This window comes from Schistocerca americana, chromosome 5, assembly GCF_021461395.2.
Source record: "Schistocerca americana isolate TAMUIC-IGC-003095 chromosome 5, iqSchAmer2.1, whole genome shotgun sequence".
NCBI lineage: Eukaryota > Metazoa > Arthropoda > Insecta > Orthoptera > Acrididae > Schistocerca > Schistocerca americana.
In genome coordinates, this window is record NC_060123.1 from 654,127,883 (window position 1) to 654,416,240 (window position 288,358).

A 288,358-nucleotide genomic window follows, 5' to 3' on the forward strand; every position below is an offset into this window, starting at 1 on the left:
TGAAACAGCACCCTACAGTTCTGACGAGCATCTCCCATACTAATTAACCTACAGCAGTTCTGACGAGCATCTCCCATACTAATTAACCTACGGCAACACTCACAATGTCTCATATGACACTACTTTTTATCAAAAAATTGTAAAGCACTAAAACACACTTACACTGTAGCAGAGTAAGATTTAGTTAAAACTTACCTTACAATGCACTCGACAGTTTGGTGGTGTCTCATATCTCTACAACAGACCTAGATGCAAGACCTATCCAATACATCCTCCCACTACCACTTACTCCAGTTGTCACAGACATCTCCTACCCAATGAGAAACAAGGGCAACTGTGAAAGCAGCCATGAGATCTACCAACTTAGTGCAACTACTGTGCTGCATTCGAAGAGGACATGACCACTAGAAGGCTATCAGTTCACTTGAATGGCCACTGCCAAATTGTGGCCAAGAGACAGGTAGACTAGCCAGTTGCTGAGGATGCCACCCAACACAATGTGTTTGACTTTGGTGACTGCTTCACAGCTTGTGCTGTCGGAATCCTTCCCAACAACATCAGTGTTTCTAAATTGTGTACGTAGGAACCCTCCCTGCAACAATCCTTCATTCCCATAGTCCCCAGGTCTCATCAATCTTCGCCGGTCCCTGTCGTCCACTGACCTACCATGTATACCATTCCTTGCTCCCGTACCAGCCCTGCAAACACCTTCTATTCCACCTACACACCTTCATAGTCCTCTCCTATTCTCTAATTCTCTCTTCTGCCCTTTTCCATCCACAAGTACAGCCTCCTGATGCTGCACATAGCAGCCCAGCCTACTACACTGTCCCACCATGTCCCTGGGTGCTCTCATAGGCAAGACTATAGTCCAATCCATGAACGATGGCAGTTTGCGCACGTTACGGCACAGGCGGGGATTGTATTGTTGATGATTCCAAGGGACAGTTGCTGTACGCGCATGCGCGTGCTTTCTGCTCAAAGGAAGCATATATCCTGGAAATTATGTCCCTCACTTGCTTATGCAGGATTTACCACTAACCACCACCATCAGCGGTAACAGTATGCAAAAGATTAAATAGAAATTCACTGAACAACTCACTACAATCACATTTAATGCTCACATTAGATATGGCATTCAGAGCAGGGCACTCAGACCACTACTGAACACTCACTGGCTGTTGGAGTGTGCATGACGTAGGTGTGCAGAACAAGCCTAAACTCGACTGCCTTCATTCGTGACTCCAACTATAGCATCTTCCCCTACCCCTACTCTACGATCCCTTCCCTCCCCTCCCCCCCCACCCCACCCAAATGCCTCTTCTGTACCCCACTACCCCACCTCTTCTGTATCCCACCCAACTGAAGATTGCTGTACCCCCTCAACTGCTGGGCATTAGTGGTCAGAGATGGCATCGACCATGTGTGTGCTAGCTGTAAATGTGTGTATGTTTTGTTTTGCCTACATCCGATGAAGGACTTAGTCCAATAGCTAAATGTGCCTGCCTACCACCCAACACCTCTAATTGGTAAATAGCACTGTAACCTTTCCACACCATTACTATCACTCCTGGATTTTCCATTATTTCATTTGTATGAAACTGTTTTATCAAGCAGATATAGAAGAATCCATGAAACAAACACCATTGTAATAAGACAAAAAAATTGGAATTCGTGTTTTGATTTGTACATAATAAACGTAATATATTTTACATCAATTGTATAAAGTAGTGCTTCTGTAATAAACACTTGAACTCATTTCACATAACTCCTCCAGACATGATAATATAAAATGTACAATTCATTTAAATCTGGGCTAAGTGAGCTATGATTTAATCTACTCTTAAACAAGAAGTCATGGTTAAGATTTAGAAAAACCACCACATAATAAGCAAACAATTAATACCAAAAGTATATACAAAAATTGAGTATGCTTATACAAGTTTAAGTTTATCACAGCCTGCATATTATGAAACACATGTTTATAAATTCTGGCCCACGTTTGTTTCATCATCAGAAGAAGCCTGTTCAAAGACTGGGCTGCAACAAAGAAGTAATATACATCAGTCTGTTCATAAAAGTTATATGTATGATTAATTTTGGCAGTGCTCTCTAACTCATTCATCTTAAAGTTCAGGTCTTTAATGTCATTACCTGGAGATTATTGTTCCACTATGTGAGTGAAGTACCAGATAGTTCTCTTTAGTTTTAACTTTATGTTTTTAACACAAAACCGTACATTTCATTTTGCGTGTTGGCTTTTGTCTCAGTCCTTTGGCTGACATTTATTTACTGATTTTTCTGTTGCTTCACCAGCATGAGTGGCTGACATTGTCAAAAGGTCACCTCCATGCTGATGGCAGATTGGAGTCAAACCCACAGCCAGAGATCGTGTGTTCCTGTTGTGCCAACATCTGAAGCCCTTTCGTTGGTCATTACTGTTGTGGTTCTGCACTTGTTTGTTGCAACAGTCATTTACTGCAGCACAGGAATCCAAGGTCAACTTACCTTGGGACTACTACTTTATTATTACAACTATTGCCATGTTTATGAATTTCAAGTGCTTCCCTGGAAGGAAAAAAAAAAAAAAAAAAATGGCCAATTTCTCCACCTGCAGTACTGTTTATGTTCAATGACCCTAGTGTTAACGAATCATCTGGTTATTACAACACAGACTACTCCACATGTCCATGATATACTGTACCAATATACTCCCTGACACTGCAAGTGGCTGTCTTTTGTCCTATACGCTTCTGACGTAGTCTCCAATCTTCTTTCTCAGTTTAAAAACAGACTTTACTATATGTTTGTGCAACATATGACCAATTCTGTCTGTCAACTTAAGAGACAGATGGCCATATCTGATATTTCATCTCTCAATATGTCACTTTGCTGAGTGCTGACTTTCATATAATAATATGATTGGTGGAGTACACATAGTTCCTCACAACACAATCTAAGATGTCCTTGAAAATCATTCTTGTTGTTGTTGTGGTCTTCAGTCCTGAGACTGGCTTGATGCAGCCCTCCATGCTACTCTATCCTGTGCAAGCTTCTTCACCTCTCAGTACTTACTGCGACCTACATCCTTCTGAATCTGTTTAGAGTATTCATCTCTTGGTCGCCCTATACGATTTTTACCCACCACGCTGCCCTCCAATGCTAAATTTGTGATCCCTTGATGCCTCAGAACATGTCCTACCAACCAGTCCCTTCTTCTTGTCAAGTTGCGCCACAAACTCCTCTTCTCCCCAATCCTATTCAATACCTCCTCATTAGTTATGTGATCTACCCACCTTATCTTCAGCATTCTTCTGTAGCACCACATTTCGAAAGCTTCTATTCTCTTCTTGTCCAAACTGGTTATCGTCCATGTTTCACTTCCATACATGGCTACACTCCATACAAATACTTTCAGAAACAACTTCCTGACACTTAAATCTATACTCGATGTTAACAAACTTCTCTTCTTCAGAAACGCTTTCCTTGCCATTTCCAGTCTACATTTTATATCCTCTCTACTTCAACCATCATCAGTTATTTTGCTCCCCAAATAGCAAAACTCATTTACTACTTTGAGTGTCTCATTTCCTAATCTAATTCCCTCAGCATCACCCGACTTAATTTGACTACATTCCATTATCCTCGTTTTGCTTTTGTTGATGTTAATCTTGTATCCTCCTTTCAAGACACTGTCCATTCCGTTCAACTGCTCTTCCAAGTCCTTTGCTGTCTCTGACAGAATTACAATGTCATCGGCGAACCTCAAAGTTTTTATTTCTTCTCCATGGATTTTAATAGCTATTCCGAATTTTTCTTTTGTTTCCTTTACTGCTTGCTCAATATACAGATTGAATAACATTGGGGAGAGGCTACAACCCTGTCTCACTCCTTTCCCAACCACTGCTTCCCTTTCATGTCCCTCGACTCATATAACTGCCATCTGGTTTCTGTACAAATTGTAAATAGCCTTTCGCTCCCTGTATTTTACCCCTGCCACCTTCAGAATTTGAAAGACAGTATTCCAGTCAACATTGTCAAAAGCTTTCTCTAAGTCTACAAATGCTAGAAACGTAGGTTTGCCTTTCCTTAATCTATTTTCTAAGATACGTCGTAGAGTCAGTATTGCCTCACGTGTTCCAACATTTCTACGGAATCCAAACTGATCTTCCCTGAGGTCGGCTTCTACCAGTTTTTCCATTCATCTGTAAAGAATTCGCATTAGTATTTTGCAGCTGTGACTTATTAAACTGATAGTTCGGTAATTTTCATATCTGTCAACACCTGCTTTCTTTGGGATTAGAATTATTATATTCTTCTTGAAGTCTGAGGGTATTTCACCTGTCTCATACATCTTGCTCACCAGATGATAGAGTTTTGTCAGGACTGGCTCTCCCAAGGCCGTCAAGTAGTTCAAATGGAATGTTGTCTACTCCCGGGGCCTTGTTTCGACTCAGGTCTTTCAGTGCTCTGTCAAACTCTTCACACAATATCGTATCTCCCATTTCATCTTCATCTACATCCTCCTCCATTTCCATAATATTGTCCTGAAGTACATCGCCCTTGTATAGACCCTCTATATACTCCTTCCACCTTTCTGCTTTCCCTTCTTTGCTAAGAACTGGGTTTCCATCTGAGCTCTTGATATTCATACAAGTGGCTCTGTTTTCACCAAAGGTCTCTTTAATTTTCCTGTAGGCAGTATCTATCTTGCCTCTAGTGAGATAAACCTCTACATCCCTACATTTGTCCTCTAGCCATCCCTGCTTAGCCATTTTGCACTTCCTGTCGATCACATTTTTGAGACATTTGTATTCCTTTTTGCCTGCTTCATTTACTGCATTTTTATATTTTCTCCTTTCATCAATTAAATTCAATATTTCTTCTGTTACCCAAGGATTTCTACTAGCCCTCGTCTTTTTACCTACTTGATCCTCTGCTGCCTTCACTACTTCATCCCTCAGAGCTACCCATTCTTCTTCTACTGTATTTCTTTCTCCCATTCCTGTCAATTGTTCCCTTATGCTCTCCCTGTGACTCTGTACAACCTCTGGTTTAGTCAGTTTATCCAGGTCCCATCTCCTTAAATTCCCACCTTTTTGCAGTTTCTTCAGTTTTAATCTACAGTTCATAACCAATAGATTGTGGTGTCAGAGTCCACATCTGCCCCTGGAAATGTCTTACAACTTAAAACCTGGTTCCTGAATCTATGCCTTACCATTATATAATTTATCTGATACCTTCTAGTATCTCCAGGATTCTTCCATGTATACAACCTTCTTTTATGATTCTTGAACCAAGTGTGAGCTATGATTAAGTTATGCTCTGTGCAAAATTCTACCAGGTGGCTTCCTCTTTCATTTCTCTCCCCCAATCCATATTCACCCACTATGTTTCCCTCTCTCCCTTTTCCTACTCTCGAATTCCAGTCACCCATGACTATTAAATTTTCATCTCCCTTCACTACCTGAATAATTTCTTTTATCTCATCATACATTTCATCAATTTCTTCATCATCTGCAGAGCTAGTTGGCATATAAACTTGTACTACTGTGGTAGGCATGGGCTTCGTATCTATCTTGGCCACAGTAATGCGTTCACTATGCTGTTTGTAGTAGTTTACCCGCACTCCTATTTTTTTATTCATTATTAAACCGACTCCTGCATTACCCCTATTTGATTTTGTATTTATAACCCTGTATTCACCTGACCAAAAGTCTTGTTCCTCCTGCCACCGAACTTCACTAATTCCCACTATATCTAGCTTTAACCTATCCATTTCCCTTTTTAAATTTTCTAACCTACCTACCTGATTAAGGGATCTGACATTTCACCCTCCCATCCGTAGAACGCCAGTTTTCTTTCTCCTGATAACGACGTCCTCTTGAGTAGTCCCCGCCCGGAGATCTGAATGGGGGACTATTTTACCTCCAGAATATTTTATCCAAGAGGACGCCATCATCATTTAACCATACAGTAAAGCTGCATGCCCTTGGGAAAAATTATGGCTGTAGTTTCCCCTTGCTTTCAGCCGTTCACAGTACCAGCACAGCAAGGCCGTTTTGGTTAGTGTTACAAGGCCAGATCAGTCAATCATCCAGACTGTTGCCCCTGTAACTAGTGAAAAGGCTGCTGCCCCTCTTCAGGAACCACACGTTTGTTTGGCCCCTCAACAGATACCCCTCTGTTGTGGTTGCACCTACGGTACGGCCATCTGTATCGCTGAAGCACGCAAGCCTCCCCACCAACGACAAGGTCCATGGTTCATAGGGGGTGAAAATCATTAACATGGGGTAAAAAGGTGAGTACCACAGCAGCAATGACCTGGGAAAGACCCTCAGACACTTACATGACAGGTACATTTAAATTACGCCTTGACTCCAGTCTACCATTTATGCTGGCAAAACTTCAGAAAAATCAGTATATATTTTGAGATGAAAGCCAACAGGCAAATCATCAATAATTGACCACAAAGTTTCTACAGTTTTATTCACGTCACTGTTGGGAACAAATAATGGTTCTTCACTCTTTAGTAGCAAAAAGTTCTATTAATAAAATTTAATATTTGCAATCCATTCAACTATCAGAGTCTGTCAGGCAGTTTTTGGAGGAAGAATTTAGAATCAAATACAAATTGTATAAAAAAGACTGATAGATGGCACACGTCTTTCTCAGATGAATCACCTGAATTTTCACATAAAAATCATAGAGTTTTGTAAAATCATAGAGATTTCATAAAATCATCATGAACAAGAACATTCAAAAATAAACAGGGTGAAAATTAATAAAACTGATAAACTGCAGGGATGGATTCCTTGCTGAAAATGGAAGGAAAAATGTCCTATGAACACGGGTCCAGAAATGGACAGTGTGCACGTAGTGACAACAAATCGGAACAGTACAGAGATGCATCACACCCACATCACAGCAGATGCTCAAAGTGGCCTCCATGGCATGCTGTGTCATGCAGGATACACATGATCACTCATACTTTGGCCCGCCATGTTGGTGGGCCACTTGCCTGAAGCTTGCACTAAGGTTCTTCTCAATATCCTGTACAAGCTGGTCCTCCAGTTCTGGTGTAAGCACAGTCTGCCACCTCCCTGCATGTCCATCTGTCTGAAAGGACCTATGGTCACACAAATGTCCAAAAAGGGCTTGAAATGTTGTGTGATGTGGTTGGTGTCTTTGAGGGTACTTGTTTTGGTGTAGACATGTTGCCTCTCTACAGTTGCCATCTGTTTGGTCATACATGAACGCCATCACGGCTTGTTCCCGGTACGAAAACTGGACCATTCCTCTGCTTACAGAATGCTGTGCCAATCACACAGCCTGCAACATGCAAACAACACACGGCACATGGTCAGAGGAACCATCATTCATCAGCACCATGTACCATGGCAATGATGCATTTCCGGACTTGTGTTCATAAGAGCTTTTTTCCTTCATTGCCAGTCAGGAATCTATACCTGCAGTTTGTCCGTTTTATTAATGTTCACCCTGTACATTAAACAAGAGAAGTCAAAAATATTCCAGTATGTCATATTAACAATTGAGAAGTGGGAAAATATTTCTGCATTTCATATTAATAATTGACTGTTATTAAGTACTTTCATTATGTTGGTATATTCTACTGGCAACCCACCAATATTTCTGAGTACGTTAAAGTGACAGCGTCTGGGCCAACGGGAGGCCCACCGACTCCAGTTCGAATTCATCCAGTGGATTAACAATGAGGGCTGGTGTGTTGGCCATCCTGGATGTAGTTTTTAGGTAGTTTTCCACATCTCTCTAGGTAAAAACTGGGCTGATATCCTTGTCCTCCCTCATTTACACACTACAAAAACATTTCAAACATGTTCTCACACCTGAACATGAGATTACTCCAGATGCAGGCATGCGGGGTAAAGAAATTATCGTCCCAGGGGGATGCTGTGGTGTCAGGAAGGGCATGCATCCACCAACTAACACTAACAATGTTAAAACTGATCTAACATGCAGACCACATACACACAGCACACGGTAAAGAATGTATTTTGTTGAAGCTTATAAATCTATAAATGAACATTGCATTACTGCTTCCTCAGGTATTTTCACACTGTTTGTTGAGATGAAACTAACAACAAAAATTGAATTTATTTTTTCCATTTATTTCATCAGATCAGATAAAGACCTTCTGCCTCCCTCTTCTAACAGAACAGGAGTTACAGCATCAAACTTTCACAAAATACTGTACTGACAATAATTATATTTAACAATATGAATAACACAGATGGAAATGGGAAGTGTAACACCCAGAAACACCAGTCACACTTTGTGGATATGGTCACAACAGAATGGGTATTCACTTACCAAATATTTATTCCATTCAGAACTGATGACCACCATCAACATTAGTGTTAGGTGTGATCCCAGAAAGGCACAAATGCACTCTTTTATTCATAGTGATGTGGAAGCAAACCATCTCCAAATGTCACCTCGAGAAATTTCTTGCAGTTCCAGAAACATAATCTGTAAGGTTCATTAAGATTGACTGGAGGCTGGTGTGAAAATATACACCTACTTATCACAAGACATGCACCACGAGTGACAAACAAAGGAACCAGTCAGGCAAGTCAAGGATCTGAACATTCTTCAATATGTTTGTAGCATGAAATGCAATGTGGGGTCATGCATTGTCCTGTTAGAATAATGCATTTGGTACCCTGGTCATAAAGGGTATGAAAACAGTGTTTACTATTGTTGTTATGAGTACATACTTTCAGGCATTCAGCCTCCCTTCAATAATTATGAAGTCACACCTGTTGCCACATGAAATTGCTCTCCACACCATGTTTCCAGGAGTGGGAGAGATAAAGACATTGAGAATTGCTGCTTTCTGTGACCTTTCAACCCATCATCTATGGACAAGTTGGCATTAATAAAAGCAAGACTCATCACTAAACATCACAGAACATCACTCGAAGTGCCAGTTGACTGGCTCTAGACTATTCAAGAGTCTGTTGTTTGTAGTATAATGTCATCTGTAAATGATGAATGGAAGCTCAATCTAGTTTCCAGTAATAGTTCATGGTGACACATTGCCTACATTTTCGCTGCTGTCATCCATTTATTCATTGAAGCCAAGAGAACAGTCCTACAACTTCTCATGCTGTAGTCTTCTTGCCACACTCTTTTCCTTGTTCCAAAGCTATTACACTATAACAATTGTCGGCAGTATGATTATGCCAAGGCCCCCCTACCACCCATGTACATGACTTGATTTTTTCAAAGTCCAAAAGATGGAGATGAGCTACACATACAAATCCTCTGGGGCACACTGCATTGTGATTTCAACCTGGAAAGTTCCAATAATGTTGGACACGACCAATAGCAATCTTTTACTCACAGCATTCTCTGTATACTGACTCATACCCTACAGTGGTAGGATTAAAATGTTTGACCAACTGATAGGGACCTGGCCAATGATACCTGTTTCTGACATTATTAAAGGTCTTTGCAAGTCGCAGATGACCCGATGTTGGGGGTTTTGAAAAAAATACTTCATTATGGATGGCCATAAATGACCTGGGATGATGAGCAACCATTAAGTTTAATTCCTTCTATACAATTCTTATGTGACAGCTTCTTCCTTCTCTGAGGCCCTATGTCTTCAATGATACTTTATCTCCTTTCATTCAGCTGCCATGTTTGTCAGTAACGATTGATATACCACCAGGACTGTAACAACCCTCCAATCGACTCCACAAAAGGCAGACTTTATCTTTGTGTCTGAGTTCTTTTTTGAACACTGTAGTAATGTATTCCTGCAGACAGTGCCCATCTTTCCAACTTCTGATTCATCCTTCAGGATTATCAGCCAGTATAATGAATGGTGGTCAGTCACAACAGTGAATTGTCTGCCATGTAAATGAGATCCTTGTCCTCCCTCAGTTACACACTACAAAAACATTTCAAACATGTTCTCACACCTGAACATGAGATTACTCCAGATGCAGGCACGTACTGTAGTAATGTATTCCCACAGACAGTGCCCATCTTTCCAACTGTTCTGATTCATCCTTCAGGATTATCAGCCAGTATAATGAATGGTGGTCAGTCACAACAGTGAATTGTCTGCCATGTAAATGAGATCAGAGCTTGCTGACTGCCTAAACAACTGCCAAGGCACTTTTTCCTCAGCCAGAGTGATTCTCATCAGATTTGGGGAGTACAGTACTCTGTAGGCATAAGCAATTGTTGTTTTGGTGCCCTCCTGGATTCACAGTAGAACTATTTTTGTTCCACTGCCACTCACAACAGTGTGCATTTCTGTATCATCATCATCCATCATCAAAAAATGTCAGGGCTGTTGAAGAAGTCGCCACCTGGGTAAGTATATGGGAAGATTACGCCTTGCTCCAAGGTTATCTGGGATCTTCCTGCAGCAGTTCTTCCAGTGGGTGTGCCTTGCAACCGAAAGCCTTTATGAAGCATCTGCAGTAGGAGCACATTTCGAGGGAGCCTTTCAAGTAACAAATGTGCTGAGGTGTTGGGAAATTTGCTATTTTTTTTTTTTTTTTTTACTTTTTCTGGATCAGGATGGAATCTGTTTTTGTTAACTAATTCCTCTAAGATTTTTGTTTCAGGTGAAGATCTATGTCTTGGATAAACTTCAGCATAATTGAAAAGCAGTTTACATGTTCTTCAAATATCTCTAAGAAAATAACAATGCATCCAGATAGCAAAGGCAGGTAGTTTATTTAATCTTTCAAAGCAGGTTGTCTTTCATACATTCTTAGGTGGCTAGAGCTTTGCACAACCAAATGATGTAACTTTGAACTCATAGAGATCATCAGATGTTATGAAAGCAATGTTTTCCTGGTTAGCCTTATTAAAATTCATCTGCCTACAGGCTGTCAGCATATTCATAGTGGAGAAACATATTGCTCCCTACAATCTACGTTGTCACGAATTCATGGCAATGGGGTACATCCTCTTTGGTGACACTGTTCTTCCACCAGTAATTGATGAAGAAACACCACTTGCCACTGTTCCTCATCATGAGAAAAACATGGGAGAACCAATGACTCCCTGACTGGTGAATGGTGTCATGTTGCAGTCTTCTCTACTTGCTTCTGAATTAGCAGTCATCCAGCTGGGTACACCCTGTATGAGTGCTGACTAATGGGGTGATGATTTCCAATGTTGATAACATGTTTCACAATGCGTCGTCTGATCTGTCTTGAATGCTACCAAAAACTGGCACAAAACAGCCAACACTTATTGACATTGTTTATCGGATAAGCTGTGGGATACAGGTGAGTGGGCAATAGATTCCTCCAGTGGGTTAGGTGGTAAGGGTAGTGTAATATGAATCACTATTTATGCCACTGGGTTGACCTGCCTGGACTGATTTAGCTCTGCCTACAGCTATTACTCTGAAGGATGAGTTGCAACAATTCATAGAAACTGGTGATCCCGAGCTTTCTCTGTCCACTTGTAATGGTTATTATAATCTCTGGCATATACACTGATGGAAAAAAAAATCACAACACCAAAAAATAATTAATGTAGCATAATGAAATTTCGGGAATACATTTGTCTAGATAACAAAGGTAAGTCCTTAACATAGCAAGGACACAGGTTAATGTAGGTGCAAGGTAAGGCATTGCAAATGTGAAATGCTGGTACATTAGTAACTGGTGTGCCCACCAGAATGTTGAGCACAAGCATGCAAAAATGCATGCATTGCATTGTACAGGTGTCAGATGTCAGTGTGTGGGATGGCGTTCCTTCCTGTTGCACTTGGTCAGTAAATACAGAGACACTTAACAGTGGTTGTGGATGATGCTTGATTTGTCATCTGATGATGTCCTATATGCAGGGCCACTGACAGCCAGGACCAGGCCTGAGGCAAGATGTGTGACTGGACCCCATGTCCAAATGTTTCAATCCAATTTTAACGTTATTTTAAAGAACATTTGACAGGATTTAAACATAGCACAATTCAGGGAATATTGGAGGTGCATCAAAATTGCTCATTGGGGTGAAATACGGAATATAATTTCTTATTAAACACTAAACAAATTTTCACAACTACCAATATGTTCTAAAAAGCTATGCATGAGAATGCCATTTTTCAGGTGGTCATACCTCAAATTCTATTCATCACAGAGATATGGGATCAAGTGCTTTGGATAAGCCTTGACCTGGCAATAATTTGTATACCTAATGGAAGAACAGGCATATTATAGCTATCCTTCAGTAGAAGGTCAAAATTTAAACACTACACACTTTCTCCAGGCCAGCAAATTGAGCAAATCAGTTGGTTATTTTGCGTTAGGTGTGGTCTAAGGTGGGCCTTGATTTTATAAAAGCATCATTTGTTCACCAGTAATTCCTGAGAAAAGCCTGATCTTTGGGTATGAAAAAAACCAATTGTAGGGATGCCAACTTCTATAATTTCTGCTGATAGCAGATTCCTGGGGAATCTTGAAACTTGCTTTGAAATCTTTAGCAGTCACCGATGACCAGAGGTTCAAAATTACCGAACTTATACAGAAAACTGCAAATATCTGTTTCTACCCATTTTTGCACCATGGGTCACAAGAATCTAAGTAACTAACCATAGCAAGAGGCTCAAATTTTTACTGTACATTTTTTAGAAGTTCAACTATAAACCACATTTTAGAAAATCTATACCTGTTATGAAGATTCTCTCTCTCTCTCTCTCTCTCTCTCTCTCTCTCTCTCTCTCTCTCTCTCAGAAGCATTCCACGTGGAAAAAATATAGGTCGATAGACACACAAACATACACACAAAATTCTAGCTACCGCAACCAACGGTTGCTTCATCAGGAAAGAGGGAAGGAGAGGGAAAGACGAAAGGATGTGGGTTTTAAGGGAGAGGGTAAGGAGTCATTCCAATTCCGGGAGCGGAAAGACTTACCTCAGGAGGAAAAAAGGACAGGTATACACTCGCATGCACACACACATCCATCCGCACATAAACGGACACAAGCAGACATTTGTAAAGGCAAAGAGTTTGGGCAGAGATGTCAGTCGAGGCAGAAGTACAGAGGCAAAGATGTTGTTGAATGACAGGTGAGGTATGAGCGGCGGCAACTTGAAATTAGCGGAGTTTGAGGCCTGGCGGGTAACGAGAAGAGAGGATATACTAAAGGGCAAGTTCCCATCTCCGGAGTTCTGACAGGTTGGTGTTAGTCGGGAGTATCCAGATAACCCGGACGGTGTAACACTGTGCCAAGACGTGCTGGCTGTGCACCAAGGCATGTTTAGCCACAGGGTGATCCTCTGTACCAACAAACACTGTCTGCCTGTGTCCATTCATGTGAATGGACAGTTTGTTGCTGGTCATTCCCACATAGAAAGCTTCACAGTGTAGGCAGGTCAGTTGGTAAATCACGTGGCTGCTTTCACACGTGGCTCCGCCTTTGATCGTGTACACCTTACGGGTTACAGGACTGGAGTAGGTGGTGGTGGGAGGGTGCGTGGGATAGGTTTTACACCGGGGGCGGTTACAAGGGTAGGAGCCAGAGGGTCGGGAAGGTGGTTTGGGGATTTCATAGGGATGAACTAAGAGGTTACGAAGGTTAGGGGGACGGCGGAAAGACACTCTTGGTGGAGTGGGGAGCATGTCATGAAGGATGGATCTCATTTCAGGGCAGGATTTGAGGAAGTCGTATCCCTGCTGGAGAGTCTGATCCAGTCCCGGAAAGTATCCTGTCACAAGTGGGGCACTTTTGGGGTTCTTCTGTGGGAGGTTCTGGGTTTGAGGGGATTAGGAAGTGCCTCTGGTTATTTGCTTCAGTACCAGGTCAGGAGGGTAGTTGCGGGATGCGAAAGCTGTTTTCAGGTTGTTGGTGTAATGGTTCAGGGATTCCGGACTGGAGCAGATTCGTTTGCCACGAAGAACTAGGCTGTAGGGAAGGGACCGTTTGGTGTGGAATGGGTGGCAGCTGTCATAATAGAGGTACTGTTGCTTGTTGGTGGGTTTAATGTGGACGGATGTGTGAAGCTGGCCATTGGACAGGTGGAGGTCAATGTCAAGGAAAGTGGCATGGGATTTGGAGTAGGACCAGGTGAATCTGATGGAACCAAAGGAGTTGAGGTTGGAGAGGAAATTCTGGAGTTCTTCTTCACTGTGAGTCCAGATCATGAAGATGTCATCAATAAATCTGTACCAAACTTTGGGTTGGCAGGCCTGGGTAACCAAGAAGGCTTCCTCTAAGCAACCCATAAATAGGTTGGCGTACGAGGGGGCCATCCTGGTACCCATGGCTGTTCCCTTTAATTGTTGGTATGTCTGGCCTTCGAAAGTGAAGAAGTTGTGGGTCAGGATGAAGCTGGCTAAGGTAATGAGGAAAGAGGTTTTAGGTAGGGTGGCAGGTGATCGGTGTGAAAGGAAGTGTTCCATCGCAGCGAGGCCCTGGACGTGCGGAATATTTGTGTATAAGGAAGTGGCATCAATGGTTACAAGGATGGTTTCCGGGGTAACAGATTGGGTAAGGATTCCAGGTGTTCGAGAAAGTGGTTGGTGTCTTTGATAAAGGATGGGAGACTGCATGTAATGGGTTGAAGGTGTTGATCTACGTAGGCAGAGATACATTCTGTGGGGGCTTGGTAACCAGCTACAATGGGGCGGCCGGGATGATTGGGTTTGTCAATTTTAGGAAGAAGGTAGAAGGTAGGGGTGCGGGGTGCCGGTGGGGTCAGGAGGTTGATGGAGTCAGGTGAAAGGTTTTGTAGGGGGCCTAAGGTTCTGAGGATTCCTTGAAGCTCCGTCTGGACATCAGGAATGGGATTACCTTGGCAAACTTTGTATGTAGTGTTGTCTGAAAGCTGACGCAGTCCCTCAATCACATACTCCCGACGATCAAGTACCATGGTCGTGGAACCCTTGTCTGCCGGAAGAATGACAATGGATCGGTCAGCCTTCAGATCACGGGTAGCCTGGACTTCAGCAGTGGTGATGTTGGGAGTAGGATTAAGGTTTTTTAAGAAGGCTGGAAGTCAGAAATTCCTGGAAGGTTTGGAGAGGGTGATTTTGAGGAAGAGGAGGTGGGTCCCGCTGTGACGGAGGATGGAACTGTTCCAGGCAGGGTTCAATTTGGATAGTGTCTTGGGGTGTAGAATCATTAGGAGTAGGATTAGGATCATTTTTCTTCGTGGCAAAGTGATATTTCCAGCAGAGAGTACGGGTGTAGGACAGTAAATCTTTGACAAGGGCTGTCTGGTTGAATCTGGGAGTGGGGCTGAAGGTGAGGCCTTTGGATAGGACAGAGGTTTCGGATTGGGAGAGAGGTTTGGAGGAAAGGTTAACTACAGAATTAGGGTGTTGTGGTTCCAGATTGTGTTGATTGGAATTTTGAGGTTTTGGGGGGAGTGCAGCTGGAAGTGGGAGATTGAGTAGATGGGAGAGACTGGGTCCATGTGCAATGAGAGGAGATTGAGGTTTGCTGGAAAGGTTGTGAAGGGTGAGTGAGTTGCCTTTCCGGAGGTGGGAAACCAGGAGATTGTATAGTTTTTTGAGGTGGAGGTGGCATGCTGTTCTAATTTGCATTTGGCTTGTAGGAGGATGCTCTGAACAGCCGGTGTGGATGTGGGAGAGGAAAGATTGAGGACTTTTATTAAGGAGTTGACGGGTTCCTCAACTCCTTTGGTTCCATCAGATTCACCTGGTCTTACTCCAAATCCCAAGCCACTTTCCTTGACGTTGACCTCCACCTGTCCAATGGCCAGCTTCACACGTCCGTCCACATCAAACCCACCAACAAGCAACAGTACCTCCATTATGACAGCTGCGACCCATTCCACATCAAACGGTCCCTTCCCTACAGCCTAGGTCGTCGTGGCAAACGAATCTGCTCCAGTCCGGAATCCCTGAACCATTACACCAACAACCTGAAAACAGCTTTCGCATCCCGCAACTACCCTCCCGACATGGTACAGAATTAAATAACCAGAGCCACTTCCTCATCCCCTCAAACCCAGAACCTTCCCCAGAAGAACCCCAAAAGTGCCCCACTTGTGACAGGATACTTTCCGGGACTGGATCAGACTCTGAATGTGGCTCTCCAGCATGGATACGACTTCCTCAAATCCTGCCCTGAAATGAGATCCATCCTTCATGAAATCCTCCCCACTCCACCAAGAGTGTCTTTCTGCCGTCCACCTAACCTCCATAACTTCTTAGTTCATGCCTATGAAATCCCCAAACCACGTTCCCTACCCTCTGGCTCCTTCCCTTGTAACCGCCCCCAGTGTAAAACCTGTCCCATGCACCCTCCCACCACCACCTATTCCAGTCCTGTAACCCGGAAGGTGTACACGATCAAAGGCGGAGCCATGTGTGAAAGCACACACATGATTTACCAACTGACCTGCCTACACTGCGAAGCTTTCTATGTGGGAATGACCAGCAACAAACTGTCCATTCACATGAATGGACACAGGCAGACAGTGTTTGTTGGTAATGTGGATCACTCTGTGGCTAAAGATGCCTTGGTGCACGGCCAGCACATCTTGGCACAGTGTTACACCGTCCGGGTTATCTGGATACTTCCCACTAACACCAACCTGTCAGAACTCCGGAGATGGGAACTTGCCCTTCAGTATATCCTCTCTTCTCGTTATCTGCCAGGCCTAAAACCCACATCCTTTCGTCTTTCCCTCTCCTTCCCTCTTTCCTGATGAAGCAACCGTTGGAAGGGAAGGAGAGGGAAAGACGAAAGGATGTGGGTTTTGATGGAGAGGGTAAGGAGTAATTCCAATCCCGGGAGCGGAAAGACTTACCTTAGGGAGAAAAAGGACAGGTATACACTCGCACACACACACACACACACACACACACATATCCATCTGCACGGGCAGACACAAGCAGACATTTGTAAAGGCAAAGAGTTGCTTGTTTTCATGGGAGAAAGGCAGGGTGGTAATGGGCAGAGCTCGAAACCTCCGCGAACAAGCAGCTGAAGGCATTTGAGACATCCTCAGAATCCACAAGGACTTCATTCGTTACAGTCAGGCCAGAAATTGGGGAATGAACCTCGGTGCCAGATAGCCGGCGCAGGCCACCCCACACAACCGAAGGAGGAGTGTAACTTTTGAATGGGCTGGTGAAAACCACCCAGCAAGCCCTTTTTCCTTTCTTTGATAACACAATGACATTGTGCAAGGAGTCGTTTGTAACTGATACAGTTCATCACTGTAGGGTGGCGTTGGAAGGTGCGTAAAGCACGTTACCGAGCACGAATAGCGTCGCTGTATGCTGTAGTCCACGAGGGGACTGGGACTCGACGTGGAGAAGAGGAAGTAGGAGGGATGGAATATTCAGCAGCTGGGAGAATAACATCCATGAGGTATGCGACATGACTATCGCAGCTGGAGAAATTTTGATCATGGAAGGTCGCCAGGGAGGTGAAAAGCACCCAGTCGGCTTTGGAGATTTTCCAGCTAGTGGAACGTGGAGAAGGGGTGTGATGCAGGAGATGGATTAGGCAGGGGAAATGGTCGCTCGAGTATGTGTCAGACAGAGCATACCACTCGGACCAACGTGCAAGTTGGATAGTGGATATTGAGAGGTCCAAGTGGGAATAGGTATGTGTTAAGTCCGAAAGGAAGGTAGGTGCACCAGTATTTAAGCAGACTAGATTGAGTTGGTTGAAAAGGTCTGCCAAGAGGAAGCCTCTCGGGCAGGATTGTGGACATCCCCAAAGGAGATGGTGGGCATTAAAGTCTCCAATCAACAAAAATGGTGTAGGAAGCTGATCAATCAGTTGTATCATGTCTGCCGTAGTAAAGGCAGACGACGATGGAGTGTAAACAGTACAAATGGAAAATGTGAAAGTGGGGAGAGTAATTTGGACGGCAACTGCCTGCAGATCTGTGTGCAATGTGATTGGATCGTAGTAGACATCATCCCGAACCAGCAACATGACCCCTCCATCATGAGCTGGAATACCTGCCACAGGGGGTAGGTCAAAACGCACGGGGGTATAGTGTGCCAGGTCAACACGATCGCAGGGGCGTAACTTCGTTTCTTGGAGACCTACGACAAGCGGGCAGTGCATTCGAAGGAGCAATTTTAATTCCTCTTGGTTGGACCGAATGCCACGAATATTCCGTTGAAGTAGTGCCATTATGAAAACGAAAAGAAAAGAAGAAACAAGAAAGGGTCACCTTGATGGCTGCTGAGGGCCTGGCTTCGAAGGAGCACTGCTGCTGCAATCGATAGGTGGTGAGTCATGGTCCATCAACTCAACAGTTGTGTCTGCCACCTTCCTGAGCTTGTCAGGAGGGCAGCTTCCTCTGCCGGTGAAAGGCCAGGTGATTGGTTACCAGCAGTGCAGCCTGGCGAAACTGAAGATGGCCGGGAACGGCAACCGCTGGGTGGTGCAGGAGAAGAAACAGAACACTTTTTGCTATGAGCCTTCTTTGAAGAATTACGTTTTGCCGAAAGAACAGTTGATGGCTATGAAGTTTGTGTACGCAAGAAATCTTCGCATGCTGTTTTTTTTTTTTTTTGAAGGTCCGAGCATCTGATTTAGAGGTCCTAATCTTAGCAGTAGCAGATGATGATGTTTGAGCCTTAGGGTTGGTGGGAGGAAGAGGAGACATTGATCGGGCAATCGTAGCACTGGCCGCCGATCTGACGACCGAATAGCTAAATGTTAGATCGCATGTCTGTGTAGCTACCTCCCTGGTAGGCCGAGGAGAGGTGAGAACGGTACTGTATTTACCCGCCAGAAGCACAGTGGGCTTTCTGCTATTGAATAACTTGCGAGCAGTTGAGGTCGACACCTTCTCTTTCACTCAAATTTATTGTATACTTTTCTCATCTTTGTAGACGGGGCACTCCCGAGAGGAGACAGCATGGTCACCCATACAGTTAATGCAATGAGGGGACGGGGGTGGACAGTCACCCTCATGGGCGTCCCTACCACAGGTAACGCATTTAGCCGCACTTGAACAAGACGTGTATGGTTAAACCGCTGACATTGGTAACACCTTGTAGGGCTGGGTACATATGGCTGAACAGAAATGATCTCTCATAACCTGCTTTAATTTGTGAAGGCAGTTGCACATTGTCGAATGTCAGGAATATGGTTTGGGTCGATATGAGGTCCTTGTTTTCGACCCTTTTCACGACCTGATGGATGGCCGTCACTCCCTGATCAGAGAGGAAGGGCAGAACTCCTCATCAGTTAGTCCGTCGAGTGACCTGGTATACACCACGCCACATGACGAATTCAAGGTACTGCCGGCCTCCACCCGTACAGGAAACGTAAGAGAGGGGCTCGAAGTAATTTTTGGGCCTGGAAGGTACCATTGTGCAACCGAGTACAAGATTTCACAAGTCCTGCAATCGCATCTACACCCTTTTGAATGACGAAAGAGTTGACTGTTAAGAAATCGTGACCGTCAGATCTTGTGACAACAAGAAACTTTGGTTCTGGTGGTAGAATTTTCGGAACAGGAGTTTCATCTAGCTTTCTTTTTTGGGAAGAAGACAGTGAAGAAGAAGAAGAAGAAGAAGAAGAAGAAGAGAAATCCATTGCAGATGAATCCCCCATGATTGCCAGTGTCTCTGATGGCGCGCACCTTCCTTGTGGGGGCCCTCTCAGAGGGCACTCCCGCCTTAGGTGATTGTTCACACCTCAGGTCACACCTCCTGAGAAACGGACGGAGGGACCAATCAGCACATTCGGAAGGTAACAGCTCAGGCAATCACCCCTCCCTGGGCCTGGTCTTTACCAGGTGGTAAGTGCAAGCTTTACTTGTCTACCCAGGGCGGGGAATTACGTTACCCCGTCACCAGCTACACGTGCGAATGCGTGGGTTGGCCTTCAGACACGCACGGGCAGGAAAGAAGAGAGGAAAGGGATAGAGGGATAGAAGAAAGAAACTCAAACGCCGAAGCAGAGAATAAGACACAGAAAAGAAGACAAGGAGAATAGGGCAAGGACAATGAGGCAGAGATAGAGGGAAGGGCATGAAAGCAAGGAGAAGAGTACACACAGGGAAAGACCAATAGAGGAAGAAAGCGTGAGGATGGAGAAAAACAAAGGAAACAGGATCTTGGAGTTTTCAAACGCCTGTCTCCGGTCAAAGGCTTGATACATTACTCCCAAGAAGAGGGAGTGTGAAGGGGAGGTAACAGGGGGGGGGGGGAGGATTGGGGATGAGGAGGGATGGGGAAGGGGGGTAGGGCAGCCCAGAAAGGAAGGGGAACTGCACTAGCTTGGGGCCCCGTGCTCACCACGCACATATCCACAAAAGAGTTGCGGACCCCCTGAGGGGAAGGGGGGGGGGGGGGGGGGGCTGATGGGCTGATAGCTATCCACATCAAGCGGGTTTTTACCGGGTTTGAGTACTGGAATGATGGTGGTCTCCCACCATTGCGAGGGAAAGATGCCATCTCACCAGAGCCGGATGAAGATGACGAGAAGATGTCATTTGTAGTCTGATGAGAGATGTTTAATCATCTGGCTGTGGATGCGATCAGGCCCAGGAGCTGTGTCAGGGCAATGTGCTTCCACTCTGTAAATGGGGCGTTATAGGATTCATTGCAGCATGTAGTGAATGAGAGGACGTTCCCTTCCAGCTGCCGTTTGAGTGTGCAAAAGGTTGGGGGTTAATTCTCCGATGCAGAGGCTCGAGAAAGTGCTCAGCAATTGTGTTTGCCATTTATGGTAACACCGGGGACAGCTGTTGGGACCTGGTACCTGAAAAGACGTTGGATCTTTGCCCCGACTTGCGAAGGTGACGTGTGGCACCCAATGGTGGAGACATATCTCTCCCAACACTCCTTCTTCCATTGTTTGATAAGGTAGCGAACACAGGCACGGAGCTGTTTTAAAGGCTATGAGGTGCTCCAGAGAAGGGTGCCGTTTATGCCGCTGTAGAGCTCACTGACGCTCCTTAATTGCTTCATCAACTTCCGGCTACCACCAAGGGACGGCCTTACGCCTCGGGCACCCTAAAGAGTGAGGGATCGCATTTTCTGCAGCAGGAACAATTGTGCTAGTTTCCTGCTCACCCATGACATCGATGTTACTGTGTGGGGGAGATTCAGCGGTGACAGCAGAGGTGAAAGTTCCCCAGTCTGCCTTGTTCAAAGCCCATCTGGGCAGGCGTCCGTGCGCCTGATGCTGGGGCAGTGACAGGAAGATGGGGAAGTGGTCACTACCACATGTGCTCTCCAGTGGATGGATGGGTGAAGTCCTGGGCTGCAAATTGATAAATCATGGGTGAGTAACTACCATGAGGCACACTGAAATGTGTGGCAGCCCCAGTATTTTAAGAGGCAGAGGTCGAACTGCGACAGTAAAGTTTCGACATATCTGCCTTGGCCAGTAAGCATGGTACCCCCCCCCCCCCCCCCCCCAAGGTGTTATGGGCATTAAAATCTCCCAGAAGTATGAAAGATTTAAGCAGTTGATCAATCAGTGCAGCTAATAAATTCAGGGGTACTGCAGCATCTGGAGGAAGATATACATTGCAGAAAGTTATTTCCTGCGCCATGCCTATTTTGACAGCCACAGCTTCAAGAGGGGTTTGAAGGGGCACATGCTCACTACAGACCGAGTTTAGAACATAAACACAAACTCCACCTGACACTTGACTATAGTCGCTACAGTTCCTGTAATATCTCTTATAGCCGCGGGGGGCAGCGGTCTGCATTTCTGGGAACCAGGTTTCCTGGAGGGCAATGCAGATAGCAGGTGTAAAGCTTAACAGTTGCCGTAGCTCAGCCAGGCGGTGGAAGAAACCACCGCAATTCCACTGGAGGATGACATTGTGAGACTGGGAAGGCATGGAACATTCAATGAGGCAGTTTACGCCTCAGAGTCACCTGCTGCCACCAATTTATTGCCTGAGCTGTCTATATCCATCGTGTCTGATAGTCTGGTAAGATCTAGGTCCTCAGCGGACGCCAAAATCTCCACCTTATCCTCAGCCGCAGAGCTTGTAGGTAGCGGTGGTGTGGGTGCCACCGCATTTTCCTTGGTCTTAGGGGTTTTCTTCGTGCATTTCTCTTACTGCTCCTTGGGTTTCCCCGTCTGGGAGGACTTCACTGGCTCAGTCTCCAGAACTGAGGATGAGCATGATACCCTACGACCAGCTGCTTTTGGGTTCTTTAGTTACTGGTGGGTGTCGTCTTTCCCACTAGAAGAAACCTGGGAAGGGAGTGACCCAAGGGACCCCTTCCTAGCGAGAGAAGCTGAAGAAGACTTACGCTTCTCCGGCTTAGAAGTGGGGACGGACGTCCCTGATGGTTGGGGAGGGGGGTGGTGTTGCTCCCAAAGTAGGTGGTGCAGGAGCAACAGGGAGGGAAATGCCCCCCACCATTAAGAGGGCAGGTGTAGTCTACCGGCTCTGAGAAGTGACCTGGATTGGCGGAACTGATGGTGCCAGAACTTTTGCAGCAGTGGCATAAGACAATGTCATATGTACAGGATGCAGGCATTCAAATTTTCTCATAGCCTCAGTGTAGGTCAGTCTGTCCAGGGTCTTGTATTCCACGATTTTCCTTTCTTTCTGGAGAATTCTGCAGTCAGGCGAGCAACGCGAATGGTGGTCTCTGCAGTTGACACAGATGGGAGGCGGGGCGCATAGAGTATTGGGAAGTGATGGGCGTCCACAATCTCGGCATGTGATGCTGGAAGTACAGCGGGAAGACATATGGCTGAACTTCAGCACTTGAAGCACCACATCGAGGGGGGGGGGGGGGGATATACGGCTTTACATCACACCAGTAGACCATCACCTTTCTGATTATCTTTCGGACCCTGGTGGACATGCTGGACGAAATGTACACCTTGCCAGTCTATTTGGTGTGCAGCTCATCGTCAGACTGCAAAAGAAGGTCTCTGTGGAATATGATACCATGGACCAACTTTAAGCTCTTATGGGGCGTGATGGTTACAGAAACATTCCCCGCTTGTCACAAGTGAGTAACTCCCATGACTGGGCAGAGGATGCTGTTTTGATCAAGACTGACCCAGATCTCATCTTGGACACGTCCTACACCTCCCCGAACGTGTCCTCTAAATGCTCAACAAAAAACTGAGGCTTCATCGGCATGAAAGATTCCCCATCAGCTCTTGAACTTATAAGGTACCGAGGTGAATAAGATACGCTGCCATCCTTAGCCTGATGTTCCTCCCATGGTGTGGCCAGGGAGGGGAACGATTTGGGGTCAGCAGAGCAATCCCTGTGTGGTCAGGGGGCTACAACCAATGGGGTACATGGCGGCCCCACCACAACAGACTGGCTACAATGCTGGATATCAGGTGCAAAGAAGTCCATGGTCATCGTCAACACAGAAATCGACACTGCATCGTGCACGGTGGAAAACGCACCCAGGAAGGTGTACTCACCCAAGACATGGAGAATGGGCAGGACTGCAATGTGATGACGAGAAAGTGGGCTAACGATCTCAATGCACTATTGACATAATGCACCTTGTAAGGCGCCCTACCCCAATTGGCTTGTTCTTCGGGAAAATTTTGAAGAATGGAGGCCAAACCCTATAGGGGACCATCACATAAAGGCCAAAACGTGTGAAACTCCTTTTAGTTGCCTCGTATGACAAGCAGGAATACCTCGGGCCTATTCCAACCACTGGACCCACAGGGGGGCATGGCTCATTGAACAGACGCACACACAGCTATAGGTGTGTAGTTCTGATGATGGCCAGATGTAGAATTTCAGGACACATTTTATGACCTTCCTGTGTGGGAAACATCTCTTCTACACATATTGAGATACAATTCCACAAAAAACAATTGTGTGAAACCCAGCTTACTCTGTATTTCCACAAGACCTAGAAGTCAGCAGATACCGACACCCATGTTGATGTTGCATTTCAGAAGGCATCCGATACAGTTCCACACATTCACCTAATGAACAAAATACAAATATCATGCCAGATTTGTGATTAGATTGAAGATTTCTTAGAAAGCCGAACACAGCACGTCATTTTTAATGGAGAGAGATCTTCAGGAGTAAAAGTAATGTTAGGCGTACTCCAGGGGAGTATAATAAGAGAGACTGTATACAGAGAAATCGCAACAGTAGAAAATTGTAGTGAAATGCAGGAAGACGTTCAGAAGGTTGATATTTGATGTGGGGATTGGCAGATGACCCTCAATATGAACAAACATAACGTATTGCATATAAATAGGTGGGAAGATCCATTATTGGCTCGAATGGCTCTGAGCACTATGGGACTTAACATCTATGGTCATCAGTCCCCTAGAACTTAGAACTAACTAACCTAAGGACAGCACACAACACCCTGTCATCACGAGGCACAGAAAATGCCTGACCCCGCCGGGAATCGAACCCGGGAACCCGGGCATGGGAAGCGAGAATGCTACCACAGATCCATTATTGTATGGCTACATAATTGACAAACAATTTCTGGAAGCAGTTACATTTATTAAATATTTGGGAATCTGCATACAAAGTGATTTAAAGGAAATAACCACATAAAGCAAAACCACAGTTAAGGTAGGTGCCAGAATGAGATTCATTGGAAGAATCCTTAGGAAGTGTACTCCATCCAGCATTAAACATCCTCGATTGACCAATATTTCCAATATTACTAGTCAGGGGTTCTCAACGAACTCCTGTGGCAGATGCTACAAGGGAAGAGTTATGCATCATGGTGTGCTTTACTGTTATAATTCCAAGACCATTATTGCTTCCTCCTACCTACATCTCAAGACAATGTCATAAGCTCACATGGCTGCTTACCAACAATCATTCTTCCCGCACACCATTTGCAACTGTGCAGGAAAATGAGTAAGTGACAGTGGAACTCAAAGTGTCTTTCACCACACTCTATAAGATGCTTGCAAAGTATATATGTAGATGAAAGCTCCACATCATAAACCATGGACATTGGCAAATTAGGATGATTTGTATACCTCAATAATACATATAGCAAAACCATTGGTGCAACTACAAGGGTACCTGTGGAGAGGCCAGTCTAACTTCTGGTTCCGGAAGATGAACAGCAGTATTTACAGTAGTTACACAGGCAAAAGTCTGGATGACTGGCTCATCTGGAATTGTAACATTAGCTAACATGGTATTGACATGTTGGTACTGCAAATGGCTGAAAACAGGTGGGAAATGACAGCTGTTATTTTTCCCAAGGGCATGCACTGCTGTATGATTAAATGATGATGGCATCCTATTGTGGAAAATAGTCCAGAGGTGAAGTAGCTGGGAAGGAACAACTCTACAGGATGTCATAAAAAAAAAAAAAAAAAAAAAAACCCCTATCATTTTAAGGATCAGAACATGGGATGTTAGCTCTTTTAATCATGCAAGTAGGCTAGATAAATTAAATAGGGAAATTGATAAGTTGAGGTTAGATATGGCAGCAACACATAAAGTCAGAAAGAACAGGACTTCTGGTCGGGTGAGTACAGGGTTACAAATACAATATCAAATATGGGTAATAAAGGAGTGGGTCTAATTATAAACAAGAAAATAGGAATGAGAGTAAACTTCTATGAACCATACAGTGAATGCATTATCATAGCCAAGACAGACACAAAGCCCATACCCACAACAACAGTATTAGCTTATACAGATGATGAAGAAATTGAAAGAATGTATTTTTACATAAAAGAATTTATTCAGATAGTTAAAGAAGATGAAAATTTAAATGTGGTGGGAACCTTAACTCAATAGTTGGAAAAGGAAGAGAAGGAAAAATAATAGAGAACACTGATTGGAAATCAGTGGGAAGAGGAAGCTGCCTGGTAGAATTTTCTACACAGGATAATTTAATCATCATTAATACCTTGTTTAAGTATCAGAAAAAAAGGTTGTATATGTGGAAGAGACCTAAAGAAAAAGGGAGAGTTCAAATAGATTATATAATGGTAAGCCAGAGATTTACAAACCGGATTTTAAATTGCAAAACATTTCCAGTGACAGATTGAGGACTCTGATTACAGTGTAGTGACTATGAACTGCAAATTAAAACTGAATAAATCAGTAAAAGTTAGGAAATTAAGGAGATGAGACCTGAATAAATTAAAAGAACCATGTGTTGTTGAAAGTTTCAGAGGGAGGATTAGGCAATGATTGACTGAAATAAAGGTAAGGAACACAACAGAGGGTGAATGGGTAGCCTTTATATATGAAATAGTGAATGCAGCAGGGGATCAAATAGACAAAACGACAAAGCCACATAAAAATACTTGGATAATGCATGAGATATCGAACATAACTGATGAAAAGAGAAAATATAAGAATGCAGGAAATGAAGCAGGCAAAAGAGAATACAGGCACCTAAAACTGAGAATTACAGGGAGTGCAAAATGGCACAGGAGGAATGTCTACAGAATAAATACATGAATGTATGAGGGTTGGAGCTTTAATAGTGGCAACTATTTATTTACAGCTCGTACAATATAGATATGTACAGTTGTAGGTTGTGTTCCAAAAATGAACAGCATAGTGGCAGAAGTGATGACGCTATCTGCAGGACCTGACCATCATTTTGCAGGACAGTGCTCAAGCACGTACAGTGCAAGCTGTTACTGATTTGTTTGACTGATGGGGCTGCTAAGTGCTATACGGCCTACTGCACTCCCCTGACTTAATCCCTAGTGAGTTCAACTCGATATCCAAACGGAAGGAAACACTTCACAGCATTCGCTTCAGAACTGCTACAAAGTTGTTGAGCAATAGACCGTGCCAGTCAAACTGTCAACACAACTGGAACTGCTGAGAGTATCCTATGACTTCCATATCATTGGCAATGAGCTATACACAATGGTGGTGACTACTTTGACAGTCAGTAAAACTTTGAAACACGTATCTATTTTGTACGAGCTGTAAATAAACAGAAGCCACTATTAAAGTTCCAACCCTCGTAGCAGCATGCATAACTAGGCAAGAGATAGGAAAATTAAAGAGACTTATGGAGAAACGAGAAGCAGCAGTTTGAATATCAAAGAAATAAGATGAAAAGATAGATGGAATAAACAGAAGCATTTGATAGGGCACTGAAAAACTTGAGTGGAAACAAGGCCCCTGGAATAGACAGCCACAAAAAAATTGTTCCACCTTGTGTGCAAGTTAAGGCAAAAGATCCTCATAGTTCAAGAAGAATGTAATAATTTCATTTCCAAAGAAGGCAGGTGCTAGGTGTGAATACTACCCAACTACCAGTTTAATAAATCATGCTTTCAAAACATTCACATGAATTATTTACAGAAGAAAGAAAAATCTGACAGAAACTAGACTCTGGGATCAGTTTGGGTTCTGGAGAAATGTAGCGACACGCAAGGCAATACTGACCCTACAACTTATCTTAGAAGATAGGTTAAAGAAACATAAGCCTGCATTTATAGCATTTGTAGATTTAGAGAAAGCTTTTGACAATGTTGACTTAAATGTCCTCTTTGAAATTCTTAAGGTAGCAGGCATAAAACAAAGGGAGTGAAAAGTTATCTCCAAATTGGGCAGAAACCAGATTGTAGTTCTCATCATTTATAGATGATAAGCAGTGCAAACAAGAATAGAGTAGCAACTTTTGAGATGTGGTGCTACAGAAGAAAGCTGAAGGTGAGATGAGTAGACTGAGTAACTAATAAGGAGGTACTCAACTGAATTGGGGACGAAATTTATGGCACAACTTGACTAAACGAAGGGATAGGACACAGGGAGAAAGAACAAATCATCAGTTTTGTAATGGATACAAGTTTGGGGATAAAAATTGTGGATGGAGACCAAGGAATGAACACAGTAAGCAATTTCAAATGGATTTCGGTTGCAGTAACTGTTCAGAGATGATGAAGCTTACACATAAGAGAGGTGCATCAAATCAGTCTGTGGACTGAAGCCAACGGTGACGAGGGCAACAACAACAACAACAACTACAACAACTACTACTACTACTATTTTGGGGGGGGGGGGGGGGAGGAGGGGGGGCTAGGACATTATTCTTGTTCCAGATTCTTGTCACAACAACTATCACTGCTGGAACTAGTTCCCTGAATCATCAAAATATTTCCTATTGCGTTTAATGTTTTTACAGCTTTTATTTCAATGTCAACAAGATTTGAATGAACGTCCAAGAAATTAAAAGCAAATCATGCATATGTAGGTCTTGATTTCGATTGCATACCACATGCTTCACATTTCACCTTTGAAAGATTGAGAATATTGAATGAGTTCTACACTACTGTGACACCCAGGAACCTGCACAGATGCTCTTAGAAGGCATGGGTGAAGGAAATTCAATGAATATTACTCCAGTTTGAAAGCCACTCCTACTCTGGGTTAAAGGAGTTGTTGGTTGGTTGGGTTGTTTTGGGGAAGGAGACCAGACAGCGAGGTCATCGGTCTCATTGGATTAGGGAAGGATGGGGAAGGAAGTCGGCCATGCCCTTTCGAAGGAACCATCCAGGCATTTGCCTGGAGCGATTTAGGGAAATCACGGAAAACCTAAATCAGGATGGCCGGACACGGGATTGAACCGTCGCCCTCCCGAATGCGAGTGTTTGAGTTACTTGGGTGTCAAAAGTTATTGGGGTCAGACTTGTAAATTATAATAGACTAGAGGAAAAAGAGGGGGGGCAGGGTTATGCACAGGGTACACATGTCAATTTATCAAAGTTCCTAACCACGTACCTACTGCCACATGTCCTATCCAAACTACTACTATTTCTGTTCATAGCTTCACATTGAAATAATAAAATATTTTGGAATGATGTTAAAACCATTTCAATGAACACCTGATTTCTTGTTCTTTACACACAAGTGTCTTAATCACACTTATTCTATGGTCACACTCAGTCACTTTACACAATTCAATTTCTATTGCTATTCGATTCTTTGTAGTCACCTTTAAATTCAAATGCTTTTGCCAATCACCAAATTAAACCCATTCTTCAAATTACACAATTTTATACGCAATATCATGCACCACTCACCCTGCAACCCACTTGGCATGGTGACTAAAGCCACACTGATATATGTGCCAAGGATTGGTAGGTGCCAAACTGCACCCTGCCTGTAGTATGGGGCTTCCCCACATCACCTATGTCACTTCACCAGAGCAAATATGAGTAAGGGCGGATTCAACCTGTCAGGTTCAGAATTGATATCTGCATCCTTATGAGCTTTCTCCTCCACTGTTAACACATACCAATACTGTAGCAGGAACTGGTAACTATTGTTGTTTATGGATATTAAATGGGTTACAAATTCAGTGTGTTCAAGCTCTGTTAACACTACACATTTCTCCAGCTGCCCGATGGCCAACAGTTACTTTTTTAAATTTTTGTAGAATGTCTTTATCAGATAAACTTTTAACAGCACATTCATTTTGTTGTATTTTGCAAGACATTTCACAGGAGGTATCAATGAGTCTGATGAGATCAATCTCTCATTAGACTAAGCAAACACAAATAGTTTAAAACTTCAGAATAATTAATTATTAATGCAGTTTTTAAGAGCTACTTCACTCTGCTAGTTAACTCGAGTTATTTCACAGCCTGCAGGTTTTACTTCAGGATGGGAACTACAGAACACTGCAGATGTATGAATGAACAAACGAATAGCAGGATGTGTTTACTTCTGCAGGACATGGCATAAAATTCTGAAAGAGTAGCAGTGTGTGTGTGTGTGTGTGTGTGTGTGTGTGCGCGCTCGCATGCACATGCGTGTGCGCGCGTGACAGAAGGAGTGAATCTGTCCTGCTTGTAGATGATACAAGAATAAGAATAAAAAATAATACCAAACTTCCTAGTGAAAGGGCAGCTAATGAAATCTCTGCAGCATAGTGTGCACCGATTTGACTCTTCCTGGCAGATTAAAACTGTGTACCAGTTGATGACTTGAAGCTGGGGCCTACGGCATTCACAGGCAAGTGCTCCACCTATTGAGCACCCAAGCACAACTCATGATCTGACGAGGTACTGGTGGTAGTAAAGCTGTGAGGACGGGTTGAGAGTCATGCTTGGATAGCTCAGTCGGTAGAGCACCTGACTGCAAAAAGCAAGGTCCTAGGTTTGACTCCTCATCCAGCACACAGTTTCAATATCCTAGGAAGTTAAATATCAACAAATGGTTAAAGTCAATGGTTGTTGTTGTTGTTGTTGTTGTTGTCTTCAGTCTTGAGACTGGTTTGATGCAGCTTTCCATGCTAATCTATCCTGTGCAAGCTCCTTCATCTCCCAGTACCTACTGCAACCTACATCCTTCTGAATCTGCTTAGTGTATTCATCCCTTGGTCTCCCTCTACGATTTTTCCCCTCCACACTGCCCTCCAATACTAAATTTGTGATCCCTTGATGCCTCAGGACATGTCCTACCAACCGATCCCTTCTTCTAGTCAAGTTGTGCCACAAATTTGTCTTCGCCCCAATTCTATTCAGTACCTCCTCATTAGTTACGTGATCTACCCACCTAATCTTCAACATTCTTCTGTAGCACCACATTTTGAAAGCTTCTATTCTCTTCTTGTCCAAACTATTTATTGTCCATGTTTCACTTCTATACATGGCTACACTCCATACAAACACTTTCAGAAACGACTTCCTGACACTTAAATCTATACTCGATGTTAACAAATTTCTCTTCTTCAGAAACGCTTTCCTTGCCATTGCCAGTCTACATTTTATATCCTCTCTACTTTGACCATCATCAGTTATTTTGCTCCCCAAATAGCAAAACTCCTTTACTACTTTAAGTGTCTCATTTCCTAATCTAATTCCCTCAGCATCACCCGACTTAATTCGACTACATTCCATTATCCTCGTTTTGCTTTTGTTGATGTTCATCTTATACCCTCCTTTCAAGACACTGTCAATTCCGTTCAACTGCTCTTCCAAGTCCTTTGCTGTCTCTGACAGAATTACAATGTCATCGGCGAACCTCAAATTTTTTATTTCTTCTCCATGGATTTTAATACCTACTCCAAACTTTTCTTTTGTTTCCTTTACTGCTTGCTCAATATACAGATTGAATAACATCGGGGAGAGGCTACAACCCTGTCTCTCTCCCTTCCCAACCACTGCTTCCCTTTCATGCCCCTCGACTCTTATAACTGCTATCTGGTTTCCGTACAAATTGTAAATAGTCTTTCGCTCCCTGTATTTTACCCCTGCCACCTTTAGAATTTGAAAGAGAGTATTCCAGTCAACACTGTCAAAAGCTTTCTCTAAGTCTACAAATGCTAGAAACGTAAGTTTGCCTTTTCTTAATCTTTCTTCTAAGATAAGTCGTAAGGTTAGTATTGCCTCGCGTGTTCCAACATTTCTACGGAATCCAAACTGATCTTCCCCGAGGTCGGCTTCTATCAGTTTTTCCATTCGTCTGTAAAGAATTCGCGTTAGTATTTTGCAGCTGTGACTTATTACACTGATAGTTCGGTAATTTTCACATCTGTCAACATCTGCTTTCTTTGGGATTGGAATTATTATATTCTTCTTGAAGTCTGAGGGTATTTCGCCTGTCTCGTACATCTTGCTCACCAGATGGTAGAGTTTTGTCAGGACTGGCTCTCCCAAGGCCGTCAGTAGTTCTAATGGAATGTTGTCTACTCCGGGGGCTTTGTTTCGACTCAGGTCTTTCAGTGCTCTGTCAAACTCTTCACGCAGTATCTTATCTCCCATTTCATCTTCATCTACATCCTCTTCCATTTCCATAATATTGTCCTCAAGTACATCGCCATTGTATAGGCCCTCTATATACTCCTTCCACCTTTCTGCTTTCCCCTCTTTGCTTAGAACTGGGTTTCCACCTGAGCTCTTGATATTCATACAAGTGGCGCTCTTTTCTCCAGTGAGATAAGCCTCTACATCCTTACATTTGTCCTCTAGCCATGCCTGTTTAGCCATTTTGCACTTCCTGTCGATCTCATTTTTGAGACATTTGTATTCCTTTTTGCCTGCTTCATTTACTGCATTTTTATATTTTCTCCTTTCATCAATTAAATTCAATATTTCTTCTGTTACCCAAGGATTTCTACTAGCCCTCGTCTTTTTACCTACATGATCTGCTGCCTTCACTACTTCATCCCTCAGAGCTACCCATTCGTCTTCTACTGTATTTGTTTCCCCCATTCCTGTCAATTGTTCCCTTATGCTCTCCCTGAAACTCTGTACAACCTCTGGTTCTTTCAGTTTATCCACGTCCCATCTCCTTAAATTCCCAACTTTTTGCAATTTCTTCAGTTCTCTGATCTACAGTTCATAACCAATAGATTGTGGTCAGAGTCCTGCCCCTGGCAATGTCCTACAATTTAAAACCTGGTTCCTAAATCTCTGTCTTACCATTATGTAATGTATCTGATACCTTTTAGTATCTCCAGGATTCTTCCATGTATACAACCTTCTTTTATGATTCTTGAACCAAGTGTTAGCTATGATTAAGTTATGCTCTGTGCAAAATTCTACCAGGCGGCGTCCTCTTTCATTTCTTATCCCCAATCCATGTTCATCTACTATGTTTCCTTCTCTCCCTTTTCCTACTCTCGAATTCCAGTCACCCATGACTATAAAATTTTCGTCTCCTTTCACTACCTCAATAATTTCTTTTATCTCATCATACATTTCTTCAATTTCTTCGTCATCTGCAGAGCTAGTTGGCACATAAACTTGTACTACTGTAGTAGGCATGAGCTTCGTGTCTATCTTGGCCACTATAATACGTTCACTATGCGGTTTGCAGTAGCTTACCCGCACTCCTATTTTTTTATTCATTATTAAACCTACTCCTGCATTACCCCTATTTGATTTTGTATTTATAACCCTGTATTCAGCTGACCAGAAGTCTTGTTCCTCCTGCCACTGAACTTTGCTAATTCCCACTATATCTAACTTTAACCTATCCATTTCCCTTTTTAAATTTTCTAACCTACCTGCCCGATTAAGGGATCTGACATTCCACGCTCCGATCCGTAGAATGCCAGTTTTCTTTTTGCTGATAACGACGTCCTCCTGAGTAGTCCCTGCCCAGAGATCCAAATGGGGGACTATTTTACCTCCGGAATATTTTACCCAAGAGGACACCATCATCATTTAACCATACAGTAAAGCTGCAGGCCCTTGGGAAAAATTACAGCTGTAGTTTCCCCTTGTTTTCAGCCGTTCGCAGTACCACAACAGCAAGGCCATTTTGGTTAGTGTTACAAGGCCAGATCAGTCAATCATCCAGACTGTTGCCCCTGGAACTACTGAAAAGGCTGCTGCCCCTCTTCAGGAACCACACGTTTGTCTGGCCTCTCAACAGATACCCCTCCGTTGTGGTTGCACCTACGGTACGGCTATCTGTATCGTTGTGGCATGCAAGCCTCCCCACCAATGGCACGGTCCATGGTTCATGGGGGGAGAAAGTCAATGGAATTATCATTAAATGTCAACAAGACTCTGTACAGACAGGTTAGAAATTCTCATAGTCATAAGCTATAAAAATGGAATTTTCAAACAATGAAGTACAAGAAGTAGAAAGGGATGAATTTTTGGGACTGTAGATAGATCACAGTCTCAACTGGATAAACACATACTAGAATTAATGAAGCATGTTAGTTCAGCTACATTTGCAGTACACATGATAATGCCATAGGTGATTTAAAAATGAAGAATATTGTTTATTCTCAATATTTCTTTTCATTAATGAGTTAGACAATCATTTTTTGGGGAGAACTACACTTACAGGGACAGATTTTCAGAATACAGAAGCATGTTAAATCAATTATATCTTATCTTCATTCTACAGCATCCTCTAGATCTCTCATTCAACGCAAGGAAATAATAGATTGTGAATGCATGCGTGGTGTGATATGCACATGAACATGACTGAAAATACTGTAGAACTTTTGGATGGTATCTTCCTCCACAGCTAACAGGCATAGAATTAACATAAATACACATTCATACCTATTGTTGTCCTAAGTAACTACTTTGTGCTGACTGTAGCTTGACTGGGAGGAGAGGTTGTACTAGTTGGAGTAGAAAGTTTGCTCTGGTGCAGTCAGTGGGGCATGGACACGGGGATCAGATGGTTTAGGCCAGCAGGACTGCAGGATATGTTGTAAGAACAAACCTTATCTGTGTAGGTCAGAGAAGTTGGTTTTTGGATGGGAGGGATACATATAGCACAGGTTGTGAAGCAGCCACTGATATCAAGCATATTGTACTCAACATGTTCCACTACTGGGTTGTCAACTCTGTTCTTGGCCACAGTTTGGTAGTAGCCACTCTCATCTGATGAAGGACTTTATCTGAAAGCTGACATTTCAACAATCTACTTTTAAATGAGTCTGTCTACCACTCAATGTTTCCTTTATGTGGTGAATGGTTGTCACTCAAACTGATATTGTTATTCCATTCCAGATTTCCCATTGACTTAAACATGCTATTGACTACAAGGAGCAATACAAACCTCTTACGCATTGGTAGAATCATTGCAGACCTTCCCATTGTGTCTCCCACCATTTTCATGGAAATTCGCCATAGTTCTTGAGCCAAATCGTAATCTTGAGCAGCTTCACTGGGTTCGCACCGACAACAGTTGTTAAAGTACATTCCTGAGACTGAATCTAGATCTGGAGCTGTTGCACAGTATACAGTTGTTGCTGCTGCTTGTTGCTGTATTCAAAATTAAACAAATAATGAATTACTTTCTCTGTAATTTAGTGTGTTGATTGCTTAAATTATTTTGAGACAGCAAAAATGCAAATTACCTGAAGCTGGCACTCTTATTTAACTGCAATGCCACTTTAGGTTTCAGAACTATTAGTTCCTTCCTCAGTGGGGAAAGAGGGCTAAAGTGTGAAAGTTGGAAAGGAGGGCAGGTCACTCAGATCCTAGGATGAGAGGGAGGCACTTGATGTGGACAGGTAGGTATTCACTACCCAAAAATAAGTTGTGACCAACCCAGGGCCACTTCAGGAACATTTTCTCACGCAACTGAATAATCATTTAGTGCCCTCCTTTTCCCCTTTACCCTTGCAAAATTTCACATACTTCAGTTTTAGCCACGATCTGTGATACAAACTGTACACAAATCTTGTACCTGGGTGCCCCTCTCAGCACGTTGACCCAAGCGACTGCTACTAATTATGGTATGTCCTACATAGAAATAACAAAGTTATGGTGACTCTGATGTCCCTCTCAGCTTGGTGCCCCAAATGGCAGTTTACATAGCTTGGACCTTAAACGATCCCTGAGCCAACCATTCTATCTCATTATGATTTTACTGTTTTCTCAATTTCTTTTCCTTACATTTTCATACATAATACAGCCATAAACAAACAGCTTTTCATAATCACTACATGACATATATATTATATATATATAAAATAGAGAGAAACATTCCACGTGGGAAAAATATATCTAAAAACACAGATGATGTGACTTACCGAACGAAAGTGCTGGCAGGTCGATAGACACACAAACAAACACAAACATACACATGAAATTCAAGCTTTCGCAACCAACGGTTGCTTCATCAGGAAAGAGGGAAGGAGAGGGAAAGACGAAAGGATGTGGGTTTTATGGGAGAGGATAAGGAGTCATTCCAATCCCGGGAGCGGAAAGACTTACCTTAGGGGAGAAAAAGGACATGTATACACTCGCGCGCACACACACATATCCATCCGCCCATACACAGACACAAGCAGACATTTGTAAAGGCAAAGAGTTTGGGCAGAGATGTCAGTCGAGGTGGAAGTACAGAGGCAAAGATGTTGTTGAATGAAAGGTGAGGTACGAGCGGCAGCAACTTGAAATTAGCAGAGGTTGAGGCCTGACGGGTAACGAGAAGAGAGGGTATACTGAAGGGCAAGTTCCCATCTCCGGAGTTCTGACAGGTTGATGTTAGTGGGATGTATCCAGATAACCCGGATGGTGTAACACTGTGCCAAGATGTGCTGGCCGTGCACCAAGGCACGTTTAGCCACAGGGTGATCCTCATTACCAACAAACACTGTCTGCCTGTGTCCATTCATACAAATGGACAGGTTGCTGGTCATTCCCACATAGAAAGCTTCACAATGTAGGCAGGTCAGTTGGTAAATCACGTGGGTGCTTTCACACGTGGCACTGCCTTTGATCGGGTACACCTTCCGGGTTACAGGACTGGAGTAGGTGATGGTGGGAGAGTGCATGGGACAGGTTTTACACCGGGGGCAGTTACAAGGGTAAGAGCCAAAGGGTAGGGAAGGTGGTTTGGGGATTTCATAGGGATGAACTAAGAGGTCACGAAGGTTAGGTGGACGGCGGAAAGACACTCTTGGTGGAGTGGGGAGGATTTCATGAAGGATGGATCTCATTTCAGGGCAGGATTTGAGGAAGTCGTATCCCTGCTGGAAAGCCACATTCAGAGTCTGATCCAGTCCCGGAAAGTATCCTGTCACAAGTGGGAGGTTCTGGGTTTGAGGGGATGAGGAAATGGCTCTGGTTATTTGCTTCTGTCCCAGGTCTGGGGGGTAGTTGCGGGATGCGAAAGCTGTTTTCAGGTTGTTGATGTAATGGTTCAGGGATTCAGGACTGGAGCAGATTCATTTGCCACAAAGACCTAGGCTGTAGGTAAGGGGCCGTAATGATGTGGAATAGGTGGCAGCTGTCATAATGGAGGTACTGTTGCCTTTTGGTGGGTTTGATGTGGACGGATGTGTAAAGCTGGCCATTGGACAGATGGAGGTCAACGTCAAGGAAAGTGGTATGGGATTTGGAGTAGGAGCAGGTGAATCTGATGGAACCAAAGGAGTTGAGGTTGGAGAGGAAATTCTGGAGTTCTTCATTACTGTGAGTCCAGATCATGACGATGTCATCAATAAATCTGTACCAAACTTTGAGTTGGCAGGCCTGGGTGACCAAGAAGGCTTCCTCTAAGCAACCCATAAATAGGTTGGAGTACGAGGGGGCCATCCTGGTACCCATGGCTGTTCCCTTTAATTGTTGGTATGTCTGGCCTTGGAGGAAAGCTATGTTGATCCTGTGGTGAACTTGAGTTGGTAAACAACGATGTGCACAAAGCTTACGTGGTTGTGTTGCCGCCAAAACACGTTAAAGGGTGGAGAAATTCGGGAAAATTTTGAAAAAACTGCGTGTAAATGTATTAAAAGGAGTGGTTTTGTGGTGGCAGATTATGAAAATGAGGCTAACAATTGTCTGACGAAGAAATAATGACGTTAAAACCAGTGGAAAGCGGCTAAAAATGATCAGCTCCACTCCCCCCAAAACCTCAAAATTCCAATCAACACAATCTGGAACCACAACACTCTAATTCAGTAGTTAACCTCTCCTCCAAACCTCTCTCCCAATCCAAAACCTCTGTCCTATCCAAAGGCCTCACCTTCAGCCCCACTCCCAGATTCAACCAAACAGCTCTCGTCAAAGATTTACTGTCCTACACTCATAGTCTCTGCTGGAAATATCACTTTGCCACGAAGAAAAATGATCCTAATCCTACTCCTAATGATCCAACTCCCCAAGACACTATCCAAATTGAACCCTGCCTGGAACAGTTCCGTCCTCCGTCACAGCGGGACCCACCTCCTCTTCCTCAAAATCACCCTCTCCAAACCTTACAGGAATTTCTGACTTCCAGCCTTGCCTCTCAATCCTTCTTAAAAAACCTTAATCCTACTCCCAACATTACCACTGCTGAAGCCCAGGCTATCCGTGATCTGAAGGCTGACTGATCCATCATCATTCTTCCGGCGGACAAGGGTTCCACGACCGTGGTACTTTATCGTCGGGAGTATATGGCTGAGGGACTGCGTCAACTTTCAGACAACACTACATACAAAGTTTGCCCAGGTAATCCCATTCCTGATGTCCTGGTGGAGCTTCAAGGAATCCTCAGAACCTTAGGCCCCCTACAAAACCTTTCACCTGACTCCATCAACCTCCTGACCCCACCAACACTCCGCACCCCTACCATCTACCTACTTCCTAAAATTCACAAACCCAATCATCCCGGCTGCCCCAGTGTAGCTGGTTACCAAGCCCCCACAGAACGTATCTCTGCCTACGTAGATCAACACCTTCAACTCATTACATGCATTCTCCTATCCTTCATCAAAGACAGCAACCACTTTCTCGAACACCTGGAATCCTTACCCAATCTGTTACCCCGGAAACCATCCTTGTAACCATTGATGCCACTTCCTTATACACAAATATTCCGCATGTCCAGGGCCTCGCTGCGATGGAGCACTTCCTTTCACGCCGATCACCTAAAACCTCTTTCCTCATTACCTTAGCCAGCTTCATCCGGACCCACAACTTCTTCACTTTCGAAGGCCAGACATACCAACAATTAAAGGGAACAGCCATGGGTACCAGGATGGCCCCCTCGTACGCCAACCTATTTATGGGTCGCTTAGAGGAAGCCTTCTTGGTTACCCAGGCCTGCCAACCCAAAGTTTGGTACAGATTTATTGATGACATCGTCAGATCAAAGCAAAATAAGCGATTGATTCAAACCAGATGAAGCGCGTGAAAAAGGAAGGGTACCCGTATAAATACGAACTGAGCGCCTGATGCATAGCAATGGCTTCCTGGTAAAGCTTAACTGTTAAGCTTACAACTCGCACCAATCTACTGCAGGTGTATCTTCATTCATTCGACCTAAATTGTGTCTCATATTACAAAGGACCAACTTTGTTTCGATTTGGAGGTGCGGTCTAAGACTTTTCTTTCCCCTTGAATTTCGAGTCTCAAATTTCAGGTGCGGCTTAGACTTAGGAAATTTTTTTCCTTGCTTTCGAGTCTCATTTTTCTCAGGTGCAGCTTAGATTCGAGTAAATATGGTATACTATGGGGGGCATTGACCTGGGATTCCATGACACCTGTGATTGTAATCAAAGACACTACGACAGTGTGGACCACCTGCATCCCTTCACCCTTGATGTCTTCCCTGATGCGGATCTTTGTCACACAGCCAGAAAAGTGCTACAATGGTTTGAAAAGCATCATAGTGAACTTGTGTTGATATCTTGGCCAACAGTTTCACCTGTTCTGAGCCCAATGGGACATATATGGTATGCTTTAAGGTGGCATCTCTGCACCCACAAAAGAGAAGCTCACCATTTATGTGAATTGTGTGACCTGTGCATAGACACCTGGTGTCGCATACATCTGGAAACCTGCCAAGGACTTTTTGAATCCATGCCACACATAACTGCTGGTGTATTACATCCCAAAGGTGGACTAACACTCTAATAAGTAGGAGGTCATATTGTTTTGGCTCATCAATGTACATTACGATAAGTTTCATCAGAAAAATGTTTTTATCTCGTGTAAAAGCTGTTTTGAGTTTATGAAATTATGTGATGTTAAAGAAGTCTTCTACTGGGCCACAATGATTTTGAGTAATACTCACCAATGATTTTGTAAATGGTCTGACTAAGGTAAACAGAAGTCGATAAAACCACCAGTGTCGAGGTAAATCTGAGCTCACTAAGTTTCCAGGATGCAAAGAATTCACACATACTCCCTTATCTAAGCATCTGCGGGCCAGTTCATTGGCAAACAGAATGTTACAGAGTTTTGAATGATTATAAGCCATCAAAGACCAATAATGACTCCCCGAACTGGGAGATAATTTACTGTGTGAAATATTGCTGAGACACAAATCCGAAGACCTGCAAAAGAAACTTCATATCAGTTTCTGTCTTAAAGTAGATTAAGACAAATGAGTACTTAAGACAATGAATAATTCATACAACTGGACGCAGAAGAAACTACAAAGCTTTAAAATAATGGAATGAGGAGATGAAACTAACTAAAGATGGTACTTATCACACAAAAATAAAAATATGTTGTACTTCATTTTTAATCACTAGATAGACATTTTGTGACCATAACATATATATAAAATAATTCTCTGGGAAAATGCACCATCAGCACATTAAGGTATATGGAAAAACTGTTATTGCTACTTGTAACTTGGAGAAATTAGAACTTCACAGACCATAAATCACTCCATTAAAAATAATGAGTTTTGTCCGCAGCCTTTAACACTCTGTGCTGTTGCAATGACCATCTTTTGAACAGCATGGGGAAACTGCAAAGAATGAAACAAGGTCACAGCAACAACAAACGAACCAACACATGACTCAGTCCTGAACAGAATTTTATCAGAAAAATGTTTCACACATCACATTATTCAGTAGCCTTTTTAATCATATAAAATAAAAAATATAGTTTTTTTAAAAGTTGTTTCTCAATGATAACAGCTTTTACTCAGTTAAAACATTTCTTCAGCTCTAAACCATAGCATCTGAAATTTGTACTATATATGCGCTTCCTGGCCATTGCTATTTCTTAACAAAATGTTAAAATGACATATCTGACATCAGATATACTTATGTCTGACTATTTCAATAGAAGGCCAGAGTATGTAGTGTTTCAGGATATTTGTAAACATCCCAACGCACCACTGGGAAGCCATCAACAAGAGATGCTCTTGAGTAAGTTGAATAAGGATAAATGTAGTGGGAAAGGGAAACTGTGTGTTTTCCTTTCTTGTATGCAGTGAATGTGGAGCAGTGGTGGAGCTGGCGAGAGGGGGATCAGTAAAAATGGTATTGCAACCACTGGTCGACTGGGAGTCATTTGGGCTATGGTGTAGCAAGTGCCTGAATACGAGAGCCATGGAGTAAATGATGCACCAACAAGGGCATAATGAACATTTGAACAGCAGTAGTTTTTTATCTGTGTTTTGTTTGCTCTCTCAGGTCCTAAAGTATGCATGTACAAATGTTTTTGATTGTACTCAAGAGAGTGGTACTACCGTAGCAATTGTTCGTCGTGTTGTTAAAAGAAATAATGAAAATGTTGGGCAAAATATACCTGTTTGTGGGAAGTGTAGCTATTTATGTAGTAGTGCAATAGAGAGAACTTGCGGAAGCATTCCAGGAATCTTCACTGAAGCTGGATCGACAGGGAGGTGGCACGGAAGGATCCAGACCACCAAACAACTACTCTGAGAAGAGAGGATAAAGGTAATACTACTTTCATCTGGTGGTGTATTAGGGTCAGCAAAATACTGCCCAGTTATATCGGCCAGGGACGCAAGTCTCCGCTAGTGCTGGTATAAGACCCACCACAAACCCTACAAAATATACATCAGCAGGAAGAAGAGGGAAAAATACACCCCAAATAGGATGGTGCAAAATGGGAATGACATACTGTTGAATAGTTCACATACTTTCAGTTGGCAAGAACTGAATGGATATGGCAATGAAAAATACAGGAATACCTTCTGTTAGTGAACACATACAACCAGCATTTTTTTTTTTTTTTTTTTTTTTTAGCACTTTTCATTCCTTCTCATAAGGGGAGAAGGCGGGCTGTTTTAGGGCTTGTCTGCTTGCCCTTTATCAGCCATAGGGTACATTTTTATTTTATTTATTTCCATTTTTCTTATATATCTGATTACATGCTATTATCTTATGTTGGGTTTCTTAAATTTACGTTATTTTTTGGTGTATATAATGTGAGAGAATATTGATTGATTTTGTTATGTATTAACTGAACATGTTTAACAATATAACTAACTTAATAAAACTAATTGTTTACTTAATTGATATTAGTTTATAACTTATAACTGGAAGTGACACATTATTCTAATGGGGATTTTTTTTTTTTTTTTTTTTTTTTTTTTTACAGCACTTACACTTATTTTTCCCTCTGTAATACTTCTATGTGATGGAGTATGTTGTTTTGGAAGATATATTCTAGCTTACACTAATCTTAATATTAATGTTTACAGGTTCTCCTTTCCTGTTTTGTAGTACTTGGAGCTGGTTGCTACAATGCTTTTTGCCTTATTCTAGTTTTACATATTCTCCTTTCCCTTTGGTGGTACTTGGAGCTGGTTTTTTTTTGTTAACAATAGTTCTTATCTTGTCTATGATTTCCTTAATGTTATTGTGTTTTGTTCTATGGGGTGTGTTGTGTGTTGAGTGTGAGGGGCTGACGTGGTGCACTAGGTCATTGGTTGCTGTGCTATTGTCTTTTGTATAGGTGGGGTGGGGTGGTTTCGCCTCCTGTCAGTTGTGTCATTGTGGGTGCTAAGTCGGGGAACTCAGTTGTTGTATTTTGTGCTACTGTACGCGCCGGGTAAATGTATTTCCTTTTTGGGCGTCTTGCTGTGCGTGGCTTGGGCGTCAGGATGTCTTCCATGTCTGGTCGTTTGTGTAAGATGTGTGAGCCGTATCTTGCTCTGAGTTTTGTCAGTCTTGTTTGCAGAGGGGTTATTTCTGTCGCCTCGTATACTTCGTCGCTAGGGGTGCGGCATGGTAGTTTTGCTATGCTGCGTAGTAGTCGGCGTTCTGTCGAGTACAGTCTGTTTGCTAGTGTCTTTGGTATTCCGCCTAGTGGTGCCGCGGCGTATTCGTATATTGGTCGTATGTATGTCTTGTATGTGTATATGGCTGTCCTGGTGGAGCAGCCATACAGTCATCCTTGTACTTGTCAGATTAACTGTTGTCGTTTCCTCGTTTTGTTGAGCAGGTATTGCAGGTGGGCTTGGTAGTTGAGGTGTTTGTCTAGGTAGACACCAAGGTATATTGCCTTGTCAGTCAGTTGTAGGGGTTCGTTCCATAGTCGGAGTGTTATGTCTTCTTGTTTTTGCTGTCGTTTTTTCGTCAGGTTGCGGTGTTGGAATAGGACTAGTTGTGTTTTAGCTGGGTTTGGTCGGATTCTCCATTTAGTCATGCATGTCTCTAGTTTGGTCAGGTATTTTGCTACTTTTCTTTGTATTACATCTGTTCTGAGTCCTGTGCACCAATATGCAGTGTCATCTGCATATAGAGCGATTTTTTCGTGTTGGTCTGTTGGGGTCGGTATGTCGTGTGTGTATAGGTCGTACAGTAGTGGGGATGATATTGCACCTTGCGGGACTCCTGCCTCTGGGGTGAATGGTTCAGAGGTGGCGTCTTGCACATGTACTCTGCTGTGTCGTCCGGTGATTTGAGTTTTTATTAGGAGTACGAATTTTGGTGGCATGCCGAGTTTGAGCAGTTTGAACAGGAGCCCATTGTGCCATAGACGGTCGAAGGCTCACTCGATGTCGAGGAATATGGCTAGCGTACAGTGCGATCTGTTGAAGCCCTGGGTGATGTCACATGTCAATTTCAGAAGTGGGTCTGTGGTGGAGTGGTTGGGGGGAAGCCGGCTTGGAGTAGGGGGAGTAGTTGTTTGTTGTCCACATATTTTCGCAGTCTGTCGGTCAGTATACGTTCATAAGTTTTTCCTATAACGTCCAGTAGTGAGATAGGTCGGTAGGAGAGGAGGTCCGTTCATGGTTTGTCGGGTTTGGGGATCATTATGGTCTTACTTGTCTTCCATGCAGTCGGGATTGTTTCTGTCGTTAGGCAGTAGTTGAACATCAGTGAGAGGATTGGGATTAAGGCAGGGAGGGGGGCGTTCTGCAGGTGGATACGTTTGATGTTGTTTTGTCCTGGGGCTGAGTTTCTTCCGGTCCATATTGCGTTGGTGTTTTCAGCGTCTGTTATGGGTTTGGTCAGTTTGGAGGTGTCTTCTGTTTCTGCTGTTGGACTTGTTAGTAGGTCAGGGAGTTGGTTCTCTACGTGTCGGTAGAAGTCGTTGTCGAACTTGGCATCTGTTGGGAAGGAGTGGATGATTCGGAGGGCGTTCTGGAATGTGTCTGCTTGTGTTTTAGGGTCTGTGATTGGTTCGTTGTCTACTATTAGTGTCTGGTTGGGGGGTTTCTTTTGTCCAGTTAGTGTCTTGAATTTGTTCCAAAATTTTCTGCCTTCTTTGTAGTTGAGTTGGCGGCAGGTGTCGTCCCACTCTTTTTGTTTGTGCTGGGAGATTATGCGTTTCGCTTGTGCATTTAGTCGGTTCCACTGTCGTCTTAAGTCTGGGTTATTTGTACGTCTAATTTCGCGCTGTAGTTGCCTTTTCCGCCTTAGAATCGCTAGCGCCTCCGCCGGAATGGTGGGCCTCCAGTTCTCTATTGTCTTTTGTGGGATTGCCTCGTCTATTGCTGTTGTGAAGGTGGTTTCTAGTCGTTCGTTTAGGTGTTCCAGGTCGGCGTTGTCTCTCAGGGTAGTTGGCAGTGCTAGTTCGTCTTGTATGATGGTTTGGAATTTCCTCCAGTCGGCTTTTGCGTATAGGCGGATGTTGCATTGGGTGGGGTGAGGCGGTGGTGGGTTTATAGCGGTTGTGGCGAATATGATGGAGAGATGGTCGCTGGTTATGGGGTCACCTAGGAAGGGATTGGATAGGTTATTGGTTAGGATCAGGCTATGGAGGATATGGTCTGGGGTGGAGGAGCCACGGTGTCCGATGAATGTTAGTTGGTCGAGTGCAAGTCTGGATATCAGGTCGGTTGTTAGTATGTCAAAGAATGCTCGTCCATTGTCGTTCGTTGCTGTGTAGCCTAGTTGTGTGTGGCGTGCATTCAGGTCGGTCAGCAGGATGAATTTGTTGCAAGTCGTCATCAAGTACTGCAAGAAGTGTTGTGGGATGGGGTGTCCGGATGGGTTGTACAAACATGCGACAGTCAGCTTGCAACTTTGTTGTGTCCTGATTTGCACCACGACAGCTTCCGTATCCTGTAATTGTTGCGGGAGGGGCATCTCTTTAACTGGGATGTTGCTATCTGTGTATATTGCTACGCCCCCCCCCCTGCCGTCGGGTCTGTGTTTGGAATGGCAGGTGTATCTGCTTAGTTTGCAGTATTGTTGTGGGCATAGCCATGTTTCGGCCACGCCAAGGATGTGTATCTTGTGTTGATGCATGCTGTGCATAAGTGCATGTTTTCTATTTTGCAGCCCTTGGACATTCACAAACATGATGTTTGCGCTGTCGTTCTCTGTCAGTCCCGCCATCGTGCTTCTGCCGTTGTAAGGGGGGGGGAGTTGTCCTTTGGGGTATTATATACGAATAAGGGTACAGTACAGCGTTTCTCAACGTGGGGGTAATTACCCCCTATGGGGTAAAATAAAATTTTCTGAGGGGTAGAAACAGAGGGGTTCAATTATGTTTTGCTCAAGAATTTTGATTATTTTTAAAATATCTGTACTATTATCGAAAATGGCTCTGAGCACTATGGGACTTAACATCTAAGGTCATCAGTCCCCTGGAACTTAGAACTACTTAAACCTAACAAACCTAAGGACATCACACACATCCATGCCCGTGGCAGGATTCGAACCTGTGACCACAGCAGCAGCGCGGTTCCGAACTGAAGCACCTAGAACCGCTCGGGCACCACGACTGGCTGTACTATTATCACTATTTTATAAGAGTGTAATACGGATTACATAAGTTGCCAATAACTAACTTTTTTCCAAAAACTAATGTAATGCATGACACAATGTAGTGAAGGTTGCAGCTTGTGAAATGGATATATGAATACCTGGTTCCTCATATAGTCCATACAGGACAGACATACTTTACAGTACTTTGTACCGTGCATCTACGACAGTAAAATTATAATATATACATCTCATAAGTTTACACATCTTAAATAAATTATCTTCTCCAAGTTGTAGGTAGTTCCCACATGGACCAGAAATTGCTTCATTATGCACTTTGCAACAGATTCACAAACTAATGGACAGCATAACACAAGAGTAACTATGTAATTGTTATGGTACTGTTGTAGAGCAAACCTATTATTATTATTATTATTATTATTATTATTATCAGCAGCAGCAGCAGCAGCAAATTCTTTCAATAAATGGAAGACATTAAGCAAATAAATCTGTCAACTTTTCTTTAGGTTCTTGTTCTTCCAATACGCTTTCATTCTTTCCGAGAAGGCTTGTTTACGTTCTACTGACCACTTTGGTCTGTACTGCTTTTGTTTTGTTTGCTCCGACCCAACTTCCCATTTGTCTGCTTTGTGTCTGAAGATGTGTGTATCTAAAATGCCAGTTGGTGTCATATTTGCATTTTTGAGGTTCTTTCAAATTTCATTCAGACAAGTTGTTGAGTTCTTAAGTGATGGTACCTAGTCTAGTATCCTTTTTGTCAATCGCTTTTCTGGTAGCTGTTGGGTTGTCCAAAGAATTTCATTTGTATTTTTTTTAATGTCAATTTTGATATTTGAAAATTTTTCCGTTAATTCGACTGATTGTAGCCTGTAACCATCTTGGGTATGTCACGCTCCTAACATTTTCCTAATGATCTTTCCCTCTCCTTCTTTGACTTCTTCATGTTCAAGTTTTCTATTAAGTGTCAGTGATTCACTTGTATAGAGAACTGTGGGTTTTATAACTGTCTTGTAGTGCCGAATGTCTTGACATGGGTATTTTGATGCAGAGGTTTTAGATTAACTCTAATCTTTCTCCTTTTTGGAGGTGATTTTGCTGTGAGATTTTTTCAAGGCCTGTCAGTTTCATGAATTCTCTGAGGTATTTAGAGCACACGGCCCTGTTGACTTTACTGTATTTTGTTTTCAGGCTCACAATTTCTATCTTTAAACATAAGAATTCAATTTTCTTGAATGTGATTTGAAATCTTATTTTTTCTGCTAAGTACCTCAAGATGATTCACGGCAAGCGCTTCGTACTCTGTAATTATTGCCAAGTTGTCTACAAATATGAGGTATAGTATGTAGAGGTTGTGTCTGGAGGAAGCCCAGTAGAACTGGCTTCCAAAACCCACATTTCTTGAGTTCTTTCCCCCATTCTTCAATAACCTTGTCTAGGACATTGCTGAACAGAACAGGAGAGAGTTTATCTCCTTGTCTCACACCTGTACGAATGTCAAAGGTTTCTGACATCTCCCTCATAAATTTTACTTTGGATTTTGTGCCATTCAGTGTTTATTTTATGAGACCTTGTGTTTTGGTATCTAGTCCCCCACGTTCTAAAATTTGGAATAGTGAGGGCCTGGATATCAAGCAGAATACATTTTTGTAATGTACATATGTGTATAGTAGAGGTTTTTGTCCAAGAGCTCGCATTTTGAGTATGGCTTTGTGATTAAAAATTTGTTCTGAGCACGATCTCTGTGGTCTGGATCCAGCTTGATATTCTGCAAATATGGGTTCTAATCACTTTCATGCTGCAGTGAACAGACAAACTGAAAAATGGCTCTGAGCACTATGGGACTTTACATCTGTGGTCATCAGTCCCCTAGAACTTAGAACTACTTAAACCTAACTAACCTAAAGACATCACACACATCCATGTCCAAGGCAGGATTCGAACCTGCGACCGTAGCAGTCGCGCGGTTCCGGACTGAGCGCCTAGAACCGCTAGACCACCGCGGCCGGCCAGACAAGCTGATAAAATTTTGTACGTGACTGGTAAGAGGAGAGATCACTCTATAGTTGCTTATATATGATTTGTTGCCTTTTTTTGTAGTGGATGGATTAGAACAATCTTCCAGTCAAGAGGGATTTTTTCCCGTTTGCCAAATGTTTCAGATTATTTGAATGAGTTTGCACCTAGCTTTTTCAAGAGTTCAGCCACAATTCCACCATCCCGTGATGCTCTGTTGTTTTCTAGTTTCTTGACATGTAAACAACTACCTCTTGTGTTGGTGGTGACGAACTTTCCATTTGGACTCCTGGCTGTATTTTCAGGAATCTCTCTTTGGGTTTTAGGCAATTTAAAAGCTGTGAAAAATATATGGTTAGTTCTTGGCAACTTTCTTTTTTTGTCAAGGTTAATTTACCATCTTGTTTTTGAAAGCAGAGACAAAAGTCTTGTAGAAGTTGTGTGTTGTAACTTTTGAAGTTGTCTTTGGTTGACTACAGATGGTCTTTGACATATTTCTGTTTATTTTGTCTTAAAATCTTGGACGTTTGTTTGTGAACTCTGAGGAATTTCTTCTGTGTTTCTTCTGCATTTGCAATTTGGAAATGTCTTTTTTCTTTCTTCTAGTGGGTTCTCACATTTTTGCTCCCACCAAGGATATTTTGTTTTTTTGTGAAGACGAATTAGATCTTTTGCAGCTCTTATGATTTCAGTTTCAAATTTCTCCCAGTCTTCTGCAAGTTGTTCTTTCCATTTTTCTTTTATTTTAGAGCCTTAGTAGAACAAATATTGGGATCATCAGAGTTTTCTTGTTGAATTTTCTTTTGGATGTGAATTTAATTTTGATTTTGGTTAAATAATGATCCGAATTGATGTTTTTACCTTTGCATACTTGCACATCATGGATTTCTTTTTGATAGTCACACGATATAGCCACATGATCAATCTGAAATTCTTGTAAATGATGGATGGGTGATCTCCATGTCTTTTGGTGTTTTTTTTTTTTTTTTTTTTTTTTTGCGAAGTGAAGTGACATAATTTTTAGGCTATTTTGTTGGCATAACTCATTGAGTCATGTGCCATTCTTACTGGTGAACTTGGGTTGAGGATAGTCTCCCACTGTTCTCTAGTATTTGCGCTCCCTGTCTATTTTGGTTTTAAAATCACCGAGTAGATTTTTGCATCATCTTTTGGAATTTTGGCCAACTCTGTTTCAAGTTCTTTCTGGTTTTTTGAGTCCTCTTTTATTGTTACCATTTGCTGGTACATGCACGTGATTAAAGATGTAGTTTTTGTTTGTGTGTTTGATTCTTAAGGTCATAAGTCACTTATTAATGGGTTTCACTTCCTTTACTGAATCCAGAACTTTTTTTGTCTATAATGAAGGCAATGCCAAACAGTGCCACTCCTTTGCCAATTTTCTTGTTTGTTCCACTTTTTAAGATTCTGTAATTATGGTAGTCAATCTTTTCTCAATCTTTGAAGTGTGTTTCTTGAAGGGCAAGAATTTGGATTTTCTGTTTCGTGAGTTCTGTAGTTTTCCTGCTCAAATGAGTGAATGTAGAAACTGCCAATCTAAGTACATGCTTTTTGTGGAAGTTTACGGGAACACACCAGCTTGCTCTGTCATGTAAGTCTAAGCTCCCCAGAGTTCAAATGCTTGGTTGCCACTTTGGAGGGTGTGGTTTGCTTACCTGGTGTAATTCTGTCTTCACTTGTACGGGTCATGTTTGCTTGTCATGAATTTTCTACCTTCTGCTAGTGGTGTAGAACTAAAGATTGTGAGTTCCTGGAGCATGTTTACATCCATACCTCCTGGTGAACAGACACTGATTATACTGCTCCAAATCACAAGAAGCATGGACTTTGGTTATCATTTTGGTCTGTGGGTGGTATTTGATTCCCGACCTACCCTGCATATCTGCCAAATATTTCCCTATCCGCCTCCTGTGGGCACGCCAGATGGGGCTGATAAACCCCATCCTGGACCCATTATTATTATTATTATTATTATTATTATTAGTTGCAGACACAAAGCATTAGCAGCATTAGCATCTTTAAGTCTTCTAGTTTCTGTCAGTTTAGAAGTAAGAGGTCTAGCAGTCAAATCATTATAAGTATGGTGCTCACAACTTAATTGGTTGATTTTAAATTAGGGTGCATGGTGTGGGTGAAGCTAGGGAGAGAAGAGATGCAGAGGAAGCACGTGTTGTAACAAGTGTCTATTCATGTCATCCTCAACATGGATCATTGGCTTTCTTTTCTGCAATGGAATTGTAGGTAGCAATGGCGATGTGTTAATCATAGCCGACTCAAGAGTAATGGTCTCAAAAAGCTTGGAAACTACTGTTCCCTATTTCTGTCTGCATGTGTTGACTCACAAAGGCAGAGGTGTGGGTATCTGACACTTGCCACTGGTGAAAAAAATTCTGTTACGTGGATGTGTGTTTCATGAGGCATAGTGCACTACTGTTGATGTGTGTAACTTAGTAGTCCACTGACTCTATACTCTATGGTCAATAGTTTTGTTGAGTTCACTAATATTCCCTGTGGGTCATTAATATGATGTATTGCAACGAAATGGAATGATTTGATTTAAAAATTATTTAATACAATTTATATTTAAGCGTGGCTGAATGTATATTATTTATAGAACTACTTCTGCTTTTTCCTGGCCATATCCCCTGTCTTCATGGGCCAGCATGTTATTCTGGATTTGGCATTGCAGAACTGGTGCTCGAAAGTGATGAGACCCTACACTGCTGATGTATGTCATGACACTGAAGTGGCATGCACGTGACAGTTGGCTGCATGGAATCAGTGCTACAAGAGGTGATAATGTGGGAATGTGACATAGTTACAGAAATGAGCTACCATGTATAGCTGTGCCCATGACTATACACTGATATAAAGTCACCTGATTTAGTACTGCACCAATGGGGGCAGTTGATTCTGTCTACAAGGAATGGAGTACCACTTGCAGCCATGTAATACAGTGAAAGAATAGTGGTAATAAAGAGATCCTAACTGACAATGGGACTGGAGACAAGTGTCATGTCTTCTCAATGACATTTTTTTTTGTTCCTGTCAGTGAGTAAGGGTCCACCTCCACCAGTTTCTGAACACACATTGTGAAGGGAACATAAGAGGCGTTACTCAGAGTCCCACATAGAGCTGCATGTCTTCAATTCAGAGGTGAATAAATCCTATTCCATTCCATGAATATAATAGAGGGAAACATTCCACGTGGGAAAAATATATCTAAAAACAAAGATGATGTGACTTACCAAACGAAAGTGCTGGCAGGTCGATAAGACACACAAACATACACAAAAAATTCAAGCTTTCACAACCAACGGTTGCTTCATCAGGAAAGAGGGAAGAAGAGGGAAAGACGAAAGGATGTGGGTTTTAAGGGAGAGGGTAAGGAGTCATTCCAATCCCGGGAGCGGAAAGACTTACCTTAGGGGCAAAAAAGGACAGGTATACACACGCACACACGCACACACACACACACACACACACACACACACACACACACACACACACATATCCATCCGCACATACACAGACACAAGCTGACATTTGTAAAGGCAAAGAGTTTGGGCAGAGATGTCAGTCGAGGCGGAAGTACAGAGGCAAAGATGTTGTTGAAAGACAGGTGAGGTATGAGCGGCGGCAAATTGAAATTAGCAGAGATTGAGGCCTGGCGGATACCGAGAAGAGAGGATATACTGAAGGGCAAGTTCCCATCTCCGGAGTTCTGACAGGTTGATGTTAGTGGGATGTACCCAGATAACCCGGACGGTGTAACACTGTGCCAAGATGTGCTGGCTGTGCACCAAGGCATGTTTAGCCACAGGGTGATCCTCATTACCAACAAACGCTGTCTGCCTGTGTCCATTCATGCGAATGGACAGTTTGTTGATGGTCATTCCCACATAGAAAGCTTCACAGTGTAGGCAGGTCAGTTCGTAAACCACGTGTGTGCTTTCACATGTGGCTCTACCTTTGATCGTGTACGCCTTCCGGGTTACAGGACTGGAGTAGGTGGTGGTGGGAGGGTGCATGGGACAGGTTTTACACCGGGGGCGGTTACAAGGTTAAGAGCCAGAGGGTAGGGAAGGTGGTTTGGGGATTTCATAGGGATGAACTAAGAGGTTACGAAAGTTAGGTGGATGGCGGAAAGACACTCTTGGTGGAGTGGGGAAGATTTCATGAAGGATGGATCTCATTTCAGGGCAGGATTTAAGGAAGTCGTATCCCTGCTGGAGAGCCACATTCAGAGTCTGAGCCAGTCCCGGAAAGTATCCTGTCACAAGTGGGGCACTTTTGGGGTTCTTCTGTGGGAGGTTCTGGGTTTGAGGAGATGAGGAAGTGGCTCTGGTTATTTGCATCTGTACCAGGTCGGGAGGTTAGTTGCGGGATGCGAAAGCTGTTTTCAGTTTATTCGTGTAATGGTTCAGGGATTCCGGACTGGAGCAGATTCATTTGCCACGAAGACCTAGGCTGTAGGGAAGGGACCGTTTGGTGTGGAATGGGTGGCAGCTGTCATAATAGAGGTACTGTTGCTTGTTGGTGGGTTTAATGTGGACGGACGTGTGAAGCTGGCCATTGGACAGGTGGAGGTCAATGTCAAGGAAAGTGGCATGGGATTTGGAGTAGGACCAGGTGAATCTGATGGAACCAAAGGAGTTGAGGTTGGAGAGGAAATTCTGGAGTTCTTCTTCACTGTGAGTCCAGATCATGAAGATGTCATCAATAAATCTGTACCAAACTTTGGGTTGGCAGGCCTGGGTGACCAAGAAGGCTTCCTCTAAGCGACCCATGAATAGGTTGGCGTACAAGGGGGCCATCCTGGTACCCACGGCTGTTCCCTTTAATTGTTGGTATGTCTGGCCTTCGAAAGTGAAGAAGTTGTGGGTCAGGAATAAGCTGGCTAAGGTAATGAGGAAAGAGGTTTTAGGTAGGGTGGCAGATGATCGGCGTGAAAGGAAGAGCTCCATCGCAGCGAGGCCCTGGACGAGTGGAATATTTGTGTATAAGGAAGTGGCATCAATGGTTACAAGGATGGTTTCCGGGGGTAACAGACTGGGTAAGGATTCCAGGCGTTCGATAAAGTGGTTGGTGTCTTTGTTGAAGGATGGGGGACTGCATGTAATGGGTTGAAGGTGTTGATCTACGTAGGCAGAGATACGTTCTGTGGGGGCTTGGTAACCAGCTACAATGGGACGGCCGGGATGATAGGGTTTGTGAATTTTAGGAAGAAGGTAGATGGTAGGGGTGCGGGGTGTTGGTGGGGTCAGGAGGTTGATGGAGTCAGGTGAAAGGTTTTGTAGGGGGCCTAAGGTTCTGAGGATTCCTTGAAGCTCCACTTGGACATCAGGAATGGGATTACCTTGGCAAACTTTGTATGTAGTGTTGTCTGAAAGCTGACGCAGTCCCTCAGCCACATACTCCCGACGATCAAGTACCATGGTCGTGGAAACCTTGTGCGCCGATAGAATGACGATGGATCGGTCAGCCTTCAGATCACGGATAGCCTGGGCTTCAGCAGTGGTGATGTTGGGAGTAGGATTAAGGTTTTTTAAGAAGGCTGGAAGTCAGAAATTCCTGGAAGGTTTGGAGAGGGTGATTTTGAGGAAGAGGAGGTGGGTCCCGCTGTGACGGAGGGCGGAACTGTTCCAAGCAGGGTTCAATTTGGATAGTGTTCTGAGGAGGATCAACATAGCCCAGCTATAACCAACACTTTTTCGCCTTTTTTCACACCAGATCTCCAGTTGCTTTCTAGTTCACCTTTATCTCTCCCATATATATTTATTTTCATTTTCATTTCTGCCTCATGTTACACTTCCCACCTTCTAATACCATGTCACCCTCACAACATCCCCACAACGACCCCACTAAGTTTTATTTACATTCCCTCCGCAAACATGCCTTCGCCCTAGCCAAATTACACTCCCATATTTTATTTTCTCATGCCTGTCTGACATTTGGCATTACCCCCAAAGGCCTCACACTTAAAGTTCCCATCTCTGGCTGTAACCCTTCTTTCCATCAGTCCCCATACCAGTTCCAAACTGAACAATCCATTGCCCTCACCAACCTAATCCTTCACCTACACATCAACTCAGCCAATGAACACACCCGTCAACTCCTATCCTTAATAAAAGTCCTCAATCTTTCCTCTCCCAAATCCACAATGGCTGTTCAGAGCATCCTCCTACAAGCCAACCACAAATTAGAACAGCATGCCACCCTCCACTTAAAAAAACTATACAATCTCCTGGTTTCCCACCTCCGGAAAAGCAACTCACTCACCCTTCACAACCTTTCCAGCAAACCTCAACCTCCTCTCATTGCACACCGACCCAGTCTCTCCCATCTACTCAATCTCCCACTTACAGCTCCACTCCCCCCAAAACCTCAAAATTCCAATCAACACAATTTGGAACCACAACACCCTAATTCAGTAGTTAACCTTTCCTCCAAACCTCTCTCCTAATCCGAAACCTCTGTCCTATCCAAAGGCCTCACCTTCAGCCCCACTCCCAGATTAAACCAAACAGCCTGTGTCAAAGATTTACTGTCCTACACCCGTACTCTCTGCTGGAAATATCACTTTGCCACGAAGAAAAATGATCCTAATCCTACTCCTAATGATCCAACTCCCCAAGACACTATCCAAATTGAACCCTGCCTGGAACAGTTCCGTCCTCCGTCACAGCGGGACCCACCTCCTCTTCCTCAAAATCACCCTCTCCAAACCTTCCAGGAATTTCTGACTTCCAGCCTTGCTTCTCAATCCTTCTTAAAAAACCTTAATCCTACTCCCAACATCACCACTGCTGAAGCCCAGGCTATCCGTGATCTGAAGGCTGACCGATCCATCGTCATTCTTCTGGTGGACAAGGGTTCCACGACCGTGGTACTTGATCGTCGGGAGTATGTGGCTGAGGGACTGTGTCAGCTTTCAGACAACACTACATACAAAGTTTGCCCAGGTAATCCCATTCCTGATGTCCAGGCGGAGCTTCAAGGAATCCTCAGAACCTTAGGCCCCCTACAAAACCTTTCACCTGACTCTATCAACCTCCTGACCCCACCAACACCCCGCACCCCTACCATCTACCTTCTTCCTAAAATTCACAAACCCAATCATTCCGGCCGTCCCATTGTAGCTGGTTACCAAGCCCCCACAGAACGTATCTCTGCCTACGTAGATCAACACCTTCAACCCATTACATGCAGTCCCCCATCCTTCAACAAAGACACCAACCACTTTCTTGAACGCCTGGCATCCTTACCCAATCTGTTACCCCGGAAACCACCCTTGTAACCATTGATGCCACTTCCTTATACACAAATATTCAGCACGTCCAGGGCCTCGCTGCGATGGAACACTTCCTTTCACGCCGATCACCTGCCACCCTACCTAAAACCTCTTTCCTCATTACCTTAGCCAGCTTATTCCTGACCCACAACTTCTTCACTTTCGAAGGCCAGACACACCAACAATTAAAGGGAACAGCCATGGGTACCAGGATGGCCCCCTTGTACGCCAACCTATTCATGGGTCGCTTAGAGGAAGCCTTCTTGGTTACCCAGGCCTGCCAACCCAAAGTTTGGTACAGATTTATTGATGACATCTTCATGATCTGGACTCCAGAATTTCCTCTCCAACCTCAACTCCTTTGGTTCCATCAGATTCACCTGGTCCTACTCCAAATCCCATGCCACTTTCCTTGACGTTGACCTCCACCTGTCCAATGGCCAGTTCACACGTCCGTCCACATTAAACCCACCAACAAGCAACAGTACCTCCATTATGACAGCTACCACCCATTCCAGGTCTTCGTGGCAAATGAATCTGCTCCAGTCCGGAATCCCTGAACCATTACACCAACAACCTGAAAACAGCTTTCGCATCCCGCAACTACCCTCCCGACCTGGTACAGAAGCAAATAACCAGAGGCACTTCCTCATCCCCTCAAACCCAGAACCTCCCACAGAAGAACCGCAAAAGTGCCCCACTTGTGACAGGATACTTTCCGGGACTGGATCAGACTCTGAATGTGGCTCTCCAGCAGGGATACGACTTCCTTAAATCCTGCCCTGAAATGAGATCCATCCTTCATGAAATGCTCCCCACTCCACCAAGAGTGTCTTTCCACCATCCACCTAACCTTCGTAACCTCTTAGTTCATCCCTATGAAATCCCCAAACCACCTTCACTACCCTCTGGCCCTTGTAACCTCCCCCGGTGTAAAACCTGTCCCATGCACCCTCCCACCACCACCTACTCCAGTCCTGTAACCCGGAAGGTGTACACGATCAAAGGCAGAGCCACGTGTGAAAGCCAACAAACTGTCCATTCGCATGAATGGACACAGGCAGACAGTGTTTGTTGGTAGTGAGGATCACCCTGTGGCTAAACACACCTTAGTGCACGGCCAGCACATCTTGGCACAGTGTTACACCGTCCGGGTTATCTGGATACTTCCCACTAACACCAACCTGTCAGAACTCCGGAGATGGCAACTTGCCCTTCAGTACAACCTCTCTTCTCGTTATCCGCCAGGCCTCAATCTCCGCTAATTTCAATTTGCCGCCGCTCATACCTCACCTGATCTTTGCCTCTGTACTTCCGCCTCGACTGACATCTCTGCCCAAACTCTTTGCCTTTACAAATGTCAGCTTGTGTCTGTATATGTTCGGATGGATATGTGTGTGTGTGTGCACGCGAGTGTATACCTGTCCTTTTTTCCCCCTAAGGTAAATCGTTCCGCTCCCGGGATTGGAATGACTCCTTACCCTCTCCCTTAAAACCCACATCCTTTCGTCTTTCCCTCTCCTTCCCTCTTTCCTGATGAAGCAACCGTTTGTTGCGAAAGTTTGAATTTTGTGTGTACGTTTGTGTTTGTTTGTGTGTCTATCGACCTGCCAGCACTTTCGTTTGGTAAGTCACGTCATCTTTGTTTTTAGATATACTATTCCATTCTATCATACTCTAAATTTGAAAGCAAACAGAGAACGATTCTTCTGGAAAATTACTGTTCAATAGAAGAATAATTATTTATAAACGTTCCTTGATTGTGGCCTCGTTCAAGCATGGAAGATTGTCCACAAGTTTCTTTAACATGAAAACTGAACAGCAGCTAATTGGAGGAGTGTAGTGTGGCATGACAAATCACAATAATATTGCCTCTTTGCAAATTATGCAAAGTGTCAAGTGCACCAGTGGTCAATAAGCTATTTAACTCATGGTGTGTGGAGTGTATAATGCAGACCATAGGAACAGAATATGATATTTTGGGGATGTTTTTCATACCACAAATTGAGCTCACTGGTTCAGGTTACAGCGAACATCAACTGGGATTTTCTTTTTTGACAGTCTCAGTGACTAAGAGTTGCCCTTTATTTTATAACTTCATGATGAGTATGCTGTGTGTACTTCCTCTCCTAAGATTACAAGAGCTGTGTTCAATGGCTGCACAGATATGGTCTCAGTTTCATGAACACTCGAGCACTCTATCATACCTCGACTGGGTTGATAAATCACCCAATGTTAATCCCACAGAAAGTGCCTGGAAGCATTTAGAATGATGGGTGAAAGATAGCAGCCAATATTCCTCCAATTTGGCACCTGTACTGGATCTAATTAGCAGAGGATGGCTTCAGCCAGAAATGGCATACCTAAAGAAACTTGTGGACACTTTTCCTTGCCTAAACAATGCCACTAACAAGGCACAGTAGCTCTCTAGAATAATCTTCCTCAGTTTGAATAAAATAGAACAGAATAGGATTTATTCTCATTTGAACATGTTTGAATGTAATTGGTGCCATGAAGTTGATTTAATCTGGAAACTGTGTTAATATAGTGTGCTTGAACAGGTCTTATTAAGTAAAGTTAGTATGAAAACTTAAAAAATTGTCATTCTACACTACATTTGTATGCCACAACTACTAATTACTCATATCATATTAAATGATGATGCATGCTGTTACAGCTTATTGTTAAATGCCATTCATCATTAAAATTCCAGGTCAACTACGAGGGTCGTACCAAAATCAAAGTCTCCTATTTTCATTAACGGAAACTATAAGAGATACATAAATCACAGCAGCACAGCTAAATAGAGCAACATTTCAGTTACAGACTGTCATTTTTTCACAGTCACCATCATTTGTTATGAACTTTTGCCAATGATGAACCTGAGCCTGTGCTTATAAAAATCATCAGAACCAGCTGACACTAACCACTTCCTTACAGCTTTGACAACAGCATCTGATTCTCAAAAACGGCGCCACCTAGTCCAGCTTTCAGAGGCCCAAAGGGATGGAAGTCTGAAAGCCCTAAATCGGGACTGTACGGTAGATGTGGTAAGACAGTCCTGCCAAATTTTGCAATGAGTTGTGTGGTAGGAAGACTGGTGTGGGGCCCAGCTTATCGTGTTGCAGGTGACAGTTAGTCTTTTTCTCTGGCCTTACCCTGGAAATTCAGACTTTCAGCCCGGTCAGTGTTGTCTTATAGCATCCTGAATTAACAGTTCTCCAGGCTCCAGGACATCCAAAACAACCACACCCTGGCTACCCAGAAGACTGTGCACATCGCCTGCAGACGACAGTGTCTTGAATCTCTTATTTGATGGAGAATTCACATGTTGCAATTCCAAGGACTGTCTTCTCTGGTCATTATCCACTGACCGGCACAGATGAGTTGATCAAGATGAAATTCATTGCGAGAGATGAAAACTGTGCAGGGTCAACTGGGCCACGGCTAGTCATGCACAACCTATTCACCACCTTGAAAATGCTGTACCTATTGCCTCACATTGGTCACGTCTATTGTATCATCTCCATACACCTTTAACAAGTTTTGATGGATTTCAATTGGCACAATTCTTCAACAATGAAGAATTAAATCACACATCGCTGTTTTATACGTGTGTCCATATCAGACTACATTTTGGAATACTCCTCTGCTGATGCCAACTACTGCAGAACAATGGAACCACCTACAAATGAAAGGGGAGGGTTCAAGCATTAGCACTACACCAACAACATATAACACAGACATCCTGAGTGACCACAAAAAAATAGGAGGCATTACCTTCATAACAACCTTCATATTATATGGTCCTTGAAAACTAAAACTGAAAAATGTGCTTTGCTTTGAAACCATTTTGCTCCTCTTGTTTTGAATTCACTCACAGACAATGAAAAGGTTCTTCTAAATAGTTTGTTAAAGAAGGCAGGGTCAACTACTGTGAACTTTTGTCAACTTAACATGTAACACATCAATCATATGTGTATTCCGCATGTTGTGGTGTTGCACTAATGTCTATAAAGAGTACTTCCGGAGCACTTCATTAACATGATAAGAAACTGTGTCAGAACTATATGCATACCTGTTCTCCGTAACACTGTCACATATGGTAACCACTACCTCATTTGCTTAACCTGTTACCTACAAATAGAAAAAAAAACTGCCATATTTTGTGAAAGGTCATTCATATCAGGAAATGAATCTTTTTAAGTAAATTGGAATACTCCATTTTAGGACACTTCCTTTTTCTTGTGTATATCAATGACCTTTCATCAGTAACATTACCAGATGCTAAGTTTGCTAGTCCCCCATTTGGATCTCCGGGCGGGGACTACTCAAGAGCACGTCGTTATCAGGAGAAAGAAAACTGGCATTCTACGGATCGGAGCGTGGAATGTCAGATCCCTTAATCGAGCAGGTAGGTTAGAAAATTTAAAAAGGGAAATGGATAGGTTAAAGTAAGATATAGTGGGAATTAGTGAAGTTCGGTGGCAGGAGGAACAAGACTTTTGGTCAGGTGATTACCGGGTTATAAATACAAAATCAAATAGGGGTAATGCAGGAGTAGGTTTAATAATGAATAAAAAAATAGGAGTGCGGGTTAGCTACTACAAACAGCATAGTGAACACATTATTGTGGCCAAGGTAAACACAAAGCCCATGCCTACTACAGTAGTACAAGTTTATATGCCAACTAGCTCTGCAGATGATGAAGAAATAGATGAAATGTATGACGAGATAAAAGAAATTATTCAGGTAGTGAAGGGAGACGAAAATTTAATAGTCATGGGTGACTGGAATTCGTCAGTAGGAAAAGGGAGAGAAGGAAACGTAGTAGGTGAATATGGAATGGGAGTAAGGAATGAAAGGGGAAGCCACCTGGTAGAATTTTGCACAGAGCATAACTTCATCATAGCTAACACTTGGTGCAAGAATCATAAAAGAAGGTTGTATACATGCAAGAAACCTGGAGATACTGGAAGGTCTCAGATAGATTATACAATGGTAAGACAGAGATTCAGGAACCAGATTTTAAATTGTAAGACATTTCCATGGGCAGATGTGGACTCTGACCACAATCTATTGGTTATGAACTGCAGATTGAAACTGAAGAAACTGCAAAAAGGTGGGAATTTAAGGAGATGGGACCTGGATAAACTGAAAGAACCAGAAGTTGTAGAGAGTTTCAGGGAGAGCATAAGGGAACAATTGACAGGAATGGGGGAAAGAAATACAGTAGAAGAAGAATGGGTAGCTCTGAGGGATGAAGTAGTGAAGGCAGCAGAGGATCAAGTAGGTAAAAAGACGAGGGCTAATAGAAATCCTTGGGTAACAGAAGAAATATTGAATTTAATTGATGAAAGCAGAAAATATAAAGATGCAGTAAATGAAGCAGGCAAAAAGGAATACAAACGTCTCAAAAATGAGATCGACAGGAAGTGCAAAATGGCTAAACAGGCATGGCTAGAGGACAAATGTAAGGATGTAGAGGCTTGTCTCACTAGGGGTAAGATAGATACTGCCTACAGGAAAATTAAAGAGACCTTTGGAGAAAAGAGACCCACTTGTATGAATATCAAGAGCTCAGATGGCAACCCAGTTCTAAGCAAAGAAGGGAAGGCAGAAAGGTGGAAGGAGTATATAGAGGGTTTATACAAGGTCGATGTACTTGAGGACAATATTATGGAAATGGAAGAGGATGTAGATGAAGATGAAATGGGAGATAAGATACTGCGTGAAGAGTTTGACAGAGCACTGAAAGACCTGAGTCGAAACAAGGCCCCGGGAGTAGACAACATTCCATTAGAACTACTGATGGCCTTGGGAGAGCCAGTCATGACAAAACTCTACCATCTGGTGAGCAAGATGTATGAGACAGGCGAAATACCCACAGACTTCAAGAAGAATATAATAATTCCAATCCCAAAGAAAGCAGGTGTTGACAGATGTGAAAATTACCGAACTATCAGTTTAATAAGTCACAGCTGCAAAATACTAACGCGAATTCTTTACAGACGAATGGAAAAACTGGTAGACGCGGACCTCGGGGAAGATCAGTTTGGATTCCGTAGAAATGTTGGAACACGCGAGGCAATACTAACCTTACGACTTATCTTAGAAGAAAGATTAAGAAAAGGCAAACTTACGTTTCTAGCATTTGTAGACTTAGAGAAAGCTTTTGACAATGTTAACTGGAATACTCTCTTTCAAATTCTGAAGGTGGCAGGGGTAAAATACAAGGAGCGAAAGGCTATTTACAATTTGTACAGAAACCATATGGCAGTTATAAGAGTCGAGAGGCATGAAAGGGAAGCAGCGGATGGGAAAGGAGTGAGACAGGGTTGTAGCCTCTCCCCGATGTTATTCAATCTGTATATTGAGCAAGCAGTAAAGGAAACAAAAGAAAAATTCGGAGTAGGTATTAAAATTCATGGAGAAGTAGTAAAAACTTTGAGGTTCGCCGATGACATTGTAATTCTGTCAGAGACAGCAAAGGACTCGGAAGAGCAGTTGAACGGAATGGACAGCGTCTTGAAAGGAGGATATAAGATGAACATCAACAAAAGCAAAACGAGGATAATGGAATGTAGTCGAATGAAGTCGTGTGATGCTGAGGGAATTAGATTAGGAAATGAGACACTTAAAGTAGTAAAGGAGTTTTGCTATTTGGGGAGCAAAATAACTGATGATGGTCGAAGTAGAGAGGATATAAAATGTAGACTGGCAATGGCAAGGAAAGCGTTTCTGAAGAAGAGAAATTTGTTAACATCGAGTATAGATTTTAGTGTCAGGAAGTCGTTTCTGAAAGTATTTGTATGGAGTGTAGCCATGTATGGAAGTGAAACATGGACGATAACCAGTTTGGACAAGAAGAGAATAGAAGCTTTCGAAATGTGGTGCTACAGAAGAATGCTGAAGATAAGGTGGGTAGATCACGTAACTAATGAGGAGGTATTGAATAGGATTGGGGAGAAGAGAAGTTTGTGGCACAACTTGACTAGAAGAAGGGATCAGTTGGTAGGACATGTTTTGAGGCATCAAGGGATCACAAATTTAGCATTGGAGGGCAGCGTGGAGGGTAAAAATCGTAGAGGGAGACCAAGAGATGAATACACTAAACAGATTCAGAAGGATGTAGACTGCAGTAGGTACTGGGAGATGAAGAAGCTTGCACAGGATAGAGGAGCATGGAGAGCTGCATCAAACCAGTCTCAGGACTGAAGATCACAACAACAACAACAACAACAACAACAACAACAACAAGTTTGCTTTATTTGCAGATGATACAAACGTTCCAATAAACGGTAAACCAAGTATAGCCTTAGAAAGGTCGGCTAACGAAATTTTCATGGACATTAATAAATGGTTCCTAGCCAATTCTCTGACATTGAACTTTGAAAAACATACTACATTTTTGGGATAACAGCGTGACAGTAAATTTAACAGGGAGGAGCATACCACAGAACTGCTTATGCACCTAAACAAATCTCTGTTTTCTATGTGAATGTTGTCAGACATAGGTTGTTTAAAAATAAGAAACTATCATAGTTTAATTATTTTCATTCCATACTGCCAGATGGGATTATTTTCTGGGGTAACTGATCAAGCCATGCTAAAGTTGTCTGAACCCAATAGAAATTATTTCTGGTGTGAACTCAAGAACATCCTCCAGGGGGCTGTTTCAGGAACTGGGGATATTAACTACTGATTCCCAACATATTTATTCCTTAATGAAATTTGCCATTAAAAATGTATCTTTTTCTTCAAACCAACAGTTCAGTTCATGGAATAAATACTAGAAATAAGAATAACTTTCACAAATATTTAAAGTAACTTATTTGGTTCAGAAAGATGTTGACTATTCAGCAATTCACATTATCAATAACATGTTAGCAGCCATAAAAAGTTTAACTAATAATAAAGTTCAGTTTGAGAATAGTCAGACCTGACCGTTGTGTGCATGTTGTTAACAATATTCAGGGCTGTAACAAGTTTCCCCAAGTGAAATTTCCTGATCTTTCCCTGATTTCCAGACAATTTTTAGCATTCCACCCTGACAAATTTTGAGATCTTCTGTATTTCTAAACATGTGAATAAAAATCTTAAGTACTAACATCAACATCTTTTGTAATGAACTGTTTTTAGATGGAGAAAGCAAGCCAAATGTTATAAATGTTTTGTTAAGACCACTGATGGAGGCAGCAGTGCTCTCAGATCGAAAAGTGATGGTTCGTGAGCTCTCCGAAATGATCCCTGATGTCAGCAAAATCTCTATTGACAAGATTTTGAGAGAGCATCTAGGGTATGCTAAGGTTTGCGCAAGGTGGGTGCCAAGAATGTTGACCGAAGGCCACAAACAGCAATGTGTTGAAGCGGTCCAAGAACTTCTTCAAGATCATGGAACTCATGGCGAGGGATACCCTGACTCCATCATCTCTGGAGATGAGACTTGGGTGCACTACCGCACACCCGAAACCAAAGAACAGTCCAAACAAAGGAAGCAACCAGAGTCGCCGAGACTGCGAAAATTCAAACAAACGCAAAGTGTCGGCAAAGTGATGGCAACAGTGTTTTGGGACAGGAAGGGAGTATTGTTGTGTGAATTATTGCCCACCGGTACAACAATCAACGCTGCCAGGTACTGCAAGACACTGCAAACATTGTGTCGCATAATTCAAAACAAGAGGAGGGGTATGCTGTCCGAGGGGGGTGTGTCTGGATCAGTATAACGCTCGACCACACACCGCTACAGCCACCAGTGAGCTCATCACAGAATTTGGATGGGGTATTGTCAAACACCCGCCCTACAGCCCGGACTTAGCCCCAAATGACTACCATCTCTTCCCTGACATGAAGAAACACCTGTGTCGATCGCATTTCGGTAACAGAGAAGAGCTGGAAGAAGCGATTCTCAGGTATCTACGCAGCTTGGTGGCACATTTTTTTGACTCGGGCATTCAAAAGCTCATACACCGCATGCAAAAATATATTGACCTCAGTGGCGACTATGTAGAAAAATAGGTTAAAGTCTGAACTTTCCAAAAATGTACGCATTCATGAAATAAACAAGTTTTACACTGTGAAAAAAAATTGGGAATCTCATTTTACTGACACCCTTTGTACGTTATTGTTGGTTATTATCCACTGTGTTTTGTCTATTATTCTACAAGTATTGTGTGATTTTTCTTTCAAGAAATGCACGAGTACATAGCATACAAACAAACTGCCAGCCACTGCCATAATTTTCTTCTTCTTATCGTCCATACTTTCTAATATACAAACCACTTTCGAAGTGCCAAAATGTACTAGAATAAATAAAATGTCACACTGTACAATGTATTTGGGATGAGACAGTCACAATTCCTGAAATCCATTGCCCATGGCCTCTGTCCTGCCGAGGAGCACCACAGTCCTAGATTCATGGATAAGCCATGAAAATTCACCACATTACGCCACAGATCAGTGAGACTAGATGCAACAGGCAGGGTCCGCACATTAGTGGGAAACTATGGGCTTCAGATTGGCAGGCCAGATCTATTAGAAATACCCACAGAGATGCCGGCACTTTAGTGGGAAACTATGGGCTTCAGATTGGTAGGCCCGATCTGTTACAGATACCCACAGAAATGGCCTGCATTTTTGGCCCATCATGGAATTCCACTCGTGTGGCCAGCTATTACACGTCAGAGACACCATGTTGATGCAGTGGGACCACAGTGATCACCAACGCAACAGATATCTTGTGCAAATACTCTGAGAATCAATACTAATGAGGATACGTAGCAACTCACTGTAAAGATGATCGCTGAGTCACAGACAGGCACACAGAAAAGACAGTCACACTCTCAACTAAATTTTTGGCCATAGCATTTGTCAGAAAACAACATCGCACACACATTCACAAAATCATTGTGACACAACTCGTGCACACATGACCGTTGTCTCCAGCCGCTGCTTCAACAAGCTCTGAGAATCAGATCCACACAAACCACTCCTCACACCTGCACCCCTGCCTGTCATCGGCAGCTGCTAGGCTAGCAGCAAGTAGTGGTGGCAACACTGACTGCAGGGGAGGGGTGGGAAGGGGAGCAGCAATAAGAATAACAGAATACGGAAGCGGTGCACATACTCAGATGTGCCCAACCAGTGATGAAGCATGACGTCTCAGTAAACAAACAATTTCATGCTACAGAGACAAATCGAGATTTTTCCAGTGGTTTTTTTTTTTCCAAATTTCCCTGATATGTTTGAAATTCCCTGATATTCACTGATTTACAGAACCTGTGGCAACCCTGATATCAAATAGTGTGAATATTATCTACAATCTGACTTCTGTACAAATTTTGCGCAGTAATGTAATCATTGTGAATAAGTGCTGTGAAACATTTTTTTGAATTTTATTCTTTTATTTGATGATGTGTAGCTAATAACCAAAGAATTATCATATACACGGAAGTGTATTGAACGTGTAATTACTAGTTTTATATCCTTTTGAATGTAAATATGCTTAAGATTTTCCTTGACTGATTCCTCATCACGAGGGCACTTTCTTTTGGTTTCTGTGGAAGGTACATTAACATACCTGTTGTTATTTTGTAAATATTTATTGTGTATTTTTGTTTTTGACATGTTTCACATCCCAGAGGATCTCCTCACTATGGATCAATTGGATTGAAAAGTACGTCTAATCTACTTCAATTCAAGAATGGAATCCTATAGCAGGCCTCACTACTGGAATCAAATTTTACCCTTATTTGTTGATGCTTTGTTGATGCCTGAGGATAACCTTCTGCTTCCTGCATTCTTGATAATAATGGAATCATTTATGCGTACTTCCCTAATTTCATTATGTACTGACTCATGCAAAGTGTAAAATACCATTTAGACCTGTTAATGCTTTACACACAAAAGATTAAACTATCTTTCCTCTCAATGCTACTTTCCTGAATCCCAGTCTGACAATAAATTGCAAGTATTGTGATTGTGAACTTCTATTTACAGAAAATCTTCTCAAAGATCTTCAAAAACTTAAGTAATAAGACAACCATCATGTAATTGTCTCTATTATCTCTTGTTCTCTTTTAATAATATGGTTTTTCTAATTAATATTTTAATATGTTTGGAAACTGACTGTACCTGAAAGACACATTGTGCAGATGGCTGGGTGCACTAAGTCATAGTCTATTTGATATTTATTTGTGGCTATGAAAGTCATTTCTCATCAGTGATTTAATAATGGATTCACAATCTTCGTTGTTTCCTGCTATTTTTCATGATCTAAACTGCATCTGCAGGCTGCTGTTTGGAACCTCATTTCCACATAAATGTCTCCTAACACTAGCATGAAATCTCTAGAGTATCTTAATCAATTAAATTTACCTCTGAAGTAGCATGCCCATGATAATGTGATCAGGTGAGAATTCTTGATTCTGTGAAACATTGAGTCTACTGTACTCAATGTATGCATGCAGTCAATGTACGAGCAGCAGGAAGACAGAAGAACAGAGTAGACGGATGGAGTTGAAATATATGATATGACTATGTGATTATGAAGAAATTAGAAGGAAGAAAAAAGAGACAGGATGAGAATTCAAATAAATGGACATGAAAAACAGGATTGGAACATATTACAAACCCCTCCAATGGATAATTTGCAGCAACTTACCTGTGGGATTCCGAAGACACAACAACAATCCTAGATGATGAATGCAGCGATGACAGAAGCAGCAGTGTGAGATAAAAGTGACTCAAGTGGTTTACTTGAAACAATGTTTCATATCCATCCCCTGTCAATGAGAATGGTAACCCAAAAATCGCTGCATTAAGAATGAGATAGTCCAATGACCTGCGAATACAGTAACAGATTAGTATCAAGTAGAACATGAAATCATTTCATAACAATACAAAAATACCAAAATCTGAAAACATAGGGCAATGGCAACACCAAGAATGGCCAAATATTTCATTTTATACTGAAAACACACTACTATTTTTTTAAAAAATTAATTAATTACTCAAAAGCCTTTCTTTCTTTACATTACCAAATAATAAACTGCAGATAAACTCTGTTTGTTAATGACATTATGAATAACTTGCTTATTTCTTTCAGTGTGTGGCAATTACAACTCATTGGGTGGTATGAGCTAAGATAGGAGATGCACCCTGTGCTTAACAATGCCTGCCAGCAGTGACACCCTTCTGCTATTTCTCATGATCTGAATTGCATCTGCAGGCTGCTGTTTGGAATCTCATTTCCAAACTATGTTGTCAATTTTACCCTTTGGCATCTGGCAACTCAGAAGTATACATCTTCAACAGCAGCATTCATCTGCAAATTCAGTTCATTGATCATTCAATATGGTCAGATTTGGAGATAAGTGATATGCTGTGTTAAAGCTGTGGATTCAGAAAAACCCCTAACAGTCAAGATCGCAAATGTAGTTTTATCAGTTACTACTTTTGGTTTATCTACAGGCTATCTTTAGATCTGTAATATGCAAAATAATTGGCTAAGGTTCTCTCTTCCAATTTCGTCTTTTCACATACAATACACATTACACTGTATATGCAGATCTAAGGCTACAAGCTTCACAACTTTTCAGTTTCTTGTATATACCAACATCAGATGACTAACTGTCAGTTAATATCAACGTACTGTATTACTCTCTTAACTTTTTTATGAGAAGGAAAGTTGCTACTCACCATATAGTGAAGATGCTGAGTCGCAGATAGGCAGAACGAAAAGATTTTTACACTTAAAGCTTTTGGCCAATGGCCTTTGTCAACAATAGACACACATACGCACGCACGCACGCACGCACACACACACACACACACACACACACACACACAACTGAAACCACATTGTGAGCAGCAGTACCAGTGCACGATGGGAGCAGCGACTGGGTGGGGGAAAGTAAGAGGCTAGGGCAGGGAGGGAGAGGGATAGTATGGTGGGGATGGTGGACAGTGAAGTGCTGAAGGTTGGGTGGTGGGCAGGGGAGAGGTGGGGAGGGAGGGGGGGGAAGTAGTGGGGAAAAGGAGAGAAAGAAAGAGAAATAAATAAATAATCTGGGTGTGGTGGTGGAATGACAGCTGTGTAGTGCTGGAATGGGAGCAGGGAAGGGGCTGGATGGGTGAGGACACCGACTAACGAAGTTTGAGGCCAGGAGGGTTACGGGAATGTAGGATGTATTGCAGGAAAAATTCCCACCTGTGCAATTCAGAAAAGCTGGTGTTGGTGGGAAGGGTCCATATGCCACAGGCTGTGAAGCAGTCATTGAAATGAAGGATATCATGTTTGGCAGCGTGTTCAGCAACAGGATGGTCCACTTGTTTCTTGGTCGCAGTTTGTCGGTGGCCACTCATGCGGACAGACAGCTTGTTGGTTGTCATGCCAACATAGAATGCAGCGTAGTGGTTGCAGCCTAGCTTTTAGACCACATGACTGGTTTCACAGGTAGCCCTGCCTTTGACGGGATAGGTGATGTTAATGACCGGACCGGAGTAGGTGGTGGTCAGAGGATGAAAGGTACAGGTCTTGCATCTAGGTATATTACAATGGTATGTGCCATGAGGTAAGGGATTGGGAGCAGGAGTTGTGTGAGAATGGACGAGTACATTGTGTAGGTTCAGTGGATGGCGGAATACCACCGTGGGAGGTGTGGGAAGGATAGTGGGCAGGACATTTCCCATTTCAGGGCACGATGAGAGGTAACTGAAACCCTGGCAGAGAATGTAATTCAGTTGCTCCAGTCCTGGGTGGTACTGAGTTATGTGGCGGGATGGTGGGGCTTTGGGAGGTGGTGGGAGACTGGGAAGATAAGGTACAGGAGATTTGTTCTTGTACAAGGTTGGGAGGATAATTATGGTCAGTGAAGGATTCAGTGAGACCCTCGGTATATTTTGAGAGGGACTGCTCATCACTGCAGATGTGATGACCATGGGTGGCTTGGCTGTATGGAAGGGACTTCTTGGTATGGAATGGGTCGGCAGCTGTTGAAGTGTATCTATTGCTGGTGGTTAGTAGGTTTGATATGGATGGAGGTACTGATGTAGCTATCTTCGAGGTGGAGGTCAACATCTAGGAGGGTTGAGTAGGGCCAGGTGAAGCAAATTGGTGAGAAGTTGCTGAGGTCCTGGAGTAATGTGGATAGGGCGTCCTCACCTTCAATCCAGATAGCAAAGATGTTATCAATGAATCTGAACCAGGTATGGGGTTTAGGATTCTGGGTGTTTAGGAAGGCTTCCTCTAGATGGACCATGAATAGGTTGGTATAGGATAGTGCCATGCAAGTGCCCATAGTTGTACCCCTGATTTGTTTGTACGTAGTGCCTTAAAGAAGAAGCAACTGCGGGTGAGGACATACTTGGTCATGGCGACTAGGAAGGGGGTTGTTGGTTTGATATCCGTCGGGCATTGGGAAAGGTAGTGTTCAGTAGTGGTAAGGCCATGGGGATTTGGAGTGTTAGTGTACAGGGAGGTGGTATCAACAGTGATGAGCAGTGCACCGTGTGGTAAAGGGACAGGAACTGTGGAGAGTCCGTGGAGGAAATGTGATTGGTATCTTTTATATAGGAGGGTAGTTTCCGGGTAATAGGTTGTAGGTCTACGAGAGCAGAGATTCTCTCAGTGGGGCCACAGTAACTGGCCACAATGGGGAGTCCTGGGTGGTTAGGTTTATGGACATTAGGAAGCATATAGAAGGTAGGAATGCAGGGAGTGATAGGGGTGAGTAGAGAGATGGACTCCGGGGACAGGTTCTGAAATGTGCCTAAGGATTTGAGTAGTGAGTGGAGGTCCTGATGGATTACTGGAATGGGGTCACTGTAGCAAGGTTCGTCGGTGGAAGTATCTGACAGCTGGCTGAGTCCTTCCGCTAGGCAATCCTTGCAGTTTAGAACAATATTGGTGAAGACTTTGTCCACAGGTAGGATTATAATGTTGGGATCAGTTTTTAGATGGTGGACTGCAGTTCTTTCTGGAGATGTAAGGTTAGTCTACATGTTGAGGGATTTGGGGAATGATAATAAAGCAAGGTTTGAGGTTAAGAAACTCTGGAAAACTAAGAGGGGGTGGTTTTGGGGTAGTGGGGGTGGATCACAGTTGGATGGAAGGGTGAACTGAGTTAGACAAGATTCAATATTGGTCTTTGGTTGAGTCTAATTGGTAGGGTTGGTGGCAAAAAAGTGTTTCTACTGCAGGGATTGGGAGAAGGAAAAAAGGTCTTTAACAAGTCCTGTATGACTTAATTTGGAAGTGCGGCAAAGGTGAGCCCAGTCACTAACATCACCTATGTCATAGGAGGTAGGGCTATCTGTGAAACTAGTCATGTGGTCTAAAAGCTACGCTGCAACCACTGTGCTGCATTCTATGTAGGAATGACAACCAACAAGCTGTCTGTCCGCATGAATGGCCACCGACAAACTGCGACCAAGAAACAAGTGGACCACCCTGTTGCTGAACACGCTGCCAAACATGATATCCCTTATTTCAATGACTGCTTCACAGCCTGTGCCATATGGGTCCTTCCCACCAACACCAACTTTTCTGAATGGTACAGGTGGGAACTTCCCTGCAATACATCCTACATTCCTGTAACCCTCCTGGCCTCAACCTTTGTTAGTCACTGTCCTCACCCATCCAGTCCCTTCCCTGCTCCCATTCCAGTACTACACAGCCATCATTCCACCACCACACCCAGTCATTTTACATTTTTAAATTTATTTTATTTTATTTTTTATTTATTTCTCTCCTTTTCCACTACTTCCCCCCCTCCCCACCTCTCCTCTGCCTGCCACCCAACCTGCAGCACTTCACTGCTTACCATCCCCACCATACTATCCCTCTCCCTCCCTGCCCCAGCCTCCTCCTTTCCCCCACCCAGTTGCCACTCCCATCATGCACTGGTGCTGCTGCTCACAGTGGGGTTTCAGTTGCCTGAGACTGTAGGCGTTCGTGTGAGTTGCGTTTGCGTGAGTGTGTGTGTGCGTATGTGTGTGTATTGTTGTCAAAGGCCATTGGCCGAAAGCTTCAAGTGTGAATTTTTTTTTTTTTCTGGTGCCTATCTGCAACTCAGCAGCTCCACTATATGGTGAGTAGTAACTTTCCTTCTCATAATATTGTTACACTCCATCCTGGATTTTCCACTGTTTGATTTCTTAACTTTCTCCTATTTACAAAAACTGATATTATTGTTTCAATACAATGTTTTATGTACACACACTTTTATCACTTTATATCTTAAAACTAAAATGTACACAACCAATGTGAGGCTTGTTAATGAAAGTAATAGTATTGGCTTACTGATTGTTATCATTCAGCCTACTTCCAGACACTAATATAATTGACAAATACCTGTTCTTTGAATACTGATGTCAAAATTATGGCACAGTGCTAAACACTTTGTTGGCAACAGTTACCCTTCATGTTGCTTGATAGTCTCTTGGGCATGCAGTTGGGTTCATTGATCACTGTAGAATGAATTTTTGATGGTGTAATGTGGCATCGTCATCACGTTACTCCTGCTGACTGACATTCTGGACCAGTAAGTGCGACATACAGAGTGGAGAAAAATTGTGACACGAAATTTTAACTCTGGACAGCTGGTGCCAGTAGGAAGCAAAATTACTAATGTTTTGTAGGTCAACAATGCACAATTTTTAAACTACAGAAACTTGGCACCATGCGCTCCGACTGTCAGTGGGATTGCCCTGTTGCCAAATGCTCTGAACAATGCATGACCATGAATGATTTGCCCCTGCCGGAGATTGCAATGTATCCAAGCCTTCTGCTCTGGGAGCCAATCGCCGGGGTCCCCGACACATCCATTGTAGTTTCATGGTAAGACGTACCAGGAACAAACCCATTAACAGCTGTTAGTTCATGTACCAAAAGTCTTTTACAAATTATGTCAGCCTTGAAATGGGCCTTTTTTGTAGCTAGGACATTGTTTACTTAAAGCAGGTGCTCGAACTGGCACTCGCTGACCCCCCCCCCCCCCTCCCACACACACACACACACACACACACACACACACAGAGGAAAAAGTCTAGTGGCGTGATTGCGGAGGCCATGTCCTACGAGCACCTCTGCCAATTACCTGGCTGTTGAAGAGATCATTTAAATGTCTGCGCACAGCACAACTGTTATGTGTGAGCGCCTCATTGTGCTACAACCACATGCATAGCTGTAGGTCCAGGGAAACATCTTCAAGCAGGTCGGGTAGAGTTTCTTGCAAAAACTGAAGGTAATTTGCCTTGGTAAGTCAAGGAGGTAGACAGACCACCCCACTCAATGGTCACCCACAAGGACTGCCCAAATGATGAGCGAAAATTGTTCCTGGTGTCCATGGACATACGTAACGTGATGATTTCCCCTTGTCCAGTAATGAAAATTTTGAGTGTTTTAAAGGCCATCCTGATGGAAGGTGCACTCGTCGGTAAACAACACAGTGGCGAGGAAGTCGGGATCTTGTGCAACACATTGCTGAAACCACCGGCAAAACCATAGCCTGTGTTCATAGTCCACCACAGGATTTAGGTCTTGGACAGGGTATAAACTAAATGGATGCTCACTGTCATCTCTCAAAACCTCCCAGATTAACCGACGAGTGACCCCCCCCCCCCCCCATGTCGTGTCCAACTGCTCAAGTACTCGTCATAGGTGCTCCCTCGAAGCGCTCGAGAACAGTCTCTTCAAATGCAACATCCCGTCATGTTTGAGGTCTTCCAGTACCACCATGATACCGCTAACGAGCCTGTTTCACCAAGTTACTGCTGAATTGCTGTAAATGTTTGTGGGCGTGGGTGGCATCTTGCTGGGTACCATTCCTCATACAACAGTCGGGCTTCATGAGCATTATTGCCAGCTAATTCATAAACAAAAACCATATCGCATTGTTCTTCAAACAAATACTCTGCAGCCATGCTTACTGTATGACTAAATCGCAGATGACGTGTGTGTGTGTGTGTGCTCCGAAGAGAAGCTTACGTATGAATGCCTCTGACGTGAGGTGGAGACAAACAGAAAGACCTATTTGACACGTGTGTGTATCACGTTGGGGCAGTGACAGGGCAAGGGACGTTTGTATGTGTGAACCGACAACCATAGTGCTGCCTGTCAACTGACAAACAGCAACAGGGCAATCCCACGGCCAATCGGAGTGCGTGGCACCAAGCTTCCGTAGTTTAAAAATAGTGCATTGTCAAACTACATAACATTAGTAATTTTGGTTCCTGCTGGCATCAGCTATCCAGGGTTAAAATTTCATGACACAATTTTTCTCCACCCTGTAAGTACTGGTCATCTCCCCCTACATTGACCGTATGTACAGACTGCATGGTGTACTGGCCGTGGTGGTGGGGGTAGGTCACACTCTGGAATCAAGTGGCAGTCCTCAGTCTATGCTCTACCTTTGCTTGCTCAGTGTTCCGTTGTGCTCAGTGTTTTGTTTTCACTGCATTTGGAGAATTTTCAGTTCCGGAGCCCACATTGACGAAGGTGATCCACTGTCCTTTTTGATGAGGTTCTCATGTAGCTGGATTTTGATAGCTTCCTTGTATACACTATCCCAATAGTAGGATGTGTATTGCAGTATTTTTGTATCTTTGTATTTCATTTTGTGGTTAATTTCAAGGCAATGTAAAGCAAATGCTGATTTTGTGGGCTGCTGGAAGCTGGTGTGCTGTTTGTGTCCCGTGCACCTTTCTTCAATTATGTAAATGGTTTGCTGACATACATGTTCCCAACTCACGTGGTATGTAATACACTCCAGATTCAAGACACCCAGGTCATCTTTACTGTCCCTAAAAGGGAATTGGTCCTCCCCAGCATGTGGTACACACATCTAATATCTTGTGATTGTAAAATTTTACTTATTTTTCCAGATATGTTGCCCATGTATGGAACTTAGGCTATCTGTTTTGGTTGGTCTTGATTGGGTGTTGACTGTGGTGTGGTCTTTTGCTTGAAGGTGCATAAATTTGGTGATCACTATAGCCATTTTTCTGAAACATGTCACTAAGGTGGTCCAGTTCAAGTTTTATGCTTTCTCTGTCAGAGATTACATGAGCTCTATGGACCACATATTTAGCACTCCTTCCCTCAGTGATGGGTGATGACAGCTAGAGGCATGAAGGTAGTGGTCTGTGTGGGTTTTCTGCTGATAGATGCTGTCTGGTTTTCTGTGTACCAGAACATTCAAGAATGGCAGCTCCCTGTACTAAAATGTTACCACACACACACACACACACACACACACACAACACACACACAAAAATGACAAAAATCTCGTACATTGAAAATGTACAGTAAAAAGGAAAATCCAAGGGAACAAAGTAAAAGAATATAGCTGATAGTGATCTTCAACAGATTCGTCTCGTCATCAGCTAAAATAAAGGGCAGGTCCCCATTGAAAATTGCTTTGGTCCTCTCATCATAATACAAAATGCACTCATTTATAATGTGACCTACAGTGATCTGCACACCACAGCCATCAGAGACTGGGGGATCCACTCACTGGAATAGGAAGCTATGTGTTATAGGACAGTGCCCAATGCAGAGACAGGTCAGGGCTACTTCAACCTGCAGACTGACCAGCATGAGGTACACCATGTCTTCACCAACTGCAGCTTATTGTACCTCACTGGAGCCACTCCACCCTCTACGGTTGCATGGATCTCTAACACAACAGTGAAACCTGCAGGGGAATGCCACGCTGTGTTATGTCACTCTGCTGCAGAGTGAAAATCTCATTCTGGAAACATACTCCTGGCTGTGGCTAAGACATGTCTCCACAATATCCTTTTTTCAGGAGTGCTAGTTCTGCAAGGTTTGCGGAAGAGTTTCTGTGCAGTTTGGAAGATAGGAGACGAGGTACTGGCAGAATTGACGCTGTGAGTCATGCTTGGGTAGCTCAGGCAGTAGAGCACTTGTCCGCAAAAGGCAAAGGTCCTGTTCTCAAGTGTCGGTCCAACACACGGTTTTAATCTGTCAGGAAGTTTCATGTCATGTTATGTTTCCTGGAGGCTTTCTTGGTGGCTCAGTCTGTTTCTGCATTTCTCCATTTCCCACATCCCCTTGTACTCAGCAGAATGATACCTGCTTCCTTCACCACTACTGTGCGGGGTAGCCATGCAGTTTGAGGCACCTTGCTACGGTTCACATGAATTGGGATGGGTTATTAATAAAAATTTCATAAGTGAGTACATATACACGAAGCTACTGTGAATATCCCTAGTTCCTTAAATAAATGTCAGCAAGATGATCTTGGCCGGGCTCCATCTATTATTCTGATTACATGAACTGATGAAGTGCATCAAGAAATGATACCATACAAAAGCAGTGAATGAAAATAGGTATAGTATGTTAATTTACTTCTATGTTTATTGCCAAAATTTGCACTAACCTTAATAGTACAAATAGCTGTACTCAAACATGTCAGCAGATCATCAATGTGTTTCTTCCACCTCAATCTCTCATCAGGGAACACACCAAAAATTTGGAATATTCTGCCTTAGCTACAAACTTCTGCTGAGGCTCTATATCTATTAATGATGTTGTGTCTTTACTGTACAGAACTGTATATATTGTGGTTCAAATGGTTCAAATGGCTCTGAGCACTACGGGACTCAACGTCTGTGGTCATAAGTCCCCTAGAACTTAGAACTACTTAAACCTAACTAACCTAAGGACATCACACACATCCATGCCCGAGGCAGGATTCGAACCTGCGACCGTAGCAGTCGCGCGGTTCCGGACTGAGCGCCTAGAACCGCTAGACCTCCGCGGCCGGCTATATATTGTGTTTTACTAAAATTTAATGAGAGTTCATTTGCAGAAAACCACATAATAATTTTCTGAAAGATGTTATTTACAATTTCCTCAGCTAATTCTTGTGTGTTGGGTATTAATATACTTGTATCATCAGCAAAAATAACAAGCTTCGCATCTTTGTGAATACAGCGTGGCAAGCCATTAATATATATTAAGAACAATAACCCAAGATTGAGCCATGTGCAACTCCATTCTTGATGTCTCCCCAGTTTGAGGAATTTGCTGAGTTTTGTGCATTATGTGAACTGTTTATTTCAACCTCCTGTACTCTTCCAGTTAAATATGAATTGAACCATTTGCACAATGTCCCACTCATACCACAATACTTATGCTTATCTAGAAGAATTCTGTGATTTACACAATCGAAACCCTTTGAGGGATCACAGAAAATCCCAATTGGTGATGTTTGGTTATTCAGAGCATTTAATATTTGATCAGAAGACGTATATATAGCATTTACTGTTTAAAAGCCTTTTGTGAAAAACAAATTAGCATTTTCTTAAAACTTATTTTTACAAATATGTGAAGCTCCTCTTGAATACATTACTTTTTCAAGAATTCTGGACAAAGCTGTCAGAAGCGAGATTGGGTGGCAGTTGTTGGTATCAGACTATCCCCCCTGTTTAAGCAATGGTTTAACAATAGCATGTTTCAATCTTCCAGGAAAACTGCCCTGTTTCATTGACTATTGTATGTGGCCGAGAATCCTATTTATCTGTTGGGAATAAGATTTTAGTTCTTTGTTGGAGCTGTCATTAATTCCATGTAAGCTTTTACTTTTGATGAGTTTATTGTTTCCAAACTTCAGAAGGAGAGGCAGGTAGAATTTCAGTTTTATCAAATTGCATAGGTATTGCCTCTCCCGTATACTGCTTTGCCTTTTCTAATGAACATTGGTTCCTCTTTTCTCCACAACATTTAAAAAAATGATTATAAAAATATGTTCAACCTCTAACTTTTTTTTAGTAAACTTTTCATTCAGTCTGATGGTAACACAGTCTTACTGGCTTCCCTTTCAACAATATTCCAAATTGTTTTAATTTTTTGTCACAGTTGCTAATCTCAGTTATAATGCACATACTTTAGGCCTTTTTAATAACTTTCCTTAATACAGTACAGTAGTTTTTATAATATTTGACTGTTTCTTTTTCTTGCTCTTAGATACATTTATCTTTTCTATTTACAAGATATTTTTATCCCTTTAGTAAGCCATGGTTTTTGACATGGTCTTGTAGAAGGGACCAGCTTCTTGGAAGGGGGAGAATGTGTAAGAATTTTTCTTGAGAATAGTTGATTTCCTTGAAAAGTTTCCAGTACTTGTCAAGAGCTAAGAAGCTGTAGAGACCGATTACAGTTGGCCCAAAGTTTCAGCATGTGTTGCTGAGCTATCATTGCTCCTACAATATGATTGCTGACAAAGGGACATTTTCAGGTGGACCTTGTTCATGATTCTTAACCAAAAGGGGTGCGTAGAAGGGTCATGTGGTGCCCGAGATGCAGTCACGCCAGGGAGCAAAGTCATATTTTTGGTACAAATAGGAAGTGAAATCGCGAGGACTGTACACCATCCTGAATTGCTTAGATTTTGTGGAAGTAACTGTTAGTGTGCCACCCGTAATGTTAACAAATCTGGTCAATATGTTCTCCGTTGCTTTCTGGCTGACCACAGAAATAGTTTCCAGGCTCTTGTAAAAAGACGACATTGCCGCCCCACAAGTTGTTCACATTCCCTAGTCATATGGCTTATTTTGCTTTCATGAACCACTGCCAATTGCTGTAGCATCATTTTTTCAGTTCCTCCCTTTGTTACCTCCTGTGTACATGTTTTGCCGCCTGTTGCTCTGCACTGCTGCACAGGCCATGATTCCCATTTGAGTTCACTTATTGTGATTCATGCTTATGCTATGTCATTATTTCCTACTATGCTTGTGGTTAAAATAAGGATTATCTCCACTACACAGGTGGAGTGAGCAGGGTATCCTCCTCTCCCTTACCTTCAATATTGTTTTGCATTGCCGCAAGTTACCACAACCTGCATGTTGGGTGTGTCCAGTATTATTTACAGTATTCTATGCTGTGCTGTTGACTAATGAGAGACTGTCCTTGGATAATGAAGTCCATAGAATATAACATTGAATCATTACCACCTGGAAACACCTCACTGTGTGAAGCTTTTGAGAATGAACGCCTGTGAAATGTAATTTTGCCACACTCTGAGTAGTCAGTAACATTAAGTCATTCTTAGACTCCATAAGACATTAGCACCCATCCATTCTGATGGTTGACAGAGAACAACAATTCTAATTACTACATTACACAGTCAATAAGAATCACATCACAATTTTATCCATTTGTCAGACACACTTACTTAAGGAACATATGACTATAATCTACGTTTCTATGATTGCTACAGAGATCTTTTTATATATAAAAACAAAGATGAGGTGACTTACCGAACAAAAGCGCTGGCAGGTCGATAGACACACAAACAAACACAAACACACACACAAAATTCAAGCTTTCGCAACAAACTGTTGCCTCATCAGGAAAGAGGGAAGGAGAGGGGAAGACGAAAGGAAGTGGGTTTTAAGGGAGAGGGTAAGGAGTCATTCCAATCCCGGGAGCGGAAAGACTTACCTTAGGGGGAAAAAAGGACAGGTATACACTCGCACACACGCACATATCCATCCACACATACAGACACAAGCAGACATATTTAAAGAGTCTTTAAATATGTCTGCTTGTGTCTGTATGTGTGGATGGATATGTGCGTGTGTGCGAGTGTATACCTGTCCTTTTTTCCCCCTAAGGTAAGTCTTTCCGCTCCCGGGATTGGAATGACTCCTTACCCTCTCCCTTAAAACCCACTTCCTTTCGTCTTCCCCTCTCCTTCCCTCTTTCCTGATGAGGCAACAGTTTGTTGCGAAAGCTTGAATTTTGTGTGTGTGTTTGTGTTTGTTTGTGTGTCTATCGACCTGCCAGCGCTTTTGTTCGGTAAGTCACCTCATCTTTGTTTTTATATATAATTTTTCCCACGTGGAATGTTTTCTTCTACAGAGATCTTTGTCATACATGGTTACAGCAGTTATTTGTTATCCATCAACTCCACTGTTATGGCCAAGAGAGTTTAACTGTTTTCTGCAATTACTGTTTAGTGCACTTCCGCATATTCTATGGCACTCTAACCAAGTGGCTTAATTCAAATTGTTCTTCCCTTAGGAATTTAACTGATTAAAGTGTGATTGTTCTTGAACTGCCAGCAGTGTAGGTTCCTGGCCACCCTTTACACGTTTTTATGTAGTAAGGCATGCTAAACTTTGCAAAGATGAACATGAAAGTGAAATTAGTAGACATGGGAAGTGCAGACTGAGTACATATCTTTGCTTCAGCAACAAACACCTTCTTAATGCCAAAACTTCTGGACAGTTAAAGCCACTTAGAAAGCAGTAATTAGTGAAAGCAACTGGAAATAGTTGTCAAGCTTTTGTGATTTTGTAATTGTTTATGAAATGGCTATTAATGTCATCCAACTAGATGACTGTAAAGTTGACACTTGAAAGCTATTCAAATTTGCTAGCTGGTCACGCATGTGAGATGCTATTTTGGAGAGGTGAAGTTTACTGCTTTCCCTTACCTCACTCTTGTCCCTCAAGTGCTCGGCCGTTTGGACATTGCTGAGACCTCTCTGAACTCTCTTCTCCCCCCCTCACACCACTATTACCACTGGTACTTCACTTACACCAATGTATGTGTACCCCCTTCCCTTCCGACCCTCACCAGCCACCCTATGCGACAGCTACTGTGACATCAGGCCAGCACAGCCAACCTTGTGAGACACTGCACTATCCAGAGCAACTAGCTGATAGTGTGTTGAGTAGAAGTTTTATTCCCAGACTGGATCCCAGAAACAAATTGATACAGGATTATTTGTTGCAACAAACCTAAAGGAGTATACCAACATCTCAAGTAGACCTCTCGTTCTCAAAAATCCCCTCCTCAATTGGTAGATTCGTTAATGTAATAAAGTTACACTTAATTAGCTTTCACAATGAAGTCTGTTGATATCCTAGATGCCTCTACTATGGGTAGTAACAAAATCAAGTGCAAGGTAGTGTGCTAGCCACTAAACCACGATTGACATATGCACAGCCCATTGACATGCTGAAAGATAGAGCCGACAGACCTCTGACTGGAATGACAGATTGTGGAACAATTCAGTTCGCACTTGTGTGGTGCTGTCATTTTAGAATTCCTTCCAGAAATTTAGACAATGAATACTGCTCTCTTGTACACATTTTCCTTAAGAATTACCACGAATATTGATGCCCTATCCATTAAGATTTACCAAATGTATATCCTGGAAGCTTATCACAAGTATTATTAATTGATTTCAAATTGTAGCTGTGACCACAGTCTGTGTGCTGTTACGTATTAGACATCTTGGTTATGAAAGCAACCTTCGAGACACTGCTGCTTTCATTACACACTCCTTTCTATAATATGCAAGCAATCCATAAGAGACCACCATCGACATAAAAGATACACAGATCAGCCATGAGTTGTGACAATGCGAGATCCTCATTTTACCTTCTGACATGCACCAGGCTTACTAATTCACTGATTTACATTATATGCCGTTACCATCACAGAACACTTAATTTTATAACTTCTCCACAGCTCTTACTCTATGGAATCAATTGCGAAAACAAATTTTCGGCAGGTACGTAGATCCAGTATGAAACGAGTGACACAGATAAGCACCAAAAAAGGCACAACTGAACCAGTCCACGACATCATCAACAGCTGCCATAATTCATGCCAATAGATACACCATTATTAATCCACAACACCTGCTACACTTATTGGCTGATATGTAGGTTATGCCAAGTGATAGGCGGAGACATGATTCAATAGTAATAAAAAATCCCATTCTCAATGCATTAAGACCATATTTGCCTTAAACTACTATGCCACAATGTGACAGGAAGCTGCAGTCTTGGACGAGACTGCACCTTGTTCCTCGTGTGCATCAGAATACAGTTTATCAGCAAGAGAGCTACATGCCACTAGCTGTTGCACTGCATGGCTGTTACATCATTTACGATGTGCTGAAAACAAGTGACTGGGATAAAACTCTGTTCCTTAAATCCATATAAGAATGAGCCCAGAAAGTACAGATTCCCTTAATGAATGACTGCAAGAAGTCACCCTAAAGCTTATCGCTGACTATAGGGACATTGCAAATTATGTCAACCTATGTCTTGTCCCAAAAGCATATCAAACAATAGCTTCAATTTTGGACACAGCCAGGTGCAAGCTCACTCCCATATGAGACTTTCAAGAAACAACCTCTGCTTCCACTATATCTGACTCCAATCACTTTCATTATTTGTTGATGTTTGTATTACAAATGATTGTTTGATACTTATATTATTTTACTACAGTACCCATTTTGATGCTAATCTTCAGTTAACCATCTAGTTTGATGAATATTTACATTTGTGCTATGATTATTTGTGCAATTAGATCATTTAAATTGTCCATACTTGAGCCTCAATGAAGTTCCAAGCTACTGCATGAATTTATACTGAACCATCAACATGTTCCCCTAGCTACGGAGCTGTTCTCCATTACCATATTAACACAATGAAGTATCTGTTCATCGTGTTCCTGAAGTGTACTCTATTTCTGTTGCTAATGATCTGCTGTTGTTTACGGATTTGCCAGGACGTTTCCTCACTATGTTGTTTGCCTCAAATAGCTATGCAGTGTTCACTCATTTCTTCTGTTACTTGGAAACGTATGACTGTTCTCTGTGCTCCACTGAAACGAATCCAGCAAGTGTCATCTGAGCACTGGTCTATTTGCTTGCAGGCAGACATCTCCCGAGTCATTTGGATTCACCATATATTTGAAGATAATCTGCTTAAAAGGTTGTTACCAGTTCTGACTTTGTCAGTGTTCTTACAAATTATTCACCCTTCATACCCAACAGCAATGTAGTGATCTGTGTTTGCAATTGGTCCTCTGACTTTACATTTTGGGCATTAATTTACACAATTTATCACTAGAAAGTCTCAAGTCTTTACCAGTGGCTAAATTGGAGTTTTTCTGCAATGACCATGAATGATATGGTTTCACCCAACCAACTGCTCACATTGCATGAGAACTATGGAAGTGTATGTATGTTAATGCCCAGACATGGCCTCCACCTCTGTACAGCCACCTTTGTCAGACATAAAACTCAGCAATGTGCATACTATGCAAGATTATCAAACTGCCAGCTTGTTTATTGTGTGATTGAGAACATTGTGTGTTGAGAACCCAAACTGTTTAAGATTGGTGCCATGTGATGCTACACATCTGCCAGACATGTGTATCTACTTCCTGCATTGCCAATACCTCATTCATCTAATGAAATCATGATGGGTGTATTACATTATAACAACTACTGGTCTAATACCTCCATATCTTCAGCATTCCACTCCAGCAAGTAATTTAGCTGTCAATTTCCAGCCCTTATCGTAACTTTCAGCATCTCATCCTGTATCAAGCAGACAACTTATGTAAGGTGCTACATGTGGATCGTCTTGAGATTCTATGGATTAGAAGTGAAGTTACACGTTTACATCCTTACATTAAAAAAAAAAGATGACAAATTATGTAAACCATAATGCCGAATATCCTTAAATCTACCCATACTTTTGAACCACTGTTTCAGTTGCTTCTCCACATGTTTTCCTTTCACTAGAGATTGATGCGCAGTGGCTTCCTACCTCTTATTGCTCAAACACTTTTACCTTCTAAAGAGATTGGTAAGCAGTTCTGTGAACCAGTGGAAGAACTGACTATAAGAACCTCAGCCAGTACACCTAGATTGTACATATAATTGAGGCATGGACCCTCTCTCAGATTAGTACATAGCTACAAGTAAAAAGTGTTGAATCTTTCTGCCAGATAAGTATCACAGCACCTTTATTAATATATGAAGGTTGAACTTCTTGTGAATTTTATCAATAATAAGAGTATGTTAGTATACTTTAATATCTAACTGCTTGTTCTATGGACACTCTTTATAAAATGTTGGTAACTGGTTGAGCCCTGCATGGATTTTTCACTTTTGCATAACACTTTCTGTAAATATTTTTCGCTATAAAAGGAATCAGTATTTAGATTTTTGGGATATAAAATTTATTAAATACTTTCACAGAACCTAATGGAATGAAGAAGTAATTTTATTTAATGTTTAATTGTACAACATGATATAGATACTTGCAATTTGGGTAATTTATTTCTGTTTCTAAATAATTTATAGAAAGAGTTTTAATATTTAAGAGAGAGCCATACTTACTTTGTAGGCAATGCTGCTGTCTCAAATGTTATAAGAATACAAGTGGAGAAAACTAAGCAGAAAATATCTGTAGTCACTCACTAGAATTTTAGAATAGAGGCCTTCAGCCTCAGCTGTTAGCATTATGGAATGCAAACATTCCTCTGAACACAAGAGACTGGACAAATACAAGAACTATTGATTATTACTGTGCACACAACTTTGTTTATATTAAATATTTTACTCTAAGAGTACTTCCACTGAGCCCTCCTGTAAGACACACCGGACGGGATATTACAATACTGAGGACCTTGCACAGGCTGGCACTTCTGCGCCCTGCAGCTGCTTGCAGAGGCCTACTTCTTCCTGCAGGCCACCACAGCTACGCTGCCTTTGTTTTGCCCATAGCATTCCGCCGTCACCACTACATGCCCTATCTCTTCGCACCAACCATGTCACATCTCTCTGCGCAAAGCAAGACATGGTGATGCCATGATGTTGTGATGAATATATTTTGATCCATGACACAAGGGACTTAAACCAAGATCAGAAACATGAACATTTTAACGCAATGTAAACTTGTTGATCTACACATTGTAAAGCTTTATCAATTCTTCACTTATTTTTTATAATAACAATTGTTATCAAATTTAACCATGTGTAAATCACCCTAGTTATTGACAAATTCACAAGACAAGTAATCTCCCCCCTCCCTTCACCCTTCGTTCATAAGGCTTCTCAGCATGCCTGTCCAAGGAAGTCCTAATGTTCCATCGCTCTTAGTACACAGTCCTATCGTTATAAACTTACTCCTGCAGAAGGAGAATGAGTGTAGAGGAGACCACCTGCTTGCATGGAGTAGAAAGCATAACTTTTTTTAAAAAAAAGATTATAGAGAACATTTTATTTTCTTGAAAGGTTTCCAGTACTTGTCGAGAGCCAAGCAGCTGTAGAAACTGGTCGCAGCTGGTCCACAATTTTAGCATGCGTTGCTGAGCTATCATTGCTCCCACAGTTGGACTGCTGAAGAAGGGACACCTTAAGGTGGACCTTGTTCATAATTCTTGGCCAATAGGGGTGCATAGTAGAAGGGTTACATGGTGCCTGAGACGTGGTCATGCCAGGTAGCAGAGCCGGTGGCTTTCCTCTCTTGCTTGGCGACCCTTGACTAGCCAGCACGTACCTTTTCCACTCTCCTATGCCTATTCCAGATTCTCAGTCAGAATGACTACCCTTGTGAGCAGGGGGTTGAGCCCTCAGTGCAATATACACCCCTAGTTGCAGTCTTGATTGAATAAACCATAATGTGTAGATCTGAGCTAAACTACCTGTACCTATTTCAACCACCTGGAGCCCACAACAATTTTTTTTAGTTTCTATATTTTTCTTGCTATGGTGACTGTTAACATATATGCCAACTCTTTCTCTTCCCATATTGTCTCTGCTTACATGTGCTGAAAGCTTATATCCACTTACATTTATATTTTTCATATCTATGGCAATATGACGTTCCGATGGGCACAGTACATCCACTGCATTCTCTGCTTCTAAATCTTACAAGCAAACACGAATACTCACACTTGTTTCATGAACTAAGCTGTATTTTAAATTAGCAACAGGTTCCCAGTACACCTCATCCCAGTGTAACTGCTGCAATCGTTAAATCATTAATTGTACGCACCATTTTGGAGGACTGTTTTGCATTACTGTTTGGAGCTATGTCATATATTCCAACCAGCTGTGCATCATGATATTCTGGTGCAATACACTAACATCATTTCACACTGTATTTTTATAAGAATCTTGTGACACTTTAACATCTACGGTGCCTGCCTGTCGAAGCTTCTCATTATGCTTGATACCTTTCAATGTTGTATCACTGAAGACTGATCTTGCCCTAAAAAAAGAGATACTCTCATGAGTTTCAATGCCGCCCACCCCCAGCACCCCATTAAGGATTTTGTTATCAACCCAGCCAATTTACTGTCCCCTTTCCTATTGAGATGCAGAATGTATTTTATGAAAGCCCACCTACCAATAGCATCAACAGGAACCAGACCCATGTCTGACCCCGTAGCTGCCCGAAGCAGCCATTCCGCTCCATATTCCAGCTGATAATGGTAATAGAATAATAGAATTATAGTACTTCATGTTGAATTGGCAGAAACTGGCTTTATTCCCCAGAGTAAGCTAATTTTTAAGGCATCATAGGCTAAGAATTCTGAGGATTTCCATTCTGAAATGGAGTGCAGTGTGTCTTCAAACGATGGTTTAAAGCACAATTGTTGCCGTATACCCATGTGTCTTCAGTTGATAATGCACGTATTGACTCAGCCCAAGTGAACGAAGATCCAACAACAAATTCCAAAATGGCAGATATTAATGGATGGTTGTCCTCTAATTGAGTACCTCATAGTTCATCACATAGCAGAACAGAACTGTTCATTCTTGTCAATGCCCTAAAGTCTGCACATGAGTTTATGAGATAGATGAAATTGCAAAGCAGCATGGACACCATATTGTTAGATTACCCTCATACCATTATCATTACAATCCAATTGAGCAGATATAGGCTCATGTGAAAGCTTATATTGTGGAAAAGAATGATACATTTAAAACTACAGACGTTGGCAATACACAGTATGTCAAAATCTGCATTGGCAGCTTGTGTAATACAGGCAGAAAAACTGAACGATACAGACATTGGTAGGCACATGACTATGGAACTTTTCATTCTAAAACTTGCTGAGTGTATGTCACCTACAGGAGACCGCGAAGATGATGGCATGGATTTATTACTGTGAAGTATGTAAGTATTAATTACTGGTGCTTATGAGTTTGTTTGGATGATTGTTTCTGCATCTGCATTAAAAATTATTAATAACATGAGTATTCATCTTTGGCCTCATAATAATGTGGTTTTCATCATAAGACATCTTTCGTTAAATATATAAATTGTAATGCTGTATTAGGTTGCACAATGAAAGAAATCAACTTTTAGTAACCCATTAAATGATGTGTTTCTGATATCACACATTTTTATACCTTGAAACAGATTTAAATATATTCGATCACTGTAGATGCCTAATGTAATCAATGCAAAAATCTGTTTGTTTAACAAACTGGATTATTAATGTTCAAAACACCAATCGTTAAACATTGACAGTATTTAAAGAAAGAAGCTACGTCATGATTATTGACAAAATTTTGTGTGTGTGTGTGTGTGTGTGTGTGTGTGTGTGTGTGCGCGCGCGCACGTGTGTGCAGGTACATGTAAGTGTTCATGTTACTAAGAATGCTGTTCACTGTGGCACGTTGAGAATGCTAGAGCACCGTCACCTGTCAGAGTGCATGAAATGACAGAAGACAACTGGCAGCATTACAATGTATTTTCCCTCTCTCTCTCTCTCTCTCTCTGGGCAGAATGCACATCACACCTATCTTTGTAGCTGCTCTGGACTCTAGCCAGACCAATGTCTCTGCTGGGTATATGTATCATAATGGTGGTAGGATGTTAACAGAATCTGAGCAGATGAGAAGCTGAACACGTCTCATCTGCTCCAGTGCCTTCAGGATTGCATAGAGCGCAGTGGTAAATACAGTATATTTGCATGGAAGGCAAATCCTAAGGACTTGGTTGGTGAACACTATAGGCCAGCCAAGGGAGTCTCCTTGTTGTGATCCATCAGTGTACACAACTGTAAAACTGAGATGCCCATCTCAAATGTTAAAAACCAGAGAGTGAAGCGTAAAATATGGTGTGTGATCTTTCTTACAATGCATAAAATCTAAAATAATTCTGTAGGAGCCAAGGGGCAGATACGCTCTGACCTCGCTGTAAGACTTTAAAGCTAGCCACACCCATTCGTCATCTGTTGCGAACCAATGCCCGTGAATAGCTTGTTTTAGAGGTCCAAACACATGAAAGTGAAATGGCGAAAGGTCGGGACTGTATGGTGGATGTTCCAGCAGTTCCCACCAAAACTGCTGCAATGCTGTCTTCGCCGCATTGGCCGTGTGTGGGCGGGCATTATCATGCTGGAGGATAACGCCACTGGACAGCATGCCCCAGCATTTCAACTTGATGGCTCATCGAAGGTTCTGTAAATTGGCTTGATAATGCTGGGCATTGATGGTGGTTCCCCGATCCAGGAAATAAACAAGCGGTGGGCCCTTGTGGTCAAAAAAGGAGGTGCACGGCCTTTGATTTCTTTAGAGGTAGTGAAGTTGCATGTTTCCACTGCTTGCTCTGATGCTTGCTTCCCGGTTCAAAATGGTGACACCATGTTTCATCACCTGTGAAAATACATGACAGAAAGCTGCATTCCTCCTCATGATAGCATTGCAGATGACTCAAGACAGCATCATTCGAGTATTGTGCTGTTCGGTGGCCAGTTGGTGAAGAATCCACTGCAAACAGATTTTTAAAGTTCAAGCGTTGATGCATTATGGTGTGCGCAGTACCCACGCTAATGCCCAGTAACTGACAGATCTCATCAACGATGATTCTGCAGTTGTCCAAGACTAAAGAATTCACTTCCGCAACAATTTCCGTTGTGATGACATGCTGAGCCTGTCCAAGACAAGCATTGTCTTCCAGTGACTTGTGCCCCTCAAGGAATTGTTTGCGCCATTCCACAACACTTGAACGACACAGCCTTCATCCATCGATACACTTCACGGTCTCCAACTCCCTCCACCACCAAAAATCGAATCACTCATCATTGTTCCTGTTTACTAACTTGCATGTTCGGTAGTGGATGATAACTTGTGTGACCAGCTTCCCTTCGGCGTGAAACCACGCTGGCGCTATGCAACATCAAACTGTGTTCATAGGAAAAGATAGTTGCTACTCTCCATAAAGCGGAGATGCTGAGTCGCAGATAAGTACAACAAAAAGACTGTCAAACGAAACTTTTGACGAAACGGGCCTTCATCTTCATCAGAATTAGACAATAAATACAAACACACACACACACACACACACACACACACACACACACACACGACCACAGTATTTAGCTGCCAAGGCCAGACTGCAAGCAGCAGTTTACACTCAGTGGCCTTGCCACTATTGAACACTACCGTTCCCAATGCTCGATGGATTCCAAACCTTCAACCTCCTTCCCAGTCACCATGGCCAAGTATATCCTCATCAACAATTACTTCACCTTGGAAGGCATAACTTACAAAGAAATCCGGGGTATGGCTATTGGCATCCGCATGGCATCATCCTCTACCAACCTATACATGGGTCATCTAGAGAAATCCTTTCTAACCACCCAGAATCCCAAACCCCTTACCTGGTTCAGATAGACTGGTGACATCTTTGTCTCCAGAACCTCAACATCATCTACCCATTCACCTCACCTCATCCTCGTCCGCCCAACAAGCCACCTTTCTCGGTGTTGACCTCCATCTCAAAGATGGCTACATTAGTATCTCCATTCATATCAAAGCTACCAATCACTCCACTTTGAAAGCTACCAACCATTCCGCAACAAGAAGGCTCTTACACACAAGCCTAGCCACCCATGGCCGTTGCATCTGTAGTGATGAGCAGTGCCTCTTGAAATATACCAGGGGCTCACTGAGGCCTTCACAGACCATAATTACCCTATCAACCTTGTACAAAAGTAGATCTCCCGTGCCTTATCTCTCCAGTGACCTTCCACCTCCCAAAACCGCATCATTCGGCCACAGAGCAGCAGTCCCCTTGTGACTCAGTACCATCCAGGATTGGAGTAACTGAATTACATTCTCTGCCAGGGTTTCAGTTACCTCTCGCCGTGCCCTGAAATGGGAAATGTCCTGCCCACTATCCTTCATACCCGTCCCACAGTGGTATCCCACCATCCACCAAACCTACACAATGTACTCATCCATCCTTACACAACTCTTGCTCCCAATCCCTCATGGCACATGCTCTTGTAATAGACCTAGGTGCAAGACCTGTCCCATACATCCTCCTACCACCACCTACTTCAGTCTGGTCATTAACATCACCTATCCCCTCAAAGGCAGGGCTACCTGTGAAACCAGTCATATGGTCTACAAGCTCAGCTCCAATCACTGTGCTGCATTCTATGTGGGAATAACAACCAACATGCTGCCTGTCCGCATGAATGGCTACCAACAAACTGGGCAGGAAACAGCTGGACCACCCAGATGCTGACCACGCTGCCCAATGCGACATTCTTCATTTCATATAGTTTTAAACATAGGAATCACACAGCCAACTGGGTGCAAATAACTGTTTGGTACATTAACGTAGATTTTGATCCTCTATGATGTTATCATCATAGTGAAATTTTAAGAAACCATAATGTTACATTGCGAGAAGGCAGAGTTTCAAGCAAATATGTTCAAGCAAAAAATTGAAACTAAACATGTTCCAGCATTTGCCATGTATTTAAATGACTGCTTTGCTGTCTGTGCCATCTGGATCCTTCCCAACAACACCAACTTTTCTGAACTGCACAGGTGGGAAATCTCCCTACAATATATCCTACATTCCCGTAATCCTCATGGCCTTTACCCAGCAATCCCCTTCCCTGTTCCTATTCCTATTCAAGCAACACATCCCTCTATTCCATCAACAAACCCATGGTCTTTTTACTTCTCTCCTTTTCCGCAGCCCCCTCCCCCCTGCCTACCATCTACTCTTCTGACTGCCCTAGCTGCTCTACCCTCTCCCAACCTAGTTCCTGTATGCTTGCACAAGTAGAACTTTGCTGTCCTCCACCCCAACCTTGCATTCTTCCCTCTCCCTACTTCAGCTTCCTCCTTACTCCCACGACTCAGTTTGCATCTCCAATCATGTGCTGCTGCTTGCTGTTTGACCTTGGCAGCCAGAGATTGTGGTCGCAGAGCATTTTATTCCTTTATGATGCTCTCAAAGACTCTGAAGACTTGTGCACATAGTATGTGGAACAGAATTGAATATGTGTGTGTGTGTGTGTGTGTGTGTGTGTGTGGGGGGGGGGGGGGGGTTGTCTAATTCTGATGGAGGCCTATTTGGACAAAAGCTTTGCTTGCCTTTCTGCGACTCAGCAACTCCGCTATACGGTGAGAGCAATTATCCTTTTCTAGTATTCTAACTAATATTGTCATTTTTGTAAGTTATTAATAAACAGAAACTGGATTTTCTGGAGATTTGTAATCGCGCAATGGTGAAAATTTTGGTAGTTTAAGTATAAAGTAAAAACTACATATTGTGAGAAAATTGGGCAGTTTGAAACAATGCATAAATTTCATGAAAGATAAAATTCTTATTGTTGATGTTTTACTTTCTGTGATGACTGCACGTACGTTAATCTGTGAGATCAGTTGGTAGCAAACAGCTACATAAGAACAGTCAGTGACAACTTCCAAAAGGTTAGGTTAGGTTAGTGTTGTTTTAACGTCCCGTCGACAATGAGGTCATTAGAGACGGAGCGCAAGCTCGGGTTAGGGAAGGATGGGGAAGGAAATCGGCCGTGCCCTTTCAAAGGAACCATCCCGGCATTTGCCTGAAACGATTTAGGGAAATCACGGAAAACCTAAATCAGGATGGCTGGAGACGGGATTGAACCGTCGTACTCCCGAATGCGAGTCCAGTGTGCAAACCACTGCGCCACCTCGCTTGGTCACAACTTCCAAAACTAATTGCTTGATGAGATAAGTATTGTAACAGCAATGATCGATACGTTTTGGGCAATGTAGAGCTATAGAAAACACAATATACTTTCTGCACAACTTCACTTTTTTAAGCAGTTACTATACTAATACAATGAAACAAATAAATATGGTGTGGGTTTTTTCTTGGAGGTTATCATAAACCGCTACTGCAGAATACTGCTCTTGAGATTGCTTTTCTGTAGCAGTGTGCTTTTCACAAATGCAAATCTTCCTATTAGATGCAGAGATTGAGAGCATTAAAAAAAACTATTACCACCATATTCACCCTTACTGCAAATACATGGAATGGCATTTCGAGGGTGTTGTCAGCTCCTTGTGCTCTATGTTATGAGGTCCACAGCAGTGTTCAATTTGTTGCAGACTACTTGACCCACCTTCTGGTACATGTGTAAATTCTGCCAATTTACGGAAGATTTTGGATTCAGTTTTTTTGTACATATATAGCAGAAACTTTATTACGAGCAGTCAGCTGTTTAAACTCCTAGTTACAATGAACTTTCGAAAGATGTCACTGCGAAGGATTACAACTCAATCGACACAATTTGAAAACATAGCATTTTATTCCTTTATGATGCTCTCAAAGACTCTGAAGATCTGTGCACATAGTATGTGGAACAGAATTGAATGTGAGCTGCAAGTTAAGATGCCGCATCAGTGGTAGTGACTTATGTATTGGCTTAAATAACTATCATGAGAAGGGGGTTACTACTAATCTCGAAACTAAAATGATTTAGATGAAGATGGACAACGCTGATGGTTGCTTTAATAGACCACCTGCTTCAAGTGTTACAGTAACAGAATACTTCACTATAACTTAAAATATATTGCACATACATTTCCCTTTATGATTTCAACTTATTAGCTACAGAGCAGAAGGCTCACAAGGAACAGGCAGCAGGGAAATAGGCATATGTGAACCTGTTTCATGCTACAGGGACCAACTTGCTGAAGCAGCGAGACACTTCTTATGGCCAAATTTGAATCATATCTTTCAGTCTCTAGGTACTAAAAATGATTAAACATAAAAGTATAGAATTAAACTTACTGGTATATGTGTCTAAAATTGACGACAAACATCTTCACACTTGCCAGTGAACAAAGATCTAACTCAATGAAATTACATCGAGCATTTGGTCTTTCAGCTTGAATTCTTGCTATAGCTGCCTCAGCCCTCGACTGACTGCGACAAGCAAATACTACGATGCATCCATGGAATGCTAATGATCTTGCTGTTTCATAGCCTACAAAAACAAAAACTGCAGATTAGTATTTAAATACATGACATAGACACTAATACAGTGTGCCTCAAACCTTTTGGGTGAAATTGAAATGGGTGATAGTGGATGAAAAAATTGATTTTATTGAGATGGGGAACCAACAGCTGGAAATGCATACTTGTTGTGTTATGGACATACAAAGCATACACCGCATGACAAACAACATAGCTCATAATAATTGTTCAATGTGATGACTGCCAGTCTCAATGCATGCATGGCAATGGTGTATGAAGTTCTGCCGCACTCTTTCAAAGATCACTAGTGTCTGTTGTGCCAGGAGACACAAAGCTTGGCCTCTAGCAGCAGGTCTTCATCCACTTCTAAGGAGGTTTCACACACCAATGCTTGACGTAACCCCATAGGAGAAAGTCCAGAGATGTGACATCCAGCAATCGTGCAGACCATGGAACAGGACCTCTCCTTCCAAACCAACAATGAGAGTATGTATGCCTCACTCCAGAAATGGCTGCTGTTAAAAAACATAATCAATGGTGAATGAGACCTTCTCTGTAAACAATACAAACTGTACGACGTTATGCTCTACAGCACTGTGGTGGATAAAACACTGACAGAAGTGAATGCAGGGCTCACTATCTGTTGACCCCAGTGCTTGCACATGTTCTACGATAGGGATGCAATAGTTGTTCCACCAGTACTCTACACACTTTTACTTCCAAGTGTGCATTTCATGGGCACACTGATGAGTGCTTGTTGCTGGATGGTTGGCCACACAATCCAACACTGTGTCCTCAAAGTCTGGTGTCTTGACATGTCTTCGGTGGAAATCTCAGACAGCTCTCTGATCCGTGAATGATCCCATCTCTTGTAAGTTGGTATCCATGGAGATAGACTTCTTCCAATTAGTACCCCTGTTCGGAAAACATTCTCTGCACATTTGTTCTGGTTTACAGACACCACATCCTGCCTCACTGTTGTGTACATAGTTCCGCGTAGTCAGCGCATACACAACTTTCCCACTAGAGCGCGCCCCGCTAAGCACAACAGAGCAGGTGCAGCGCTGGTCTGTCTCCGCACTATGAGATGGCGCTGCCTTAGAGACAGACCAAATTCTGCTTCCACCGATCCACGTATTAATATATAATGCAGCCAATGAGATTGCTGCTAACGTAGAACCTTTTCTCCTAGCGGATCACACTCGCGCAGTGATATATGAACGCGCGAGGTGTTATAACGAGTGTACAGACCTCCAATTAGTCAGTCTGCATTTGTCTGCACCAGTCTGCATTAGTCTGTACCAGTCTATAGTCAAGTTTCAGTCTGCGCCTAATAAGATTATCATATTCCTGTACATAGCCATGAAGATAAATGTATAGACACTTTGTCAAGTATCAGAGATATGTGAGAATAAGATCAACGTACCAAGAACAAAGGAACTTCAGATTGTCAATTGTAAACAGCATCCAGAATCAAGTTATGTAATGTCTATGCTTTTTATTATTTTAATAAATGTGTGTGAAAATTAATCAAGTTGTGTTTAAAGTTGGTCACCTTCAATCTGCTACTCTAAGCTTGCAAGTGACATTTCTATCGTCTGACCTAATGGCAGAAGATAAACACGCCACAATAAGACCACGAGACATATTGCTGACGCCTACTTCGTTAGAGCGACAAGTCAAATAATCTGATGGTGTGTGTACCGAAGGTCTTACAGTACGCACACCACACTCACTGTACATTAAATGCTTATCTGCCAACTCTCATAATGAGTAACGTTCCATCTTCAACTGTACACAGTAACACAACTCACTATAGTCACGTCACAAACTGTCTGATGCAATGGGCAACTGAAACCAGGGATACTTGTGTGCATGTGGCCAGGTTAATGCGCTGATGTGATGCTTATGGTCATTACATGACACATGGTATGAGCTAAGTTGTATACAGAATGTTTATGATGTACACTGTTTATCACCAACTGCCTGCTCCAGTGTTCAACAGTCACCTGGGGCCTTTGTGAGATTGTGGGAGAACGGCATGTGCTGTTGCAATACATGCACAAGACTCGTGGTTGTCTCTTTGAACAATTACTATGAGCTACACTGTTGTTATGCGGTGTATATCCATAACACAATAAATACAAAATTTTGACCATTGGTTCCCATTCTCAATATAATCAGATATAATCAGTTGTGGACCCATAGAAACCTGTTTCAGTTTGACTCAAAAGGTTCGGGACACCCTGTATTTTACTCTTGTCAGCACTGTGTTGATAAACTGTGACAAGTTAAACAGGGTGCTAGATTATAAACTGACTGAGACAACTGACTTTCACAGGCTGTAACAACTGAGCCACCTACCAGAGCAGATTGAGTGGAAAAAAAAAGAAAAAGAAAGGCTATTTGCCCGGCACCTGGCAGAAGCATATCAACTTAAGGATGCTCTCCCGTAATGCTACAGCCCTACTTCTTCCTCATAGCCTATATTGCCTGTTTATTATCTGAAAATACAATGTTTACAGAAGGATCTTGCACTCATATGAGGGTGGCTTGAAAAGTTCTTGGAATCACCACGAGAGGTCAGTGGTAGCGCGAGTTGTTCACATGATATTCACTGGACTGTTGCCTGTAAACACATGCCATGTCAGTGTTCTTGGAAGAGAGCTGTGGCGGTGATGTGGCTCTATTGTTGTTTTCACGTAGTGATTTGCAAAGATGGAAAAAAATTGAGATTTGAACAGTGACTGAATACTTTGTAAAGAAAGGTATGAAAGCAAAGGACATTCGTGCTGATTTCCAGAATACACTGGGGGACTTTGCTCCTTCATATTCAACTGTTGCCAAGTGGACAAATGAATTTAAATTTGGTCTGGAGAACTTAGATGATGATCCGTGCAGTGGTCAGCCAAGATGTGTCACTACTCCAGAAATCATTGCAGAAGTGCACAAAATGGTCATGGAGGATCGCCAATTGAAAGTGCGTGAAATTGTGTCATCTGAAAGGATATATCACATTTTAACTGAAGAATTAGAAATGAAAAAATTATCTGCAAGATGGGTGCCATGACTCTTGACACATGCCCGCACACACATGCCATTGCCATGGCAAAATTACATGAACTAAGTTATGAACTGTTGCCACACCTGCCTTGTTCACCTGCTATGGCTCCATCAGACTTCCATCTGTTCCCAAAACTGAAAATTTTTCTTGGTGGTTGAAGATTCACTTCAAACAAAGAACTGATAGACAGAGTTGACAACTATTTTGCAGGCTCTCATTTTAAAGATGGGATCAAGACACTGGAACATCATTGGACCAACTGCATTAATCTACAAGAAGACAACATTTAAAAATAATAAACTACTTTTTTTCTACTTGGTTCTGAGAACTTTCCAAACCACCCTCGTACTTCTTAGCTTCTCCAAGTCCAGCCTTTCCTGTTAGTTATGTACTTTGTTCACTCGAAAGAAATGTGGGGGCTAACTTTTTCTGCCTGTTCCTCCAGCATGTTTATCTATTCTACAGTAGTCTCTCTCTCTTTCTTGACAGGGTCATCAGGTCACTGTTGAATGCAAGACAGTTGATTCTAACACTGTTTTCTGAACCTTCAATTTTAACTTTGTTCAGTAACGCTTCCCCATCTAATTCCTTTTCCCTTCTTGGACAACGTTCCCTAAAGCACAACTGAATAGAACTGGAGAGAGTCCATCACTCTGTCAGACGCCAGTTTTAATTAAATTAGTTCTCACATAAAAATTTGCTTTTGAAAATATCTGTGTCAAAGCTTAAGACATCAAACAGTACTTCCAAATCATTCAAATCACAGGCTTTTTGGTTGTCAACAAAGACACTACCTGATCCTTCGAGATGTAATTTTCCAATACTCTTTTCAAACTACAGATATGCTAAAAGCAGGATCCGCCTTTCCTGGCTCCAGCTTGATCAAGATTACTGAACGCAGCACACAGGTCATACTTCTGCCGGAAGAATGTTTATGAGCAGCATTTTGGATTTGGTCTGTAACATCGCCTTTAATGTCATGACCTAAGCACAATTCAGCAACATGAAGGTGTTCAAAGAATTAAACCATCATAACACAATATATGTGTAATAATACAGCTGAGGTAGTTTTTATTAATCATTAACAGCTTGATAGTTACCTATTTAATGATCTAGTGTTTCCACCAGCCTCACCTGCAGCGCTTTGGAGAATACCTTGTAAGTTTGGGGTACAACAGAAATGTCATGGTAGTTGTTGACGTCAGTTTGCTTCTCCATAGTCAAACAATGTTAGCTAGTTAAAATGTTTCTTAGCTTTCGCAAGTTCACAATTTACTTGTTTTGTGTTTTTTCTCTCTCATCTGTTACTTCTACATCAAGCCATATTTTCATAATTCCTTAGAATTGACTTTTGTTACATCACAGCATGTGAAGAGCCCTTTCTTATCATCATGGATAACTGCCTAACATTTTGGGCCTAAAAATATAGTCTTCCACTGCTAGGACAGGAATATTTCATCTTCCTTTTGCACAGGCTAACCACATGTACGGTGAAGTTTTAGTACATAGTACCAGAAATTGATATGAAATGAGTTGATCTGAAATTCTGTGTTTGTGTGGCATTTGACCTGGTGCCGTAAGAGTTATTACTTTTTTTGTTTGGTCAATGATACGGTAGCAGTGAACTCAAACAGAACTGATTTTTGTACATGCACAATTTTTTGAACAGACTGGGAGATGGGTGGTAGCCAGTCTGCAACAGAGTGAAAACTAGGTTCTCTAGTAATGGATTGCCATAAGCATCCTACATTTCACAATGTCTGTATTGGGTATTATACTGTTCATATATAGGACATGCCAAAGTGAAAACATAATATTCACAAGACTGGTAACAAAGCTTGGTACACACTGTTAAACACCAAAAAAAGCTAGCAATTGTAATCAGAGTTCCCATCATTTGTTGAAAGAGAGGGAAGTGATGCAACAGAATCAAAAATAGAGATTACACAGAAAAATTCAGGACCTCAGATCACTAGGCAATAGGGCCTTCAAATCAAATAATTATCTTAACCATTAAAATCTCAAACGGTTTCCCACGTCTCATCAGCCAGTTCCACTATAACTTAATTCTCTTGAAAAGTATGGAGATCATCTGTTGTCACTAAATATTTTCACATTGTAACTATATTCAAGTCCAAACCTGAACACAAGGTCATCACTGAAATACAACACTTAACACTGAAAGCACATTTATTACTTTAGTTCGTTCACGGCAGGACCCCAGCATAGTTGGCCATTCCATTTCTGCACATCTGCATCATGTGGGTTGTCAGCTCTTGGCCTGCAGGTATTCCTTCTTCAAAGACTGTGATGTGCCTTGCTAGCACATCACTTGTTTGGATTTGGTGCTGATAATGTATATTCTGTTAATAGGCATAATGCCTGCAGAAATTACCAGGAACGATTATCATCGCTCGTAGGCAGCGCCTGCAGCAACAACACAGGTGCTGCTGCTGCGAACTAGCTTCCATCCATGGGTCAAACGGTTATCAAGGGCCTGCTGCTATTCCTCCGCTACTGTGTACTGAAGCCTTGGTGCAACAACCAGCAGCAGCTGTAGTCACAGCCGCACTTCAGGCCACTAGCGCTGATCACCAACGGCCTCCCATCTGTTGGGATTCAAGCGAATCTGCAGCACACAGCATCACTCCACTGTGCCACCCAGCAGCCAGCAGCCATTTTCCTGGGGACTCAGTGCTACTGTGTAATTGTGCTATGGCAATTACTGAACAGACGTTTCTTTGGAGTGCGAGTTGCACTTATGTCTCACCAAGGGTGATCATTTCTGTTATGTCTGTCTTATGAGAGATTTTACTTTTCTGTGATGATACTGTCAGACTACTGGCGAATCCTCCTCCTTTGTTGTACTGTTAACTATCATCATATCGAGCCGCACCAGAGATTTTGATACGCTATGCTATTTGGATTTCCCTTTTGTATTCTGTGCCACCTTATGCTTGGCTCAGTATACAAGGTAACTGTTCAGCCTTCTTTTGTACTGCGTGCTGCACTACAATTAATGATGAGGATTATTGTTTTTGCGTTGTTTTCTGCAGACCTTGCGTAGATTTAGTGCTTCTCAGAGTCACCTATCTTTCGTGCATTTCAGACTCTGGTCATCATAAGTGACAACTGTGAACTGAGCTTACATGAGCACCACCTACAGAACCTTGAACTTTGCATGTGCTCTATCACTCAGACTGTGACAATTTTTGTGCAGCCCTTGTTGGACTGTGAACTTTTCTGTGATCTGTGGACCTTGGTCCTATGTGCTTTGAATAGCAAACAGTGCTTGTTATTTCTTCCTTTCAGTCCCCATGAACAAACCATCTTTGGCAGCCATTCTGCAGCAGTTGATGAAGGGAAAGTCAGCTCTTGGCTTGGGAACTGATTCCAAAACAGGCAGCCAATCCTTTGGCAAGGTCCACTGCCATTCTTCCATTTGAGCAGCTTAGTGTTCTGGCTATTGCCCCTTCCCCATTATGAATGCCACAACTTCTGATGCTTCAGGTTCACAAAGGCACTTTGGAGCCAGGTTCTGCCATCCTTGATCAGCTTTTGTGGTCTCCGTCATCAACAAGGGCTGTCACAAAAAAGTTCTTCTTCACATCTGGTCTGGCACTTTGGCTTATTGCCTTCTTCCGTCCCTTAATCCTGGAGTTCACCTTTTTTCCTCTCCTACACTAAATTTCGGGAACAGCTAGTGGCTCATTATGCTGCCCCCATTGTCTCTCATGTTACTGCATCCCCTTCCTCTTCCAATGCATCTTCTCTGTCCTCTCTGGGCACACAAGCACCTTTGTTACAGGCTCCATTGCCTGTTGCCACTGGCTCCTTCACGGCCGGCTCTGCTACCACCCAGGTGTCATGTCAGACTCTTGGAGAGTTCCCTTTCCCTCCCTCTTTCCCTGGCACCTCTGGCGAGTTTCGATGAGTCCTGCACTGCCAACATGGCCCTCTCTCCAGTCTACATGCGTGGCCTCCAGCACTGCCGGCCCCAACACAACCTGTCCTTCCATACATGTTTCCCTTCTTCCAACTTCCATTTCTCCTTCTGTTCTGTCCTTGTTTTCGGATTCTTGCTTCCTTGTCCCCTTTATTCCCTCTGTACCCACATGCCTCCACAATCCCAAGCGCACTTCCACATGCCTCAAAGCACTGTCGGGACCTGCCGCAGCCAAATGCGCCCTTCATCATTTTCTCTTCCTGCTCCTCGCAGTTTATGTTTTCCACACCTTTCTGCATGCCTTCCTTGCTGCCTCTTGACCTGTTCCTCATCCTGCTTCCATACCTGATTTTCTGTGCTTCCTTATACATTGCACAATCTTCATCTTTCTCCACCGCCTCTCCTGCCACACACCCCCATGGTGGCCACCGCTGATTCCACAAGGACAGCCCCTGTTGTGACTGGCTCTCGTGTCGTTGCTGGTCCAGACAATGCTGGCTCTGTCACTGCTGAAGCCAGCCCTATAACCAATGACGTAGCCTCTCTCATTGCTGACCCATTTGTGGCCGGCCTCGTCCTTCCTGCCACCACTGCAGTCGGACCTGTAGCCCATCTCGAAGTCCCATCAGGCACTGATGTGTACTCCTGTGTGCAATTCCACATTTACCATGATACAGTCCCAAGCACATGTGCAAATGGTGTTTTCATTGTTTTCCTCATGCTCATCACACTATGCCTCATATTCGGCTTTTCTTATTCTGCAGGTGGTGCCGTCCCCACAATGGCCCAGTTCTTCTGCCACAGCTGCCCTTGTGCTGCCTGTAACCTTCCTGGTAAGGCAGTGAGGGAAGGTGTGCAGTATATGCAGGGTTTGGCCCCTGCTTAGTCGGCCATTCTGTTTCCAGCATGATGTCTATGCCATGCAGGCTGCCTGCTCTTGACCTACTACTCCTCCTCCTTTGGACACTGTTATGTGCCTCACCATTACATTGTGTGTTTGGATTCGGTGCTAATTCCAAATATTCTCTTTACAGGCGTAATGCTTGCAGCTACCACCAGGAACCACCATTATCACCCACAGGCAGTGCGTGCAGCAACAACAGACTATTTTGTGTTCACAGGACATGTGGTCATCAAGATCCCATGGGTAGTCCTTCACTACAGTGTACTTAAGCCACGGTGCAGCTACCAGCAGCAGTTGTAGTTGCAGCTTCACTCCAGGCCACTTGCGTCACTTGGCTATGGCATCCTATACGTTGGAGCTCAACTAAATCTGCAATACTCCACATTACTTTGCCATGCCACCCAGCAGTTACCAGTCTACTTCCTGGGGACTTAGTGTTACTGAGCAGTTTTGTAACAGTGATAACTGAACCGAAGTTTCTTAGCTATATTTACGTCTGGTCAAGGATGACCATTTCTGTTATGACTATCTGTACAATAACTGTATACTGTCAGACAATTGCAGATTCCTTATTCTTCGTTGTGCTGTTCACTGTCATCACATTGGGTCACGCCCTATGTTTGGATAAACTACGCTGTTTGGACTTCCCTGTTATTGTATTCTGTACCATCTTATGTTTAGCTTAATAAGCAAGTTAACTGTTCAACTGTTCAACCTTCCTTTATGTTGTGTACAATAATGATGAACATCAGCATACATCCAGAAGAGAACTGACTTCCTGGATGGACAGTGCAGCTATTTGTAAAACACGGAATATTTCAGACTGCTGGTATTAATAAAAACATTGATAATGTCAGAAAACAGTAACATTATGAACACAAAATATTTCAAGAACCTTCCAGAAATGATAAATACTAAATTACAAATAATGGCTCATGGTCAGTTTTGAACTGGAAACATGTAGCAGAGCAGCCAGTGGCACTAATCACTACATCACACTACTGCATCACAGCTCACAGCAGACCCTTCCCTGAAAGTTAGCATACTCTTCTTCTCTCAGTGTTAGAAGGGAGCATCAAACGAAAAATATAAATTTCCAGTAAAAAAAGTGAAGATGGCATCAGCAGCCTTAAGTTTGCAATCATATTCTAGATAGTGTGCTCAATGTTTGTTAGGTGGCAGTGTTATCAAGCTGTGCAAACAGCAGCACAAGAACAGTAGGAATTTGCTTCAGGCATAACAACATTTGATTCCTCATTTATAATTCATAAAATGATTTTAAATGAGGATCACACTATCTGTTATTCTTACCACATCCAACATTGGCAACCCATTTCCTTACTACACAGATCATATCCTTGTTACGGTTCTCATTCTGATACTGGTTTTGTGTGCCCTTCTCTACTGTGGTGAACTTTGGTTCATTGGTAGGATGCTGGGAAAATGCAATTGATTTACAAAGAAGATTGCTTGTAAAAAGCTGAGTGCAAAATGGCATGAAGCACTCTAGATGCTGCAACCAGAGCCTCTAAATATTATTCCATGGATTTGAAGAAAGCTTTGATACGTTTCTAGAGTATGTTTCTTCTCTTGATTTGCATGCTATCAACAAGGCATCAATAGAGACTGCTGTGGGACTTTGGCAAACTGGTTCCTTACCAACCATCTTCCCAACATGTGAGATGAGAAGTCAGAGGAACATGTACACCAGAGAACAGTGGCACTAGCCATTATCTGAAGAAGGATTGCAATTCTTCATCACATGATGCCTAGTATTATTTCACTGAAGTATGTTACGTCTATTCAATATGGCAGTCAATAATGCTGACTGCCGGTCATAGTCATAAAGGTAGTGCTGACATTCAGCACAGTAATAGTGGCTTTCACATGCTCATTTCTTTATGAGATGCTTTTGGTCTTTAACAATGGAAGTGGATGCAATAGCATATATAGCACCAGTCTAGTTCCTATACAACAGCACCAAACCATCAATGCAGATATGTTCACTTTTTTTTGTAGTGGTCCAGCTTTGAGCCAACACTGGACAAATCTGCACATTTCACTGCAACCGTGGAGGCATGATGGTAATCCTCCCATGGTGCCAAATTGTGAAGTACAGCAGACAATCATCACAGCCGCCATAGCCTGTCATAGCCGTCTTTTCCCTGTGTGTTTAATTACTGTTTGAGTTAGACAGTTGCCAATTGCTACACCGCTGCACCATGTCGCATCTTTGCTTTGAAGTGGAAGGGAGTATTATTATCACTTAAAAACAAAGTAAACATCATTGATTCATTAAAAAAAAAGGAGAACTGGTTGTAAGTTAGCTGATAAGTATGTTGTAGATACTTCTATGATAAGCGATATTCAGGAGAATACTGATTCAGTTTTGAAGTACATCTGCAAACTTGATAGTGAAGATGGCAGTAAACATTGAAAAGTGATGAAGAAATGAAGATTTGGAAAAGCTGTGTATTGTTGGTTTTTACAAAAATGATCAACTAATCAATCAATATCTGGTTCTTACAGTTCAATAGGTTATGCTGGTTCATCGAAGTGGCACTTATCTTGGAAGCTCCTTGTTCTTTGTGCTTGTATTTAAAAATCATTCAGGTGAGAGAGGTGCACTACATTCTGTCTGCTTGCTGTTCCCTGTATTGTCTGTATGGCTGCTGTGTTTTCTTCTGTTGTTGCTTATTCTTCTTCTGCAGGATGATATCATGTACATACAAAATCTTAGGTGTGCTTGTTGTATGTTGCTTCTGCTTCCTGGCAGCTATCAATATGCGAGTTTATTTCTGGAGCTTGCAAAAGTTAAGCTTCATTCGCCTTTGTCCTTTTTAGTTTAAACCTCTTCGTAACTTACATCAGACTTGCAACTTGACTGTTTGCTACTGTTCTTTTCAGGTTAAACCACTTGGTTATTTGCATCTGACTGATGACTTTATTGTCTGCAACTCGCCTGAAACACGTCATTTGTATTTGTTTGCCACTTTTTCCATTTTCCACACAATTCCTCAAAATATGAGTCGATATTTTGTCAACAAGTAACTCCTTTCTTGATGAATTTAAATGAACACTGTGGACTCTATGGAACTTTCACTCCAAGCTGTTTATGTCTATAGTATCGACATTCTTGAAGCGAGTACATATTGCCGCAATACACTTGTTTGCAACAATAATTTTGCACTTCACACATGAGCAGGATGCTAAATCATGATGATGCATGATATTCACAATGAGTACATTTGTATGGGTTAAACTATTTAAATATTTCCTCAATTCTGTGCTGATGATTTATGTGAAGCCAAAACCAATTTTCTGTTCCAATAAAATATAACTAACTAATATAATGAAGTCTATGATCTATTAACATACCTATGGCTTTGATTTTCTTTAAAGGTAAAAGTGGCCTTATTTCATGAATATAAATCTTCACTCTTACCTATTCCTGTGTTAGCACCTGTTATTACAGCAACTTTTCCTGTCAAATCTCTGCCATGTAAAATCTGTAAAGCAGTAGTCGAACCATCATATCGTTGACGAAAGTCATGTGGATGTTCCTTCTCTTCTGTTGCAAATGCTAGTCTTGGATCAGTATACGTTGTACGACGATTTACATGATCAACATAAAATATTTTTCCGTCTTCAGACACACATTTTTCCCATCCAAATGGAAGATCTGCAATAAATTCATCTTAGTATTAGATCCCTCAATAATAATTCAATGAAACTGATAAGTGGAAATTCTTAGTCAAGTCATATATACATTACCATAAACATTCTTTTTGCTAAGAGCAGCTTTCACTAAATAAATATGTAAAACAAATGGTGAAAAAACAATAGAACACTACAGATTTGTGTATAAATTGTAGATGTCTTCCCTGTTCTTTTCTCCCACTCATTATGTCTTTTATGCCCCAAGACCCACCCCAACAGGGAACTATACTTGTCCAAGTTGGGCCACTGTGTCTGTAGGGGTGGGTTGGGAAGGAGGAGAGTGATAAAGGGGAGCGGGGTCACACATATTTGCTAGTTCTATAAAGGAGGACTGTGAAAGTTCAGGTTGCAGTTATCCTGTTATACAAGCTTGTTTGATGTTCATGCGAAATGCAATCCACCCTCACATAGACATTTACTTTTATTTTATGGTGTTATTACACTGCAAGTAGTGAAGTGACTGAATATCCAACACTGTTCCCTACTTAGGCCCATTAGTATACACAATGATACAATATGGAGTAAAAGGTTAGTTTCGAAGCATATCTGGAGCACCTGCCTTCTTGTACTTCATGAAGCGTTCATTGAATTCGAAAGTAAAATTCTATGTACCGACTTGACAGAAAATCCTAGGAAGTTCTGGTCTTACGTTAAATCAGTAAGTGGCTCGAAACAGCATATCCAGACACTTCGGGATGATGATGGCATTGAAACAGAGGATGACACGCGTAAAGCTGAAATACTAAACACCTTTTTCCAAAGCTGTTTCACAGAGGAAGACCGCACTGCAGTTCCTTCTCTAAATCCTCGCACAAACGAAAAAATGGCTGACATCGAAATAAGTGTCCAAGGAATAGAAAAGCAACTGGAATCACTCAATAGAGGAAAGTCCACTGGACCTGACGGGATACCAATTCGATTCTACACAGAGTACGCGAAAGAACTTGCCCCCCTTCTAACAGCCGTGTACCGCAAGTCTCTAGAGGAACGGAGGGTTCCAAATGATTGGAAAAGAGCACAGATAGTCCCAGTCTTCAAGAAGGGTCGTCGAGCAGATGCGCAAAACTATAGACCTATATCTCTTACGTCGATCTCTTGTAGAATTTTAGAACATGTTTTTTGCTCGCGTATCATGTCATTTCTGGAAACCCAGAATCTACTATGTAGGAATCAACATGGATTCCGGAAACAGCGATCGTGTGAGACCCAACTCGCCTTATTTGTTCATGAGACCCAGAAAATATTAGATACAGGCTCCCAGGTAGATGCTATTTTTCTTGACTTCCGGAAGGCGTTCGATACAGTTCCGCACTGTCGCCTGATAAACAAAGTAAGAGCCTACGGAATATCAGACCAGCTGTGTGGCTGGATTGAAGAGTTTTTAGCAAACAGAACACAGCATGTTGTTATCAATGGAGAGACGTCTACAGACGTTAAAGTAACCTCTGGCGTGCCACAGGGGAGTGTTATGGGACCATTGCTTTTCACAATATATATAAATGACTTAGTAGATAGTGTCGGAAGTTCCATGCGGCTTTTCGCGGATGATGCTGTAGTATACAGAGAAGTTGCTGCATTAGAAAATTGTAGCGAAATACAGGAAGATCTGCAGCGGATAGGCACTTGGTGCAGGGAGTGGCAACTGACCCTTAACATAGACAAATGTAATGTATTGCGAATACATAGAAAGAAGGATCCTTTATTGTACGTTTATATGATAGCGGAACAAACACTGGTAGCAGTTACTTCTGTAAAATATCTGGGAGTATGCGTACGGAACGATTTGAAGTGGAATGATCATATAAAACTAATTGTTGGTAAGGCGGGTACCAGGTTGAGATTCATTGGGAGAGTGCTTAGAAAATGTAGTCCATCAACGAAGGAGGTGGCTTACAAAACACTCGTTCGACCTATACTTGAGTATTGCTCATCAGTGTGGGATCCGTACCAGGTCGGGTTGGCGGAGGAGATAGAGAAGATCCAAAGAAGAGCGGCGCGTTTCGTCACTGGGTTATTTGGTAACCGTGATAGCGTTACGGAGATGTTTAATAAACTCAAGTGGCAGACTCTGCAAGAGAGGCGCTCTGCATCGCGGTGTAGCTTGCTCGCCAGGTTTCGAGAGGGTGCGTTTCTGGATGAGGTATCGAATATATTGCTTCCCCCTACTTATACTTCCCGAGGAGATCACGAATGTAAAATTAGAGAGATTAGAGCGCGCACGGAGGCTTTCAGACAGTCGTTCTTCCCGCGAACCATACGCGACTGGAACAGGAAAGGGAGGTAATGACAGTGGCACGTAAAGTGCCCTCCGCCACACACCGTTGGGTGGCTTGCGGAGTATCAATGTAGATGTAGATGTAGATGAAATTCAAGGACAACCTGTGCTTCACAGTTTATCCAAGTCTGTGAGTAAGGAAGCATTTAACTTCATCACTCCTATGTTACTGAGGTGTTCCGTTCCTTAAATAACAAGTGGCCTGTTGGTTACTAAATAAGTAACCATTTCACCGTATCTAGTGCCAGTGTTGTGGTGATGAAAGTTGTAAACTTTTTGCACCATGAGTAGTTGCCTTTTGACATAAGGAGGCAGCTAACTAGGGAAGGGATTAAGAGCTCAAACTGTAGCCATCAATCACCAGCCTTTGCCTGTCCGCCCTGGTAGCTGAGTGGTCAGCGTGACAGACTGTCAATCCTAAGGGCCCGGGTTCGATTCCCGGCTGGGTCGGAAATTTTCTCCGCTCAGGGACTGGGTGTTGTGTTGTCCTAATCATCATCATTTCATCCCCATCGACGCGCAGGTCGCCGAAGTGGCGTCAAATCGAAAGACCTGCACCAGGCGAACGGTCTACCCGACGGGAGGCCCTAGCCACACGACATTTCCATTTACCAGCCTTTGCCACCCACAGTGTACAATGCTTAGTATTTGTACAGTTACATCAATCATAAATAACAGAGTCACAGCCAGGTGGGGCAAAATAAATGTTTCATGCCACTGCAACATCTGGCACCTGCTTGCCTGCTAAGTCCTATGCTGATACATACAAGGATGTTTAGTCTCCTTCCTTTAAAAATCTTACAGATGTGACAAAATGAGTTTCTCACCAAATCTGCGACTCCAGAACTTTGTCAACATGTTTCTGTCAACAATGGTGTCCATCAAGTGCAAGTAAATAACTTGTAAGATTTTAACAATAAATTAGATTTGTGGACCATCTCTTTTAGAATCTAAGTTGGAACTGGCCCTTTCTGACCAGTCCTCTGTTATCCGAAGAGTCAACGATAACTGATGTGCTTAGTTAGCAGTTTGGAGGACATGGTTCAGAAATGGAAAATTACCCAGATATAATGACCAATATACCAAGTTTTTTCTTGTGGGTATTGTGCTCCTTATTGGAACAACAAGCACATTTGCACTTAAAATATTTCTCAGATGAAGAACACTTCTTATTTGGAAAAATTTGTATGAACTGGATCTTCAGAGTTCATGACAGACAGAAGAATAATCCAGCCAAGAAAGAGCACAGAAAGCTGTCACATATCCACACAAACTCTCATAAGCTTTGTCGCTGTTGTCAAAAAATTATGTGAGGTAACATTTGTTTAAGAAAGTTTCTGATATTTCTGATACCGCGCGCCGCGGAATTTCAATCCGCGCCAGACGTCATGGATGTCGAAGACCCATAGAGGTCTCTGCACCATCGTGCCGTAAGCTGTGGTGGCGCGCGCCTCCTGGCCCGCTTTTAGTGTGAGGGTGTCACAGTTAAACACATGGTCCCAGCGGCCAATAGTGGCGCCTCCGATAGCGTACTTAAGTGCCAGCTTCTTGCTCAGCCAGTCAGTCTAATCTCGCTTATGTCGGTTTACACCTCGCTTTGCACTAGACTGCTTACTTCCTAGTTTGTGTACAAGTGGATGTGTTTGTTTCCCTGTGACTCTGTTGTTCCGTCTTGTTGTATTCGTTCTGTCCTTCATTGGTCGTGTCCGTCCTCCTCCGTTGTGTTGTTGTTCGTGGACCTCTCCGCGGGTCCTGCCGTGCTTTCCGTCCTTGCTACCCCGCGACCATCCTGGTTGTAGTTACAACAATATTAGTACCTTCAATACACTTAGGTTATCAAGAGTTGAATGGAACTTCCTGAATCCCAACACTTGAAGCAGTTGATGGCTCTCCTTGTCTCAAGAACACAGGATCGATAATAATACATCATCTTGTTCATAAGTTGTCTTCACACAGCTCACTACAATATCTTACTGTAGAAAATTGGTATTGAATGTCTTCTGAATGTACAATAACATATTTTAGTGGACTATAATGAATGGGGTCTTTCTCTTGCACTGTATCACCAGCCACAGACAAATGGAATTCTTGTTTCCACATGCAGAAAGGGCAATTGTGTGGTTCTTTATTGGTGGAAATGAATGTATGGTTCATATAAATAAATGCAATTCAGTCTATTCAAGGCATCAACCACTCTGCAGCATCCTTGTGTTTTGGAGAGGAAACACTGTGTATTAAACAATTGTTTCCATAGTTATAAAAGTGGTGATAAGAATTCATGAAATTTGCGGGTGTAAGTTGTTCTGTTCCTATACTTTATAATAAGAGACTTTACTGTTACAAATGATAAGCCAATGGAATTTTAGTCTAATTGGTTTCTTTGTTATCTACATAATGAGGTGAGTGTAATATACATTCCTGTGTAGGTTGGGGCCACAAATACACTTACCACATTGCCCTCTCATATGACCTTTTAGTTCGCTTGTTTTCTTAAAATTTAACTAAGGAATTATTATTTTGTAAAATTTTTTGACACTTTGTATATTTGTGCACTGTAATGGGTTTATATTTAATACTGTTATGTGTGTTGCGTATAGCACATCTGAAGATGACATTGTTTACTTTTGAAATCAATCAAGTGAATTAAATAGCATACATAAAACAGCACACCTGATTACCCAACACAGAATATTTATTAAATGATAAACATAACTTCAGCATACCTTAAACTACCGGAGATACTTTAATGAACTACACCAATGACAAATGACGCAGCAAGAGGAACATCGCAAACAACAAGAATGCCACTAGAGCTGTCCCTTCTAGCAAGCAGTATGCAACTAGTGTAACAAGTTTAGCCACACTGCTCTTGTCTATGAAAGCAAAAGTAAAACAAAGGCTCATCCTAAAGAGCAAGTTGATTCAATATCACTGCCCAGACTTGCAGACACAATTTGAAATTTGTATTCATGGATCTTGGATCAGGAAAGTACATTTTGAACAAATACAAGAGCAGCTAGTACTTAACAAATATACATAAGTTAGGAGTTCCACAACTGTCTCTCACAAAACATGGTTTACTCTCACAAAATATGATTTATATGGCCTGCCATAGCATGATGAAGTAGTTGTTTTTTCAGACATGGTAGCGAGGACAGTTTTTTAAAATTAACTTGCTTTGTTGATTGTGCATGGGCACAAATAAACATGCATATGGGGTGAGGGGGTGCTTGCCTACCTGCTAATCTACTAACTGTCCTCTTCCTTACTTGCTACCTACTGCACATTTCACAACCAGTGACTCATCCGTGTGCTATGTGGGCCACGTGGGCAATGAGTGAAAGCATACGTCCTCGCCCGCCCTTACTTGCTTTCTTTGTTTCAGTTCAGTCAGTCAGTCAGTCAGTCAGACAGACAGATAGATACACTCTACGCTGTTGCAGTGGCTGTGCGCTGCTTAATAGTCAGCTCCCAAGGAGATTAAAGGTACGTAAATATATGTAATCTGTCACACAAAAGCATGATTTTTCTGGTGATGTGTGGTTAGAAGTAGCGCCACAGGACCATAGAGCTGAGTTGCCTGGCTTGTGTGTGCATGTTTCTGGGATTGCTGTGAGCTGTTAAGATGACACCTAATATGGCAGCCATGTTGGCAGTGATATTGCTTGTTCGGTGAACACGTGTGGTAACTATTGTTTATTAGCCACTCTTTTGCATATGTTTGTCACACATTTCATGGTGGCTTCCATGATTTAGTATGAAACTGATAGCAGAAACATTGCCAGAAAACGATGCTCATGTACAAGCTCCAAAGCCTCTGACACTGATACTGCACTGTATCCTTATGAACTGGTGTCAAACTATACATACCAGTATATACATCCCTCTTTGATGTGTACAAGTTTAGGAAAGAAGAATCCAATTTATTGTAATTCAGATTTCTTAGAGACTGACTTTGCCTCTCAACTGCTTGTTTACCTACATTTTATTCTGATTTTTGACTGACTAATGAGACTTATGAGAATATTCATTATTTTGTTCTAGAAGACATGTGATTATGAAGATTGTTATATTTGTTGGCTGGTCAGCAGGCCATGTTTAAAATACCAAAAGAAAACTCAGAGACCGTAACAAAACTAAGCTTTAAGGCAACAGAAGTTATTGCCAAAAGAGGACAACCTTTATCTGATGGAGAATTCATCAAAGAATGTTTGGAAATCTTTGCATCAGCATTGCGTCCAGAATGGACATTATTAGTGAAAAATACAAGCTTGTCACATCAAACTATAGCACTCTGAGTTGATGACATAGCAAAAGATACTGAAATTTCACTCAAAACACAATTAAAGTAATGTGTGCTTTACAGCTTAGCGCTTGATGAAGTGCTGATGTTTCAGATGACAGTCTTTGTAAGAAGAGTGACAGAGAACTACACTGCAATCAAGGAATTATTTGACTTGCATTCAATGAAACTTAAGACAATGGGACACAACACATATGATGAAATAAGAAGTTGTTTGGAAAAGTTTGACCTTCAAGGTGAAAATCTTTCTGGGCTAACAGATGGTGCGCCACTGATGACAAGGAGAACAAACAGATTTGTGGCTTTGATGAGTAATCGCATGACATACACAATTGTAAAACACTATTACATTATTCACAAAGAACAGCTGTGTACCAAAGATCTTGATTTGAAGAATGTAATGAAAAAGGTATATTATCTGTCAATTTCATATACACAACAGGACTAAATCACAGACAATTTCAGACTTTTCTGTCAGAAGCAGGCCCAAGGCATGATATCATATGGCTCAGCAGATCAGCAATGCTCACACAATTTTATTCTCTGTTGGGTGATAAAAAACCTTAATGAGACAGACAAAGGACAAAATTCCAGGTTTTTGGAGAATGAACAATGGTTGAATGATTTGGCTTTTTTAGTTGACATGACTACATACCCCACCAACCTAAATATAAAGCTCCAAGGTAATACGTGTAGAAATGTATGGACATATTCAAGGATTTATTGAAATGCTTATCTTTTTCAAGAGAAAGGGAAAAGACAGTTGGGTCACTGGGAGATACTGGATTTCAACATGTATGTATCTTTGTTGCAAATAATAAGGAATGAGCCTGACAATAAATACACAGATTTTAAAAAAACAAGAGCCCTTTATAAAAATGTTACAAAATCCTTTTGAGGTTAAGAATGAAGACATCATGTTACACATATAGACGAAGTTGACTGAACTTAAAGGTAACGAAACCCATAAGACAACATACCAGAGTTGCCTGCAGAATGGACTGGTGATTTTATATAAAAATGTATCAGACCTGATAATCATCCCAACCTATCCAAGTTAGCACTTGAACAGGTGCCCGTACTTGGAAGTACATATATCTGCAAGCAATTTTTTTGATGAATGACAAATGTAAAATCTAAAACAAGATCTTCAACGACACATGGCAATCTCAGCATAATTCTCAGAATTTTGGTAACAAATATATCTCCAAATAATGAAGAGCCATGGAAAAAAAAGCTTTTTGCTCATTGAATATTCATTTTTTTTCATCTGGGCACGCAAAAGGCTGTTTTTACTTGGCGTTTCTTCAACACGCATCCAGTTTTTCATGATAGTGCGCCAGTGTGCAGTATAAAAGCAGAAGCTGCCTCTTCCTCTGTGACTTCTTCTGTTTCCACAGGATGTACTGTTTTGGTGGGGCGAAAAGCGTGCCTAATCTACCATTCTAAGTACCCTGGGAACAGTATTATGGAGAAAAAAAAAAACGGGTACCCAGAACAGTAGACTAGGTGCGCTCTCCGCCCCATCGTAACAGTAAAAGCTATGGAAGTGGAAGGAGTCGTGCAGGAAGAGGCAGCCACTGACACTGTACCACACTGGTGCACTATTTGGAAAAATTGGACACATATTGAAGAAGCACTGAGTAAAAACTGTCTTTTGCCCACCCTATAAAACACCAGCATTCTTGGGAAGTGTCAAAGACGATATCGGTCTGCAGAAGGCTGCTGTATTCCAGATTCTTTGTCAACGTTGAAAGATATATTGGACAGACAGTGTGCACCATCAAAGATCATTGACAAGAACACCAGAAGCACCCTCGACTGATGTAACCCAACGAGTCATTGGTCGCAGAGCACTGTTTGTCTTAGAACCACGCGATGGAGTACGAAAGAAAGCACCAGGATCTTAACGAGATTGCAGCTATTATCTTAACAAGGCTTGGGAACCAATATTGAGTTTAATTAAGACAACTCTCAGGAAACAAAATGATCTGCCAACTGAGATAGCGTCTCCGCAGTCGCAGGTGTAGACCATGGAGGGAATGGTTCGTGGGGAGGGGTGGGGGGGGGTGGAGGGGGGGGGATCGGTTGCAGCTCAGCTGCATGTCCTCAGGAGATAGCTCAGTTTTTCTCAAGTCACATTATCAGACAAGTCCTTCCACTCCTAGAGCCTTCAATGTACACCTTCCACCTATCTGCACTTTCCTCTGCATTTGACAGTAGAATTCCACTTGCACACTCAATACTGATGCCTTGCCTTTCAATGTTACTGCAAGTTGTTTTGAATCAGTCCTGAATTTAAAGTAACAGGGATATTGTTGGGTTTGATGTGGAAAGCATGAAAAATTATTTGTGAATAATGAAACCCGTCTGTCCACATAATGATGAAACAAATTACTGGCTTTCGCCATTTATATTAAAATGAAACATTTACTTACATAAAACTTGCAGTGCCTCGCAAGTAACTATCATTTTCATATTGGGAGGGCTGTGTGCATATTTCTTTATCAGCTTTTGAAACAACTGCTACACATCTCATCTTCATTTTAAAATAAAAATATACAGCTTTCCTCAGTCTAAAAGTTGGTATGAACACCACAGTGTTTTACAAGGCATCATCCTGTAGGAGGTGGAATACCCTTTGCCTTCTTTCAACCTTAGAAATCACTCACCCAGCCAGTTATGGAAGAGGGTGGGACCCAAATTTTAAAGTGTAATGTGGATTTGGTGACAATGTTCGTCTTTGCATTTTTCACATTAACAAATCATTGCCACTGCTGAAAGAAGCAACAAGTGATGGGTAAAAAGTCTCAGGAACAATTGGAAATTGAACACCAGACCTTTGGATTTGGATTGTGGCAGTTATTCACTGGGCCACTCCATCTGAGTTTATATTTCGTGAGTAAATATGCAATAGTATTCTCAGAATAAATGCTTCTTTATCTAACATACATAGCAACACAAAGTGTTTTCATCAGCTGAGTGCCTCTTCCATTTTCTCACAGCCTCCTATGACAGTACTGGAAATACTCACTGAGAGTATGTGAGTCAGTATCACTTCTGCTCTACTCAAATGGCCACCAACTCTGTTTGCACTGACTGGCCCCAGCTGTTGCCTCCTAAGGGAGTATTGGAGATAACCAGAGGGAGTGCACTAGTTGGAAACTCTGAGTTACCTGCTGCTTATCCAGATCCGATGGCAAGTTCTAGCCAGCAGCCACAGACACTTCTACTGTTGCTCCTCTCATGAGCACCACATCAGTGTCATAACTGCAAACTGAGGTTCCATCCTGAGTGGCTGTGTGGACAAGGACATTTCAAAGGTATTCCAGGTGACAGGAGATAGAGTGATTTCTTTCTGTCTTTGTAATCTAATGTGTACTATGGCCACCAAAGGGCAGTATACTAGACGATTCAGACCTTTGGTAATCACAACAGCTTCTGTTAATTGCACTGTCCTCGTAAACATTAAACAAAATTTATACTCCGGGTGCATACTATCCCTGGAAATTCCAAAATCTTGGTCATCTTAATGAAATTACGCTCACAGTACTATATCCATGTTTATGCTGACGCCTTGGGAAATGCACAAGGGGCCACTGCTATCACTGAAAAACAAGGCCATCAGCTGAGCTGTCTGCCTAAATTATGATGACAATGAGATGCCACCAGCTGCTGGAAGCCCAGGAAACTGCACTCACCAGGAAAACAACACTGCCAAGGATATCATAAAATTCAAGGACACAGCTGACAGCGAGACGTCATAGAGTGTTAAACCAACACAGTGGAGGGACGTAGTGGCTTTGGCAACCTTACCCCATCTGCCTTGATGCTAGCTGGGACATTTCAGACCCTATTGCCACTATCAAAAGGGAGTACTGGTAAGTACCAGGAAATCTATGTTGTAATGGCAGAGGAAACAGTTCATCTAAGGAGAACACTGTCGTAGAATTTAATCAGTACCAAAAGCTCCAACTGTGACACATCACCATAAGCCACACCTTGCACAACACACTGTCATTACAATATGGAGCACAAACTGGACTCTTCACGTACTGGTATTTGTTTATTCTGTACTCATAATTTTGCTTGTAAGAACATTTCATGGCAGACTACATGATTCTAAGAGGTTATTTATAAATACCGTACACCAAGGATTATAAGTTGTGCTGTAGATACTGATTAGTAATAACGCCAGACTGTACCTCGGTGAAATTCATATTTGTGACTCAAATCCAAAGTGATCATGACAACAGATTGGACACTACACACAAGAATAGATATTATCTTTGGTTCTTGTTAGAAATGCTTTCCTGAAGTACAATCTTTGTCTTATAACACACTAGTATAGAAACTGGGAGAAGCGTTCATGATGTAGCTGTATCAACTATCATTAAAAAAGCTACACCGAGTTACAGATACAAACATAAAAGTCTACATGCAGAGTAAACTAGACATGCATGTATTTTTATCATTCCTCATGCAGTATTCAGAATCATTAAATTCAGGTAAGGGGACATAACTATGACACATGTTCAGGCAAACAGCTGACCAAGGTGAAGAAAAATATGCACGTAGCAGAACAGTTGAAGACACAGAATCCTCCAATGTTTGTCAATAAGGTTGGGCATAATATTTTCTCTGTTGGTTTATCTGTATCCATTTTATGTTTATAGCATGTATTAGTTGCAAGAATGCTATTTATGGCTTAAGATTCACCAACAAGAATTTGACATTTCATTGGTCTCAGCAAAATTGACAATAAAACATGCAGCTGAAGGTTCTTCTTATGCAGAAGTATATTCGTATTGTAACCACTGAAGCACTGGCTTAACAATTATCCATTACGAAGTATATTGTTTCTCAACGAGCAGCAAAGTAATCTCTGGTTGACAATGACACACACACACACACACACACACACACACACACACAAATGGTTAGAGCTTCAGAAGCAAATGACCAAATTATGGTTCAGGAGGGAAACATAAAATACAATAAAATAAAATAAAACTGAAATGAGAATTATTGTAGACAACATTAAACAAATAAATGGCACACAGTTGCCAATCTGATGCACGTCTTGATACCTTTTGCATGTTTCCGACAACACAGCAAACTGCTTTGATCAAATTTCATAGTTTGTTGATACACCTGATACAGAAGTCAGCCATCAGCCTCTGCTGTTGAAGCACCAGGACACTAGCAAGTTTAATATTTAGCTTTCCTGTTGTGTTCACAGTTTAATTTTTAAATACTTTTATATTTTTATGTGCCTGCATAGTTTCATTCATAGATTCATGTAATTGAGAGGTGTTGTATTGTGTTTCAATAATGGTAATGTGTATATTCGTGCAGTCTGCAGCACAGTAGTCATTTGTTTGTTCCTTCTGGATAGCCAATAACTATTCGCCACAACATAGTCAGCTACCAGCCTCCATTGGTGAACCTTCAGGAGGCTCGCAAGGCAGATATTTAAGCTTTTTCTGTTTGTTTCACTGTTTAAATCTTAAGTTAGTAGGATGGATAGTGTTGTGTACATAGTTACACGTAGTCAGCGCGTACACAACTTTTCCACTAGAGCGTGCCCTGCTAAGCACAACAGTGCAGGCGCAGCACTCATCCGTCTCCGCACTATGAGGTGGCACTGCCATAGACACGGACCAAATTCTGCTTCCGCCGATCCGCGTATTAATATGTAACGCAGCCAATGGGATTGCTGCTAACGTAGAACCTTTTCTCCTCTGGATCACACTCGCGCAGTGATACATGAACGCGCAAGGTATTATAATGAGTGTACAGACTGTCTGCATTTGTCTGCACCAGTCTGTACCAGTCTGCATTAGTCTGTACGAGTTCTACATTTGTCTGTACCAGTCAAGTTTCAGTCTGCGCCTAATAAGATTACCATATTCCTGTACATAGCCTTGAAGATAAATGTATAGACACTTTTGTCAAGTATCAGAGATATATGTGAGAATAAGATTAACATACTAATACCAAAGGAACTTCAGATTGTCAATTGTTAATAGCATGCAGAACCAAGTTAAGTAATTTTCATGCTAGTTATTATTTTAATAAATGTGTGTGAAAATTAATCAAGTTCTGTTTAAAGTTGGTCACCATCAATCTGCTACTCTAAGCATGCAAGTGGCATTTCTATCGTCTGATCTAACGGCAGAAGATAAACACGACACGATAAGACCACGAGACATATTGCTGACACTCGCCTAATTCGTTAGAGCGACAAGTCAAATAATCTGATGGTGTGTGTACTGAGGGTCTTACAGTACGCACGCCACAGATAGTGTGTGTGCATGCTGTAGGCGGGTGCAGGAGGAGCTGGACGCAGTATGTGAATGCAGCTGGAGACGCTTATGGCAATGGTCAGCCACCTGCAGGCTGCTGCCTCTGGGTATAGCGGTAGCAGAGCATCTGGCACATTGCATGGGACAACTCAGGTGTCACTTGTTTCGCTCACGTGCTCTGCTACCAAGGCACCCTGCAGTGTACCCATTGCAAGGGGTTCATGCTCACCACATGATGAGTTGCAGATTGTAACATATTCATGGTGATTATGGTGGATAGTCAATGTGGAGGCTGGCTGTCTGGCCTCACCCATTCACTCAGTGAGCGGACAAGTGGCCATTCCTTCAGCAGGCTCTGGCTCTGAGTAGGCACAAGGTGGAGGGCTCACTAGTTATCAGAAGCTCGAATGTTAGGTGCATTAAGAAGCCCCTAAGGAAAATAGGGTCCCGGGCTGGCACTCAGTATGTCTGCCGGGGGCCTCATCAGAGATTTGGAGGGGCCCTGCCTGCAGCAATTGAGCGTGCAGGGCGCAATTGTCTGCAAGTTGCAGTTCGTGTTGGCACCAATGACATCTGTTGCTTGGGCTCCAAAGCTATCCTCAGTTCGTACAGGCATCTAGTAGAAGGGGTGCAGACTGGTGGCCTCCCATGTAGGGTGCAAGTAGAGCTCACAACTTGCAGCATCATTCCTAAAGCTGATAGGGGTCCTTTGGTTTGGAGCCAAGTGACGGGTCTCAACCAAAGCCTCCAGTGATTCCATGATGGTCTTTGCTGCAGATGTGTAGACTCAGAAACCATTGCACTCTTGGTTCAAGAAAGAATGTGCAAATGTTGACAGGCAAAAGTCTGTAGAAATTTCTGTGTCCAAAAGACAATGTATGTGGGAATTACACAACAGCTTCCACTATCATACCTTAGCAAACATCTTGCTGAGAAAATTCTGGTCATACATAAAATCACTAAGCAGACTGAAGGCTTACATCCAGTCACTTGTTGACCAGTCTGAAGGCAGATGACAGCAAAAGGAAAACTAACATTTTAAATTCTGTGCTTAATCATTCACACAGGAGAATCATACCAATAAACCATTGTCTGACTGTCACACGGACTTCTGCATGAAGGACATAGAAATAGGCATCCCTGGCACAGGGAAGTAACTGAAAGACCTCAAAACAAATAAGTTGCCAGATTCAGATGGAATCCCAATTAGCTTTTGTAGAGAATACTCTGTGACACTGACCTCCTTACTTAGTGTTCATTTATTGCAAATCTCTCAGACCTTAAGAGTTGTGAGAACTTGTTTAGTAGCGAAGATGAACAAGTGCTCAAAGTTCTTAAGGCATTTTAAAGCCCATGTTTACTAAAGCTTTTTGCTTTGGATGATTGAGCCTGTTATACCTCTGAATACTGACTATTCCTCCTGGGGTACCCTGTAAGCCATGAAATGGTATGCTGCACTGGGTACTTGGTGCACCTAAATAATTTTCCCAGCTTATAATTATGTTGAAACATTGTGTGTGCTGAGAGAGCAGAAAGTATTTATTTTCCTTTTGCATATACCTAAATTTCTCTACTTTCACCATAATGGTAATGCACACTCACTGACTGCAACATCCATCATATGTGAATTACATCTCCTTCGGATTCTTCCAATAAATCCTAATTCAGCATCTGCCCCTCCCCATGGCTACATTTATGTAGATATTCCCCTTCAAAAGACTCAGGACAGATAATACCCAGTACCTGACAAATGTCACTGATTTTCAGAGACCACATGTCAATTGCATAAACTAAAAATGTGGGGCTTTATGTTTGTTTACATGTAATACATTACACTTATTTGTTGTTGAGGGTCGGCAACTACCGTAACCTTTGTGCCAAGCACCGATGAAATTGGGATCTTCTTGCATCTTGTAACACATTCCTAATGATATATTGTCATACAGAACTGCATCATCCATAAACAGCCGCAGATAGCTATATATCTACTTGCCTAATCCTTTATATAAATGGTGAACTAATCACAAAAAATGGTTCAAATGGCTCTGAGCACTATGGGACTCAACAGCTGAGGTCATCAGTCCCCTAGAACTTAGAACTACTTAAACCTAACTAACCTAAGGACATTACAAACATCTATGCCCGAGGCAGGATTCGAACTTGCGACCGTAGCGGTCACGCGGTTCCAGACTGAAGCGCCTAGAACCGCTCGGCCACACCGGCCGGCAACTAATCACACTGGGGTACAATGGACACTAAGAATGTAATCAGAACTGTTAATCAATTTATTGTCACATGTTTTCACTTGCTTATTGTTAATTGCAGATTATGGAAAACAAGTCTTATCACAGTATTTCAGTCATACACACCATGGAAACAAAATGAATTATTTTGTATAAAGATGTTCATTTAGTACAACACATTACTTCACAAGAGCAATAAATAGTTAAGAGTTTCAGAAGCTGCAACAACATGACAACATATAACATGATGAAAACATTGTGCATTTCTGAAACATTGTAATGATTCGCTTTTGGCAGTGGTGAAGTAGGTAAGTATGAAGCATAATTCTGAAGAGTTGAGAAACACTTTAAACCATGCAAACACTTAAGGAATACAAGAAGTAATAACTGAAGTAACACTCGGAACGAAATCCGTCCTTGGTGCCTACGAAAAAGAAATATCTCCAATTTCTGATTCCAAGCAATAAAGTACTGTCAAGAATGTGCAGAAAAATCAATACAACAGTTTCAGGCTATTACGATTAAAAGGATACGCATTAAGAATATTACATAAGCAGAGGATGACAGATCATAATGGAATACTTGTATGTCTTACACAAAAATGTGGAAGAGTAAGAACTGAAAAAACTGCAGTAAGCATAGTGTAAGTGAAGAGAGCAATAAAGAAAATGACATTCTTTCTTGACTAACACAGTATAAGACTACTGTAACATATTTTTCCACAACATGATGCAAACAGACACACTAACCTCCTGACACAACTTTCTTCTTTCCTGTCCTTGGGTGTGTCCATTGCGTTCCTTTTGTTGCATGGCTGCATGAAAAAATTATATTACAAAAACAATCCAAACACAAAAAAGCAACAATATATTAAGTGGACAATATTTATCATGTATGTAAGAATGAAGACAGAAGATTTATTTTGTTTTCAACCAGACATGTTCCACCCATTTGTGTTAAGCATTATCAGGAAAGTAGATTGCTAATAAAATGAGTTAATACCATATTCTGCGTGTGTCAGGCATGCTGTATTTGCATTCTTTCTCTGAAATGATGTCTCTGAGATTATTCCTGGAAATTACATTTCAGCCATACCTCAAGGGTAAAGCTGTTGGTGGATTCTACCAGAAAACTGAAGTCAGCCACAGAATTTCAAATGAGAAGTTACAAAAACCTTACATTCATTAAACTGAGCTCTCAAAACTGAACACTTCTTTGTAACACTTTATGATCTGTTACACCAATTTGATGCCACCAAAGTTGTTCTTCAATTTGAAAAGTTCAAAAACACACAAAGGAAGTAACAGGATTTTGCAAGGTAAAGGACATAAGACAGACCTTTACCTTTCCAATGTCAGAGAGAGGGGTCAAAGATCTTGCATATTGAGAGAACAAGAACTGAATTTCCATTTTTCAATATTTTATTTAACTAATTAATTTAATTATTTATTGTGGAGAGAATATGGGTGGAATATCTTATATACACATCAAAGACACCAACTGTCATCAGTGTTCTTCTGTGAGAGAAGAGTGAAACACCAAACATTTGGGTAGCATGCTGGTTTTAACAGCTACAGAGACAATACTGCTCTATTAGTTTCAGACTTCACAGAAGCTGCCATGCATATCTTACTGGACAAGTACCCCGGAAAAAAGGATAACACAAAAAAATGGCTTAGCACAGCCTAGAGATTGTTTCCAGAATTAATCTTTTGAATGATGTCTCAGCACAGTTTTAATTTGCAGAAAGTTTAAAAACGCCATGTACTTTGCTACTGAGTAAAAGGTTCATTCAAAAAACAATCACTACCCGGGGGTAATTCTTTTATTACCGATAATATTAATCCAGCAAAGTATGCAGCAGAGCATCTAAGAATCCTAGAAAGTAAAAGAGAGGTACTTGCAGGACAAGCTGTAAAAGCAGGTCACAACTCGTTCCTGGATAGTTCAGTCAGTAAGTCATGAAAGGCACAGTTCTGGGTTCAAGTACCAGTCTGACACGCAATTTTAATCTGCCAGGAGATTTCAATACATTGCACACACTGGTGCAGAGGAAATACTTTGGTGTATATGAAGGGGTCAAATAATTAGGAGCTCAACCGTATTTAGAAAAAGTGAAGAACACTTCAAAACACTTATTCAACAATACTTAAAAGTTATAATGTTTCTACTGTGAATTGGCCTCATATCACACATATTTTCATTTTGCATCTTCAAACATTGATTACTTCATTCCATAAAGCTGTTTTGATCATCCAGCAATGGGACTAAGACTCCAAATTTTTTTCAGTTTTGAGAATTCTATTCAATGGTGACAATTTACTAATATCTTCCCAGTTACAGCTGATTAAATTACAAAAAGAGCACTTTCATTTTCTTTTTATTAGCACAATATTTAGCTTTTGGCAAGGATGAGAATATACACAGTAAGAGATGGAAATATTTATTTATTCATCCATGTATCATCTGATAATGATATAGAATTTGTCATCATAAAACAATGAAAATAACTAGCTGAAATGCACACAGACAGAATATATCTGGATGAGGACATGACAGGTAGACGACCATAGTGCTTCTGAATGAACGATCTTGGCATTTGGCTGAACTGATTTAAAAAACCACAGAAAACCTACATCAGAATGACCACACAGAGTAAATGCCATTCTCTCAAACATGAGGTCAGAGTCTTAATGACCCCACTGCCTCTAGTTGGTCTGTTATACAGCGTTCTTTTGTTTATACACAATTTGAACAAGATAATTCAAAAAAACACACACACACACACACACACACACACACACACACACACACACACACACAGAGCCAGGAAGGTATTTAGGCAGGTGGAATGGTGTTGGGATTGTGTCAAGAGCAATGGGTAGAACGAGAAAAAGGTGGGAAGCAGGAAGAGGGGTTTGGGGTGGGTAGCTAGCAGCTCTGAGAGAGGCAGCAGATGTGCTGGCAAGGAATGTGGGAGAGAGGGGCGACAGGTGCATGAGCTAGACATTTGATACACAGTATCAGAACTGGTGTGGTGCATCATACAATGAACATGATTTGGAGGTGTGGATTGGGATGAGGAGACAGTACAGAGAAGGGGAAAGTGTAGGATAGCGGGTGTGGGGCCAGTGGGTTTATGGAGACTAAGGTCAGGAGGATTATGGCAGCTGCAAAAATATTCTCTATCTCTCTCTCTCTATCTCTCTCTCTCAGCATAATATCAGGTCCCATTTCAGTATGGCCTCACCACCTTTGACGATATCAGTGCAGTTGCTGCTATCACAGGATGCCACTGCTGCCACTTCAAGCCAAGCCCATCATCAACCAGCTGACATCCCACTGGTGCATCAACAGCTAGCGAGCACCACCAGTCCGTCACTTTCAGTTGAGCCTATCAGCTTCTGCCAGCGCCCCACCCACCTGTCGCGTGATGCAACCACCCCTCCTCGCCACCTTTGACGATATCAGTGCAGTTGCTGCTATCACAGGATGCCACTGCTGCCACTTCAAGCCAAGCCCATCATCAACCAGCTGACATCCCACTGGTGCATCAACAGCTAGCGAGCACCACCAGTCCGTCACTTTCAGTTGAGCCTATCAGCTTCTGCCAGCGCCCCACCCGCCTGTCGCGTGATGCAACCACCCCTCCGCAGCCATCCTTGTTGCTGCACTGGTGTCGTGTAGGGGCCTGAAGCGATGCTTGTCCTCTGGTGTGCCTGATGCTGTTTGCAGGTTCAAATGAGTCTCTAGCCACTGTCACTACCACCATGTTTCCAGCTGCAGGCAGCGTTGCTGCTCCAGGCTTCTTTGTAGCCATCCCTGTCACTGCAACAGTGTCAAGTTGGGTGCATGTGGAAACGCCTTTTTGTCCATTGCTCCGAGACACCACTGGCAGGTTACGAGTTGTTGGCCACCACTGCCACCGCCAGCCTTCTCGACATTAATGTCACTTTTCCTGCGTCACTTCCTTCTCCCTTTCCTATGTTGTCACCTCTGCCATATCACTCTTGGTCGAGTCATCGTACCCATGTACTATCCTTTTCCGGTGGCATTTGGTGGGGTATTCTTGGAAGCTGCGATGTAAAACCCTGGGCCACACTTGGTTGTGTATCCATCACAGCATCCAGACAGCCAGTTTCCCTTCCTAAACAATGAGCACCCTGCCTGTCTGTTTAATTCCAGATCCCCAAACATGACAGCCTTTCGAGTTGTCCACATCAATGCCATACTGGATGTCTAGCCAGCACTGGCATGTCTTGGGTTGCCACCATTGATTAAGCATTGACCCCTCATTGGTCACCAAAGCACGCTGATGGTGCTTCTGCCCCACTGATCACATGGCATCTTCTCCCACTGGCAGCCCCTTCACCTTCGAGATGGCTTTTCCACCTCTTTTTAAGGCAAAAGGGGTATTATATCCCCTGGGATCCACCATTACGCAAAACAGGTCTGTACTACAGGCTGCTGCCCCTCCAGGCTGCTAGCAATACCAGCTATGGAGATGCGGGATAAACAGTACAACCATAACATAAGTACACCACTTCTGTTGTCAACTGCACCTCCCGCACCCACCATGGTAACACACTGCTAGAAGCCCTACAATTAGTGCTGTCATCGGGGGCATCAATTCTTCTACCACAGATCACGTGCCTCCCAATCACGACAGTGGGATTTTTCCACCGGGCAGTTGTAACGGATGCCACTTAGCTGACCAGGGCCAGTTCACACTGCAAGTTGCTCTGGGAAAGTGCTGATCATATTTTGCCTGTCCGTGAATCGGAGCTCCCTTTGCCCAGAACAGCCTTTGCTCTGAGTCGCATCCAAAGCCTTCACTCCATGTCTAGCCTGAGTCCTCCACATCTCGCCTGAGTTCTGCACACCAGCTGCTCAGGTCTTTGCTACAAGCTGTGCCCAAATCTTCACTCCACCTGTCATTTGAGTTCAGCATACTGGCCACTGATGCCTCCATTCCAAGGTACATTCTCCAAGATTTCCATTTTGGGCCCGACATCAGTTGCACCCATAGCTTGCTAGTGCACAACTCAGTCACACTCCCGGATTACGACAGACATGTCCTCGGCCCAGCCGATGGAGCCCATCTTTCTGCAGTAGCCACGCTACCTCTGACCAGCTATGAGCTTCTGCTTTCTCTGGGACCTATCTTCTGGACTGTCCTCAAGCTCTACCACTTTCCACTGATATGGTTGCACTGCCATCACCCTTGTCATGATGCCTTCAGAGGTACATCAGTGGCTATCAGTGGATAGGAAATAAGCAGTGTTGATTGGAGTCCAAATGACTGTTTAGTTGTGTTCAATTTATGAGTGTAAATAAAGTTCATTTATTATTGCTATCTGGGGCATGTTAAGTGGCATGGCTCTCTAGGCCACAACACAAAACACAGCTTTTGATGCAGCCACTGAAGTTGAACATGTGCTCAACTGCATATTGTGCTACTAGGTGGTCAAATTTGTTTTTGGCCACAATGTGTAGCTCATCAAAGGATTTCTTCCAAAAGCTAGCAAAGTTTTCAGTCCCTTTTATGTGTGCCTATCAACAAGTCAACGTTTCTGCTATTTGGTGAGTGGTCTCCTTCACTTCTAAATTATTTACATTCTGCCAGAACTTTCCTTACTCTATTTACAACATAAAAAATAGTTTTTCTTTGTGTCTCTCTCCACTATCACTGCTCACATGCTATGAACATGCGCTAGTAACTTCATGACCACAAACATGTAGCTAAGCCCTTCACACTCCTTTCAGTCTGTCCACAAAACTGTCCCCAGGACTATAAACATGTTACCACACCCCAAGTCCTTGCTTCACTCTATCTGGAAACTGAGTAGCGACTCCCACCCACCTCCCTCCGTTCCCCATCCTCATTCTCCTCCTAATCCATGAATGAGATGTTGAGCTCAGGAGAATGATAAGGCTTTAGTATAGGACATGATTGTCTTGCAAAAAAAAAAAAAAAAAATACATTGTGATCAAGTATTGTAAGATGACAGGGTGTCATAACTGTCTTCTTCTATTATTAATCCCTACTCTTGGTCCTTTTTAAACAGACGTATATAACAAATCTTCTAGGGAAATTTATCATACAATTTTATTCCATGATAGAAAACATTATTTCAAGTTTTTTGTTCATTTTTCCTTGGTAAATGTGGGTCCAAACTGGATCCTGTTCTGTGATTAGGTACAGAACTATCAGTGGAATCACTTACTTATTTATGTCTTCCTTCATATGCACAACAGATTAGTAGATGCACTTGGTTGATGCATACTAATACTCAGATTCTTAAATAATTCTTTACTATGAGCCTGCGTGCTAACTTCAGTTATTATTATTATTATGGTTTTTTCTGCAGTTTGAAAATTGCTTCCATGTTTTGTGACTTTGACCCTCAAAAAAGAATCCCATACCTACATAAATAAGAATTGAGTGGACATAGGAATAATATGTCACCACAAGACATTGGATGTTACACACTGATGACATTCTCAGAGCATTACATGCTGATGACATTATTTTTGCTAGTAACTTTGTGTGTTCATTCCATATTAACTGACAGTGAAAATTATTCTTAAAAATGTTATGTTTGTTTCTTTTTTTTATTTTTTTTTTTTTGGGGGGGGCGGGAGGGGGTGAGGGAGGTTGTAAAAAAATTAAGGTGATATGCATCCGTATCAGAACCTTAGAACATTAATATGAAAAAGGAGTAAAAAGCGATTACATGTTAAGCCCAATTGACAGAAGGAAAGACAGCTAAAAACAAGGACTTCCTCTTTGATAAAGGTCCATAAAATACACCATTGAGACAGTGGAGGTCCTGAACTAATGATTAAATGTCCTTTACCATATAGCTATGATGGATAAAAAATAAAACATGGTCAACAACCTGTATGTCATTCACTAAAACGACCGGTAACTCAGATGGCAAATATAAATTAGAATAGTGGTTAAAAAAGGGAATTCAGTCAAGAACTAGCAAATCATCAAAGGTTGATGACAATGAGCACACAGTGTTGGGGATTACCACTTAACACATGGCGATGGCTAAAACAATAGTGCCCAATATGCAACCTAGCTAAAATGATCTCCTCATTGCAAGAGAACAGAAAGGAGGTCAGCCAAGCAGTTGGGAGAGGTTTAATTCCCAGGAGCTTGTTCCCATGAAGGGATGCCAAATGGACACCGCCTGCTGACAGTCGGCAACACCGAGATCGTGGGAAGAAATGGAAGAACTAGTAGGCCGAGATAGGAGGGCTGCAGCCTTGGCAGCAGTGTCAGCAGCTTTGTTTCCCGTCAGACAGACATGACCAGGGACCCACATAAACATCACAGTGGCTCCATCAGGAGGGAACAAGTGGAAGCTCTGTTGGACCTGTTGCACTAAGGGAGGGACTGAGTGCAGCACATAGAAGCTCTGAATGGCACTAAGGGAGTCGCTGGATGTATTGCGTGGCCTGATACAGGGCAAAGAGTTCTACTGTAAATACAGAGCTGTGTTAAGGAAGCTGATACCGAAAATAGTCGGGGCCCATGACGAAGGTACATCCAACACCACGGTCAGTTTGAGAGCCATCAGTGTACACAAAGGTACTACCGCTAAGTTCCATGTGGCGGACAAGAAACTTGTGAGAATTCGGAGCAGTGTCCTTAGGGAGTGAATGAAGTCCAAGACGAACATGGGCCGCTGCACAAAGCCAAGGTGGTGAAGGGTTCACATCTATCAAGAAAGTGGCAGGTGGTGTGAATTTGAGCTGCTGGAGCAGTAGTTGGAAGTGAACTCCAGGAAGTAACAGAGATAGGGACCTGCCCCATACTGGCAGTCAAAGGAGTCATCGAAGGAGGAGGTGTAGGATGGGTGGCCAGGCATGGCAGAAAAAGGGCATGCATGTCTGCTGAGGAGAACATCACATCAGCATGACAGTGGTAGTTCAGCAGCTTCTGCATACAGACTCTCAACTGGGCTAGTGAAAAAAGGTGCCAGTAGCCAAACGGATGCCACAATGGTGGACTATATTTAGATGGCGTAGGATCGATGGATGTGCAGGCGCATAAATGAAACCCCCATAGTCTATTTTTGAAAGGACAAGGCATCAGTACAAAAGGAAGAGGGCGGTCCGATCCACTCCCCAGAAAATACTGCTGAGGACACTGAGGGACAGTGTACAGCAGGCGGTCGAGTAACACACATGGGAGGACCAAGAAAGTTTCCTATCACGCATGAGCCCCAGGAATTTTGTAGTTTCAGTGAATGGAAGAGCAACAGGCCCAAGAAGTAAAGACGGTGAGAGAAACCCATTGTGCCGCCACAAATTCATATAAATGGTTTTGTAAGGGGAAAAGGAAAAGCCATTGCCAACGCTCAACAAGCAAAGACGATTGAGACGCCACAGAAGACACTGCCCATGGAGACAGCCATGGAGAACTGCAAGAGATCACAAAATCATCAATGAAAAGGGAACTGGAGATGCCTAGCAGGAGACGGACCATAACAGGGTTAGCGGCGATAGCAAAGAGGACGGTGCTCAGAACGTAATCCTGAGGGGCACACACTTTTCCTGGGTGAAGGTGTTCGACAAGGCAGAACTCATACGTACCTTGAAAACTCAGTCTTTTAACAATTCCTGAAGGAAATGGGGTAGGTGGCTTCGGAAGCCCCACCTGTAGAATACGGAGGATGCCAGTCCTTCGACAGAGGTCTTAGGCTTTCTCCAAATCAAAAAACATTGCCACAGTCTGGTATTTCCACAGAAAACTGTTCATGAGATGGGTTAACAAAATGATGAGATTGCCAACAGCGGAATGGCACACTCAAAATCCACACTGTGCAGTGATTAGTAGATTACGAGACTCAAGTCACCATACCAGCCAGGCATGAATGATATGATCCATCACCTTGCAAACACAGCTGGTGAGAGAAAGGGGGTAGTAGCTAGAAGGAAGGTGTTTGTCCTTACCAGGTATAGGTATGGGTATGACAGTGGCTTCATGCGAGCATCTGGGAAATGTGCCATCTGCCTAGATATGATTGTACGTATGAAGGAGGAAGTGCTTGAGAGCATGATCTAACTGCCGCACAGTAAATACAGTGTTGTAACATTCGCAATTCTGAGAGGTGAGGGTTATCAGCGAAGCTTCCTCAACTCATTTCCAATGGAGGAAGGCAGGATGATAGTGGGTGGAGCTTGAAACCTCCACAAAATAGTGGCCCAAGGTGTTGGAGATAGCAATAGGGTCCACTATGACACCATCTGCTATGGTCAAGCCGGATACTGGGAAATGGACCTTGGCCCCAGAGAGCTGTTGGGGGTTATTCCACATGACTGAAGAGGGAGTGGAACTGTTAAAAGAAATAGTTAATGAAATCCAGCAAGCTTTCTCACTACCTTGAGGAATGCAACGACTTTGGGCTTGCAACTGTTTATAACAAATGCAGTTTGTCATTATAGGACGATGGTTAAAAACATGGAGAGCACATCTCCACATTTGATTGCATTGCAGCACGCCTCAGTCTACCAACGGACCAGGACACGGCACGGTAAAGGTGAAGTGCAAGGAATGGAAGGTTCTACAGTGAAAAGAACAATTTTTGTAAAGTATTTTACTTGGGGATCACAACTAGGGGAAATGTTCGTCAAAGGTTCCAGCGAGGAGTAAAGCCTCCGGTTGGTCTTAGAAAGCTGCCGACTGGGTCTACTCATAGTTGGGGTAGGAGTCAGCAAACAGATAGCACACAGGAAATGATTGCTTGAGTATGTGTTAGAGAGAACGGACCACTCGAGATGATGGACAAGCTGGGCAGTGCAGAACGAGAGGTCCAAATGGAAATAGGTGTGGGTGGAGTCTGAAAGGAATGTGCATGCTCAAGTGTTAAGGCATACGAGGTAGAGTTGACTGAGAAAGTCAGCCAAGAGGGCACCTCCCTGACAGGTCCTGGGAGAGCCCCAAAAGGGATGGTGTGCCCTAAAGTCACCGAGCAGCAGAAAAGGGTGAGGGAGTTGCCCAATAAGCTGGAGGAAGTCCAGCCTCATGACACCAGATGACAGAGAGATGTAGATGGTACAAAGAGAAAAGGTGAAGTGAGGAAGGAAAATGTGGACTGCGACAGCTTGCAGGCAGATGGTCAGTGAGATGGTTTGACTATGATCATCATCCCAGATGAGCAATTTTATTCCCTGGAGGCATAAAACAAGTGGACGCTGTGATTCCAAGACCAGTAGTAATTCCTCCTTGTTGGATCTAACATTGTGAACACTCCATTGGAGGAGAATCATGATGGGGAGAGGGGAGGAGGGTAAAAAAATGAAGAGTTGTCACCTCAGCAGCTGCCGAGTGCCAGACTTCAAAGACTCAGTGCTACAGGGTGCAGAGGCTAAATGATCCTTCTCAATGAGATCTACAGAGGTGTCAGCGCTCTCACAGGGTTGGGCAGCAGATTTCAGGGCATAGAAACAGTTGGTGGTGTGCACTGCCCAAACGGACATAGGCCAGGTGAGGGTATAACAGGAGGACACTGTCAAAGACGATCTCCGAGTTGGTGAAGGAGAAGACTGTTTCATTTTTTGGAGTCTTTGCAGTTTGCAGCTGAACACTCAGGTGTCTGTTGGCTGTAGGGACATAAAAAGTCTTCATGGGAGTATTCCTTCTGTCCTTTCTGACCTGCCTGATGTGTAGCAGGTGATTTCGTTGCCAGAAGGGAAAATTTGGTGAGTTGGTACACAGTCAGAGGAGAAGATGGGGATGCTACAGTGACATTGGGTGATTTTACAACCATGGTGCTGAATTTGAGGTCGCAAGTCTGTGTGACCGTGTCCTTCGTGGAGCTAGGTGTAACAAGAACAGTACTGTAAGTACGCTAAAATGCATGGCTTCTGAGTAATCAACAACTTGTGAGTAACAGGATAAGGCACTTTTCCATTCATGGGAAATTTTCAGAATGAGGCTGCATGGTCGTCATTGTAACTGGTGGAGCGGGAAGGAGGAAGTGGTCAATCGCCCTCATGGGCATCCCTACCACAAGTAGCACATTTGGCCAGGTTTCAACAGGACATTTGAATGTGGTTGTAATGTTGACACTGGTACCAGAGAATCGGGTTTGCAATGTACAGTTGGATCGTGATGACTCCACAGCTTGCTTTGATCTTTGATGGAAGCACTACTCTGTCAAATGTCAGAAAAAGAATGCATACAGGCATGAAGGATGCATCAACCTTTTTTATTAGCCAAAGAACTGCAGTGATGGCCTGTTCAAAGGCTTGAATCTGGATTTCTTCCTCAGTCAGACCATCAAGCAGCCTAGTGTAAATAACACCACATGAAGAATTCAGTGTTTGATGGGACTTGACACAAACAGGATAGCTGTGGAGGAGTGAAACTGCACCCAGTTGTTGTGCTTGATAATCACAATTAGTTTCCAAAAGTAAAGTGCTACTGCATAAATGACAGCAGTATTTCACATGGCCGGCAACTGTGTCAACACTTTTCTGAATAATAAATGGATTAACCGTAGCAAAGACTGACCTTCAATTCGCGATACCAGAAGGAGCCAAGGTTAAGGTGGGAGAGTCTTGGAATCTTTAGCCTCATTCCGCTTGCGTTAGTAGACGTAGACTGAGTTGGTGGTTGGCTCATATTGAGAAAATTCCCCATGATTGTTAGCGTCTCCGATGGCAGACTCCTTCCAACTGGGGGGCCCCTCAGAGGGGGCTCTGAACTCGTGACAGAGGAATCAATTGGCAATTTGGAAAGGTAACAGCTCAGGCTGTCACCCCTCCATGGGCTTGGCCTGTACCAGGGCGTACACGCAAACGCTACCTGTCTACCTGGACCTGGGAATTATGCATTACCCGGTCACCTTTTACGCATTAGATGTGTAAGTTTGCCCTCAGGAGCACACAAGCAGGTAGAAGAAACAAAGAGGAACCTCAAACACAATGGCAGAGGAAGGATACGAGATGGAAAATGAGCAAAAAAAGAAAGGAAAAAAACATTGGAGAGACTATTTTGATGTTAGGCTACTGAAAATCAAAAACACATTTCCAAAAATACCCCAGACATGTTCCCCAAATGAGCGGAAAAAGAATAACAGGAGAATAGACATGCAGCACACAAGGGACAAGGCGCAGCAATGGCTGGGGTGTCGTGGCAGCCAAGCCTGGACTCACCAAAGAGTGGTGAGCCCCCTGGGGGGTTAAAATTTTGTTTTTATGTTTGTTACACAATCTATATGTTTGCATCTATGCTTCGTGTGTCAAGTTGTTTTCCTCCTTTATGCTGAAGTCCATGCCATCTGTTTTCTTTATGTTGAATGTTAGCCTATTACATACAGCCCAATTTGTAAACATTCTCTAGGGTTTAATTTGCCTTCTCTATTATGAGCTCTGGCATTTTATCAGTGACTGTGATAATCTGTCAACAGATACTAGAATTCTCCCCATGTCTATTATAATAAGAACGGAATTTGATCCAGGAAGGACGTCTTATGTTTGTATGTTTCTTGCCTGCCAATTGTTTACTAAAAAAATATCACAAAGAGAAGTGTGAACTATTTCAACTTTTTGCATATTATCATCATCCAGATAATTTGTTATTCTTCTTGCACCTAGTGCTTTTGGTGTGTTGAGCAGTATTTTATTGTCAGTAGTGTCAAGTCTAAGAATATGTCTGTGACACAGTCAGCTTTGTTAAGAGCTTCAAGTCCCACATTTGAAAGCTCTAATGGCAGGTATTGCACTTCTCTTAACTCAGAAACCAAACTATGCTTCATTACAAAGGTTGTATTTATTCAGGTATCTCATTAGCTCATCTTTCATGACTGATTCAATTATCTTTCAGAGCACCGAGAGTAGTGAAACTAGTCTATAGCTTTCTATACTCTCTAGATTATCTTGGTTTAGTAAGGACTAATTCATGCGCTTTAGGTACCTGGAAAAAAAACAAAAAACAACACTGAACTAAAGGACTCATGTGATGTTCGTTAACACTGTATATGCACATGTTTAGGACAGTGACTGGAACCTTGTCTATGCCTGCTGACTTTCTTTTTTCCCCCCTTTTTGTAGTCTTCCTGACTTAAAGCTCCGATGTGGGAAGCATCAATATTGTGGTTGCTGTGCAGGTCATTATGGGTGCTAGATGTGTTTTTGGAATATTTTGTTGCAAGTTCCCTGTAAAACCAGTACAACAGTGATTTATTTACAAAATGTGTTAGTTTCTGTGGATTTTGTATTACTCTACTCCAATCTTTGATTTGTAAGCTGCTTTTTCTTGTTTCATGTTTTATGACATCTTACATAATTTTATTGCAGCACATAGTACCCTGCTGTATACCAGTTTGTATCTGTGCAGCAGATATGCAATTTGTCATAAATCTGACGCGGGTTTATAAGCACTGACATGCAGGCACGGGATTAGGGTGGCATTTGTTGTGTCTTTCTGATGTACATGCGGTAAATGCAGAAACATGAACTACAGTGACATTATCACCAAATGCATCCGATCAGGACCAATACTGATACACATGTCACAGAATGAAGAATGTATATGGGGCAGCACACTGGTTGAAAATCACTGTTGCGGATTGGTGCACCAAGAGGTGCTGCTACTTTGTGGTAATGCATGTCCCCATATCACAAATGCCATAACACGTAAGTTACGCCAGTGCAAGTGGAAGGCACACTAGCACCTGCCCTATAGTCCTGATCTCTCCCTGTGTGATTATCTGGTCTTCACCAATTGAAGAAGGACTCGAAAGGTCGATGATTCGTGTTGGATGAGGATGTACAGCAAGTAGCTGCAGACTTCTCCATGCAGCAGGACATGTTGTTTTAGAAACAGTTACCTTAAAATGAGTTCTTCCGTTCGATGATTACCTCAATGCTCATGTTGATTTTGCCTGATTGGCATATCAATTCTGGACTGTATGGCATTTGAACAAAAATTTGATTGCCCCTTATATTTTCCTTACCTGTTGCTATTGAAATGGCTTCTTTTAGAAAAGAGAACATGGGATCTACATTGCTTTCCATATACACTTTATCCCAAGTTTGATTTGCCAATTCCCTACAAAAAGTGTTCATTGTATGTTCAGAGGTCCTTTTGTAGGCCTCAGGTTAAGAGAGTTTTACCAAGGCTGTCTTTAGATTTGTATCTGACAGTAATGATCAGGGGGGCCAAAATCTTTGGTAAATAGTTTACAATTTGCTCTGTTGATATTTGTAAGAGCATGGTGTCTGCTGAAATTTAGTGATACTGTAGAATTTGTGTTTACCATTTGTGCTATGCCAGAAGGATTCAACATGTTTAGGAAGTTATTTCTAATTTCATCCTCAACACCTATATTTATCACATAAAACTTTTCGTTATTGTGTATCTAATGAGCAGATGGTTCCAATGTAAAATCTTTACGAGTCATTGTACTGTATATAAGGACTTACTGTTTTGGGAGGACGAAAGAAGAGGTGTGTGAAAAACAGACTATGAATTTATAATATAAACATCTTGTTTGTTGTGGTTTTCAGTCCAGAGACAGGTTTGATGCAGCTCTCCATGCTACTCTATCCTGTGCAAGCTGCTTCATCTCCCAGTACCTACTGCAGCCTACATCCTTCTGAACCTGCTTAGTGTATTCATCTCTCGGTCTCCCTCTGCGATTTTTACCCTCTAGTACTAAACTGGTGATTCCCTGATGCCTCATAACATGTCCTACCAACCGATCCCTTCTTCTAGTCAAGTTGTGCCACAAACTCCTCTTCTTCCTAATTCTGTTCAGTACCACCTCATTAGTTATGTGGTCTACCCATCTAATCTTCAGCATTCTTCTGTAGCACCACATTTCGAAAGCTTCTGTTCTCTTTTTATCTAAACTATTTATTGTCCACGTTTCACTTCCATACATGGCTACACTCCATACAAATACTTTCAGAAACAGCTTCCTGACACTTAAACCTATACTCGATGTTAACAAATCTCTGTTCTTCAGAAACGCTTTCCTTGCCATTGCCAGTCTACATTTCATATCCTCTCTACTTCGACCATCATCAGTTATTTTGCTCCCCAAATAGCAAACCTCATTTACTACTTTAAGTGTCTCATTTACTAATCTAATTCCCTCAGCATCACCCGATTTAATTCGACTAGATTCCATTATCCTCGTTTTGCTTTTGTTGATGTTCATCTTCTATCCTCCTTTCAAGACACTGTCCATTCCATTCAGCTGCTCTTCCAGGTTCTTTGCTGTCTCTGACAGAATTACAATGTCATCGGCGAACCTCAAAGTTTTTATTTCTTCTCCATGGATTTAAATTCCTACTCAAATTTTTTCTTTTGTTTCCTTTACTGCTTGCTCAATATACAGATTGAATAACATCGGGGATAGGCTACAACCATGTCTTACTCCCTTCCCAACCACTGCTTCCCTTTCATGCCCCTCGACTCATAACTGCAATCTGGTTTCCGTACAAATTGTAAATAGTCTTTCGCTCCCTGTATTTTACCCCTGCCACCTTTAGAATTTGAAAAAGAGTATTCCAGCCAACATTGTCTAAAGTTTTCTCTAAGTCTACAAATGCTAGAAAAGTAGGTTGGCCTTTCCTTAATCTATTTTCTAAGATAAGTCATAGGGTTAGTGTTGCCTCACATGTTCCAACATTTCTACAGAATCCAAACCAATCTTCCTCGAGGTCGGCTTCTACCAGTTTTTCCATTCATCTGTAAAGAACTCGTATTAGTGTTTTGCAGCCATGGCTTATTAAACTGATAGTTCGGTAATTTTCACATCTGTCAACACCTGCTTTCTTTGGGATTGAAATTATTATATTCTTCTTGAAGTCTGCGGGAATTTTGCCTGTCTCATACAGCTTGCTCACTAGTTGGTAGAGTTTTGTTAGGCCTGGCTTTCCCAAGGCTGTCATTATTTCTAATGGAATGTCGTCTACTCCCGGGGCCTTGTTTCGACTTAGGTCTTTCAGTGCTCTGTCAAACTTTTCATGCAGTATCGTATCTTCATCTACATTCTCTTCCATTTCTATAATATTGTCCACAAGAACATCGCCCTTGTATAGACCCTCTATATACTCCTCCCACCTTTCTGCTTTCCCTTCTTTGCTTAGAACTGGGCTTCCATCTGAGCTCTTGATATTCATGCAAGTGGTTCTCTTTTCTCCAAAGGTCTCTTTGATTTTCCTGTAGGCAGTATCTATCTTACCCCTTGTGAGATAAGCCTCTACATCCTTACATCTGTCTGCTAGTCATCCCTGCTTAGCCATTTTGCACTTCCTGTCTATCTCATTTTTGAGACGTTTGTATTTGTTTTTGCCTGCTTCATTTACTGCATTTTTATACTTTCTCCTTTCATCAATTAAATTCAGTATCTCTTCTGTTACCCAAGGATTTCTATTAGCCCCGTCTTTTTACCTACTCGATCCTCTGCTAACTTCACTATTTCATCTCTCAAAGCATTCTTCTAATGTATTTCCTTCCCCCCATTCCTGTCAATCATTCCCTAATGCTCTCCCTGAAGCTCTCTACAACCTCTGGTTCTTTCAGTTTATCCAGGTCCTTTCTCCTCAAATTCTCACCATTTTGCAGTTTCTTCAGTTTTAATCTACAGTTCATAACCAATAGATTGTGGTCAGAGTCCACATCTGCCCATGGAAATGTCTTACAATTTAAAATCTGGTTCCTGAATCTCTGTCTTACCATTATATAATCTATCTGAGACCTTCCAGTATCTCCAGGTTTCTTCCATGTATACAACCTTCTTTTATGATTCTTGCACCAAGTGTTAGCTATGATGAAGTTATGCTCTGTGCAAAATTCTACCAGGTGGCTTCCCCTTTCATTCCTTACTCCCATTCCATATTCACCTACTACATTTCCTTCTCTTCCTCTTCCTACTATTGAGTTCCAGTCACCCATGACTATTAAATTTTCGTCTTCCTTCACTATGTGAATAATTTATTTTATATCATCGTACATTTCATCAATCTCTTCATCATCTGCTGAGCTAGTTGGCATATAAACTAGTACTACTGTAGTAGGCGTGGGCTTCGTATCTATCTTGGCCACAATAATGCGTTCACTATGCTGTTTGTATTAGCTTACCCGCATTCCTATTCATTATTAAACCTACTCCTGCATTACCCCTATTTGATTTTACATTTATAGCCCTGTATTCACCTGACCAGAAGTCTTGTTCCTCCTGCCACCACACTTCACTAAATCCCACTATATCTAACTTTAACCTATCCATTTCCCTTTTTAAATTTTCTAACCCACCTGCCCAATTAAGGGATCTGACATTCCATGCTCTGATCCGTAGAACGTCAGTTTTCTTCCTCCTGATAAAAACGTCCTCCTGAGTAGTCCCCGCCCGGAAATCAAATGGGGGACTATTTTACCTCCGGAATATTTTACCCAAGAGTATGCCATCATCATTTAACCATACAATAAAGCTGCACGCCCTCGGGAAAAATTACGGCTGTAGTTTCCCCTTGCTTTCAGCCGTCTGCAGTACCAGCAGAGCACAGCCGTTTTGGTTAGTGTTACAAGGCCAGATCAGTCAATCATCCAGACTGTTGCACCTCTTCAGGAACCACACGTTTGTTTGGCCTCTCAACAGATACCCCTCTGTTGTGGTTGCACCTACGGTATGGCTATTTGTATCGCTGAGGCAAGGTCCATGGTTCATGTGGGGAGGAACATAAACATAAATGTATATAAAGTTGTATTACTGTGTATTGTATGAGACTGACTTATTTGGTTTGCACTACTTTACATATATATTTGTATGTTTAATTTCCTTTTGAATAGTTTTACTTTAATTCACACATACTTGTACATTTGGACAATATCCATACAGTATTTATTGTCTAGGGTAGATAAATGAAATAAATAAATAAATAAGTATTATTATATTTTTTTGAGGTCAGACTCTTTCCAGGACTTCATCTAATAAGGAAGGAAGGAAGGAAGAACGAAAGAGTGTGTTCACAACATCAAAAGTATAGTGGCACGTGTACAGAATGACTAACTTTTTATCGATGTCTAGCTTTGACAGTTCAGTGCTGCCAATTCAAAATGTTTATCTATCCTCATTGTGATCAGATCCTACCAGAAAAAATATAATGTCTTGAGAGTAGCATAATTCAGTTTCCAAAGTAGTAGTTACTATGATCATTAATACTAAGATTAATTTGCTACAATTTCCCATTCTTCTCATATGCCATCAATTCTCTTCATTTTAGCATGACTTCTGCTGGTCTCATAATTTACAATCTGCCTTATATTTGGTGACTTCTAACAAAATTTTTTCACTTCAACAGGCTCCACCAACAACACAGTATTTATCACAGCTTGCAATTGTTAAATTTCTGTCTTCTGCACTGTCCATGTTTCCCACCAATACAGGGCTGTGTCTCAAAATATACCCTTCCAAGAATCTTTTTCTGCCTATTAACCAATGTTTCTATAGAAGCAAAGCCCTTTTCTCTTGTGCATTTTCTTCTTTGTCTTTCTTGCACCTTTCTTCTTTATCTGTTCAACTTCAGATGCAGAAAAATTCACATGATTAGCTTAGTTTTCTGATTGTTTATGTGCATTTTATAGCTATCAGCTAGCACATGGTAAAATTTTAATTGGGGCAAGTGCTATATTTACATGGTTTGCACAGCAATGTAGTCAGCACTTACTGTGAGATATGACAGGCACAGCACAGGATGTGCCAGCTGTTGGTTCTATATAGCTAATGAGAAAGCAGCAGCCAGATGACTTGTTTCGTAGCAAGAGATGAAAGAATGTCAGTCTCATGTCAATATAAATGCACAATCTGCTATGTATTCAGAAAAAATTGGAAGCAATTGTACATGCAAAGGATAGCAAAATATTTGCTGTAGTAAACAAAGTGAATGGGCAGTGCTTAAGATATAGCTGAATTAAAAACCTGTAGGGGTGTGAGATGTACATAATTTGTTGTGACTGACTGTCTTCTTTTCGTAAGTAATCTTTAAGTTCCATTAGTATTATTCAACAACAATCAACTGTCTGTAACATTTCGTTTATTTACACTTACTATTCTGTAAATGAAATAGCTGACAAAGCGAAATAATAATAGGGTTAAATAAAAAACTGTATTGTTAACATAATTCATATATTTTTCACATAGTGACATCGAATTTTGGAGACACATATTAACTGGAGAGGTAATTACACTAATCAATATTTAAGTTTCCTTGGGGAGAGGAAGCCCAAAGAAAAAAGAAATAAATTACAATACACATGTAAAGCTTGGTAATTTTGTCAAAATAAAGGAGGGGGGGGGGGGTTGATAAAAAAAAAAAAATCAGCATCCTAATTGTGTTAGTCTAAATTGTCAAGCAAATTTTAACACAAATCTGGTAGTGAAATCAATTGTTATAAAACTGATAATATAGTAACTTTAATAAAGAAATGAACACTAATCTCATTTACTAGTTTCCAGGATTCCAGGAGACATGATGTCAATAACTGTATGATTTACCAAATTATGCAAAAGTTGCTGAGAACAGTCAAAGTTGCAATACTAATTTCCTTTATTACTTCATGATTTGTTTCAAGCCTAAGTTCATTATCAAATCATCCACTAACCTATGCAATAACATGGAGCATGCAGTTAGTTGAATGAACTTCAACCCTGCACTAATTTAAAAGATACGTTTAACTGGAATGAATAGTCGTGTGGCTTAGGCTCAGTACTAATCATCAAGTATCAAAGAAAATTAACATTGCAACTTTGATGGTTCTCTCCAATTTATTGCATAATTTAGTACTAATTGCATTGTTAAAAGGTTATACAAGTGACTGCAACTCCCATGACAGGATTAGCATTTGCTAAGATTTTACTCAATCCTGGCTTAATGATAACAGAATTTGATTGACTCAGTTTTTTGTGAATAAATGTGAAAAATTAAAGTACCGTGTGTGCTGGACTTTTCGAAATAGAAGTTAAAAGATTTACATAGGAAAGCAATGTGGGAGACCAAGAAACACTACAGTGAAGTATCTGATGCTGGGATTGATGTATATCCCAATCTATAGGTAGCAAATACAACAAATGCCTTGTAAACTTTGCAAACTTTGTAATTCTTAATTTTACAAAAACAGGAGTCTACAAATGTCATAACACATAAAAAAGCATACTTTTTGATGTCAACTTGATATTATCCTACACAAAACTGATTTTGTAGATCGTTCTGGAAAGTTTGCTGCAAATACCCTAATCCTTTACTCTATTGCCCAAGGCCGATTACTTTATTATACCTACCACTGATTTATTGTTACCAAATTCTGTTTCATCCTAGAGGAATGTAGCAGTTCCTCTATTAGTCACAGATGGCAACTGTTTGTCTTCTGCAGGCTTTCCCAAGATGACTTAATTGTTGCAGTACTGCAACGTGTAGGATAACTGGAAACTATCACATTATCTTTCCTAAGACAATGCAATTTCCTACTAAAAATATCATGACAGCTTCCTCCTGGTTAAAATATTATGTAGATTAGATAGTCATCCATTTGAATGTCCAGACACAGGAAACTTGAGAGAAAATTGAATTTTATTCCATCACTATTTGACTTCATTGCCAACTGCTTCAATCTTCCTACCTTCTAGTATCTTAGAATGCTGTGGTAGTGTCAGGACAGACTAAATCTAAAAGTAGAAATGAAAGGGATGTAGCCACACATTTGAGAAACTGGTGAATAAGACAGGCATATTTGAGGACTGACTACCAAGATGCAAAAATGATACAAGCCCAACAAAGGGAATATCATGGTTTAGAAACATTTTTCAGTCCCAAAATATAACAATATAGCCTACGAATTTCTCAGGGCAGCACTTTAGAACAGATATTATTCATGTACAATAATGACTTTCTACACAATATCACATACAAAAAAAAAAAAAAAAAAGTCTTTGCTGATGACAGAAATATTATAACCACACATAAAATACCAGATCTGCTGGCAAAGAGAAAAAGAATGGCGTTTTTCACGAGTTAGAAATTTTAGTTGGCCTATGTGGATTAATCTATCAGTTTATCATGCAGATTAATTATCATGCACATTAATTGTTACACCATCAGCTTTCCCTGTGATTGTGGGACAAGAGCCAAACTGAACTGACGCTTAACAAATAAGTCATCATTGTATGAAGAAACTGCATGAATAGCAGCTACAGCTGCTGCTACGAGACAGCGCACTTACCCAGGTGGACCTAAACAGCTCACAACATTTATCTGAATTAATTTTAGGGAAAGATAAGCATGATAATATCCGAATACATGAATTTGAAGAGAACGGATTAATGCTTCTCTTTCCTTTAATACTGCAATGATAGATAACTCTCAATGTCATCAGAAGGCCAATGTCATAGTACGTATAGGATCTACACAAATTTATTATTAACAAATAGATATTACTTTGCTAGGTACTCATAATGGAACTAATACTTTTACTTCGCTAAAACATCTCTTTTCATTCTTTCTGCTACTTATCATCGGAGTTGATCTTCTACGACGTGTATAAAACATATTCCTATGGGGCTTCACAGATTATTTTAAAGTGTTATTTGGGAAAGAAAGTAACAGCTTACGAATCGTATCAGAAGATGCAGTTGATACATGCTTTCCGTGCCAAAGTTACGAATGATGCGATAATCGTACACATTAAAAACTAGTTTGTCAAAATTTTCGACACATCAAACTGTTTAAAGTATTTTGCTGCAAGTGGATCGTAGTTCGACATACTTCACATAGTAAACACTGCCGTCAACCGTGGTTCTTTCTTCCCATCCCGGTGGTAATTCGTCTTCGCTATCAGAATCTGGCAGAACAGCAGCCATACTCGTAACATAAACTTCGGAACATGTGACAAGTAGCGGTATTTATCGATATGAACACTCGTTTCCTAGGTAACGGAACGAGTTGTAAACGTGGATGAAACGCTACTTTATGAAGTTGCCCTTTTGCTGCCATCTGTCGTCCCTTCATATAAGACTAAACTTATCCCGATTGACCACTAGGTGGCAGCGAATAACACTAGGCTTACAGAGACGATCTCTACTTGGCTGTGGCGCATTGTACGAAAGCTCGTGTGTTGGTCGTTTCAGAAATACGCTTAGTTTTAGTTCAAACACTGTGTGAAGCACATAGAGTTCGCATCTAAAATATCTTTTCGTACTGAATGACAAAACTATTGATAAACAGTCTATGAGACTAAACGGATAACGCGGTTCACGGCTCCATCCCAATCGCTGGTTGCCTATCAAACGGCTTCCACGAGCAACAAAAATTTTACCATCAATATTGTATAGAGTTAATGACAAAATTTAAAAATTTTGAATGCTTTTATAATCTACCCACTAAAAATTATTTTATAGGTTGAACACAGTAAGACAAATAATGCTCTTAGAAACCGTTTATATATTGAGGCAGCATTACTCACGCCGCGGAAATTACTCAAACTGTATTCAGCCAGTATTTGAGAATCAGAGCCCTTAGTGACTTACAACAAACTTTACACATAACTTCAAACTTTCATAAAAAAAATTTCTCGTTGACACTTCTAACAAAATGATGAAAGAAATAAAAGTGTATCGCTTACTACATTTTCGGTGTTCGTACAGCAATGCTTCTGCATCAGGCATTACGTTGTAATTTATCACTCAATTTATATACTATATCCACAATACTACTGAATGTAGCTGCAAAATTATATCACTGTACCCCGAACGACTCCTGGTTAACGGAATGTGACGCCGTAAACATTTATATGCGTGAGAAACTAGTTTTGTCTTAAATCGGAGAGCAAATTAGCCAGACTACAGAAATTCAGTGTTTTCTCTCTTCGCGACTGCCAACAAACTTTAAAAATAATTTGTTATTCCAAACTTTTCCTCGCTTACAGCCTTAACGTCAAATATTTAACATGTTAACTCATTTGTAAGGTGTGATTCTGTTTCTTAGTTGGGAGTTCGATTCATTAAGCAACGTCAAATATTTAACATATTAACTCATTTGTAAGGTGTGATTCTGTATTTTAGTCGGGAGTTCGATTTATTAAGCAACGGGGTCAATAGTGTTCGCCTACAGAAATACGGGGCTATAATAAAATAACGAGTAATTAATTTTCTGAAAGTTCGTAAGCACTGAAGCCTAAAGGTATAAAGCGTGCATCCGCGACATAAAAGAAAGGATAGGCCTGCTAACTCTGAAGGATACGACTTTAAATATGCACCTATAAGTCGAAAAAAAAGTTCAGGCTGATACACAAGTAGATATCACATCTTTCATTTAAATCTTTTTCGTGCATTTCCGATGCAACGGCTAGAATGGTTATTACCTGGGACCCATCCAATACGTTAAGTGAATCAGTGCAGTTTTTATATTAAGGAGAACGTGGTTACGAAAGGCTTGAGAAAATTACTCGTAAGGCATAATTAAGCGAATTAAAGCCATCGTATTTTTAATGAAAGGGTCAGCAGCCCTGTGTCTACTGTCATTTAATTTATAATGGTGATTGGAGTTGCAGTTTTCATTTTATTTTAGTTCTATCTCTCTTTGTAAAGGGACTGGCCTGGACGGATATAGCGACTTCGACACAAGCTCTGAACGTCTCTGGAAAGTCTGTGTTACAATTCGAATAGAACTGCAATCATTAAGGTATTCAACGTGATTTATTAACATCGCTATGAACAACTATAGCGTACTAAAAAAAGAACTTTAGGTCGAGATTCATATCAATCCAAAATTAGCATTTCAATAAAAAAAGGTTGTTTGCTAGGTAAATACGAGATGATAAAAGAAATATTTCAGACAGGAAAATTTTGCCTATATTTAATACAAATACATTACTTTTACAAAAAATTTACGTTGTCTCTATCCTTTACAAGTATAGTCAGTTCCAATCAAATAGAGGTCGAAGAACAAGAATATGACAGCAGAAATTTTTTGTTAGCTCTTGGTTCAAAGATATTTATACAAATGCAGGAATATATAGAAATTCTCTCTTTGGTCTCTTACCTATTTGTTCACTTGAGCATTTCTGTTCTTTTTTACTTTCGTTTGTAATCTACTTCTGGAGCTTCTCTCATGACATTCCAACAAAAGTCTGCAAGCACATATGAGTTACACTTGTCCTGGTATCTTTTTACCATCGCTGAAACGTCTTTATGGAAGAGCTCTTTTTGCTCATCACTCATAGTGCCACTATTGCTTGGAAAGAAGTTGAGGTGGGGGTCCAAAAAGCTGATCTTGAGCGCCATATTACAACCTAGATCTTGATATGTCCGTAGAAGTTCATTAACAGCTACATTGAAATTTGCCTCTTTTTGATTTTCCAAGAAATATTCTGGAGGTATGGATGGGATCAAGCAAACCTTCTCCATGTGGAACTGGTCGTGTAGGTGATGTCAAAGATATCCATGATGGTCCACCTTTTCTTTCTCCTCATTCCATGTTTAAGAGGAGGCACCATACAAAAATAACAATTACTGACATGATTTGAAGTTTCTCGCCATGTCATGGGAACTACAAATTCCACTGAATTTACTGTCTTGCTTAACGAACAGAGATTTACTGGACATGAATTATAGCAAATATTTGATGCCCAAGGTTTAATGTCATCTGTTTTGCAGTTGAAGTAATGGTAATATGCTGTCTTTATTAATGGAGCCAGTTCACATTTCTGAAAACCAAAAGTCACTTCACCACACACATAGCAAAAGTTATTCACTCTTTTAACACATTTATGTGGCATCTCTGAGCTCAATTAATGTAAAACGCAAACAATGTAAATTTGCACAAGAAAATTTAAATTATGAATATGTCTTTTGCACCCATGAAGATAAAAGAAGGTTTGCGCTTGATTTATTATTTATCTGTGAAAGTTTAACTTCAAACACAGATAATTACTTAAACAGTTGGAATGTGGATGATGGCTGCAGTCGCAGCTGAAAATTCTGAGTCCATCTCGGCCATGTATTCTTCTCCAATGAGAGACATGTCTCTCCCACCACTATATTTTCCGCGTCCGGTAGCTGAGTGGTCAGCGCAACAGAATGTCAATCCTAAGGGCCCGGGTTCGATTCCCGGCTGCGTCGGAGATTTTCTCCGCTCAGGGACTGGGTGTTGTGTTTGTCATTTCATCCCCATCGACGTGCAAGTTGCCGAAGGGCCGGCCGAAGTGGCCGAGCGGTTCTAGGCGCTGTAGTCTGGAACCGTGCGACAACTACGGTCGGAGATTCGAATCCTGCCTCGGGCACGGATGTGTGTGATCTCGTTAGGTTAGTTAGGTTTAGGTAGTTCTAAGTTCTAGGGGACTGATGACCTCAGAAATTAAGTCCCATAGTGCTCAGAGCCATTTGATTTGATCGCCGAAGTGGCGTCAAATCGAGTCTTGCAGCAGGCGAACGGTCTACCCGACGGGAGGCCCTAGTCACACGACATTTACATTTTCCAGTATATTCTTCACTGTCCTTGAAGCAAGCTTACTCTTCGATGTTCATGCAGCAAGTGTATTCTGTCTTCAAAACTTAGCTGGTTCTGCCAACATCAGAATATTACCAGCGAACTGCACAAGACCTCTCTGGTTCTGAACAATAATAATGTTTTGTAATGGTTAATCTACATTGGTTTGGCGCGGGAAGGAAGGCAGAAACTGTATCCCACTATAAGACAGATTTCCTAACCTGGCCAGTCAAAAGCGTTGAACATAGGAATGTGTGTGAAATAGTACCTTCTACCGAAATAAGTACTGCGAGCCAGTTACAGACTATTTACTTTATTTCAAATGAACGTTCCTACGCTGCATGCCAGCACTCAGTGTCCAGCCTCACGGTCTGAAGCTCCGTGTTTTACACCTCTTATCTACCAAGATGATTCCTTTTCACGTCTGACATAATGTAGTTTTAATGGAACATAGCCTGCCCTCTCCTACGCTCCTGTGCAGGACACAGAAGGCTGCTATTTCCCTGTCCTATACCTGTGCAGGGATGGCTTTCAGTGTCAAACAAGTTTATGACACTCCGGTCCTTCTAATTTAACTTCTCTGCCATGCGCCACCTAAAAAGAGTCCAAGGTTGCAGAAAATAACAGGTCTCCCTCATTGTAATAAAAGAAAAGAAGAAGTATTTAGCAGTGAGTTATTGGCAGTAGCGAATATTGTCTGTAGTTTTCATGCAGCGCTAAGGAACTGACTATACTGAGTATTGGAATGTGCATATTACATTATAAAATATGTTGGGTGATAGTTTGGGCATAAACTGCCAAGTAACACAACGAACAAATACACTCCTGGAAATTGAAATAAGAACACCGTGAATTCATTGTCCCAGGAAGGGGAAACTTTATTGACACATTCCTGGGGTCAGATACATCACGTGATCACACTGACAGAACCACAGGCACATAGACACAGGCAACAGAGCATGCACAATGTCGGCACTAGTACAGTGTATATCCACCTTTCGCAGCAATGCAGGCTGCTATTCTCCCATGGAGACGATCGTAGAGATGCTGGATGTAGTCCTGTGGAACGGCTTGCCATGCCATTTCCACCTGGCGCCTCAGTTGGACCAGCGTTCGTGCTGGACGTGCAGACCGCGTGAGACGACGCTTCATCCAGTCCCAAACATGCTCAATGGGGGACAGATCCAGAGATCTTGCTGGCCAGGGTAGTTGACTTACACCTTCTAGAGCACGTTGGGTGGCACGGGATACATGCGGACGTGCATTGTCCTGTTGGAACAGCAAGTTCCCTTGCCGGTCTAGGAATGGTAGAACGATGGGTTCGATGACGGTTTGGATGTACCGTGCACTATTCAGTGTCCTCTCGACGATCACCAGTGGTGTACGGCCAGTGTAGGAGATCGCTCCCCACACCATGATGCCGGGTGTTGGCCCTGTGTGCCTCGGTCGTATGCAGTCCTGGTTGTGGCGCTCACCTGCACGGCGCCAAACACGCATACGACCATAATTGGCACCAAGGCAGAAGCGACTCTCATCGCTGAAGACGACACGTCTCCATTCGTCCCTCCATTCACGCCTGTCGCGACACCACTGGAGGCGGGCTGCACGATGTTGGGGCGTGAGCGGAAGACGGCCTAACGGTGTGCGGGACCGTAGCCCAGCTTCATGGAGACGGTTGCGAATGGTCCTCGCCGATACCCCAGGAGCAACAGTGTCCCTAATTTGCTGGGAAGTGGCGGTGCGGTCCCCTACGGCACTGCGTAGGATCCTACGGTCTTGGCGTGCATCCGTGCGTCGCTGCGGTCCGGTCCCAGGTCGACGGGCACGTGCACCTTCCGCCGACCACTGGCGACAACATCGATATACTGTGGAGACCTCACGCCCCACGTGTTGAGCAATTCGGCGGTACGTCCACCCGGCCTCCCGCATGCCCACTATACGCCCTCGCTCAAAGTCAGTCAACTGCACATACGGTTCACGTCCACGCTGTCGCGGCATGCTACCAGTGTTAAAGACTGCGATGGAGCTCCATATGCCACGGCAAACTGGCTGACACTGACGGCGGCGGTGCACAAATGCTGCGCAGCTAGCGCCATTCGACGGCCAACACCGCGGTTCCTGGTGTGTCCGCTGTGCCGTGCGTGTGATCATTGCTTGTACAGCCCTCTCACAGTGTCCGGAGCAAGTATGGTGGGTCTGACACACCGGTGTCAATGTGTTCTTTTTTCCATTTCCAGGAGTGTATTTGTGCAAACATTAACAGAGACATAAAAGCAATTATTTTACACATTTGAAGTGACATGTGTTGGCTTCAGATAAGAATGCTGAAATAAAATTAATCCGTCCCTTTACAACTCCTGGAAAAACTAATGAAATAGAGAGATAATAATATCAATGAATAAATGCATACTGAAAAAAGTTTTGAATACTACCAAATGTGTTTGTAAAAAATTTAAAGGCTTGCTGGAGACTGCAACTTCAAATTATTCCAGAAGCAACTGTATATGAATTTGTGGAACCACACATAGGACTAAATATGTTAAACAACAGAAGGACTGAATAATAGTTAAAAAAATGATACACTAAAAACAGATTTAGTTTTGGATTTACTGCATTATTAATGAAAATAAACTAATTGCCTTTGGCGGGAACTTTCAAGTGTCAGGGCAGTCCGTCAGCAGCAGTTACAATGCTGCTTTATTACCTAGTGCCATCTTGAAGGTGATGGCGTCGTTCTACATCGACGAAAAGGGCGAAACGGCAACGAGCGAGGTAGCGGAGTGGTTAGTACATTCGGGAGGACGACGGTTCAAATCCGTGTCCGGCCATCCAGATTTATGTTTTCCGTGATTTCCCTAAATCGCAAATGCCGGGATGGTTCCTTTGAAAGAGCAGACCTGATTTCCTTCCCCATCCCTGACAAAATCCGAGCTTGTGCTCCGTCTCTGATGACCTCGGCGTCGACAGGACGTGAAGCCTAATCTTCCTTCCTCTGGTAAAACTGCGCTCATTCTTGGTGAAGAGATTCAACAGCTTTTCTTGTTTCAACAGCGGCAGCCGATATAAAACTAGGCAACCCACAGCTTACAACCCCCTTTTGAATGTACACTTATGTCGCCAGCAGCAGTTAACAAGCCCAATGATGTGAAAACGACCTTTCGTAGAGGCGCCTTCGAAGCGATACTTAACCTTAACGAAGAATTAATAAAATAGAGGAACAGATGGAAGGAATTTGTGACAAGAACGAATGGGATCAGAAATTCAGAGATATTGCTGAATTACAAACCGGAACATAGGAAAAGAAACTGAGGAAGAGGTGGCTGGACTACAATATTTGAGGGCGGGAAAACTGGAATGGCTTGATCCTTGCTCGATGATAGAGTTGACATTTGAAGTGATTCTCGGAGCAGTGTCAGACGAGTGAGTACGCGTTAACAGTAGCTTTCTGATAATTCACATATGTGTCCGCTCAGTTGACACAAACAGTTTTCTGTAGAGGAGAGCGTTGTACCTTGGAGCACTGTTCAGACTTTCATCTCTGTAATAGAGGTTTAATAATCTGACGAGAAAAAAATCAAACACCAAAAAATAATTAATGTAGAGTAATGAAATTTCGGGAATACATTTGTCTAAGTAACATTTTAAGTTCAAAAATGGTTCAAATGACTCTCAGCACTATGGGACTTAACGAGGTCATCAGTCCCCTAGAACTTGGAACTACTGAAACCTAACTAACCTAAGGACATCACACACACCCATGCCCGAGGCAGGATTCGAACCTGCGACCGTAGCGGTCGTGATGTTCCAGATTGTAGCGCCTAGAACCGCTCGTCCACCCCGGCCGGCACATTATAAGTGATTAACATTGCAAGATCATGGGTTAATGTAAGTGCGGGATAAGTCATTGCGGATGTGAAACGGTGGTACATTAACAACCGGTGCACCCGCCAGAATGTTGAGTACAACAAGCCAACGTGCACGAATCGTATCGAACAGGTGCCTTCTAGACTCTGAGAAGCTCATCTGCAGAAACCAGCACGGTTTTAGGAAACAGCGGTCATGCGAGACAAGCTGGCCCTCTTTGTGCATGATATACAACGCCTCTAGATACCGGCTTCCAGGTTGAGGCCGTGTTTCTCGACTTTCGAATGGCGTTCGACTCAGTTCCGCACTGTCGCTTGCTACAAAAAGTGTGCGCTTACGGTCTATTCAATGACATATACGGTTGGATAGAAAGTTTTCTAACAGGCAGGGAGCAGTATGTCGTCCTGAACGGGGTAACTTCAACAGAAACAAGAGTAACTTCAGGTGTGCCCCAGGGCAGCGTAATAGGTCCTCTGATTTTTACGATTTACATAAACAATCTGGTTGATGGTATTGACAGCGGCCTTAGACTATTCGCCGATGATGCTGTAGTCTACAGGAAAGTAGTATCACACGAAAGTTGTGAACAAATCAATGAGGATTTGCAGACAGTAAATGCGTGGTGTAATGACTGGCAGTTATCTCTCAATATTAGTAAGTGTAACCTACTGCGTATAACAAGCCGAAAATTCCCATTAATGTACGAGTACAAAATAAATGATCAGTCTTTGGAAGCGGTAACATCAGTCAAGTATCTGGGTGTGACTGTTCGAAATGATCTCAAATGGAATGATCAGATTACACAAGTAACGGGTAAGGCGAACTCTAGGTTGCGGATTATTGGTAGAATCCTGAAGAGATGCAGTCCTTCAACAAAGGAAATAGCTTATAATACGTTAGTACGTCAAGTCTTAAGAGTATTGTTCGTCTGTATGGGACCCATACCAGTTAGGTCTGATTCAAGAGATTGAGAAGGTCCAAAGAAGAGCGGCGAGATTCGTAACTGGTACATTTAGCAATCGCGAGGGTGTTACAAATCTCATAGAAAGTTTGAAGTGGGACACACTTGCAGATAGACGACGCGCTAAACAGAAGGGGCTGCTCACTAAATTCCGAAACCCAATCTTCACCGAGGATATAGAGCATATATTATTACCACCAACTTTCAAATCGCGTAATGATCATCATTCAAAGATAAGGGAAATATGAGCTCGTACTGAGGCGTTCAGACAGTCGCGCGATCAGCGAGTGGAACAGATGGGGGGGGGGGGGGGGAATATGACTTTGGCGCGAATTGTGCCCTCCGCCACACACCGCTTGGTGGCTAGTGGAGTATATATGTAGATGTAGATGTAGATACCTGATGTCAGTTTGCGGGATGGAGTTCCATTCCTGTTGCACATGCTCGGTTAGTACAAGGACTGTTAGCGCTGTTTGTGGATGACCCAGCTGTCGTCCGATGTTGTCCCTTATGTGCTTCATTGAAGACAGATCTGGTGATCGAGCAGGCCGAGGCAACACGTCGAGAATCTGTAGAGTGTGTTGGTTTACAATAGCGGTATGTGGGCGACCGCTATCATGTTGGAGAACACCCTCTGGAATGCTGTTCATGAATGGTAGCACAACAGGTGGGATCACCAGACTGAGGTACAAAGTCGCAGCTAGGGCGCGTGGAATTACCACGAGAGAGTTGCTGCTGTTATGCGAAATCGTACCGCAGACCATAACTCCAGGTGTAAGTCCACTGTGTCCAGCACGCAGACAGATTGGCTGGAGGCCCTCAGCTGGTCTGCTCCTAACCAAAATACAGCCATCACTGGCACCGAACAGAACCAACTTTTATCAGGAGATACAACAGACCTCCTCCATCCTGTCCTCCAATGAGCTCTCTCTTGACAACACTGAAGTTGCATATGGCGGTGATGTGGGGTCAATGAAATGTACGCTACCAGAGGTCTGGCTCGGAGCTCTCCTTGAAGTAACCAATCTGTAACAGTTCGTTGTGTCACTGTGGTTTCAACTGATGTTCAGATTGCTTCTGCAGATGCAGTACGATGCGCCAGAGCCATATGCCGAACACGATGGCCTTCCCTTCCGACAGCGCCACATGGGCTTCCGAAGACCGGTCTTCTTGCGAGCGTACATTCTCCGCCAGCAATAATATACAGTGGATACATTCCCGTCAAGTCTTTCTGTAGTATCGAAGAAGGAACATCTAGCTTCTCGTAGCCCTATTACACGTCCTTGTTCAAACACACCGAGGCGTTGATATTGGAATTTTTGTCGCCCTAAAGACATTCTTGACAAACATCAACTTACCACGTCGGATCTCAAACGTAACTAATGCTCTCTATCGTAACAGCGTGTGTTTAAAGCAAACCTAATCCGCCAGGAAGTTTCCAACCTAATTTGTATCTTCATAGTGGAGTTACTAGCGCCACTCTTACCGCGGCTGGCGCCAAATTTTAGGCATCATTTTCAGTTGCAGTAATACGCCTACCAACTTTCGTTTATGTCGCACAAGCCCCTCTTGATGTTGTGATTTTTTTCCGTCAGACTGAATTTTTGTTTCACCCGCCAGGTTAGCCAAGAGCGCTAATCCGCTGCTTCCTGGAGTCGGGTAGGCGCGCCGGCCCCGGATCGAATCCGCCCGGCGGATTACAGACGGCGGCCGGTGTGTCGGCCAGCCTTGATGTGGTTTTTAGGCGGTTTTCCACATCCCGCTAGGTGAATACCGGGCTGGTCTCTACGTTCCGCCTCAGTTACACGACTCGCAGACATTTGAACACCTTCGCACTATTCCATAGATTACACTAGACACAGACAGCTGGGGTACACTCATTCCGTCCTGAGGGGGTACGGTGTGGCGGCAGGAAGGCCATCCGGCCACCCCTTACAACTAACCTTCCCAAATCCGTTCCTAACCGTGACGACCCTGCGAAACTGCGGGACAAGGCACCAGCAAAAGAAAGGAAGAAAGAAAGATTGAATTTTTATTTCATGTTTAAATGACAGCATTCACTCATTATGTGGCGCAATCTTTTCCTGAATTCACAAAACTTGTTCTAGAAAAGTAAGTCTTTTTCAAATGTGAACAATATTCCAAGATCAGGTACCTTGGAACAAGTATCCTACTGAAATCTGAAAGTAATGCTATCGAGAAAATCTTGTCAAGATTGTATTTAATTGTCTACCTGTTACATTAATTCTCTATTGCACACCAAGTGAAAGAAAATTAAGCAGAAGTATTATCAAGTGTGTTTTTTTTTTAGATATTCATATTTTGATCAAATTATTATTCTCTTGTGAAGATTCAGAAATCTGTTGTGAGTTTTGCACCACTTCTTGGCGGGAAGTGCAAAGACCTTTTAAAAAACTAAAGTTCTGTAAGTGACAGTTTATATTTCACCTGAAATCGTTTGCAGAAGGCGTAGCGTTCTCAAGATCAAGAACAGAGTTCGCATTGCCACTTAATTTATTTGTGTCGTGATCATGTTCGATCACGACCGGATATGAGACATAGCAACTACGAACACAGAAACCTAAGGGACCAGACAGAGCTGGAAATTTTCTTTGCTATACTACACCACACATTAAAAGAAATTGGATTTAAATCACAAACAAGGTAAAATAGCAATGCACCTTCTGCCTTAACTACGACGTTTGCCGACAGGCAGTCGGTCCTTGGTAGCTGTATGAAAACTATAAAAATACAGATGGATAGCACAGAAATACTTTAAGTAATAAGCAGGTACTACTGCATTTGAGAGCACAGTAACTTATTTAATTATCTTAGTCAGTATTGCTAACAATAGGCTCCGTACAAGAACAGAGTTCGCATTGCCACTTAATTTATTTGTGTCGTGATGATGTTCGATCACGACCGGATATGAGACATAGCAACTTCGAACAGAGAAACCTAATCTTTCTGGCTGTTTCTTTAAATAAACTCCTTTAACATCTTCGATATTTCATCTTAGATGCACACACAAATTCTTACATAGCACTGAACAATAGTAATATTTTATAATAACTAATTAGTGATTGCGGACCACGCCATATACGCGTCCGCCGTCTTTAAAAAATATCACGACTGTGTTAACAGAAGAGGATTACAATTCTTCAGCTGTCAAAAAATAAGAAAACACAAAATATCTCTATCGATACAATTTATGAACAATTCGTATTCCGCGCCGTGACGCGTAAGGTATACTTTGAAATATCAGGTGGTCGCTGCTCAGCGACGATCTAAGAAATTTTTACACAAATCGTGTGGCTTTTATGAGCTTGCATGGTTAGATTATCGAATGTAAGTTTATTTAAGCTATCGAAACAGATACTAATATTACAACAACAAATTACAAGTAAGATACGTTTTGAAATAGAAGCTATCGAAAACTAACACAAATTCTGCTTTTCGAGGAGGTAGAACTGTTAAGACATTAAGAAAACGAAATATATTTTCATATAAAAGTCGCAATTACGTTTCAAGGTTCAAGATGGTGCACTACCAACGAACTATGGCTTGACCGCCAACTAGTTTTAAAATTATATAGAATTTTATTCACCACAAAATTCTGTAACTGAAGAACTAACAGCATCTTTCAAACAGTTTTAATGTATTACACAGCACTTAATTGTCTAGAATTATACTTACAAATGTTGCACAAAACACAATTTCAGTCAAAGCATTAGAAAATCCCGAATATTGCGTTCGGTGTACTCTACATGCCCATATGCACTACTACTCTGCAATTCACACTTAAGTGCGCGACAGAGGATTCATCGATCCATGTTCAACTATGTCCTACATTTTCACTCCCGTAAAGCGCACGGCACAAACGAACACTTCAGGTTTTCCGAGCGAGCTCTGATTTCTCTTATTTTATTGCAATGGTCATTTCTCCCCGCGTAGGTGATCGTCAACAGGATACTGTCGCATTAGCCCGAGATAGTCAGTGATTGAAATTTCGTCAAAAGATCTCGCCTTTGTTTTAATGATTGCCACCCAAACTCGTATATCATATACGTAGCACTACCTTCCCCATTCCGCGACAACACGAACGAATTGCCATTCTTTGAACTTTTTCGATGCTGTCTGTCAGTCGTATCTGGTAAGCATTCCATAGCATGCAGCAGTACTTCACAAGAGGACGAACAAACATAGGATATGCAGCCTCCTTAGTAGATCTGTTGCATATTTTAAGTGTCCTGCCAACTAGACGAAGTCTTTGGTTCTCCTTCCCTGCAACATTTTCTGTGTGGTCGTTCCATTTTGATTTGTTCGCAATTGCAATCCCTAGGTATTTAGCTGAATTGTCAGCCTGTAGATTTGTGTGATTTATCGTGTAACCGAAATGTAAAATTCCTTTTAGTACTCATGTGACTGAGCACACAGCTTTCATTATTTAGTGTCAAGTGCCGCTTCTCACACCAGACGGTAAACGATAACATCATCGACAAACAGTCTAAGAGGGCTGCTTGGATTATCTCCTAAATCGTTTACACATATAAGAACAGCAGAGGGCCTATAACACTCCCTTCGTGTCGCTCGTCATGGAGCATCAGTGTAGAGGCCCATTCACCCTGTGAATGGACAAGTGATCACTCCTTCAACAGGTCTGAGCTGACACACGAGAGGAACGGTTTGCTTGTTATCGGGAGCTCCAATGCTATGCGCCTAATGGAGCCCCTTCGGGAAACAGCGTCCAGGGCTGGAAAGAAGCCCAATGTCCATTAGGTATATCTGTCAGGGGACCTCATTTGAGATGTGGAGGAGGTCCTGCCTGCGGCAATCAAGGCTGCGGGGTGCAGTAGTCTGCAAGCAGTGGCTCACGTCGGCGACAACGATGCCTGTTGCTTGGTTTCTGTGGCCATCCTCAGATCACACGAGTTTCTGTTGGTAGTTGTTCAAACGGCTCTGAGCACTATGGGACTTAAGATCTGAGGTCATCAGTCCCCTAGAACTTATTGTTATTGTTGTGGTCTTCAGTCCTGAGACTGGTTTGATGTAGCTCTCCATGCTACTCTATCCTGTGCAAGCTTCTTCGTCTCCCAGTACCTACTGCAACCTACATCCTTCTGAATCTGCTTAGTGTATTCATCTCTTGGTCCCCCTCTACGATTTTTACCCTCCACGCTGCCCTCCAATGCTAAATTTGTGATCCCTTGATGCCTCAAAACATGTCCTACCAACCGATCCCTTCTTCTAGTCAAGTTGTGCCACAAACTTCTCTTCTCCCCAATCCTATTCAGTACCTCCTCATTAGTTACGTGATCTACCCACCTCATCTTCAACATTCTTCTGTAGCACCACATTTCGAAAGCTTCTATTCTCTTCTTGTCCAAACTGGTTATCGTCCATGTTCCACTTCCATACATGGCTACACTCCATACAAATACTTTCAGGAACGACTTCCTGACACTTAAATCTATACTCGATGTTAACAAATTTCTCTTCTTCAGAAACGATTTCCTTGCCATTGCCAGTCTACATTTTATATCCTCTCTACTTCGACCATCATCAGTTATTTTACTCCCTAAATAGCAAAACTCCTTTACTACTTTAAGTGTCTCATTTCCTAATCTGATCCCCTCAGCATCATCCGATTTAATTTGACTACATTCCATTATCCTCGTTTTGATTTATTTGATGTTCATCTTATATCCTCCTTTCAAGACACTGTCCATTCCGTTCAATTGCTCTTCCAAGTCCTTTGCTGTCTCTGACAGAATTACAATGTCATCGGCGAACCTCAAAGTTTTTACTTCTTCTCCATTAATTTTAATACCTACTCCGAATTTTTCTTTTGTTTCCTTTACTGCTTGCTCAATATACAGATTGAATAACATCGGGGAGAGGCTACAACCCTGTCTCAGTCCTTTCCCAACCACTGCTTGCCTTTCATGCCCCTCGACTCTTATAACTGCCATCTGGTTTCTGTACAAATTGTAAATAGCCTTTCGCTCCCTGTATTTTACCCCTGCCACCTTCAGAATTTGAAAGATAGTATTCCAGTGAACGTTGTCAAAAGCTTTTTCTAAGTCTACAAATGCTAGAAACGTAGGTTTGCCTTTTCTTAATCTTTCTTCTAAGATAAGTCGTAAGGTTAGTATTGCCTCACGTGTTCCAACATTTCTACGGAATCCAAACTGATCTTCCCCGAGGTCGGCTTCTACCAGTTTTTCCATTCGTCTGTAAAGAATTCGCGTTAGTATTTTGCAGCTGTGACTCATTAAACTGATAGTTCGGTAATTTTCACATCTGTCAACACCTGCTTTCTTTGGGATTGGACTTATTATATTCTTCTTGAAGTCTGTGGGCATTTCGCCTGTCTCATACATCTAGAACGCCTAGAACTTAGAACTCCTTAAACCTAACTAACCCAAGGACATCACACACATCCATGCCCGAGGCAGGATTCGAACCTGCGACCGTAGCGATCGTGCGGTTCCAGACTGAAGCGCCTAGAGCCGCTCGGCCACACCACGCTCGTGCGGTGCAAGAAGAGCAGCATCGTATCGAGAATTGACCGGGGTCGTTTGATTTGGAGCCAAATGGACGGTATCAACCAAAGGTTCCGTCGCTTCTGTGGCGGTCTTAGCTGCAGATTTCTGGACCTGCGTTATGGGATAGAGAATTGTAGTGCTCCTCTTGATAGATCAGAGAAGTATAACACAAAGAAAGCAGTTATTCAGGTAGCAGAGACTTTGTAGAAAGTAAAGAAACTTCGATTGTCAAAATTTTAACGGTAAATTGTCGAAGTATTCGTAACAAATTTCCTGAATTTGCTCCCATCCAGGAAAGTAATCGCACTCAAAAAATTATAGGAGAGCTGGCTCAAATCCAAAGCAGAAAGCTCCCAGATGTTTAGCAAGATAGGGAACGTATATTGATCTGTGTGTGCTGTCCTTAGGTTAGTTAGGTTTAAGTAGTTCTAAGTTCTAGGGGACTGATGACCACAGCAGTTAAGTCCCATAGTGCTCAGAGCCATTTGAACCATATATATATATATATATATATATATATATATATATATATATATATATATATACTGTCCACCGGGACATTGGATGCCACCTAGTGGCATTGTGGGCACGTAAGGCGGTAACAAAAGTATGTATGCGGAGCAGACACGGACGTGGGAACATCATAGCGAAGATATGGACTGCATCATTGAGATAAACGACTTTCACAAAGGGTAGATTATTATTACGCAGAACCTGTGAACGAGTATCTCGAAAACGGCGAAGCTGGTCGGATGTTCATGTGCTACTGTTGTGAGCATATATGGAAACGGGCACAAGGCCAGTGAAGCTACTACTAGGCGCTAAATGTCTGGACTTCCACGACTCTTCACAGAACGCGAGGCTTCTGAGGCTTGTCAGTTCTGTTAAGTAAAACAGATGATGATCTGTGGTATCTCTTCCGAAAGAGCACAATGCTGGTCCACGTACAAGTTTTTCGAAGCACACCGTTCATCGTGCATTGTTGAACATGGAACTCCGCAGCACACCGCCTCTACGTGTTCACACGTTGACCCAACGATATCGCCAATTACGATTGCCGTGGGCACGGGAACATCGGAATTCGACCGTCGATCGAGGGAAACGTGTTGTCTCTTCGGATGAATCACATTTTTGCTACACTAGGTCGATGCTCGTCTCCACACCGAGCTGAACGGCGGCTCGAAACGTTCAGCGCGCCCATGACGCAGGCTGGTGGGAGCAGTATTATTCAATGGGAGACATTCTTCTGCGTCTGCACGTTGCCTATGGTAATAATCGAATGCCGACAGCTGTGAAACACTTGCATCCCTTCTTGCTTGATGTCTTCCCCGACGGCGCTGTCATAAAAAAAAGGTGGTTCAAATGGCTCTGAGCACTATAGGACTTAACAGCTATGGTCATCAGTCCCCTAGAACTTAGAACTACTTAAACCTAACTAACCTAAGGACATCACACAACACCCAGTCATCACGAGGCAGAGAAAATCCCTGACCCCGCCGGGAATCGAACCCGGGAACCCGGGCGTGGGAAGCGAGAATGCTACCGCACGACCACGAGCTGCAGACAAAGTCGGATGTCGGGATGGAATCCCAATTCGGTTTGACATAGAATACTCGACGGCATTCGCCCTTTACTTTCGCTACAGCGCAACGTTTCAATAAACTGGAAAAAAGCACAGGTGACTCGTTTGTATAAGAACGGTTAAAGACCGGACCTGCAAAATTATAGATTATGGATGAAAGGCAAGAGGCCGTTTGCATACTGATAGATTTCAGAAAGCGTTTGACACGATGCCCCACTGTTAACAAACGTCCGGACATACGGATTGGATTCCCAGATGTGTGAATGACTCGAAGGCTTGTTAGGTAATAGAATCCAGTACGTTGCCCTCGTCGGCGAATGATCATCAGACACAAGGGTACTGTCAGAAGTACCGCAGGGAAGTGTGGACAAGACTACTTTCATTCTCTATATACAGAAATGATTTGACGCAAAGGGTAAGTGGCAGTCTCTTGGGTGATGATGCTGTGGTGTATGGGAAGGTATCGTGCTTCAGAGACTGTGTAGGGGGATACAAGATGACTTAGATGTAATTTATAGTTGATGCGATGAATGGCAACTTGCTCTAAATGTAGAAAAATGTAAGTTAATGTAGATGAGTATCAAAAACAATCCGGTGACGTTCAAATAAAGCTTTAGTACTTGCTTCTTGAAACAATGCTGATGATTAAATATCCAGGTGTAACGTTGCACAGCGGTATGAAATGGAACGAGCACGCCAGGTGGGGTCAGGTGAAGGCTTGACTTCGTTTTATTGGGAGAGTGTTACGAAAGTGTATCTCATCTATAAAGGAGACGGCGTATAGAACACTAGTGCTAGCTAACTATTCTTGAGTTCTGCTCGAGAGTGTGGGATCCCTACCAGGTCGGATTAAAGGAAGACACCGAAGCAATTTAAAGGCGTAAAGGCGTGGCGCTACATTTGTTACCGGTAGGTTCGACCGGCACGGAGATATTACTCAGGTGCTTCATGAACTCAAATGGGAATCCCTGGAGACAAGACGACGTTCTTTTCGCGAGGCAATGCTGAGAAAATTTAGAGGACCGGCATTTTAGACTGACTGCAGAACGATTCTACTGTTGTTAGCGTACATTACGCGTAAGGACCACAAAAATAGGATAAGAGAAATTAGGCACCATACGGTGTCTTGCAGAGTCTGTATATTGATGTAGATGGGGAACGCAAGATATGACTTACATTATACTCGATGACTTTCAGTCAGTTACTACGAACTGTGACCTTTCTGGCAGGAAATCACGAATCCAGTCGCAGGACTGAGACGATACTCCGTAGCCAGGCACTTTGACTAGAAGCCTGGGAAAAACGGTGTCAAAAGGCTTCTGGAATTCCATAAATATGGAATCAATTTGGCATCCCCTGTCGAAAGCACTCATTACTTCGTGAGAATAAAGATCTAGTTGTGTTTCACAAGAACGATATTTTCTGAATCCATGCTGGCTGTTTGTCAGTAAATCATTTTCTTCGAGGTAATTCATAATGTTCGAACACTCAATATGTTACAAAATCCTCTTGCAAATCGACGTTAGCGATATGAATCTGTAATTCAACGGATTACTCCTATTTCCTTTCTTGAGTATTGGCTTGACGTGTGAAATTTTCCATTATTTAGATAAGCATCTTTGGTCGAGCGAGCGGTTGTATATGGTTGCTAAGCATGACGCTGTTATGTCAACATACTCTGGAAAGAACCTGACTGGTATACCGTCTGGACCAGAAGACTTGCTTTTATTAAGTGACCTGCACTGAGGTAACAAAAGTAATGGCGGACTTCTCTTTGGTCAGCGTAGTGACGCAGTTCGACGTGGCGTGGTCTCGCACAGTTATTAAGCTACGGTGCCTCTATAGCCGTCCATAAGTGCGAAAGTGTTGCCGGTGGAGCATTTTGTGCACGAACTGACCTCACGATTACGTCCCATAAATTTTCGATGGGATTCATGTAGGGCAATCTGGGTGGCCAAGACATTTGCTCGAATTGTCCAGGATGTTCTTCAAACTAGTTGTGGGCCATCACATGGTGCATTGACATCCATGAAAACGGAATCCGAGAATGGCTGCATATGGTGTCCAAGCAGCCAGTCAATTATCTGTTCAGTCCATACCATATAAACCCAGCCTAGACCATTATGGAACCACTTCCAGCTTGCGCAGTGCCTTGTTGATAATTTGTCGGTCGCGCAGTGAAGATAGTGATTGTGTCTTGCCGCTGGTGTACTTTACGTATGACCAGAATTTGTTCGGAGTTTCTGACAGATTTCGATACAAAGTTTCGTTGCGTGAACTATTACAAGCTGTAAGTAGGCTGTTTATGTTTTCTTATTGGCAACGTGACGTAGCGCTCTGTATGAAAATCACTGGCTGTGCTGTGTGCAGTCTGTGGCTAGTTTGCATTGTTGTCTGCCATTGTAGTGTTGGGCAGCGGCAGCTCGATGTGAACAGCGCGTAGCGTTGCGCAGTTGGAGGTGAGCCGCCAGCAGTGGTGGATGTGGGGAGAGAGATGGCGGAGTTTTGAAATTTGTAAGACTGGGTGTCACGAACTGCTATATATATATTATGACTATTAAGGTAAATACATCATTTGTTCTCTATCAAAATCTTTCATTTGCTGACTATGCCTATCAGTAGTTAGTGCCTTCAGTAGTTTGAATCTTTTATTTAGCTGGCAGTAGTGGCGCTCGCTGTATTGCAGTAGTTCGAGTAACGAAGATTTTTGGTGAGGTAAGTGATTTGTGAAAGGTATAGGTTAATGTTAGTCAAGGCCATTCTTTTGTAGAGATTTTTGAAAGTCTGATTGCGTTGCGCTAAAAAATATTGTGTGTCAGTTTAAGCACAGTCTTGTATAATTGTTCAAAGGGGACGTTCCATATGTCGACCCTTAGCCGAGGATACCTCACTGGAATCTTCTGATTTTTTCTTGTAGTTTGTGTAATTAGTGTAGCTTTAGTTTATTGCTAGCGCGTAATTGTAGAGAGAATCTCCTTTGTAGTGGCAGTCTTTCATTGTTGTACAGTAAAACAGTTGTGGCATGCATGTAAATTTGCACCAAGTATTTTGCAGCTGCGCTTGCAATTAACTAGATATTTTTTTCAGTGCTGTGTTAATGTGTTCTCTTATTTTTGCTCTTCAAATTGTGCTTTTCTGTGTTATCGTGTGAAATATTGTGACAACAATGGCGTGTGAAAAACGTAACACTAGGCTCCAAAGTAAACTGAGAAATAATAGTGACGACGAGCGTAACTTATCAGCACCACTGTGTAATGAATTAACAGACATTCAAAGTAGTAATTTGGTAATTGTGCATAGGGAAATGGAGCGGGCGGCAAATAATGGTGTAGACAGTGAAACAATTAGTGAACAGGGAAGCATTATCAATCGATCGGTCGGCAACAGCTCGCCTCAGGATTCCGAAATGACAGGACACAATATTGCTAATACTGTAGACTCAGGTTTTGGGTTCTCACCGTTTTCTCAAATGAGTCAAGACACATTTTCCGCTTGTCAAAATGTGAATGTTGCCGGTGCAAATTCACTGCCAAAAAGCACTGAAGAACATGTTTCAGACTCCAGTGCATTGTTATTACAATTAATGCAACAAATGGGACAAAAGCTTCAAAAGTTAGACACAATGGAACGTCCCCTTTGAACAATTATACAAGACTGTGCTTAAACTGACACACAATATTTTTTAGCGCAACGCAATCTGACTTTCAAAAATCTCTACAAAAGAATGGCCCTGACTAACATTAACCTATACCTTTCACAAATCACTTACCTCACCAAAAATCTTCGTTACTCGAACTACTGCAATACAGCGAGCGCCACTACTGCCAGCTAAATAAAAGATTCAAACTACTGAAGGCACTAACTACTGATAGGCATAGTTAGCAAATGAAAGATTTTGATAGAGAACAAATGATGTATTTACCTTAATGGTCATAATATATATAGCAGTTCATGACATCCAGTCTTACAAATTTCAAAACTCCGCCATCTCACTCCCCACATCCACCACTGCTGGCGGCTCACCTCCAACTGCGCAACGCTACGCGCTGTATGCAGCTGCCCAACACTACAATGGCAGACAACAATGCAAACTAGCCACAGACTGCACACAGCACAGCCAGTGATTTTCATACAGAGCGCTACGTAATGTTGCCAATAAGAAAACATAAACAGCCTACTTACAAAGCATGTCACATTAAAGCCAGCGCGAATTTTCGAGTTTCTGTAGAATATCGCCAATCTTGGAGATTTTGCATTCTTTTAATTGCACTTTCCTTCTTGCGGTTCTAAAATTTGTCACTAGATGGAAATAAAGACAAGGAAACGTCATGTGTCCGTAGGTACACTATCCTGAAAGTAGGACACTCTTCCCTACTAAATGCATGATTCCAGAATGAGATTTTCACTCTGCAGCGGAGTGTGTGCTGATATGAAACTTCCTGGCAGATTAAAACTGTGTGCCGAACCGACACTCGAACTCGGGACCTTTGCCTTTTGCGGGCAAGCGCTCTACCATCTGAGCTACTCAAGCACGACTCGCGGCCCCTCCTCACAGCTTTACTTCTGCCAGTACCTCGTCTCCTACCTCGCCCGCGAAAGGCCAGGCAAAGGTCCCGAGATCGAGTCTCGGTCCCGCACACAGGTTTAATCTGCCAGGAAGTTTCTAAATGCATGATGTTTTTTTATTTTTATTTACACCATGCTTCATTACAGTATTCGTAATACTACATGTGTGTGTGTGTGTGTGTGTGTGTGTGTGTGTGTTTGTGTGTGGAGTGTGTGTGATATATAGAGTAATGTTTGTGTTGTGTGTGTGTGTGTGTGTGTGTGTGTGTGTGTGTGTGTGTGTGTGATATATAGAGTAATGTTTGTGTTGTGTGTGTGTGTGTGTGTGTGTGTGTGTGTGTGTGAGTGAGTGTGTGTGATATATAGAGTAATGTTTGTGTTGTATGATGACGACCACGAAGAGAGAAGGAGAGAGTGGAAGCCGGTGCCCGCTCATAGCCTGTTTTTCGTGAATAGCACCCACGGGAACCCCCATGCCAAACGTCCATATACAATGGACGTGTCGCCGTCAACAGCGTCACATGCCCTCACTTCGTGAGACACTGCGGAGAGGTCTGGTATTTAAACGAGGACATTGTCGCAAAGTCTGGTGACGAGGAACTTTAAGCCACCACATCTCCTGCCTTTGCCGGCCAAATACTGGCAGAGAAAAATTTTTACACCACAAATGCGTGGTGCCGAATTCAGAATAAAGTAGGTTTACAGATTTCTTTAAGTTATCTGTTCAAAAAGTTTATTACCTCTGCAAAAGATGGTTATTACGTTAGTATACCATACACTCACGCACACCTCATCCCAAACACACACACACACACACACACACACACACACATACACAGGCAGGCATACATATGCACACAAACTTTTGGTTTCTGTCTGGGATAGTGGACAGGGTAGGCTTCAAGGACCAAGCGGCACAGACTGTCGCTGGAGGCGACAAGGCGAGAAGGGTGCCAGAAGTGCCACAGCTGAAGATTTCTGTACGAAATGCGCCACAATTAGTAGCGGCCGCTTGTGGCTCCAAGCTGGGAGGGTTGCCAAGCGGTGCCTAAGTGCAACAGTTGTGTACAGTGCGTATCACAATACAAGTAGCGAAAAGTGACTCGCGTGAATGTGTACGAGGGGAAAGGGGGATGGGGGCGTGCCAAAATAATATGTCGCTTGAGTGGGGAAATGTTCTTGAACCGACCATGTGCATGGCCCAAACATTCAAATTTAAGAATATGTGTCCTATATATGTATTCCTTCTTAATATTAGTGGCAACTCTGGCTTCAACTTTACTTTCGACAGTGGCTCATGTTTCTACATCTACATCTGTATTCTGCAAACCACCGTGGGGCGCAATGGCAGAGGGTACGTCCCACTGCATCAGTTATTATGGTTTCTTCCCTTTCCATTCACGTGTAGAGCGCGGGAAGAATGACTGTTTGAATACCTCTGTGCGTGCAGTAATTATTCTAATCTTATCCTAACGATGCGTATGTGAGCGATACGTATGAGATTGTAGTATATTCCTAGACTCATCATTTGAAACCGGCTCTTGAAACAAAACTGTTACGGCTTTCGTGGCCACTTGTTGACAAACTGCCTATTGGCTCCTGTCTCGGGTTCTTCGGACGACGTTCATCTAATGATTTTACTGACGTTTCGCCAGCACGAGTGGCTGGTATTGTCATAGCTTCACCCTCCATTGGCGGTGGTGAACTGGAGCCGAGCTCGCGGCCGCAGACTATATGTACCTGGTGCGCCAACGTCCGAGGACTTCTCCGCGGTCATTTCCGGTGGGGTTCTCCTCTTGCTACCTGCGACGGTCGTTCGCTGCAGTACGGGAAGCCAGCATCTGTTTACCTTAAGGCTTTCCTCCTTCTTGTTGAAACTGTTCGCGTGTTTTTGTATTTCTACAGCTTCTCTGAACAAGCGCGTGTGATAGTGCTTCTCTACAGCCAGAACTTCCGTGTCGGCAAATTTTATTACGTGGTCGGTCTGACTCAGTGCGTGCTCTGCCACGACCGATTTCTCTACCTGCCCCAACCTGCAATGTCGCTTATGCTCTTTGATCCTGGTGTTAACTGATCTTCCACTCATTCCGACATAAACTTTTTCGCATGTGCATGGTATACGGTATATTCCCAACACTGCAAGTGGGTCCGTTTTCTCCTTCGCCGATCTAAGACACTATTTGATCTTCTTTGTCGGTTTTAAAATCAAAGAAAACTGGCGAAACGTTAGTAAAATCATTAGATGAACGTCGGCCGAAGAACCCGAGACAGGAGCCAATAGGCAGTTCGGTTCTTGAAACTTTGTTATTAGAGTTTCTCGGAATAGTCTTCAAGAGTCTGCCAGTTCTGCTGTTTCAGTATCTCTGTGACACACTCCCACGGATTAAACACACCTGCCCTCCTCTGTATTCGTTCGATATCCCCTGTTAGTCCTGTTTGGTACGGGTCGCACATACTTGGGCAATATTCTAGAATGGGTCGCACCAGTGATTTGTAAGCAGTCTCCTTGTAGACTGACTGCACTTCCCCAGTATTCTAACATTAAACCGAAGTCTACCACCTGCTTTACCCACGACTCAGCCTATGTGATCATTCCATTTCATATCCCTACAGTTAGACCCAGGTATTTGTATCAGTTAGCCGATTCCAACAATGGCTCATTGATGTTATGGTCACAGGTTACTACGTTTTTTCGTTTTGTGAAATGCAAAATTTTACATTTCTGAAGATAACTTGCCAATCTTTCCACCTCTTTGAAATTTTTTCAAGACCTGACTGAATATTTATGCAGCTTCTTTCAGACAGTACTTCATTATAGATAACTACACCAGCTGCAAAAAGCCTGATGTTACTATTAATATTGTCTTAAGGTCATTAATACACAAACTGAACAGTAAGAATCCCAACACACTTCCCTGGGGCACGCCCGAAGTTACTTCTGCATCTGACGATCACTCTGCATCCAAGATACCATGCTACGCCCTCCCTACCAAAAAGTCTTCAACCCAGTCACAAATTTCGCTTCATACCCCATATGATCGTACTTTTGACAATAAGCGTAGGTGTGGCACTGAGTCAAATGCTTTTCAAAAATCAAGAAATACAGCATCTACTTGATTGCCTCGATTTAAAGCTTTCAGTATTATATGTGTGAGAAATGCAAGTTGGGTTCCACATGATCGATGTTTTCGAAATCCATGCTGGTTGGCATTGAGGAGCCCATTCTGTTCAACATACCTCATTATGTTTGACCTCAGAACATGTTCTAAGAATCTACAGCAAACTGGTCTCAAGGATATTGGACGGTAGTTTTGTGGATCAGTTCTACTACTCTTCTTGTAGACGGGTGTGACCTGTGCTTTTCTCCAAGAACTGGACACGGATTTTTGTTCGAGGAACCTACAATAGATTAGAGTTATAGTATAGTATAATCTTATGTAAAGTCCTTACTCTGCATGTGCATAGGGAAACGAAACAAAACTACTGGGTGATCAAAAGGTCAGTATAAATTTGAAAACTTAATAAACCACGGAATAATGTAGTTAGAGTGGTAAAAATTGACACACATGCTTGGAATGACATGGGGTTTTATTAGAACAAAAAAAAGTATTGCTAGACGCGTGAAAGATCTCTTGCGCGCGTCGTTTGGTGATGATCGTGTGCTTAGCCACCACTTCCGTCATGCTTGGCCTCCCAGGTCCCCAGACCTCAGTCCGTGCGATTATTGGCTTTGGAGTTACCTGAAGTCGCAAGTGTATCGTGATCGACCGACATCTCTAGGGATGCTGAAAGACAACATCCGACGCCAATGCCTCACCATTACTTCAGACATGCTTTACAGTGCTGTTCACAACATTATTCCTCAACTACAGCTATTGTTGAGGAATGATGGTGGACATATTGAGCATTTCCTGTAGAGAAAATCATCTTTGCTTTGTCTTACTTTGTTATGCTAATTATTGCTATTCTGATCAGATGAAGCGTCATCTGTCGGACATTTTTTGAACGTTCGTATTTTTTTTGTTCTAATAAAACCCCATGTCATTCCAAGCATGTGTGTCAATTTGTACCTCTCTATCTACATTATTCCGTGATTTATTCCGTTTTCAAATTTATACTGACTTTTTGATCACCCGGTATATCATCACGCTTAATAAGTAGATAGACGAGCCACAGAAAGGCAGCGTTACTAAATGTGGCATATTGCGACACATGACCAATCCAACGCATGCGATTCCTCAGATCGCTTGGGAATTACGAGCGATTAGCGATCGACTGCTACGATTTGCCCACACAGGAGCAATCTACGGATAAATCCCGCGACCTGGCGAGTGATTGCTTGTGTGTGGAGCCATTGAGATGATTAAATTAAATGCTTCACGCTGTATACTGTGCAGTATTGACATTAAAAGAAAATAGAAGCTTCACTGAGATTGACTCAGTGATACGTTGTACGGCGGGCGGCAGAATGTTTATCTGTGCTGTGACGCGTGTACCACTGCTGCGGCCGGCGATTGCAGCGCCGCCCGGCCGCTGCGGCCATTCCATTAACGTATTGGGTCAGACGGAGGCGCCGCGGCGGCAGCCCCCACTTAGCGGAACCGCTGGGGTGGGGTGGGGTGCGCCTGATAAGCGCGCAGAATGAGGTCGTAAAAACGCAGGGGGCGGCAGCGGCGGCGAAGGCGGCCGGGGCGCCCGCACGATGTGCGAATGAGTTACTGCGCGAATTTGTAGCTTTTAATAATCATTATCCTATAAAGTGTAGATTACTTTTCCGCCGAGATCACGGCCACAGCAGGAATGAATATTGCGTATTAGGCTGCGAGAGGACTTGCTATCTAACCCGCACAATTCATTTCTAGACGCAAAGAAACTTCGTCCCGGCGGAGGAGAGAGTGCTGGGATTAACCTCCGTGATAGGAAACCGACCGCTGCAACCAGACTGTTGGAGATGACAAGGTCTAAACCCTTTCCAGTTGTCTTATGCCCGAATCGTAAGATTAAACCTAATGTAAACAAATGGCTGCATCGGACGCAATGCATCTACAGGGTGTTACAAAAAGGTACGGCCAAACTTTCAGGAAACATTCCTGACACACAAATAAAGAAAAGATGTTATGTGGACATGTGTCCGGAAACGCTTAAAAAAATGGCTCAAATGGCTCTGAGCACTATGGGACTCAACTGCTGAGGTCATTAGTCCCCTAGAACTTAGAACTAGTTAAACCTAACTAACCTAAGGACATCACAAACATCCATGCCCGAGGCAGGATTCGAACCTGCGACCGTAGCGGTCTTGCGGTTCCAGACTGCAGCGCCTTTAACCGCACGGCCACTTCGGCCGGCAGGAAACGCTTAATTTCCATGTTAGAGCTCATTTTAGTTTCGTCAGTATGTACTGTACTTCCTCGATTCACCGCCACGATTTCGTACGGGATACTCAATCTGTGCTGCTGGAACATGTGCCTTTACAAGTACGACACAACATGTGGTTCATGCACGATGGAGCTCCTGCACATTTCAGTCGAAGTGTTCGTACGCTTCTCAACAACACATTCGGTGACCGATGGATTGGTAGAGGCGGACCAATTCCGTGGCCTGCACGCTCTCCTGACCTCAACCCTCTTGACTTTCATTTATGGGGGAATTTGAAAGCTCTTGTCTACTCAACCCCGGTACCAAATGTAGAGACTCTTCGTGTTCGTTTTGTGGACGGCTGTGATACAATACGCCATTCTCCAGGGCTGCATCAGCGCATCAGGGATTCCATGCGACGGAGGGTGGATGCATGTATCCTCGCTAACGGAGGACATTTTGAACATTTCCTGTAACAAAGTGTTTGAAGTCACGCTGGTACGTTCTGTTGCTGTGTGTTTCCATTCCATGGTTAATGTGATTTGAAGAGAAGTAATAAAATCAGCTCTAACATGGAGAGTAAGTGTTTCCGGACACATATCCACATAACATATTTTCTTTCTTTGTGTGTGAGGAATGTTTCCTGAAAGTTTGGCCGTGCCTTTTTGTAACACCCTGTATATCACACGTTATTTCGTTTCTATTCTAGCATTAATGACACAATGCGGCACGCCAAAGCACTGAAAGTCTTCACTGTTTTTGCCAGTTGCCATTCGTCGTGAAGATTTGTGTAGTTGCTTCATTTTCCGCAGTAAAACTTAAAGCTAGTTTACACGACGACGCCGGCCGGAGTGGCCGTGCGGTTCTAGGCGCTGCAGTCTGGAACCGCGCGACCGCTGCGGTCGCAGGTTCGAATCCTGCCTCGGGCATGGATGTGTGTGATGTCCTTAGGTTAGTTAGGTTTCAGTAGTTGTAAGTTCTAGGCGACTGATGACCTCAGAAGTTGAGTCGCATAGAGCCATTTTTTACACGGCGACACTAGGTTGCAGGCAAGTGCGCTTCGGGCCACTGCGCATGCGCGCCTCGCGTTTGCGCTACTCGGTGAAACGAAACGCTTTCGGCGTGTTCCAACTTGGGCGACACTAGTTACATGAGCTTTGAGGTTATGTGTGTTCGTAGAGTGTAGACAAAGTGAAATATGAAGTGGGGAACTGAGAATAATGTTCGCTTTTTGGATATCTGTGTTTTGCATAGGTGTTTGTGGGATTTCAGTGATGCTGATTACAAAAATAAACAACATACTGCTACCACTGAGACCGTCATATGCGATCACAACATTGATGGCTCGACAATAGCCCGCATCTCGTGGTCGTGCGGTAGCGTTCTCGCTTCCCACGCCTGGGTTCCCGGGTTCGATTCCCAGCGGGGTCAGGGATTTTCTCTGCCTCGTGATGGCTGGGTGTTGTGTGCTGTCCTTAGGTTAGTTAGGTTTAAGTAGTTCTACGTTCTAGGGGACTGATGACCATAGATGTTAAGTCCCATAGTGCTCAGAGCCATTTGAACCATTTTTTTGTTTGACAATATCTCAGCTGCAGGGCAAAATTTATTGAGTTAGGACTACATATACAACTGAGTTAAGAAAAATACAAGCGTGTGTAATTCTAGCTGTGGTAATGCTCTCGTCTAAAAGACTAAAATCCCATCCTTTGAGTTGGCCAACTCTTTGTTAAGGAATATTGTTGACAGGAGGGAAGGCTATACAAATTCAAGAAGCTGCATTCTTTATTCAATACTCATCTATTTAAAACGTCGCTGCAGTGCTCCCAATTCACATATGTTAGAATTTTGAAATATGGCCACTGTACAGAACTATCTTCAAGAGAGTAGTTTGCAAACCATTCTCTTCTTAATGCGGCCTGCTTCGAATTATTATTGTTGCTAATGTTAATAATTATTACTGTTAATGTTAATAATTATTGTTGTTACTGAAATAGCGTTATCATCAACTAAAACCGTATCTTATAGCATGCCGAGTGTTCTCGATTGTAATGTACGCAATATGATACGTAATTTCAGTTCTGGCAACAATACTTCATGCATTACAGTTCCTTTATTCGTTACTGCATAATTAACTCTATTTAGAACAAATGTGTCATTCTAAGATAATTAAAAGAACTTCTTGGATCTTCCATTACAAATTATTTCAGCAAGGATGCTGAGCAACCGAGCTGACGTCTTTCCTTCATCTAGTCACGAATAGAACCACGTTTCTTATTTTTTCTTATGCTGCGATTCCACGCCACAAGCTTCAACTCCATCACAACTCGTGCGACGTCCAGCTGCCAAAACTTTCATTTCAGACACGACTCAGGGACCGACAAAACGACGAAACTGAACTGTATGCTGGTGTCACCGTGTCTACAGTCAAATATGAAACCACTTGCGTTCAGCTCATTCCACGCAGCGAGTGGCGCAACCCAATGTCGTCGTGTGAACTAGGCAGTACGCTCACAATACCGTTAAAAACCACCGAGAAACAGATTGTGTTTACTGCCTTCTAGACGATTGTGGGGGGAAAATCCGGCCCTACCTCCGCGGTATACTTCAGAAATAACATATGAGTTTACCAGAATTCCAGTGTCGCATGCATTACGAGCCCAGAGGAAGGAAAGTACATAATTAGGTACACACAGGTAAACTGTCAACTGTTGAAATCTCTGTAGCACTCTTTTACATACCACATACCTGAGAAAGGTTCTTCTGCCGCTTGATTCCTTGTAAAGTGTGTTTTGGAGTTTCACCAATCGTTATTTCATTGTCCTTACAGGTCGTACTAAATGAAATCTGACGTTACACTATTTGCCTCCTGCTCGTCGCTTTTACGAATCGCATAAAGTAGGAATTTGATGTTACGTTGTTCGGCTGTTAAGACACGTTAATGCCCCAGTTGTAGTGGGAATCCCAGTAGCAGGGAGGGCAGCTTTGTGTCTGCAGGTTTAATGAGCCAGAAAGGCGGTGAGCGAGCGTCGGGGCGGCGGCACAAACATTCGCGAGTGTAGTCGTCACCGCGTAATTTACGTCCGTGGTAAGGAGACTCCAACGAGACAACAACAAACGCGCAGGGACGTGTAGCACGATGTTAATTTCCGTGTTAAACGTACGTTAAACAGAGTATGCTAACTCTGTTTTTTTTTAATTGTAAAAGAGTGCTGCTATTTAAACAGCAATACGAAACGATCTCAACGGGGCTGGATGGCCATTTCGTCAGCCGGTGCCCTGGCGAGGGCTCGAATCGCTTGCGCTCTCTCTACACTACCTGTACAAAATAAAGTGGCTTCGAAGTTGCGCACTCAACAACAACTTTAACGTCATTTAAAGTAATGATGAAGGCTTCTTTTACTTTTGTTATTTTTTTTACAGCATGATGTTACGCGTTCTGCGAGTTCAAACATACGCTATCCGTAAATCCCATAATCAAGGACAGCCTTCAGGGGTGTGGAAACAGTGAGGTTATACATGTACAAGTACTCTAAAGTATTCGAACAACAAATAATGGTAATTTGCTCACAATGATAATTATGGAAATTACTTATAGTTTGCTACATATACATGGAATGTGTTTTTTGCAAAATTACAGTGGACAGTATGGAGAAGTGTGTCATATACGCACTTAATTTTTAACGTTTATAGATGCCGAATTACGACACCGACTTTTTTTTGTAGAGCCATATTCTGTTCTTGCGACACTGAAAAGGGCCTTCGAAGATGATTTCAGTAACGTAACATGAGTGGAACTTGATAAATTACACTTGCGTGCAAAACTTAACGATGAAAGTAGCTTCCACATGATATGTATGTGCTAGAGTTGTAAACCTACCATAACTACCATAAGTAAGCTTGGACTGTGGTAGTGCCGGCCGCTGTGACCGAGCAGATGCCGCCACGGTAGCTCAGCGTGGTCGGTCAGAGGGTTAGCTGCCCTCTGTAATAAAAAAACTGAGTCAACGGCTGAACACTGAACTTGAACGGGTGTCCTGGGATATCCGCAACGAACAAAATCGAACAAAACGAGAACAATTAAAAACGAAAAAGCGGTTCTGGGTGCTTCAGTCCGGAACCGCGCTGCTGCTACGGTTGCAGGTTCGAACCCTGCTTCGGGCATGTATGTGTGTGATGCCCTTAGGTTAGTTAGGTTCAAATGGTTCAAATGGCTCTGAGCACTATGGGACTTAACATCAGTGGTCATCAGTCCCCTAGAACTTAGAACTACTTAAACCTAACTAACCTAAGGACATCACACACATCCATGCCCGAGGCAGGATTCGAACCTGCGACCGTAGCAGTCCCGCAGCTCCGGACTGAGCGCCTAGAACCGCGAGACCACCGCGGCCGGCGGTTAGTTAGGTTTAAGCTGTTCTAAGTCTAGGGGACTGATGTTAAGTCCCATAGTGCTTAGAGCCATTTGAACTATGGTAGTTTGTTGTACGTTAAGTTAGTTGTACGTTAAGTGTGTTGCATATCTCTCAGACGTACCTCATAATGGTCTCTTTCTTCACATATGCGATCACTGTCTTGCTACACTGAAGCGCTTAAGAAATCGGTATAGGCATGCTTATTCAAATACAGAGAAATGTAAACAGGCAGAATACGCCGCTGCATACGGCGCCGCGGTCGGCAACGCCTATATAAGACAACAAGTGTCTGGTGCAGTTGTTAGATCGGTTACTGCTGGTACAACGGCAGGTAATCAAGATTTAAATGAGTTTGAGGGTGGTGTTACAGTCGGCGCACGAACGATGGGACAGCATCTCCGAGGTAGCGATGAAGTGGGGATTTTCCTGTACGACCATTTCACGAGCGTACCGTGAATATCAGGAATCAGGTAAAACATCAAATCTGCGACATCGTTGCGGTCGGAAAAGCTCCTGCAAGAATAGGACCAAAGACGACTGAACCGTTCAGCGCTAGAGAAGTGAAACCCTTCCGCGTAGATTTCTCCATCAACAAGTGTCAGTATGCGAACCATTCATTGAAGCATCATCGACATGGGCTTTCGGAGCCGAAGGCCCACTCGTGTACCCTTGATGGCTGCAAGACAGAAAGCTTTACGCCTTGCCTGGGCCTGTCAACACCGATACTGGACTGTTGATGAGAGGAACATATGGCCTGGTCAGACGAGTCTCGTTTCAAATTGTATCGAGCGGGTGGACGTGTACGTGTATGGAGACAGTGATATGGGTGGGATCCCTGATATGTCTAGATACGAGTCGGACAGCTGACACGTACATAAGCATCCTGTCTGATCACCTGCAGCCATTCAGATCCATTGCGCATTCCGACGGAGTTGGCCCATTCCAGCAACCCGACACCCCACAGGTCCAGAATAGATACAGAGTGGGTTCAGGTACACCCTTCTGAGTTTAAACACTTCCGCTAACCACCAAACTCGCCAGACATGAACATTACTAAGCATATCTGGGGTGCCTTGCAACGGCCTCTTCTGAAGGGATCTCCACCCCATCGTACTCTTATGGATTTATGGACAGCGCTGCAGGATTCATGGTGTCAATTCCCTGCAGCACTAATTCAGACATTAGTTGAGCTCAAATGGCTCTAAGTTATATGGGACTTAACATCTGAGGTCATCAGTCCCCTAGACTTAGAACCACTTAAACCTAACTAACCTAAGGACATCACACACATCCTTGCCTGAGGCAGGTTTCGAACCTGCGACAGAAGGAGCAGCGCGGTTCCGGACTGAAGTGCCTAGAACCGCTCGGCTACAGCTGCCGGCCATTAGTTGAGTCCATGCGATGTCGTGTTGCGGCACTTCTGCATGCTCGCGGCGGTCCTACACGATATTAGGCAGGTGTACCAGTTTCTTTGGCTCTTCAGTGTAGATTCCGCTAAAAACCGGAAGCGGTGAACGTACAGAAACATAGTGAGGATATATAACGAGGCGGGTAGCTTGCGGAAGTGTTTTATTCTACATAGTTATCCTCCTGCGAGTTACTTAGAAATAAACAGTATTTATTGCAAAACTGCAGAATTTAATGTTCAATTCAGATGTTATTCGAAAATTCTCGATTTGTGACGTGAAACAGAGGGATGTTGAAGTAAAATTAAGGAAACAATAGAGATTTACCATACATCGCTAGGAATTTCCTCAACAAAAAGTTAAAAGGAAAAAACCACGAAACAGCAATATACCAAACATTGCTTCAATAGTTCGTCGAACTTATACAAATCATGTTTATGTTATTCATAAACAAGTTTTACATTTATTAATAATAACAGGAATTTCTCGCCTTTCATCATGATGAAGACGTTCTATTGACTACAAAGTAACAACAACAATTATGTATATTTTTACGTTTATGCATGTAAATTGTACTTGCATCAAAATTGATTGCTCTGGTTACACAAAAGCGCAGAAGTTACGCGATCAACTAATTTTTATTACTTATAAAATGCAATTTATATTCTCTAAAGCTGTGAAATACACAATGAACTAACACTGATTGCTGTACGGTTCTAATTATGTCCATAACAAACAAACAAAGAGAAGTTGTCGGCCCCAGTTTTTCTTTTCTACAGTAATTTATTCTTCTTTTCTTAGCGATGCTACCAGATCTACCGGTAACCCTACCATTTACTGCTCATTTATGTAACTCACCAAAACTGCCGAAACGTGGTTTTGGTAGAGCGCAGCTCTAGTCGCTGCCAAGTAACATAGCTCGATGAAACTGGGACCATACACAGAAAAAACTGCTACAGTATAGTACACAGGGTAACTGAAAGAAATACGCAATGAGACGAATGGAATTGAAACTTTTATTCAAAGACGATAATTACACTGAAGTCACCGCGATTTATGATGATCCGCTGGACATGATAAAAGACGGGACATGTTTCACAACAGGCTGTGTGATCGCCATGGATAACAATGCTTGCCCTGCAACATGCTCACATTCTGGCCACAAGGTTGGGGAGTTATTGTGACTGGGCGTCCCATTTCTCCACCAGCGCAGCTGACAACTGCTAGATCAATGGATGCCAACCTTTTTGATACCATTACCCCTGAGTGCAACTAGATATTTGTTAGTAACACCCCTACTCCTCCCACCATTACCGCCTAACTTAACTTTAGAATGAACAAGAATTTTCTTTGAACCTCCGGAATATTTTACCCACGAGGACGCCATCATCATTTAATCATACAGTAAAGCTGCTACTTATGTGCCCACAAAATTTTAGTCGCCTCTTTCTAATGTGCGCGGCGATGTTGCAGAACTTCTTTGTGGTGTCCCTGGAGTGAAGCCTATATCCATCGTCCGTGAGTTTTGGCCCAATAATTTTCCTAATGATTTTTCTTTCCTGTGTGAGAATGTTGTCAAGGTCGGCCTTTGTGTGTAACATCAGTGCCTCACTGGCGTATAGCACCTCAAGTTTTGATTACAACGTTGTAGTGACGAATTTTAGTGCAGGCGGACAGACATTTCTTGTTATAAATACCCTGTGTTTTGTATAAGGCTCTCTTCATTTTCAATAACCTATTGCTCTGGGCAATTTTCTCCTTTCCTATTGGTTCGAGCACTTCACCTAGGTACTTAAATTGTGTGACCCTGTTGATCTTGCCATACCCTGTGCTCAAATTTGTAATGTTTAATTTCGTGCAGAATAACTCAGTTTTCTGAAAGGAAATCTGTAGCCCTACCCTTTCTCCGCACTCTTTGAGTACTTTTATCTGTCTGATTGCTGTAGTTTCGGTATCTGTGAGTAGTGCCACCACTATTATTATTATTTCTTTCTTGTCTCAGACGTTATGTCTGGTTAAAAATGGAAGGTGACGCGGACCTTGATCAAGCGTGACTTCCTTTTAACTGTACAGTATATGTTACATTGCATTTAGGAACTTTCGGGTAATTGAACAAGTGTCAATAATTACAGATTTCTGTAGTTGTATATATAAGTTTGGATGTAGCTGTATTGCATTGATGTACTGGTGGATATTGTGTGGTATGACTCCTGTAGTTGATAGTATAATTGGTATAATGTCAACTTTATCCTGATGCCACATGTCCTTGACTTCCTCAGCCAGTTGGATGTATTTTTCAATTTTTTCTCCTGTTTTCTTTTGTATATTTGTTGTATTGGGTATGGATATTTCGATTAGTTGTGTTAATTTCTTCTTTTTATTGGTGAGTATGATGTCAGGTTTGTTATGTGGTGTTGTTTTATCTGTTATAATGGTTCTGTTCCAGTATAATTTGTATTCATCGTTCTCCAGTACATTTTGTGGTGCATACTTGTATGTGGGAACATGTTGTTTTATAAGTTTATGTTGTAAGGGAAGCTGTTGATGTATTATTTTTGCTACATTGTCATGTCTTCTGGGGTATTCTGTATTTGCTAGTATTGTACATCCATTTGTGATGTGATCTACTGTTTCTATTTGTTGTTTGCAAAGTCTGCATTTATCTGTTGTGGTATTGGGATCTTTAATAATATGCTTGCTGTAATATCTGGTGTTTATTGTTTGATCCTGTATTGCAATCATGAATCTTTCCGTCTCACTGTATATATTGCCTTTTCTTACCCATGTGTTGGATGCGTCTTGATCGATGTGTGGCTGTGTTAGATGATACGGGTGCTTGCCATGTAGTGTTTTCTTTTTCCAATTTACTTTCTTCGTATCTGTTGATGTTATGTGATCTAAAGGGTTGTAGAAGTGGTTATGAAATTGCAGTGGTGTAGCCGATGTATTTATATGAGTGACTGCTTTGTGTATTTTGCTAGTTTCTGCTCGTTCTATAAAGAATTTTCTTAAATTGTCTACCTGTCCATAATGTAGGTTTTTTATGTCGATAAATCCCCTTCCTCCTTCCTTTCTGCTTAATGTGAATCTTTCAGTTGCTGAATGTATGTGATGTATTCTGTATTTGTGGCATTGTGATCGTGTAAGTGTATTGAGTGCTTCTAGGTCTGTGTTACTCCATTTCACTACTCCAAATGAGTAGGTCAATATTGGTATAGCATAAGTATTTATAGCTTTTGTCTTGTTTCTTGCTGTCAATTCTGTTTTCAGTATTTTTGTTAGTCTTTGTCTATATTTTTCTTTTAGTTGTTCTTTAATATTTGTATTATCTTTTCCTATTTTTTGTCTGTATCCTAGATATTTATAGGCATCTGTTTTTTCCATCGCTTCTATGCAGTCGCTGTGGCGATGGAAAAAAAAGCAGATGCCTATAAATATCTAGGATACATACAAAAAAATATTATTATTATTATTATTAACACAATATAGGTCCTACAACTGCTTAGTAGCCATTACATAGTTACTGTTGTGTCGTACTGTCTATTGTTTCATTTACTTTCATGGATGGAATAAAGGAGCAATTTATGGTCTGTTGTGAGAACTATCTACAAATCGGACAAGATATTTTTGTTAGATATCTAGGGATATGTGACCTGTGCATCTCTACTCTCATAAATGCAAAGCACAAAGTATGTATGTGGTAAGTGGGCTGTGTGAGGAAGATGATGTTCTTACTTTTGTTTAACAAGCTGTAATATATTCCACATTGTGTCATACATTAAGGCTCGTATTTTTGAAAAAAAATGCAATTATTGGCAGTCCAGTGAAAAAGTGATAGTATTGATTTTAAAAATACATTAGTGTCATGACCGAAACGGAGTTCAATCCTATTGTTTCTACCCTTCAGAAAATAACTTTTTACGCATCAGGGGACAATTACCCCCAGGTTGGAAACCATTGTGCTAGACGGTCGTTGGTGCATGTGGGCGTGCTGCATGTCTCCCCAACGCATTCCATACGCTCCCTGTGGGGTTTACCTAGGAGGAGGGGGATGGGGGACACGCAGGTCTGTCCACTCGCCGAATATCCTTTCGTTCTAAGGACTCCTACAACTTGAACTGTTCGATGCAGTCACGCATTGTCATCCAGAAAAATGAAGTCAGGGCCGAATGTACCCCTGAAAAGACGCATGTAGGGAAGGAACACAGTGTCACTATAATCGGTGATTGTACTGTGTTCAAAGATTTGCGATGGCTCACAAGAATGGTTGAAATGACTCTGAGCACTGGATCGACCGGGAGTGTGGCCGCGTGCTCTTCACGGGTGACACTGCTCTGAATCTGCATAGTGGTTCTAGATGCACCCTTAGACAGCGGGAGGTGGGAACACGTAGTGCACCCAGGAGCGTTGTCGCTACGGTTCGGGGACGCATACTGTTGCATGGGCGTACTGACCTTCGAATCTTTGAACATGGTACACTCACCGTTATTGTGACATTTTACTCCTTCCCATGTTCGTCTTTTCACTAGTGCATTCTGACCTGACTTCATTTTTATAGATGACATTGCGCGACCGCATCGAACTGTGGAACGAGAGGATATTCGGCGAATGGACTGATCTGCCAGGTGCCCGTACTTAAATTCAACCTAGTGCGTGTGGTATGCATTGGGGAGTCGTTATGCAGCACGGCCACATGCACCAACGATCATTCAGCAGTTGTCAACTGAGCCGGAGGAGGAATGGAATGCTCTTTCACAAGAACTCCTCACCAACCTCGTGGCCAGCATGGGTGTACATTGCAGAGCACGCGCTGCCGCCTGTGGTGATCACATACCCGATTAAGAACTATCATAAACCGTGATGACTTCATTGTAATTTTAGCGTTAGAATCAAAGTGTCCTTTGGGTTCGTCTCATTGCGTATTTCTTTCAGTTACCTTCAATACTACTCTGTCGAGCTGTGTTACTTGGCAGTGACACATCAAGTGGATTTTACTTTCGTCCTTAAGTTTTACATAACAGAGTACTGAGAAAATAACAGTGCCGCAAAAAACGTCTGTCGCACTGTAGGAAATGAAACCAAACACGTAACTGAGATGCTCAAAACGTTGACCTCGAGCACTGATACACGGACAGACAATAGCACATATCGCATTTCATCTGGAACGGTGTTGTAAGGCATTTCGTGTGGTTGGCCAGATATAAACGATAAACATTAAGTAAATACGCCAGAAAATTTGGCGTTTATGTAACTTTACTCAAAACACTGTCATCTGTCCATATTCTGGCAAAGTCAAAACCTGTTTATTACGGACATTAAGGTCGACCGAAACTCATATCCCTGAACCCTAATATTCTGATAAATATAGATGGACGCCAAATAAGGAACTAACACATCCTCATCTGAAGAAATAAAACAACTGACGATCCAAATGTCCTGATATCATTTTATTCCGAGATCCCCAACAGAACTGTAGACGCAAATTTCAGTGTGGTAGCTTCATCTGATCCACAGTATAAAATTTTCGCAGATAAAGATGCAGGCACTTGTTGATAATATTCAGACGCAACAGTCTTTTATTTCATACCTGTATCGTTAAGCAGCGGTGCGATTTTGTCAGACTTTTCACTTGAAGTACTTTTTCGATGTATGGACTAGTTTCCCATGGTTTAGTAATAAGCACTTTGCTGTTTAAACTTTATTGTCATGGAAATCCTAAAACACCTTTCGGGCCAGGGTTAGATTACGTAGCGACTTGCATGTACACCACTGTTGCTTCTGGGACAAGGACGTTTCGCATAGTTAACATCGCGAAGCTAGATCCGTATTTCCGGCACCATATTGAAAGCGTCAGCTGAACTTAAGAAGAAACAGAATATCCTGATCATCTAATATAAACGACAACCCACTCATCTCGATCGTAAATATAGTTTCTGGAACAGAGTTGAACTCAACCAACAACGGAATTAGCAAACGGAGCATTTAATGGTCTTCGTTTCCAAAAATATTCGCTCGCCGTTTGCCGTTCCCAAGAGTTCTTTTCTTTAGAAAAGTTGTATACAGTGGTGCATTGTTCCGTATGTGTGCTTCCCCAAGAGCCATCGTGGGAAAGCTAAAGGGTTCGAACAAAGGAATCTCTGATTTCAAAATTAAATGATGATGATGATGATGAAGTCCCATACTCTGAGGAGCGTAGAGAATGATGCGGGAGACCCGCACTGCCGACTGGGCAAGGTCTTAGCGAAAGTGGTTTTCCATTGCCTTGCTCCGATCGTAATGGGGATGAATGATAATGATGAAGACAACACAATACCCAGTCATCACGAGGCAGGGAAAAATCCCCGACCCTGCAGAGAATCGAACCCTGGACCCCGTGCGCGGGGAGCGAGAACGCTACCGCAAGACCACGAGCTGCTGACTTAAAATTAAATAACAAGAAAATAAAGATCGATAGAAGAATACAATAAACGGTATGCTCATAAATACACTCATCGTCTGCAAGTAGTCTTTGCAATCACATCACAATCTTCTCAAAATATCCATCGCTTGCAATACAGAGGTGGGGCAAACGAGTAATGAAATTAATTGAATGTATTCGCAACTGTGAACGTGGACAACCATCAACTGTAGAATAAACTGATGGCAATGGAAATGTGTGCTGGACCGGGACTCGAACCCTGACTTCTCGCTTACCGCTGGCGATCGCCTTACCATTCCTTTCTTTCTTTTTAGATCTTTTTTTGCTCTATAGCGTTCGTTGAGTTTTTCGGGGCGGACGTCCGAGGACAACCGCTCCGGTACTTCGTTGATCCATTCACTCAGCTTTTTTATTGCACAGGGTAGCTAACCCTCGGACGGAACACGCTGAGCTACTGTGCCGGCAGACCAGTTGGCTCTCCGTACACGTCTCACAGCCAGATCCAAACTTCCATATGTCGTCTACCATGCATCTACAACCTTTACTCGTATATCCATTATGCATATTCCCGTACAGATGAGACCTTTTTTACTTGAAAGTCGCTTTCCGGTATCGGAGGATAAATTTGATATTGCAGTGCCTGTGTCGGGCAATACGATGCAAAGTTCAAATGTTCAAATGTGTGTGAATTCCTAAGGCACTAAACTTCTGAGGTCATCTCTCCCTAGACTTACACTACTTAAACTAACTTATGCTAAGAACAACACACACACCCGTGCCCGAGGGAGGACTCGAACCTCCGTCGGGAGGGCCCACACAATCCGTGACATGGCGCCTCAAACCGTGCGGCCACTCCGCGCGGCTGATGCAAAGTTCCTTTCATTCAAACTGAATTCAAACTGCGACACTTTGTGTAGCTAGTCATCTGTCGGAACTGTAAGCCCATCGCGAGAAAGGATTTCAATCCAGTCCAGATGTTCCACGTCTACAGCAGAAGGACTTAAAGCATCACTAGATGGTATTCCCAGGGTGTTGTCACACTTCTTCGCACGATACGCAGTGTAGCCAGCCAGGTATCGGAATCCTTCTGCAGAGCAGTAATGTCCCTCTCTTGACAAATGCTTCTTCTGGTGCAGGTTGAAGAGGAGAATTAATATCTTGATGTTCTCTTTCACTATTTACCATTTCCAGTGCTTCTCTCATGTCGGTCGAAATCCTTTTCAACAGATGCGACATCAAAAGTCGGGCAATATTCGACTGAGCAGATGTGGCCTCGATAGACCATCAATATCATCTGCCTCAACGAAGTTTCATTTGACAGAGGAACATCATGAGCATTGTGCCCCTAGAGTGGCACCCGTAATCTATGTTTCAGTACTGTTGGAGAAGGATTCAAGTGATAGTGACCAAGTCCTCTTATCTGTGAAAATAAATTTCCAGTGCGCCTTGGTTCAATCGTGCAGTTAGAATATTTTTCATCTGCTGTGGCTGAAGGTCTAAAAACCGTCTAAATAACGAGCGAATAGTTATCATTATGCTAACTTCCTTTCCTGAACATGCTTGTGAATCCCATAACAACATAAAGTATTCTTGTCGTTGAATCTTCGGGCATTCAGGATGTCCAATGCATAGTTTCTAAGCTGAAAAAAGTTTGCTGTTTCTTATTCTTCCGGCATGAGATACCTTATGGTTTTAGCCGTCGTACTAGAAAATAGTTGGATTGCTGTCTAAACCCTTTGACGTTCTGTGCCCCTCACACTGAGGTGAATTTGTGACAGTTTAGGGCACGACTAGATTTCAATCCTATCTAATGCGAGCAGTCTTTCTAAACTGGATGTATTAATAGTTTTCCCACCTGAAAGTCATATTTCATCAGCGAGAAAGTGGTTCCTAATTAATTTAAATAAATGTGGATCGTCTGAAAACACTCAGATTAGTTTATTTTCATGTTGCTGATTTGGAATGCAGGAATTTGTCTCTGTCACATTCAGATCTTTCTACACAGATCAATTTTTTGTGGCAAAGTCATACACTACCGCAACAACATTGTAGCCAACATCTTGTATGGAGCAGCAGATAGTGTTTAACAGACCAACTGTTATCCATGTGTGAAAATCGTAGACGACTGGTTGCTTTCATCCTGGAAACAAATCACGTATCTCAACAAATAACACGCCAAGGTGCGACACTACAACACGATCTGCAACAGAATCGTATGTGACTCTACTGTCTACATTCATTTCGTCAAATGAGAGCACACACGTTCAACTTTTGGCAGTACAGATGCCTGGGCTTCCATTAGCTGCAAAACATCTGTAAATACACCAGGAATGCATCTAGAAGTTCGTGATGTCCATCTTCTCAGTGTTGATAGCCTTGAAAATGGGAAACCTACCTTATTTCTTAAAAACAGGCAACACTTCCTAGATACAGCACGAAGAGTAGCTGCTTTACAAATGTCTTCTCTTTGCCACTTTGCTCATTCCTTTCCACTCACCAAGCAGTTTATCTGCGTTCTTGAAAACGCTTTGCGTAATATTTTAGCCGCCTTCTCCTGCACTCCCTTCCTTTGTTATTTTTGTTGATGTTTTATTTGCTCAACACAAGCTTACACTTTTAGTTTCCGAAAGTTCTCACTGTACCTCATTTTTGCACACATAGCTGTCATCCTATCGTTCCTATACTGCAATTCTTCTATGCATTTACGAAGCTCATTGATTTTATTACTGTCAGTCTCACAGTCATCTTAGCTGTTGTCTGCTCCATTTTTCTTTTTCTGTGAAACACGTTAGCCAGGAGCTCAAGTGCACTTTGCATTATCTTCCTTGTCTGCAGCCAGTCTGCCCTATTTGAAGATTCGGCATCATCTGCACTCCAGGTACCACTTACACTCGCAGCACTTCCTGGTATATTTACACTCGCTACTGCATCTTGTTTAAGTACTTTCCTAGAATGGTAGATTAAGAAGCCCTGCTAGCAAGTCACAGGCATAATCAGCAGGCGCGAAATGTAAGGAACCTACTGTTGATGCCGTAACACTGAAACAGTGTTTTCGGTGCCACTTCATAATCCAGACTTTCTTTAATTGAGTGTCTTTTGGGAACGAATGATAGATTATATCCGAGCTTTTTGTCGTCATGCTGTACAACAGGCATCCGGTTACAGCACTGCCGGGCATTTTGAACGAAACTTCTATCAAACACCGCAAAGCACCACAAACAAAAGCAAACAACACAACTCTGTTATGTGCTTCGGTACACAATCGAGCTTCGCGGTCTTATGACGACATGCGCAGAACGACAATACGTTAAGCGGTCTGAGCATGCCCTTGAAATAAACTGATCGCTCGGGTCTTCGGAGTACTATTTATAGGCACTACGTGTTGCGATTACAGCGCCAGCTGTTAGCATCTTTTGCAGGGAGTGTTTTGTTGGTCACCCTGCATGCACCAGACGCAACATTCAGCCCAGCTGTAACGGCGACAGTCGGACTATTCACCACGCTTTCAGTGGGATGTGTGATGACATATCCACGTGTCCGCAAACCGACGATCTCGTCGCCATCGTAAGTTGACTCTCAGCAGTTGAGCAAGCAAATCGTGCATTTCGTGTTAAAATGAGCAGGGAAGTTAACACTCATTCTGAAACGTCAGACAACAAGCAGCGACGTGTAGCAGTTCTCAACAATGGAGGGATCGCTTAAGCAGTACGTGTCGTTGCGTAGCGTCAGTCTGAGACGAGACAACTGGCGAGCAACACGGATGAGGGCGTTCCCAGTCAGCAAATTTGAAGAACACCATGAATTTCAGTAAGAGCACGGAGCAGCGACAGCAGTTACAGGGTAAGTCATCAACAAACACACAAGTTGTGCAAATACGTGAAATCCGAAACAGTAGCATCAAACTGGATGCATTTTTCTGTGGACGCACAAGTTAATAGGTTTACATGATGGACATGGAGATCCTTAACACGACATTTGCATTCAGGGGAACTTGCCATTTTTCAAACCAGTCACCCAGACTCTTTACCATGGCTTGTCTCACAGTGTGAATGCTCGATAATTCTGAATTTTATAGCTTCTAATTACAGGAAACTCGGAATACTACAAGTTATTCATTCTCCTATGATGCACACTTCTAAATTCATTCGTACAGAAAATTATCGAGAGCTCGAGTACGTCACAATATCGTCTTGAAACATGCTTTTTGCATGGAGATATCGTAATAATTAATATAGTTTAATAATAATTTCTAAATCATTATAGACTGAATTAATGCATTAAGTTATAATTTTGTCCAGAAACTAAGTTGCAGAATATTCAGTACACTTACGTTTACAGGCTACTTGAAGTCATCCTCTTCACTTTGTAAGAACAGATACTACAGTCGATGAAAAGCAGCGTTGAAGAAACACGGACTACTACCAACCTAACAGAGGCCACGTAACTCCAGCTAGGTGACAGTTCGTAAGACAATACAGGGCGTTCGGGATTCTATCTATTTGCATATAAAGGTTTAAAGTACAGTTAATTTTGCTGTATTAAATCACTATCAAGCCCCTTAGTAATACCGGAAATACTGTTGCGCTAGCCGGCCGCGGTGGTCTAGCGGTTCTAGGCGCTCAGTTCGGAACCGCGCGACTGCTACGGTCGCAGGTTCGAATCCTGCCTCGGGCATGGATGTGTGTGATGTCCTTAGGTTAGTTAGGTTTAAGTAGTTCTAAGTTCTAGGGGACTGATGACCACAGATGTTAAGTCCCATAGTGCTCAGAGCCACTGTTGCGCTACAAATCTTCACATGTAAAGCAGCCAGAATTACACATTCAACCAGAATATGTTGCACTATCTGAACAGTTACTGACCCACAGGCTGACATCTGTTAGCGAGTAACTTCATGCAGTTGTTCAGTGATGATCTAGAAAAGAAATGCTCGCCGTAAAATTTACTTAACATGCCATGTAAATTTGTTAAGCGACCAGAAATTTCACACACAAGTAACTTCCAAGTGATGACCTCAGATGTTAAGTCCCATAGTGCTCAGAGCTATTTGAACTATTTAGAAAATCCAAAATTTCAAAAAAAGATTTCAAACTTTATTACGTCCACTTTTACGGTAAAATAACCGAAAGAGTGGATAAATTTCTACATCTTGGCCGAAATTTGTATCGAGCAGCTACACTTGCAGCGTCAGCCAGAATGCCGTGGCCGGTAGATAAGCAGTCTAAATGCACCGTGAGAGTGGTAGTGGTGACAGTAGCAGGCAGGCAGGCGCTGTAGGGGAAATGCCGGGCGCTGGAGGGTTGGTTGGTTGGTTTGAGGGAGGGGGACCAAACGGCGAGGTCATCGGTCCCATTGGATTAGGCAAGGATGGGGACGGAAGTCGGCCGTGCCCTTTCAAAGGAACCGTCACGGCATTTAGGGAAATCACGGAAAACCTAAATCGGGATGGCGGGACGCGGGTTTGAACCGTCGCCCTCCCAAATGCGAGTCCAGTGTGCTAACTATTGCGCCACCTCGCTCGGTGCGCTGGAGGGGAAGTGATGTTCTGAACTGAAGCCTACACTCACATTGCTTGTAAATATTAAGTATAGCCTCTCTACTCTGACATCTGTGTCGTGGCCATTCAGAAATATTTGTAACCTCTTGATGTGGTTACTATTTAAGAAGAATTTGTCTGAAAATGCAACAAAAGCAGCGATTTATTTTCGCATGCCTCGTTACTATTTGTAAATTTCAGAGAAGCGTCATGAGTGGCGAATTTTGAGTAAAACCTACACATTTCTCTTGTTGAAATTTGCTTCTTTTTCCAAAACGCAGTGGGGTTTACACACTGTGATACCTCTAACATATTGAGCAGATTCAGTTCGGAGGGAATTCTGAAACAGTGATTTGTAAGTTTATTAAGTGAGGAACTGAGGAACCGTAAGGTCAGTAGCTTATGAAAAACCACATCCTCGGTACGAATATGAACGTTTAATGTCTCAAAATTGTTCAAATGGCTCTGAGCACTATGGGACTTAACATCTATGGTCATTAGTCCCCTAGAACTTAGAACTACTTAAACCTAACTAAACTAAGGACAGCACACAACACCCAGTCATCACGAGGCAGAGAAAATCCCTGACCCCGCCGGGAATCGAACCCGGGCGTGGGAAGCGAGAACGCTACCGCACGACCACGGGCTGCGGACGTTTAATGTTTTCACTTATGTTGTTCCAAATAGCATTTTTCGTTTCAACAGCTATCGATGGCCCTGAAAAACTACATTCTTTCTTAAAAAAAAGTGTAATTGGTAGAATAACACAGTAGATGGCGAAGTTTACCACAATAACAATATGGAAAATATTCTCCTCTTTACATGCTATTTTGTTTGTCATTATTTCATTTCGATATCTCAAATCGTTTATGAAATATGAGGAATCTTATGTATATTTCGCTCTGGGTTTATCGCTGGCGATCGCGACCGCAAATGAGTGTGCTAATGGTTCAAATGGCTCTAAGCACTATGGGACTTAACATCTCAGGTGCTGGCCGCGGTGGTCTCGCGGTTCTAGGCGCTCAGTCCGGAGCCGCGTGACTGATACGGTCGCAGGTTCGAAAATGGTTCAAATGGCTCTGAGCACTATGGGACTTAACAGCTGTGGTCATCAGTCCCCTAGAACTTAGAACTACTTAAACCTAACTAACCTAAAGACATCACACACAACCATGCCCGAGGCAGGATTCGAACCTGCGACCGTAGCAGTCGCGCGGTTCCGGACTGCGCGCCTAGAACCGCGAGACCACCGCGGCCGGCTCGCAGGTTCGAATCCTGCCTCGGGCATGGATGTGTGTGATGTCCTTAGGTTAGTTAGGTTTAAGTAGTTCTAACTTCTAGGGGACTGATGACCACAGTGTTAAATCCCATAGTGCTCAGAGCCATTTGAACCATCTGAGGTCATCAGTCCCCTAGACTTAGAACTACTTAAACCTAACTAACCTAAGGACATCACACACATCCATGCTCGAGGCAGGATTCGAACCTGTGGCGGCAGCAGCAGCGCGGTTCCGGACTGAAGCGCCTAGAGCCGGCTAAATGAGTGTGCTACATCAAATCAATTTCCTAATGATCGGTAACAGGTACAGACCTCTACCCAAGTACAAAGAAAAATTTAATATTTTAGCTAAATTTCGTGTCCAGCAGTGTTTTATGTAATATCCACCAAATGCAAAATCATAGCGATCCCATTTTTCATTGCAATCCTTTTAGAGTTTCGCCCAATGTTTTACTTCCACGCAAATATCACAGTAACTATGACCGTAAAGGAAATGATGGCCATATCTTCATAAAGCTGACATATAAGGCTATAAGTAAGGCAAAAATGAAATTTTTTGCCGAATAGTTTCTGTAAAATCTTTCGAGGAAGAGTGCAGGGCGTGCGCTTCGATTCTGTCATCGCTGACCGGCCGAAAGGGCGCAAACAATGTCGGCGTCCCCTTCCGAGCAAGCAAGTAAACTCGCCCAGCACTTTGGACGAAACCTGGCCACTGCACATCGGCCACCGTCCTGCGCCGACCCTACTGGAGTAATAAGATGACTATCGAGCGTCTCCTTCTTTAACTAACGACAACCACAGAGCCACGCACTAAGCACGGGGAATGCTTTATTCTCATTGACGGCTGAACTTCACGGCCAATAAAATATGTGTCTGCTTTCAAATACCAATGGTAATCACCAACTCACCGCCGGCCGGTGTGGCCTAGCGGTTCTAGGCGCTTCAGTTTGAAACCACGCGACCGCTACGGTCGCAAATGGTTCAAATGGGTCTGAGCACTGTGCGACTTAACTGCTAAGGTCATCAGTCCCCTAGAACTTAGAACTACTTAAACCTAACCAACCTAAGGACATCACACACATCCATGCCCGAGGCAGGATTCGAACCTGCTATCGTAGCGGTCGTGCGGTTCCAGCTACGGTCGCAGGTTCGAATCCTGCCTCGGGCATGGATGTGTGTGATGTCCATAGGTTAGTTAGGTTTAAGTAGTTCTAAGTTCTAGGGGACTGATGAACTCAGATGTTAAGTCCCATAGTGCTCAGAGCCATTTGAACTATTTCACCAACTCACCCATTAGGATTTCAGACAGTGCAGACGAAAGAAAATATGAGTTTGCAACGCCGAATTTGGACAAAATAAAATAAAATAAAACAAAGAATTATCTCCAGAAGTAAAATATTAAATCATTTAGCTCTTAACTTTTATTCTGGATGCTTTCATACAAAAGCATTCACGCTGGGCGTATATAAACACAAAACACGATTGCACAAGAGTATGTCATGTACTTTTACATGATTTTGTATAAAAAAAACGTCCACATTTTACGTCTGTCCTCCATACATTCTCTCACTCTCCCCAGAACACTCACATAACAAAATTTAATTAAATAATAATTTTAAATAATTACTTTAACGTCTGCGAGTTACTGGTGTGTTTTTTCGATCTGATAACGTCTATTTTGTCCCTGTCTGCTAGATAAAACGAAATACGCCTTTCTAATAGTGTTGCAATTGTAACAGATGCCAAATAAACGAGACTCCTTTGGCATAAATGATCATTTTTATCTACCTCATTTACTTAAATAACATGACAGAATATAATTCACGAAATAGGAATATCAAATGCCTACTAGGCCTACTACAAGCAAAAAGTTCTATGTTAGGAAATAGTTTCACATTTCATTCGTAAGGCCCATTTCTCAAGCATGAGATCGAGAAGCAGTAGTAGTACGAAAGTTTTGTATAAATTTGAAATCATATTCTTCCATATAATTAGTGCGATGTTCCCATTTCTTCTCCTTCCTCTTTCTAACAAGCAATCTTGTCATTACTAATTCTGTAACTATTCCTGCCATTGTCAAAACTCATTCTCTGGTTAACTTCACTAACCCTTCCAGAACCACTACTTTACTTATTCCGCGGTTATTTTCCGGTTAGGCGTTATTATGTGTTCGTACAAAGCATTTTCCGCGCTATTGCGAGAACAGAACTAAAGCAGCTGCCAACCGGGGACTGCACAATTTGCTCTTAGTAGTGTAGCGATCTGGCAAACATTTTCTGTCAAAATTTCATTTTCTTGCATACAGTGAGAAGGTAATACGTAATCTTTCTTGTTCCTGTTAGTCTTTTGTTTTCACTCTGGTAGTCTGAATTTACGGATTTCGCTAATAATTATAAGAAAGCTCATAATTTGCGCACCCAATGAACCACATAAACAAACAGCGATTGGCCTTCGCCAGTTGAGATTTATTCGGCTCAGTTCCTATAGTCCTGTCCCGTTTTGTCTGCGGGAAAGTATTTTTTTTTTTAATTTCTAGATGCGACGAGGATTCCCCTGGTAGAGATATCACGTACACTATGCAAGCATTCAAAAACCATCTTACCATCGTGCGCTTGATGCTATGCGCTTTGCGAAACAAGGTTTTTTCTTCAACGGCAATTCACAACGAGTCTCATCGCTGAAGACAGTTCCACTGCAGTCAATGAGATTCCATGCCGAAGCCGTGTCTGGAGGCGCCCCAGATAGTGGTGGGACACCAATGCGGCTCTCGCTCGCCATACGGACCGACAACCAGCAGTAACGTTCTGCTTGCCTTCGTGCTTGCCAAACCCTACCTTGGCCGGCGAGGTCGCCAGAACTGAGAACGTTTGTATCGTTATGTACGGGGCCCTCTAACCAGCTACAGATTATGACGCTCTATCGCCCCAATTGGACAGAATATGACACGACATCCGCCGAGAGGACAGCCAACAACTCTGTCAATCAAAGCGAAGCCGAATAACTGCTTGCGTAAGAGCCAGAGGTGGACAGACGCGTTGTTAACCGAGCCGCGTGTGGCTCGTGTTAGTGCCATCTCTTGTTTAACACCCTGCTTTTACCGTGCTACCGCCTCGTTATGTTCATTTTCATTACTGATGTCACTGAGTTGCTGCCTTGCCTGCCCGTGAGCGGCAGCGGCAGCGCTTATCGATATAGGCCCTGCCGTATTATCTTTGCTGGACTGCTATTACTTCCTGGTCGTCGTGTGTCGTGAAAGCAGTTGGAACGCGCCAGCAGTTAGTTCGGACCTGGCAGTGTCTGAGTTGGCACGCAGCACAAGTTCAGTCGGGGCTTGGCAGCAGTGAGGTCCGGACTGCCATGACTCGCCCGACGGTTGCCGACACACATTACTGGAGTGGCGACGACTTTGGTTGGTCATCGGCCGGTCGCCTTGCCCGACGACGTGTATTTGGCCGGCGATCGCTTATGGGTCGGCTGTGTGTGCCGACTCGCGATTCGTCCCTGATATTGCACAGCCACTGCTTAGTGTCGTTGAAGTGTTCGTGCAAGTGTTTGTCAAACTGCGTGTGTAGTTGGTGTCATTTACACTGACAACTTGTTTTAAATGTTGTCGGCGTACTGGCAGTGAGTCGGTCGGTTGGTGTGGATCATCCAGGAAGGTCTCTATGCAGTGTCGCAGTGTGTGGGAGCTGTTCCGGTTGCTACAGGGTTCGTGGCTCACCGACTCAGGACATCAAAGTTGAGTGGTGATTTAATTACAGAAGCCAGACTGTTCACATTGTGCTGTTGGTTTTCATGGCTGGCTGTTGGGGGTATTCCCGTGAGCAACAGCGAGTGTTCGAGTTGGCGAAAGTTTGGCCACCATCCGGTGGAGTTCAACTGTATTTTGGTTATTTGAAGTCCAAGTGCACCAGCGGAATTTTCTGCCTTGTGGCCGTTAGCGTTCCGGTTACCTGCCCTGGCCGCTGATATAAAATGCAGGTAGTGTCCTTTCCTCACCGTGTTCTCGCTGTCCAACACGTGTGTGTAGTTTTGATAGCTTGCGCATACTTGGTTGTGGGCGGCCTATGCCTTTTACGTTTCGGCTTTGGAAATCCTTCTGCACTGGTCGGGTTGAAAGCATGTCGTCTTGTTTGTGAGTCTGTTGACTGTCTCTTGGTTGGGTTGCTGGCGGATCGGATATAGTTGCGTCGACTACCTGTCTCCCCTAAGCGAACGTTAATATTTGAAATGCAGACCGACCCTCGGAAACTTCTGAGCGCCGCTGGCTGTACTGCCTTTTGTTATTGGTGTTTGATTGTGTATTTGAATGGCTTATAGCCGATGGTTTGAATTTGTATGCTTTTAGTTGGGTTTTAAATAAAGGGCCTTCAGCCGTTTTAAAATTGAAAGTTCCTTACTTGTCATATCTTGCATTGTTTGGGCCTTCAGCCTCATTTAAAATATTTTTTGGATAAAGCTTTAGGCCTTCTGCCTTTTGAAAATTTATTGTAGTTGTGTTTTTCAATAATGGGCCTTCACCCACTTTAAAATTTAAATTCCTTACTTGTTAAATCTTAGATTGTTTGGGCCTCCAGCCTGTGTAAAATATTGTATAAAGATACAGCTTTGGGCCTTCTGCCTACTAAAAATTATTTTAGTTGTTTTAAGTAATCGACCATGAGCCGTTTTTAAATTAGAGTTCTTGTCTTTCAAGTATCAGACTGTGTGGGGCCTTCAGCCTAATTGAAGATAAGGCCTTCTGCCTCGTGTTTTTTTTAAATTAATTTTACCTGCAGTCTTAAATTATGGGCCTTCAGCCGTCTTTTAATTAAACTTGTTTGCTTTTCAAATGTTAGATTTGTTGGGCCTTCAGCCAAGTTATAGAAATTACTTACATGAGGACTTTTGCCTCCTAAATATTTTGTTTTGAGTGTGAATTTTAAGTTAATGCCTTTCAGCCGTTTTCAAATTTAAGTGGTTGTGCCCTTAAGGCAAGGATAGTGTGGCCTATTCAGCCGATAAGTAAGTTCAAAAATTTTTGCTGTATTGTTTGGAGACTAAATAAAGTTATATATGTTTGAGTGTAACTGACAGCCCCATTTTGACCCCTTTCCACGATTCCAACTACCTGTTCTGTCCTGCGGACTTAAGTATGGCGCCTCATTAACTTACTCAATTTGTGAAGCTCTTTCTCTCGCTTTCTTTTTCCTAAATGGTTCATATGGCTCTGAGCACTATGGGACTTAACATCTGTGGTCATCAGTCCCCTAGAACTTAGAACTACTTGAACCTAACTAACCTAAGGACATCACACACATGCATGCCCGAGGCAGGATTCGAACCTGCGACCGTAGCAGTCGCGCGGTTCCGAACTGAGCGCCTAGAACCGCTAGACCACCGCGGCCGGCTCTTTTTCCTAGAGTACATAATGTTATTCATTAATGCTAAGTTTATTCTGTTCATTTATCCAAACTGTATTTTACAAATATGTCTTGGAGTCCTCACTTTCCATTTAATAGTCTTTTGGTTTAACGACAATGGCTTTTTAATAACGATGTATCTATGAAAATGTTATTAATAGAAGTGCTGCTGTATGTCACAAATATTCTTGTAATTCTATGAGGGAGGGGCAGAGCACGTGATATGGCACGGACTCAGTAGAGCTCTAATGTAGATATAATGTAAAAAACTCAAAATTAAATCGCCATTCATGACGCATGCTCCGTCAAAGCATTGGCCACAAAATTTGCTCACATTCAGTCCCTTTCATTCTATAGATTCAATTAACTGTTGCTCGAGTCCTAATTGAGACTGATCTTTGAAATGGGTAAAGGAGGTATACGATACGCGTATATTCTCTGAAGGATTACCATAATCATTTTTATTGTTTCAACACAGCGATTTTAGTGATTTTTCACATTGACTTCGACTTTAATTTTTTATTACTTTTGTTTCCTGTTTCTCCCTTGTGCGGCAGGAACTACTTTTCTGCTGGGCGCAAGGCATTTCCCGAATATTGCAGCCTAGTATCGCCCCCGGGAGAACAGTACTTACTGTGCCACTGTCTATAATCAAAACCAAGCAGTTTCGCACTCGCGCACGTTCGCCTTCAGTACATCAATAAGTCATGTTGCCCATTATTCCTTCAGTGAAGTGCGGCTTTCCGATTCAAGTCCAACTCATTATGCTCCCATAAACAAGCACTGATTCACCGCCAAAACTGGCTGGAATTATTGTTCATGTATGAGCTGAATTTATATGTCTGTTACATGTAAAGTGAAAGTGAGTTAACTCAGCTAACTGAATAATATTTGCGACAGAAATACATTATATTCATGAAGAGCTTAATAAACTATTTTGTTATATTACTTATGCCATTTAATTAAACTGACCATATAGCACAGTAATTCAGTTCCCTTTTTCCGGTTAAATATTTGATTTTTCATACAAAATTTAGAACAAAGACAAATCGTTGATTGAAGAGAAGAACAAATACAACTTTATTCATTAGAAAACAAAAAAATGTTTTTTTTCTGAACACCTACAATCGGAGTTTAGTTTGTTCTATGTCTTTTATTTCTGTAAATGAAGTGTTGTTTACTTATTCGCTTGGGGCCAGGGTAGGCTTCGAGAACATTTTTCCACAGAAGCAACATATCATGTGGCAACCCCCCACCCCCCTCCCCCCCTCCCCCGTCCAATGTCCTCTCCGCTCATTTTGCTCATGTGATTGGACCGGGTGTTTCCGTAGAAGTGTGCAACAATGTAACAGAACACAGAGAATGCTCCACTGAACAATTTGAAGTAGCGAATTTGGGGTCGGAGAAGCCAGATTAAGGAGATATGGAAGTAAACTTGTCTACCGCTTTGTGTAGCATTAATATCTTCCAGCTTATTTATAACTAACATGCGTACAAGTTTATACGTACTGTGCTGTTTATTTACATGTACATTCTTAATTTCTTGCAAAGAAAGGAGGAGGACGAACATCATTACTAGGAAGTCATGATGCAGTAGACCTTCTGTACGCCCACCTGTTCATGAGGTGCGTGCAGAGAGTTGTATCTGGGTTGTTGGAGAACGTACCCTTGGCTGTTAGTGAGAAGATGTGGTTACAAGATGATGGTGCACCGCCTCATTTCAGTGTGGATGGCCGCAACCGTCTCAGTGCTGTACTTCCTGGTCACTGGATTGGAAGAGGAGGTCCCATTCCGTGGACCTTCGAGATCACCTGACCTGAATCCCCTATATTAGTTCCTATGGGGATATCTAAAGTCACTTGTGTATGAGACACCAGTGCACACGGAGATGGAATTGTTGTTGTTGTTGTTGTTGTTGTTGTTGTTGTGGTCTTCAGTCCTGAGACTGCTTTGATGCAGCACTCCATGCTAATCTATCCTGTGCAAGCTTCATCTTCCAGTACCTACTGCTGCCTACATCCTTCTGAATCTGCTTAGTGTATTCATCTCTTGGTCTCCCTCTACGATTTTTACCCTCCACGCTGCCCTCCAATACTAAATTGGTGATCCCTTGATGCCTCAGAACATGTCCTACCAACCGATCCCTTCTTCTGGTCAAGTTGTGCCACAAACTCCTCCCCAATCCTGTTCAATACCTCCTCATTACTTATGTGATCTACCTATCTAATCTTCAGCATTCTTCTGTAGCACCACATTTCGAAAGCTTCTATTCTCTTCTGGTCCAAACTGTTTATCGTCCACGTTTCACTTCCATCCATGGCTACACTCCATACAAATATTTTCAGAAACGACTCCCTGACACTTAAATCTATACTCGATGTTAACAAATTTCTCTTCTTCAGAAACGCTTTCCTTCCCTTTGCCAGTCTACATTTTATATCCTCTCTACTTCGACCATCATCAGCTATTTTGCTCCCCAAATAGCAAAACTCTTTTACTACTTTAAGTGTCTCATTTTCTAATCTAATTCCATCAGCATCACCCGATTTCATTCGACTACATTACATTATCCTCGTTTTGCTTTTGTTGATGTTCATCTTATACCCTCCTTTCAAGACACTGTCCATTCCGTTCAACTGCTCTTCCAAGTCCTTTACTGTCTCTGACAGAATTACAATGTCATAGGCGAACCTCAAAGTTTTTATTTCTTCTCCATGGATTTTAATACCTACTCCGAACTTTTCTTTTGTTTCCTTTACTGCTTGCTTAATATACAGATTGAATAGCATCGGGGAGAGGCTACAACCCTGTCTCACTCCCTTCCCAACCACTGCTTCCCTTTCATGTCCCTCGACTCTTATAACTGCCATCTGCTTTCTGTACAATTGTAAACAGCCTTTCGCTCCCTGTATTTTACCCCTGCCACCTTCAGAATTTGATAGAGAGTATTGCAGTCAACATTGTCGAAAGCATTCTCTAAGTCTACAAATGCAAGGAAACGTAGATTTGCCTTTTCTTAATCTTTCTTCTAAGATAAGTCGCAGGGTCAGTATTGCCTCACGTGTGCCAACATTTCTATGGAATCCAAACTGATCATCCCCGAGGTCTGCTTCTACCAGTTTTTCCATTCGTCTGTAAAGAATTCGCGTTAGTATTTTGCAGCTGTGGGTTATTAAACTGATAGTTCGGTAATTTTCACATCAGTCAGCCGGGCAGTGTGTGCCGAGCGGTTCTAGGCGCTACAGTTTGGAACCGCGAGACAGCTACGGTCGCAGGTTCGAATCCTGCCTCGGGCATGGATGTGTGTGATGTCCTTAGGTTAGTTAGCTTTAAGTAGTTCTAAGTTCTAGGGGACTGATGACCTCAGAAGTTAAGTCCCATAGTGCTCAGAACCATTTGAACCACATCAGTCAACGCCTGCTTTCTTTGGGATTGGAATTATTGTATTCTTCTTTAAGTCTGAGGGTATTTCGCCTGTCTCATACATCTTGCTCACCAGATGGTAGACCCCCCAGGGGGTCCACAACTCTTTTGTGGATACGTGCGTGGCGAGCACGGGGCCCCGAGCCATTGCAGCCTTCTTTCTCTCCTGGGCTGCATTTCCTCTCCCTTCCCCTCCTTTCCCCTCCATGCTCCTTTCCCCTCGCCCTCTCCTCTCTCTCTATTGGTGTCCTTGCTTATGTTGGCCCCCGCTATGCTCCTGGTTCTGTTGGTTTTACACTCCGGCTTTGTTGCGTAATCATCTCCTCCTTTTGGCATTCCTTGATCCGCCTCTGGGGTTTGACCTCCATTACAAAATTTCTCCTCCGTAGTGTGAGCCATTTGGGGAAGAGGACCTTACCTAGTGTCTCCGACGTGCGCCCTCCTAGTACATTCCACATTTTCTTTCACGTCGTTGTCGGATGCTAGGGTGCATAGCCAGCATGGTAGCCAGCCCGTGTGGTGGGGTCGCTATGTACCCTTTTGGTTGAGCCCCCTGAACACACAGGGATCACACTTCTGATACCTGAGCTGTGACCTCCTCATGCATGCCTTGGAGTGGTTGCTCGTCATCCTGGAGCATCGGAACTCCCGGCAATGGCCGCCGTGCCAGACGGCCCTTGCTGTGGCTGGGTGGCGCCCGTGAGGAGAGCCCCTGATCAGAGTGGGTGGTATCAGGGCAGACGCTATGCAGATGAAACGCATACGGGTCCAAAACTCTGGCCGTTCTTCTGCGGCCGTCTCTCTGCGTGGAACTGATTCCTCAAGTGCTGCTTCTCTTGCCCCTTCGGCCTTCCCTTCCATGGCTACCCCCTGGGAAGAGGGTCAGGCCCGTCGTCTAGAGGCAAAACCTTTCCCCCGTTATCTAGTTTGCACCAGGACTGATGGAGATACTTTCACCAGTGTCAAACCTTTATTCTTTGTGGAACACATTGAAGACAAGTTTGGCGAAGTGGACTCCCTGAGCAAGATGCGGTCGGGTTCGTTGCTGATAAAAACTGCTTCAGCTGCCCAATCTGCGGCCCTTCGTGCCTGTACCCATCTTGGCACAATTCCTGTGTCCATTACCCCTCACCAGTCTCTAAATATGGTACAAGGTGTGATTTTTCACAGGGACCTCATCCTTCAAACTGATGAGGAACTTCGGGACAATCTCGGATGGCGGGGTGTTCACTTTGTTTGGCGTGTTCAGAAGGGTCCTAAAGATAATCGTATTGATACTGGTGCCTTTATCCTGGCCTTTGAAGGGGATACCCTCCCTGAGAAAGTTAAGATTATGGTCTATCGCTGTGATGTGAAGCCGTACATCCCACCTCCTATGAGGTGTTTTAAGTGCTTGCGTTTTGGCCACATGTCTTCTCGCTGTTCCCAGGCCCCTCTCTGTGGTGACTGGGTGACTGTGGACGTCCACTCCATGAGGGGAGTCCCTGAGTTCCCCCTCCTGTATGTGTAAATTGTCATGGTAGTCATTCTCCACGTTCACCAGATTGCCCAGTATATAAGAAAGAAAAAAAGATACAGGAATATAAGTCCCTCGATCGTTTAACCCACACAGAGGCCCATAAGAAATATGAACGACTGCACCCTGTGTCCATGACATCTAGTTACGCCTTGGTTACATCTTCACCCCTTCCTCCCCCTTCCTTACCTCCATCCCGGACCCCTCTCCTCGCCCCCTCCCCTGCGGCTCCCACACCTTCTCCTATGGGCGCTGCTCCCCCTCCCCAGCCGGAGAAGTGTCCCACTCCTTCGGCGTCTGCTGGTCAAGGGTGCCTCTCCCGGGATGCCCCTTCCCGGCACCTTCCAGGTCAAAGGTCTGCTGCCGCGCGGCGACCGCGAGAGCCGCGGTCTGTCGGTCCCCAGGTCGCCCGGTCTCTTTCTGTTCCTGATCTTGCTGCAGCTGGCTCCTTTATGCCACACGGCCCTCCTCGATCTCAGCCTGAAAAGAAGAAGAAACATAAGTCCCGGGACAAAGAGCCTCTGGTGTCACTGGAGGTCCCTTCCCCGACTTCACAACCGGATTCTGACCTGTCGTTCATGGATGTCGCCCCCTCCTTGTCGGTGACGGGTGGGGACCCGGCGGTATGACTGGATTTAGCGTCTTCAGCCCTCATTTAAACCATCGTTCTGTGGCTCTCCAATGGAATTGTAATGGATACTATCGTCACCTTCCGGAATTGAAATCCCTTCTTTCGTCCTACTTTGCAGCTTGTGTGGTTCTCCAGGAATCTCATTTTATTGATGCTCACTCACCGACCCTCCGTGGGTTCCATGTTTTCTGTCGAAATCGGGTCGGACCCTTGCGGGCTTCTGGTGGCGTTTGTACATTGGTCCGTACAGACATTGCTAGCACGTGGATTCCTCTCCAAACTACATTGGAAGCGGTTGCTGTTAGGGTCCACTTAGACTCTGCAGTCACAGTTTGCAATCGTTATCTCCCTCCTGACAGGACTCTTACACCTGCTGCCTTAACCACCCTTCTTCAGCAACTTCCTCCTCCCTTCCTCCTCCTTGGGGATTTTGATGCTCATCATCCTTTGTGGGGCAGCGCCTTTCCATCTAGACGAGGTCTTCTTATAGACCAATTTATTGCAGACCACGACCTGTGCCTTCTTAATGATGGCTCCCCTACTCATTTCAGTGCCGGTCATGGTACCTTTTCTGCCATTGATCTTTCTCTTTCTTCTCCCTCTCTCCTCCCTTCATTACACTGGTCACCACACGACGACCTTTGTGATAGTGACCATTACCCGTTGATTATCATGCTCCCTTCCCGCTCCCCGATGGACAGGTTACCTCGTTGGTCTTTTCACCGCGCCGATTGGCCTCTATACACTGCACAGGTCGAGTTTTCTCCCTCTTTGTCGGGTTGTATTGATGACGTCCTACGTGACGTGTCTGACCCGATTGTTCGCGCTGCTAGCCTTGCTGTCCCGCGCTCATCTGGACCATTTCGTCGCCGGGAAGTCCCATGGTGGAGTACGGCCATTGCCATTGCCATCCGTGATCGCCGTCGAGCTTTGCAACACTTTAAGAGGCACCCATCCGTAGCCAGCCTTACTACCTTTAAACGCCTCCGTGCTAAACCCCTTTATTTAATCAGACAGGGTAAGCGGATATGTTGGGAACGATTCGTTTCTTCCCTTGGTTCTACTGTCCCTCTGTCACAGGTATGGGCTACACTTCGTTCTCTCCAAGGTTGCCATCGGCAGTCCACCCTCCCAGGCCTTCACCTCCCAGATGGCATTTGTACGGACCCATTAGTTCTTGCAGAACATCTTGCGACCCATTTTGCACTGGTGTCAGCGTCAGCCTCCTATCCAGCTGCTTTCCTTCATCAAAAACAGCTGGCTGAAGCTTCCACCTTATGTTTCACCCCTTGTGAGTCAGAATCTTACAACGAACCTTTTACTGAATGGGAATTTCTTTCTGCTCTATCTTCTTCTCATGATATGGCCCCTGGCCCAGATTCCATTCATAACCAACTGCTTCAACAACTCAGTGCTCCACAACGGCAACATCTTCTTTGGGTGTTTAACCGTATCTGGCTCCAGGGTGACTTCCCTTCTCAGTGGAGGGATAGCATTGTGGTTCCTGTCCTTAAGCCTGGTAAGAACCCCTTATCTGTTGACAGCTATCGGCCAATTAGTTTGACCAATGTTGTTTGTAAGTTACTTGAACGGATGGTAGCCCGTCGGCTCAATTGGGTCCTCGAATCTCGGGATCTATTGTCGCCTTACCAGTGTGGCTTTCGAGAGGGACGGTCTTCAATCGATCATTTAGTTCGCTTGGAATCCGCAGTTCGGCAGGCTTTTTCCCAGCGCCGCCATTTGGTTGCAGTGTTTTTTGACCTTCGCAAGGCCTATGACACGGCCTGGCGCCATCACATCTTACTAACCCTTCATCAGTGGGGTCTTTGGGGCCCACTCCTGATTTTTATCCGCCAGTTCCTGATCCATCGATCATTTAGAGTTCGAGTTGGTACTGCTTTTAGTTCTCCATGGACCCAGGAGATGGGCATCCCACAGGGTTCTGTCTTGAGTGTCCTTCTGTTCCTCATTGCTATCGGTGGACTTGTGGCCTCTGTCGGTCCCTTGGTCGCCCCTGCCCTGTATGTGGATGATTTCTGCATTTGGGTTAGTTCCTCCTCGATGGTATCTGCAGAGTGGCAGCTCCAGGTAGCTATACGGCGTGCCTCTGCATGGACGCTCTCACACGGGTTTCAATTCTCTCCTTTAAAATCGCGAGTGGTCCACTTCTGTCGCTGTACTACGATCCACCCTGATCCAGAGCTCTATCTCGCTGCACAACGATTGCCTGTGGTCCCACAGTTTCGTTTCCTGGGTCTTCTTTTCGACAACAAGCTCACTTGGCTGCCCCATATCAGACTCCTGAAGGTAGGATGTTTCCGTAAACTCAATGTCCTTCGCTTCCTTGCCCACTCCTCTTGGGGTGCGGACCATTCCCTCCTCCTCCATCTTTATCGTGCTCTAGTTCTGTCTCGCTTGGACTATGGTTGTCAAGTTTATGGTTCAGCTGCTCCTTCCACACTGCATGTGCTGGATCCAGTCTACCATCGTGGTATCCGTTTGGCCACCGGTGCCTTCCCTACTAGCCCTGTTGATAGTCTCCTGATTGAAGCTGGGATTCCCCCCCCCCCCCCCCCCCTGTCTGTTCGGCGGTCCCAGCTTCTGGTGTCTTATGCACTCACTATCCGTTCCTCTCCCACTCATCCTTCTTATTCTATCCTGTTCCCAGACCATGGACGTCGCCCAGCCGACTCCCGCCATCGGGCGGGTTTACCGGTTGAGCTGCGCCTTGCGTCTCTTTGCCGTGATTTTCAGCTTCCTTCTTTGTCCTATCTTCCTCGCTCCCTCCCCTCCACCCCTCCTTGGTTAGTTCCTCGGCCTCGACTTTGTATGGATCTCCGCCGCGGTCCGAAAGATTCCATCCCCCTGGTGGTGTTCCGTTCCTTTTTCCGCCAAATTTTGTGGGAGTTTCGGGATGCTGTTGTTTTTTACACTGATGGCTCTAAATCTGCTGATCGTGTTGGGTATGCCTTCACGTCCTCTGTTGGAATGGAAAGTCATCTGCTGCTACCTACATGTGGGGTGTTTACTGCGGAATTGATGGCAATTTCCCAGGCCCTTACCTTTATTAAACAGTCCCAACACAACCGCGTTTTGTTATGCACGGACTGGATGAGTGGCCTTCTTGCTATTGACCGGTGTTTTTCGCGCCATCCCTTGGTCTCTGCCATCCATGACCATCTCGCTGATATTCACCGTGCTGCTTGTTCTATTGACTTCCTTTGGGTCCCTGGCCATGTGGGTATCCCGGGTAATGAGCTCGCTGATCGTTTGGCTGGGGGTGCAGTTACTTACCCCCGTTTTCTGTAGCCCCTCCTGCAGCGGATTTACGGCTTCACATCAAATCCCACTTCGCACAGTCATGGGCCAATTCCTGGGAGGCTACTCCCCTGTTTAATAAACTTCGTGCAATTAGGGTGACACCAGGCTCGTGGCGTTCTTCCTTTCGCATCTCCCGGAAGGACTCGACCACACTGTGTCGTCTCCACATTGGCCATACTCGGTTGACCCATGGTTTTCTTTTGCGTGATGAGCCACCCCCACTATGTGGTTGTGGAGCCTTCCAGTCAGTAGCCCACATTTTGGTTGAATGCACCCTTCTTTTGGCTCTGCATGCTAAGTACAGGCTCCCCCACACTTTACCTTTGATGTTGGCTGACGATTCCCGGATGGTCTCTCTGGTTCTCGGTTTCCTCCGGGAAAGTGGTTTTTATTCTCAGTTTTAAGGTTTTTAATCTCTCTCTGGTGTTGGGGCGGGGCGGTGAGTGTTTGGGTGTCTCCCACTGTAAGCAGTGTTCGGAGATTCCTGATTCACCTCCCTGACCGAATTCTTCTTTTCTTCCCCTTTTACTATGTTTTTACCCTTTTTTTTTAAGGCTTGGTTAGTCTTTCTATTCCCATACGTACTTTCTACATTATAGCAGTTGTACCTTTTATGTCACAGGTGGTCTTGCCTATGCTGCTTCAGCATAGTGTTGGGTTCGTTCTCTTGCCGACTTCCCTCATTTTGTTTTTTACCAATGACAACATGACTGCCTTTTTACGTTTTTTCCCTTTTTCCGTTTTATTGTTCTGACTTTACTGAGTTGTCCCATTAGCGGAATGGTGCATATTTGAAACAAGGGACTGATGACCTTGCTGTTGGGTCCCTTAAACCTCAACCAACCAACCAGATGGTAGAGTTTTGTCAGGACTGGCTCTCCCAAGGCAGTCAATAGTTCTAATGGAATGTTGTCTTCTCCCGGGGCCTTGCATCGACTCAGGTCTTTGAGTGCTCTGTCAAACTCTTCACGCAGTATCGTATCTCTCACTTCATCTTGATCTACATCCTCTTCCATTTCCATAATATTGTCCTCCAGTACATCGCCCTTGTATAGACCCTCTATATACTCCTTCCACCTTTCTGCTTCCCTTCTTTGCTTAGAACTGGATTTCCATCTGAGCTCTTGATATTCACGCAAGTGGTTCTCTTTTCTCCAAAGGTCTCTTTAATTTTCCTGTAGGCAGTATCTATCTTACCCCTAGTGATATGCGCCTCTACTTCCTTACATTTGTCCTCTAGCCATCCCTGCTTAGCCATTTTGCACTTCCTGTCGATCTCATTTTTGAGACGTTTGTATTCCTTTTGCCTGCTTCACTTACTGCATTTTTGTATTTTCTCCTTTCATCAATTAGATTCAGTATCTCTCCCTGAAACTATATACAACATCTGGTTCCTTCAGTTTATCCAGGTCCCATCTCCTTAAATTCCCACCTTTTTGCAGTTTCTTCAGTTTTACTCTACAGTTCATTGTGGTCAGAGTCCAAACTGCCTCTGGAAATGTCTTACAATTTAAAACCTGGTTCCTAAATCTCTGTCTTAGCATTATATAACCTATCTGAAATGGAATTAGTTGTTGGAATTTTAGCTGCCTGTGGTCTGATTCGAAACACACCAGGGCTATTTGTTAGGGAGTGTCTTGCTCGCCGATATCATGCTTCTCACAGAGGTTGATGGGCGCCAGTTTCGGCACACTTTGTAAGGTATAGTACAAACGGTACGTTCATTGTGTCAGTGAGGGAATTTGCCATTAATAGTAACTAATGTAAATAAAAAAGTACAGAGTAACGTGTTTTTTTTTATTCCTATTATCTTCTTACGTAGGCTTCTCTGCCTCAGGTTCCCTACCTCAAATTGTTCAGTGGAGCATCCTCCATGTCCTGTTACATTTTTGCACGCTCTTACGGGGACACCCTGCATATATAAAATCCCCCTTGGTAGCTAAATGGTAACATTCATCCCTTCCATGTCGTGACTCTTAGTTCGATTACTCGTAACACCGCAATTTACACTGAGTCGCACGTCACTGAAATGTAGTCGGGTGAAAAGTACTTGCAGTGAGCTATGATCCGTATTATATTTATCATTTATTTATCTATATAAATTACAATAACACAATGCTCTTGTATATACAGGGTGGATCGCTGGTAATGGTGAAAACTGAAACGTGTGAGCCATAATAAAGGCAAAAACGTTTCAGACAAACTGGACACAAAACTAGCTGTTTGCGAGATAATTGCGAATCGAAAAGTTTACATTTGAAGTACATCTGCACAAACTAGGACAATGTTTCATATTGCTGTCAGTGGCGACTCCGACTTCTCTTCCTTTTATTTTTTTCTTCTATTTTGAAATAATTTGTAACTGACTGCAGAGACGAATGCAGTATTCGCTTCAAATATGTTGACGATAAGTGGAACATCTCCACTAACTTGTACGGATGTACAGTAAATTGTTACATGTATTGTGCTGAGACAGTATTGTACAGGGTTATTACAAATGATTGAAGCGATTTCACAGCTCTACAATAACTTTATTATTTGAGATATTTTCACAATGCTTTGCACACACATACAAAAACTCAAAGTTTTTTTAGGCATTCACAAATGTTCGATATGTGCCCCTTTAGTGATTCGGCAGACATCAAGCCGATAATCAAGTTCCTCCCACACTCGGCGCAGCATGTCCCCATCAATGAGTTCGAAAGCATCGTTGATGCGAGCTCGCAGTTCTGGCACGTTTCTTGGTAGAGGAGGTTTAAACACTGAATCTTTCACATAACCCCACAGAAAGAAATCGCATGGGGTTAAGTCGGGAGAGCGTGGAGGCCATGACATGAATTGCTGATCATGATCTCCACCACGACCGATCCATCGGTTTCCCAATCTCCTATTTAAGAAATGCCGAACATCATGATGGAAGAGCGGTGGAGCACCATCCTGTTGAAAGATGAAGTCGGCGCTGTCGGTCTCCAGTTGTGGCATGAGCCAATTTTCCAGCATGTCCAGATACACGTGTCCTGTAACGTTGTCTTCGCATAAGAAAAAGGGGCCGTAAACTTTAAACCGTGAGATTGCACAAAACACGTTAACTTTTGGTGAATCGCGAATTTGCTGCACGAATGCGTGAGGATTCTCTACCGCCCAGATTCGCACATTGTGTCTGTTCACTTCACCATTAAGAAAAAATGTTGCTTCATCACTGAAAACAAGTTTCGCACTGAACGCATCCTCTTCCATGAGCTGTTGCAACCACGCCGAAAATTCAAAGCGTTTGACTTTGTCATCGGGTGTCAGGGCTTGTAGCAATTGTAAACGGTAAGGCTTCTGCTTTAGTCTTTTCCGTAAGATTTTTCAAACCATCGGCTGTGGTACGTTTAGCTCCCTGCTTGCTTTATTCGTCGACTTCCGCGGGCTACGCGTGAAACTTGCCCGCACGCGTTCAACCGTTTCTTCGCTCACTGCAGGCCGACCCGTTGATTTACCCTTACAGAGGGATCCAGAAGCTTTAAACTGCGCATACCATCGCCGAATGGAGTCAGCAGTTGGTGGATCTTTGTTGAAATTCGTCCTGAAGTGTCGTTGCACTGTTATGACTGACTGATGTGAGTGCATTTCAAGCACGACATACGCTTTCTCGGCTCCTGTCGCCATTTTGTCTCACTGCGCTCTCGAGCGCTCTGGCGGCAGAAACCTGAAGTACGGCTTCAGCCGAACAAAACTTTATGAGTTTTTCTACGTATCTGTAGTGTGTCATGTCCATAAGTCAATGAATGGAGCTACAGTGAATTTATGAAATCGCTTCAATCATTTGTAATAGCCCTGTATTTCTCGTGAATGTAGGGCAAGAGTGAATTACGAGGCCAGTTAGAAATGGAATTAATCGAGAAGTTTACATTTCAAGTACATTTATACTAACTAACACAATATTTGATAATGAAGTCAACGGTGGCTCGTGACATACATTCTTAGTTACACTGACGATCCGAAACGTTACAACCGCATGCTTAATAGCCTGCTGGTTCACGATCGTACGTGGTAAGGATTCGACAGTTTCTGGGTAGGTTTCCGGAGGTGTGCAACACCAGATGTCTCACAACAAGTCACGCAGTTCCCTTATATCAGCAGCGGATGCTTATAGACTCGGAGCTGGTGCCTGATAGACTTAGATCAAGCGAACTTGGTGGCCAAGGTATCAACGTGACTTCACTAACCTGCTCCTAAGCCAGTGTAGCACGATTATGGCCTTATGTCACGAACAGTTATCTTGCTGGAAGATGCCAGAACTATTGGGGGAGATACCAAGTATGAAAGGAGACTGGTGGTCCGCCACAATGTTCACGTGGTCCACAGCCGGCATAGTTCCGTCGATTACTACTGCAGGTCCCGTGGAAACTGCAGATGAATGTCCCTGCAGCATAATACTACCTCTACCGGTCTGCATCTGTGGCGTGGTGCATGTTTGAAGCAGCTGTTTCCATGGATACAGACGTATCCCATCACGGTCACCGACCTAGTGCAACATGAAACGTGATTCATCCGACCACGCGACACGGTTCTATTGTGCCACGGTCCAAGAGCGACGGCTCATGTCCATTATAGCCGTAACAGACGATGTCGTTGGGACACATGGAAATACCCATATTCAACGATGTGAGCTGAACGGTGTGCTCTGAAACACATCTGCACCAGCATTATACTCTGTCGTCAGATATGCCACAGATCGTCGCCTATTCCGCTTTACAGAACGGCCAAGCCTCCAACCTGCACGTTCTGTGACGAGGCGTGGACGTCCAACTCATGGCTTCTCCGTCATTCAGCCACTTTCTATACAGGAACATGTGAACAGCCAACCCGCATCGCCGTCTGTGATGTTCGCTCCCATGCACCAGGCCGCAGTAATCTACCTTTTGTCAGAGTCACTTGTGTCAGTGGATTTCCGCACTTGCGGCCCATATTGCCGCTAGAATGATTCCCCAGTCGCCTCTACTCCACTTATACACTTCCCTTACCATGTCACGTGTCAGCAATGCCAAGAGGCCGCTTTCAGTCTCGCAGTGGGCAGTGGAGGAGGAGGAGATTAGTGTTTAACGTCCCATCGACAACGAGGTCATTAGAGACGGAGCACAAGCTCGGGTAGGGAAGGATGGGGAAGGAAATCGGCCGTGCCCTTTCAAAGGAACCATCCCGGCATTTGCCTGAAGTGATGTAGGGAAATCACGGAAAACCTAAATCAGGATGGCCGGACGCGGGATTGAACCGTCGTCCTTCCGAATGCGAGTCCAGTGTGCTAAAGTGGGCAGTGGTCATAATGTTTTGCCACATTGGAGTTTCTCGCAAACGGCTCTTTTCGGACCCAAGTTTACCGGGAATATGACAGACGGTGTAAAAAAGCAGGTGCCATTATGAGAGAATTCGTTCTAACCACTAGAAGGGAGGATTGTCGCACCACTGAGGTTTTTCAGCCCATCTTGAACTGGTTCTGTTCCAGTCAAACGGGGCCTTCATCATATTTGTATTCAGTGCTGGTGAAAATACAGCCGTATGACACTGACAAAAAATTCGAAATCACTTTTCAAAGTATTCTGTTTATTTGAAGAACTTTTGATTATCCCATCTTGATACTGAAGACAGCTTCATTTTGTAACAGCACACCACTTCCAGTAGGAGCAAGGGTTCATTTCCCTTTTTTTCTTGATTCATCAGTTTTATGACTGGTTGGATGTGACCAGTCCTAAATTCCTATCTTGTGCCAACCTCTTTATATCAGAAACCACTTGTTTCCTTCGTTCTCGGTTTTTGTATGTATTCCCATTTCTATTTTCCCCTACAGTTTTTACTCTCTACATCTTCTTCTAGTACTATGGAAATTATTCACTGATGTCTTAACCCATGTCCTATCACACCGTACCTTGTTACTGTCAGTGTTCTCCATATGTTCCTTTATTCATCTATGGTGCAGAAAATTGTTTTCTTGTCTTATCAGTTCATCTAATTTTCAATATTCTTTCGTAGCACCACATTTCAAACGCACTGATTCTCTTAGTTCCTGGTTTTCTTACAGTCCGGGGATCACTACCATAGAATGCTGTGCTCGAAACGTGCATTATCATAAAATTCTTCCACTAATTAAGGCCGATGATTAACACTATTAAATATACTTGTCCGCTCCTCCGCCATCTTTGACAAGGCGTTGGCAGATCGAGGATGACTTCTTATGCCAGAAGTCTTCGGCCACCACTGCTTACGATTTTTATTCCAAATTTAAGCAGTGGGTGGGATCGAACCCGGGACATAGAAAGTTTTGATTACTAAACAAGACGCTACTCCTAGACTACAGGTCTATCCGTTCGTCATGCCAATAAAATACATTTTGTCTCCGTAATAATAATAATAATAATAATAATAATAATAATAATAACTTTTTTGCATCTGCAGCGAGGGATTAAGCAGAGATATTGCTTACGCCAGTTTCTCTCCTCTGTCGTATATTTTGTTGAAAGAAGCAAAAACAAAAACAGAAGTGAAGTCAGGAACGTGTGATTCTACTTGTAATTCTGTTATATGATCAGTGCAGAATTAATACACACAAAATCTGAAATGTTAACTACGTATTTGTAAAGTAACAGTTCGAGTCTTATCATTTCAGATATGTGCATTAAGCGCGATAGATAAAATACAGATGGCGACTCGTTTCCACAAAGTGATCTACAGTCTTCACATCAAAGACTAGCCATTTTTGATTATACAGTAGTAGTAGTAGTAGTAGTAGTAATCGTAATCGTGATTTATGTGATCTAAATTTCATTTTCTCTAAAAATAACGTACTGATCGATTTAATGTATAAAAAGAATATGTGTTGCTGTTTATCTCGTTGTATAGAAAGTTCCCACAATTGTGGAAACTGATTTCAAACGAAATTCTACAACACTAGAAGGTAACAGGCCATTACGAAAATGGTAGAAATGTTACGACTTTTCCATCCCATTATAACAGAGGAAGACGCAGTGAAAAAAAATTAGCAATCTACAAACACAGTATATGCGGGTGTGTAACAAAATAAAGCAGTCAAGGCTTTCCGGTACATTAAGCAACTGGAATATACAGTACGTTAAAATAGTATTTCGTATTTTGAGAGGTGTTAGTGGTACAAGACAGAAATTTACCAGTAAAAATGGTCTCTAAAATAATACTTTAAGAGCTGTGAGCATTTGCTCATTTTCGCTACTGTGAAACACGTCTCTTCTACTGCAAACTCTTTGCTATTACGAATGACCTACAAAATACAGTAAACAAATGAGGACACAAAAATTCAAATGGCTCTGAGCACTATGGGACTTAACTTCTAAGGTCATCAGTCCCCTAGAACGTAGAACTACTTAAACGTAACTAACCTAAGGACATCACACACATCCATGCCCGAGGCAGAATTCGAACCTGCGACCGTAGCGGTCGCGTGGTTCCATACTGTAGCGCCTAGAACCGCTCGGCCACCCTGGCCGGCTAATGAAGAGACATTCCTCTATTTTTGCTCATGGCTACAGCACGCAAGAAAACACCTGTTAAGTGTTGTTACTGTAAACCGTATTCACAGTTATGAGTAAGTGCAGCTTATACTTCAGTGTAATGGAACCAGTTCATGTTCTGATACGTTTGTAAATTGTTTTACATTGTAGTTTTATCTTTTCACTTATCAGCGCAATGAAACGCTATTATTTCATTCAGCAACTGGCAGACATGATCTTTCCTTATTGTCTGGCAAATAGAAGCAACCATGAAACCTGTGTCCTGTGTGCTAAAAAATATACAGAAATCCCTGTACCATTTGCACAATTAGTCGTGTTTTCGAGGGACAGGAAAACTCTGGCTCCGTACTTCCAATATTGGTGGATCGTGGCAGACCTCGTTTCATTCGTACTCCTTTTGTGAAGGAGCGAAGTATAGACAGAATCACAGCATCTGTCGAGGTTAGTCATCTTCTAGTCTGGGCAATCCTGCGTGAGTAGTTCCTATACTCATATCATGTGCAGCATTTCCAAGTCCTTCGGCATCAACCTTTTTTTACACATTGTGCTAAAGTCAATTAAGAAATGCTTTGTGTGTACTACTGTAAGCAATTCCCACTGTAACTTTTTCTAATTAAAATGTTTTTTTGATGCAAACTAAAACTGGACTGGTGTCCAATCTTTAACTTCGTGTATCTGTGTTGCAATCTGAACAATACTGGTGGTTTAGTTACGGAAACGCTGTGTGAGAAAATGAGTCGCCAAATTGCCTGAAACTTTATAACTGGATAGATTTGTTGCGGCTAAGTATAACCAAATTAATTAGATAACCTAGAGCTGTAAACCAAAGAAACTCTCCTATTAAATTGTATTGTGCAATACAGTGCACGACGCCACAATGCGTGACTTGCAGTTCCAACACACAAGCTGACAGAGTGAAAATGCTACTAGAAATTACCAATTAAATTCTGAAAGAATAAGTAAACAAAATGCTTCTTTGAAAATGCCCTGTGGTTTTACGTACACAAGGTGACTAAGGAAAATTTCAAAGCGTGAGTAATACGCAAATGGAATCTGAACACTTTACCTAATCTGAACCTGATAATAATTTTGAAATGCAACACCGAACTGTACATGATCTAATTATCTTGTCTGGCCCCAACTAATTTTCGTGGCTTACCAATGGCAACGGAAACTCATTGCTGTTCGAAGTTATGAACATAAAAGAAACGCTGGAAACCTTTACACCATTTGTAACACCAATAATCGATAGATTTACGTATATTCCGTGTGCGTTCTCTGCAGCAGCAAACCAGATAAAGGAAACGAAGCCTAGCATAGTGAAATGCATGGACGTGCAACTATGCTAAGCAAATCATGCTTCGATTGTTGTGTTCCACAAAGTGCAGTGCGGCGACACACATAAACAAAAAATACTTTCGTGAGGAGACGGTGATAGAATTTAAACTTATTAAACGACTGAAAACAAACAACGTGTTTTAGAGAACTATATTGTGAGTAATGAAACTCCTTGTCTGACTATGGGCAATCAACTTTACAAAAATTACTCGTTATTTAAAATATGACTGTGTGACGAAATTAATTACTAAAATTTTAAAGGAGTGGTAAATCTGTTGTAACACCCCGCCTGTCACTTATCTGGTTCTGGTGTGTGTTCACCCCAGGTAATTGACTAACAGATCAACAGAGAGTGCAAAACTGCCGCAGTGTCGGATAACGCAAAAAAAGTAATAAGGCCCTGCGACTCCTGATTGAACTGCGGTGGCAGTGTTGACATTAATTGATTCAGAATTGAGCCCTATTAATTAAAAAGGAGTGCACATCGATGTTATATTCAGCTACTGAACACCAGATGCAAATGTTGAACATAAAATTAATTAAGAAAGTGACTTGGGATTTCAACTACTTGTTTGAAAACAGATGCAGTCGATTAGCACAGATTTATTTTTAACTCACGACCTTCAATCATCACATTACATGACTCTCCTAACAGGCAGTGGTAATAAATTGCGTTTGCGTGGAGTAAAGCGCGACAACTCAAAAGTAATTCCTATCGATAGACCCAGGCGTAATGCGAAGTGTGAGAAGAATTCTACAATACACAGCCCATGAAACCCTTGTGGAAACTTTGCCGACGTGATCCAACAAATTAATCAGTGGCCGGAGAGGGCGCAATATCACTGAATACAGCATGGTGGAGCGGCGTCGTTGTGCAGACGTCGGCCGACCTCGTGGTGCTGCAAGGCTGTGCTCATCTATTTACTCCTAGCTATCTTGTTCAGTATATAGCTGAACCAAAACTTCCTATCTCCAAGCTCAATCGTTCCGTTTGCTAGGTCCTAAACTGCAGAGATGCTCACTCTTTCCCAGGCAAGCTGAGTAAAGAACGCCACGCCCGCACTCTAGGCAAGCTAGGAACAGAAGACCACTACGGAGACTTCTCACAGTCCGCTCTTCACCTTGGTTTCTCCTCCAGCAAAATCACTTACGCCAATTGCAGCACAAGTCACGTCAATTATGCGTCGCTTCCCAGCGCCGACCAATGCCTGCTCTGGGAAGTGAACAAATTCTGACAAAATTTCCCTTCCTCTCAACTTCTGCTATTTAGCACCTCCCAGGCCACCCATCAAGGTAGGCGTCTGCACAAACGCAAATTTTTCCGGAATTCTGACTCCCAGGAGAGTACTTCAAATTCCTTGGTCCTACGTTCCCATCGGAGGCCGGCGTATTTCATTCTGTCGCTCTTCACCTGGTTTACTTCAGGCTCTGTGGACCGTGAATTCAGTGTGAAGTTGCTATAGTCATGAACACGCATATTTTGACCTCTGTTGACCGCTCCACCGTAGCTTTGCGCTGCTTTCTCGCATGTTTCACTGAAAACGGGACGACGGACATTTATCAACAGGCATACAACTTCTCCGTCTGCTTCTCGGTACACCAGCGTGGGGTCAAGCACCGACTCACTGTCACTCCTCTTAAGGCAGCTGGAGGCCGCGCCCCGTTACCGCTTTCTCAAGAGTTTGAGCCGCCCTAACCTGCCTATTGTCGCTTCCCTTCGCTGCTTCCCAGCCGTGCGCCGTGGTAAACTCTGGATACTTCCCTGGGATGAACTAGCCTCTAGTAAATCGACGCTTTTCCACAAAGTTTTCATGTCGTGTGAATTACTTTAAAACCATCACCCAACATTAATTATTCCAATACGTCCATACTATACCCTCTACAAGATGCATTGTGCCTTGTCAGTCATTTTTGTTCAGCCCTACTGTTCGCTCAACGTGAGTTCGGTGATCTTAAATGACTTCATGTAAGGGGCACAGTTTTTGCCATCTTACACTTTAACTTGTGAGTGTGATCCATGTGTCAGATAACTTTACTTAATCACGTCTCACAATGAAACTAACTCAAACCAATAAAGAAAAATCCTGCAAAAACTTTCTGTTTTTGAAATACATTATGAATAACGCACAAGCAAGCAGTGCAGCAACAACAGTACCTGTAAATGTTAACGTTTCGAGTTAACCTTTACCAAATCGTATTTCCAAAATTCATCACCCTCTGTATCTTTATCTCTGTGGTATGCAAGCTGTTTCCAAACCGCTCAGTACCACGGCCTCCACACAATTCATTCCCTAGCTTGTCTTAAGGGCTCCGCAGATGAGCGACGACTTGGACAATCCGTAGTGTGGGCAACCGATCGCTTCGTAGATTGTACGTGTGGAGGCAAACCGCAGCGATCGGTCGCTGATCGCTGGTCGCTTGGAAATCCCAAGCAGTCTGACGGACTGCGTGCGATTTGTGCCCGCAATATGACTGCCTGGCTGGTTGGCAGAGGTGTGTGGCAATATAGCTGCGATTCGTTTATTTATCAAGCGTGGTTGTGCAGTTTTGTTTCGTTTCGCTTTGCCCACGTTAGAATTTATAGTGATCCAAGGACCGTGAAGTACTCTGAGAGGTGCAGTGGAAGCCGGAGTTACCATTTATATTAAGAAGTAATACGAAATACACCCTCCGCTTTTGCATTAATTTGCATTTTGAAAAAATGGCTCTGAGCACTATGGGACTTAACTGCTGAGGTCATCAGTCCCCTAGACCTTAGAACTACTTCAACCTAACTAACCCAAGGACATCACACACATCCATGCCCGAGCCAGGATTCGAACCTGCGACCGTAGCGGTAGCGCGGTTCCAGACTGTAGCGCCTAGAACCGCTCAGCAACTTTGGCCGGCAGCATTTTGAAGCTTCTGCAAATTGCAGTAGAAGCGATGGCAAGTTCACAGTAATAGTCACGACACAATGGGCTCCATCTTGTTATTTTGTGTTATTTATGAAACAACTGTACGCATTGTCCAAGTTTCTAACTTCTAAACAAACATGCGTACCTACTGTATTGTTCGGAAGGACATTTTAATTTAAACGTTCAGCGCAAATGTGATATACAGTTGTAGTAAAGCTATGGTAATCAGCAGTGCTGCTATTAACATCATCTCTATACAAACATTGAGTAAACTATGTCGGTCTAAAGTCTTGCAATTAAACAGTAAGACTAATGAATAAAACGTGAATTGAGGACTAATAAACGTGAAACAAACTGTTTTCGCACACTGAAAAAGATTTGCACAAGCCATTTGGCGACAGTGCAAGTATTTGTGGGTATATGGAAATCAACTGCAACTGCTGCTAAACAAATCAGTTCGTTCCCCTTAGCAGACATCGACACTACAATTGCTTGGCAAATCGCTCGTGTGTGGGGTGTCGTGGCGAACGACCGACTGCAGGCGATATCGCACGAGACGGATTGCAGCGATGTGTGCGGGGCCTTGAGAATGCTGCAGCAAGGACAGTGCTGCTGGCAGCCGAAGTTCGCACTGCTTGTACGCAGAACCTCTGTGGCGTAAGATATTGACAATTGAAAACCTCTTGCTGGAAAAGTAATCACTGTACACATGTGGAGTATGAGACATTGAATGCAACTGGACCTTGCATTACTTTTCTTGAATACCGAAAATAAGCTGGAAACCTTTACACCATTTGTAACACCAATAATCGATAGATTTACGTATATTCCGTGTGCGTTCTCTGCTGACATTGTACGTTAGTGTATATGCGTAGCCAAGATCTTTGGTTGCGTAAATATGTAAGAATTATTGTAACCGAAAGTTCCTGGCAGATTAAAACTGTGTGACGGACCGAGAATCGAACTCGGGAACTTTGCCTTTCGCGGGAAAGTGCTTTACAATTTTTTTAAAATCTCATTTTGTTCGTTGTCATTCGTTGCATTTGCTCGTGGCGGACGTCGCGAGACACCCGTTTAAGTTCGCCGTTGATCAATTAACTCATTTTTTTTGTTACAGAGGGCAGCTAACCCTGTGACCGAAAACGCTGAGCGATCGTGTCGGCGAAAAATAGATCAAATAACGCTTGAAACTGATACTGGTTTGTTCAAATGGTTCAAATGGCTCTGAGCACTATGGGACTTAACATCTGAAGTCATCAGTCCCCTAGAACTTAGTACTACTTAAACCCAACTAACCTAAGGACATCACATACATCCATGCCCGAGGCAGGATTCGAACCTGCGATCGTAGCGGTCTCGCGGTTCCAGACTGAAGCGCCTAGAACAGCTCGCCCACAACGGCCGGCACCACCTGAGCTACCTGAGCACGACTCTCGACCTATTCTCCTGCCTTCCAAACTTCACAGAAGCTCTTCTGCAGACCTTGCAGAACTAGCACTCCTGGAAGAAAGGATATGTTGAGAAATGGCTTAGCCACAGCCTGGCGGATGTTTCCAGAATGAAATTTTCACTCTGCAGCGGAGAGTGCACTGATATGAAACTTCCTGGCAGATTAAAACTGTGTGCCAGACCCACACTCGAACTCGGGACCTTTGCCTTTCGCGAGCAAGTGCTCTACCATCTGAGCTACCCAAGCACGATACACGACCTGACCTCACAGCCCGCGAAATGCAAAGGTCCTGAGTTCGAGTCTTGGTCCGGCACACAGTTTTAATCTGCCAGGAAGTTCCATATCAGCGCACACTCCGCTGCAGAGTGAAAATTTCATTCTGGAATTATGTTAACTGTTTTGAAGTTTTAAGAAATTATATTGTAACTGTACCTCTGGTTTTATATGTAATACTATGAGAATGCAATAATTCGTAAAAGCTCTGTGTATTTTACTGGTCCATAAGTAAGGAGGCCAAATGTTAAAGTTGTATCAAAGCACCGCCGCTACGGAGGTAGTTTGGGGGGACTGAAAAGGTGGACTTGGCGCGCAAGGAGCTTGATTTCTTTGTGGCGAGTGGCAGTTCGAATTCTGACTGATATAATCAGTGGTCAGCGGCGGCGTTGGTCAGCTATTGTGGTTAATTTGGATGTATAAAGTGAGGCATGAAGAGTTTGCGAGCATGTAAATTAGCCTCGGATGGAATTAAAGCGGCGTATCAACCATGGTATCATTATTGGCTCTGTTTGGTTAAAATTAGGACGCCAAGAAGAGTTATATCAGGGCGTGGATAACATCAACAATCATGGTTGCTTTACCGCCAGTTTCATAGCCACTGTAATTTGCCACGAGCGCCACCACCTTCAGCAGAACTTTTTGCTAGTTTTCTGTGCAGTAGTAAATGATTTATTCCACATAATTTGTCGTCTTAAAGTTTCCTAACGTGTGTTCATAAAGAAAGGTTTTCATTAACTAAGAAGCTGCCATTAAAATATCCAATGAGAAAAATATAAAGTGCTTATAGTCGTGTATAAGCAAAAGTTACAAAAAGACAGCAGTATTCTTTCAGTTTGAACAGGTTTGTAAACTTGTAAATGTTTGTTTCTTTGTATGTTTTGTATTAAAATAGTTTTTTAAGTTGGGTGGTCATTTACAAAGTCAGTTAGACTTTGAATCTAATGAGAGACTACCTGCTAGGTCCCCTTGTTAACTGTTGAACTGTTTTTGCATTATTCATTACACTTAAAGTTGTGACTAAATATATTTATCATTTTCTTAATTTTGTGTGGTAATATTTACAACTGATTATGGTTCTTCAAACCATACCAGTTTTAGGGATGCCATAAGCTATTTAACTTGTGTGACAAATGAAAGCAAAGGCTCCTTCTGAGCAAGTATAGCAACCAGTAAATCATTTATTCAGCACCAAGTGTTTTGTTATAAATAATGATTGCACTGCCCATTTGTATAGAGTAACTTCATGTGCAAATTTCCGAACGCCGTATCAATCGGTACTGCTTCATATCATGATCTTTTTTGTGGTAGTTAATTAAAATAATAGTTCATGCTGTTGCCAATCAGACTTTGTTAGTAAGTTCATATGCCTTTCTGCATTTGTTCATTATACTGCATAGTGATTTTTGCCAATAGTAAGTGATATTGTGAGACAGTTTATACTGCTGTATTTATTGGCCATTCCATGTTCTGCATAAGAGCTAGCTGTTGTGTTGTTTGCTACGACAAACTGCTCTATAATATTGAGAGTAACTGTGTTAGAAGAGATTAGTTAGGGTATTAAGTGAGGTCAGTTTTCTTCGGTAAAGATTATTTCCTGTTTGCCATAAAACATGATACCGCAATGCCTAATTAGGCTGGTGACTGCATGTATATATAACTGCAGTTTACTTTGATATTGGTAGAATGTCAGTTCAAAACCCGTTTGCTATGCTGTGGTTTCTGTTTCCCTTACTTCGCGATTACGAAATTACAGTCCGATTCCTTGTCATTAGGTACAGCCACTGTCGGGCTAAAACCCTCAGAGAAGGTTAACATTATCGGCGATTGCCAGTTTGGTAAGGGCTAGCGGTGTTACACACTAGTGACAAAATATTTAGCGACGCAATAATTGCATAATGCAAGAGCTGCAAGCAGTGATAGCCAATTCTGCATATACACTACTGGCCATAAAATTGCTACACCAAGAAGAAATACAGATGATAAACGGGTATTGGCTCAAATGGTTCAAATGGCTCTAAGCACTATGGGACTTAACAGCTGAGGTCATCAGTCCCCTAGACTTAGAACTATGTAAACCTAACTAACCTAAGGACATCACACACATCCATGCCCGAGGCAGGATTCGAACCTGCGACCGTAGCAGCAGCGCGGTTCCGGACTGCAGCGCCTAGAACCACTCGGCCACAGTGGCCGGCATAAACGGGTATTCATTGGACAAATATATTATACTAGAACTGACATGTGATTACATTTTCATGCAATTTGGGTGCATAGATCCTGAGAAATCACTACCCAGAACAACCACCTCTGGCCGTAATAACGGCCTTGATACGCCTGGGCATTGAGTCAAACAGAGCTCGGATGGCGTGTACAGGCACAGCTGGCCATGCAGCTTCAACACAATACCACAGTTCATCAAGAGTAGTGACTGGCGTATTGTGAGGAGCCAGTTGCTCGGCCACCATTGAGCAGACGTTTTCAATTGGTGAGAGATCTGGAGAATGTGCTGGCCAGGGGAGCAGTCGAACATTTTCTGTATCGAGAAACGCCCGTACAGGACCTGCAACATGCGGTCGTGCATTATCCCGCTGAAATGTAGGGTTTCGCAGGGATCGAATGACGGGTAGAGCCACGGGTCATAACACATCTGAAATGTAACATCCACTGTTCAAAGAGCCGTCAATGCGAACAAGAGGCGACCGGCACGTGTAACCAATGGCACCCCACACCATCACACCGGGTGATACGCCAGTATGGCGATGACGAATACACACCTCCAATGTGCATTCACCGCGAAGTCGCCAAACACGGATGCGACCATCATGATGCTGTTAACGGAACCTGGATTCATCCGAAAAAATCACGTTTTGCCATTAGTGCACCCAGGTTCGTCGTTGAGTACACCGTCGCAGGCGCTCCTCTCTGTGATGCAGCGTCAAGGGTAACCGCAGCCACGGTCACCGAGCTGACAGTCCATGCTGCTGCCGACGTCGTCGAACTGTTCGTGCAGATGGTTGTTGTCTTGCAAACGTCCGCATCTGTTGACTCAGGGATCTAGACGTGGCTACACGATCGGTTAGAGCCATGCGGATAAGATTCCTGTCGTCTCGACTGCTAGTGATACGAGGCCGTTGGGATCCAGCACGGCGTTCCGTATTACCCTCCTGAACCCACCGATTCCATAGTCATTAGATGTCGACCAACGCGAGCAGCAATGTCGCGATACGATAAACAGTAATCGCGATAGGCTACAATTCGACCTTTACCAAAGTCGGAAGCCCGCATATCGTGGTCGTGCGGTAGCGTTCTCGCTTCCCACGTCCGGGTTCCCGGGTTCGATTCCCGGCGGGGTCAGGGATTTTCTCTGCCTCGTGATGGCTGGGTGTTGTGTGCTGTCTTTAGGTTAGTTAGGTTTAAGTAGTTCTAAGTTCTAGGGGACTGATGACCATAGATGTTAAGTCCCATAGTGCTCAGAGCCATCAAAGTCGGAAACGTCATGGTACGCAATTCTCCTCCCTAACACGAGGCATCACAACAACGTTTCACCAGGCAACGCCGGTGAACTGCTGTTTGTGTATGAGAAATCGGTTGGAAACTTTCCTTATGTCAGCAAGTTGTAGGTGTCGCCACCGGCGCCAACCTTGTGTGAATGCCCTGTAAAGCTAATCATTTGGATATCACAGAATCTTCTTCCTGTCGGTTAAATTTGGGGTCTGTAGCACGTCTTCTTCGTGGTGTAGCAATTTTCATGGCCAGTAGTGTAGTATTATCCTATGATGGGAATAGAGTTACTACACAAACAATAAATGTGAGTGAAACTTTCCGTATTGGCTATTAAAACAACATAGTGGGAAACTAATGATTTCAGATGGGTACATTAAAGTGCGAGGGATGGTATAATTTCTCGACAGCGTGTAAGGAAGAGTCTTGGGGGCGGCTCGCGGCAGTGGGGTGTGCCCTCGTCAGGGGAGAGGCCGGAGCGCGTGACGTAATTGAGCCGGGGTTCTGCCGGAGGGCCGGCTCCTTGGGAGGCGGGCAGACGCTGCCGCCCGACACTTAAGTCAATTTGCCTGCCGCGGCATCCTTTGCGGCCGCAGACGGCGGTCTAATTCCGCGTCCGGGGCCGCCGCTGCCGGACTCGCCTCTCGCATATAATCTGGCGCTTTGTCCGTTCGTCGTCCAATCTGTCCGGCGCGCCCTGCGCCGCTTTATCTCCCAATCGTCTTACGGCCGCCGCGCCGCGCCGCGCGGATCTTCCCGGCAGATAGTCTATATATTCGACGAAAGCGCAATGACTCGAAAAATATACTCTCCCCGCGCCTTGCCGGACTGCAATTTATTGAAAATAAATCGCTTTTTAGGATTTAAAGAGATATCCTCCTAATGCCAGCGGGGGGCGGCCTTAGGGGCGAAGGGCAAAGGCGCTGGGGGGCCGCCAGCCAGCGAAGCCCTCGGAGCTCTCTCCCCCTTCCGTATCTCAGTCCCTCCTGCCCCCTGCCCCTACCCGCCCCCTGCCGCCCACACCGACTGAGTGATGGCCACTGGCGGTTACCCGGGGACGCGCTAAAACAGGTAACGGGCGCTGGACTCTACACGGTACGTCCGACTTGCGCACTATTTCTTCCCGAAGCCAACACAACGTCATTATACTCTACTAACCACTGTGAAGTGCATGGCAATAGGTATTTACCGTTGTACTACGCATAATAGTTTCTTCCTTTTTTTTTGTTATGGTTTTAGGGCGCAAAACTGCTACGGTCATTAGCGCCCAGTCTGTGACTTTGGAAAAGGCAGAAATGGGAACGAAACTCAAAAAATTGGAGAAACTAAAAATTGAAGGAAAGCTTAAAAAACCACTATAGAAGGGGGTTGGTTGTCCCCAAAAAGAGCTTCAAATGACTGACGTCATCTCATTGGCACTAATAAACTCGAGAACGCGATCGGCTGAGCGCGTGTCATCTGCTAAAATGGAAGATATATCAGGCGACAGCTGTAGACTGACGCGTAACGGAGTAAAATAGGGGCACTCAAGTAAAAGGTGTCTTACCGTCCACAGCTGAGAGCAGTGGGGACAGAGTGGGGGAGGATCACCACTTAAAAGATGTCGTTGGCTAAAAAGACAGTGCCCTATCCGGAGTCTGTTCCATTCGCATGTTGATCATTGGAAGAATAGCTGCTAGTACCTCTGTGTTATTATTATTACTATTATGTAGTATTTTGCCTAGTGGCAGGTCCATGTCTTCGTACGGAGAATTTCTGATTCCACTGTTCCCTGTCTTCAGCTTCTTCCTTCAGTCTGTTGTATCTCCTTCCATCTTTCATGTCGTCCAGATGTTGAATTCTTCTTCTTCCTCGTCCTTCGTTTCTTCTGAGTTTCCCTTCGATGACATCATGTATGAGTCCCTCGTGTCTAACAAAGGAAGCTCCCCATCGCACCCCCCTCAGATTTAGTTATAAGTTGGCACAGTGGATAGGCCTTGAAAAAGTGAACACAGATCAATCGAGAAAACAGGAAGAAAATGTGTCGAACTATGAAAAAATAAGCAAAATATACAAACTGAGTAGCCATGAGCAAGATAAGCAACATCAATGCCAGTATGAAGTGAGGGGTGCCGTGGTCCCGTGGTTAGCGTGAGCAGCTGCGGAACATAAGGTCCTTGGTTCAAGTCCTCCCTCGAGTGAAAAGTTTAATTTTTAGTTTCAGTTTATGTGACAAACTCTTATGTTTTCATCACTAAATCGGGCAAGGTAGAAGAATCTTTTTACCCATTCGCCAAGTGTACAAGTTAGGTGGGTTGACAACATATTCCTGTCATGTGACGCACATGCCGTCACCAGTGTCGTATAGAATATATCAGATGTGTTTTCGTCTCGAGGAATCGGTTGACCTATGACCTTGCGATCAAATGTTTTCGGTTCCCATCGGAGAGGCACATCCTTTCGTCTACTAATCGCACGGTTTTGCGGTGCGATCGCAAAACATGACACTACACTTACTACAGTGAACAGAGACGTCAATGAACGAACGGACAGATCATAACTTTGCGAAAATAAAAAAAAGCAAACTTTTCACGCGAGGGAAGACTTGAACCAAGGACCTCTCGTTCCGCAGCTGCTCACGCTAACCACGGGACCACGGCGCCCCCGACTTCATACTGGCACTGATGTTGCTTATCTTGCACATGGACTACCCAGTTTGTATATTTTGCTTATTTTTTCATAGTTCCACACAACTTCTTCCTGTTTTCTTGATTGATCTGTGTTCAGTTTATCAAGGCCTATACACTGTGCCAACTTATAACTAAATCTGAGGGGGGTGCGATGGGGATGTTCCCTTGTAAGTACATGTCCACTCCAGTTGGCCTTTCTCTGAAGAATAGTACGCACAATACTTCTCTCCTACTCTTCGCAGTACATCGTCATTTTTTATGCGATCTATCCACTTGATCTTTTCCATTCTCCTCCAGCACCACATTTCAAAGCTCTCTAAGTATTTTTTCTCCTTCTTTCTCATGGTCCATGTGTCTGCTCCATACAGCGCAATGCTCCAAATGTAGCACTTCATCAGTTTTTTCCTCAATGCCAAACTCAACTTGCTGGTCAGCAGAGTCCTCTTCTTGTTGAAAGCAGCTTTGGCCATGGCGATTCTTGCTCGGATTTCGTTGGTGCAGTGGGCATCCTTTGTGATAAAACTTCCCAGGTACTTGAACTGATTCACATTTTCCAGTTCCCGATTGTCAACAGTTATCTTCAAGTGTTTCTCACGTTTTGATATGCGCATCACTTTTGATTTTTCGATGTTGATTTCCATGCCGTATTTTCTTCCCGTCTCCACCAAATTGTTCATCATGTGTTGCAGCTGTCTCTGATTTTTAGCGAGCACTACCAGGTCGTATGCATACTTGATGGTGTTGATGAGACGTCCTCCTACTTTGACGTTTCCGTATCCTTTCAGCGCTTCTCTCGCCAGCATTTCTCCACACAGGCTGAAGAGACTTGGTGACAGACAACATCCTTGTCTCACTCCCCGTCCTATTTTCACACTGTTCGTTTCTCCATATTTCAGTCGTACCTTTACCCTTTGTCCCAGGTACAAGTTCTTTATAAGTCTCCGATCTCTTCAGTTGATTCCTATTTCCTTAAGGATGTTCATCAATATATTCCAATTGACTCTGTCGAACGCCTTCTGCCTGCCTATAAAACAAGCGCAAACTTCTTCGTTAACGGCCTGACAATATCCTCATCATGCCAATGGCGTCTCTGGTCCCTTTTCCTTTCCTGAAGCCAAACTAGTCTTCTCTGTGTGCGCCCTGTTATTCGTCTCGTCTTCACGGTGACCTCGGGAGAGGTACGTTAGGGATTGTACTATAAGGAGCGTTCGAGTGAAAAGGTACGAAAAGTAGTAACAACAAAACCGCTTGAAATTTGCATAAGCCGCTTTGGGATAACGTAGCGCGACATCTAAGGACGGAAACGTACAGGATGAGTCAAAAAGAACTTTGCAACTTTGGACTGATATAGAAATTTACTGAGATAATTTACAAAATCTGTAGTTGTATTATGTTATAGCAAACAATCTCAAGTTTGATTCACGTAGCGTATCAGTACCCCATTCAGCCACCAGGAACGCCAGCGTAGTGCATAGCTAAAATGGCTACTTCCACTGGAGCCGAGCATGCTCGCTGTGTCTTTCAGTTTCAAGAAACGAACTCTGCAAAAACTGTTCGGCGTAAATTTCGCACCGAATACGCTAAATAAACGCCAAGCAGGCCTAAAATATACTCTTGGCACAACAAGTTTGTTGAGACAGGTTGTTCACTGCGACATGATAAATCACTTGGACGCCCGTGTTGATGATTATGTCGAACGGGTTAGGGAGAGCTTTTCCTGCAGTCCACAAAAATCAACGCGACGTGCGTCTCGCGAGACTGGCATTCCACGAAAGAATATTTGGCGAGTACTGCGTAGACGTTTAACCTGCAAAACATACAGATTCACCATGGCACAACACATTAGTGATGCAAATATGGTTGCTCGTCGGTAATGCCGTGCGGAAAGGTTGCTCGGATACAGGACGACAAGACATTCCTGAACACAATAATCATATGCTATGAGTCAACATTTCATATCAGTGGCATGGTGAACACCCAAAACTGCAAAATACCGAGAAATTCCTGGACACAATAATCATCTACTATGAGTGAACATTTCATATCAGTGGCATGGTGAACGCCCAAAATTGCAAAATATGTGGCTGTGAAAATCCACATGCAACCCAGGAACACGTTCGTGACAGCCTGGAAGTTAATGTCTTTTGTACTCTTAGCAAATTGAAAGTATATGACCCTTTCTCGTTCATGGAGAAAACTGTCACTTGTATAACGTACCTGGATAAGCTTGAAACCTTTTAATTCCACTGAGCGATGGAGATGACCGACATGGGATGGTTTACTACCAGCAAAACCATGCACCACCTCATGTCTACATCTACATCTCACGGAAGTGCGAGATTTCCTCAGTAATCGCTTCCCAGGTTGGTGGATTGGCCGTGAAGGGCCATTTGCACGGCCCCCTCGCTACCCAGACTTGACACCACTCGATTTCTTTCTCTGGGATTTTATTTAAGACCTCATCTATGGTGCACCTCTACCAAACAATTTAGCCCAACTGAAAAATTGAATCTACGCTGCCGTTGAACAAGTTACGCCCGATTTGCTGCAATGAGTGTGGGAAGAAATTGATTACCGGTGGGATGTTCGTCGCAACACAAATGGTAGTCACATCGAACCAAAATGACACTTGATACTTTTTGTGAAACTTGAAGTTGTTTGTTGCAAAATGACACATCAACCGATTCTGTAAGTTATCTCAATAAAGTTCGATATCATTTCAAAGTTGAAAAGTCCTTGCCGGCCGGGGTGGCCGTGCGGTTCTAGGCGCTACAGTCTGGAACCGCGCGACCGCTACGGTCGCAGATTGGAATCCTGCCTCGGGCTTGGATGTGTGTGATGTCCTTAGGTTAGTTAGGTTTAAGTAGTTCTAAGTTCTAGGGGACTGATGACCTCAGAAGTTAAGTCCCATAGTGCTCAGAGCCATTTGAACCATTTTGAAAAGTCCTTTTTGACGCACCCTGTACGACATGAGCAGCATGGGTCCCAACGCGCATCGGCGGGGCACGCCTGGAACTACTTATACGGCTGGCGATGGAGCTCCATCCAAGATAAAACGCTGCGTCCTCCATACCAAAACATCCTTCATTTAGTGACAAATTTCGTTTTATAATCCAAAACTATGATCGTAAGCGTTCACATGGCACTGAATCAAAAGTCTTTCGGTAGTCAAGAAATACTGAATTTGCGTGACTGTAGCTTTAGAATATCATGCGAGAAATTCACTAGTTGAGTTACGTACTTACATTTTACGGCGTGTGGCGGAGGGTATTTTCTGTACTATTTTCATTTCCTGCTTTACTGTGGATCAGCTCTGGTATTCCTATAGACGGCTGTGATATGGACTCTTACTGGTAGATTCCTTTTTGGCCTCCTCGTAGATTCCTTCTGGACCTCAACCGAGAAGACTTTTTAAGCCTGTGGCTCCCAGAATATACACTGACGGAAATGGAAAGTGTTGCTTCATGAAGCACTAGTTCGACTTTAAGGGAAATTAAGTTGTTAAACTTTCATTCCATTCGGAAATGATGTACATCATCAACTTCATTGTGAGGTGAAGCCCCCATCAGGGGCACAAATACACTTATGTTATTCGTCGTGGCACAGACGCAAACCTTGTCCCAATGTCATGCTTGAAACACATGCCGTGTCACTTCATGAAGACCGATGGCTGTAACTTGGCATTCTTCCTATTGCCTAAAGACATGTTCTTTGGGTGACAAACCATAACGGCCGGCAGAACACTCAAGGATGTTGTGGTAGGAACTTCAGTGTGACGCCTTGCATATCCTGCTGGAATGTGCCATTTGGTGCTGTGTCATGAAAGGCATGAAAATAGGGTTTACCATTCTTGCCACATACACTCATAAACAAAATAATAATATACAATATAATTGATATAATTCAACTATATACAATAGCTCCCGACGCCATGATTTCAGCACTTGCAGAGGCACGAGTCTCTAGAACTGCTGCTTCATGTTACTTGTCACTTGGACGTCTACAGATAAAATGGCATAAACGAGACTCATCGCTGAGCACCACAAAATGCCATTCAATGTCACAGTTGACCCTCGTTTTTCGCCGTCCAAAGTCTCTGTTGTCTTTGATATGATTTAAACGGTAGATAATGCATGGCAACTCTAGATCCCAATCCAGCTTCCAGTAGGTCGTTGACGATGGTTCGTAGTTCCACTTTGCCTGTGACATCTATCCAGATTACAGAGCGAATCGATCAGTTCTACGACCTTCTCGTGATGCAGTTCTTCTGTAAGCGCCCGTGCATACTGTTTTTGCCACAACGCTGTCCTGACTCCATCGTATCACCACTCATTCTGCAGTCACATCAAATGGTTCAAATGGCTCTGAGCACTATGGGACTCAACTTCTGAGGTCATTAGTCCCCTAGAACTTAGAACTAGTTAAACCTAAGTAACCTAAGGACATCACACATCCATGCCCGAAGCAGGATTCGAACCTGCGACCGTAGCGTCTCGCGGTTCCAGACTGCAGCGCCTAGAACCGCACGGCCACTTCGGCCGGCAGTCACATCACTGCAGCCAACTCTACACCAGGGGTGGCCAAGAATTCGTGTGCCATGGCTCGAGTGCTACAGCGCTCGGCCTGGCTGGTACTTTTCCAAAAATTTTGTATAAGCAACTAGACTCCTGGCAAGTTGAACTTGCTGTTGCTTGTAAGGACACACATCAAACATTATACACTGATCAGACAGAAGATTATGACCACCCGTCCAGGCAATAACAGCGTTACCTGGCGAGGGATGACTGTTGGTCAGACACACGTGCTGTCCGTTCGTAGAATGGGAAAGGCGCGCGATCTGTCTAGAGTTTAACGAGGACAGATTGTGATGGCCCGACACGGGCATTTCGAAAACTGCACGACTTGTCGGGTGTTCGAGAAGTGCTGTGGTGAGTGTCTTCAGCTCGTCGTAAAACCAAGATGAAACCACATCCAGACGTTATGGGTTTGGGTGGCCACCCTCATTGTAATGTCTTCAGCTCGTCGTGAAACCAAGATGAAACCACATTCAGACGTTATGGGTTTGGGTGGCCACCCTCATTGTAATGTCTTGAGCTCCTCGTGAAACCAAGATGAAACCACATCCAGACGTTATGGGTTTGGGTGGCCACCCTCATTGCAATGTCTTGAGCTCGTCGTGAAACCAAGATGAAACCTCATCCAGACGTTATGGGTTTGGGTGGCCACCCTCATTGCAATGTCTTCAGCTCGTCATGAAACTAAGACGAAACCATATCCAGACGTTATGGGTTTGGGTGGCCACCCTCATTGCAATGTCTTCAGCTCGTCGTGAAACCAAGATGAAACCATATCCAGACGTTATGGGTTTGGGTGGCCACCCTCATTGTAATGTCTTCAGCTCGTCGTGAAACCAAGATGAAACCACATCCAGACGTTATGGGTTTGGGTGGCCACCCTCATTGCAATGTCTTCAGCTCGTCGTGAAACCAAGATGAAACCACATCCAGACGTTATGGGGTTGGGTGGCCACCCTCATTGCACACGTTGGACGTCGTAGGCTGAGCAGACTGGTAAAACAGGACAGGCGGCGAACTGTGGCGGAACTAACACCAGACTTTAATGCTGGGCAGAGTACAAGTGTGGCTGAACACACAGCTCACCGAACACACCTAACGATGGCCCTGAGGAGCCGACGACCCATGAATGTACCTATGGCATCGGCAACTACTACTGAAATGGGTACATGACCATCGGCATTGGAAGTTGGCGCATTGGGAGGGCCTTTCGTGGTCTGATGAATCCTGATACCTTCTCCATCAAGCCGATGGGAGGGCGCGAATCCCTCGGCTTCCAGGGGGACAGCTTCTTGACAACTCTACAGCGGGACGGAGACAAACTGGCGGCTGCCCAATTATCCTCTGGGGAACATTTACGTGGGTATCCATGGGTCCAGTGCAGCTCGTGCAAGTAACCATGACGGCCAAGGGGTATCGCACACTGGTAGCAGAGCATGTACAAACGTTCATGAACATGATGACAGCAGTGGCCTTTCTCAGCAAGATAATGCGCCAGTACACAAGACCAGGTGTGTGACGGAGTGGTTCGAGGAACACAGTGGCGAGTTCCAGTTGATGTGCTGTCCCCCCAATTCGCTTGATCTGAACCGGATCGAACACACCTGGGGTGTGACTGAACGTCATCGCTTCCCTCCCCGGAATTTCCGGGAATTAGGTGACTTGTGTATGCAGATGTGGGGCCAACTCCCTCCAGAGACGTACACTACTGGCCATTAAAATTGCTACACCAAGAAGAAATGCAGATGATAAACGGGTATTCATTGGACAGATATATTATACTAGAACTGACATGTGATTACATTTTCACGCAATTTGGGTGCATAGATCCTGAGAAATCAGTACCCAGAACAACCACCCCTGGCCGAAATAACGGCCTTCATACGCCTGGGAATTGAGTCAAACAGAGCTTTGATGGCGTGTGCAGGTACAGCTGCCCATACAGCTTCAACACAATACCACAGTTCATCAAGAGTAGTGACTGGCGTATTGTGACGAGCCAGTTGCTCGGCCACCATTGACCAGACGTTTTCAATTGGTGAGAGATCTGGAGAATGTGCTGGCCAGGGGAGCAGTCGAACATTTTCCGTATCCAGAAAGGCCCGTACAGGACCTGCAACATGCGGTCGTGTATTATCCCGCTGAAATGTAGGGTTTCGCAGGGATCGAATGAAGGGTAGAGCCACGGGTCGTAACACATCTGAAATCTAACGTCCACTGTTCAAAGTGCCGTCAATGCGAACAAGAAGTGACCGAAACGTGTAACCAATGGTACCCCATACCATCACGCCGGGTGATACGCCAGCATGGCGATGACGAACTTCCAATGTGCGTTCACCGCGATGTCGCGCAAACACGAATGCGACCATCATGATGCTGTAAACAGAACCTGGATTCATCCTAAAAAATGACGTTTTGCCATTCGTGCACCCAGGTTCGTCGTTGAGTACACCATCGCAGGCGCTCTTGCCTGTGATGCGGCATCAAGGGTAACCGCAGCCATGGTCTCCCGGCTAATAGTCCATGCTGCTGCAAACGTCGTCGAACTGTTCGTGCAGATGGTTGTTGCCTTGCAAACGTCCCCATCTGTTGACTCAGGGATAGAGACATGGCTGCACGATCCTTTAAACCATGTGGATAAGATTCCTGTCATCTCGACTGCTAGTGATACGAGGCCGTTGGGATCCAGCACGGCGTTCCGTATTACCCTCCTGAACCCACCGATTCCATATTCTGCTAACAGTCTTTGGATCTCGACCAACGCGAGCAGCAATGTCGCGATACGATAAACCGCAATCGCGATAGTCTACAATCCGACCGTTATCAAAGTCGGAAACGTGATGGTACGCATTTCTTCTCCTTACACGGAGCATCACAACAACGTTTCACCAGCAACGCCGGTCAACTGCTGTTCGGGTATGAGAAATCGGTTGGAAACTTTCCTCATGTCAGCACGTTGTAGGTGTCGCCACCGGCGCCAACCTTGTGTGAATGCTCTGAAAAGCTAATCATTTCCATATCACAGCATCTTCTTCCTGTCGGTTAAATTTCGGGTCTGTAGCACGTCAGCTTCGTGGTGTAGCAATTTTAATGGCCAGTAGTGTATGGTGGACATACCGGCTTTCAGGTAGGTGGTCACAATCTTCTGGCTGATCAGTATATATTTATCGGTGCATACATTCAGTGTTTCTTAGTCGTTACTCTTCTGTCTACAAATTGCAGTGAACGTGAAGAAAAATGGCGAGGATTTGTGTAACGTATAATAAAATTCGGTAAAGAAAGCAATATTACTTTTCACAGATATGTGGTTGTGTTCAGAAGTTATATGTAGGGAATTTCAGCGCTTACACTTTCAGAAGGGACCGAGCGAGAGAACACATTGGACTCGCATTTGGGAGGACGACGGTTCAAACCGCCATCCAGATTTAGATTTTCCGAGATTTACCTGAATCACATAAGGCAAGGATGGTTCCTTTCATAGCTCACGGCCCATTTCCTTTTCCATCCTTCCCTAATACGAGCTTGTGCTCTGTCTCTAATGACCTCCTTGTCGACGGAACGTCAAACACTAATCTCCTCCTCCTCCTCCAGAATGGATACCTAACTGACGTTACATTCTGTTTTTAACAGTGGTTACTACTTTAGGTAGTACTGCTGAGTATAAAGCTCAAAAGGTTTAACTTTCTGATGATGTAAAATATATCAGATGTTAGTGAAGGCACCACACAATCAGATGTCAGGATTCGCCTACATAATGCATACCACACGAAATAATAACATAGTGTACCCGATAGCGGAATAACTATGTAATGCTATGTACTGCTGAGTATAAAGCTGGATTACTAAACAGCGACATTCTACAATTCGCGCTCGTGCTAATGTAATAAGCTGCATTTAAATGAGAACAAACAGTTATGGGAAATTTCTCGTAGTACGTAAAATAAAAGGCAAAAAGTCACTGATTGTCGTCTGTTCATAAATTAAATTGATTTCTTTTAGCTACATACACAGTGAAGCGCCAAAGAAACTGGTATAGGCACCCGTATTCAAATACAGAGGTATGTAAACAGGTAGAATACGGGCTGCGGTCGGCAGCGCCTATACAGGATGAGTCACCTAACGTTACCGCTGGATATATTTCGTAAACCACATGAAATACTGACGAACCGATTCCACAGACCGAACGTGAGGAGAGGGGCTAGTGTAATTGTTTAATACAAACCATACAAAAATGCACGGAAGTATGTTTATTTAACACAAACCTAGGTTTTTTTAAATGGAACCACGTTAGTTTTGTTAGCACATCTGAACATATAAACAAATACGTAATCAGTGCCGTTTGTTGCATTGTAAAATGTTAATTACATCCGGAGATATTGTAACCTAAAGTTGACGCTTGAAACCTCCGACGTTCAGTTGCGTGTTGTAACAAACACGGGCCACGGTCGGCGAGCAACATCTGCAGGGACATGTTTACGATGACGACCGTGTTTTCGAGTGTGGCTGTACTGCACTGTTGTGGTTTGGTCTAGCTGTCGCAGTGTCCGCATGTAGCGCTTGCTGCTATTGTTATTCTGAATTCGTCTCCGCACGCAGACCAACTGTAGTACACCGTGTTACCAGACGTCTGTGATAGTGTAGTGTTGTAGGAACTGTGACCATGGTGTATTCGAATTCTGAAAAGGCGGAGATGATACTCATCTATGGCGAGTGTCGACGAAATGCAGCTGAAGCCTGCAGGGTGTATGCAGAACGGTACCCGGACAGAGAGCATCCAACGTGCCGCACATTGCAAAACATCTACCGCCAACTGTATGCAACAGGTATGGTCGTAGCACGCAAACGGGTCCGTAACAGGCCCGTCACAGGAGAAGCGGGTGCAGTTGGTGTGTTAGCTGCTGTTGCCATGAACCCACACATGAGTACACGGGACATTGCGAGAGCCGGTGGACTGAGTCAAAGTAGTGTCATGCGCATACTGCATCGTCACCGCTTTCACCCGTTTCATGTTTCGCTACATCAGCAATTACATGGTAATGACTTTAATCATCGAGTGCAATTCTGTCAATGGGCATTAACAGAGAATGCGTTGCAGTTCTACCTGTTTACCGATGAAGCGGGTTTCACAAACCACGGGGCAGTGAATCTACGGAACATGCATTACTGGCCCGTGGTCAATCCTCGCTGGCTCAGACAGGTAGAGCGACAGCGACCGTGGACTGTAAATGCATGATGCGGAATCATTGGCGACCACCTCATTGGCCCTCACTTTATTGCAGGGGCCCAAACAGATGCAACAAACATCGCGTTTCTACAGAATGATCTGCCAAGGTTGCTCGAAAATGTCCCACTGGAAACGCGTCGACGTATGTGGTATCAGCATGATGGTGCACCTGCACATTCCGCAATTAACACTAGGCTGACCCTTGACAGGGTGTTCGACGTTCGTTTCATAGGACGTGGAGGACGCATAAATTGGCCACCCCGTTCTCCTGATCTTACACCTCTGGACTTCTTTCTGTGGGATACGTTAAAGGAGAATGTGTACCGTGATGTGCCTACAACCCCAGAGGATATGAAACAACGTATTGTGGCAGCCTGCGGCGACATTACACCAGAGATTGCAGTTGTGTGCAGCAAATGATGGCCACCGCATTGAACATCTATTGGCCTGACATGTCGGGACACACTCTATTCCGCTCCGTAATTGAAAACGGAAACCACGTGTGTACGTGTACCTCACCCCTCATGGTAATGTACATGTGCGTCAGTGAAAAAGACCAATAAAAAGATGTTAGCATGTGGACGTAATGTGCTGTTGCAGTCTCTTCTGTACCTAAGGTCCATCACCGTTCCCTTTGGATCCCTACGTAATTCGGTGCTCTCCGATACACACGATCGAACAGCGGAGGAGTGGTACTCAAGCGTCAACTTTACGTTACAATATCTACGGGTGTAATTAACATTTTACAATGCAACAAACGGCACTGATTACGTATTTGTTTATATGTTCAGATGTGCTAACAAAACTAACGGGGTTCCATTTAAAAAAACCTAGGTTTGTGTTAAAAAAACATACTTCCGTGCATTTTTTTATGGTTTGTATTAACCAATTACACTAGCCCCTCTCCTCACTTTCGGTCTGTGGAATCGATTCGTCAGTATTTGATGTGGTTTACGAAATATATCCAGCGGTAATGTTAGGTGACTCACCCTGTATAAGACAACAAGGGTCTGGAGCGGTTGTCAGGTCGGTTACTGCTGCTGCAATGGCAGATTATCAAGTGACTTTGAACGTGGTGTTATAGTCAGCGCATGGGCGATGGGACACAGCATCTCCGAGGTAGCGATGAAGTGGGAATTTCCACGTACGACCATTTCACGAGAGTACGGCGAATATCAGGAATCTGCTTAAACGTCAAATCTCCGACATCGCTGCGACCGGAAAAAGATCCTGCAAGAATGGGACCAACGACTGAAGAGAATCGGTCAACGTGACAGAAATGCAACCCTTCCGCAAATTGCTGCAGATTTCAGTGCTGGGCCATCAACGAGCGTCAGCGTGCGAACCATTCAACGGAACATCATCGATATGGGCTCTCGGAGCCGATGGCCCAGTTGTCTACCTTTGATGACTGCACGACACAAAGCTTTACTCCTCGCCTGGACCTCTCAACACCGACATTGGACTTTCGATGACTTGAAACATGCTACCTTGTCGGAAGAGTCTCGTTTCAGATTGTATCGAGTGGATGGACGTGTGCGGGTAAGGAGACAACCTCATGAATCCATGGACCCTGGCCGGCCGGTGTGGCCGTGCGGTTAAAGGCGCTTCCGTCGCAGGTTCGAATCCTGCTTCGGGCATGGATGTGTGTGATGTCCTTAGGTTAATTGGGTTTAAGTAGTTCTAAGTTCTAGTGGACTGATGACCACATAAGTTAAGTCCCATAGTGCTCAGAGCGATTTGAACGATTTGAACCATGGACCCAGCATGTCAGCAGGGCACTGATCAGACTGGTGTGGGGCGTGTGCTGTTGGAGTGATACGGGACCCCTGATACGTCTAGATACGACTCTGACAGGTGGCACGTACGTAAGCATCCTATCTGATCACCTGCATCCATTCATGTCTATTTTGCATTCCGATGGACTTGGTCAATTCCAGCAGGATAATGCGACACCCCACACGTCCAGAATTGCTACAGAGTGGCTCCAGGAACACTCTCCTCGGTTTAAACACTTCCGCTGGTCACCATACACCCCAGACGTGAACATTACGTACTCTTCCGAATTTATGGACAGCCCTGCAGGATTCATGGTGTCAGTTCCCTCCAGCACTACTTCAGACATTAGTCGAGTCCATGCCACGTCGTGTTGCGGCACTTCAGTGTATGAGCTTTCTGTTTGTGACATAGCTCAAAGGAAGATGTGTAATAACTAAAGGCACGTAATTTTACTCCTAAAATAGTTGCCGATGCGTCTTTCAAATTGTCCGCGGTTCACAGACCACTACTTATGAATTGTGGGCCGTTGCACATTTCCCCCACCACCAGCACCCCCCTCTCTGAGGCGCGGAGGGAGAAACTGCCACAGCGCCCCATCTTAATGGCAATACAGTCGCACTCCATATGACTTGGTTTTATATTTCAGATTTCTCAACAACATAATCACAAACAATAGAAATTTTTGGTATTATGTAATTACTTTTGGCGCGCGAAAGAGAAAAAATAATTTTCATGCAGTACACATTGTCGGCATACGGATACACTTTAAAAGAATCACAAAGTTGTGCAGCCATGTTGTCATGTCATAGCGACTTATTTAATTTCATAATCGAAAAAAATGTCTTTTATACGTATAGGCCGATCGAAATACTGTAGTGCGTTTGCAACCTCGTTGTGGAGACGTGGAAACTCTACGTGCGAAAAGCAGTGTAGACGTCCTGGACGGTTTTAAAGTTAAAGCGATTTGTTTTTAAAACGGGAATTATCTTGTACATCAGTCAGTTACATCTACACATGCACTGGGGCGCTTGCAACTGAAACGACAAATAGTCTCGAAAACAGATGTAAATTTGGCGGTGTCCTCAAAATGTTTAGGAAACATTGAATGCCACAATGAATTCTTCAATCCTTGCGCTTCCTTTAAAGTCGGCGAGCCTGGGGAACTGGACTATGTCAGAATGTGTTCCTTCTGTAATGGGAATTTATTCTTAAATGCATCCCCATCAGATCAGAAAGTTGTTGTGACTTCTGAAATTTTCCCGGCGTATTTCTTCTTCTAATAATTTCCGGGTATGCAACCGGATCCCGTCGACATTCTGCCACGATATTTCGGCCCAGAGACGTCCGGCCATCATCAGGTGAGTACACAACTACTGAAGAGCCCAGGTGCAGTCGCGGTATTTATGCCGAATCTCGCGCATGTGAAATGTACTGGCATCCTACAGCGCATGCGTCAGGTGTTGACATGCGCAGCATAGCCGAGTTGTACGTGCTGCCCTCGGTGGTGGAAATAAAGGTTCATCTAGTCATTGAGTATCGAATGACACTGTCGATTCCGCTGTGATTGTATAATTTTAATAACAGGATTCCAATTTTTATCCAGCTGAAAGCCGTTGTCTCGATTTATAAGATTATTGGCAAGACGTATTTCCACTGATTCCTTGATTACGGAATCCCAAAAACCGGAAACCGGGGATAAAATTTTTGTTACATTGTATTCCATTGAATGTCCCAAAGAAATACAGTGCTCTGCTACTGCCGATTTTGACGGTTGCCGCAGACGGGTGTATCTTTCATGTTCTATACATCGTTCATGGACAGTTCTTGTCGTCTGGCCAATATATGCAGCGCCACATTCACAGGGAATTTTGTAGACGCCTGCCTTCTTCAGTTGTAAATCGTCTTTAACGGATCCAACCAGGGCCCGGTTCTTTGCTGGTGGACGGAAGATAACCTTGATTTTATTTTTCTTCAGTAATCGGCCTATTTTCGACGACACATTCCCGGCGTATGGAAGGAACGCAGTTGATTTAAAGTCATCATCTGCGTCCTCAGTGCGTTGCTTCTTGTTATGATAGTTGCGCATGGCCTGCCTATTTGGCGAGAAGTGTAGCCATTCTCTTTGAAAACCTTCTCCGTCTGCGGCAACCGTCAAAATCGGCAGTAGCAGAGCACTGTATTTCTTTGGGACATTCAATGGAATACAATGTAACAAAAATTTTATCCCCGGTTTCCGGTTTTTGGGATTCCGTAATCAAGGAATCAGTGGAAATACGTCTTGCCAATAATCTTATAAATCGAGACAACGGCTTTCAGCTGGATAAAAATTGGAATCCTGTTATTAAAATTATACAATCACAGCGGAATCGACAGTGTCATTCGATACTCAATGACTAGATGAACCTTTATTTCCACCACCGAGGGCAGCACGTACAACTCGGCTATGCTGCGCATGTCAACACCTGACGCATGCGCTGTAGGATGCCAGTACATTTCACATGCGCGAGATTCGGCATAAAAACCGCGACTGCACCTGGGCTCTTCAGTAGTTGTGTACTCACCTGATGATGGCCGGACGTCTCTGGGCCGAAATATCGTGGCAGAATGTCGACGGGATCCGGCTGCATGCCCGGAAATTATTAGAAGCAGAAAGTTGTTGTTTCTCAACCTTTCAATGTTGTACAGTGGGCCAAGAGCAGTCAAGGCCACTTAAAATGTGAGGCCTGCAATCCATTCTGGATGTTCTAATTTTAGTTCTTGCACTCCATTTTCCTTCATAAATTCAACAATAGCGATTGTAAATCGAAAAATCGTTCCAGGCATGTCCCCTGATTTAATCAATGTTCTTTGCAGTAATTGCAGTAATATATAAAGTCTCTGTATTCTTAACCAACGTACTTTTATAGTAATATATCAAGTCCCCATACTCTTCGTTTAGCTCCATCGAAAAGAGTTGTGACAGTGGAATAATAAATGCGACTCCAGAACTGTTACTTTTCGTACCACCAGTTTCTTCACGTGCTCCATGCCTACAGATTTAGCACAAAGTGCTTCTTGATGTACAGAACAATGAATCGCGTCTGTCGAACGCTGTAATTTCTTGCTCTTTCATTGTCAACTAAATCTTTAAATTCATGCTGCATGATTTTGTAATGTTGTTTCGTTACGAATCTGTACTACCGGTCGCTTATGCTACTGCCTAACGTGTATTGAGAATTCTCGTCCCTCTCTTCCATTATCGCCATTCATTTTTAAAGGCTTGTGACGATAGATCGCTACACTGCCTCTTCTTGTGCAAATAGCTACTGGACCTCTGGAAGTCTTTCATGTTGTTGTTGTGGTCTTCAGTCCAGAGACTGGTTTGATGCAGTTCTCCATGCTACTCTATCCTGTGCAAGCTTCTTCATCTCCCAGTACTTACTGCAACCTACATCCTTCTGAATCTGCTTAATGTATTCATCTCGTGGTCTCCCTATACGATTTTTACCCTCCACGTTGCCCTTCAATGCTAAATTTGTGATCCCTTGATGCCTGAGAACATCTCCTACCAACCGGTCCCTTCTTCTTGTCAAGTTGTGCCACAAACTCCTCTTCTCCCCTATTCTGTTCAATATCTCCTCATTAGTTATGTGATCTACCCATCTAATCTTCAGCATTCTTCTGTAGCATCACATTTCGAAAGCTTCTATTCTCTTCCTGTCCAAACTATTTATCGTCCATGTTTCACTTCCATACATGGCTACGCTCCATACAAATACTTTCAGAAACGACTTCCTGACACTTAAATCTATACTCGATGTTAACAAATTCCTCTTCTTCAGAAACGGTTTCCTTGCCATTGCCAGTCTACATTTTATATCCTCTCTTCTTCGATCATCATAAGTTATTTTGCTCCCCAAATAGCAAAAATCCTTTACTACTAAAAGTGTCTCATTTCCTAATCTAATTCCCTCAGCATCACCCGACTTAATTCGACTACATTCCATTATCCTCGTTTTGCTTTTGTTGATGTTCATCTTATATCCTCTTTTCAAGACACTGTCCATTCCGTTCAGCTGTTCTTCCAAGTCCTTTGCTGTCTCTGACAGAATTACAATGTCATCGGCGAACCTCAAAGTTTTTATTTCTTCTCCCGTGTGCAAATAGCGAATGGTAAACAGTGTAGACACCACGACTCTTTCGCACTGAAGAGAGCTGTGCCGACCACAAAATGGGACACTGTAATGTTCAACGAAGTGTCGCGCTACTCCGGTTACTTTCGAGAAAGACCGAGCAAAGCCGATACAGATCGCGGCTCGCACACCCTACACGCTTGAAGTATGGTACGCCGTGGCCGGCCTAGTATATACAGTTTGTTTAAATGATGCTCCCTTGTCACTCATTCCTCTCTCCAATGATTCGACCTTTCTCAATTCCAAAAGATGGTGATAAGCTACAAGTGCATGTCTTCTGGGCATACTGAGTTGCTATGTCCTCCAGAAAAGCCATCATTTACTCACATAATTCTTCAGCTACAGGACTGGATTTTTTACTGTACTGGAAATAAGCTTGCACAACGCTGACATTTTGATCAACACACCTCTCAGACATAAAAATACTGGGGTATCCGTTTGGTAGCTTTTGGTCGAGGAGTTCAAGGTGTAGCACTGCCCCTTTCCGTCAGTTTATCTTGACTGGTAGGTTTTGTTTTCTTTTGATCCTGGGAATCACCACATAACGTATGATCCAAATGTTTGGAAATACCCTCTATAATGAAACGAGAGCGACTTTAGTGTCGCCAGTGCAGTGGCGTGGCGGCGCCACATGTTCTGGCGCGGATATCTGGTGAGACCTCTGCCGTGGTTATCGCGCCGCATGACGTACCGTGCGCCCCTGGTGTCAAACTCGGTAAAAATGCGCCGGATGATTGTAATGCGCCTGTTTCGTCAGACGAGATAGCGAGGCAGCAGGCGGCCACGTACCGGGGGTGAACGACCGAGTGCACTACAAGGTCGCCAACACAATACGGAGACTCGAGGAACTAGCACCGTACCTGCAACCAGCAGGTAACGCCGAGCGGGAGAGCCGGCGGCCCGGGCCCTGCCGAGGCAGACGAACGCATCAGCCACCAAGAGGACATCGAACAGCTCTGGCTGCTATTTTCCGGGACCTGTCCGAGGTATCTGACTATGTGAACCACAGTGTGCTCCTAGAACATTAAAAGTGAAATTTATGGGAGTGATCTCGGAGACATTCGAAATCGAGACAGGAGTGTGTTCTATTTAACTCGGTTTTGGAGAAAATAATGAGGACGTGGGTCCAATGAGTCAATTGGAGAATGATGGGGAGACTCAGGCATACAACCGTCAACGTAAAATGTTTGGCCTTTGCTGATGTGCTGATGGTATAGCCAGCATAACAGATAACAGAAAAGAAGCCGAAGAAGCTCTAGAGACACTACACGAAATCTCAGGACTACAAATCTCATACGAAAAGTCGCAGTACATGGGCACTCACTGGTAACGAAGTGTGGAAAGATAACACAACTAGGAAGTTTCAGTTACCTGGGAGATATTATACAGAAAACAGGACTGAACTCGACATCCAATGAAGAAAGGATCACAAAACTACAAAAGGCGTACAGACTTACATGGAACCATTACAACGAAAGAAGTATTTCCATCGATGCCAAATTAAGACGCTATAGGAGAGCAGTCGTACCAGTTGCCTTGTATACCTCAGAATCAACAGTAATCAAGGGACGAAAGAAAATTGAGAAGATGGAAAAACAAGAGAGGAAAATATTGAAAAAAATCTACGAGCCGGTAAAGAAGGAGGGCATCTGGATAAAGAGGCTTTCAAAAGAACTGCACGAACAGACAGAGACGGTTACAAATAACTTCAGGAAAAGAAGGGCAAAGTTCTTCGGATACATAAATAGGATGAACGAAAACAGATTGACAAAGAAGATTCTTAACACATACATACATACATATATACATTTATCCTTGTTCCATAGATCATGAATATGACATTTCGTAATGATGTGGATCGTGTCACTTTAACATAAGTTCTCTTTACACAAATTAATTAATTAATTATTTTTTTAAAGTTACTACTTCATATCTAAGAATTCATCTATTGAGTAGAAGGAGTTGTCATTCAGAAATTCTTTTAATTTGCTTTTAAATGTTGGTTGGCTATCTGTCAGACTTTTAATACTATTTCGCAAATGACCAAAGATTTTTGTGGCAGCATAATTCACCCCTTTCTGTGCCAAAGTGAGATTTAATCCAGAATAGTGGATATCATCCTTTCTTCTAGTGTTGTAGCTAATCACTTCGCTGCTATTTTTGAATTGGGGTGGGTTATTAATGACAAATTTCATAAGTGAATATATGTATTGCGAAGGTACTGTGAATATCCTGAGTTCCTTAAATAAATGTCTGCAAGATGATCTTGGATGGGCTCCAGATATTATTCTGATTACACACTTTTGTGCAATGAGTAGTTTCTCTCTTAATGACGAATTGCCACAAAATGTGATGCCATATAAAAATAGTGAATGAAAATAGGCATAGTAGGCTAAGTTACTGATACGTTTATCACCAAAATTTGCAATAACCCTAATAGCATACGTAGCTGAACCTAACCGTTTCAGCAGATCATCGGTGTGTTTCTTCCAATTAATTTCTCATCAATGCACACACCCAGCAATTTTGAGTATTCTACCTTAGCAACAGACTTCCGTTCATCGTCTATGTTTATCAGTGGTGTTATGCCATTTACTGTACAGAATTGTATAAACTGTGTTTTCTCAAAATTTAGTGAGAGTCCATTTACAGAGAACCACTTAATAATTTTCTGAAAGATATTGTTTGCAATTTCCTCAGCTGATTCTTGCTTCTTGGGTGTGATTACTAGTATCATCAGCAAAAATAACTAACAATGCAACTTCATGAATACAGAGTGGCAAGTCCTTAATATGTATTAAGAACGATAAGGGACGCAAGACTGAACCCTGTGGGACACCATTCTTGATACCTATTCAGTTAGAGGACTCTGCTGGTTTTTGTAGACTATCTGTACTGTTAATTTCAACCTTCTGCATTCTTCCAGTTAAGTATGAATTAAACCATTTGCGCACTGTCCCACACATACCACAATATTTAAGCTTATCTAGAAGAATTTCATGATTCACAGAATCAAAAGCCTTTGAGAGATGACAAAATATCCCAATGGGTGATGTTCGGTTATTCATTGCATTTAATATTTGATCACTGAAAGCATATATAGCATTTTCTGTTGAAAAGACTTTCTGAAAACCAAACTGACATTTTGTTAGTACTTCATTTTTACAAATATATGATGCTACTCTTGAATACATTAAGAATTTTGAATAAAGCTGTCAGAAGTGAGATTGGGCGGTAGTTGTTAGCATCAGATCTATCCCCTTTTTTATGCAATGGTTTAACAATAGCATATTTCAGTCTATCTGGAAAAATTCTTTGTTTCAGTGAGCTACTACATATGTGGCTGAGAATCCTACTTATTTATTGGGAACAAGATTTTAGTACTCTGTTGGAAATGCCGTCAATTCCATGTTAGCTTTTACTTCTGAGTGAATTTATTATTTTCCTAACTTCAGTAGGAGAGGTGGGTCGAATTTCATTTTTATCAAATTGTGTAGGTACTGCCTCTTCCATATACTGCTTCGCGTTTTCTAATGAATAGCTGGAACCTATTTTCTCTGCAACATATAAAAAATGATTATTAAAAATATTTTCTACTTCTGACTTCTTGTTAGCAAACTTCTCATTGTGTTTGATAGAAATACAGTCTTCATGTGCTCTCAGTTGCCCTGTTTTTTTCCTTTTCACAATATTTCAAATTGTTTTAATTTTATTATCAGATGTGCTAATCTCAGACATAATGCACATACTTCTGGACTTTTTAATAACTTCTCTTAATACAGTGCAGTGGTTTTTATAGTGTTTCATTGCTTTGGGATCATTACTCCTCCTACTATAAGATACATTTCCCTTTTCTGTTTACAAGATATTTTTGTCCCTTTAGTAAGCCATGGCTTTTTACATGGTTTCTTACTATTACATTTCACTGTTTTCTTAGGGAAACTGTTTTCAAATATACTCACAAAGGTATCATGAAAAAGGTTACATTTTAAATTAGCATCGTGTTCCCTGTACACCTCGTCCCAGTCTAACTGTTGCAAGCATTCCCTAAAATTTTGAAGTGTTAAATCGTTAATGGAATGCACTATTTTGGAGGACTGTTTTGCACTACTGTATGGAGCTATATCATATACTGTAACTAGCTGTGCATCATGATCAGACAGACTATTCTTCATAGGAAAAGTTTTTATTTGATTAAATTTATCTTGGTCTACGAAAACGTTATCTATCAGTGTGCTGCTTTCGTGTACCACCCGAGTAGGAAAATCAATAACTGATGTCAAATTTAAAGAACTAAGCAATACTTCAAGGTCAAGCCTTCTATCTGACTCTTTCAGAAAATCTACGTTGAAATCCCCACAAACAATAATTTGCTTTCCTTTGTCTGACAGGTAGCACAACAAATAATCAAAGTTCTTCAGAAATAGTTGAAAATTTCCCAATGGGGACCTGTACATGGCTACAATTATAAAAGTGCCTTTATTTAGTTTAAGATCAGTTGCAAATGCTTCTATGTGTTGCTCTGCGCAAAATTGTTTTAATTTTCAAATTTTTCACACTATGACTGATTTTAACATATATGGCAAATCCTCCTCTCTCCGTAGTGTGTCTACTTACATATGCCGAAAGCTTATATCCATCTACATTTACCATTTCCATATCTGTGACTATATGATGTTCAGACAGGCATAGTACATCTATTCCATCCCCAGTTTCTAAATCTTCTATACAAACAAGAAGCTCATATACTTTGTTTTTTAATCCCCTGGTATTCTGATGCCATATATTAACATTATTATTTTACTGTGTTTTTATGTGAATCTTGTGACATACGAACACTATTTTTCACTGAACTGTTGTAAGAATCTTGAGATATTTTCACATATCTAGTACCTACCTGTCTGAACTTTTCATTAAGCTTAATGTCAATCAATGTAGGATGATCGGATACTGATCTTAGTCTAAAAAAGTACTCCCATGAGCTTCAGTGCCCCCCAGCCCCCTAAATATTTTGCTATTATCCCAGCCAGTTTACCCTTCCCTTTCCTATTGAGATGCAGGCCATGTCTTTTGAAGTCCCACCTACCAATACCATCAACAGGGACCAAACCTATGTTTGACAATGTAGCCGCCCAAAGCAGCTGATCTAGCTCCATATTGACCCTCCTGACAGAGCTGTTCAATTGGGGCCGGTCATACCACATGAAAACAGGAACCAAGTCAACATTTGTATGGTTCGTTGCAGATGCTATTTTTACCAGGTTACACTCAATATTGTAACCCTGATCCCTATCAATACCGTTTCCCGCTCCACCCACTACCACAACATGATTCTGGTTTGTAAAACCTTTGCACAATGATCCTACATCCTCTATCACTTGGCTAAGACATGGACTGGGCTTGAAAGTAATTGTGACCTGATACCTGTCACCTAATTTTTCCTGCAAAAACAGTGACAACTAATACAGTGAAAACCGACTGGCCAAAGGAACGTATGGAACACCTTAAGAAACTGAATATCTCCACAGAAGACAAGACCGTTAGGGAAAAATACAGAGAAAAAAATCACAAAACAGAAATTCCAGCAAACGCCCGAAGAGGAGAAAACAGGAAAGAAGTGAACAGGAGAGCGGAAGAAGAAACACAGTGAATATATGAGAGGTTTTTGGAAAGAAAATAGAAAGAATCAGAAAAACGCCATGCAAATTGATTGCGTTTTAGTACACTCCTTAAGGGAGAATTAACGATGATAATAACAACAATAAATATTCTAGATAAACTGAGGTTTCACTGAATTAATGGTATAGCTAACAATCGATGACGTTATATCTAACCCAACGAATGTACGAAGATATACATAATAATCCAACTAATGTAAGCAAGGGAGATCTTTCTAATTGGGAATATATCACTTATGGGATCCCACAACGCTCAATCTTAGTTCTGCTATTGTTTCTCTTATATGTTAACGATGTTCCATCTAATGTAGCTACTTCATTTTGCAGATGATAATAGTATCGTAATCTTTCCAAACATTCTTACAACAACAGAAGAAATGGTAAATAATGTCCTTAAAATTATTACTGAGCCGTTTTCTACCTAAGGTCTCAATTCTAATTTAAAAAAGACACAACATATTCAGTTCTGCACACCTATAGGTACTACACCGACTGTAAATATAATAGGTGGCGAGGAAACAAACACTATGGTGGAAACTTCGAAATTTATAGAGGTCCATATCGACGATGATTTTACTCGCCGGAGAATATAAAACCGTCCCTCAGGAAGAAATGTAAAAGAAAAGCAGAAACAGAAAACAATTTACGATTACTTCCAGAAAGTGAATTGAAAGCAAATGATAAGTGAATAAGCGTAATTTTGGAAGAAAATTGTCAGTATTTACCGAGTAGTGCCTAAATTATGCTCTGGACTTTCATATGCTATGTGTGGCGCGATTTGCAATTACAGCAAATAATAGCATTCGGTAGAAACATTTGAATTATGCGCTCTTTTCTTGTTACGGTTATCTGTGCAGTCTCTGGTCCATATTAACCCAGATAATCTGGAGTTTGCTGTAATTTTTATTTGTGGTTTTGTTCCCTGGGTGCGCGGCTCCCCCCGTCGGAGGTTCGAGTCCTCCCTCGGGCATGGATGTATGTGTCGTCCTTAGCGTAAGTTAGTTCAAGTTACATTAAGTGGTGTGTAAGCTTAGGGACCGATGACCTCAGCAGTTTGGTCCCGTAAGACCTTACCACAAATTTCCAAAACTGCTGCCTGGGACTGCCTGAGGCTAGCGTGCCCTGAAATTGAACTAGTCACTACACACAATAGTTTTTTAGAATGAGTGTAAACCCGCCACCCACTCACACCAGATCCGAGAACTCTGATTTCAAATACGTACGTCTATAGAAATATAGAGATGTAGATTTGTATTGCAATGCTGCGCAAAAACTTAAGAGGAAACTAACTTTCTCATAGTGTGTTACTGCCACGTAACGTACACTGAAAAGCCAAAGAAACTGGTACACGTGCCTAATATCGTGTAGGGACCCCGCTAGCACGCAGAAGTGCCGCAACACGACGTGGCATGGACTCGACTAATGTCTAAAGTAGTGTTGGAGGGAACTTGACGCCACGAATCCTGCAGGGCTGTCCATAAATCCGTAAGAGTACGATGGAGTGGAGATCTCTTCTGAACAGCAAGTTGTAAGCATCCTAGATACGCTCAATCATGTTCATGTCTGGGGTGTTTGGTGGCCAGAGCAAGTGTTTAAACTCAGAAGAGTCTTCCTGGAGTCACTCTGTGGTAATTCCTGGAAATTTGTGGTGTCGCATTGTCCTGCTGGAATTACCCAAATCCGTCGGAATGCACAATGGACATGAACGGATGCAGGTAATTAGACAGGATGCTTACGTACGTGTCACTTGTCAATGTCGTATGCAGACGTATAAGGGGTCCTACATCACTCCAACTGCATACTCCCCACACCATTACAGAGCCTCCACCAACTTTAGCAACTTTAGCAGGTCCATGGATTCATGAGCTTGTCTCCATACCCGTAGACGTCCATCCGCTCCTCTTCAGTCGTCGTTGGTCCCGTTCTTGCAGGATCTCTTTCCGGCTCCAGCGATGTCGGGGATTCGGTGTTTTACCGGATTCCTGATATTCGTGGTACACTCGTGAAATGCTCGTACGGCAAAATCCCCACTTCATCTCTGCCTCCAATCGCTCGGGCGCTGACTATAACAACACGTTCAAACTCACTTAAATCTTGATAACATGCTACTGCAGCAGTAACCAATCTAACAACAGCGCCAGACTCTGGTCTTAATTAGGCGTTGCCGACCGCAGCGCCTTATTCTGCCTGTTTGCATATCTCTGTATTTGAATACGCATGCCTTAACCAGTTCCTTTGTCGTTTCAGTGTAGCTAGATAAAACTTGTTCCATACACAGAAAGAACTGGTCCAGTACAGTACAGTACAGTACAGAAGGTAACTGAAAGAAATACGCAATGAGGCAATGAGGCGAACGGAAATGACATTTTTATTCAAGGACAGTAACGACACTGAACTCACCGCGTTTCATGGCGGTCCCCGGGACATGACAAAAGGCGGTACATGGCTCTTAATAGGCCGTGTGATCACCTCGAACGGCGATGCGTGCTCTGCAACGTGCTGCCATGCTGGCCAAAAGAAAGGTGAGGAAGTCTTGTGGTAGGGTGCCCTGTCCTTCCACCAGGACGGTTGACAACTGCTACGTGCTGCATGGGGACGTGCAGCATTACGCCTTCCGCACGCATCCCGCACTTGATCGATCGGATTTATGTCTGGGAAACGCGCAAAACAGTCCATTTGCCGAATATCATCTTGTTCCAAGAGCTACTCCACTTCCGTTGTTCGATGCGGTCACGAATTGTCATTCATAAAAATGAAGTCAGATTTGAATGCAACCGTGAAAAGACGCGCACAGGAAGAAGTACAGTATCATAATATAGCTGACTGGCGAGTGTGCCGTGTGAAACATTCGGAGGTCAGTATGCCCGAGCAACATTGTGCCTTTCCACACCATAACATCTGGACCACCAGTAATATCATGTTGGACAATGTTCCTGGCGGCATGAAGTCTTCCTATCCTCTCCATTTAAGAGTATGTCCAGTCACGCACCTTGATTCAGGAAGTGAGCTTGTTTGCAGCAAGTCAAGTACCCACGAGAATAATGTGACGACGTCTGCAGCATCACAGAATAGAAGACTGCTAGCTCATTTTTGATACCCAGCGAAAGTGATATGAGCTCTGTTTTTATTCGATGTATCACACTTCATATTTCCACTCTGTATGGTTTTCAAACAAAGTTTTTAGTAGTTGATATGTTACGGCACAGATATTCTGAGCACAAGCAATGTGATCTTTGGTTGTCAGTAGCATTGTCGTTGCCAGCAGCACTGAAGGGCAAGTAAGTGAAAGTGTCGTGTGTTGGTAACGCTGCTAAACACTCCGGAAATAGCTAGCACAGCACAGAGATGCAAATGCAGTGCGTGATGAATTCTGGATGGATGATTTTCCAAAGATTGATCTGAGAACTGTGAAGATATTCAGGTAATGTTGTTGCTGCATTTCTTGCTTGCACTTAATTTATGGTGTGTTTGAAAAAGGGAAAGTTTTAATGGGATTCTGCTGTTTTGATTTGGGTTAGTTAGCTCGATTATTAAGACTCAATAAAACAAAGTCATCGGTTCAGATAGCTTGCACAGAGAATCGTAAATACACCACTGCTTTACCAAAATGGCAAAATAATGTACTTATTTATAAGTGATTTTGGCAGTTGTTAAAAAAAAATCAGTGTTTCAGTACAGTTTTTGAATGCTAGTCTCTTTTACATCATTCAGTAGATGCAATATCTTCCACCGTCTCCTCACAAAAGTTCCGTTTTCTTGTAGTGTGCCGCGCACTGCATCGAGCGGAAATCAGTGATCCGGAAGTAAAGCAAGGTATGCTTAACACAGCTACTACATGCCCTTGCACTGCACTTTCCCACGAGTCCCTATTCTACATAGAAGATCATCATGTTGTTTAGAAGCTTCAAGGAGAACGAACGTTGTCAGCGCTTTCTTTTCGTCAGCTGATTTGCTGCTGCGTTGCATTTTTCTTTCAATAACCTTCGAGCAGTACCGAGTTTCTGTTGCCACAGATAAGCCATGAAATTCTGTCGGGACCAGATTAACATCACAATCAGGAGACAATAAGATCATTCACAGTTAAGTTTTGCATTTCAACATTGTTATGAGGTCGAGATTAGGTAAAGTTCAATTCAGATTTAATTTCTTATACAGACTGTGTTATTCTTACAGTACATTGTTATATTCTCGTGTGCATCATTTAAATGTTTGCAATTTTATTTAGTCGGATTTGGTACGTAAATATACAAGGAATTTTAATAGAAGCGTTTTGGACATTTGTTCTTTCAAAATTCGATTTGTATTTCATGTTGAATTTTTACTCTCAGTTCCATGTTGCGGAACTGCAAGTCACGTTCTGTGACGTCGCGTATTGCAGCGCTGTTCACTGCGTTACGCAATGCAGAATTTTCACCGGAGAACTTAATTAGTATACAGTTTTACGTTTTATGATTGTTTTTGATTAAAGTTAAATTGTGACGCAATTTCATACATTTAGCGACTCATTTTAACAGACAGCTTTTTCGTAATTGCATTATGCAGGGTTACCACAGGAAAACACGCGAAGTTAAAGAGAGGAAACCAGTTCAGTTTACAACAAACATTTTTAAATACATGTTACAACTGTCGGCACGCCACACGTTATTGTGGCTCCCCTTAAGGCTACAACAAAGAGGCCTGCCGACACTGATGAAACATTGGACATAACAGTGGCGCCACGTCATCTTTTCCTACGAGTCCCTATTCTGCATACAGGATCATCATGGACATAGCCTTGTTTAGAAGCTTCAAGAAAAACGAACGTTGCCAGACTGCTTTGTCAGCGTCACGCTGGCCCAGCACCTGTGGTGATAGGACGGGTTGCCATTGGATACGCAATAAGAGAACCTTTGTTTAGCATAGAAGGTAATTTAACTGGAGCCATTTCATGTCGGCCCCCGTGTACACCCAAATAACCTACAAATTTTGGCGGCCGGAGTGGCCGAGCGGTTCTAGACGCTTCAGTCTGGAACCGCGCGACCGCTACGGTCGCAGATTTGAATCATCCCTCGGGCATGGATGTGTGTGATGTCCTTAGGTTAGATAGATTTAAGTAGTTCTAAGTTCTAGGGGACTGATGACCTCAGCTGTTAAGTCCATAGTGCTCAGAGCCATTTGAACCTACAAATTTAATCATGCATTCTTCCTGCTGTACTGTATCCGCACAGTAAGTAAATGTTCGCCATTTGCTGTCCTTCCAGGTGTTGGTATTTTAACGATCAATCTATTTACAAGATAATACAGTGAACAGCAGCATGTCGTACTTTACAGAGAACCGACTGTCGCTTAACTGCAACAAAACACGTTGCATACAACTTTAAGAGCGAAAATTCATTATGACAGTGCGGTTAAATAATCACTATAGTCATACATTTTAAATCGTTGGGCTAAACATAGATGACAACCCCACCAGGACCATGAACAGGAAGCGAGCGTTGCTGTCTTTAGCACAAGAATAACTTCCAGGGCCGGCCGGAGTTGCCGTGCGGTTCTAGGCGCTACAGTCTGGAACCGAGCGACCGCTACGGTCGCAGGTTCGAATCCTGCCTCGGGCATGGATGTGTGTGATGTCCTTAGGTTAGTTACGTTTAATTAGTTCTAAGTTCTAGGCGAGTGATGACCTCAGAAGTTAAGTCGCATAGTGCTCAGAGCCATTTGAACCATTTTTAACTTCCAGGGTCAGTGACGCTTAAGCGCAAAATATTATTTACTTCTTTGTTTTCACACAGGGAAGTTCTATGACCCTGTTGTAACGATTTTGGGAGCTTTGAAAAGGAATATTTTTGTCACAGATAAAAAATATAAGTTATTAAATTGTTCGAATCGTTTCGCAACACTCAGTCAACAGTAATTAAAATGTTTGACACAGTTTCGTTAGGACATGTTTAAAGTATTTTGTACACAACGTGTTCACACGTCTTTTGAGTGTATACGTTGATGACCGTGTCAGTAAGCTGTACAGTTAGTAGTAAGTGTTCTCGCAAAGTTCTTTGGATCACGGTCGAAACGCTGTGCGGAGCCTGCCCCACCGTCACGCAGAGTTCAATGTGGTGGAAGTAACAGGGAGTGTGGCGACCCCTGTGTTTGTGAGAGGTGAGCACTAAAGGATTACGAATGAAGAGTTATGTGCAAGAAGTATCACTGTGGGAGCAGCAACGAGCTATTACTTGTTATGGCAAGTAGATTGTTACAAAATTAAAGTCTGTACTGGTGGAGCGAGGGAGGACGGCGATCTTAATGTGGTTTATTAAATAAAATTTTTTAAATTAAAAAGCGTTTAATGCCTAGACTGCAATTTTCCTATTAAAGTACGATAGCTAGTTTCGGTTGCTATCTTCAGATCGTTCAGACGGTAAATGGAAATGTCGTGTGGCTAGGGCCTCCCGTCGGGTAGACCGTTCGCCTGGTGCAGGTCTTTCAATTTGACGCCACTTCGGCGACCTGCGCGTCGATGGGGATGAAATGATGATGATTAGGACAACACAACACCCAGTCCCTGAGCGGAGAAAAATCTCCGACCCAGCCGGGAATCGAACCCGGGCCCTTAGGATTGACAGTCTGTCACGCTGACCACTCAGCTACCGGGGCGAACAGTTCAGACGGTAAAAAAGTGGTGAGTGTGCTTTGGGAAGCAATGGCATACATTTGTAAATACTAAGACGATGACAGTACGTCGTTTAAAAAACGTCATCGTGAGCAATCCAAGTTGTACACGGAATGTCCCAGGATGACGCTAATAATGAAAGACAATGCAACTGGCCATTTTTCTTTATTACCGTCATCCTGCGGGATTATGGTCTCCAACCAAGTTTGCTCGCAGTGATCTGACGTAATTATTCTTTCAGCGGAAGTTTTATTTCCATAAACACCCGTTACTGACAATATTCGGAAATACATATAGCTACAGAAATAGTTTTAAACTCACTAAATCAAGTAAGTGAAAAAGAAATTAGGCTCTGGAATGTGGTGTTCGCAGCCAACAGTGGGAAGGGAACTGCAGGAAATGGTCATTTTCAGTGCGGTAGACCGCAGAAGGCCAATGCTCGCACTGGCAAATAAAGCTGCAACCTTCAGTGGGCCAAACAACACAGACATTGGACAGTAGCTGGCTGGGGAAGTGCAGTATGCTCCTGCGACTCGCGATTTTACCCATTTTCAAACGATACGAGGCATCGATTACGCCACAGCCCAGTGTCCTAAACCACCACGTGTGGATGTTGTAGTTAAGCCCGCAGCTGGTTTTGCGATGTTTAGACTGTTTTCTGTACTAGTAATTAGGCCCATTCATTTCGTTTACAGAATGATTATTCTCGGTGATGAAGCGTTGCCCTTTCTTCTACATCTTGATAATGGGTACGCTGCGGACACTCTCAAGATGAAGCCGGCGTGTTGACAGGGCTACACCCATACATTACTCGTTTGACTACCTCTCGCCCTTCGAGTGGTCCATTAAATCACTCGATCTTAATCTCACGGAATATACCTGCGACGTTTTGGAACAGTGGATAAAACGCAGCAGTCAACATTCCGCAATTTGGTAGCTTTAGAGGATCTAATCATAAATGAGAGGCTTCAACAGAATATTGTATCGAGGCCGTTATCAAGGCTAGATCCGGAGTTACATGATGTCTCTTAGTGGTGATTAATTTTTTGGTCGATGTACTTATTTACTACAGCACTGTGGACCATTCTACGCTATGCAGTACCGTCGTTTCATCAGCGTCCATAGACTTTGAAAAATTTCATTAAGATACTGTGACAGAACAGTCACAAATTGTCCGTCGGCCTCTGTCTCGGATTCTTGGGCCGACGTTTGTTTCACGATTTTTCTGACGTTTCGCCAGGACGAGTGGCTGGTATTGTCAAAGCTTCACCCTCCATTGCTGGTGGTGGACTGAATTCGAGCTCGCGGCCGCAGAGTATATGTACCCGGCGCGCCAGGGTTCAACGGCTTTTCCGTGGTCTTTACCGCTGCGTTTGTGCCCCTGCTACTTGCAACGGTCGTTCTATGCAGAGCGGGAATCCAGGATCCGTTCACTTTGAGGTTTTTGTCTTTCTTGTTGAAGCTATTCTCGTATTTGTGTATTTCTATAGCTTTTCTGAACAAGCGGGTGCCATGGGTGTTCTCTACGGCAAGAACTTCCTTGCCGGCTAATTTTACTATGTTGTCGGTCTCACATAGCGCGTCCAGCCATGACGATTCTTCACCTGCCCCAAGCTGCAATGTTCAGTGAGTCTGGTGTTGAGTGATCGTCCAGCCATTCCAACACAGACTTTTCCACATGTGCATGGTACGCGGTATATTCCCGACGTTGCAAGGGGTCGGTCCCTTTCCTCCTTTGCCTGTCTGAGGCACTCTTTGATCGTCTTAGTCGGTCTACAGTCTAACGCCGTATCTGCACAGCACACGGTGGATTCTGTTCGAACAGGCACCAACTCTAGTAGGAGATTCCTGAAGTAGACTTAGTACGATTTATCGATTAATATTACAGTGACAACTTCGGCTTTATTATTTTACCTCTGTTTGTCATTGACTGTACTTACATTGTGTTAGCTTGGAGTGAAGTATTCCAATATTGATAATCATTGCTCAGTTTAGACAATGCGTGATTTTGTGGGTAAGCACTAATGAGAAGTGACGCCTTTGCTTGTCGACGTGTTGTACTTATTTTCTCGTCTGGAGTGTTCATCTACTAAATCACTGTTAGTTCAGTCCACTAGTTAAGTCGTCCGTTTGCCAGATGACCGTAGAACTTGTTTAAATTAGTAATTTTCTCTCCAGTAGTTAATTTTAGATCATTTTTACAGTCTCCGTTTCGTTGCGATAGCGCACTATCATTATGTTTGTTATCTTTGCTATCGTTTCTAACGAAGAGAGGAGAAAAATATTGTAGCCCATAATTTGGTGCGTAATTCCGCCCTTTGATTTTTTTCTATTTTCCTAAACTCATGTCCTCACAGTCTTAATGATCCACCTTAAAGATTAGAGGAAAGGTGCATATTCTCTGCGCAGAAGAGGAAGAAAGGAAGAAAACTTTTAACGCCCCGTCGAAGATGATGTCATTATAGGCACAGCACATGCTCGAAATGGGGAGGGGTCCATCCCGGAATTTGTCTTAAGCAGTTTAGGGGAAACCACGAAAAACCTAAAAATTTTGATGGTTGAGAGTGATTTGAACCACCGTCCTCCCGAATGCGAGCGCAGTGTGTCGACCATTGCGCTCTCTCTCTCGGAGGGCTGAACACAAAGAATGTGTTGTCAGATGGACTGCGGTGTCAATTGGACCATCAACCTCATGGAGGTCGCCGCTCAAATGTTTCCCCATTCTAGCTCTTTCGTCCTGTACATTTACTCACTTCTAGGATTTTTTGTTATAGTATGAACTGGTTAACAGAAACAGCAACATAAGGTCAGTGAATACTGGACAGAAATAGCCGGCCGGAGTGGCCGAGCGGTTCTAGGCGCTGCAGTCTGGAACCGCGCGACCGCTACGGTCGCAGGTTCAAATCCTGCCTCGGGCATGGATGTGTGTGATGTCCTTAGGTTAGTTAGGTTTAAGTAGTTCTAAGTTCTAGGGGACTGATGACCTCAGGAGTTAAGTCCCATAGTGCTCAGAGCCAATTTCGAGTTCATATTTTTTTCCTCAATCTGCCTCGTTCATTTGTCATTTCCCTAGTGATTCCTGCTTCTTTCAGATCTTCTGCTATTTCACGAAGCCATTTGTTTCTTTTTTATTGCTCTCTTTATTACATAAAAACCCCTTTTGTGAGTGTTGTAGTTCATTCTATGTGTGCGTCCATTGCATGTTATACTACGTTTCCTAGTCCTGTTGCTGGGTCTGTGTGTATGTCTGTATAATTCTTTGACTGGTCCCCTCAAGCCAATACTATCTCTGTGTATCGCTCCAAAAATTTTTCCGAGGGTTTAACATTCTATTTTTTCTGTCTCAGCGATATCTAATGCTCCGATTGTGGTCGTTTCTCATGCGTTTTTGCTCACAAGTAATATTAGGTCGAGGATTACTCAGAATGAATGTTTACCAAACCATCAAAAGATTGTATGTTACTGATGTATTATTTGTTTATTTGCTTTATGAAAACTTGCTCTCTCGTCTGTCTAAGGCGAATGATATAACGCAATCCTTTCAGAGAATTCCTCTACTTAATGGTGTTGAGATCCCGTACTGCAGGGTACTGTAAAATCAGCTCTGATTCTGCAGTGGAAGTTAAAATTAAATACAAAAAAGAGAAATACCAGTTATTTGCGAAAAAACTGAAATGAAACTAAACTTCTAACGTAATCTAAGACTTAAACCCTTACTCTGTACGAAATTCTACAGACATCCTCTGGGTTGCAGTTACCTCGCCATACTTTGAATTTTACCTGCACCGAGTGAAAACATCCTCGCCTTGCTACGTTAAAATTTTCTAAAGCAGTTGTAACTAAATTAGCGTACTTTTGCGACTAGCACTTTGAACATTATATGTCTCCCTATCCCTCGAGTCATCCCATCTCCATGCAGGTAAGTAGTTAATCACGTATCTGTATTAAGCAGCAGTCATGTCTGATAGTGCTGTCAAGGTTATTCGTTTGCGAAAGGTGAGTGAAGATTTATAAAAAATACAGGATGTGTTTGTTGTTCTTGCTCCCCGATTGCTAGCTCTATTGTCGTTGTAGTGACTGAAAATGCCGACTGCGATGCTGCGTCTGTCGTAATGGTTTTGAGTCCTAATGTAACGTCAGCTGTGTCTAATGTGTAGGACACAAGTCCCGAGGAAACTGACGCTGCTCTATTGGTGCGGGCAGCTTTCATCGCAAGGTCGTTTGTTATCAAGGACTAGGTTGTACAAGACGGCACGATAAGAGTGCAATAACAACATAAGACATGTATTTACTGCATGTATTCCGATCCCGGAACTTGCAACAGTCAGTTCAAAATTAGCAACGCGGGTTATTCAGTGTAAATGTCATGCTGACTGCAGTGTTTCTGTTCTACTCAGTTAAAGGGGATCGGGCTTGGTACCTTTTTCGTCTTCTAAACATGATCTGATTAAGAACACAGGCGACTTCTAGGCTTGAAAACCAATTACTGAAACCGCATTGCTCTTCCATCACTCAAACGAAACAGCGACTATATCGTCTCCTTTAACAACCATATTATCTAGAGAACCACAGACTGTCAACATGGCGACCATGGTTGAGCGTTCCCTCGATGCGGCAGCAGAAATAAGAATACTTACTTTACTCTCCGTATCAGGAACTAGACTTCAGACTTCCAAAAATCAGCAGCCAATATGGTCTTGTCATTTGCCTCCCATAAGTTATTCATTGTGCAGGGCTGGTCTAAATATGGACAGATAAGCAGGTGTTGAGGATCCTGGACAGAACCACACAGACACGGAGTGTTCTCATTCTCTTTTAGGAAACCCCATTGCTGCAGGTTTGTCTTGCACTTTGGCACTTCTACCCTCATACGGTTTAGGGTTCTCCAGACTGTGTATGGTAGGTCTCCACCAGGCGCCAGTTCTTCTTTTACATCTCTATGGGGGTTTCTCAGGTCGACCCTTCCAGGGCTCGGGTACGTGACAGGAAACTCTTCCTCGAACACAGCCGTCGGTCAGCAGGCTGGTGTCCATATAAAGGGTGACGCATGTCCTTTTCTTGCTTGGTTTTTTCGGCTTCGGCAGCGATGTCACGTCGTATGTTGGGCTGTGCGATCCCCATAATTAAGTACATCTTGTGCACTGGGGTTGGCCTCAAGCATCCGGTAACAATCCGTGCCATTTCATTGAACGCGCCATAAACTTTTCTCGCGTGTGTTGATGCAGACCATACTGGAGCGGCGTATTCCGCGGCTGACACACTGAGGGCAAGGGCTGAAGCTCTCAGGACTTTTGGGTTTGCACCCCAGGATCCGCTGGTTAGTTTCCTGATGATGTTGTTTCTAGTTGAGACTTTTTCCCTTGTGGCAATACAATGATGTTTATAGGTCAGTGTGCGATCCAACGTGACACCAAGGTATTTGGGCGTTTTACAATGCTCGAGACGTTCACCTCTCCATATTACATTTAATTCGCGATTTGCCTTCCTGTTCTTTAAATGGAATGCACAGACCTGCGTCTTGGAAGGGCACTGGTTAATTTCTGCTCTACATCCATAAAATTGTTACCTTGGGCTGCAACAGCAGTGTCATCGCCATACATAAATTGGCGCGTGATTTTTGGCAGTGGTTGGTCATTTGTATATATATTATACAGAGCTGGGGTGAGGACGCTTCCCTGAGGTAGGCCATTCCTCTGATTTCTCCATCTGCTCTTCTTGCCCTGGAGACAGACGAAAAATCTCCTGTTATGCAGGAAGTACCTATCAGTGATGTTAAATGGTAATCTCTTGTCACATTATATACTTTCCTAAGGAGCCTCCGATGGTTTACAGTATCATATGCGGCTGAAAGGTCTATGAATGCCACTCCCGTGATCTCTTTCCTCTCAAACCCATCCTCGATATGTTGGGTCAGGTTCAGGACTTGACCGCAGCACGATTTTGCCTGGTCGGAAACCTGCCTACTGTGGGATGATCTGTTGTTCCAAGACGCTTTCTATGCGACTTAGCGTCAGGCGTTCCGAGATTTTAAAACAATGACATAAAAGAGACACAGGTCGGAAGTTTTTTGGATCATGAGAGTCCTTTCCTAGTTTCAGAAGTGCAACCACTCGGGCTTTCCTCCACATCTTTGAAATATGGAGCCTTTCTACACATGCGTTTATCAAATCTAGCAGCCACTGTAGGGTATTACTGCCAAAGTTTTTAATTTGCTCGACTCTAAGTTCATCGATACCAGGAGCTCTGTTAATCTTCAAGCTGGAAATGGCTGCGGTAAGTTTTGACATTGTAAATGGTGCTTTGAGGTGATGATTTTCCTCTGCCGGATCACTTACTAATGTTTCCTGATACTTTCTGCCGTGGGTTTTTCCATTCATAAGGAGTGTAGTGGCGACTTGGTCTGCCGTGACGTTAGTAAATTTATCATTTGATTTTGTGTCCGCCCCCGGTAGCTGAGTGGTCAGCACGACAGACTGTCAATCCTAAGGGCCCGGGTACGATTCCCGGCTGGGTTGGAGATTTTCTCCGCTCAGGGACTGGGTGTTCTGTTGTTCTAATCATTATCATTTCACCCCCTTCGACGCACAAGTCGCCGCACTGGCGTCACATCCAAAGACTTGCACCAGGCGAGCGGTCTACCCGACGGGAGGCCCTCGTCACACGACATTATTATTATTTGACTTTTTGGCGTCACCGTTAAGGTTCTTTAACTGTTTCCAAGCCCGCCTACTGTTCACTTTCATGTCCAGGTTCTCCACGAGGTCACACCATTTGGCTTTGCGGTTCTCAGCTATGACTGACATGAGTTCATCGCCTGCTAGAAGTGTCTCATCATCAAATGGGTCGTTATCGAAGAGCTTCTGGTATCTTTCCAGTAGTGGATTTTCGTCCTCAGACAGTCCCGTAATATACTGTGTTCTACATCCTGGCGGTATTGTTTTTCTAGATATCTTCTGAACGATTTTGACAAAAGAGTCGTACATCTCAGGTAGAATGCTGGCTGTGATTCGCCCAGCGACAATGCTGGGCACACAGTTGGAACCACGTTGTCTCTTCAGTTAGGACACATGTCTAAGTAAAGCATCACGATGGACTTATCCATGTACTGAGGCTCCCAGGAAAACTAACGTTGGCAGACTGCATTCGTCATTCTCATACAGGGCTAGCACCTAGCATGATAGTACGGGTCGTCAATGGGGATAAAGTACGATCAGCTCTGACTGGCAGAGCAGGTAATTTAGACAAGAGCCCTTACATTTCTGATGTGTTAAGGCTGTTGGATGTGCCATGTCTTTGAGGTCCGCGTGACGTTATTTTAAACAAGATAACGCATGACCGCATGTTGTTCGTGCTACCAGGACCTACTTCGGCACAGTTCGTGTTCGACTGTTGTTCTGGCCAACAGCTTCACCAGGTCTCTCACGCGCATACAAAATCTGATCTCGCTAGCTAGTGTGACTGAAGTACTCTGAGACATCTTCAAATCATCTATAAATGCAGTCATGTAAATGCACAATAAGAAAATCTTCGGTATTTTCTATCCTTCCCGTTGTTACAATTTCAGTGATCAGCAGTGTGCACTGCCAGGCGCTAGGAGACTATAGAGGAAATCATTCACTCACTAGCAGAACGTGAATTACAATTCATTTTACATTAATGAATAATATTATTCGAGATACTTCTTGTTACCAAATTCTTGTTCAAATTCTAAAGGAGGCAGGGGTAAAATACAGGGAGCGAAAGACTATTTACAACTTGTACAGAAACCAGATGCCAGTTATAAGAGTCGAGGGGCACGAAATGGAAGCAATGGTTGGGAGGGGAGTGAGACAGGGTTGTAGCCTCACCCCGATGTTATTCAATCTGTATATTGAGCAAGCACTAAAGGAAACAAAAGAAAAATTTGGAGTAGGGATTAAAATCCATGAAGAAGAAATAAAAAAAATTGAGGTTCGCCGATGACATTGTAATTCTGTCAGAGACAGCAAAGGACTTGGAAGAGCAGTTGAACAGAATGGACAGTGTCTTGAAAGGAGGATATAAGATGAACACCAACAAAAGCAAAACGAGGTTAATGGAATGTAGTCGAATTAAGTCGGGTGATGCTGATGGAATTAGATTAGGAAACAAGACACTTAAAGTAGTAAAGGAGTTTTGCTATTTGGGGAGCAAAATATCTGATGATGGTCGAAGTAGAGAGGATATAAAATGTAGACTGGCAATGGCAAGGAAAGCGTTTCTGAAGAAGAGAAATTTGTTAACATCGAGTATAAATTTAAGTGTCAGGAAGTCGTTTCTGAAAGTATTTTTATGGAGTGTAGCCATGTATGGAAGTGAAACATGGACGATAAATAGTTTGGACAAGAAGAGAATAGAAGCTTTCGAAATGTGGTGTTCCAGAAGAATGCTGAAGATTAGATGGGTAGATCACATAACTAATGAGGAGGTACTAAATAGAATTGGGGAGAAGAGGAGTTTGTGGCACAACTTGACAAAAAGAAGGAACCGGTTGGTAGGACATGTTCTGAGGCATCAAGGGATCACAAATTTATCGTTGGAGGGCAGTGTGGAGGATAAAAATCGTAGAGGGAGACCAAGAGATGAATACACTAAGCAGATTCAGAAGGATATAGGTTGCAGTAAGTACTGGGAGATGAAGCATCTTGCACAGGATAGAGTAGCATGGAGAGCTGCATCAAACCAGTCTCAGGACTGAAGACCACAACAACAACAACAAACCAACAGTCGGCGTGGACATTGTGTTGATTAATGTTGGCTAGTCTGATAAAGACATATCATGCTCTTTTCTTTAGAGCTGTGTCATGGTTCATCCACTTTTAATATTTTTGATGAAATTCTTCTTCAATCTGAAACAATGAACTACTTCTATTAATAAAAATTTTATATCCACTTGGTCATATCTCTAGAAGTAATAGAACTAATACAAATTCTGAGGCAGTGGATTATAAGTGGACCCCACGGCTTACGTTTCTCATTTCTTGTGGTGAATACACTGAGTTCTAATGTTAGTGTATCTATTGTTATATATACTGAGGTGACAAACGTCATGGGATACCTCCCAATGTCGTGTCGGAGCTCCTTTTCCGCGGAATAGTGCAGCAACACGACGTGGCGTGGACTCAACAAGTCGTTGAAAGTCCTCTGGGGAAGTACTGAGCCAACCTGCCTCTACAGCCACCCACAACTGCGGGAGTGTTGCCGGTGCAGGGCATTGTGCACGAACTGACCTCTCCATTATATCCCATAAATCTTCGATGGGTTTCCTGTCGGGCGATCTGGGTGGCAAAACCATTCGCTCGAACTGTGTAGGATCTCATTTAAACCAAACACGAACAATTGTGGTCCAGTCACATAACAGCTTTACTTTGTAACATAAAGTCCACGAATGGCTGCAAATGGTCTCCAAGTAGCGGAACATAACTATTTTCAATCAATGGGCGGTTCAGTTGGACCACAGGACCCAGTCCATTCCGTATACACATAGTCCACACCACTATGGAGCCAGCACCAGCTTGTACTGTGCCTTAGTGACAACTTGAATCCATGGCTTCGTGGACTATGCGCCACACTCACACCGTACCATCATCTCTTATCAACTAGAATCGGGACTCATCTGACCAGGTCATGATCTTCCAGTCGTCTACGGTCCAACCGATATGGTTACGAGTCCAGGAGAGACACTGCAGGCGATGTCGTGCTGTAAACGAAGGTACTGGCGTCGGTCGTCTGCTGCCATAGCCCATGAACACAACATTTCGCTTCACTGTCCTAACGGATGCGTTCGTCGTGCGCCCCACATACACAATGTGATCAAAAGTATCCAGACGCCTGGCTGAAAATGATTTACAAGCTCGTGGCGCCCTCCATCGGGAATGCTGGAATTCAGTATGGTGTGGGCCCACCCTCAGCCTTGATGACAGCTTCCACTCTCGCAAGCACACATTAAGTCAGGTGCTGGAAGCTTTCTTGGGGAATGGCAGCCCATTGTTCACGGAGTGCTGCACTGAGGAGAGGTATCGATGTCGGTCGGTGAGGCCTGGTACGAAGTCGGCGTTCCAAAGCATCTCAAAGGTGTCCTATAGGATTCAGATCAGATCTCTGTGCAGGCCAGTCCCTTACAGGGATGTTATGGTCGTGTAAGCTCTCCGCCACAGGCCGTGCATTATGCACAGGTGCTCGATCGTGTTGAAAGATGCAGTCGAAATCCCCGAATCGCTCTTAAACAGTGGGAAGCAAGAAGGTCCTCAAAACATCACTGTAGGCCCTTGCTGTCATAGTGCCACGCAAAACAACAAGGGGTGCAAGCTCCCTCCATGAAAAACATGACCACACCATTACACCACCGCCTCCGAATTTTAGTGTTGCCACTACACACGCTGGCAAATGATGTTCACCTGGCACTCGCCAAACCCGCACCCTGCCATCGGATCGCCACACTCTGTACGGCGATTCCTCACTCCACACAACATTTTTCCACTGTTCAATCGTCCAGTGGTTACGCTCCTTACACCAAAGGAGAGCCCGCCCTGTTAGCCGTGCGGTCTAACGCGCTGCTTTCCGGGCGGGAAGGCGTGCCCGTCCCCGGCACGAATCCGCCCGGCGAACTAGTGTCAAGGTCCGGTGTGTCGGCCAGTCTGTGGATGGTTTTTAAGGCGGTTTTCCACCTGCGTCGGCTAACGCGAGCTAGTTCCCGTTATTCCGCCTCAGTTACGCTATGTCGGCGATTGCTACGCAAACGCTATCTCCAGGTACACTTTCACCATAATTAGACTATCACGCAAACATTGGGGTTACACTCGTCTGTTGAGAGAAGTTCCCGGGGGGTCTACTGGGGGTCGAACAGCAGAATAACGCTGGGTTCGGTGTGGGGCGGCGGTGGGGTGCGTGGACTGCTATAGCCAGTTGTGGGGTTGTGAACCGCTGAGGACCACGGCGGGGACGAAGCCTCTCCGTCGTTTCTAGGTCCCCAGTTCCATACAATACAATACACCAAGTGAGGCGTCGTTTGGCTTGATGTGTGGCTTATGAGCAGCCGCTCGACCATGAAATCCAAGTTTTCTCACCTCCCGCCTAACTGTCACGGCATTTGCAGTGGATCCTGATGCAGTTTGGAATTCCAGCGGGATGGTCTCAATAGATGTCTGCCTATTACACATTACAAGCCTCTTCAACTGTCGACGGTCTCTTGTCAGTCAATAGACGAGATGCGCCTGTACGCTTTTGTGCTGTACGTGTCCCTTCACGTTTCGACTTCACTATCACATCGGAAACAGTGGACCTAGCGATGTTTAGGAATGTGGAATTCTCGCGTACAGGCCTATGACACAAGTGAGTTCCGCGGAGCGCCCCATTCTTCTCTGTCACGATGTCTAATGATTACTGAGGCCACTGATATGGATATCCTGGCAGTAGGTGGCAGCACAATGCACCTAATATGAGAAACGTATGTTTTTGGGTGTGTCCGGATACTTTTGATCACGTAGTGTAGATTGCTGCGGTTATTTCACGCAGTGTTTTTTGTGGGTTAGCACTGACAACTTTACGCAAACGTCGCTGCTCTCGGTCTTTAAGTGAAGGCCGTCGGCCATTGCGTTGTCCGTGGTGAGAGGTAATGCCTGAAATTTGGTATTCCCGGCACGCTCTTGACACTGCGGATCTCTGAATATTAAGTTGTCTAATGATTTCCGAAATGGAATGTATTATGCGTCTAATTCCAACTATCCATTCAATGTCTGTTAACGCCCGTCGTGCGGCCATAACCACGTCTGAAACCTCTTGATGTGAATCACCGGAGTAGAAACGACAGCTTCCCTATGCACTGCCCTGTTACACCTTGCGCGCGCCACCTGTGTATGTGCATGTCGCTACTCCTAGTCACCTCGGTGCAGGCCATGTTTCGACGGAACAATATTTTCTCACTGATTATGACCCTTACAGCCCGCGAACAATTCCATGGAGCTTCAGGCATTGTCCATTACATCGATTCACACACAGTATAATGTGAATACTTCATTGGGAAACTGACGAAATGACTGATCGATTGTTAGTTGTGTCTCACTAAGAACAATAAGCCTAGGTGCACTTCATGGGAAATTCTGAATCCAGATTTCTTATGAAATAGTTTAGATTCCTCTCAAATCGTGTCAGTGTATAGTACTTTTTATTAGCAACTACTTCTGTGCTGTTCAATGGCCTGGTGCAAGTCTTTAAATGGAACACTACTTCGGCGACTTTCGTGTTCTTAATCTAACCAAATTATCCAAGTGGGGAAACGGAACCTACGGTTTAACGTGGAATACGAAGTGCGTGACTCCTCTCATCTCTGGGAAGTGAAGGCTAGATTTAAAGGAAGGCTGAAAATTTCAAAGGTCCAGCCGGGATTCGATGCTGCGGCTTCTCGGTTTCCAGGCACGAATTTTACCGCTAGACAACGAGACCCGAGACCGTAGAGCAAGCAGTACTAACATTATTTGATAAATCTTTTATTTCATCTCACCCCTGTACTACATGCCAAATGACCGACTCTGCTTTTGGGTTGGGGAGGGGTGCAATTGAAATCCACGTCCGTCCATCCAGATTTAATTTTTTCATGGTTTTCCCAAATCAGTTAGGTGATTGCTGGTATGTTCCTTGGAAAGAACGCGGCCGAATTTCTTCCACATTACTATTCATCCCAACTTCGTTTTCCGCCCTTAGTGAGGTGTTAGACTTGTCATTCTTCATTTCTTGCTGAACAAGCTACGCCTTTACGCTTGACTTTGCTGTTTTTCGGTTTCGAAGCTTCGGCATCATGGTAATTGACTAAACAGGAATATTTTTGACATGCGTGGCAAATGCATGTGCGTGCTCCTCATGATGTGCGACGCAGAAATTCTCACTAACTGGCAAAACACTCAGTGAACACTTTTAATTAACGAACCCCGATCATCTTCCTTCGCTGTTATACCTTTATAAATCACTGACTCGCAATGGCCCGTAGGACAGGGTTAATGAGTCTGTGTTCGTGAAACTTTGCATTGACCCCTCTTGTTAACTGATGGCACTCAGTATAACAGTGATCCAACCGCTGGACTGGCAGTGTTCCTGCCTCGGGCATGGATGTGTGTGATGTCCTTAGGTTGGTTAGGTTTAATTAGTTCTAAGTTCTAGGCGACTGATCACCTCAGAAGTTAAGTCGCATAGTGCTCAGAGCCATTTGAACCATTTTTTGGCAGTGTTTATTCAAACATAATCCGGTTGTTATCAGATTCGGTGAGTAGCTGAGAGAGAGAGAGAGAGAGAAGTTTTTACTGCTAGCTCTGTAGCTTACCATGTGGCTGCTGCCTAATGGACCATATACACAATCTGATCAAAAGTATCCGCATACGCATTTGTAACGTGAAGTTCACCACTAGATGTCTCTAGAGGTGGACCCGTCACTATACAAGGAGGCGAGGAGTGTTGTGTAGTCTTTCGAGAGGAGGGAACAGCAGAATGGGTTTGGTTAGGAGAGTCCCGTCACTTCTAACGTACGCTACTCATCGGATGACACCTGAGTAGCAAATCGATCAGGAACCTCAACAAGTACACTGTTGTTGGTCATGTCATGAAGTGGAAATGCGAAAGAACAAACACAGAAAAACCAAGACGAGGTAAGCCTCATATGTTATGGAAACGGGCTGTCGAGCATTCTGGAGACGGCTATAAGAAATAGCATGAAATCTGCGGAAGGAATCAGTCGCGAGTTCCAAAGTAATATGAGCAGTACATGTAGTACCGAGATCGTGCGTCGCAAATTAAGAAGACGGGTAGAATGGTTGTGCAGCTCCTCACAAGGCACACATATGTGTAGTCAATGCTAAGTGTGGCTTGAGATGGTGTGAAGAGGGGCTCGGAGTGAGGAAATTTTCTGTACACTTTGTCAGTCCGATGCATGGGGTTTGGGTTTGGCGAATGCCTATAGCACCAGCAGTTAAGTACAGAGGAGGTGGTGTTACAATATGGAGGTATTTTTCGCTGCTAGGGTGTGGTCCCTTTAAACTGCTGGACAAAACTCAAAATGCGGAATGTTGTAAACTCATTTTACAGCGTTGTGTACTGTGTACCGTTCAGAGACGATAACTGTTTGGGCCGGCCGCTGTGGTCGAGCGGTTCTAGGCGCTTCAGTCCGGAACCATGCGGCTGCTACGGTCGCAGGTTCGAATCCTGCCTCGGGCGTGGATGTGTGTGATGTTCATAGGTTAGTTCGGTTTAAGTAGTTTTAAGTCTAGGGGAATGATGACCTCAGATGTTAAATCCCATAGTGCTTATAGCCATTTGAACCATTTGATGACTCAAAGTATGAAGGCTTTCACGACCGGATGACATATCTTCTGGTAAACCTTCATGGAGCACGACCTTACACCCCGGAAGGTTTACCAGAAGATACATTTGATGACTGTTTGTTAGAGCTCTACGAAGCACAGAGTCATAAAGCGACGTCTGTGAGGTAATGCTTTGTGGACAAGAAGATTCCTGAAATGGGCTGGCGTGAACCCAATGTAACAGCTTTGGGATGAGGTAGACCATTGAATTCGCTCCGGTCCCAATGCCATACATCAGTACTTGGTCTGCTTTCGAACTGTGGCGAGGAGTGGGCTGTCGTTCCTCTACAGCAGGGCTTAACAACTGGCCGGTTTTGAGCGCGAGTACTCGCGTCTGCTCAGGCACGTGCTCGCGAGCAGGTGCAAGGTCGAGGAGTAGGGCGGGAGGGGAGGGAGGGGAAATGCGCGCGCACGTTTGAATAGGGCCGCAGCGTGCCTGTTGAATTCGCGCCGACTGTGTAACGTTTAAAGTACTACGATCAGCTCTTAAACAGTCACTTCGCTGGTTAAGAATCATGTCAAGTCGCCGTTGTGTAACCCCAGCCATGCTTTCGCAGTTCAACCCACATTGGGAGGAATTGTGTCTGTTTACAGAAAAAGATGGTGTTGCAAAATGTTTAGTATGTCACAAAAGGCTGAATTCTTTTAGGAAATTTAATTTGCAGCGACATTATATATCGTACCACGCGAAAGACTACGGAAGTGGAAAATGTGATTGACCAGATCGTGCACAGGAAGTTATTAAACTGAAAAGGAAGCTATCCGAAGAAGATCTGGACGACGAAGAAAAATCGACTGAGGCAGCTCTCAGAGTGGGTTACAAAATTGCTTTGCTTTTAGCAAAATCCCTGCGCCCCTTAACTGATGGCGATTTAATAAAAGAATGTTTGGTAGTTGCAGCGGAACATGTGTGTCCGTCTCAAGTTGAACAGTTTCGTATTGTGCCATTATCTAACATGACCATTATGCGTCGCATACAGGACATGGCAGACGACGTCCAGAGCCAGCTTGCAAATATCTGTAAAGATTTTATGGCGTATTGTCTAGCTCTGGACGAAAGTGTTGATATCACTGGAACAGCGCAGCTTGCCATATTTATTAGAGGTGTTAATAGAGATCTTCAGGTGAGGGAGGAGCTCCTCGATGTAGTAGCCATGAAGAACACTACAACCGGAGGTGATATTTTAAGTAGTGTTGAAGAAAGTGTTGAAAATATAGGATTGTCGTGGAATTCTTTAGTTTCAGTGTCTACAGATGGTAGAGGCATACACTAAGCTAATAAAATTATGTGGCATGTGTACATTCTCCTTTATTTGTTTCATTTGTCGCAGTAATAATTCGTGAGTGATATCCCCGCAGGTGGCCGCGGATTTACATCGACTGGCGGCAGCTGTTGTGTACCCCACGTGACTCTCCCCACTCTCCGCTCTGGTCCGGTAGTGGGGGTAGCGTGCTCGCGCTGCTCCGTGCTCGCGCCTTGCTGCTCACAGCTTGCTCCGCGAGCACGTATGTTGTGAAGCCCTGCTCTACAGCTATTAAGACAGCTCACTGAAAGTATCCCCACTATGTTTCAAGCCGTCATAAGGGCGAATGGTGGACACATCTCATATTGAAACTTCCTGGCAGATTAAAACTGTGTGCCGGACCGAGACTCGAACTCCGGACCTTTGCCTTTCGCGGGCAAGTGCTCTACCAACTGAGCTACCCAAGCACGAATCACGCCCCGTCCTCACAGCTTTACTTCTGCCAGTACCTCGTCTCCTACCTTCCAAACTTTACAGAAGCTCTCCTGCGAACCCTGCAGAACTAGCACTCCTGAAAGACGGGATATTGTGGAGACATGGCTTCATCATTTACAAAAAAAATTCCTACATCTAGAAGATTTTCCTTATTCGCACTTTGAGAAGTAAAGTTGATTGATCAGTTTTTGAATTGCTAATAACAGTGAAAGAAAAGAGAGAAAAAATTAAGAGCGTGCTAATCCTCAGGATCAGCACGAATAAAGATGCTGGGCTTAACAGTGGTTCAGGTCCTTACTCTGCCAGATATCTCGGAGATATTTGCCTTCTTGGCCAAATTTTTCTCCGTTAGTGTTTGCCACAGAGAGCTACGTTTAGAAAAAAGTATTATGCAACGCTGCTGACAACTATCACTAAATTCTCTATGTACTAAGTCAGATGTTCTCAACCTGAGTGTAATTATCCCCCGCGGGGGAAAATATAATTTTCTGAGGGGTAAGAAGAAAAATGTTCAGTTGTGTTTTGGTCACGGAACCAAATTATTTTTCAAAGGTCTTCATTCCTATAATTATATTGTAAGATCGTAATATTAATTACATAATTTCCCAGTAATTTTTTTAAAAAAATCTTAGCGTTAATCCGTGACACAATATGGTGTAGGTTACAGCTTGTGAAACGTACAAATGAATATCTTCCTCCCGTAGACTACCCACTTCGCATATACTTTGTACCATGCATTTATGAGAGTAAAATAGACATACATACATGGTATGTGCTTAAGTATCTCATGAAAATGCTCTCTTGGAGTTGTAAGTAGGTCCCACAGTAGACGAGAATTTACTTCATTATTCACTTCGTGACAATAAACAGCACAACGCACCAGCAACTGCGCAATGGCTATAATGCTACTGTAGGGCCTACACTGTATTATTATTGTTATTATTATTATTATTATTAGTGCAGTGGTCAGACATAGCATTGACATCGTGGAGTCGTCCAGTTTCTGCCAGTTCACAAGTATGGAGTCCAGCAATCACGTGATTTACAAATAGTAGACCTAAGTATAGCGCACACGTTTTAATTTGGCTAATTTTAAGTACGGGTGCAGGACGTAGTTGAAGCAATTGCCGCTAGGGAGAGGACTGTTCCAGAGGAGGCATGTTTTGTAATAAGTATATACCCTACTGTGGGCAATAAGTTTTCTTTTTTTGGTAGGAGTTGTAGGTACGCGACGCACTTAGAATTTCATCACTATTTTATAAACAAAAGATTGTTAGAAATAAGCAGTACAGTTGTCCCGTTGACTCATTAGCTAGTGATTAAAAACAGCTACAATAATTAAACATTATTTTTGTTTCGTCATTTTAAAAATCAAAGTGTTCAAAGAATATTATTTTCCATTGTTCGTTAGACGGTAATGTTGATGATGGTGTTGATACCAGCTAATATCTGATTGCACTCAGGGGTAATGTCTAAGAAAGGTTGGGAACACTGTTCTAATTCATACGTTAGTTTAAAATGTATGTTAGTTGCTATCAATACGATTCCATAATTTTACACTTTATTATCAGAGAAACAATTGTAAAATTACAGTAACCTCCTGTACAGTCGCGCACCCGCAGGCACGGGAGTGTAATAGTGGAATCGGTACAAGGAGCCACAGAAAAAGTGTACGGACACCGCATTCGACTGTTTCACTCAGAAGTAAAGTAGTATACAAAAGCTCACGCTCTGTTTTAGGGATCTACGTGATGCAGCATATGTACACATAAATAAGTAAAAGTCTCAAAGCCTTCTTACGGACCAGTAACGAATTTCAGTCCTCTACTAGATTAGAAAAAAAATATATCTAAAGCAGATGGAAATGAGACGACTAAAATGTATTAATTCATGCAACAACCTTACAGTGATGCATGGAAATTTGGTTACTGAGTGAATAACAGTGTTGGCCAGAGATTAGCGCGGTGCGGTCAGAGACCTCTTGCCCCTTGAAGACCTGATTTTTTCTCTCCTCTATAAACACCGATTTCGGATAAAAAAGTTAGTATCTAATTTCACTTGTGAAACAGTGTATGATATTTGGACTCAAGAGGTCCACTCTTGTTTTTTCCTTCCCTTGGGTTCTTTTTTTTCGTTCACAGTTATCAACCACTTTTTAACAGTTCAATACGTGACACTATTAACAGCAATCCCACTCGTATTTCAAATCAGACGTCATTTCGTAATTTTTATTTCTTCTCACTATCAGGCTGTTAATGTCTCGTGTTACTTGGATGAAGTGTCATGCAGTGACAAATAAGAGCGCACTGCGCCATTCGTTAGTATGCTACAGTCTATTTTCGGTCAAATGTTTTAGCGTATCGAAAAGAAGAGTCCGTAGAAATGACGCAGTCGACTTTTGTTCGAATTTTCGTAGCGAAACGAGCAGTGGGAAGTGGTGTATCGAACTGACCAGCGTGAAGTCAAATTTTGAAGAAAAAAAAAGTAACTGTTTGAAAGTAATCAGCGTAACTAATGAAAACTTAAATAGTGATTTCAGAGAAAGTTTTTGTCTGCATTTTCGTGACTAGTCGAAGAATGAGTAAGTAATGGTCAAAATGGGATATAAAAATTGGCCCGTATGAGGCCTAGTTTTTGAAAAAAATGTGGTTTAATTACTTGAAAGTAATCAGGGTAAGTTAAGATTTTACAAACGTGCGACGATGATCCAAGGTACAATATGGTTATATATCTAGAAACAAATACTTAGTTGAAATTTTAAAGCGTTGCAACCGATAAAGTCTTGTCAGTACTGTGTCTTAGTCATCTGCGTGTTATATTATTACTTTGATAGACACCAATTGTGGTGTCACCGCCAGACACCACACTTGCTAGGTGGTAGCCTTTTAAATCGGCCGCGGTCCGCTAGTATACGACGGACCCGCGTGTCGCCATTGTCAGTAATTGCAGACCGAGCGCCGCCACACGGCAGGTCTAGAGAGACGTACTGGCACTCGCCCCAGTTGTACAGCCGATGTTGCTAGCCATGGTTCACTGAGAATTACGCTCTCATTTGCCGAGACGATAGTTAGCATAGCCTTCAGCTAAGTCAATTGCTACGACCTAGCAAGGCGCCATTAATCCTTTGCTATGTATCTAATGAAGCATGTTCAGTAACAAGACCAATGTTCACCAATTGTGGATTAAAGTTAAGTATTCCAGCAGCTACGTACTTTTCTTTATAGCATTCATTACGTATCCTGTTTCAGACCTCACGCCAGCCTGCGTGAGTTAAACGCGTGCCTTTCGGTTACCCGTCGCTGTGGATTGGCTGTCTTGTCAGTCCACTACACCAATGATTATAATCAGTATATAAAATCAACGTAAGCAGTAATATTATAAAAATCTAGATGCAAGTTAAAGACATTTTGAAACAGAAGCTACTGGAAACTAACATGAGTTCCCATATTCAAGGCAAACAAAATTGTTAAGACATTACCGAAATTCAGTTAATTTACATATGTCACATGTACCACGGTGAAAGAGATTCTTCTGTTTTACGGTATAGAATGATGCACAACCGATGAAGAACGGCGTAATCATTCACACTTTATGTAAATAGTTTCAAAAATATATAGAAATTTGCTTATAGAATTTAATCTGTAATTGAAGAATTAACAATATATTGCAAGTAGCTTTAATATATTACACAGGACTTTAATACGTGGATCTCATGATATTCACGAGTGCTGTGCAAAGCAGAATAACATGTCTAACTACGACAAAAGCTGTAGAAACTGGCGGAAACTGCTTATGGCTGTCTCGGGTGTGCACTCCTTCATGTTATCGTAAAATCAGTCGCTAGACAGAAGAACCAGCCAAAAAATATCGTTTGTTCCCAGGTACACTAATCTTTAGGTGCTACACTTGAAAGTTCTAAGTTAAACACTGAACTTCAAATTCTTAATCGGCACCTTATTTGCTCTCATTATGTCGAGCATTGTTCAAAGGCGCATCAAATGTTTCTCTAACCATTATTTCAATTTATTTTATTACCAATCTCCATGTGGACCAAACTTTTCATGTTTCTTAATGGCTCCACGGATAAGGGTCAGAAAAAAATACAAAGGTTGAGGTTTAGGTACCCTCCAGCAGCATGTGGTAGTGTTTGGTGTGTGGCATGCTGCATGGTGCAATCAGAATGACGGATAGAACAATTTTAGTAACATTTATTCCTTATAAAATGTTCAATAACTAAATAGCCTTGTATATTATTGGCTGCATAGTAAGTTCTAAATCAATTTCGTTTCACTCACGTATAAAGCTACACTCCCAGCAAAAGACCTTATAACGCTTAATTTATATTATATATTAACGTATTTATCTTTCTCAGAAAAGCTTTTCTTGCTATTGAAACTCTGAATTTTATATTTTCTCTATTTCGGCCATCGTTAGTTATTTCTGTACCCAAACAGAAAAAGGCCTTTACTAATTTTTGTGTCTCATTTGACAATCTAATTCTCCACGCACTACCTAATTTGAAACTCCCGAAGAGTTTAAAATTGTGTGTCGGACCGGGACTCGAAGGTAGGCTCTTTGACTTTCGTGAAGAAGTGCTCTAACGACGATTCACGACCTGCCCTCAGAGCTTTAGTTCTGCCAGTACGCCATCTCCCACCTTCCAAACTTCAGAAAAGTTCTCTTGCAAACGTTGCGGGTACTAGAACTCCTGAAACAAAGGATACTGTGGAGACACGGCTCAACCACTGGCTTGGGATGTGGTTTCCAGGTTGAAGTCCCGGCTCGGCACAGAGTTTTCACCAGCCAGGAAGTTTCAAATCAGCGCATACTCCGCTGCAGAGGGACACTTAATTTTGGTTACCGTATTCAGTTCGATTTCATTCCATTGCCTTCGTTTTACTTTTGTTGATGTTCATGTTATAAACTATTTTCAATGCCTTTCAACTGATCTTCCAAGTTATTTGCTGTCTCTGACCAAATTAAAATGTTATTATCGAATCTCAAAGTTTTTATTTCTTCTTCCTGAGATTTAACTCCCTTTTCGAAATACCCCCATGGTCTCCTTCACAGATTGTTCAGTGCACATATTGACTAACATGAAGGATAGGCTGTTTCATTCCTTTCTCAACTACTGTTTCAATTTCATGCTCTTCGACAATTACAGCTGGAGCCTGGTTTCTGTACAAGCTGTAAATAACATTTCGATTACTGTATTTTATCCCTGATAAATTCAGAATTTCTAAGACGGTATTCCATTCAACACTCATAAAAGTTTCTGTAATTAATTCAAGTTCACATTTCGGAAGCATGATTTATTAATTGGTGGTGCAATAGTATTCAAACCTTTCAAAGGCTACCCTCATGATTCTGTCAGAATGTTTTCTACTTCAGGGGCGTTATTTCGACTTACAATTGGTTCAGTGCACTGTTAAATTCTTTTCGCAGTACCATATCTTCCATCTGGTCCTCATCTACTTTCCTTTCTCTTTCCATTTTAATGTCCTGAAGCTCGTTTCGTGTATACAGAACTTTAATATATTCCACTTTCCAGCTTTTTCCTCTCTGTTTACATCTGGCTTGCCAGCTGAGCTCTGGATATTCATCAGCTTTTTATCTTTACACTGAAAGTTTCTTTAGTTTTCCTGTACTCGATATCCATCTTTCCCATAGTCATGCATGATTCTAGTGCTTTGAAGTCCTGCTATAACCAGGCGTGCTTCGCCATTTTAGTTTCCTGTCAACTTCACGTTTAGACGTCTGTATTTCGTTTCCCGTGTTTCGTTTGCTGGATTATATTTTCTTTTTTCATCACTTAAATCCGATACCTCGTGTATTATCCAGTCATTTCTAATGGGACTTGCGTTTTTGTCCATTCGATCCCCTGCTGCCTTCACTATTTCATCTCTCACTTTTTTCGATATTTCAACTGCGGAGCTACTAGGATGTATACTTGGCTACCATCCTACATCCTGCCTCTGTGTCTGTCTTGGCTATATCTTAACTATACCCTTTATCCCACCACTCGACTTCACTAATTCTCACTATAACGTAGGGGTCGGTGGGGTGAGAAGACTCCGGGTGCAGGATGTCGAAGTGTGGAATACGGTGGTGAGGGCATGTTGGGCGCCCAGGCCGCTAATGAGACAGCATTAGCGGTTTATGTATCTGCTGTTTTGGTTTTACAATTGAATCATCTTCCCCTTGGCAGGAGAATATCGTGATGCGTCCACAGCCGCCGTGGAAGCGGCAGCTATCAGGACTGCCAGCAGACCAGAAACGACACCGTACAAGGTAGCTGACCCAGCTAGTGGTTGTTGTGCAGCGTTATGTCGTGGCCTTTTCACCAGAGAAAGGCCGTGGACGATGGTGTTTGTTCACAGATGCAAGTTGGGTCGCGGCAGCAGCTAGTACGCCTTCCCAGAACAGCGACAGTTGGCAGTGTGCCAGACCCTGTCAGTCTGCCCCAAGTGAGCAGCTGGAGAGGGCTCCATGCCTACTCATCAGCAGAGGAGAGGCTGGCCGCTCACAACAGCTAAGTCCAGTGGGCCGGGCTGGCTGCTGTCACCTGGCCAATGGTAGTGCGTCACTGGTCCTGCCTCGGAACGGGCTCGCTGGAGCTGATTAGATGAAGGGTTCAGAAATCTGAGTATTTGTAAGTGCCTGCAGGGGTAACGACGTTATCCCTTGGCGAGGATGAGCGAATGCGGCCAGGTTTCCTGAGCCTGTGAGCATTTTTCGCCACAAAATTTTGTGCCAGCCTTTCGTTTCAGGCCTTCAGATCGTTACTTTCTGCAGTGTCAGAGTGTTTAAAGTTTCCAGAATGAGATTTCCACTCTGTAGCGGAGTGTACGCTGATATGAAACTTCATGGGAGATTCAAACTGTGTGCCGGACCGAGGCTTGAACTTGGGACCTTTGCCTTTCGCGGGCAAGTACTGTACCATCTGAGCTACCCAAGCACGACTCACGCCCCGTCCTCACATCCTTACTTCCGCCAGTATCTCGGCTCCTACTTTCCAAATTTCACAGAATCTCTCCTACGAACCTTTTGCTTAAAGTTGTTCTTGCATATGATTTACGTGTTGTTATTCCTCTGCATGTGACTGGCAGCATGACGTTATGCTCCCTTCACAGTGCGGCCATACCACTAAATTGGCGTTCAGACACCTCACTTAAGCGAGGTGTAGCAATGGCCTCCGTTGTGTGCCACGCTATTTGTAGTATCGGCTCAGCTGCCTGTTTGATATTCAAATGCAGATGTTACGCACGAGCATGTCTTGGCTTGGCTTAGTGGTGGCTTGGTAGAGAGTTCAAAAAATTTTATATTCGTCGCGGATATCTTTCGGCGACGCAATAATAACTAACTTCAACTAATCCATTTATCTTTTCCTATTCTCTAACCTACTGCCCCATTACGTAATCTATCATTCTATTCTCAATCACGTAGGTTGCCTGACTTTTTCCACTAACAACATCCTTCTTAGTAGTTCTCGCCAGGAGACGTGAATGAGAATCTAATTTGCCTCCGGAAAATTTTACCCAAGTGAATATTGTCATCGTCAAGCAACAAAGTGAGATACACGTCATCAGGAAACACACTCTAACAAAAAAGAATACGCACCATGTAGGTATTACCTGAATGGGACATAAATCGGTGGATGTGATGTACAGACATGCTCAAAAGCATCCGAACGACCTGAATTCCATTTCGCATGATTCGCATGCAACCCACATAACGCAGCTGTCTAGCAGGTCCTCTAATCGCTCCTCGGTACAGTCGTTTGACTATTGAAAATGGTTCCAACAAGTCACCACTAGAAAACACTACTCTGTATCGCAATAACTCAAGATGTAAAGCAATACTACGATACTACAAATATCAGGGAACACCTTATCACACGTAAGACTGTCCTTAAGGCTTGTAAGCTCACATTTATTACAATAAATGAGATACCTGAAATGTTACCACTCTCATTAATATGTCATATAGGTAATGCACGTAGTACGTTCGTCGTATTCATGATTTCCTCTTCAAAGCAACATACCGTACTTATTATTTAACACAAAATGACATTAAAAATTTAAGTTATTCACGAGCAGCTAGTTGAGAATTTGTATGAACTTCAAATGACACTACGAACCGTCTCGTTCTGCATATGGCTTCAAACCCAGGTCATGCAGACTAAGCAAAGATTTCGTGACTGACGGAAACTAACAGTCATTCCTGATTAGGCATACAGAGAGTGATATACCTCGATTTTAGATAATATCAATTAGCAAATACCAACTTTAAATTACATAACGCAAACATTTCTAACGGACGCGAATTCCTACCCAGCACCTATTGTCCCTATTAACGAACTACGAGAGATGTTAAATATTGCTACTTAACAAGTAAATTACTTAAAATACCGTGAGGTAAAGCTTTGTGTTGGACAGAACCTAATCGGATAGATGAAAATGGAAATGAAGTCCCATGCTTCTTTACGGAGCGTAGGGGAACGATGCGGGGGACCCGCACCGCCTTACTAGGCAAGGTCCAAGTGGAGGTGATTTGCCGTTGCCTTCCTCCGACCGTAATGGGAATGAATAATGATGATGAAGACGACACAACAACATCCAGTCATCTCGAGGCAGGAAAAATCCCTGACCCCGCCGGGAATCGAACCCGGGACCCCGTGCTCGGGAAGCGAGAACGCTACCGCGAGACGACGAGGGCGGACCATCGATGCACAATCAACTGTGACATATCGCATTTTCTCGGCAGCAGCAAGATGTTTCAACTGAAATGGCGAGACGAAAAATTAATTGTTTCCTTCCTAGGACTCCAACCCAGCACCTATCGCTGTTATATTCTAGAGAAAACGAACGTTAAATATGGGTTTGTTGCACCAGCAGCGACATGTGAGGATGTTTGAACTAGAAATAATATGACGAAGAGTTCAGTGCTGACTGGGAATAGAGTTCCACACATATCGTTGTTGACTACACACAAAGAGACGTCAGTTACCGAATTTTTCTGCAGCTCCGCATAACATCAAAAACGTCAAATACCGTTAGTGCTGACAACGAATGAAAATGCATTAAAAATCGCAATTATTATCCACCAGCAGATAGGTGTTCTCATGGTAGAGCTTGATAACACATAATGAAATCTTTAGTGCCGGGCCAGGATTCGAACCCATTCACGCGCAATATGTGGAGATGTTGAGGAATCTGCAGTTTTGAACAAACAACAAATTGTAGCCGAGCTGTATTGTCACGAAGGGAACCAATTCCGCGTTAAGGGCGGTCTGAGTTGCATTCCCAGTTCAGAACCAATTTTATCAACATACAGAAGCTCAGATAAAAGATGTAATAAGTATCCTGTGATCCTGCATAGCGTTTGTTTCGTCACTAGAAATAAATAACTAGTATAAGAAGGGTTACTGGTGATAGAGTTTCTACATGTCGCCACTCCAGACTTTATTGTGGCTCAACCTAACGTCTACTTGGTAGAGAAGGAATATCATTTTTAGTGTGAATTTCAGACCACAATTCCATTATATCTTCTTCACCTGGTGTAGCCAGAGAGGAATGGAATCTGTCTCTCCCTATCTAAAATCACTGACCGATGTTGGAATCGAACCCAGACCATAGATATATGAACCTAACATCATCCCAACAGACCACCAAGTCCTCTTCTCAGTGGCTCATTTTTCTATCATAACGCCGTTGTGCCACACTGGCTGAGAATTCTGACACGCAATTTGCAGCATGTTCAGTAAATTCATTTACTTGGTTGATCGAATCCCCATGAACTAGCTGCCTCGGCTACCCAGTGCATACATTCAACTTTATTTTGTAATCACCAAAATAAAATCACATAACAGGCACCAACACAGAACTGCCAACAGTGTAGGATGCAGAAATTTAAACAGGAAGTGTTCCTTTCCACTTGGGCTACTCTATTGCGCTATCTGTTTGTAGAAAACATCGTGCAGTGCAAAAGATAAGGTGTAACTGTTTGTCTTTCAGAATTCTAGACCCGGCGACATGCATTATCTCACAGCGCTGTGGAATGCAGAAGTTCTGGAGGAATTGTTTTTGATTTCTGGAGGTGTTGTACCTACGTGTCAGCTGGTAGCGTAATTGTAAGTGTCGTGACTCGTAGAAAAGATGTCGCGATTTCGAGTACGTTCATTGCTACCTTTTTTAAAACGCAATTCTACTGTCTGCGTAAGTTATCAATGTAGTGGAACTTGTAACATAATTCTCTTCACTTCTCAACCCAAAATAGTCGCATGTGGGAAAAGGGCTAACTTATGCGACATTTTCTTCTTTTCAGGTGTAATAGACAACCAGGCAGCAGACGCATCACGAAACTTTTGTATTATGTATGGGGAGAGCGCATCGTGCGAATATACGGCGGAAAAGTATTTTCTACATTAGCTGTCGTCTGGTAATGGCATTTTATTCTTCTTGAAACCTTGTTTGACAGCTTTAACTCAGAACAAGTTTTCTACGTGCATGTAGTCAATAAACCGCATGTGCATTTTCAAACTGATATAGATAACATCAGAGAATTCGCATATATCGTTGATGATTAATTTCTCTCTCATGTTTACTATTGTTTTAACAACACTAAAGGAAACCTTACGAAAATTGTGAGCTGTGTTATAAGAAATGAAATAAAACTACCCACAATAACCTAACGACGAAAGTATGTTTTAATAAAACGGAGTATCTGTACACAAGTGTGCCTCTATCGTTACGAATTGGTAAAATACTACTCACTTAGATTTTGATTGGGTCTTTGTTTAATTGGTATGCTGTGTCATATTCAAGAGGTATGCAAATGTGGCATTTCATAAATAAAGTTATGTATTCCTAGAAACCCAAAATTTGCTTGTCAGCAGCGGAAAGAGGCGTTACCTGTTGTGCAGAATTGTAAGTTTTTCACCATTGCACTATGAGCCGAAAGTATTTTCTTGCGATTTCTTTATCGATGTTTGATCTGACCGTTTGTAGCTCTTTCACAGAAGAGATAAAAACGCTACCCTCAGTGAGACTGGACCTGCGAACCAAAACAGACGCTTTCACAGATGAGCACGTTACCACAGAGCTGGCGAAGAAGTATGTGTCTGAGCTTCCTCTTACGAGACCAATAAGCGTTAGAACTCGTTAACTGCTATTTCAAGGACGAGATTAGTTGCGATTTCCACGAGCAACGACTTCCTTGGGCTGAAAACTATCTATTGTTACACCTTAAGCGATAATAACTCAGATTATTCAATGGAAATGACAGGTAAAATCAAGTGAACGTTGAGGCTTAATTCCGTGCACACCAGGAAGTAACTCGTCGATCACAGAGTTGCCAAACATATATTGCCTTGTTGCCAAATCTCAGTTACAATGCCAGCAGGAAGAAGACGAACCGATGTGATCTAACAGCGGGCTGGGAAGTGACCATAGCTGGTGTCTCCAAGTCGCGGCTGCTACGGCCTGGAATACGTAATGCGTCTGATTCGCATTTCTGTAACTGGGTTTAGGGACTGGAGCGTAGTTACTAATAATACCCAGAACTGACTGCAAACTGAGCATAATAAATCAGTAACTTAGTTGCTTTTATATTTCTTTCGTAAGTGTACTGAAAACTAAGAAATTCATTCACAGACGTTTTCGTGCCTCGTCAATAGTCGAGCACAACAAAAAAATAAAAATAAATGAAGAGTGTGTGTGTGTGTGTGTGTGTGTGTGTGTGTGTGTGTGTGCGACAGACAGAGAGAGAGAGAGAGAGAGAGAGAGAGAGAGAGATAAAAATCAAAAAGAATGAGAGACTAAAAAATTGTAAGGAAATTGAATCATGGTATGTAAAGAAATCTTTCATTAAAATGAAATATCGTATTCATCATATATGAAACAAGAATTAATCTAATGTAATCTAATCTAATCTAATCATATCATATTGATGACTAGCTACGAAGAGTCATGAATTACCGAAGTTTTTGCCAATACCAGTAACCAAATCTAAACTTGAAAATAAAAGACGACAATTATTGTAATAAACCGGGACTTCTGTCAAGACCCTTTCGTCCCTGTTAATTAACCACGAAAGATGTCTAATATACGAGGTGCATTCAAGTTCTAAGGCCTCCGATTTTTTTTTCTCCGAACTGGAAAGAGGTAGAAACATGAGCATTGTTTTAAAAAGAGGCCGTGTTCATTGTCAATACGTCCCAGAGATGGAAGCACCATACGGCAGGTGGAATTTTACCGCCAGCGGCGAGAATGAGAACTGTTTTAAATAAAATGGCGACGTTTTCCTTAATTGAACAGCGTGCAATCATTCGTTTTCTGAATTTGCGTGGTGTGAAACCGATTGAAATTCATCGACAGTTGAAGGAGATGTGGTGATGGAGTTATGGATGTGTCGAAAGTGCGTTCGTGGGTGCGACAGTTTGATGAAGGCAGAACATCGTGTGACAACAAACCGAAACAACCTCGGGCTCGCACAAGCCGGTCTGACGACATGATCGAGAAAGTGGAGAGAATTGTTTTGAAGGATCGCCGAATTACTGTTGAACTTGGCATTTCTGTAGGTTCTGTGCACACAATCCTGCATGACGACCTGAAAATGCGAAAAGTGTCAGCCAGGTGGGTGCCACCAATGCTGACGGACGACCACATGGTTGCCTGTGTGGCATGTTGCCAAGCAATGTTGACGCTCAACGACAGCATGAATGGGACTTTCTTTTCGTCAGTTGTGACAATGGATGAGACGTGGATGCTATTTTTCAATCCAGAAACAAAGCGCCAGTCAGCTCAATGGAAGCACACAGATTCACAGCCACCAAAAAAATTTCGGGTAACCGCCAGTGCTGAAAAAATGATGGTGTCCATGTTCTGAGACAGCGAGGGCGTAATCCTTACCCATTGCGTTCCAAAGGGCGCTACGGTAACAAGTGCATGCTACGAAAATGTTTTGAAGAACAAATTCCTTCCTGCACTGCAACAAAAGCGTCCGGGAAGGGCTGCGCGTGTGCTGTTTCACCAAGACAACGCACCCGCACATCGAGCTAACATTACGCAACAGTTTCTTCGTGATAACAACTTTGAAGTGATTCCTCATGCTCCCTACTCACCTGACCTGGCTCCTATTGACTTTTGGCTTTTTCCAACAATGAAAGACACTCTCCGTGGCCGCACATTCACCAGCCGTGCTGCTATTGCCTCAGCGATTTTCCAGTGGTCAAAACAGACTCCTAAAGAAGCCTTCGCCGCTGCCATGGAATCATGGCGTCAGCGTTGTGAAAAATGTGTACGTCTGCAGGGCGATTACGTCAAGAAGTAACGCCAGTTTCATGGAATTCGGGTGAGTAGTTAATTAGACAAAAATTCGGAGGCCTTAGAACTTGAATGCACCTCGTACTTCTATTCTGAAGTAACAAAGTGTGCATGCATTTTTATATGAAGTGCATGATGTGAAGTTCTGTGACAGAGATACGAACCCAACACGGTTCTTTCCCTGTCTACGGAATCCTTTTCATGTTAATATCAAACATCAGTAATTACTCGTAGATTACATTAAAACTAAAGTAACTGATGAAGAGGTTACTTGATAACAAAAACGTGCTGCCTTTCTTCATTTACTTGCGCCTAGAAATGGCGATCGAGTACTGCCAAACCAAAAGGCAAGAGATCTTACTGTCTTCCGGTATACGTCGCTGTCAGTTCTTCCATATGATTTCGTCGACATGACCTGTTTCAAGTTGTGTATGACAGACAATGTTTTAGAAAATCAATTGTTTTCCTTTGCGCCGGCCGGAGTGTCCGAGCGGTTCTAGGTGCTACAGACCGGAACCGCGTGACCGATACGGTCGCAGGTTGGAATCCTGCCTTGGGCATGGATGTGTGTGATGTCCTTAGGTTGGTTAGGTTTAAGTAGTTCTAAGTTCTAGGGGACTGAGGACCACAGCAGTTATGTACCATAGTGCTCAGAGCCATTTGAACCATTTTTTCCTTTGCAACACACAGAAAGATTTTCATTCTAAGCTATCCGAGTACAAAATTTTCGCAATATTAGTTCAAATTTGATATTCGCTTCTATAATGTAGGAGAGTATTTCACAGTTGCAAAACTCGCATCCGACTCATTGACCTTACACTTAGTCGCTGACCATAAATTCCAGCTCAGAGTGACACCAGTTTAAATAACCTGATGTAGCGAAGACTGTTTGCCAGTGCTCTTTCTCACCGGAAAATACGCAATTCACTCATTGGGCTCTAAAAGTACACTGTAACAGTAATTTCTTTGTGTATGCAATGCATACAGATTAGAATTTAGTGGTGAACTCTCTTCCACTTCTGTATACAATATGCCTGACCTAAACGGGCCCTTTATCGTTACTGGCCCTGGACAGTGCAACATCATACTGACAACAGTAATGTGCTTATACTGACAGCCTGACTGTTCGGTTTACCTGGTTTTGTAATCATTTAAATAAAACAACATGACCTTCCAGTGGGAGACACTTCGTCCCTCTTTTCCTTCTGTGAAATTTGTCAGTAAGCTTTTTGCCTTACAGGCAGAGAAATGCGGCAGAATACGGCCGGTAAACGATTCACAAACCACGATTTAGTGTTGTTAAGACGATTACTTTAAACATTGTCGTAACTGAAGTAATTTAGTTTCGTCTTAAATCGTCTCAAGCAGCAATGTTCACAGAGATCTAAAATAGGATTCATACTGCGCATAATAAAAGCTCATGGCCAGAGGTGTAATGTGGCAAAGCACCAAAATGCACTTCTCAGCCGTTGTCGAGAAAATCGACTGTTAAAAGAAACCGTTGCGGAGAAATACTCTCTACGATTTAAAAATTTCTGCAGCGTCGTGGCGCAGCGGTAAGCGCTCGGGTTCGTAATCCGAGGATCGCTGGATCGAATCTCGCGCCATGCAACTTTTTTTTGTTATTTGTTTTTTTGTAATATATATATATATATATATATATATACATATATATATATATATATATATATAATTCCCGGCAATCAGTTGCAACAATTACGCATATAATAAGTTGTTGAAAGTCGTTTGTCGTGGAAAAATAAAACTTGAAATAAAACACAATATCACAAATAGTATTCAAGTGGATGCAATTTATTGAAAAGTTCGGTATACAATCGCACATAATTAACAATTAGTGACCAGAAGTACCTGGAGTGTCGCACGAACCAGAGTGATAGTTGTCATAGAAACATGGAAAGCAGAAAACAGCACGACATCGAGCACATCTGATAAACGATGCGTTTTTACAAGAACAATTGCTTTTTAAATTATCTGTTGGGAAACACACCTGATTGACATTCTGAAAAAATTGTTCTATCGTTCGTCAGGTTTGATGCATACCACGCGTATCGTATCATATCGGCAAAAATCGGAGAAGACAATTGGTGGTGGACGATATATATATATATATATATATATATATATATATATATATGTGTGTGTGTGTGTGTGTGTGTGTATACGTTTGAATTACAAAAAACAAAATAAAAAAAGTTGCATGGCGCGAGATTCGATCCGGTGACCTTGGGATTACGAACCCGAGCGCTTACCGCTGCGTCACGACGCTGCAGAAAATTGTTAATAAGCGTAGAGAGTATTTCACCGCAATGGTTTCTTTTAACTGTCGATTTTCTCGACAACGGCTGAGAAGTGCATCTTTCTGCTTTGCCACATTACACCTCTGGCCATGAGCTTTTATTATGCACAGTATGAATCGAATCTGAATTTCACAATTGGCGGCCTCCCCTTGTTAGAGCAAAAAATTGATCGCCGAGTCATTCACGTAAGATGGGCAATACAGTCGTGCTCCTCTCAGAATCCTATGTCCGGCAATATGCTCGATCTGGCAACATTGTAGACTGCGGCACTTCCCAGGGGAAGTCTTGACTTCGGTCTTAGTACTTTATTCTTGACTACGACCGTAGTCTTGAGGTAAAACGCGAGACTAGCTAATACGACGTCTGTTAACTAAAAGCACACGTCGACAGTTTTTATCGCCCCTTTCCTCTCGGTGCTGAAGCTATGAGTGTAATTCAAGGGAATCTACAATAGATTTCGCATTCTGTCACACTGGTAATAACAGTTTGGTCTAACAATGTTTTAGCGAAAGATTTCTTTGCCGAATATCTGCCTCTGAACACCGCATGCGTCTGAGTTCTCTAGGACCCGTTTACTGCCTACTGGCGGGGGCTGAGGCACTGCATTGTCTCGCCTTCTGCCGACAACGTCTGCTCCACTCCGCACTCTCGACCATGTAAAATGCTTTAATGTTGTTGAGTGGTGACCCATAAAATCTGTCTACGATTTGTGTTTCACTCTTGACAACAAAGGAGGTACAAAACCGTTTTTATTTGATTATTATTTTATTAGTCTAGAATGCAGTACATCAATGTGGCACAGAATTAATTTCATTGTTTCTGATCCAGTGCACTAAAATTAAAGCGTCACATTCTGTTCTTTTTCCTTTCACGGGAGGTTCATCAAATAATTTATTATTGTCATGGATTCATATGTGTTAGTCAAGGCACAGAGAGTAAATGCAATGTAATGTGTTTGATTTCTTTCTTTGATTCTCTATGGTAAGTGGATGCAAAAGATTGTGTCAATACCTATCAGAACCTTCTCTATAGCTACTCAGGCAATTGCTTGTTTTGAGGTCTATACCTTATACGTTGTTCACAAGTGATATTTAAAATATTCAGTTGGATTTAAGGCGACAAAATTGCCCATATTTGAAGCTACCCAGAGAAAAAGGAAGTTGCTAGAGCCGCTGTTAGCAAATGTCTGCAGGGAGTTCCTAATTGCTACTGTGGAAATTTAGCATAGAGGCCCCATAGTAATCAAGAGGTTCATTTCCTTCATACTTATCACCCTGGCGTGTGAGTCTTAAGTGAAGAACGATAGTGAAATTCGTATCGCTGATGGTCGATTCGAATTTCTTCAGAGACGCTTGTATTGTGAAGCAGCTTGGCAGTCAGAAATCCGAGATCTTTGACCATTAATGCAACTTACTGTGTCGAGCTACCAAGAGGATTTGATGTGTAAAGGTTTTCTCCTGATTTCGTTACAGAATTTTTTCTGGAAAATCGCAGCTCCATAAAATATATCAGAAAAAAAGCTCGCATACGCTGGTCCCTACCACGGTTAGAACTGACGATTGATTGAGCCGTTCTGACCCAAGACACGGGCGGTACCACCGGGCTACGGACACACTGCTGTCTGTACGCCACTCTCATCATGGTATTTGTCGCTCAGCCTCATAACGCATCGTGAAAGATAATAAAAGTTGTCATTTATGTGAAGAATAGCATTTCTTTAGGGAAAAAATTGAATTTTCTGTCTCAGTGTCTTAGTTTACATGGGGATTATACAGCACAATCCATTCAAATAGAAATGGAATATCAAGTGAATTTAGCGAGTCAATTCAGTACCATACGCGGAAGTGATTGCACTGTCACAGTGTTGCCAAATGTTTGTGACGATGTTGCCAATTCTCAACTGTGCCAGGAACAGCTCTGTAGCGGTATGCGAGGAGAATCCCGTGCTCGTGTCATAGGAACATATGGAGAGGAGGAGCGGGGTTTGGTTAATATGCAGCGTTTTCTCGAACCAGTTGTGTCAAACATTCAGGTGTATAATCTTCCATCACGATTACAGTTTCCTACAAAAATTATACGAATAAAACACGTACCTTGTTACTTTGTGACAAAAGATTATGTCAGTACAATAAAAAGTCTTTGGAAATCACTTATGCCCACCAGTCACAAAAGTAAGATAACAAACACTTTGCACCTCTAAATCGATTGCACCTATGTGCAGTCTTCTGGCCTTTAAATAAATCGTCTTAACGGCACTAAATAGTGGTTTGTGAATCATACAGTGTACTTATGGAGCCCAATGAGTGAATTGCGTATTTTCCAGTGAGAAAGAGCACTGGCAAACAGTCTTCGCTACATTAGGTTACTTAATCTGGTGTCACTCTGAGCTAGAATTTATGGTCAGCGACTAGGTGTAAGGTCAATGAGTCGGATGCGAGTTTTGCAACTGTGAAATACTTTCCTACATTATGGAAGAGAACATTAAATTTGAACTAATATTGCGAAAATTTTGTACTTGGATAGCTTAGAATGAAAATCTTTCTGTTTATTGCAAAGGAAAACAATTGATTTTCTAAAAAATTGTCTGTCATATACAGCTTGAAACAGGTCATGTCAACCAAATCATATGGAAGAACTGACAGCGAGGTGTATCGGAAGGCAGTAAGATCTCTTGCCTTTTGGTTTGGCAGTACTCGATAGCCATTTCTAGGCGCAAGTAAATGAAGAAAGGCAGCGCGTTTTTGTTATCAAGTAACGTCTTCATCAGTTACTTTAGTTTTAATGTAATCTACGAGTAATTACTGATGTTTGATATTAACATGAAAAGGATTCCGTAGACAGGGAAAGAACATGTTATTGGGAAAGTACTTCTATAGTGACCAAAAGGCATCAAATGATCTTCAAGTACAGTGTTCCAGCAGCGGTATGAAGAAAATGATAGTAATAATGACGGTAATAATCGAATTATCCGGTAACTTCACGCTTCCCAGTGGATTTTCTCGAACTAAGAAATTTGCTGAATTTGTGAAAATTTCAAAATGGCTTCACATCGAGCCTATGATGCCTAGAAGAGTCTTTAGATCCTGCTGACATGAGAATAGCATAATCTCCGCTTCAGAAGCTTGCTTCTGCTTAACCATTTAATGGACTCGCGGATTTTCCACCGTCACTAATTGTCTGGCGGAACGAACTATCACAGGTGCAATGCGTGGGTTCAGGCATTTACTTTTAAGAGGCACAAACAGGTTTACTTTACCCCTGGTAACATCAAGAGAAAGTCGATATAATCCAGAATCCACATTAAATATCACGTTCCTTCATTACCAAATGGGCAGAGCCGGTTTACGTTGGGAAATGACATAGCGGAAGCCATGGTAAACAGAAATACAGTCGCCAGTAAAGTTACTTACATTAGAAAATTTTATTTTAGTTGATGAACCGATAGCCATTTAAAGGAACAGGGCTCTTACTTTACTTGTACTTGATTGAACTAGAGACGTTGAAAAATTTGGCGCTGGACTGTGATTCGAGGATCTGAATCTCTCGGAACAATATAGATCCATCATTTCGTTCATTTTCTCAAGACTGCAATCTTCTCTAGGTCTCCTCCAAAGGTAAGTATGTGCGTCAGAATTCTGATCCAGTACAAAAATATTCACAATTTCATTTCAAGCCCTATCACGTGCACACCGGCCTGTTAGTGAAAATTAACGTACATTTTTAATGTCTGTTCATGTGTTGCCAACAATCACAATAGGTGTTGTTATTTCTGGTCAAACTCGCACACATCTTACTATTGGTGAGTAAGCAATTGATACTTAAGCTATATTCGTGGATGCACGGTAGGTGTGCAGTTCGAGTGTCGCTTAGGCACAAAAGTTTGTACCCTTATTTTAGATTAAAACACCTAGCAGCTGGTAAGAAAAACCATACGAAACATTTGGTTTTACTTAGTTAACAATCCGATTACGTGTTGGGTTCGTATCTCCGTCAGTATTTCCGTCACAGAACTTCACATCATGCACTTCATCTTTTAATGCATGCACACTTTGTTACTTCAGGATAGAAGTATATTAGACATCTATCGTGGTTAGTTAACAGGGACGAAAGGGTCTTGATAGACGTCCAGGTTTATTACAAAAACTGTCGTCTTTTACTTTCAAGTTTAGATTTGGATACTGGTATTAGCACAAACTTCGGTAATTCATGACTCTTCATGGCTAGTCATCAGTATGATATGATTAGATTAGATTACATTAGATTAATTCTTGTTTCATAGATCATTAATACGATATTTCATAATGATGTGGAACGTGTCAATTTAATGAAAGATTGCTTTACATACAATGATTCAATTTCTTTACAATTTTTTACTCTCTCTCTCTCTCACACACATTCTTTTTGATATTTCTCTCTCTCTCTCCCTGTCTCTCTCTCTCTCTCTCTCTCTCTCTCTCTCTCTCTCTCTATATATATATATATATATATATATATATATATATATCTCTTTACGTCTCACACACACACACACACACACACACGCACGCACGCACGCACACATCCACCCACCCACCCACCCACACACACACACACACACACACACACACACATTCATTTTTTTTTATTTGTTTATTGTGCTCGACTATCGGCGAGGCACGAAAACGTCTGTGAATGAATTTCTTAGTTTTCAGTACACTTACGAAAGAAATATAAAAGCAACTAAGTTACTAATTTATTATGCTCAGTTTGCAGTCAGTTCTGGGTATTATTAGTAACTAAACCCAGTTACAGAAATGCGAATCAGACGCATTACGTATTCCAGGCCGTAGCAGCCGCGACTTGGAGACACCAGCTATGGTCACTTCCCAGCCCGCTGTAAGATCACATCGGTTCGTCTTCTTCCTGCTGGTATTGTAACTGAGATTTGGCAACAAGGCAATATATGTTTGGCAACTCTGTGTTCGACGAGTTACTTCCTGGTGTGGACGGAATTAAGCGTCAACGTTCACTTGATTTTACCTGTCATTTCCATTGAATAATCTGAGTTATTATCGCTTAAGATGTAACAATAGATTGTTTTCAGCCCAGGGAAGTCGTTGCTCGTGGAAATCGCAACTAATCTCGTCCTTGAAATAGCGGTTTACGAGTTCTAACGCTTATTGGTCTCGTAAGAGGAAACTCAGACACATATTTCTTCGCCAGCTCTGTGGTAACGTGCTCATCTGTGAAAGCGTCTGTTATGGTTCGCAGGTCCAGTCTCACTGAGGGTAGCGTTTTTATCTCTTCTGTGAAAGAGCTACAAACGGTCAGATCAAACATCGATAAGGAAATCGCAAGAAAATACTTTCGGCTCATAGTGCAATGGTGAAAAACTTATAATTCTGCACAACAGGTAACGCTTTTTCCGCTGCTGACAAGCAAATTTTGGGTTTCTAGGAATACATAACTTTATTTGTGAAATGCCACATTTGCATACCTCTTGAATATGACACAGCATACCTATTAAACACAGACCCAATCAAAATCTAAGTGAGTAGTATTTTACCAATTCGTGACGATAGAGGCACACTTGTGTACAGATACTCCGTTTTTTTAAAACATACTTTCGTCGTAAGGTTATTGTGGGTAGTTTTATTTCATTTCTTATAACACAGCTAACAATTTTCGTAAGGTTTCCTTTAGTGTTGTTAAAACAATAGTAAACATGAGAGAGAAATTAATCATCAACGATATATGCGAATTCTCTGATGTTATCTATAACAGTTTGAAAACGCACATGCGGTTTATTGATTACATGCACGTAGAAAACTTGTTCTGAGTTATAGCTGTCAAACAAGGTTTCAAGAAGAATAAAATGCCATTACCAGACGACAGCTAACGTAGAAAATACTTTTCCGCCGTATATTCGCACGATGCACTCTCCCCATACATAATACAAAAGTTTCGTGATGCGTCTGCTGCCTGGTTGTCTATTAAAACTGAAAAGAAGAAAATGTCGCATAAGTTAGCCCTTTTCTCACATGCTACTATTTTGGGTTGAGAAGTGAAGAGAATTATGTTACAAGCTCCACTACGTTGATAACTTACGCAGACAGTAGAATTGCGTTTTAAAAAAGGTAGCAATGAATGTACTCGAAATCGCGACGTCTTTTCTACGAGTCACGACACTTACCATTACGCTACCAGCTGACACATAGGCACAACAGCTCCTGAACTCAAAAACAATTCTTCCAGAACTTCTGCATTCCACAGCGCTGTGAGATAATGCATGTCGCCGGGTCTAGAATTCTGAAAGACAAACAGTTACACCTTATCTTTTGCACTGCACGATGTTTTCTACAAACAGATAGCGCAATAGAGTAGCCCAAGTGGAAAGGAACACTTCCTGTTTAAATTTCTGCATCCTACACTGTTGGCAGTTCTGTGTTGGCGCCAGTTATGTGATTTTATTTTGGTGATTACAAAATGAAGTTGAATGTATGCACTGGGTAGCCGAGGCAGCTAGTTCATGGTGTTTCGGTCAACCAAGTGAATGAATTTACTGAACATGCTGCAAGTTGTGTCAGAATTCTCAGCCAGTGTGGCACAACGGCGTTATGATAGAAAAATGAGCCACTGAGAAGAGGACTTGGTGGTCTGTTGGGATGATGTTAGGTTCATATATCTATGGTCTGGGTTCGATTCCAACTTCGGTCAGTGATTTTAGATAGGGAGAGACAGATCCCATTCTCCTCTGGCTACACCAGGTGAAGAAGATATAATGGAATTGTGGTCTGAAATTCACATTAAAAATGATATTCCTTCTCTACAAAGTAGACGTTAGGTTGAGCCACAATAAAGTCTGAAGTGGCGACATGTAGAAACTCTATCACCAGTAACCCTTCTTATACTAGTTATTTATTTCTAGTGACGAAACAAACGCTATGTAGGATCACAGGATACTTATTACATCTTTTATCTGAGCTTCTGTATGTTGATAAAATTGGTTCTGAACTGGGAATGCAACTCAGACCGCCCTTAACGCGGAATTGGTTCCCTTCGTGACAATACAGCTCGGCTACAATTTGTTGTTTGTTCAAAACTGCAGATTCCTCAACATCTCCACATATTGCGCGTGAATGGGTTCGAATCCTGGCCCGGCACTAAAGATTTCATTATGTGTTATGAAGCTCTACCATGAGAACACCTATCTGCTGGTGGATAATAATTTCGATTTTTAATGTATTTTCATTCGTTGTCAGCACTAACGATATTTGACGTTTTTGATGTTATGCGGAGCAGCAGAAAAATTCGGTAACTGACGTCTCTTTGTGTGTAGTCAACAACGATATGTGTGGAGCTCTATTCCCAGTCAGCACTGAACTCTTCGTCATATTATTTCTAGTTCAAACATCCTCACATGTCGCTGCTGGTGCAACAAACCCGCATTTAACGTTTGTTTTCTCTAGAATAAAACAGCGATAGGTGCTGGGTTGGAGTCCTGGGAAGGAAAAAATTAATGTTTCGTCTCTTCATTTCAGTTAAAACATCTAGCTACCGCCGAGAAAATGCGATATTTCACAGTTGATTGTGCTTCGTTATCTAACTGATACTGTCTAAAATCGAGGTATATCACTCTTTGTGTGCCTAATCAGGAATGACTGTTAGTTTCCGCCAGTCACGAGATCTTTGCTTGGTCTGCATGACCTGGGTTTGAATCCATATGCAGAACGAGACGGTTCGTCGTGTCATTTGAAGTTTATACATATTCTCAACTAGCTGCTCGTGAACAACTTAAATTTTTAATGTCTTTTGTGTTAAATAATATGTACGGTATGTTGCTTTGAAGAGGACATCATGAATACGACGGACTTACTACGTGCATTACCTATCTGACGCATTGATGAGAGTGGTAACATTTCAGGTATGTCATTTATTGTAATAAATGTGAGCTTACAAGCCTTAAGGACAGTCATACGTGTGATAAGGTGTTCTCTGATATTTGTAGTATCGTAGTATTACTTTACATCTTGAGTTATTGCGATACAGAGTAGTGTTTTCTGGTGGTGACTTGTTGGAACCATTTTCAATAGTCAAACGACTGTACCAAGGAGCGATTAGAGGACCTGCTAGACAGCTGCGTTATTGGGTTGCAAGCGAATCAGGCGAAATTCAATTCAGGTCGTTCGGATACCTTTGAGCACGGCTGTACATGTATAGACAAACAAATGATTACAATTGTAGAAAAATTGAATGATTTGTTCAAGACAAAAAGCTTCACAAATTGAGAAAGTGAATAACGTGTTGGTCCAGCAGTTTTTGTATGTCCTCCTGAGGTACAGCGTGCCAATTCTATCCAACTGGCGCATTACATTGTGAAAATCCCGAGCTGGTTGAAGGTCTGTGCCCTTAATGCTCCAAACTCTCTCAAATGGGGAGAGATCCGGCGATCTTGGTGGTCATGGTAGTGCTTGGCAAGCACGATGACAAGCTGTCGAAATTGTCTCTAGGTGTGGGTGGGCTGAAATGCTTGTGAAATGTAGGCACAGGATGCCTTCCTATAAAGGCCAACAAAATGGGGCGTAGAATATCGCCGACGTACCGCTGTGCAGTAAGGTTGCCAGCAGATGACAGCCAAAGGGGTCCTGCTATGAAATTAAATGGCACCCCAAACCATCACTCCCGGTTACCGGGCTGTATGGCGGGCTACAGTCAGTTTGGAATCCGACCGCTGTCCAGGGCGCCTCCAGACATGTCTTCAGTGGTGAGT

General features: G+C 42.9%; 1 protein-coding gene across 3 annotated transcripts; it reads right to left on the reverse strand.

Annotated features, from left to right (window-relative positions):
• Window positions 1–1,714: 1,714 nt before the first annotated feature.
• On the reverse strand, window positions 1,715–140,397 carry LOC124615722 (WW domain-containing oxidoreductase). Of its 3 annotated transcripts, none has more exons than XM_047143789.1 (8): window positions 140,204–140,395; window positions 119,161–119,225; window positions 103,008–103,244; window positions 91,463–91,658; window positions 66,237–66,416; window positions 39,378–39,639; window positions 34,428–34,633; window positions 1,715–2,040 (listed from the first exon to the last, which is right to left on the reverse strand). In XM_047143789.1, exons 1-8 carry the CDS (start codon window positions 140,296–140,298, stop codon window positions 1,983–1,985), a joined length of 1,299 nt encoding a protein of 432 aa, XP_046999745.1. In that variant the 5' UTR covers window positions 140,299–140,395; the 3' UTR covers window positions 1,715–1,982. The 3 variants fall into 3 exon arrangements, with proteins under 3 accessions (XP_046999745.1, XP_046999746.1, XP_046999744.1); XM_047143788.1 differs by lacking the exon at window positions 1,715–2,040 and adding an exon at window positions 2,056–2,568 and having other exon boundaries at window positions 140,204–140,396; XM_047143790.1 differs by lacking the exon at window positions 34,428–34,633 and having other exon boundaries at window positions 140,204–140,397.
• Window positions 140,398–288,358: the final 147,961 nt, after the last annotated feature.

What these genes read in the sequence shown, in the direction of transcription:
- LOC124615722 (XM_047143788.1), bottom strand. Translation starts at nt 140,298, where the DNA reads ATGGCTGCTGTTCTGCCAGATTCTGATAGCGAAGACGAATTACCACCG. An exon ending in AGGTGCTAACACAGGAATAG is followed by an intron (nt 91,659 to 103,007) that starts GTAAGAGTGAAG and finishes TTGTTTTTGTAG; the next exon opens with GCTATGAAACAGCAAGATCA. An exon ending in ATTCTACCAATGCGTAAGAG is followed by an intron (nt 2,569 to 34,427) that starts GTTTGTATTGCT and finishes TTTTCCTTCCAG; the next exon opens with GGAAGCACTTGAAATTCATA.